The 252,698-nt window shown below is 41.1% G+C and overlaps 7 protein-coding genes and 5 non-coding genes across 37 annotated transcripts; 3 read left to right on the forward strand and 9 right to left on the reverse strand.

Moving 5' to 3' along the window:
- Nucleotides 1–3,263: 3,263 nt before the first annotated feature.
- LOC140915283 (inter-alpha-trypsin inhibitor heavy chain H3-like) lies at nt 3,264–48,849 on the reverse strand. Its single transcript, XM_073354866.1, has 22 exons — nt 48,757–48,849; nt 40,854–40,874; nt 39,352–39,518; nt 38,447–38,551; nt 37,855–38,017; nt 36,748–36,858; nt 34,792–34,917; nt 34,591–34,707; nt 31,051–31,219; nt 20,749–20,874; nt 19,425–19,606; nt 18,936–19,121; nt 17,592–17,731; nt 16,908–17,062; nt 15,456–15,461; nt 13,854–13,880; nt 12,951–13,007; nt 11,700–11,813; nt 10,729–10,933; nt 8,471–8,643; nt 3,588–3,699; nt 3,264–3,496 (listed from the first exon to the last, which is right to left on the reverse strand). Exons 1-22 carry the CDS (start codon nt 48,847–48,849, stop codon nt 3,352–3,354), a joined length of 2,700 nt encoding a protein of 899 aa, XP_073210967.1. The 3' UTR covers nt 3,264–3,351.
- A 9,855-nt stretch (nt 48,850–58,704) lies between these two features.
- On the forward strand, nt 58,705–100,040 carry NEK4 (NIMA related kinase 4). 11 transcript variants are annotated; one of them, XM_073352422.1, is made up of 16 exons: nt 58,705–58,985; nt 61,298–61,564; nt 62,928–63,125; nt 64,513–64,620; nt 65,917–66,071; nt 69,326–69,467; nt 70,462–70,881; nt 71,962–72,015; nt 72,615–72,758; nt 73,564–73,704; nt 74,115–74,181; nt 75,763–75,869; nt 87,591–87,679; nt 88,403–88,608; nt 91,263–91,396; nt 97,624–100,035. In XM_073352422.1, exons 1-16 carry the CDS (start codon nt 58,929–58,931, stop codon nt 97,714–97,716), a joined length of 2,382 nt encoding a protein of 793 aa, XP_073208523.1. In that variant the 5' UTR covers nt 58,705–58,928; the 3' UTR covers nt 97,717–100,035. The 11 variants fall into 11 exon arrangements, 10 of the variants coding, with proteins under 10 accessions (XP_073208523.1, XP_073208520.1, XP_073208528.1 ...); XM_073352419.1 differs by having other exon boundaries at nt 58,705–59,021; nt 97,624–100,033; XM_073352426.1 differs by lacking the exon at nt 58,705–58,985 and adding an exon at nt 59,030–59,115 and having other exon boundaries at nt 97,624–100,033.
- Nucleotides 100,041–100,849: 809 nt separating this feature from the next.
- SPCS1 (signal peptidase complex subunit 1) lies at nt 100,850–106,351 on the reverse strand. The gene is made up of 4 exons (XM_073352438.1): nt 105,971–106,351; nt 105,035–105,094; nt 101,561–101,647; nt 100,850–101,034 (listed from the first exon to the last, which is right to left on the reverse strand). The coding sequence occupies exons 1-4, from the start codon at nt 106,343–106,345 to the stop codon at nt 100,912–100,914; spliced, it is 645 nt and encodes a 214-aa protein (XP_073208539.1). The 5' UTR covers nt 106,346–106,351; the 3' UTR covers nt 100,850–100,911.
- A 6-nt stretch (nt 106,352–106,357) lies between these two features.
- Nucleotides 106,358–142,570, forward strand: GLT8D1 (glycosyltransferase 8 domain containing 1). 5 transcript variants are annotated; one of them, XM_073352433.1, is made up of 11 exons: nt 106,574–106,863; nt 120,110–120,186; nt 120,364–120,423; nt 120,527–120,625; nt 122,092–122,308; nt 123,628–123,745; nt 125,477–125,561; nt 126,522–126,634; nt 127,287–127,453; nt 127,660–127,772; nt 129,979–142,570. In XM_073352433.1, exons 3-11 carry the CDS (start codon nt 120,408–120,410, stop codon nt 130,167–130,169), a joined length of 1,119 nt encoding a protein of 372 aa, XP_073208534.1. In that variant the 5' UTR covers nt 106,574–106,863; nt 120,110–120,186; nt 120,364–120,407; the 3' UTR covers nt 130,170–142,570. The 5 variants fall into 5 exon arrangements, with proteins under 5 accessions (XP_073208535.1, XP_073208534.1, XP_073208533.1 ...); XM_073352434.1 differs by lacking the exons at nt 106,574–106,863; nt 120,110–120,186 and adding an exon at nt 106,358–106,562; XM_073352432.1 differs by lacking the exon at nt 120,110–120,186.
- GNL3 (G protein nucleolar 3) lies at nt 131,886–151,014 on the reverse strand. 2 transcript variants are annotated; one of them, XM_073352430.1, is made up of 15 exons: nt 150,855–151,014; nt 149,733–149,791; nt 146,553–146,690; nt 145,269–145,382; nt 144,684–144,767; nt 142,271–142,406; nt 141,699–141,802; nt 140,317–140,455; nt 139,616–139,703; nt 138,117–138,294; nt 137,159–137,301; nt 135,285–135,421; nt 134,001–134,188; nt 132,341–132,422; nt 131,886–132,239 (listed from the first exon to the last, which is right to left on the reverse strand). In XM_073352430.1, exons 1-15 carry the CDS (start codon nt 150,865–150,867, stop codon nt 132,154–132,156), a joined length of 1,689 nt encoding a protein of 562 aa, XP_073208531.1. In that variant the 5' UTR covers nt 150,868–151,014; the 3' UTR covers nt 131,886–132,153. The 2 variants fall into 2 exon arrangements, with proteins under 2 accessions (XP_073208531.1, XP_073208532.1); XM_073352431.1 differs by lacking the exon at nt 150,855–151,014 and adding an exon at nt 150,746–150,844.
- Nucleotides 137,670–137,743, reverse strand: LOC140915435 (small nucleolar RNA SNORD19). Its single transcript, XR_012160172.1, has one exon. It is a non-coding gene; the product is annotated as a small nucleolar RNA SNORD19 (small nucleolar RNA).
- LOC140915436 (small nucleolar RNA SNORD69) lies at nt 138,367–138,445 on the reverse strand. The gene has a single exon (XR_012160173.1). It is a non-coding gene; the product is annotated as a small nucleolar RNA SNORD69 (small nucleolar RNA).
- On the reverse strand, nt 139,805–139,878 carry LOC140915434 (small nucleolar RNA SNORD19). Its single transcript, XR_012160171.1, has one exon. It is a non-coding gene; the product is annotated as a small nucleolar RNA SNORD19 (small nucleolar RNA).
- Nucleotides 141,566–141,647, reverse strand: LOC140915439 (small nucleolar RNA SNORD19B). Its single transcript, XR_012160176.1, has one exon. It is a non-coding gene; the product is annotated as a small nucleolar RNA SNORD19B (small nucleolar RNA).
- LOC140915433 (small nucleolar RNA SNORD19) lies at nt 142,136–142,207 on the reverse strand. The gene has a single exon (XR_012160170.1). It is a non-coding gene; the product is annotated as a small nucleolar RNA SNORD19 (small nucleolar RNA).
- Nucleotides 151,015–151,022: 8 nt separating the features above from the next.
- On the forward strand, nt 151,023–238,296 carry PBRM1 (polybromo 1). 11 transcript variants are annotated; one of them, XM_073352408.1, is made up of 33 exons: nt 151,023–151,157; nt 151,616–151,802; nt 153,721–153,784; nt 156,232–156,388; nt 157,760–157,857; nt 158,447–158,594; nt 160,000–160,143; nt 160,975–161,091; nt 162,004–162,072; nt 162,943–163,041; nt 164,169–164,254; nt 167,346–167,444; nt 168,417–168,508; nt 177,822–178,038; nt 192,743–192,884; nt 193,588–193,685; nt 197,445–197,721; nt 202,076–202,181; nt 204,365–205,007; nt 207,398–207,609; nt 208,754–208,939; nt 210,082–210,239; nt 211,134–211,400; nt 212,969–213,114; nt 213,585–213,742; nt 214,890–215,073; nt 215,851–216,061; nt 220,883–221,084; nt 224,947–225,111; nt 228,899–229,054; nt 231,872–231,942; nt 233,215–233,431; nt 235,165–238,296. In XM_073352408.1, exons 3-33 carry the CDS (start codon nt 153,729–153,731, stop codon nt 235,335–235,337), a joined length of 5,154 nt encoding a protein of 1,717 aa, XP_073208509.1. In that variant the 5' UTR covers nt 151,023–151,157; nt 151,616–151,802; nt 153,721–153,728; the 3' UTR covers nt 235,338–238,296. The 11 variants fall into 11 exon arrangements, with proteins under 11 accessions (XP_073208509.1, XP_073208512.1, XP_073208515.1 ...); XM_073352411.1 differs by having other exon boundaries at nt 156,235–156,388; XM_073352414.1 differs by lacking the exon at nt 167,346–167,444.
- A 7,275-nt stretch (nt 238,297–245,571) lies between these two features.
- UQCC5 (ubiquinol-cytochrome c reductase complex assembly factor 5) lies at nt 245,572–249,123 on the reverse strand. Its single transcript, XM_073352439.1, has 3 exons — nt 248,895–249,123; nt 248,091–248,277; nt 245,572–245,924 (listed from the first exon to the last, which is right to left on the reverse strand). The coding sequence occupies exons 2-3, from the start codon at nt 248,239–248,241 to the stop codon at nt 245,863–245,865; spliced, it is 213 nt and encodes a 70-aa protein (XP_073208540.1). The 5' UTR covers nt 248,242–248,277; nt 248,895–249,123; the 3' UTR covers nt 245,572–245,862.
- Between the last annotated feature and the right edge of the window lie 3,575 nt (nt 249,124–252,698).

Here is a 252,698-nt window from a genome sequence, read left to right on the forward strand (position 1 = left end):
ATCAAGTCTGAGTGGGATAAGCCTACACATCTGTTTGTGGACATTAACTGTAAACCTGTATAATCTTTGCAATAAAATAGTTTTTTTTAACATGTTTTTAAAAATAACTGTATACACAAAGAGGGTCTACTTTTCCTCTGACCCATGCACTTAATTTCTATTAACCTTAATGGCACCTACACATGCATCAAAAAGGGGATGAACTGCAAAATTAAAAGTAAAATACTGAGTTGAGAAACAGAAAAGTGTGATGAACCTGCCACAGGACTCTTATAACAACTCTGTTGCGTCTAAGCATCCAGAACTAGAGATGTCTGGAGAACAATTACAATTCTATTTTGTGACAATTTTTGAGCTCTCACAATTTGTTTTCATTCCACAGTGGAACAAAACTAAAATCTTTTGAATGTTCTTGCAAAATAGAATTGTGTCAAAACAGCTGTTTTCACATAAAAAACTCAGCTTTTTGATTTCTCGCTCTCCGTCTCTGGTCAGAAGTGACCGGAGAGGCTGGGACCTCAAAAACCTTCTTCACAGAACCACCGTCAAAACAGACACTTCTCCACAAAATGGTTCAGCATTGATAAAACTGTATATTTTGATGAAATTTAAATTTTTGTTAATTTTTTTTAAGACTCAAAGATACGTTGTGGACAAAAGTTACTTTTGTGGTGATTCTGCTTCCTTATAGTGGTCCCCCCTAAAAACTTGCCAATTTTATTTTACTGGTGGGTAACTAAAACAAGGTTTTCTTATCATTTGCAATATTCCTTATCTCGCTATCAGAAATACCTAGAACACTGCATATACTGTTTGTGGCACCTTAGAGACTAACCAATTTATTTGAGCATAAGCTTTCGTGAGCTACAGCTCACTTGCATCCGATGCATCCGATGAAGTGAGCTGTAGCTCACGAAAGCTTATGCTCAAATAAATTGGTTAGTCTCTAAGGTGCCACAAGTACTCCTTTTCTTTTTGCGAATACAGATTAACACGGCTGTTACTCTGAAACCTGCATATACTGTTGTGACCTTTGTTAGGATATAGATATTCAGGCCTGTCTGTAAAGGCCTGTACTTTAAGAATTTAGGTGTATTCTTATCACTTGGCTAGTTAGAGGTATAAAAGAAAGAATCAAAATCACTGTCTGCCAGTGTAAGGTCCTTCTCTCACGGTGACAGTCTGAGGCCCTGTTCTTAGGCTAAGGCCTTTGGCTAAGCGACAGAGGCGGCCATAAGCTGGGAAGCGACCGGTCACATCCTCCCATTCCAAAGTAGTCACATTGAAAGGAGGTGCTATTGGGCTGTTAGGAATACAATCCTGTCCTGATAGTGCCTATCACCTCCAGAGAAAGGGAAGTGCCTAGAAGATGTAAAAGGAAATTGAGGTTGATAGTTTTCTGTCTGGTAAGAACTCACTTATCAATAGACACAGCTGGGAAACTCTTATGTCTTTATAGATGTAGTTGTGAAATCCTCACTTCTGTATTGTTTTGTCATTATAGTTCCCACTTTGCTATTGTTTGTCTGTATAATCTCTGTCTGGTTCTGTGATTGTTCCTGTCTGCTGTATAATTAATTTTGCTGGGTGTAAACTAATTAAGGTGGTGGGATATAATTGGTTACATAATCATGTTACAATATGTTAGGATTGGTTAGTTAAATTTCAGTAGAATGATTGGTTAAGGTATAGCTAAGAATATTACTATATAAATTAGGGGCAAACAGGAAGTAAGTTGGGATTCGAAAATAAGGAAAAAGGAACTTGTATTTAAGCTTGCTGGAAGTTCACCCCAATAAACATCAAATTGTTTGCACCTTCGGACTTCGGGTATTGTTGCTCTCTGTTCATGCGAGAAGGACCAGGGAAGTGGGAGAGTGAAGGAATAAGCTCTCTAACAACCTTATTTATCAAAGCCAAAATATTGGCAAACAGAGAAACTGTGCACCCAGTGTAGAAGCATGTATCTTCTTTACTTCTGATCTCCCATTTTTCATTACTAAGATTACCGTGAAAACAGAATAGATTTTAAGGATTAATCATAGAATATCAGGGTTGGAAGGGACCTCAGGAGGTCATCTAGTCCAACCCCCTGCTCAAAGCAGGACCAATCCCCAATTTTTGCCCCAGATCCCTAAATGGCCCCCTCAAGGATTGAACTCACAAGCCTGGGTTTAGCAGGCCAATGCTCAAACCACTTAGCTATCCTTCCCCCCAGATTCTCCTGCTCTGGGGTTCATCTTCCTATTCCTACTCTTTTGGGAAGTGTTCATTTTAACGGAATGTGCAAAATATTTACAGCACATGACAAAACTATTGTTGCATTTTGCTATGAATTAAAATGTAGGCCTATTTTTGACCTGCTGTAGTGGTGGCTGGGTCACATTCAGAGGCTGATGAGCCTGATACAGATTGGCTATCAGAACTGAATTTTTCAGTTCAGGTAATAGTGATTCATGCTTTAAAATCCAAAATTCCGAGCTTCAAACCTTGCTGCCAGTGACCCATCCAGGAATGTGGTGGTACACCAGCATGCTGCACAATACAATCAAGTACACAAATAGTTCTACAAAGGTATGAATTCTCTTGAAAATAAGGTCTGGTCTATCTGATCAGAAGTGTCAGATGCTCTGTTATGCTGCAGATAATTCATTTACCTCATATTCTGGAATCTATGCCTTGTTGGATGGCAGTTGGAATGACTGAATAAGACAGCAAGTTTTGATGCTTTTATTTAAAACTTTTGAGACTCAAGTACTTGAATTAAATGTTTCTTCTATATTTACAGAGAGGAATTATAAAGCTTCTAAATTAATTTAATAAAAAACATCTATATTTGGTTTATGTGATGAAATAGAATGATTTTGTAGATATTGGTTGCGTGATGCCTGTTTAGGCAAACAGAACAGCTATTTTGCATTCAAGAACTGATCACACATAAACTAGCCTGATTCCCTAGAATTGGTTATGTGATAGTATTGCCAACCAACACACCAATTCTGTAAGCTTACTATAATTTAATAAAAAGGAAAGGAGTACTTGTGGCACCTTAGAGACTAACCAATTTATTTGAGCATAAGCTTTCGTGAGCTACAGCTCACTTCATCGGATGCATTCAGTGACTTCATCGGATGCATTCAGTTCCACTGAATGCATCCGATGAAGTGAGCTGTAGCTCACGAAAGCTTATGCTCAAATAAATTGGTTAGTCTCTAAGGTGCCACAAGTCCTCCTTTTCTTTTTGCGAATATAGACTAACACGGCTGCTACACTGAAACCTATAATTTAATAGCTGATTATTAGAAAGCATAACTCATTCAGAAAAATGTTCTCTAAACACACATCTGAGGATTAATTTACAGTTGTGTCAAATATATTGGAAACAATATAGTCTGTGTGAACTCCATCAATCAGCCCTGCTCCATTGTTATGAACAAACCAGCAAGGGATATCAATGCCATGCTTGGGATCTTTTCTGTAATCTTTCTGCCAGCCCCTGAAATAGAAAACACATAACTATGTAAATAACAATGCACAAGCTACAAGTAGATAAGGTAATATTTTCTAAGGACTTGATTATAATTTACCTAGTTACTGTCAGTTTATTGTTTTTGATCACAATTGTAGCATCTGGTTTCTTGGAATCAGACCCAGGATGGATTTCAAGTATATTAAAGTCAATGTGGTGGAAAAATTGCCCTAAAAATGAGAAACAATATCAACTGTTAACATTTCATGCCTGTGGTGTGCATTAAAAAAATCATTTAAGCTCCTACGTTGATTTTTCAGGCTCTCCTAAGGATCTAGGTATACAGGGCCAAATTTTCAGCAGAATGTCAAATATGCATCCACACAATTTGTGAATACACTGATTTTGCATAAGCAAATACTAACTTTCAGGCCAACTTAAGTATTATATGTTTTGTATTCTGTATAATATCTATTTAATAATTAATAATCCTTTACTCTTCTACAGTATCTTCCATCCATCTGTGTCTAAATTTTCAGTGACTTGTGTTAAAGGAAGCCAATCTGGGCATACAGCTTCATGAAATGTGATTAGTACTATGCAAAAATGGATGGGGTTGGACAAAGTGCTGTCTAGCTATGCAAATCAAATCTTCAAAAAGATGTTTCATGTACAAGACCATTTTGTTTGAACAGCTGTAGAGCCTCACAACTGAAAATTGAGTTGCCAATAATCTTTAAATTATTTGATTCATGTAAATTAGTTTTGGGTTGCTTAGATTAGGGATTTTATTTCAGCCCCCTTTCTCCATAAATTGTGTCCTAACTCAAGCATACATGGTAAAATGTATCTCTTTTAATCTCCCTTCATAAATTCTTCATGGTCACCTTGTTTGCTGTTCAGCTGTATTGGTTGGAAGTCTCATCCAAGCACCTACTGCTTTTATTCAACAATAAATACATGTATTGTACAGCCACAGTAAACTTGAACACGATTGAGCTCAGAAAACTGTTTGGTATAATTTCTGAATTCCAATTGCATGTGCACGCTTCTGGCAGAATTTGCTGCTGCTGCTGCTTCTTCTTCTGCACTGTGTTGCACTGTTTGTGTAAAACTATTATATGGCTGGTGTAGGATAACTAGAGCGTTTTCACAAATGTTAGATAACAAACAGACATAATTGTAGTTTATTTAATAAAATACAAGGCCAAACTCAGTGATGATATAAATGATACTGTGAGATACATGCCAGTGAGCTGATATAAACCAGGCTATGTCAGTGTGCCTGTAGGATCCTGTAACTTAAAATACCAAAGGGACAGTAGCAAGTACAGCGAATAATGCCCTTAGTGATTTTCAAACTTTTTTTCTGGGGACCCAGTTGAAGAAAATTGTTGATGCCTGCAACCCAATGGGGGGACTCAGGGCTGGGACAGTGGATTGGGGTGTGGGGTTGGGGTGCGGACTTATCTCTGGCGGCTCCCAGTCAGCAGCGCAGCCGAGGTGCAGAGGCAGGCTTCCCGCCTGTCCTGGCACCACAGACCGCATTGTGCCCTGGAAGCAGCCAGCAGCAGGTCTGGCTCCTAGGCAGAGGCGCGCAAGGGGCTTCATGCGACTCTCACCAGCAGGCAATGGGAGTGAGAAGCCGGTGCTCAAGGTGGGGGCAGTGGTATTGGACCTGCTGCTGGCCGCTTCCGGGGCGCAACGCAGTGTTGGAACAGGTAGGCACTAGCCTGCCTTAGCTGGGCAGCACCACCGATGGGACTTTAATGTCCCGGTCGGCGGTGCTGACCAGAGCAACCAAGTGCCTGATGTGCCATGACCCGAACTTTGAAAAACCCTGTCCTACCTTAGCTGACCTCCTACTGTTAGCATTTTCTTGCTATAGAGCCCCACTGGCTTGTAAATTACATCACCTAACACACTGGCTTACCAACATGTAATATACATCACCATTGATGATTTTTTTTGAGATTCCAAATATAGGTGCAAAAAAATGTAGAGCCTACATCTGTAATAGTTCATTACCCTTCCACCATCAGCAAACTCACTGACCTATTAGGAATACAAGCTTGTTACCCTCAACCTAAACCTGCAAGGGAAAACTGGCAGGAGTTTACATAATTCTTGAACACACAGTAGTGCTTCCAACTGATAATGCATCCCAATAAAGATATTACACTGGCAGAAAATATGATTCAGTGGTGCTGTGCCTTTAAGTATTCAGCAATTCTCCAAAAAGAGCCAAATTTTTGGAGTTTAACGTACCCACCCTACACCATATATCATTTGAAATCTTATTTTATTTATGTTCGATGAGGTACAATGTGGAGCTGTCAAGTGGTGCCATAAGCCTGTAAGTGAGGTAAACAATGGTATCCAAAATGAGCGTGTCATTTTTTTCACAGTTCCAGCAATACTGCAACATTACTACTACTACAGTTTTTACTGTCTAAGTTAATTTCAACACCTTATTGTGGTGTTCATTGGTCAAAGCTACCACACAACAATGTATTGCAAGATGTTTAATGCTTTTGCATGGGCAAGTATTTTTTTTCAGAAATGATTCATCTGTTTAGCATGTGGCAAAAATGGCAAATATCAGCATTTTGCAGTATACTAATATGAAATGTTTTCACATCACATATTATTAATTGTCAAAGTATCTCACAAGTGATTATAATAGTTTTCTATATTTTCAACTGAAATTTGCTGAGCAGATCAGCCTCACTCTGAAGGTTGTTCTCCAGTATCAGTAGATTGCATGCCACAGTTTGTGCTGCAGAGTGGGGAGATGTAACTGTACATGAATTCCTAATATAAAGCTTTTGTCTTTGTAGCTTTTTAATTCAATTTTTAATTCAGTGACACTTATGCACAGGTCAGTATTAGTGTTGGAGATGACACTACACAACTTCCTACTGGACTTCAATCAAAGTGCTCAATAAACAAAAATGGCAATTTTGATACTAACATATAGATCTAATTTAGCACACTTCTGTATACTTGTACAAAATGAAAAATAGTGGGCATTAGTGGTGGTAATGCTAACAATGCTGCTTTGGGAGTTTTATCTCTATGGGGAAGTTACAGTACATGAAGACAGGTTTCAGAGGAACAGCCGTGTTAGTCTGTATTCGCAAAAAGAAAAGGAGTACTTGTGGCACCTTAGAGACTAACCAATTTATTTGAGCATGAGCTTTCGTGAGCTACAGCTCACTTAAATTGGTTAGTCTCTAAGGTGCCACAAGTACTCCTTTTCTTTTTACAGTACATGAAGACATTGAGGACATAAGGAGCTTAAAGCTTACATCAAAGAGAAAAAGTTCTCCACAAACTTTGAAAAATGTGTTATTTGTCAAGAAAATCAAAAAAATGCAAAACTGTCAAAAGCCACCAGTGCTGGACAGAATTCTGGGATGCGGGCATCAGAAGCCAGGAGAGATGAATTGTATTGGCTGCTATTGAATGAGACTCTGAATCTGACCAGAAAGCATCATATTTACATGTTTCTATAGCCACCAGAGAAAGCTCATCCTCCAGCACTGGGTCCTGTTGTATAGTTTGCTTGAGACAAAAAACACACAAGAAAGACAAGAAACTTCATAAAACAGACACATGACGGAGCAACCAAACTAAGGAAAGCAGCACTTCAAAGAGGAGCTGATCACATGTTGCACAGAATAGCTATGGCAGACTTGATTGCTAAGATTATCACTCCACTCTTTCTTTCTTTCCTGCTTGAGTAAAACAAATCTTAAAGTAAAACCAACTAGTTACACTGCAACAGTACAATCACCTTATCATGCTGCATTTTATCAGCTCATTGAAGAGATAGACAATGATCTTATGTACAAGAAGGCTCTTCTCCTCTCCAAGCTGCTACAAAGATATGAAGCCCTACCTCCCTCAGATATAGAAACGGCAAGATATGCCACTAGCAAGTTACAGGCAAGATTAGTAAAACCACTATGGTTCTGCAATTTCATTCCATGCACAGCATGGGCAAGGCAAGTCTAAATTGTTTTAACTTCATCCGGAGCCCACCGGAGTAGAACTCTGGTAAACATTTTCAAACTCATGGGAGGCGCCAGGGCTTGGGTTTTGGGGTGTCAGCCCTGCAGGAGGTACCGGGGCTTAGGATTCGGGGCTTCAGCCGCACAGGAGCTAATGATGATGACTAGAAATGTTACCAGGGATATTACAATTCAGTTATACCTGTACATATTTATTATTAGATTGTGATGTTTTGAGGTCCCAAAGGAATCCAATTTTGTTTTGAAATAATACAGTAAGCTAACAGAGTCATTAAGCTAACAGAAACAAATGCAAATATTTTGAAGTGGTCATTTTAACACGTTGATGGTATCATTTTTTATTCCTGTTTCTATGGTAATGGCACCACATGATAGCTCCACATCATAAAGTAGACATAATAAGCTTTCAAATGATGCATGATGTGCATGTGTTTAGAAAGGGTACATTGAATTGACTGTGTGCCGCTCACTTACTTTATCCCCAGAATGACTGTTGAACATGAAATCAGGGCCTTGTCTTCACTATGGGGGAAAAAATGTGTGTTCTTACCATATTAGCTAACTTGAGGCAAAACCCAGGTGAAGACAAGGCAGTTTCTGGGTTTAACATCTGTTAGCTGGTCAAGATATTTGCAAGGTAAAAATATACCTTTTTTCTAGTGTGGATGCATGCACAGAGAATTGGCAGATTTTGGCTGTACAGTGAGTAATGGGTATTTTAATAGTGCCTATCTCTAGGTGTAAAATGATGATCAAACTAAAACAAACACTTTTCCAAGAGTTTGAGATAGTTGGTGCAATAAAGAAAACAAGTCTGTAGATGGGTATTAGGCAGACCTTAAGGTGGATCTGAGAGTCCAGTGAGGGCAAGTGAGTGAGTTTAAGCACTGGGAAAAGGAATAAGAAAAATAGTTAATAAAGCTTTGAAGAGTCTGACCCCACAAGGCCTTATGTCAATTCATACCTAATAAGCCATGGGTACGTTCAGACAGCTTGTGACTATCCAGCGTATACAATCCTAGGAAGTCTTGGTGTAGAGGATGCTTCTTCCATACTTGGTGCAAAACAATAACAAATGATGCACCATCTCCCATTGAAAGCACCAGATTTTTTTTCCTGTTGATTATCACAGTTAGACTAGGGAAAAATGAAACCATAATTAAGAAATCTTATGTTTCTTGGTGTCATTATTGTGAACAATAACAGAATTACTAGAGATGATGAAGGACTTGAGAAAGGAAAACTGTCTGGCAAACAAGAAAAGATTTCAGCACGTAGCCTGACTGTGTGTGTGTAGTATTGAGACTGAGTGCAAAAATATCTTAGAGAAGGCTAATCCCTTACTTTCAAATCTCTTTGCAAGCCACTTCTACTGAAACACCTACTAGAACTGGCCACATAATAATGGATAGGCTGAGACACAACTGGATATAGTATGTTGAGTGACCAGATGTCCCGATTTTATAGGGACAGTCCCGACTTTGGGGGCTTTTTCTTACATAGGCACTTATTGCCCTCCACCCCCGTCCCAATTTTTCACACTTTCTATCTGGTCACCCTAATAGTATGCCTATGTATTTGTTTATTAATAAAATGTATGCCTTTCATCACCACTTTCCTTGAATGCTGTGTGCCACTACTCCCTCCCCTTTGACTGTCTGAACTAAGACAGTAAACTCTCCAGACTGTGTCATCAATGTTATATGCAGTGTAGTTGTAGTCATGTCAGTCCCAGGATATCAGACAGACAAGGTGGGTGAGGTAATATATTTTACTGGATCAGCTTCTGTTGGTGAGAAAGACAAGCTCTCACAGTGTGGCTCGAAAGTGTCCCTCTCTCACCAACAGAAGTTGGTCCAATAAAAGATATTATTTCACCCACCTTCTCTGTCAATGCTAGTAAAAATGAAGCTCCAATCCTGATTAAGTTCTTTGGGCATTACCATAATAAAAATATTAAATGCACAGGGCAGATTGTGTTTTTGCTATCCTGCTCTCTCTACTGTGCAGTTCTAACAGGCTCTAGCTGTGCATCAGAGGAGAGCAGAACATTGAAGTTGATCTTCCCTTTGTTCTGAGACGAGACTTTTACTCAGAGTACCTAGTGAAAATTTAAAGAGGTAGGGCTGTGAATGTTGAAGCTAATCTAAAAACAGCAGCTGATTGTCCAGTATTTTGTATCTTGGGTAGTCATTTATATCTGTACAAACTGCATAAAAAAATACTGCCATTCTGATCTGGTGCCTGGTATAAATAACTCCACACTGAGCAAGTAGGTGGAGAATTAGGCCCTAACTAGTTTTATTTATATATATATATACACACAACAGAAGAGACATTATGATTCCTCTACCTATAAATGGCATGATTTCCATTTCTGAAAAGATGTTTGTTATAATATATCTGTTTTGTCTTTGAGCAAAATTTTTGTGAAACTTAAAACTCTGACAATTTATATATAGAATAGACCACACCTTGATATTTATCTCTTAAAGATTGTTAGTCATTGTAGTATTGGGTAAATCCTGTTTTACGTAAGGGGAAAATTCTGCTCTCATTTATTATTGTAAATCCAGAGAAATTTAATGATAGTTACTCTATATTTACACAGTAAAGCTGAGAGCAGAATCTAGCAGGATTTGAACCGGTATTAGAGTGTTCAGCTTATCCTTTGCATGTTCATAAAATGTATCCTAAATTTTAGTAGAGCTGTGCAAATAACAGGTTTTTCAGTTCTTTGATAATTCCAAAAAGTAAAATAAAATACAAGTTTGGGGTCTGTCTGAAAGTGAAATTTTTCAAAATTTTTGGCAAATCAAAAAGTAAAAAAAATTATTTCTGGTCAAATGAAATGTTTCATTTTGACATTTTTCTAAATGAAACATTTCAATTTTGACCATTTTAAAATGTTTATGATTGATTTTTAATAAAATTAAAGGAAATTGTGAAACAAAAAGTCATTTAGAACTGAAAATTTGAAACATTTCATAAAGAAAAATGTCAAAATGAAGGTTTTTGTTTTTCCCCCCTGAATTAAAAAAAAAAAAAGTTGACTGAAACAATTCAGCAAAACTGGCTTTTATAAAACATGTGCTGTTGTTGAATCTGGATTTTCCACCAAAAAAGTTTCAGATGAAAAATTTCACTCAGCTTTACTCTTTAGTGAACAATAGCATTTTCACAAATTTGAAAATTCTTGAATGATTCTGGTATTTGTGATACCCTTCTTGTCGCAGGGTGACTGTATCAAGCCAGGTGAAAACTGTCTTCTTTCTGCCCTTCTGGAGGGTTATTTTCTCAGGAGTTACTTCTAGTTTTAATTCCAGCTGCTTATTTTCAATCCCAAGTTTTCCAAAATATGTGTTTTGGATCTTTGCATCACTGCTCACTCTCTTATCTCCAATAAGCTGCCCATTGACTCTGATGCCTAAAATTTAAAAAGGAAAGATTCTGGTCAGCATATGTCAAGGAATGACATGGAAAAACTAAATTTGAGAAAATAAATCAGTTCAGAATCACATCAGAATTGTGATCTTATTTATTGTGGTCCAGAGCAGCATGTAAGAGCTATAATGCAATGGAGAATCTGGCCTGGAGTCATCTGTTGAACGGGAATTCACTAAGAATAAGTGACCAGGGCATCAGGGTGACCAGACAGCAAATGTGAAAAATTGGGACACAGGGTGGGGAGTAATAGGAGCCTATATAAGAAAAAGACCCAAAAATCGGGACTGTCCCTATAAAATCGGGACATCTGGTCATCCTACAGGGCATATGGAATAAGATTATACTTGTATTGAGCGGCAGCTTCAGTGTTGAGAATGAAAAGTCTGAGCCATTATTCTCGCTCACTCATTTTAAGCCTTTTCCAGGTATGTCAGGCAAGTTATGGCGAACATTACTTCTTTAGAATTCTCATTAGTTCCATTCACTGGGCCATATAATACCTGTACAATTCCTCTGAGGGGACGGCTAAAAGTTCCTTTTCCTACTAAAAGTGAAAATATGTTCACACTAATGGTGCAGTGCACTTTACCTTTTACACTAAGTGATGGAGTATTCCCTTGCTGTAGCTGTGTAACTCCCATTAATGTCACTGGAAGTTACAAGCTCACATTGTGTCAAGGAAGAGAAGGGCCCTATAAATGGAGTAAATATCCTGATTTACTGTATTTAAAGAATGAAAAACTCACCTGTAACTGGGTCATTTATTAAATTTAACACTGCACCAGTCTCTTCATTGATATTGAAACAAATGGCATCTTCTTTTTGTGGCACTGATATAATGAAGTGCGGATCTCCATCAACTGTAAATAACAATCACTAGCATGTATATAATGTTGCAGATGTTCAAAAGTTCTGTACAAACAAAAACTAGTTAATTAAACATTATTATGTCTCCTCTTTGTTGATTTATACTGCCCCTTTAGAACAGCAACTTTTAAATTAGAATGAAATAGTGAGATTAGAATGAAAGAGTAGCCACATTTAGCAATGTGTCTAGCTAATATCAACATATTTTACTGGTGGAGGGCTGGAGGTAGGAGAAATTGGAACCCAATGAGATTTCTGGACCAAAGATAACAAATACACATGTGAGTTTTAGCAAAATAGTTTTGTTGTGATAAGTGTGTGTGTTGTGATAAGAGTGTCCAGTTACAAGGCCATTTACATAAGAGGCAATTTTGTTTGGAAAACATGATATCCTAATGCAAAAAGTCTTAGAATTAGACCAAAGAATACAGCTGAGCTTAATGTGTATAGTTAAGAGATCATTTGATTCCTGCAAAACGTTTCCACGAATAGAGAAATGCCAAAAAGATAAATTTCTGGGAAGAGAGATTTAGGGGGGCTAGATAAAGAGAAGCTGGATATAACACCCATTTTTTTGCAAAACTAAAAGCTAACCCACAATGTTTAGCAAAATCTAAACAATCCTGGTTTTGTCCATCTGTTCAATATGACATGAGTTTATATAGCTTTAACTCTTCCACACTTCCAATATAATATACCCCAGTACTCTGGCTTGCTGCTAGGAAGAGAGCAACAAATTGGGAAAATTTCTAAAATTTACTTATAGAATTGACCCTATTGAAAGATCTTCTGAATATGAAACTTTTAAATTCTACAAGTGAAGAAAAAAATCTATAACCCAACTACTAAAATTTAACATACTAGTGCTACACCAAGTGGCTCACCAAGAAGTAAGCCCTTAGCCTCGAGTAAGCTCTCTTGAGATAGTAACAAGGAGGGACATAAAAAAATGCTGGTGAAAGCAGGAGACTGAGTGAGTACCATTCAGACAAAGAAGAGAAAAGTAAGGGTTATTGTCAAGAGGTTTAGGAGTGGAAAGAAAGACCAGGTTAAGGATTAAACCAGTGAAGGCTGACTGTTATAAAAGAATAAGGGAAATGTAGAGCAAATTAAATTTAAAACAAACTCACCACTAGTATATAGAGAAGGGACTGAAGGACTACTGTACTGATAAGAATGTGTTGGATCTGCACAGAAACAAAGAACAAAGATTATTAGAACTAAAATCAAAATTTGCACACTGTATCTACAACACAGGTAGGATGTTAACAATTTAAATTACTTGTTAAAGCTTAACTTCTATTCTAGTTCTAATACATAATGGTTATGGTTTGATGGTACTACTCTGCACTGCCATGTGCAAAACCCAGGTTTAAGGGTCAATCCCAGTCTCCAATTTACTGATTCAGCAGGTACTAGAAGTAATTGTGTTTATTCTCTGTGAATGACTGGGTATCACAAACAGGTTGTGAAGATATTTCCTCTGATATTTCTTGTCTGGAAGAGGACAGGCTGAGAGAGTACTTAAGGCTGGAAGAGGGAGGCAGAGGACTAAAAGCAGAACAAATGGAGAAGATTCTCCGGTCTTTCTCAGGTACATGGGAGATTATCTACACACACACACACTGTTTGCTATAGCTGCAGTGTGACAGTTGCTGCTGCTCTTGAATCAGGCAAAGTGTCGTCAGGATAGACAAACTCATTTACATTGTCTTCATGATCTGATGCTCTCCACTTGAGGCACCAAAGGAACTCTCTTCCAGTGATTCCAATGTGTGGCTCAGAGATTCCTGATGAATATTTTAGCAAGGTGTGGAAACCTGATCTGTGATGCTTCACGGCTGTAAGACTCAAGCCCTAAATCACATGGATGTATATGACTGTTCAATCTTTAGTTACATTTTATGTTGAGTTTGTTAAAATATAGGTGAAAACACAGACAAACTAATTTCCCTCTGCCTGATCATTTTTGTTGCCTGAAATGATTCCTTTGACAACTCTAGTTCATTCAGAAATTCAAGATTATGACTTACATGATTGAGTGCCTGGGGCAGCCCTTGCTGTGAATGAAACAAAACAGTATTAGGACAGATAAATGAAAGACAAAAATAAAAGATATCCTGCATTTGTCTATAGATTTCTAGATGTTTAGAAAACACATACTGAATCATCCCTTGCTTCCCAAGCTGAAAGCATTCCAGGGACGGCAAACCCAACTCTTCGAGAAAGGAAATATCTTGTGTAGCTTTTGAGAAATCTGCTCAGGCCAACATGCAGAGCAGCACTAATAAGATCCAAAGGGAGCTTTCCGACAATATTGGAGCCCTTAAGAGTTAGGGAATAGGAGTGAAGCAAATATAGATATGAATATTGATAAACAACCACACTACTCTAGCAAAGTTGAAACTTACATGGGACATTTAAACAAAAAATCTTACCATGAATAGCATAGATCTGGCCTATCCCCAGAAGTGCAGGGGAGGGGGGAAGTGGGTTAGGAAAAACATTTGAAGAAAAGGATAGTTAAGAACTAGAACAGGTTACCAAGGGAGGCTGTGGAATCCCCATCATTGGAGTTTTTTAAGAATAAGTTGGACTAACACCTGTCGAGGATGGTCTAGGTACACATCGTCCTCTCTGAGGGGGATGGACTAGATGACTTCTCAAGGTCCCTTCCAGCCCTACATTTCTATGATTTTATGTAGCATAGATGCAGACACAGTACATGGACCAAATTCTGCCCTTTTCTTTAACCCCTGGAAGAAGCAAAGTCAACAATCCATTCCTGAGGCCAGACCATCTCCTCTAAAAGTAAAACCTGTTGGGGTGGGTGGGGGGGTTGTTTCTGAGGATCCTCTTTTGCCATTCCTTACCAATTTGGCTGAGGGCATGTGTTTTCCATCCACCACAGGGCCTGCCCCCAAACCTGCCAGATCCCCAGGAATCTCTAAGAGACCAAGACCATCTGCCTGGAGGCCCAGTGCTTCTATGCCTGTTCTCTGACAGCATGGCTGTGTTGGGGGATTCCCATGGGGGCTGTGGGACTGTCCACAGAAAAGACATATTATCTCATCTTGTCCTGGTAAACTCTGTGGCTGGAGGGGGAATGGTGTACATCCTGTCTGACTCTACCCACTCCACTGCTTTGTCAGTCTCCTCCACCTCTCCCATGTGGATCCTAGACTTATGGAGCAGCCTTTATGGGGACGAGGTGACTTGGTGCTGAATGAGCAACTGACACCCCTCGTCCTCCATGTGAGAGGAGAGAAATCTGTGGACCAAGAGTCTCCTCCATATAAGTATCTGGCGGTGAATGATCCTGCCCATGTAAAGCAACTAACAATTCTTATTATTTGCTTGTGTTAGGCACCTAGAGTCTACCATGACAGGTTCATTACAATTTCCAAAGACAGATGGAGCTGAGTGAACAATGAAAACAATTATTTACAAATATTCTGCTTGAAAAAAATCATAAAATTCTTACACATTTATGAATTATTCATTCAGAATACTGCTCAGATAATTTTATTTTTTGTAAAGTGTGTAATTTGTCAAATAGATGATTCAGCAACTAATACCCAACCAGTGCTAAGAGACAGAAGTATTGGGTAAAACAAATAGAATTTGAAACTTACCTTCAGCTGTTACCAGGGATGGATACGAAATAATAATAATAAAAAAAAAAGTTAACTGTTAGTTTCAGGCATACTGTTAAACAGTTGGATAATCTGCTCTAATATGAAACACCATTTTAATTAGGTATTCTGAAGAAAAAAATCAAATATGGTTTGATGGTTCAGACATAACTCTTGTAGCATTTTAAATTTCAAGCCCATATTCTTGCTGTTGATGTGAGTGAATGTAAACCAACTGCAAGGGGAACAAATGAAAAGAAAATGTTTAACATATGGGACAAGAAATCTGGAATCAATTATGCATGTGAAAAATTAATATTAGCCCGGGGGAATAGTTATACTGGCAATTGCTTTACTCTGTCTCACTTTCATGAAGCTGCCTTGACAATTTTATATCCCTGTTGCAATTTTCATGATATGCGATGAGACCCTTCATATTTCTCGAAGAGCTGATGACTATGGTTGAATCTGTAACCCCATTTGTATGTCTGGAAGGGGCAGGTTGGTCAGCTGGGAGCACATCTGAAGGCCAGGGATTTGTGAAGAAACTGTCAGAGTGCTGGGAAGCAAGCAAGGAAAACCATTAGGCTAGTGGAGGGGAAGTCCAGCTGGGGTGTTTTGTGGAAGGTTTGGTGGACTTAATCCAAGGACAAGAGACAAATGAGGAGAATCAGAGCAATGTATGTGGTGAAGTGATAGCTGAGGCACTGAAAAGGAATGTACTTGTCTTAATTTCCTCAGTACAGCTTACTAAAGATGGACAGAGTCATTCTTCATGCCATATAGGTTAAAGTAGGAGAAAATAGGCTGTAAGAGGGAATGATAATTTAATGAACAATAGCTAATAACTAACAAAGCAAACAAGAACAAAGGAAAGATAAATGGATCTGAATTTTAAATGACTACTTTCTTCTATTGCATCATATACGTATATTGTGTTTTCCAAACATGAAGACATTATACCTGCCCTTCAGTTATCTAAATGTCTTGAGTATGCAAAACCTTACAAGAGTACTCTGTCTTCATGTGAGTAAGAACTTGCTGCATCTGGTCCTGAATTAAAACAATATACAGAAAAGTATAGGAGGAAGGGATGTGAACTGAAGTTGAGCATGTCTAGATTATTTAGGATAAAAGTGTTTCTTGGTTTTATTTATTGTTTTGAGATGTTCGTATTTTTATATACCATGATTTCAAATTTACAGTATATTTTAAATTTATGGGCAAATGGGTAGCAATTGAAGGTGGACTGATGGAAGTGAGTTTAAAGGAGGAAAATGATTCTGTGTGGTGCACAGAAGAAAGCTATACTAGCCATAGGAGGGCATGGCTTGGAAAATATATTTGCATATATATTTGAAACTCTGCTTCAGTGTGAAAAGCCCCTCTCTAAGGGAATGTCAAATGGTCATTTGAATTCCCTTAGTAAAGTAAAACTGAAAATATCTGTACCTTCTACCGGTTTATCAGCAATTGCAGCTTTATCTTCATTATCTTCTGGCTTCGTAACCACCATGGATGTCAAAGGTGTCACAAACTTGTATTTCAGAGAGAGCTCCAAGGCTTCCGCTGTAAGGTTTTCCTTTTCTTCTCCCTGAGTTACAGTTCTGAATGAAGGGAGAGAATCAGAACGTAAACTTTCTACAAAGCCAAATCATTAAACACTGGATTAAGCATTTTATTCTCCCTCTAAAATATGAAGCTATCCATTTCTCTGCTGAAAAGAAATACACATTTCCTTTTGAGAGCACTCCTCCTGACTTCACTGAGGGGCAGGGCAGGTAGCCACAGTCTGATCCTCTATTTGCTCTCCTTTAAAATTAACTTAAAAAAAAAAGAACAGGAGTACTTGTGGCACCTTAGAGACTAACAAATTTATTTGAGCATAAATTTAAGCATAAGGAGCCACAAGTACTCCTGTTCTTTTTGTGGATACAGACTAACACGGCTCCTATTCTGAAACTTGAAAAAACAATACATACTATTTTTTGGCCTTCTCATGGGTGTATTTATGTGATGGAAAGTAAATTAGGTAAACAGTTCTGAATTTTCTGCGCATGGGTAATGGATATCGCCAATTAGCTGCCCAGTGTTTTCATGCTATTTCACAGATACTGTTAATTTATATTTCGTTACCGTTTTTCCAGTAATTGTTGGATGGTGAGATAAGCCCAAAGCCTCTCAATGTAATCCCCAAATATGTACTCCTGTTCTTGGAGAGCTTTTGCCGTTTCTTCGACATCTGCTTGTTCACTAAATGTCACATCATTTTCTGCCTGTTAGGAATAAAGAAATTTCTCTTTGTAACAGACAGGTATGACTGAACCCTGACTATCCAGAGGTCACAGGAGACATCCAAAATCTTCATATAACCTACGGTTTGGAAAATGAGGATCTACAGTAAATTAATGAACTTCATGATCCTGCACTGAGAATTGCACAGGTTCAGAAGTCAGTATCAGTGCCTTTGCTCAGTAGCTCCTGAGCTGCTAGAAGTATATACATGGGGACAGAACACATTTTCAAAATTAACATTGAAATTTGGTTAATCAGGATTTACCTGTACATTGCTTATGCTGTGTATTTAACATGGCAACAGGTCTGTGCATACACAGCTATAGTAGCTGGCCTAGTGGTAGCACAATTTCTGTATTTTAAATATATCTAGTTTCAGATGATAATAATTGTAATGTGAAGTGGACCAATGTGTGTCGCAGTACATATACAAGTGATACTGTACATTTGATAAATATTCTCTGTATGAAAGTGGTACATTCGTGTTGGGTTTTTTAAAATTGTTCTGGAATCCAGGACTGGAAATAATTTTTAGTCCACTTAGAATTTTGCTCCTATTAGGTACTATTTCCATTGGAAGGCCTTTCAAATATTCAATTGACTTAGAGAATGGGAAGTATTCCTCGAAGGATTAAAGACTATTTTGGAGGACAAATGAATTTCACATGCAAACCAAATCACCAGAATTCTTGGGGGGAAGTGGCAAGACTGGTATCTGGCTTTCACTTAGCAATATTGTATTAGAACAAGATATTCATACTGTCATACTGATGAATCTTGAATTGTACTTTTTACAAAGTTTGCATACAAAGTTAAAAGCCACAGATTATTCCATTCAACTATTAAATACCATGTTAATGAAACAATAAGGCTAACCATGCAAAGACAAAAAAAATCATCAAGAGATGTAAACATTAAGGTTCTCATAGCAACACTAACTTACTCAAATTGGACATATTGTACAAAGTTACTCCAGATTGACAGAGTAATTCAAAGAAAAATTTAGCTAAATAAATTTCATGCCTTTTGGTGTATTTAAATTCTCCATACTCTGCAATATTTTTTTTCATAGAATGAAGGTATATTGGGGAATTCTTATGCACTGCCAAATTTGGAATCTCCCACATTCCGACATTTTATGTAGCAAAGAAAGGTTTGAAACAATCACAATAGACCCATACTTACACCTTGAGCTTTCACATCTGCAGTCAAACTGTTCAGGTCATTATCTGTAATACGTCCAGCCACCACGATTTCAGAGCCATCATAATAGTGCTTAAAATTGTTTTGAGTTAAGTCAGATATTGCATTTTCAGGGTAGTTTAACTTCACTTCTGTAAGCATGGGATTGGCTACTTCCGCATAAAAACCCTAGAGGGAAGAGAGGGGGAGCTTATAATTAATAAATATATAATTTATAGACACTCCTGTGCCCACAGACCTCTTGACACCTTAACAAATAAACAAAACTCTTCATTAGACCATGCTGCCTCCGAATTTATAGTCATTCCACTTTGCACCTTTACAAGAGAAGGAGAAAGCTGTTACCTGGAAAGCTAGCACCCCAGCACCTGGTCATATTTTGTTTAACTACATTGAAAGTGGAGGCAAATGTCATCAGAAATATCAGTGTGACTGCCATCATTGACTTAATTTATATGGTTATGGTTTTACCTCCATTTGTATGGCTGAATCAGAATCTGGATAGATGCGACGAGCCACCCCTTTATTCTCTAGTGCCATCTTTTCTAGAAAATTATAGTCAACAGCATAGCCAAAAGCCAGGTTGTATAAGGGGTATCTTCCTTGAATGTTTTTTTTTACATTCGCTTGAATTTCCTGAAGGTTTGATACACCTGCATATTAAATAATACAAAACAAATAGGCTTTAAGATTTTGTTTATGAAAACAATAGCAAACAGCAAAAAAAAATGAATGAAATGTGGTTAGTTATTTTTTATTTAGATTTTTCAGGGTGTGACTATCATGTTTTCTGGGCATCATTAATTCTAAACTAACTTTAGACAAAGTATATACAAGTGTCTAACTTAGAAGGCAGACTTCCCTTAAAAAAAACCAAAACCCTTTATTAACCCCATAAATAAGATTCACCAAGAGGCAGAGTACACACAAGCCACGTTTGTGCTTTCAGGATTCTGAGTTGTTCAGGGACTGGTGCAGCCCTCAGCATAACTCAGTGAAGTCCCATGTAGAGTTCTGTTATGACATCCCGGGAGTGGCTGCTTTGCTTATGGGCAACTTCACAAGTGGGAGTAGCATGTATTATGGAGATCTCCTCCAAACTTCTGGCCCCATCCTGGCATGCCCCCGGGAAATTCTCTTCTACCCCTTTAGTGCCACCTTTAGGAGGGCCCTGGTGCAATGGTGATTAGGGCACAGAATGGGTGGAAGAATCCCACTCCTCATGTTTATTCATTACCAAGAGATGAAACTCTATATTAAAGAAAACGTGCACCATCATAACAATTATTCAGTTACACCAGTAAAAACCCATAATGTAGACATGTTGCACCAGCACAAAGCAGGGCATACAGCCGTTTAGCTTAATTAACAAATACCCTTCCCATCAGTGCAGGACATCTAAATTAACGGTTTGCATCAGTGGGTTTGCATAACTGAACGGTTTGCATAACTGAATTAATTTAGCTACACGAATGAAAATGTTCTTAATATAGCAAGGATGATATCTAATTGGGTGGTGGTTTAGTAATGTGGCAAAATTGTGGGTAGGATGAGACCACCAAAGATATAGTGTATATATACTTGTGGTAGATAGTGAATCACAAACTGAAACCAAAGACCTGATTCTCTAGTCGGCTATAGCAGCTTAACCTTAGTGTAATGCCATTGAAATCAGTGGTGAATCAGGTCTCATGTCTCCTGAAATTAAAGAATGGTGAACTAAAACTGAAGTAATTATTTTCCTTCACCTGCTTAAGTCCACTTTACTGTTTGCTTCATTTACCAAGACACCTACCTTCATTGGGGTGACCATCCGTTAACAAGATAATTATAGATGCACTTCTCTTGGGCACAGAATTTGTTTCAAAAGCTGTAGTCAGCATTTCAATTCCCTTCATTAAACCACCATGTAGGTTTGTCACTGCAATGTAGAGACACAAATTAGGGTTGAAAACTTGTGGTCAAAAATAGAAATGTTTTAATCATAGATTCATAGAAATATAGGGCAGGAAAGAAACTCAGGAGGACATAGCGTCCAGCCCCACAGGCCGTGGCAGGATTAAGTATACCTAGACCATCCCTGACAGATGTTTTTCTAAACTGTTCTTAAAAAAAGACAGTTACTCACCTTTGTAACTGTTGTTCTTCGAGATGTGTTGCTCATATCCATTCCAATTAGGTGTGCGTGCACGATCATTGGAAGATTTTTACCCCAGCAACACTCAGTGGGTCGGCTGAGGCACCCCCTGGAGTGGCGCATTCATGGCGCCGGATATATGCCCCCGCTGACCCAGCGCCCCCTCAGTTCCTTCTTGCTGGCTACCCTGACAGAGGAGAAGGAGGGCAGGTTTGGAATGGATATGAGCAACACATCTCGAAGAACAACAGTTACAAAGGTGAGTAACTGTCTTTTCTTCTTCAAGTGCTTGCTCATATCGATTCCAATTAGGTGACTCCCAAGCCTTACCTAGGCGGTGGGGTCGGAGTGAGATGTCGCAGAGTGAAGGACCGCTGAACCAAATGCAGCATCACCCCTGGACTGCTGAATTATCACATAGTGGGCGGCGAAGGTATGCACTGATGACCAAGTTACTGCCCTACATATCTCCTGTATGGGTACGTGTGCCAGGAAAGCAGAAGATGAAGCCTGAGCCCGCGTGGAGTGGGCAGTAAGGTGCGTAGTTGGGACACCAGCCAAGTCATAGCACACACGGATGCATGATGTGATCCAGGAGGAGATGTGCTTAGAGGAGACCAGAGGGCCCTTCATCTGGTTGCTGCCACAGCAACAAACAGCTGCAATGTTTTCCTGAAAGGTTTCGTTCGCTCAATGTAGAAGGCGAGGGCCCTGCGAACATCCAGGGAGTGCAGCTGTTGTTCCCGTCGAGAGGCGTGCGGCTTCGGATAGAAGACAGGGAGGAAGATGTCCTGGTTGAGATGGAAGGCAGACACCACCTTAGGGAGGAAGGCCAGGTGGGGTCGCAGCTGTACCTTGTCCTAATGGAACACCGTATACGGTGGTTCCGATGTGAGTGCCCTGAGTTCAGACACGCTTCGCTGAGGTCATAGCTACGAGGAAGGCTGTCTTCCAGGAAAGGTACAGGAGCAAGCAGGTGGCCATCAGCTTGAACAGGGCAGCCATGAGTTTGGAGAGGACCAGGTTAAGATCCCACATAGGGACCAGTTGTCGAATTCGTGGGAACCCTGCTCCAACCCCTTGAGAAATCTGCTGAGAATGGGATTGGAGAAGACCGAACGCCCATTTTTGCCCGGGTGGAAAGCTGAAGTAGCTGCCAGGTGCACTCTGATGGATGATATTGCCAAGCCCTGCTGTTTTAAGGACGGGAGGTAGTCCAAGATGATAGGTATTGACGCCTGTAGCAGGGCCATATGACTCTGAGTGCTCCAGCAGGAAAAACGCTTCCACTTGGCTAAGTACGTGGACCTGGTAGAGGGCTTCCTGCAACCCAAAAGGACTTGCTGTACCAAGCGAGAGCAGCACAGCTCAGATTGAGTTAGCCATGTAGCATCCACGCTGTGAGGTGGAGAGATTGCAGGTTGGGATGACAGAGTCGTCTGTGGTCCTGAGTGATCAGGTCTGGCCACAGCGGGAGTGGAATTGGAGTATCCACCGACAGCTCTAGGAGAGTGGTACACCAGTGCTGTCTGGGCCATGCCGGGGTGACCAAAATCTGATGGGCTCTATCCCTGCGCAGCTTGAGCAGGACCCTGTGGACTAGCGGGAATGGAGGAAAGGTGTAGTACAAGTGATCCTTCCACTGTATGAGGAAGGCGTCCGACAGGGAACCCGGAGAGCGTCCTTGTAGAGAGCAGAACATTTGGCATTTCCAATTCTCGCGAGAGGCAAATATGTCTATCAGGGGAAAGCCCCACTTCAGGAAGACAGAGTAGATGATGTCCAGGCGACCAGACCTCTCGTGAGCCTGGAATGATCTGCTGAGGTGGTCCGCTATGTTGTTCTGGACTCCTGGGAGAAACGACACCACCAGATGGATTGAGTGGGCTATACAGAATTCCCACAGATGAGTGGCCTCCTCACAGAGGGGGGATGACCAGGCTCCCCCTTGCTTGTTGATGTAAAACAAGGCCGTTGTGTTGTCTGTGAGGACCGCAACACAACGGCCTTGAATGCACTCTCAGAAAGCTTGATATGCCAGGCGCACTGCTCTGAGTTCCCGTACGTTGATGTGCAGGGATAACTCTCCTGCCAACCATAGCCCCTGTGTACGGAGGTTCCTGAAGTGGGCTCCCCATCCCAGGGATGACGCATCCGTGACTAGGGACACGGAGGGCTGTGGGGAGTGAAATGGCACCCCTTCGCACACTGATTTGGGGTCCAGACACCAGCATAGAGAGGCTAATATCCCTGGTGGGATGGTAACCACCGTGCTCAAGCTGTCCCGACCTGGGCAGTATACTGTTGATAGCCAGGCTTGGAGTGGACGTAGTCGCAGCCTGGCGTGCATGGTCACATACATGCAAGAGGCCATGTGTCCCAGGAGGCATAGGCATGTTTTCACGGTTGAGGTCGGGAAGCTTTGCAGGTTGTGGACGATGTTCACTAGGGATTGGAAGCATGCTTCCGGCAGAAGTGTTCAGGCTAGGCCTGAGTCTAAGACCGGTCCTATGAATTCTATCCTCTGGGTTGGCACCAGAGTGGATTTCGCGACATTGAGCAGGAGGCCCAGTCGATTGAACATGTTCATGGTGAGCTGAACATGAGACTGCACCTTATCCCTGGAGCGACCCCGAATAAGCCAGTTGTCAAGTTATGGGAACACTTGGATCCGTTGTCGACAAAGGGAGGCAGCCACAACAGCCATGCACTTGGTAAACACGCTGGGGGCCATGGACAGGCCAGAAGAAGGACGGTGAATTGAAAGTGCTGTTGATGGACCACAAAGCAAAGGAAGTGTCTGTGTGCTGGGTAGATTGCAATGTGGAAGTACGTGTCCTTCATGTCGAGGGCGGCATACCAGTCTCCAGGATCTAAGGAAGGAATAATGGTCCCTAGTGAGCCCATGCGGAACTTCAACTTTATCATGAATTTGTTGAGTCCGCGTAGGTCCAGGATGGGCCGAAGCCCGCCCTAGGCCTTGGGGATTAGGAAGTAGCAGGAGTAAAAACCCCTGCCCCTTGACTCTCTTGGAACCTCCTCTATCGCTCCCACAGCTAGGAGTGATTGGACCTCCTGTAGAAGGAGGTGCTCTTGAGAAGGGTCCCTGAAGAGGGGAAAGCAAATTGAAGGGAGTAAACCCCTTTCCACCGTGCGTAGGACCCAACGGTCTGATGTTATGTGAGACCATGCATGGAGGAAATGGGAGAGACGATCTTGGAAGGCGGGGAAGGATCCTGAATGGAGACTGGTGCTCCATCCTCGGGTGCACCTTCAAAAGTTCTGCTGAGGCCCTGCTGATGGCTTGGGAGGGCCCTGGCCTTGGCTGGCTTGGTGGCCAGTTTGTTTTCTTCTACCACCTCAGCTGTGTCTTCAAAAGAAGTCCTGTCTTGGCCAAGGGGGAGAGTAGGACCTCTGAGGCTGTGGTCTGAAGGGCCTTCTCTGCATTACTGGGGTATGCATTCCCAGAGAGCGCATGATAGTTCTCGAGTCCTTCAGACTCTGCAGCCTTGAGTCTTCTCGGAAAATAGGCTCTGTCCATCAAAAGGCAGGTCCTGGAGGGTCTGCTGCAACTCTGGTGGTAAGCCAGAGACTTGCAGCCACGAGATGCGGTGCACGGCTATGCCCAAGGCCAGGGTCCTAGCCGCCAAGTCCGCCACGTCCAGAAGCTTGTAGGGAGGTTCTGGCCACCTTTTTGCCCTCCTCTACTAAAGCCCCAAATTTCTCTCTCAAAGAGTGGAACCAACTCTTTGAATTTTTCCATCGAGTGCCAAGAATTATAATCATATCCGCTCAGGAGTGCCTGCTGGTTGGCCACCCTGAGCTGCAAGCCTCCAGCCGAGTATACCTTGGGCCCAAACAAGTCTAGGCATCTAGCATCCTTTGATTTAGGTGCCGGGGCCTGCTGACCGTGCTGTTCTTTCTCGTTGACCGAAGCCACGACAAGGGAGCACGGTTGGGGGTGCGTATAGAGGTACTCATATTCCTTTGAGGGGACAATGTACTTCCTTTCTACCCCCTTGGCCATAGGTGGAATAGAGGCTGACAACTGCCGGATTGTCTTGGCATTGGCCTGTGTAGTTCATATGACTGGGAGGGCCACTCTGGACAGTGCCTCCGCCGACAGAGTGTCAACCACCAGTCCTCTACCTCCACCACCTCCTCTACCTGGAGGTTCATATTGCGTGTCACCCTTAGGGGCAGTTCCTGGTGGGCGTGGAGGTCCACAGGAAGAGGGCCCAAAACTGTAGTCCCTGCCACTGCCTCATCAGGCAAGGACAAGGAAGATAACCCTGAGACTAAGGGATTCTGGGTGAGGTCCTCTTGTGAAGGAACTTGTTGCCCAAGGTCCACCATGCTAGGGGCGTTGGCCTGTATTGGCGCTGGAGCAGTCACTTCAGAACCCCCCAGGGGTGGGGGATTCACAGTGGCCTCCAGTACTCGGGGCTCCGAAGGGGTGGAACGGGAAGCCCCCGAAGGAACCCCTTGGACCTGATGGTATGCCTAGGGAGTCCAAAAAGACCACTGTGGAGGTCCTTGGCCCAGGTCCTGGCCTTCGTCCAGCCACTGGCCTGCACCTTCCTCGCCCTGGTCCTGGGCATGGTGGCCACCTTGTGAGCATGATGACGTGGAGGCAGTGTGAGATGGCCAAGGCGGTGCCGTACGTGTTGGCGCAGAGTTTCCCGGTGCTGTACGGTGCCGGGGACCAGTGGCGTGATGCAGAACGGTACCGAGACGTCGATCGGTGCCTGTGGTCATATCAGTACCAGGAGCCTGATCTGGATCTCAATGGCAACCTCTGGCAAGATCGGTGCCAGGATTGGCTCCGGGTCGAGTGCAGCTCTGGCTGGTACCGGGAGCGATGCCAGGAATCCGATCGGTACCAGCCGTACTGCGATTCAGATCTCCGCGAGCTGGAGTGGCGTGGAGAGTACGATTGGCACCGAGAAGAAGACCGGTGCCGGGACTGCGAGCAACACCGTGAAAGGTGCTGGGACCAAGATTGGGACCAGGACCGGTGCCGTCCTGCTTCACTTGGCAATGGTGGTTGTATGAGGGACGGTTTTCCCTTCGATGGCACTGCCCGCACCGGAGGTGTTGCTGGCTGCAGGGGAGTCGGCTCTGTGAGCGTGATCAAGTCCTGCGCTGTCGAAAAGGTCTTCGGTGTGGAGGCCAGCCTCAGCTCGACCACGGTGTGCACCAGGGAGCTTACATGCACCGGACTCAACGGCCCTTGTGGCGCTGGAGTTGACGGTGCAGGAGCCGTTACCTGTCCTGTGCACTCCAGCAATGGACGTGGCTCCAACAGTGGTGTGGGAAGTGTCAATGGCTGACGAACCAACAAACAAAAAACAGTCGGCATCTGCTTGGGCTGCTTCTTCTTTGGGCCCGGAGATAGGGAGCAGCATTGTGGTGGTGGAGGTGCCGGGGGGACCTGGTGCCGCAAGTCTTTAGTAGAGTCCGAACGCGGTGCCGGACCAGTCGGTGCCACAGGGGCACTCCGCACCGAAGACGACGCCGAGTCCTGGTGCGCAGAGGAAGGGATCGGGCTAAGTACCGCCTCCATAAGGAGCTGCTTCAGTCTAAAGTCCCTCTCCTTCTTGGTCCTCGGCTTGAAGGCTTTGCAAATGCGGCACTTGTCTGCTTGGGGGGGAGTCCCCCAGACACCTTAAGCAAGAGTGGGGGGTCTCCCGTTGGCATCGGCTTCAAGCAAGCCGAGCAGGGTTTGAAGCCTGGAGACCCAGGCATGGGCCCCGGTACCAGGACAGGGGACAGGGGAGAAGACCCTGTTCCACCCCACTAAGTAAACTATCTAACTATACTAAGTAATTATTAACAACTAATCACAAACTATTAACAGGTACTAAAGTGAATGCTAGGGAGAGTGAAGATTAGCTACGCTGCGCTCCACAGTTCCAACGACCGTTATGGGCGGTAAGAAGGAACTGAGGGGGCGCTGGGTCGGCTGGGGCATATACCTGGCGCCATGAAGATGCCACTCCGGGGGGCGCCTCACCTGAGCCAACGAGTGGAATCTTCCGACGATCGTGCACGCGGCCTGCGCACACCTAATTGGAATCGATATGAGCAAGCACTCGAAGAAGAACCTCCAGTTATTGCAATTCCACAACCTCACTTCGTAACCTATTCCAGTGCTTAAACTATCCTTAGTGTTAGAAAGTTTTTCCTAATGTCTAATCTAAATCCTGCCGCAAAGTAAGCGGACTACTTCTGGCCCTACCTTTGGTGGAGAAAAAGAACTGATCATCATCCTCTTTATAACAATCTTTCACATATTTGAAGACAGTTTCATCGATTAAACATGCCCAGTTCTATCAACCTTTCCCCATAGGTCAGCTTTTCTAAACCTTTCATCATTTTGGTTGATCTCCTCTGGACTCACTCCAATTTGTGAACTTTTTTCTTAAACTGTAGTGCCCAAAACTGGAAACACTACTAAAGCTGAGGCCTCACCAGTGCTGAATAGAGCTGAACAATTATCTCCTGTGTCTTGTTAATACATCCCAGCGTGACATTTGCCTTTTTTGAAAAAGCATCACGCTATCAACTCATATTCGAATTGTGATTCCTCTACGGCCTCCAGGTCCTTTGCTGCAGTTCTGCTGCCTAGCCAGTTAGTAACAGGGGGTAGCCGTGTTAGTCTGTAACCACAAAAACAACAAGGAGTATGGTGGCACCTTAAAGACTAACAGATTTATTTGGGCATAAGCTTTCGTGCGTAAAAAACCACTTCTTCAGCCAGTTAGTCCTCATTTTGTATTTTTCCTTCCTAAGTGCAGTATTGTGCACTTCTCTTTACTGAATTTCATCTTGTTGATTTCAGACCAATTCTGCAATTTATTAAGATAATTTCAAATTCTAATCTTGTCCTCCAAAGTGCTTACAACCACTCCCAGCTTGGTGTCATCTGCAAATTTTATAAGCATGCACGCTACTCCGTCATCCATTAATGAAAATAATGACTAGTATCAGACCCAACACAGACCCCTGCAGGACCCACTTGATATGTCCTCCCAGTTTAACAGCGGCCATTGATAACTACTCTGAGTATGTTTTTTCAACCACTTGTGCATCCACTTTATAATAATTTAATTGAGACCATATTTCATAGAATCATAGAAATGAAGGGCTGGAAGAGACCTTGATAAATCATCAAGTCCAGCCCCCAAGCTGTGGCAGGACCAAGTAATCTAGACCAGTAGTTCTCAAACTTTTGTATTGGTGACCCCTTTCACATAGGAAGCCTCTGAGTGAGACCCCCCCTATAAATTAAAATCACGTTTTAAAATATTTAACACCATTATAAATGCTGGAGGCAAAGCAGGGTTTGAAGTGGAGACTGACAGCTCGTGACCCCCTATGTAATAACCTTCCGACCCCCAGTTTGAGAACTGCTGAGCTAGATCATCCCTGACAGGTGTTTGTCCAACTTGTTTTTAAACATTTCCAATGATGGGGTCTCCATGACCTTCCTTGGAAGCTTCTTCCAGATCTTAACTATCCTTATAGCTAGAAAGTTGACATAGTTTCCCTAGTTTGCTTATGATAATGTCACGTGGGACTGGGCCAAATGCCTTACTAAAGTCCAGATATAGCATGTATACTGCTTCCCCTGCCCCGCATCCACCAGGCTGTTACCCTGTAAAAGAAGGAAATTACATCGGTCTGGTATGATCTGTTCTTACAAATCCATGTTGGCTATCAATTAGCACCTTATTATGCTCTATGTTAAACACTGTTCATTTATTATAGAATTATAGAAATGTAGAACTGGAAGGGACCTCAAGAGGTCTTCTAGTCCAGTCTCCTGCACTCAAGGCAGGACTAAATATTATCTAGATCTCTGCAACAGGTGTTTGTCTAACCTGTTCTTAAAAACCCCTAATGATGGAGATTCCACAACCTCCCTAGGTAATTTATTCCAGTGCTTAACTACCCTGACAGTTAGGAAGTTTTCCTAATGTCCAACCTAAACTTCTCTTGCTGCTATTTAAGCCCATTGCTTCTTGTCCTATTCTCAGAGGTTAACAAGAACAATTTTTCTCCCTCCTCCTTGTAGCAACCTTTTGTGTTCTTGAAAACTGTTATCGTATCTCCCCTCCCTGACTTCTCTTCTCCTGCCTAAACTAACCAATTTTTTCAGTCTTTCCTCAAGGTCATGTTTTCTAGACCTTTAATCATTTATATTGCTCTCCTCTGGCCTTTCTCCAATTTGACCACATCCTTCCTGAAGTGTGGTGCCCTGAACTAGACCTTGAGGCCTTATCAGCACGGAGTAGAGTGGAAATGTAGGAATCTAGTGAATTATCACTACAGTATGAAAACAACAAGGAGTCTGGTGGCACCTTAAAGACAAACAGATTTATTTGGGCATAAGCTTTCAGGTGCCACCGGACTCCTTGTTGTTTTTGTGGATACAGACTAACATGGCTACCCCCTGATACACTACAGTGTGATAACTGAATTCAGGCAGTTTCAGCCCCTTAACATTTTGCCTCCATTTATAGCTGACATTTAAATCCATCACATAAACACTTCACATTACAGTGAAAGGATTTGGTTTTGACGGCAGGGGATGAGTAAATTTGACAAAACCTGGATTTTTCAAGTTAACATAAGGAAAAAAATGGACATCATATTTTGGGTTAATGCTAACCTCAGGAATGTCCCATTAGTAATATAGGGCAAGCTTGGGGCAGGCCCTTGCGCAGGTGATGGAAGGGTAGGGGGAATACATATGGAGCTTCACTCGCACCTTGTGAACACTCCTTGTGAAATTCTGTCACAAATTCAACCTCTACCAGAATAGCTGGTTATTAGGGGCTAAGACCCACCAATAACGATAAAACTGTGTAGTGTGGCTGACGTACAGCAGTACTATCTACTACCACTGGAGGCTCCTGAAGGAGCTGAAGCTGTAATTCGCTTGACTGCCACCAAGGGAGTTTTGCCTCTACAATACAGACTTCAGGCAGCAGAGGAAGTACATCAGTTAAGTTTGGCGAACATCAAATAATTGTCTTTGTAATCCTTCCCAAAATCTTCAGGCCAGCCTCATGCACCATAATGCAATATTACTAACCCCAAGCATCCAAAATTTGAGTCAGGCTCCAAAAAATCATAAGATTGACTTCCAAATCATGAGATGATTAAAAATAATAAATGTTGAGTTCTTTCTCTTTGCTTTCTGGTTTTCTCTCTTTAGGTTACACTCAGGTCACATTTTCTAACTTTTTTCTACAGCCAGGAGGGCTAGGAAACTTTACTTTTTTTAAAATGAAAGCTGAGATTTTCATGACTCCAGGAGCTGGAGCTTTAAAGAAAATCATCAAATGTCATGAGACTTACAAAAAAAGTCACGAGAGCTGGCAAAATTGGTACTGCGATCACAGTTAGCAGGCATCTGTTGTCATGGATTTGTGTGTGTGCGCACGCGTGCCCATGCACACAGAAGTGTGTGTGTGTGTGTGTGTGTGTGTGTGTGTGTGTATATAGGGGGTATTTCTCAGACTCACCCAGAAATGCTGGGGATTTGAGACTGAACTTACTGTCTGTGTGACTGCAATATTGTCAATTTTAACCACTGGCCATGTGCTTCAGACCTATGTGCAAGAGTCACTGATGACTGAAGGATGCAGCTCTCAATTTTTAATTCCAGTAACATGAATGTTGCTCTCTCTGGTGAATTCACACATTATTTTTAGGTAGGGGGGTTGGGATTTCTGCTTAAAACTTGCCTGTTATTCAGCTCTTTCTCTGAAGGTTGCAAAAACCTTCACAGAACCCGAAAACAAACATATAACTATAGTAGTGCTTCTTAACCAGACAAATTTTTAGAATGAAAGCTTGCAGCACTCCATTCTCATACTGAATTTGGGTATTAGCTTCTTCAATATTTATTTGAAGTACCACCTATAGCAAGTTTACTACAATACTTACTGCCTTGAGTGCCAATAGCTCGAACGAAGTCCTTTGCTTTCTTCAGATTCTCAGCAGTGGCTTTGACTAATCTGTCTTTCCAAATGTGTACATTGGAACCAAACAGTATGAAATTAAAGTGGTCATCTTCCCTAATATCCTCTAATATTTTAAGAAGTGCTTCCCTTGTCTATAAGTAAATAAACATAAGTTTAAATGAATGAAACTGCTGTGGGTTACACAAATAACAAATAAATAACAATAACAATGAAATGAATAACAAATGAATAACAAAAGAAAGCCTACAGCTTTTACATGAATTGTTTCTGAGGATTTTTCACTGAACATTCATGTAGTGAAAAACTCCAGGCCTGATTCTGTCTCAGTTGTGCCACTGTCAATTAGGACAGGTTTCAGAGTAGCAGCCATGTTAGTCTGTATCCGCAAAAAGAAAAGGAGGACTTGTGGCACCTTAGAGACTAACCAATTTATTTGAGCAGAAGCTTTCATGAGCTACAGCTCACTTCATCGGATGCATTCAGTGGAAAATACAGTGGGGAAATTTATATACACAGAGAACATGAAACAATGGGTGTTACCATACACACTGTAAGGAGAGTGATCAGGTAAGGTGAGCTATTACCAGCAGGAGAGCGGGGGGGGGGGGGGGAGAAAAACCTTTTGTAGCAATAATCAAGGTGGGCCATTTCCAGCGGTTGACAAGAATGTCTGAGGAACAGCAGGGTGGGGGGGAGGGGGAATAAACATGGGGAAATAGTTTTATTTTGTGTAATGACCCATCCACTCCCAGTCTTTATTCAAGCCTAAGTTAATTGTATCCAGGTTGCAAATTAATTCCAATTCAGCAGTCTCTCGTTGGAGTCTGTTTTTGAAGTTTTTTTGTTGAAGAATTGCCACTTTTAGGTCTGTAATCGAGTGACCAAAGAGATTGAAGTGTTCTCCGACTGGTTTTTGAATGTTATAATTCTTGACGTCTGATTTGTGTCCATTTATTCTTTTACGTAGAGACTGTCCAGTTTGGCCAATGTACATGGCAGAGGGGCATTGCTGGCACATGATGGCATATATCACATTGGTAGATGTGCAGGTGAACGAGCCTCTGATAGTGTGACTGATGTGATTAGGCCCTATGATGGTGTCCCCTGAATAGATATGTGGACACAGTTGGCAACGGGCTTTGTTGCAAGGATAGGTTCCCGGGTTAGCGGTTCTGTTGTGTGGTGTGTGGTTGTTGATAAGTATTTGCTTCAGGTTGGGGGGCTGTCTGTAAGCAAGGACCTACCTGTCTCCCAAGATTTGTGAGAGTGATGGGTCATCCTTCAGGATAGGTTGTAGATCCTTGATGATGCGTTGGAGAAGTTTTAGTTGCGGGCTGAAGGTGATGGCTAGTGGTGTTCTGTTATTTTCTTTGTTGGGCCTGTCCTGTAGTAGGTAATTTCTGGGTACTCTTCTGGCTCTGTCAATCTGTTTCTTCACTTCAGCATGTGGGTATTGTAGTTGTAAGAACGCTTGATAGAGATCTTGTAGGTGTTTGTCTCTGTCTGAGGGGTTGGAGCAAATGTGGTTGTACCGTAGAGCTTGGCTGTAGACAATGGATCGTGTGGTGTGGTCTGGATGAAAGCTGGAGGCATGTAGGTAGGAATAGCGGTCAGTAGATTTCCAGTATAGGGTGGTGTTTATGTGACCATCGCTTATTAGCACCGTAGTGTCCAGGAAGTGGATCTCTTGTGTGGACTGGTCCAGGCTGAGGTTGATAGTGGGATGGAAATTGTTGAAATCATGGTGGAATTCCTCAAGGGCTTCTTTTCCATGGGTCCAGATGATGAAGACATCCTCAATGTAGCGCAAGTAGAGTAGGGGTTAGGGGATGAGAGCTGAGGAAGTGTTGTTCTAAGTCCGCCATAAAAATGTTGGCATACTGTGGGGCCATGCAGGTACCCATAGCAGTGCCGCTGATTTGAAGGTATACATTGTCCCCAAATGTGAAATAGTTATGGGTGAGAACAAAGTTCAGCCACCAACTAAAACCTCTCCAATGCATCATCAAGGATCTACAATCTATCCTGAAGGAGGACCCATCACTCTCACAGATCTTGGGAGACAGGCCAGTCCTTGCTTACAGACAGCTCCCCAACCTGAAGCAAACACTCACCACAACCAGCAACCACACACCAGCAACCACACACCACAAAACAGAACCACTAACCCAAGAAACCTATCCTTGTAACAAAGCCCGTTGCCAACTGTGTCCACATATCTATTCAGGGGACACCATCACAGGGCCCAATCACATTAGCGACTCGTTCACCTGCACATCTACCAATGTGATATATGCCATCATGTGCCAGCAATGCCCCTCTGCCATGTACATTGGTCAAACTGGACAGTCTCTACATAAAAGAATAAATGGACACAAATCAGACGTCAAGAATTATAACATTCAAAAACCAGTCGGAGAACACTTCAATCTCTTTGGTCACTCGATTACAGACCTAAAAGTGGCAATTCTTCAACAAAAAAACTTCAAAAACAGACTCCAACGAGAGACTGCTGAATTGGAATTAATTTGCAACCTGAATACAATTAACTTAGGCTTGAATAAAGACTGGGAGTGGATGGGTCATTATACAAAGTAAAACTATTTCCCCATGTTTATTCCCCCCCACCTCGCACTGTTCCTCAGATGTTCTTGGCAACTGCTGGAAATGGCCCACCTTGATTATCACTACAAAAGGTTTTTCTCCCACCCCACCGCACCCCCCGCTCTCCTGCTGGTAATAGCTCACCTTACCTGATCACTCTCCTTACAGTGTGTATGGTAACATCCTTTGTTTCATGTTCTCTGTGTATATAAATCTCCCCACTGTATTTTCCACTGAATGCATTCGATGAAGTGAGCTGTAGCTCACGAAAGCTTATGCTCAAATAAATTTGTTAGTCTCTAAGGTGCCACAAGTCCTCCTTTTCTTTTTGTCAATTAGGAATAATTCCAGTGAAGTCAATGAGTTACACCAGCATAACATCTGTGTAGATGAGATGAAAATGAAAAGGCCCTATGATAGGATCACTTGAACAATCATCACCTATGCTGAGTGGGAGAGGTTAGTTCTAAGCAATAGTAGCATTTGTGTAGGGGAGGAGATCTTAAGCACCAAAGCCTGGGTCTTGATATGTAGCAGCAGAAACAGAAATTCTGAGCATCAGAATGGAGTGGGGAGTTCTAATAGTAAGGTGCTTCCCATCACCCAGAGCTGGAAGAGGGTACAAATGATATAGAAAAGGGAAACAATAGACAATATTATACATGTGTTTTAACTTACAGGATACCCAGAGCAAGGGGAGGCCTTTTATAGATATTTTGGTTTAGAATTTTGAAGATATAAAAATATAGCTTGAAAACATCCATGATTATAGTTTTGGCGTAGGCTGAGTCTTTGAACACCTGCTCATGATAAGAAGTGTCTAGTACCTCCACTAGGTACTAGGCTTCCTAGAACCTTGCACACCAGGACTTGCTTTGTAGTAAATGTAACCAATTACCTGTTGTATTCCTATTCCATACATTGAGCCACTAACGTCTATTACAAAAACCACATTTTTGGGGAAATTTGGAAGATTTGTTGGTGCAAAAAAGTGTACAAAGTATCCATTGACAATCTGAAAAATAGAAAAGATGTGTAAAAAGATGTGACTTGAATTTACTAAGCATGCCCAGCTGAAATTTTAAAGTATTGAATTTACCTGTAAATCACCTGGACTGTCTCTCTTCACATCATACTTTATTGTAAAATCTCCATCCAACAGTGATGTTGAACAATTTGCACAGGTTCGCTGTTGATCAATGGTTGGCTTGAAAGACACATGGCCCTGAAAGCAGACGCCCTCATTAGACTCAAACTTTAATAAATGAATGTAAAATACAAAACATGAGAAGGTTTGTGTTTTAGACAAATGTATGTATAGAAATGTGAAAGTCCATAGGATAAAACAGGGTTTTATAAAACAGATGCCATTTTAAATAAGTTATGTATACCCACGTCAGTATTTAATTATTCTGAGCAACTGAGTTTGTACAAGGTAATAAAAATGTATTAATAATAAATTATTATTATAAAGCCCTCTCCTCAGCAACTGTTAAAGAGATGAAAATATTAACTACATCATCATACAAATATACAAAACCAATTATACTAAAAAGTTCTCCTGCAAAGGTGATGATTTTAGATGTTGTTTGAAAGCGGGGAAGTAGGATGCAAGGTGTCTGCTTATGGATAGCAAGTTCTACCCACATGGGCACAACAGCAAAAGGGTCAGTCACCTGCCTATCTAAGAACCACCCCTTTGTCTGTGCACTACCTTGCACAAAGGGACCCTGGCCTAAAGTACTACTGTAATATGTATAACAAATTGTAGTGGGGAGGCTGCCTCACTCCTGGAGAACAGGGGTTAAAAACAGCCAAGCTAGGCTGATTGGGGAAGCAGCCACAGCTGTGGCTAGCTCAGTTAGGGCCCAGCTGGTCCTGATAAGAGGGCTGGGGGCCAGGAGTTGGAGGAGTCTCACTCTAGCCCTGGAGTAGGAAGGGCTAGCTGCCTGGTAGCAGGGTATCTGAAGCAGAGTAGTGCTGGGGAATAGGGCAAAGGGAGCTGGGGAGCTCCAGCCTGGTAAACCTCCAGGCTACAGGCCTTAGCAAAGGCCTACAAGGGTACTGGGGCTACAGAGGTGCAGCCTGGGAATAGGAAGAGGCAGCTGGTCCTAACCCCTTGCCAATGATGAGTGGCCATTACAGACCACAGTCTGCCCTAGTGAGCGGGGGCTAGATGATGACTGGCGGTAGCCACTGAGGCAAGGTGGGTTTAGAGGGTTGGGGGTTCCCCTGGGAGGGGAGACCCAGAGCATGGGGGTACTCCTAGGGCAGAACCCTGAGGTAAAGGTCACCAGGGTCCAGGAGGGACATGGGGCCTGAGGCAGGTGAGACACCCGCCAGTAGGAGGCACTCCATAAGCTGAAGAGCTAATTCCCAAGACGACCAGCAGGAGGCGCTGTGCCAGTGAGTCTTTGCTTTGCTACACAAATAATAACAACAAGTAGATGTCAGAGCAGAAATACCCATAGGTTCAGGCTTAATTTCAGGGCCTCGAAAACCCTGTTTCCTCACACTTAATGCTTTAAAAAGCAATAGGGTCAACTTAAAGTCAATCTCCTGAATTCTTCCTTATGCTGTGGTCCCTTTACATCACCTTCAATGGCATAAAAGGGCTGTAGTTGGCCCCTAAAGAATATTCCGCGATGCCAGAGAGAAAAGGGACCCACTCCGCCTTTGGCTCATGTAGAGCATGTATAATTCCTCTAGGTCAGCTCCTTTCCTGGCCCCTGTTGAGGGGTTTTATTAGGAGGAAGGGAGAGAAAAGGCATGGCCAGAGCACCTGGATATTCTGTGCTAGTGTAATAATCCATAGAAGGCTGTTATAAGACGGCATGATTTAGAGCAGCCCTGGGAGGAGAGGCCTTATAGAAAATAGAGATGGAAAAGAGCTGTATTATCCCATCCATCCCCACTACTGGCCAGTATAGTACATTTATATTTGCATTAACCTAGTATATTGTGCTGACGTATTATTTCATAGTGATCTGACTTTGTTAGAATTCAGAAGAAATATAACTAATTCATTGTCTACTAAGGTTGTTATCCATTGTACCTTTTTTCCTGAGAAAGATTTTTTAATAACTTGTGACAAGTCATTAGTGATGAATGATCCTTGTGCTTCCAGCTCACTGATACCTTGGGGTTCAAAGATGTTTGCCTGGATCTGAAACGTTCATTGAAAATACACTGTCATAGATAAACCCACAACTGTAACAACTTAAATGGAGGACAAGGAGAAACTGTATATGCAGAATAGGGAATTTCTTGGTAAAGGGGAAATCTGCCTTTATAATGCAAAACAGCATTCATGTTTGAATCAGAAATCCTCAGGTAGTTAGATGTGACTTACCTATCTTCCATCTGGAGACTTAAAAAAGAAACACAACTGCAAGTTACTATTTTACTAACTGCTTGCAAGGATTTGGGTCAGATGTTGAAGAACCACACATTTCCTTGGAAAATACCATACTGCCAGTACCATGAGGCCATATCTGGTTATCATTTGTTTATGCTGCAATATGGTTTTGGTCTTGTGCAAAGTGCTGCATATAATGATTTAAGCATGTTTTGATGACCAGTTTCAGAATATATATTTTTAAAGCATCTCCTGGGCACACATGAGAGAACTATTGAACTACAGGTAGATTTTAACAGGGCAGATAAGGAGAGTGTTCAAATAACCTCTGGCACAAAAGAGACCTTGGTTTGAATCCTAGGGTATGGTTTGTGTGTGTCTGTGAATTCAGGCAGCGTTGTTTGGCATCAGTTTGATAAAAGCTTGGGCTATTCTATTAAGGCATTTGTGAGAGGAGTGTCTCACGTTCATCCTGTCCTCAGTTGTGTTGATGAGTTTCCCACTCTCCAATCTATTTTTTGTAGGGCTTATTCCTTGTCTCAACTAACGAAGCTTATGTATGCAAACCAGTAATAAAATACATTGTTTGAGGCTTTCAACCTGGTTCATAATCACTATTGCCCACAAGATATTGGTTGGGGGGCCTTCCCCTCAATAGTGAACTGCTGTGGATAAACACAGTAACCCGCTTCATCTGTTATGCATAGATTCCAAAAGATGCACGAGATTTCAATATATCTTGAGTTTCTGTAACTACAGAATGTAACTACTGCAAGGTACAATTTAATTCACAATGCCATTTACCTCAAAGTGATTGACGAGCTGCTTTGGTTTTACTTTAATGAGCATCTCATATTTTCCAAAGTTTCTCTTCAGCAATTCCTCATAGGTGAGTTCAAAAGTGACTTTGCTGGCTGCTGCAATGTTGACTGAAACAGTGAACTTTTCAGTTTTTCTCCCAGAAGCCCTAGAAATGTTAAACTAATTACAAATAAGAAAAAAGGCTGCTTGTCCCTTCTCTCCTATTGTGCACCTGCTCAAGAGCAAGGCATAGTCTAGCCCACAAAAATGAATATAAGAGAGATGAGATTTCTGGGTCTCATTCTTTATCACTGACTCATACTGAGAAGCATTTACACAGGTAGCTGAGTGGGACTAATCACATGAGTATGTACTTTGCATAATTAAATCTTTCACAATTAGGGATATCCCCTGACCAATCAGAAGTCATGTCTCTATTTCTTACATGATTACATTATAACCAATATCCTTTTTTCATATAAAGTATGAACTTTTAACAGAGGCTATAAAATACATTCCTAATTTCATTTTTAGCTATAGGATGCTGGAATATGGAAATGAAAGGTTTAAGCCCACTGTAAATCAGCATTCTTACCTGACGAGACCCGCAGTCTGTCCCCGTGACACAGCCTTCTCATATTGCTTTTTTGCAACTTCCTTTTCTTTTATATTCCCAGGATAGGTAACACCATCAATTGTCCTACAGATGGAAAAAGTATCTAATTTAGTGAATGATTTGTATTGACACATGAAAATATTATGGGTTATTCTCTGTTCATCATCTTGTTTGCTAACAAGCAGTTTTTAGACTTGATCTTGCCAAGTGCTGAGCACTTCCTGTGAGGTGATGAACACCTTCAATTTCCAGTTACTTCAGCTGGAGTTAAGAGTTCTACACCTTACTAGATCAAGACCGATTCCTCGTCTGAAAATAAATAAATGAGCCCAATATTGGGCTGATGGTAACAACTATTAAAATCTTTGGCAAACTCCTATACCATGGCATGGTGAATATCATGTTTTGAACAATGACACCAGATGACATATTGTAACTAAAGACAAGAAGGTGTGATATTTTCCTCCATTTTCTGGCCTTCATCTGCTTTCAGCTACTATGTTCAAATATTGCTTCTACAATAATGGGATAATTGAAGTTATAATGTCATGATGGGAAAACTGTAGGCAATGGAACATCTTTCTAGAGATCCTAGGTTTGAACAAGTGTTATTTCTGGAAATTTCCTTTATGCCCCTGTGGAAGGGTAGAAAAAAATTGCAAATTAGTGTTCTTATCCACAGATGCACAACTGTCTGAAGGTCCCACAAATACCCTGCATCTGTACTTGTATCATTAACTTTGTCCATGTAACATTTAAAAATCAGCCTAATAGTAAAATAAAAATAAAGATCTCAGTTCAGATTCTTAATGCTGCTAGTCTATATTTCTCTGTATTAAACCCATACAGTCTTAGTCCATGCTAGAAATAGAAGTTCTTCTCACATGCTGAAATTGGTAATGAAGGCTGTCTTAGGCAGATCAACATCAAAAAACACTTCCCTAGACACATTGGCACGATTGACTGCTCGGCTAGTGATGACATTGTGGGCAAATCGGGAAGTCACTTTGCTGTCAATTTTCATGCTGTAGATTTCTATGCCATTGACAATCTGGAGAATAAAATGGCAAAATAACTACCAGTTACATTTGAGCACTGTGTAAATCAGTAATAATTCAATAAAACAGAAATAATCATAGTAGGAGTCCTAGCATTTCACTGCATAATGGAAAAGAACAAGTTCTGTATTTGTTCAGGACCACTAGGGTACAATGAAGTTTGCTTGGATGTTTTTAATATTGTCCATAATCAAGCTACTATGTGAAAATAATTATTCTAATAACAGTAACTATAAGCTCAGTAGCAAAATGCTATCTCTAGAGTTGAGTCGGCACTTACTATAAGCTCCTACCTTCAAGTATTTATAACACTTTGAAATTTTCTTTTACTGCATCCATAACTCCTGTGCATGCTCAGTATTGGGTGGACACAACAATACAGTATACCTCTGGCTTATGAAACCAATGATTGCTGTAACGAGCAGCTGAATGGCTGGCTTGTGCAGCACACACCTAGAAGGTGCCTTTGTATAAAAGTGCCACAGATAGAATATCAAGGAGGATAATCTGAAATGAAATTGAGTTGAAGGGAAAAATTCACTCCCTAAATAGAGATCCCTCACAAGGCCTGTGGACCGCTTAAAACAGGAGCTATTTCCTCTACAAGTTGGAAAGGAAGTAATGAGGGAGGAAGATTGTTCCTGTATTTCTTTCAAATACTTGGGAGATGCTCAGTTACTATGGTGATGGGGCTATATAAGTACATAGCTAAATAGATAGATACAACTATTTAGGTAACTCTTCAGCAACAACATGTACCTTTTGCACAAGAATAATATTTAGAAGTGCCCCAGGATTCTTATGGTTGGGGATGAGAGGAGATAGATGACTGCAGCCTGGCTGATTCACTAAGTATTTAGATTTGTGCTTAAGTGGGATGGACTACTGAATTGGGGTCTAAATGCCAACGGGCATCAGCCTTAAAGCCACTTGCCTTCCTTGAAGGAAATACTTAAAAAGAAGATAAAATGTTTCTGTTAGAGGCATAGAAACAATGCCAAACAGTTTTGTTGTTTGAAATACAAAATGGGATTAGCTATTATTTGTTTGTTCTCTTTTTACTGCACAGAGCCTGACTGACTCTGAGTTTGGGATATTACTGTATATTATGATTACCTAAACCAAAAACCTCAAACTAGCACGCAACATTTACCATGTGTACCTAGAAATAACAATTACTCTTGCTGTGCTCATTATAGTGTGACAGAAGTCTTGAAAATAGTAAGAGTACTTTATTAATTGAAATGTGAATCCATCACTGCAGCCTGGATAAAAACAAACCCTCATTTGGTACAATATCCTTTGTTATAAATTAGAAGAGAACTTACCAAGTCATCAGCACTTCGCTTCTGTAAAGAGAAGAAATTGAAAAATTGTCTTATGACTATTGTAAGAATCTGCATACAGATAAACCTACTTAGCATCTAGGTAGCACTTCAGCATCTATATAGCACTTTACAATCTTCCAAGTCAAATGGGAGTTTTGTGTGAGTAAGCAGTGTAGAGCCAGCCCATAGTTAGTAAATTCAAGGTTGATTCATCCTTGTGTTCTGGTACCATGTGCTAGGTAAGTTATTTCTACGTAAATTATTGGGTGCTGGAGTTAAGTCTGGGTATATATGAGCAGTCAGTGGGAGACAATAGTTTTGCCCAAGAAAAGAATGAGTCATTCAGGATCTGGCCCATTTATTCTGTTTGTAAAGCCCCAAACCCTTCGGTCCTGATTAGCTAATAATGGGTCTCGACAACTGTGGATTTGAAAGTTAGAACTCAAATGTTGCTGGGTTTATGTTTTTGCTCAGGAGACACTGAACAAGGAGCAAAGATGGGGACAGAATGAAAAACAAATACAGATAAATTGAAAGAAAGAGGGGAAAGAGAAATTATAATAAAAAATTAAATACAATTTAAATGCCACACAGAGGAGACACATGTACTAGCCTGGATTGGTGGTAGTGGTGGATTTTGTTTGTGTAGAGGGTGTCTCTTCAGTCCTTAACGTATAGCATAGACTTCTGTTTGTATGTGCTCCCCTCTGCTGCACAAAGTATAAATTACTGAAGAACCTCTAAGTGTCCCAAGATCCATGGGTTGAATCCCTTTTCATTCCACCCAGGGAACAACCTGGTCCCCCTAAAGGCATGATCAGAGAGAAACTCCATGTTTGGGAACTCAGTTTCCGGGCCTTTAGGTAGGTATTTCCCACATGGAGAACAATTTGGCCTTTTGGAATCTCCCTGGGGGAAAGGGGATTTGTGAACTTTAGCTACTTATGTGAAACCCAAAATATTTAGATATACATGTATACATCCTTGAGGCTTACTCGTCCATATATTTGTGCTGCTTCAGGCCACAATTTTCACACCATCTTGCAAGTCAGTGGTGCGCAAACTTTTCCAGTCGCGCCCTCCCTTTACCATTCACGGAATTTGTTGTGCACCCCTCCGTTACTTGTTATCTGAGGTAATCCCTGACCTCTGTGCTGCTGCTGGAAGCAGCGCTGCCTTCAAACCTGGGTGGCCAGATAGCAGTGGCTGCTGGCCAGGGTGTTCGTTATCTGCAGTGCAGGAGGACTGGTGTTTGTTTTGTTTTGTTTTTTTAATCCAGCTCCATCCCACCCCGCAGTACTTGCTTTATTTTTATCCCACTCCCGCTATTATGGCAGCAGGTCCTGCAGGATCTGTGGGATCCCAGTTTCTTTGTGCCCCCCCCCCAGCCCAGAGAACCTCTTGTGCTTCACGGAGGGGCATGCCCCCCAGTTTGTGCACCACTGTTATAAGTGACAGTATTTCTGCTGGACAGTGGTGGTGGATGAGGTCACTATGAAAGCATGTAAACACAGAGAGGCTTCCAGAAATTAATGTTTGTTTTAAATCGGTATATTTGCTCCCACTGTAGGTAGGCTGTGCAAATAAGAAAAAAGGCAATTTTACAGATCAGGGAAGGCCACTATTTCAAAATGAACTCTAGGAAGTTTGATTACAAATTCCTTCTTTCTCTTGGTTCAAAGTCTCATTGGTGATATTCTGTTTTTGGAAAACTGGCTTTTTGTATTTATACACTCTACCTAACATGGAAGCAAATGTACTGAGATTTTAACCAACATATTACTATTGAAGATATGGATATGCCCCACAGTACCACCCTACAGTCTTTAATTGATTTATCCTCACACACACATCCCTGTGAGGTAGGGCAAAGCTATTACCCCCATTTTTCTAATGGAGAACTGAGGGTCAGACACCTAGATTCTCAAAGGTATTTAGTCACCCACCAGTAGGGAACTAGATGCCCAAATACATTTGAGGAGCTGGACCTAAGTGACTTGCCCAAGGTTATAAAGGAAGAAGTTCATGGCAGAACAGAGACTTGAAGACAATTCCTAGGCTCATGCCCTAACCACTAGAAAATGCTTTTTTTTCCAGCTAGAATCTTATTTCTACCTACTCTGTCTCTCTGGCAACCCAACTACTCTTATGTTCTCAACTGCCACCTCCATGCAAGTGATTCCTATATATACCTCTGTTCAGTCTCACCTCTCCAGGTGTGACTCAGATGTCTACTTATGAATGCCCAAATGCCATTTCAAACTCAGTCTTTCCAAAATTGAATTTCTTTCCTACTCATCCCCCTTCTCCGTCTCTCTATCCTTCCTGTCTCATGGCCTCGGTGTCATCTTTGACTCTTCACCTATCAACCCATACTTACTCTCAAGTCCTGTCACCTCATTATATCACCAAAATTCACCCTTTTGTTATTGTCCTCACTGCTACAACTCTTTCACCTTGATAACTGTAACCTGCCCTTTTCCAGTTCTCCCCTCTCTCCTCTCCACACTATCCAAAATATCGCTGTTAAAGTCCTCTTCCTTTCTCCTCATTGAACATGTCTCTCACATCTCTCATTCAATAGCTTCATTGCCTCAGTGCTTCTGACTATGTCATATTCAAACTCCTTGTCCTCACTCTCTATTTAATCTTGATCCACTTACAACTGTTTTCATTTCATAGATTTTCAAGGTGGGATCATTATGATGATCTAGTTTGACCTCCTGCATAACACAGGCCATTTCCTCCTGCTCCTCAATTTGCTTCCTACAGGTCTATTCAACTCTCATTCAAGTATTTCAATTTCCTTCAAATCAACGGAAGGAAAGACCCTTGTAGTTAGTCCCAAATCTCATAAAGCACCTTGTCTTACCGCTGCCTTCGTCTCTTTCATGGGATTAGCTTCATGCCTTTGACTGTGCTGCCCACTGTGCCTGAGACAGATAATCTCCACTTTCTATTAAGAGTGGCTTTTCTTCATCAAATTCCTCCTTCAGCAATTTTTCAGGAATCCTCCCTACCTTCTTGCCTATAATCTCGTCTCTCCTATCCCTGGACTTTTGTCCCATGTTTTATCTATCTTAGAACAAGGAGCAGAGAATGTGACCCACGCTGTGTAACTGTTAAGCATTACATAAATAACTTTTATTACTACTACTTCTAATACAATTCACATAAAAATTTCCCACCATTGCTCTTGTAACTTTCTTCAGTGCTTTATCCAAGTGGAAGGTTCTGGCGATAGCCCTCTGAACATACATCACAGATTACATGCACCCACTCATTGCAAATAATGATTTCAACTTTATAAGTCATGCACTGAGGTACAGACTCCCAGGGAGTGAAAAGTTAGAATTACTCTGAAATGTCAAGTGACTTTGAATTTCCATATGGGGGTGGGGGAGAGTGAGGAGCTTCAAGACACTTTTAAAATCTGTTCTTTGGTTATATTACAGCCAATTGGGTGACCTGTCTACTAGATTTATACTTGGAGCCATGTGAAAAAATCCACTCCACTGGCAAAGAATTCTTTTTTTTTTTTTGCTTCTGCCACTTCACTCAAAACCAAAACAGTTATTGCTTTCGCTATGAAATGTTTGTCTTCCTGCCTAGAGTCACTTACAACCTTCAGCTCTATAGTGTATCCAGTTAAGTAATTTTGATTGTGGATTCATAAGAGAGGGACAATGGTGTTTGTACTTAATTTTACGTAATTATACTATTGTTACACATGTAGGCAGGGTCTCAGTGAGATTTCTCCTGACATCTAGTGATGAACTGGGGAAAAAGACGTCAGGCACAGACCATATTTGCACAGACAAACTAGTCTGCCTAGGTGTTCACCAGACAGAACTGCTTTGCAAAAGGGGTTCAGTTTTGGCTGGTTTGGGGTTACAGCTCACATTAGTACTGAATGCAGGGGTAATGAAAAGTTATCTTTATTGTATGAGTAAAGGGCAACAGAACTGTACCTAGCCTGTTCTGATCCCCTAAACTGAACCTCACTTGCTAAGCAGAAGGTAGGGATGCTAAATCCCAGTGAAAATGAGAGGGTGTGAGAACAGGTGTTCCTGAGGATATGGACTCTGCCTAAAATCCCCCCCCCCCCCCCCTAGTGTTTAAAGACTGAGCTGACTGGATTCAGCTGAGTCCTTGTTTCTGTTCATGATTACAAGAGCTGAAATCACTGATGAGCAAGTCTTGGGGCTAAGCCTTAGAACTGGTGTGGGGACAGTGTTGCAGTGAAAAATAACTAAGGTGGCAGCAGAGAGGTTCCCCACTATCCAGTGAAATCACACAGAGCTGGGCTAAGTGATGGTAGTAGAGAGAGTGCAGCAGCAAATTACAGTTGCAAGTGGTGGCAGAGAAAGCGGCAGCAAGCCAGTTGCAGAGGCAAGCGGCAGCAGCAGCAGAGATATTGCTCAATTGCCCCCCCCCATTACAGGGGTCAGAGGTGAACTCAGGTGAATGCAGCTCTGAACTCTGTCTTTGCTGGCTATGGATAACCAAGTGTGAATGGGATGCAGTGGAGGGAAAGGCGAGTGGCATATTAAATGGACATTTGTTCATTAGACTGTCACACCACAAGATAGGAAACTGAGGCGAAAGAGACTGCCCAACGTACTGTGCGGTGGGTGTTTCCTTCTGGTTACATGCTTTCATATCATGACTGAGGTGTTTTCCAAAATTAATGCTGGGTTCCCTTTTCCTTTTAAGTTTTTTTTTTGTTATACACAGACTCAGTGCTTGTGAGTGGGGAAGTATTGCATTTTGGGTTGCTGTTTATTTTTCCCAGATATCCAGTTCCATTTTATCTTGTTCAGAGAAACTCCTAGATATTGAACCCAGCCCTTATTGCTGCCGACTCCACCAGGCAAAAGGGTTACGTTCACATATCTTTATCATAGTTTCTGTAAGAACTATACTTCTCCTCCTCCAAGAAGTTTCTAGGCCATGAAAACAGAAATCCCATCACACCTATATGAGATTCCTCCAAAGCTGAGTTGATAAATAAGGTAGTGTAAGGAAGCTTGTACCACTGCTACCCATGCTGTGAATAAGCAGAGGACTTCAATTTCCAAGGCTGTCTATCCAGTAGAAGCTTTGCCATTGACAATTTTACTTTGTGCCCCTAGCCCAGCTGCAGGTGGTGGAGGTGCAAAGGGAGTTTTATGGCACCTCTGATTCTTGGGTTGGTTTGGCCCCCAAGACCAAGTTAGAGCAGACCGAGAGCTGCTCTAAATCACACCTGTCTGACTGTGGCCCCAATGGCAGTTGGCGATTACCAGAGGACAGAGCTGCTCCTGTCTCACCCTGTCCCTCTGGCCATACCCCCTACTCCACAGGGCCAGGAATGGGGTGGGAAGGAACCTCTATGCCACACAGGAATTTCCATTATTTCAATGGAATTATATCCTCATAAAAGTGGCATACCTCAGTGGACAATCAGCTCTACTCTTTACAAGCTTCTGCATGTACCTTACCAGGAATATAGCATAGAGTTGTGGGCATCTTAAATTCAGAAAGGTTTCAGCATTAGAGCAGAAATACAGAGAACAATAACAATTATGTGTCAGGGGTGAATCTAATTTATGAAGGAAGCAGGAAAGAGGTACAACTTTATAATTGTGTTACATAATGACTAAATAATGGAACTTGTATATAGTATTGTTGTAGCTGGGTTAGTTTCCCATGTTGGATCATATTAAAGAAGTTCTGTATTAAAATCACAAATGAGTTTGATTCCCCAGAGTTTAAATTCCAGGGTATTACTAATTAAGAGGTCTCTTGGTTTTTGGTACTGTTTCTCTCCCTCTATGTGTGAAACTTGCAAGCTGCTAACTGTGTTAGTACATTCTAAGACAGAGTCTGTTCTCAAAGCAATTCACAAGAGAGAGAGACTCAAAGCAATACTCTAACAACAGAAACAGCACCCAGAGACTCCCCACCCTTTTGTTGTATTAACCATTGTGATTAAAATAGAGATAGAGGATGTATGTGGATGGATGCTTGGTGTGGATAATAACTGAATGATCAGGGAGGTGCCAGCCTAAGAATCCAGTGTCCATCGGCTGAAGAAGGTGTCAAGTGGAAATAACCAGAGGACCCCACCCGGAGGGCAGACTGGAATCCACCCAACAGCCTCAAGAATGGGAGAACCAAAGAACAAGATAACATCTTGGAGCCGTCAGGAATGTGCTATCTGCTGATTGATTCAGCAACAGCATGATGAAGCAATTCCCATAGACTGGCATAGGAAGAAATTCCTATAAAAATAGACTCTAAAAAGTGAGAACTTTGGGGTCTGATTCTGCAAACCAACTTCCAGGAGCATCAGATGAGCATCTGACAAGGCCCTGCTCCCTCCTCATGTCCAGGCCACCTGGCCAGTGACTTGGCATGAGCAACTCTAAGGCTGGTAACTATGATAACAACCTTGCAGAACCTGTGTGTGTGTGTGTGTGTGTGTGTGTGTATGTTTGTATGAATGAATGAATGTGAGAATAAATTTGAGATTGAATGGAATGTTATAACTATAACTAACTGCTTACTATGATCCTTTCTGTATTCACAATAAATGTGGTATTTTGCCTTTTTCCCTTTAATAAGATCCTGCTGGTTTTTATTTTATTGGTACAACACCCAGACCTGAAGAAGAACTCTGTGTTAGCTCGAAAGCTTGTCTCTCTGACCAACAGAAGTTGGTCCAATAAAAATATTATAATGTCATTTCAAGAGCATTTTCAGTCATACATCTCAAAGTACTCTGAAAAGGTGGATAAACATTATAGACAAGGAAACTAAGGCACAGAATGGTTGAGACTTGCTAAAGTATATACAACCAGTCAATGGAAATGAAGTGGTCTAACTCTGCCCTACCCTGAGGCCACAGTGCTACCAAATGGAGCTTACCATAACCATCTACAAGTCATTGAAACATGGAAATACAGAGAAGGAAGAAAAAACGTTTCTTGTGGTTAGGCATACTGGCACAAAATGGAGCAAAAATATTTAGACTGAATATTATGAAGCATTTTCTTACACTGAGATCTAGTTAAGTATAAAAGAGTGTCCCTTGCGATGTGGTGGAAGCTCTGCCATATTGTCATGAAATTCACTGAAGGGTACAATTCTGTCCTGGCACCCAGGTAATGGACATGATCACCAGAAAGATATTTTGTGTCTCTGATATCTACTATTCTTTGGTTGGTTTTTGCCCCCAATATTTTGTTTTATTTTACAGGTGCAATAATCAGGTGCTACAGTTATCTTACCTCTGTAAAAACAAAAACCTTGAAAACATCTTTTTATATTTGGGTGAGGCATGGAAGGAGAGAAAAACAGAGGAAGGTTGTTATGAGTAGGGAAAGTGATAGTGATTTAAAAACAGAAATACAGAAGTTTCTACAATAGATGACTCAGGAGCATTGTGCAGCCCTACAGATGATCAACTGTCTCAATTCCCTCATAAATTCAGCAGATAGGGAAGTGTCCATTTTCATGTTAAGTTCAGCAGCAGAGGGAGTTCTCTCAGCTTAACCTGCCTGGTTCATTCAAAAGTATACAAGGACCCTATCTGCCTGGCATAACAACCATATCCAGCAGAACAGCAGGGACACCTGATTCAATAGGAAGCACAGGAGGTGTATGCCTGCCCAGTCTGCTTGAGGTCTGATCCTCTGTCCCTAGAAGTCAACAGCAAAGGTCCTAGTTGGGTGACGAGATATCAAGTGTGAAAAATTACGACAGGGATGGGAGGTAATAGGATCCTATGTAAGACAAAGCCCCTAATATGAGAACAGTTCTGATAAAATCAGGACATCTGGCCACCCTAGATCCTAGTGCATTCAGTGGTTCATGAATCATGGAAGCAGTAGCTACCTGGTGGATTTTAGTTACTTACCTTGATGTTCCTGAAAGGTGTTATAAAAAAGTCTGATGTTTCAAGCACAGGAATCAATGCCAATAAAATGTAAAACAACAAATGGTTTTCCATGTTGGAAAAATGAGCAATGCTACTTTGAGGGTTATGTGCTAATAAATAATACCCTATTTAGTCTGTTAATAAACAACCAAATGTGAAAACAGGGGTTAAACATTAGGCAAATGGGGGGGGGGGGGAAGAAAGCAAATAGTGAACTTTTGAAGTTATAACAAAGTTTATAGAAAACATTTGCAAAATCTCTGTTAAAACGTTTTAATTACAGTTAAGAGTGAAAAATATATTCTCTCTACCAAATTAACATTTTGCATTATACCTGAGTGACTGAATGTCACAAAATCAAATCTCCATTATGGTTATAACATTAGCCTTACATTTGCACACATGCCTCCAACCCATCTTCCACACATTCCTGCCCATTTTCCACATACAGGTCCACACCCCATTGTAGTAACTATACCCAGATGTACAGACACTCATTTCTTAACCTGTGTATTTTTATATAATATAATATATAAGTTTTAATAAAAAAAAATTAAGTACCTACCCCTCCATGGCTTAGAAAGCTTTCTTCCATGCTCCTGCCCTTCTGCTGTTTACTCTCTCATGAGCTGGAGACACCTATAGCCTTATCCAATGCCAGAAGTGGCAGGTTGGTGGATCAGGAATTATTCAGTTCAATATAATTTGATGTAAATAAGGCAAATAGATGTGGCAATAAGGAGCATTCTCCAGCATAAGTGATGAGTGGTTAGAGATATATGGATCCTGAGATAAAGCTGGTGTAACTAAGAATTTACTGGTTTCAGAGTAGCAGCCATGTCAGTCTGTATTCACAAAAAGAAAAGGAGTACTTGTGGCACCTTAGAGACTCACAAATTTATTTGAGCATAAGCTTTCATGAGCTACAGCTCACTTCATCGGATGCCACAAGTACTCCTTTTCTTTTTAAGAATTTACTGACTTTTTAGATCCTAATCCTAAAAATACTTAAGCACATACCTAACTGTGTGTGTGTGAGAATAGTCAAGTTTATGCTTGAAAATTTACAGCCCTATAATGGAAATAGTTAACTGTAACATTATGTTTAGTTTAGGTATTTTGTAAGAGGAAAAAATCTCAACTTTAAATATCTGCCCCAAGCCTTTCAGTGCTGCAGCTGTGAAAGGGACACCGAACAGAAAGGAGGTTTCAGTTCTGGAGGGTTGTTTTTTGTCTTATGAAAGAACCTTGGCCTCGAGAGAGGGGAGTAGCTATGGTGGAAACCATAGGTTTTCAATTTCCCACATTAGGCAGATCTAGCTTGTTGCTGGCACCCAGTGCCAAGAGGCTAAACAACAGCTGAAGTTGGTTCGTTACCCGGTGTGCTATACCCAATAATCACAATGGGGTGGAGAAGCAGAAAAGTTTATTTGAAGCTTCAAATAGGTACAGGGAGATTTGAATCTCAAATCCTGTACACAGAGCAGGAAGTTACACCGGCTTTTATACATCCTTTTTCCCAGCATACTTATCCAATAGCAAGCTGCCCCAAGTATCCATATAGCTAGCCAATCCAGTTCCCAGCTAGTTCCCTGGTTCTCTGTATCATTTATTAAACTATACATAAAGCTGCTTTATTCAGCATTGTTCTTCCATATCTGCCCTGTGTGGCCTTGCTTAGTTTCAGGCAGTCTGACTCTGCAACATATTGTTGCAGATTCTCAGCATAACTGCTGTGTGTGCCTCCAGGCGGGGGGGGCCAAGGACACTTGGGCCTAGTACGCAAAGCTGCTGTGAGTGCCTCCAGGTGGGAGGGGGAGCCAAGGACACCTGGGCCTAGTGCGAGGGGGCTTCATCGACACTCGTGGTCTTCCATCCCCTCGAGTTATCTAGTGGCCATGCCCCAGTGTCCCCAACAACTCTCCCCTTTGAGAACACTCAACAACCTTGGCTCTGAGTTTTCTCACTTGGGCTACTTATTTCTTTACAATATGACTTTGCATAAGCACTTTGTGATAGCCCTGAAAAGAATGACTTATTAACTTTTGCAAAAGGGTCCTAACACATGATACTGCACAGCATAATACCAGTAATACAAGCAATACAGAAAAGAGAATTTTCAATAGCAGGCTAAATAAACCACCAAGCCAAGACGACAAACCCCAGCCTGAAAACAAGGTTTGCAACCAATCGTTCTCTGGGGCAGTATAGGCAACCTGTGCTCCGGCTCGGGCATGGGCCTCAGTCTGTACCACCTTTTCATAGATCTCATAACTGCTATCATTTACATATACACAACATCGGGGCCCGACAAGGGCACAAACCCCTCCTTGGGATGCCAAGAGATAGTCCAAAGCCAGCCTGTTTTGGAGGGAAAATGTCCTGAGCTGCTGTACCTCTTTATTTAATGTTTTTACTGCTGACCTTAAATCACTAACTGAGTCCTCTAACTCTAAGGCCACTTTCTCAAGTACCATCTGCAGCCTTATAGTATAGCGGCCTATCCATGCCATGGCTGGCCCGGTAAACAGTGCGCTATTCCCAGTACAGAGCACCCTACAAGCTTCTCAGTTGTGAGGAGATTCTTCATATTGCCCTCCAATGCAGTCGCCGCAGAGTCTTTTCTCGTGACTTAACAGAGGTGTCTCGGGCATTTCTAATCTTTCCTTTGGGCAGTGTGGCAGTTATGGAAAGATGAGGAACTCCATGAGCTATATAACAGCCACCTGTCCAGTTGGCTGGTAGCACCTTGTAAGCCTTTCGGCCACATACAAAATAGTGACCCTGTAGGGCCCAGTAAGGACTGTTTCTTAAGGGGATTCCTGGGATATTTAAGGCTGCTTTGGCTGCTTTTTTAAACAATTTATATGCCCCTAAGGGGGCATCTTATTTTTTTTGATTGGGTACAAGTGGGGGCGTTTCTAATCATGCCGTTCAAATTACACTCACCATAGGAACCACTACAAACCCACCATTGGCTTGCTACATTGGAGATATTAACTGGACGGCAAGTTATATTTCCAAACCTTTCTTTTGTGGTAAGAGTATTTGTAAGAGTTTCCCTAAAAGGGGAGGAACCATTACACCCACACTGTTGGCCTCCCCTTTTGGTCTTTATCCAATACCCATCAGCCCACTGTGTAATAACACAAGAACTTTTCCCCACAGGACGCCCATAGGGATCAGATTGGTTTCAGGTAAAACATAACACTCCCTCAGTGAGTACTGCAACTGAATACTCCTGGTCCTGATAGGTGGCTTGCTGTAAAGAGGTCTTATTCCAGAATGGCGAGTCCGTTCTTTCCTGCTCTTTGGTGGTGGCTAATTCTGCTAGGGTCAAGGGCAGAATGTCAAGGGGCATTCCCGTTTTGGGGGACAGTGGAGTTGGAGCACATACCCAGCAATCAGTCTGGTTTGTTAAATTAGCAACATGGTGCGCAAGCGAAACAAAGGAGTTATGCTCCCAATATGCACAGTTTGGAAATACCAATGTAACCCTTCTGCCCGTCAGAGTTGGCAGCAACAAGGGCCGGGTTCAATATCTAGGGGATCCATTCCAATAACACAATGCAAACCGGCTTGAGCCCCCACCCAGTGACCTGGGACAAATATATACCACCCCCGCTGGGCGCCTCCAAGAGGCAATACTTCCCCTCTCGCAAGCACATAGTCTGAGTGTAGCAAAAGCCTTTTAATAACAGAGAGAAACAATGTGGCATTATGTTGGGGAAACACCACCAACAGGATTCATAACACAACCCATGAGCAAAAAAAACCCCACCCCAAGCAAATTGGGGCATGCCCTTTTCCCTTTGGTTCTTGAGTCCAGCAACCCCAAATCACCCAAAGTCCCAAAAGTCCAATGCCCCAAAAGTCTCTGTCCCTGGTCAGGGCAGCCCCAGAGTTCGAAAGTTTATCTGCGGAGCTTTACCTCCCAACCTGGGTGGAAATGGGACGGGGGTAAGAGGCACCTTACATGATCTGAAGCTGACCGCCCCATAGCTCCATAGCAGCGCTCTGCTCCGCCAGCCGCCCCACAAACTCCTTCGCTCAGCTGCGCTCCGCTCCGCCAGCCGCCCCACGAACTCCTTCGCTCAGCTGCGCTCCGCTCCGCCAGCCGCCCCACGGACTCCTTCGCTCAGCTGCGCTCCGCTCCGCCAGCCGCCCCACGGACTCCTTCGCTCAGCTGCGCTCCGCTCCGCCAGCCGCCCCACGGACTCCTTCGCTCAGCTGCGCTCCGCTCCGCCAGCCGCCCCACGAACTCCTTCGCTCAGCTCCACAGCCCACAAGCAGCTCCTGCCATCCACACACTGCTCCGCGTCGAACTGCTTCACCAGCCGTCCCGCAAACTGCTCCACAATATATCTTCAGGCTCCCCCACTACTTAACACAACACTCAGTGATTTCAGCTCTTAGGTGAATTCAGCTTGTAGTAGGGGAGCCCCAGTGCTGGTGCACTGTCAGCCCAAAGTGAGCTCAGCAGCCTATAACTAGACTTCTAATGAAATCAAAATTAGCTCTGATATTCCACAGTGGAGAGAGGAGGAAGTGCAATTAGCATGTAAGGCCCTCACCAAGGGGCCCATGCCACCAAGTATTAATACTTGCCCCCAGCCTCTCTCCATTCACACAGTTTTGGAACCCCTGACCCTTGCCTAGCGAGTGCTACTTAGTTGATGGTGAATCCCTCCATCATAACAAAAGGCCATGTACAGTTCCAAGCACAGTTCCCATAATCAGGGTAATAACAATTTATTCTTCCTGCCCCAATAACAGAGACACTGGGGATCCCACAGCAGCCAAAGTGACCATTTGGGCAGCTATGGTCTCATTCTAGGCGTGGTGGGTGTGCTTATGCAAATGAGATCGGCCCCTGAAGTTCTTTTCCACAACTTGCCACACCTCACCACCAGATGTCAGGGTGGAGCTCATCCTGACACTGCTTACATCACATACCCAGCAATCAGTCTGGTTTGTTAAATTAGCAACATGGTGCGCAAGCGAAACAAAGGAGTTATGCTCCCAATATGCACAGTTTGGAAATACCAATACAGAGAATAACTATGTTACCCAATTAATTATCACCAGAGTCTTCCCAAGCCAGGGTCTCCAGTACCTGGGTGGGCCCATTTTAGCATTAAGGTGCCCGCTATTTGTGTCTTTTAAACAGTAGCTTTAGCCCGAGATCGTCACTAGATGATGAGTCAGCAGGTTGGACGGTCCACTGTTCTGCTGACGAGGGGGTGGGTACTGCCTTCAGACGAGAGTGAGGGATCCAGTTCTTGTGTCCCTCGATCTTTGCCGCTGTATGGGAGATCAGCAGGACGTTATAGGGTCCTTTCCACTTTTCCTGGAGAGGCTTGTCTTTCCAGGTGCGAACAAGCACAGAGTCACCGGGCTGTAAGAAGTGGACAGGAGAGTCCAAGGGGAGAGGCTGGGAATCCTTGGTATACCTGTGAAGAGACAAGAGAGCAGCAGACAGGGAACACATATACTGTGACAAAAAAACCATTACCCAACTCCCATTCCCCTGACAGAACTGGGGTGCCATTCATAGGCCATGCCCTTCCACACATAATTTCAAAGGGACTGAGCCCTAATCTACCCTTTGGGAGAACGCGGATATGGAGTAGGATGAGGGGCAAAGCATCAGGCCATCGCAGTGAGGCTTCTTGGCACGCTTTTGAGAGATGCTGTTTAAGGGTCTGATTGGTACGCTCCACTACACCACTGGCTTGCGGTCTCCAGGGCGTATGGAGTTTCCAGGGGATTTGTAAGGCATGTGAGATGCTTTGAATGATTTTTGATGTGAAATGTGTCCCGTTGTCAAGTTCCATCCACAGGGGGAGTCCAAAGCGAGGAATGATCTCCTTAACAAACTTGAGGGCCACTGTTCTGGCAGTGCAGTTACGGCATGGGAAGGCTTCTGGCCATCCGCTGAACCGATCCACTATAACAAGGAGATATTTGAACCCTTGGGTCCGGGGAAACTCAGTAAAGTCTATTTGCCACACTTGTCTAGGGCCCGGAGTGGGCTCTAGGGCAGCTGGTGGCACAGGATGTCCCGGTCGGGGGTTATTCTTTTGGCAGACTAAGCAGTCCGCTTGTACCTGGGCAGCCAGGGGTCGGAGTCCGGAAGTGATAAAATATTTTCCCATTAGTTGGATAAGTGCTTCCCTGCCAGCATGAGTGGTTTGATGTAGTTTCTGCAGCACTGGCCAGATTAGGCCCTTTGGTAAGAGGACCTTCCCTTCTGGGGAATGGAGCCATCCCTCCTTTTCCTGGAGACTGAGTTTGTCAGTTAGCTGTCTCTCCTCCCCAGAGTACTGAGGGGTTGGAAGCTCCCCTACTGATGGGATAAGGGCATGCATATGGGCGTTCTCAGTCTGAGGGGATGGCAGGATGGCAGCATGCTTAGCCTCTCTATCTGCCCGGGCGTTACCTCTGACCACATCTTGATCCTCCCTTTGATGGGCTTTACAATGTACCACCGCCACTTCCAAGGGGAGTTGTACAGCTTCTAGGAGCTGGAGGATTTGGGGCCTATACTTGACTGGGGAGCCTTGGGCTGTCAGCATTCCTCTTTGCTTCCATAGGCCAGCATGAGCATGCAGCACACCAAAAGCATACTTTGAATCAGTAAAAATGTTGACCCGCTTTCCTTTTGACAGTTCAAGTGCACGGGTCAGGGCTATTAGTTTGGCAAGCTGGGCAGAGGTCCCAGCAGGCAAACCTTCAGCTTCCACAGTGTTATGGAGCGTCACAACAGCATAACCCACCCTCCTTTGCCCATCTATTACAGTACTGCTACCATTAGTGTACCACTCATAATCTGCATTTGGGAGGGGTACATTCTTTATATCCGGACAGCTGGAGTACTGGACATCTATGATCTCTGAACAGTCATGTTTCTGTTCCTCTGTTTCTGGCAAGAGAGTGGCTGGGTTAAGGGAGGGGCAAGGCTGTAGGGTGACTTCAGAGTTCTCTAACAGCTTAGTCTGGTACCGAGCAATCCGAGCCTGGGTGAGCCAAAGCCCTCCCTTTGCATCCAATAAGGCTCGGACCGTATGGGGAGTATAGATTTGCATAACCCCTCCCAATGTTAGCTTCTCTGCTTCCTCAAGCACTAGGGCAGTAGCTGTGACCGCCCGTAAACATGCCGGCCAGCCCTTTGCAACCTGATCCAATTGCTTAGAAAAATAAGCCACGGGACGTCTCCATGCTCCTAACAGCTGTGTGAGCACTCCTAGGGCCACCCCCCTTCGTTCACGTACATACAACTGAAACGGCTTAGAGAGATCCGGCAGGTCCAGAGCTGGGGCTTCCATCAATTTTCTTTTCAGGATTTTAAATGCCCTATCAGCCTCTGGGGTCCAATAGAAGGGGTCATGATCCACTCCTTTTACACTGCCGTACAGGGGTTTAGCCCACGGCATGCATCCGATGAAGTGAGCTGTAGCTCACGAAAGCTCATGCTCAAATAAATTGGTTAGTCTCTAAGGTGCCACAAGTACTCCTTTTCTTTTAGTCCAAACTCTGGGATCCATATCCTGCAAAAGCCTGCCATACCCAGAAATGCCCTGAGCCACTTACAATTATTTGGAGAGGAACTTGACAGATAGATTCCTTTTTTTTTTTTCTCACTTGAACGCTGACGCTCCCCTTGCCTTAGCTGTAACCTGATCCCTCTCCACCTCAGACAACAGGGTTCTCAGGAGGATATTACAGTCGTCTCAATCGGCTTGTGACTTCTGAGGCACCCCTAGAAGACTGAAATAAACCTGCTTGCGTTCGTTGAGAATTCCCCAGCCTGTGTTTTAAAAGCTGCTAAGTCTATTGGATTGAATGGCACATGGGTGTAAACTTGCATAGTGGTAGCCTGACGTCCGTCTGCCCCTGGGCAAGCCACAACAGTCTCGGTAAGCAAAGGATAGAGTACCACCAAAGGGGCAATCTCTGTAACCTGAGGCATCCTACCCTTATACGGTGGAGGTGTGGGGGCCGAAGAAGACACCGGCTCTGCCATTACAGTGGGGGTGGGGGTCTGGGGACTAACATTAGCTACTACCGAACCAGTCGGAGTCAAATTACAACTTTGCAGAATTACAGCTCTGTTTTATTTTTTAAAGCCATAAACGCTTGTGCATAAAAATATTCATTCCATTTACCCATTCACTGACAAAACAAAACTAATTGGAGGATCGTGTTGTAATTAATTGACCCTCCTGGTGGCCACCACTCCTGGTCCTCTAGTTGATATTGAGGCCAGTCAACTGTACAGAATCGTTTTAATTGGCTCTTAGTCATTGGATCCGCACCAAATACCTTCCAGTTTGCTAGAATGCACTCTAGGGGCATACACCGTGCCCTAACCCCTGAGCTCTGTCCCTGTCCCATACCTAAAGGTAACTCTGGGCGTCCCCAGGTTCCAACAGAGCATACAATCCGGATTTTAAAAGGTTCCTACCTTATCCAAGGGACCGGTTCCTCACTGTGGCCTGCAGCTGCTCCTCCCCCATGTCTAAGGGACCGGGTCTTCACCGCCGTCCACAACTGCTTCTCCACTATATGAGTGCGTTGCACCGTTGTGCCCTCCGGGGTCAATCAAATTGCGTGTCCTCCGAGGCCCCCGATGAACTCACCGGTGCGCGCTGGGCGTCGGTTCTCGCCGCAATCCTCGATCTCCAGGAGGGGTCGGGCAATGCTAAATTGCAGCCTCGTCGCCCACCCAGGGACACCAAAAGCTGTTGCCGGCACCCAGTGCCAAGAGGCTAAACAACAGCTGAAGTTGGTTCGTTACCCGGTGTGCTACACCCAATAATCACAACAGGGTGGAGAAGCAGAAAAGTTTATTTGAAGCTTCAAATAGGTACAGGGAGATTTGAATCTCAAATCCTGTACACAGAGCAGGAAGTTACACCGGCTTTTATACATCCTTTTTCCCAGCATACTTATCCAATAGCAAGCTGCCCCAAGTATCCATATAGCCAGCCAATCCAGTTCCCAGCTAGTTCCCTGGTTCTCTGTATCATTTATTAAACTATACATAAAGCTGCTTTATTCAGCATTGTTCTTCCATATCTGCCCTGTGTGGCCTTGCTTAGTTTCAGGCAGTCTGACTCTGCAACATATTGTTGCAGATTCTCAGCATAACTGCTGTGTGTGCCTCCAGGCGGGGGAGGCCAAGGACACTTGGGCCTAGTACGCAGAGCTGCTGCGAGTGCCTCCAGGCGGGGGGGGGGGGGGGGGGGGGGGCAAGGACACCTGGGCCTAGTGCGAGGGGCTTCATCGACACTCGTGGTCTTCCATCCCCTCAAGTTACCTAGTGGCCATGCCCCAGTGTCTCCAACAAGCTGGTACCTGACATACATCTCCTAGGTAGGCTGCAACCCTGCTAGGATTGAGGTGGAATGCTGCAGGTGAGACCTGTCCCCTATGTGGACTGCACCATTGTGAGCTTGAAGTGGACCATTGCATGCTGGGACCTGTCCCCTAGATGGACTGCATCAGTGTAGGCCTGAGGTGGAGTGGTGCATGCTGAGATCTGACTTCTAGGTGGGCCGCAGCTAGGGTTTTCGCACTGCTTGGTTTGTGATGGAGTGGTGCATGCTGGGCCTGCTGTCACTGGATAAGTCAGCTGCCCTGAGAGGGTGAGTAGGGAAGCACATGCTGCTGCTCTCCATTTGTGCCACTCAGGTGAAGAGTTTTGGCTCCAGGCCAGAAGACAATCAGAGCAGCCTCTCATTTGGGCAGGAGACCTGTGGTATGGGCCACATCAGGCAGGCCGGCCCACTGTAGAGACACTAGCTGCTAGCACCAATACTGGGGGCATTAATTTTCAAATTCCAAGATGGCTGCTTAGGTTAGCAGGAACCCTATATCCAAGATGGCCGCCGGGGAGGACGCCCACATCTGTAATGGCTGCTTAGGTGACTGAGGGAGGTTGCCCACATCCAAGATGGCGATAGCATTGACGTGAAGAGTTGTACCATAGAGAGGAAGGCGGGCTTGTGTTTACGTGCGATTTTTTTTCTATGGTCGAGGGAGGCCCATGGGGATCTCTATGGCAGCCGCAGTAACGTTCGTAAGGCGCCTGGGCAGCTAAGCGGCTCCGGCCCCCGAGCGCTGAGGGGCCGCCGGAGGTGGGGAGGATGCCCCTGGCCGCCTACTTCTTCCTGCGGGCCGTGGGCAAGGGCAGCTACGGGGAGGTGAGCCTGGTGCGGCACCGGCAGGACAACAGACAGGTAACCGGGGAACTGGCCGCGGGAGGGCTCCGACCTCCCCTTTCAGACCCGAGGCCTGCGGCGGCTCCGACTCCCTCCTCAGTCCCGGAGCCCGGTGAGAGGAGTGGGGGTTCTGGGGAAGCGGAGTCTGTTTCTCTCCCTGTCCTGTGGGGCGATCTGGGGAAGCGGTGTCCCGATTTTACACCACACCGCCCCCCCCCCCGCGGGCCTTTGGAGAATGGTGTGAGGAGGAGGGTTAGGGTACAGGGAAGTCTGGCTCCCCCTTCCCATCCCCCTGCGCTCCAAGGGGAGTGGTTGGTTTGTGTTCTTAGCCAGTTCTTTGACCGCAAGACCGTCCTTTCTCCTCTTGGTCCAGCTCTGCCTCCAAGTGTGGACAATACCTGATTCTGTGATCTCATTTAGGCTGCTGTGCATTGCAAGGGGCCATTCCTTCCTGACCCTTGCGAGAATTTATGCTCTGAAGCATGGAGATTTTATTATCCTTAACCTTTTTGTAATACGTTCTGAGATATCAGTCACAAAATTGTCCAGCCATGGTGTTTAGTGCTGATCTCTGGGATTATACAAATTGGTTACAATTTTTTTGGAAAAGGGCTATCTTGATTCAAACAAAGGAGAAAATGTTGATAAAACCCTTGTTCACTATGTTAAAATGTTACACAGTTAAGTGTGGTCTGGGGTATCATTTTAAATAGGTGTTGGTTTAATGCCATCATAACATTTTTAAAGTTTTATTAAATAGAAAAAGATAAGTTTAAAAATTCAAAATGTAAAGAATTGTGTTTTCATTTTAACAATTTCCTTTTCTTTTAGCTGTATAGAGGCTTTCATTAAGGGGGGAAAAAACCCTGCGTTGATAGTCTTTTGGATGGTATTAACTACCCTTTTGGAGTTAAAATGGAAGGTTCTGAGATATTTTAATCTGATCCTTTAGGACAAACACTCAAAAGGAGGAGAAGAATTACAAAGATAGAAAATGCATTTTTCTGTCTCTGGTGCTGACTTTCACTTGCTGCCTCATTGCTAGAGAAACATAGGCACAGTATATGGTTATATCTGCCACTACAAGACCTGGCACATTCAACAGTGGCAAAGTTTAAGTCATTGCTTTTAAGGCATTGTTTTAGCGTGCCCCTCTTGTCAGAGTCACAACAGCATTGTGAATGGTGTCTTAGCAGGCTTAGAAGAAAATGGAAGAAATAAAGTGCGGAAGGAAAACAACATGAGGGAGGAATCTAAGGGTCACGTCCCATGTTACATTCAGGATTTAGCTGAAGCTGATGGAGGTGGTGGTGTCTGGTTCCCTTTTTTGTCTGGTCAGGATATCTTTGAGGATCAAGACAGCAAAGGCCCAATGGTTTCATGGTGGGTCTCTGGAGACTGTGGAGGTGGTAGCCATCTGGGTAAAGCTTGCTTCTTCCCTTCCATACACCCCACTGACCCTCTTTAGTGACTCCTGGATAAATAATGTCCAAGAAGGGGTAGCATCCTCATCCTATTAAAATTAACCAATCGGAATATGTTGCAGTTACTCCTACTACAAACATTTCCCTTTACTTGTAGAATCTTTCAGTTCATTGTCATGTTAACTGTTGACTTTAGCAGGAGCCTTGAGCCCTTATCATGATTCTTTTTAATGTAAACAGTACAGTTTGTACCATAGTTTGCTTATGAAAGTAAGCAAATTTTAAAGGCAATTTTATGTAACAGGCTGATTTGGACTTTTGATCTCTTTGCACAACACTACATGCTAAGTTGTCCAAGGGCACCACTCTGTGAAATGAAGTATTATTACCTTTTGTTTTAACTGCACCTGCTTTTAATTTCTTTGTGTCTTGTTCTTGTATTATAGGAAAGAGCAAAAGGGAAGATCTGATCAATTTTTACTCTCCTTCAAAATTTTCAATACCTTATTTACTAGCCCTCTAATTTGCACATGGCATGATAACTATTGCAGATGAGCACTAGGATAGACATTAAGGATGGTCAAGAAGGCAAATGGCAAGGATACCAGTTAAATACCTACCTGAAGAGAATACAAATGGTGGCATTTAGATTTAAAATTATAATATATGTAAAGTTTTAAATTTCAGTTTTGTGCGTTCGTGATGGGAAGCCATATTTGTTCCATTCTTACAACAACATGGACACTGTTAAATGTAACTCTGTATTTTAAAACATTGTTTTATAGATTTTTAGAATTTGCCAGTGTTTCAATAGTAGATTGGATGTTTTCATAACAAATCTTTTTTTTTCCCCCTCTTCCCCCCCCCCAGTATGTCATCAAAAAGCTAAACCTTAAACATGCATCCAGCCGAGAGAGGAAAGCAGCAGAACAAGAAGCCCAGTTGTTGTCTCAGCTGAAACACCCCAACATAGTCACCTATAGGGAGTCCTGGGAGGGGGAAGATGGCCTGTTATATATTGTCATGGGCTTCTGTGAAGGAGGGGACCTGTATCATAAACTTAAAGAGCAGAGAGGTAAACCTTTGCCAGAGAATCAGGTGGTGGAATGGTTTGTCCAGATTGCCATGGCATTGCAGGTATTAATATACTTTAACATATAACCTCTTCGTTTTAAAAGAAATAGGTCTGTTTTTGCTTGCTTTCCATTAAAAAAATCCCTTAATTTCAGTTTTGGTGTGTTAACTTTGCTTACAGATTATCAATGTCAACCTAAGGTAGCCATGTAGAAAAAGAGTTGCTGTTGTATGCTTTACTTCCATCATTTCAATATTGTAGACAATGTGACATGATGGTTGGCAGTTAATTTTCATTGTAGCCCATAACTATAAAGTTCTGAATATAAGCAAGTTTTGTTCTAGTTAAGGGGCTGTTTCTGTTATTCGTAACCCTCTGTTTCCACGGGTTTGCAACTCAATTATACAAATTTTCTCTGTGCTGAAACTTATTGATAACATCTTAAAAACTAATTTTAACCAACAAGTGTTTGCACAAAAAAACTTGCAGAAGTATTTTGCTCCTGTAATTAAATTAATTTTTTTAAGTGAAAATTTCCAGACCATTAACTCCTAATTTCTAGTGGAAGCTGCTTCAGTCTGTTACATTTTAAAAATGAAAGGAAATCAAATCACAAAAAATTCATTACAGTAAGGTTTGTTTTAAAGACAATAGTGAGGAAACTAGGATGTTGGATTGAAAATTCTATTTTTAACTTGCCAGTGGAACTTGTCATTAGGGGGTATTGTGAAAGCAAAAACTGTAACTGGATTTAAAAAAGAGTTGGATAAGTTCCTGGAGGATAGGTCCACCAATGGCTATTAGCCAAGATAGTCAGGAATGCAACCCATGCTCTGGATATCCCTAAGCCTCTGACTGCCAGATGCTGGGACTAGGTGACAGGGTGGAACACTTGATGGTTGCCCTCTTCTTGTCATTCCCTTTTGAAGCATCTGCCATTGGCTATTATTGGAAGACCGAATATCGGGCCATTCCTACATTTGTTTGTTGTGGCTAGGAATGCAAATGTCCACAACAGCATCTGATCTTGCTCATCATAGGCCTAATCCTGCAGTTCTTACTCAGGCAAAATTCCCACTGACTTCTGAAAGTCCTTAATTCAGACAAAATTCCTTACTAGGACTGTAGGATTGGATCAGAAATCAATTGCAATATGAAGACACAATGGAGAGTGAGTTAAGGACTGAGCTTCAGCCTCAATTTTGCACGTTTTGCTTCTATATAGGCACATTAAACTAAAGAAATAACGACATTGTGTATATACATATGTTGACATGAACAGATTAGTGTGATTATTAACTGTAATTCATCTCTTGTATAGTGATGTGTAGTTTTGTTGCATTTGTACTTTTTTCTTTTTTGACTCTGGTCAGAGGAAAAGAACAAATTAACTGTTTAACTTGCTTGAAATACTTTATTTTTCAGTATTTACATGAAAAACACATTCTACACAGAGATCTCAAAACTCAAAATGTTTTCCTGACAAGGACAAATATTATCAAAGTGGGAGATCTGGGAATAGCCAGAGTGTTAGAAAATCAGTATGATATGGCCAGTACTCTCATTGGCACACCTTATTATATGAGTCCTGAATTGTTCTCCAACAAACCTTACAACTACAAGGTAAAGTATATTGATGCAAATATTGGCCCCAATTATGTTAGTTGATTTAAGGGAGCCTTAAACTCTGAGAAGTTTATAAATTATCTAGAAGAGTAATGCGAGTTATTTTGTTGACTTGCCTATTAACCATAGAGCACTACAATCTTGTGTGTTATGAAAGTAATGCCTCTGTAAAAAGCACTTTTTGGGGACTACTGATTAACTTTTGCTGCCTTTTTTACTATTACCAACAGGGGAAAAAATTAATCATAAAAAGTTATCTTAAAGGAAATTAGTTTTTCTTTAGTGTGTGTGAATTGTCAACATGTGTTAATTTGTTAGGACCAGGTTTTGTCAATCGACTGTGTCCGTGTAAGTTAGAATTCCAGTTCAAAGAAAAACCTTTGTTGTATGATAGGACACTGGCATATGAAGCCTAAGATAATTGTGACAGGCTTTATCTTTAAAATTGCTATTATATATGTAATAAGAAAACAAACCAAAAAAACCTAATAAGCATTTACGAGTATGGAGATAAACATGTAAGGGAAGGTAGATCAATATTCAAATATACGCATAGCTTATACAGTCTTTTAAATAAATGTACATGTGAAATATTGCATTACGTATTTAAAAAAACACGAGTATGCCCCTTCGTTAATTAAATGGCAGCTGTCGGCCACATGTACCAAAAACATGAACTAAGGAAAAACTTCTGTTACTATAAATATAGAAAGACTTCTAGTTTTCTCCAAGCTGCATCTGGCCACCAGTGGGTAAAATGTTTTCTCTCCCTCACATGCATTACGAAGCTCATGATTCATGTTGATGTGCTGCTACGCTGCTCGGAGCTCCATTGAAAGTCTGGAGTTCTACGTGGGCGCAGTAATCTGCATGTATAGTTCACAGTACAGGATTGGGACTTAAACATTATGGACATAACTTTGCTTAATTGCAATCTATATTATTTGCAGATAGTTTATGCCTGAGATTTCAGTGAGATGTAATTATATGGGAAGTCTGAAGAAAGAATTAGTTTCAGAACTCTTTGAAGCTAAAGGAACTCAAAGAAATGTTAGAGACAAACCAATATTTGAAATCAGGATAATTTTTTAATGATCTGTAACTCAAAAACAGACCGACTCTCTTCACGCTTTGCAGAAAAATTCTTCTTACCCTTCAGAGTAAACATGGCCATACTCAGTACAAACCAGTTTCGTTACCTGAGTCCGCAACCAAAAGTTTATAATGGAATTTGGTTGTGATCTTAACTATAGTGGCTGCCAACTCAGCATAACATTCTGTTCCTAATGGGCTGTTCAGGAGCATATTATCTACTTTTTAAAAATAAATTTTCAGTATTGCATCTGAAGCGCTTATGCTGATTTTTCTGGTTTTCTTTTCACAGTCTGATGTTTGGGCTTTGGGCTGTTGTGTTTATGAAATGGCCACACTGAAACATGCCTTCAACGCTAAAGACATGAACTCTTTAGTTTATCGAATTATTGAAGGAAAGGTAAAAACTGATCTAAAGTTGTTTTTGGTTCAGTGAAAACATTTTGGAAATATGCTACAGTAAGAAGATCCTTCTGATGTGGATACTGAATCATGGTTTTTAAATGCAAAATTTGTATATTCAGACCTGTAGTCCACTCTTGTGTCGGGAACTTGAGATAACTGTTTTCAATCAAAAGTAAGAATTTCAACTCTCATTTGTGGGGTTAGTATAATTTTTTTTCCACATGTGTGATGAGAAAACTGCATCATCCTGTCCATTCTAATGTTTCGTGTGAGATGTGGGTACCTACTGAGGTAATGGCAGATCGAGAAAGTAGTTTCTTTTTAAGGTATCACTAGAATTTTGTTGTTCACCTTGTGCAGCTAGTAGATTGGAGGAAGTAAGTCACTTCAACACTTTCGAGTATAAAGTTTCCACTTTTAACATTATGCGAAGAATCATATCACGGTGTTTTCTTGTTTGACATATACAGCTGGATTACTTTAGCACAATGGTTCTCAAACCTTTTGAGCTGGTGACCCCTTGCACTCAGAGGTTGCTATGTGAGACCCACTCCTGTTATAAATTAAGAACACTTTTTTATTTTTTTTAGCGTCCTTATAAATGCTGGAGGCAAAGCGAAGTTTGAGGTGGAGGCTGACAGCTCACGACCCCCCCCCATGTAATAACCTCATGACCACCTGAGGGGTCCTGATTTGGTTTGGCATGTTATAAATTAATTCCTGATTTGGTTTGGCATGTTATAAAACAAATTTAAATCCTGATCTTCAGCTGTATCAAAAATGTTTTAAATAAACTGAAGATTCTCTGTGACTAGATTTTCATTTGCAAATCTTACAAAGCACAACTGACCAGCTTTGAATACCTTGCTTTAAAATTTCTGAATCCAGCTTACCAGGGAATTCATTTTTTTTATATGCAATCTTTTCTGTATATTGCCATATTTTGTGGTTAGCTGTTCATTAAGAAAAAAAATTGTATAGAGTTCTTTCATTAAACTTTACACAAGCCTCTGTTCAGTAAGATACTTAAGCACTTCGCTAACTTTAAGTATGTGAGCTGTCCTATTGACGTCAGTGGGACTACTGTACTTAAAGTTAGGGATGTGTTTAAGTACCTAGCTGAATCAGAGCCCTAATGCTCAAATAATGCAGCAATTCCTGCAGGCAAATGGGTTAATGTTTTTTGTTTGCTGTACATTGATGTAGTCATCAAAACAATTAGCTTCCTGTTATGAAAATTAGCAATCCATTCATTCCCATAATCAAATGTATCCTTTCAATACAATTACAGCTGCCACCGATGCCAAAGGATTACAGTCCACAACTGGCAGAACTAATAAGAACTATGCTTAGCAAAAAGCCTGAAGAAAGACCCAATGTGAAAAGCATACTAAGGCAACCATATATCAAGCATCAAATCTCTCTGTTTTTGGAAGCCACAAAGGCGTAAGATATATTTATTTTATTAATAGTTCTATATAAAACTATTGGTTTGCATAACAGATTGTTGAGCATAATGTTGTAATCACTGTTTTACAAGTTTTGCCAGATTTCGGAGCAGGATGTTGAAGTTAGTTTTGCTGTGTGTAACTGCAGGGTATGGGGCAGAAAGGATCTTTTGAGATTGTTGAGGGAAGGAATTATTTGAGAACTATTACAGGAGAGACAACTAAGAGAGGATGGAAATTAGTTACATTAGGCCTATGTAGAAGGAAAGTGGATTTAAATTTGGGATTGCATATTACCTTCAGAAAGTAAATCCTCCTATTGTTTGTCCACTTCAAGTATTTGAAACCAGCCAGACAGAAAAGTCTTACCTGATTAAATGTTAGAAGTTGTATTTGGCTGCCCTAATTAGGAGCACTTAGTAATAAACTGCAATGAATCGGTGTTTAATTTTATAGAAAAACTAAAAACCTTATTCTTAATGTATCCATTATTTGGGAAAAACATGCCACATTGTTTGGTTCATGTCCACTGTTGATTTTTAGTATATTATAACTTGTGAAAGATGGGAGGATAGATTACTTATTAGAGTATGGGACACCCCAGGTTTTCTTCATAGCTCTGGAACTGAGGCTCCTTAGGCAAGTTGATTAACCTGTCTGACTGACAGTATTCCCCATCTGTAAAATGGTCATGGTAATATTGACCTACTTAACAGAAAAGTTGTAAGGATTAATTAATATTTTAAAACAATTAGATCCTCAAAAGGCAAGTGCTATAAAGGAGCAAAGTATTGTGGGCATACAGAATTTTAAAGTGATCTGCCACATAGATTGTTCCCTGATTAACCATCTTATTTAGAAAATCGGAGGTTGTTCTTTTTTTAATTGACAACCGGAGAATCCCATTGTAATCCTCAATTTGATAAAACTAAAAATCGAAGGTAGCTTGGCTGAAGCAATGGAGAAGACCTGGTTTAGGTAGTAATCTTGAGACTCTCAGCACTAATAAGGTTGAAGTCTCTTGCAGCTGTGATACACTTGGACTGTCGGATGAAAGGAAGATAGCTGCATGAGCACTACCTTTCCACCAATGCACAGAGTAGAATTTGGGTATGTCTACACGGCAGTTCAACACCTGCAGCTGGCCCATGTCAGCTGACTTGACCTCACTGGGCTGTGCAGGACTGTAGAATTTTTGTGTATGTTTGGGCTCAGGCTGGAGCCTGGGCTCTGGGACCCTCCCCCTCAAAGGTCCCAGATCTTGGGCTCCAGCCTGAGCCCAAACATACACAATGCAATTTGACAGCCCTGTACCCCATGCCCCACGAACCCGAGTCAGCTGAGATGGGCCAGCAGTGGGTTTTTAACTGCAGTATAGACACATCTATAGGATCTGTTCTGAAGGGTCTCTTTACTCTTCTTTCTGGCTGGAGGAAGAGCATCATGGTCGCTTAAGAAGAGGGGGAAGTAGCTTTCAGATTGGGACATGCGAGACCCTGTGGAGGCTGCTCTTCGTTCAGTGCGAGACAATGAAAGGGGGAGGAAAAATCTTGGATTATGGGAGGGAGGATGTTGAATAATGAGAGACGCACTCTCCCCAGTCACTGCGTTTATCCCAGTTCATGTATCTCATATTTAAATAAAACAAAAACAGGACTGCTTCTTTCCTGCTGACCATTCCAGCGTACACAGACCAGAGTGAGCTCACAAGTTGAGAGGAGATAGTGGTAAAAATTAGAAACGATTCTGTGACATTTGAGAAAATTACAAATCATCTGGTTAATAAACTCTGTGCAAATTCCAAGTTCTATGGTAAATCTGTGATCGTGCTTGCACCAAATAGAAAAGTGAGATAAAGACGGACAATAAATCCGAAATATGGATAGGAAATATATATTGTCACTTGCGTTTCCTTATCAGTCTGTGTTAAGGTCGCTTCATCATATTTGAAATCACCAAAAGACAAGTTCCTTTTGCTATTTGCTTGTTTTTAACTTGATGTTCAACAAAAAAGTTGAATATAAAATTTTGTCATCAGATTTGGTTAACTACTTCATTACTCCCAGTTTTTGAGACCTATTGGCAATAAACTTAATTGTCAAATATTTTTCCCCAAATGGATGAGCCTTATTGTCTTGGTTGTACACTGTGCAGTCACTTACACCTATGCAAAGTGGATATAAATTACTACCAAATCAGTGCAAAGTACCACTAACATTCTAACTCTGCACAGCTGAAAATGACTCTACAACAGTGGTCACCAACCAGTAGATCGTGATCAACTGGTCGATCCTATAGCCTCTGACAGTCTATTGCGATGTCCAGCTGCTAAAAGTCCGGAAGTGCAGCAGGGCTAAGGCAGGCTCCCTGCCTGCCCCAGCCCCATGCCACTCCTGGAAGCAGCCGGGGCAAGGGGTGGGGGCAGGGGTCTCCGTGCGCTGCTCCTGCCTGCAAACATCTCCCCTACAACTCCCATTGGCTGGGAATGGAGAACTGCAGACAATGGGAGCTGCAGGGGTGGTGCTTGTGGGCAGGAACAGTGCACGGGGACCCCTGCCCTTCCCACCCAAGGGCTGCAGGGGTGTGCTGGTCACTTCTGGGAGTGGCATGGGGCCAGGGCAGGCAGGGAGCCTGCCTTAGCCCTGCTGCACTGCCATCCGGGAGCCGACCGAGGTAGGTGCTGTCTTGCAGGAGCCCACACTCCGAACTCCCTCCTGCACCCAGAAGCCCTTGCCCTGAGCACCCTCCCAGAGACTACGCCCTGAGCCTCCTCCCGCACCCCTGCCCCAGGCTCAGCCTGGAGCCCCATCCCACTCTCTGAACCCCTCGGGCCCCAGCCCAGAGCCCGCACCCCCTCCCGAACCCCAACCTCCTGCCCCAGCCTGGTGAAAGTGAGTGAGGGTGGGGGAGAGCAAGCGATGGGGGGGTGGGGGGGATGGAGTGAGCGAGGCGGGGCCTCAGGGAAGGGGCGGGGTAGCTCCTGGGTCACACTTAAATCAAAAACTGATCTTCTGCATAAAAAGGTTGGAGATCACTGCTATACAAGATACAAAGCAGAGAAAATCAAGCCCAGTGTTTAGCACTTCAGATAGAAACTCTGTAATTAGTGGAAATTTAAAATATTTTCTACAAATGTAAAAGGGTAGATGGATGGCATCTTCTGTAGATGGATGGCATCTATTTAATAAGGTAGTCTAAACCACAAACATCTTATTCTTTGTCCTTTTTTTGTTGTTGTCATTTTCTTTAAAGAAAAACAGCCAAAAATCATCAGAAAATATCTGATTCTGTACCCAGAAGTGCTGCTTCTGTGATCTCAGTGAAGACTCGATCTAATAATGGAAACATCACACCCAAAAAACATCCCTCTGAGCAAGCCAGGAGAGAAAGTGCCGTAAGTTACTTTTTTCCAAAGGATACATTGTTTTTTTAAATTATTTGTGTAAATATTCAGTGACATGATATAAAAATATATTTTGAAATGCTTTGTGATTTCCTAATATATTTGTATTCAATAAAACTGTGTAAACAACATATAAAGGGGGAAAGGAGCTGTATTCATCTAGAGTTGGAGCTAAAATAGCCACGGATTAGTAAAACTAATTGCACTGATCTTTACTGAAAAATACTCATGAAACATTATACCTAATCCTTATTCTGTGAAGCTGTTATGTGGATTTTTTTTTTAACCATACAGGTGCATAAACTTTTGCATATGGCACAATCATGTAAATGCTGTGACACTGTATACCCAGTAGAGTATCTGAAGTCACTGGACTAACTGAAATGCAAATGTTTAATGACAGGCAAATGTTGACAGTGAAAATATTTGCTGCAGCTTGTGACTGGAAAATGATTATATGTTTGAGGAAAATTGCTTGTTACCAGAGGTGAATACTTTACAGTAATCCAAATAGATCAAGTCACAAAGATTAATCACTTGCCTGCTGTTCATTTTCTGCACTGTTTGCCAGTTGATGTTAGTTTTTAATATTGAAGCCTTAAACATGTGGCTTAATACATTTTGGAGAGCCCGTTTATCACTTGTGGTCATAGGGGCAAGGTGGGTGCATTGCTTATGGAATAGGCTGTGTTGACATCTGAAGTCCCAAGCTTCTCATCAGACTTTATAGCTTATGAGAGTCTTTGTTATATCCAATTGGTAGTCTCTAAGGTGCCACTAGTACTCCTTTTCTTTTTGCGAATACAGACTAACATGGCTGCTACTCTGAAACCTTTGTGTTATCCCTTATCGATGCTTCCAAATAGTACTTGATTATGATTTTGTTTCATTATCACTTTATGTACTGTCTGGTATGCAAGTGACTTCTTTGAGCTTCTAAAATATTCGTCAGAGGGTAATTCCACTTCTGCTTTTTTAATTACAGAATGAAGAAAAACATTTAATCAAAGATAAAACTTTTGAAATTCATCCCTCAGAGAAACCAGCAGCTGAGCCTGAAAAAAATGCAAACAAGAATGAGAAGAACAGCACAGGAGTTTCCATAGCAACAATTAGCAAAGTGAATATTGATATTTTACTGTCTGAAAGGAGGAACTCTAAAAGTGATCACTTACTACAGGATAACAAAGCAAGGTGCTTAAGCATTCCTAGTGAAGTAGAATCTAAAATAACATCTAATGGCCCACAGACTAAGGAAGATAGACTACAGCAAAACTCAAAGCAAGTTTCTAGAACTGAAATTGTGGATTCTAAGCAGTTTGCTGCTGTTGTCTCAGATGAAGGAGATGACACTTTGAAACTCCTGCAGCCTGTCTCAAAGGGCCAAAAGCAAAATGATGACCAGGTAATTATTTAACTCTTAAATGTGCTTGGTAGAAGGTTGAACTAGTAGATGGTTTATAGAAAGAACAAAGCTGAACAAATGTTACCTTTCAAAGTGGGGCACTTCTATTCAGGCTTTGGGGTGCCGAAGCAATTAAAAGCTCTAGTATCCCTGCAGCACTGCTTCTGTATAAGACAAAGGCTGGGGCTCAAACCTTAATTGTCATTGTTCTTGCCTGGGATCAAAAATTGTCTGCTTCCAATTGTAAAAGGATGAGGCAAGAAAATGTTTGGAGCTCCTACATCCCTATTCCAAATGGACTATGCTTCTCTATCTCTTTCTGCCATGTTCAGCCCTAATTTGGGATGGGGATTGGAGGAGGAAGGGAGAGTATAATGGAAATGGAGTTAGAGAAGGTAGAGGATGGTGGAAGGAAAATGTAGGAGAAGAAATTGAAGGGAAGGAGGAAGAGAGATGAAGAGATTTTAAAGGAAGACTGAAGGAGGGGAAAGGAAAATTTTGTTTAATGGGGATGTGGTTACTAAAGAGAAGAGTGAAGGAGTAAACAAGAAATGAGACTACCAGAAAAGAGAAGCCTTGGGAAGGGGGAAAATGTTAAAGTATCCTGGCCCTCCCTCCTCTCCAGCTTCCAGAGTGCGTCATTTGGGTGATTATTGGAGGCAAAAACATTGACCATTGACCTTTCCCCTGCACTCTTCAGCATTTGCAGCCAAAATGATTCTCTTACCCACTTCCCTAGCACATTCATGTAAGGGGCTTCTTTGCCCTTGCCTCTTTCTGGTGCACATGCACAGGGCCAGCAATATTTTGACTCTTAATGAAAGTATATTAAAGTAAAATACAGTTGATTTCCCTATTGTGTCTTATGCCTTGGATTTAAACAGTAGGTCTGTCCTGAATATGCAGCTGTTGTTACCATTCAATCCTATATAAGGACGTTGTTTCATTTAGTTAGTGATTCACCAAGTTCTGTTCTAGAATGAGACTTTTAAAGCCTGTCTTTCTCGCATTGCTAATATATACGCTTTTTACTAAGCTTGCTCTTATTTTAGTTCATGAAAATGTAGTAACTTATTTTAGAGTTTGGACTCCACTGAGAAGCTTCTAGCATCGTTTGTTCCTGTCATAATTCAAGTAAGTGTTCTACCATTATAGTTCTGCTTAGTTTGTTGGCTTTAAAATAGTTGTATTTCTTTAAAGGGAAATCTCAAATGTTGTTGTCTGGGGACTATCTTTTCCCCTAGAATATTTGATTTTTGGAGAAGGATTATTATTGCAATACAAATTGGTTTTCTGAAGTTGCTGTTAGAATGGTGGAACATATCTGAAATTTTGCTAACACGTATTTGTTGTAAAATACTAAAACAGGATATTGCAGTATTACGATAGACAGTGTACAGAACTTGTGAAATTTGTTTATGGTTACCTGTTCAACTAATGTGCTAATTGTGATGGGGAGCATGATTTTGAATGTTCTAACTTAGATTATTTAAAATGTTCACCTTGTTGCAATGTTAATGTAGTGTGTTTGGGGGTGGTATATTTAATTTTTTTTTTTGTATTTCCTGTCTCTAATTTAATTTGAAATAGCTGTTTATGGTGGTTGTGATTAAGATAAAATCCGTAGCATTCCAAAGGGTTAAGTGGCCTTTGTTAATATATGCAAGAACATGTCTACATTGGAATCAGGAAAACACATGCCTAAAGATTAGAAAAATATTTTTACTTTTTAGGATGAAGCCTCTCATGGAAATCCAGAAGATGTTCAGGAAAAATTCACTTCTTACTTACAGCCTCATAGCTCTTTCTATGAACCTTCTCTCTCACGGCAGCAATGGCAGAAGAAAAGGGAGCTAGATGAAGTCTGTTCAGAGAAGGTGCAGATAAAAATGTATCTCTCTAAAATGGCAGTGTACCTCTATCTTAGTTTTCTTTCCATCCTACAAAAAGATTGTAACAGTTTGTAGATCCTTTCCGCTAGTTGAACAATCTCCAGTCAGTGTATAATCTCATTTCATACACATCCATAGAATTGCATTTATAACAAAATGGGTAACTCTCTGCGGGCCTTGGAAATATACTTTTGTGGGTGCCTTTTGCCCAAGGATTTCAAAGCAGTCTATGATCAGTAAGCCTCTCAACACTCAGAGGTACAAAATTATAATCCTTCTAGGAGACATGAACAAATTAAAGCCCAGAAAGATTATATGACATTATTATTATTTATTTTATTACAGTAGTACCTAGAGACCCCCCAGCCAAGACTGGATCCTTATTGTGGTTGGCACTGTATGGAACATATAGTTAGAGACGATCCCTATCCCCAGAAAGAGCTGACAGTGTAAATAGACAGACGAAGGATTGGGGGAAAAGGGTATGACATACAAGCATAGTGAACAGTGCGGTGAGCTTCAAATGTCATTTTAGTTCTATGATTTTTTTGTTTTTTGCATGGGGTTTTGTTGTGAGGGTGTTAGCTAAATGTAGACAGAAGGAGTATAAGGAAGTTAGGGAAAAGTGTGTGTGTGACAATAAGGCAATGGTAGAATTGTGAATAGGACCCAAGAGTCCTGACTCCCAGTCCTGGGTTGCTAGTTTGGTGTTTGCAGTTCTAGATTTCAAAGCATTTTAATCTGTTGAAAGAGGACATGAGACTGTAATCATTTTCTAATTCTCTCTAAGCTCACAGAAGTTGCTCCGTGGCCCTTACCTTCTCTTCCTGATGTGAATATGAAGACAACTTACAGCCCTGCAGATCAGCATGGCTCTAAAGTCACAGAGTCTGTAAATAGCTCTAAAAATAGTGAGAGAGCAATTTCAGAGGTTTGTTCTGAACATTTTATGTTCAGATCTATTTTTGTCATTTTCTTACTATTTCTTCTGAGTAGTTTACTCCAAAAGCATGTGGGGTGGGGAAAAGAAATGTACAGAAGTTATCCTCAGTGATTAAATTTCTTTCTTGCATCTGACTGATCAGGTAGGAGGAAAGAAGGCCAGCTCCTCTTTCCCTTAATTGAAATAAGGAGGCTGGAGGCTCCTTTCCTACAGGAATTAGGTTTGTTGATCAAGATCACCATGGAAAAAATTTAATACAATGCATACTGAACTGCCTGAAAACTTTAATTAGTAGCCATCTTTTCCAGGTTATTTGGACAAAAGTTTTCATTTCAAATATGACAAAATAAAAAACCACTATGACTGCCACTATTAATATTGATTTGATTTATTTAAAGGGTAGACCGTTGTCGGCAAGAGAGAGGAGGAGGCTAAAACAATCGCAAGAAAAGATGTTTCCTTCTGGTAACTTTTTTTTTTTTATGTTAACTCTTCAACTGATGCAGTGGGATGGCTTCTCTATGGAAACACTAATTTGCAATCTGGTCTTTAGTATTAACTTCCTCAAAGATACAGTTGAAATATAGCTTTGATGTTAATAGGAGTTTTTATTTAACACCACTTTTATTTTTGTAATGCTCATTCAGTGGCTCTAATGGTGGCAATGTGATGTTTCCACAAGAAATGCACTTTTCAGCTAGAAGCCTCGGGTGTTTTTGTTGGCTAGTTTTTCTGACCCTGATAGTATGTTTGGAGGACACTAAAATGCTTTACTGTCACCAGTGCCCAGTTTGCAAAACAAGATTAAAAGGTTCAGAATCAGAATTAGTTGAGAAAAATGAGTTTGGTCTTGTTCATGTCACCATCACAAAGTTACCATACAACTGGTATTAGGAGCAGTCTGCCGGAGATGCCCAGGACTGGAATGTAAGGTGGTAGTGAATGTCATCATTTAAGTGCATTGACAAAGCTTTTTGGAGAGACCCAGGTCAGGAATGGAACAGCAAGGGATAGTGAAAGCCAGAATTAAGAGTCCTCGGTAGAGCAGTGTGGGGAATTAGCAGAGCATACACCTACATTCTGCCAGACTTTAGTGTCTCCCTTGTACCTATTCAAAATAAATGTAAAAATGTGACTGGGCAACAAAATGGCAGATGAAATTTCATGTTGATAAATGCAAAGTAATGCCCCCTGGAAAACATAATCCCAACTATACCTATACAATGATGGGATCTGAATTAGCTGTTACCACTCAAGAAAGAGATCTTGGCTTCATCGTGGATAGTTTTCTGAAATCATCCACTCAATGTGCAGGGGCAGTCAAAAATGCAAACAGAATGTTGGGAATCCTCAAGAAAGGGATAGATAATGAGACAGAAAATACATTGCCTCTATATAAATCCATGGTACGCCCACACCTTGAATACTGTGTGCAGATGTGGTCGCCCCATCTCCAAGATCTATTAGAACTAGAAAAGGTACAGAAAAGGGCAAGAAAAATGATTAGGGGTATAGAATGGCTTTCATATGAGGAGAGATTAATAAGACTGGGACTTTTCAGCTTGGAAAAGAGGCGACTAAGGGGGGGTTATGATAGAGGTCTATAAAATCATGAGTGGTATAGAGAAAGTAAATAAGGAAGTGTTGTTTACTCCTTCTCATAATACAAGAACAAGGGGCCACCAAATGAAATTAATAGGTAGCAGGTTTAAAACAAAGTATTTTTTCATGCAACGCACTGTCAGCCTCTGGAACTCCTTGCCAGAGGGTGTTGTGAAGGCCAATACTATAACAGGGTTCAAAAAGGAAGCTAGATAGGTCCATCAATAGCTATTAGCCAGGATGGGCAGGAATGGTGTCCCTAGCCTCTGTTTGCCAGAAGCTGGGATTGGGTTACAGGGCATGGATCACTTGTTGATAACCTGTCTGTTCATTCCCTTTGGGGCACCTGCCATTGGCCACTGTCAGAGGACAGGATACTGGGCTTGATGGACCTTTGGTCTGACCCAGTATGGCTGTTCTTATGTTCTTATGTCATCCTTCTAGTGCCTGCGGCAAGACGAGCATCACATAGTGCGGTAGTTGAAGCAAAATCACTTGTGGAAAATCTTATTAAAGTTACTCAGTCCTCGTCAGATCCCAGTATTTCTCAGGTAAACTGGGGTCATCTGCTTTTGAAATATTTAAATGTAGACCAAATTTGAGTAGAAAAATAAACAAAAAAAAGTGTATTACAAAATATAACATGCTGTAGAGGAACCTCCTGGCCAATAAGAATGCATGGCTATTCTGAAGCTGTTGCTGCAAAAGGCATTGAGTACAATAAACACCAATAACTCAACTTTTAACTCAGCTTTTATATTTGGTAAGATCAGTTTCCAGTTCAGGTCAATTCACTCAGCAGAAGCAAAGAATTGAATAAGTCAGTTAGCCTCTCTGAAGTATAGTTATGACTTACTGGGTGGATAGCTCACCCTGCCACTTCCTGAGCTATACTTTGACTGTGGATAAATAATTTCACTTGCTGTGAGTTGAAAAATATCCTGAGGTTTGTTCATTCATGTAGTCTGATTGGCTTATCTGCTAAATTTGCTTAAAACAAATGTTATGGAACTGATGCTGTGAAAAGAAACCAACAAAAAAAATACACAAGTGAAGAGAACTAGTAAATATATATATTTTTTTTTAAATGGGAAAACTGCCATTTGAGTGGGCACACTGAAAATCAAATATCAATAAAACAATCCCCCAACAATCCGTTTCAGGCCAGTTGGTTACTTGGAATACGTAATACTATTTGTGTACTGGAGTTTGATGATTACTTCTCAATTTGTAGTCCTATTGGCTAATGCATAAACTTATATGCTGACAAAAGTAGTAATTGTTAAATCAAATTCTCAAAACTTTACAATGGAAATAATTGATTTTTCATTAACATCTTCATTGCATAATTCATATATATCTTTAGTAAGATCATAAATGTATTTTAGTACACAAAGTAGAAGTTTCTTTAAAGGTACACTTCTAAATATGGACTTGAAAGAGGTCCAACTTAGCCCTGGCCTACACTACGAGTTTAGGTCGAATTTAGCAGCGTTAAATCAATTTAACCCTGCACCCATCCACACAATGAAGCCATTTTTGTCGACTTAATGGGCTCTTAAAATTGATTTCTGTACTCTTCCCTGACAAGGGGATTAGCGCTGAAATTGACATCGCAGGGTCGAATTTGGGGTAGTGTGGATGCAATTGGACAGTATTGGCCTCCGGGAGCTATCCCAGAGTGCTCCATTGTGACCACTCTGGACAGCACTCTGAACTCGGATGCACTGGCCAGAGAGACAGGAAAAGCCCTGCAAACTTTTGAATTTCATTTCCTGTTTGGCCACCATGGCAAACTGATCAGCACAGGTGACCGTGCAGATCTCATCAGCACACGTGACCATGGAGTCCCAGAATTGCAAAAGAGCTCCAGCATGGACCGAACAGGAGGTACTGGATCTGATCGGTGTATGAGGAGATAAATCCGTGCTATCAGAACTCCATTCGAAAAGACTAAATGCGAAAATATTTGAAAAAATCTCCAAGGGCATGAAGGACAGAGGCTATAACAGGGACCCACAGCAGTACCACATGAAACTTAAGGAGCTCAGGCAAGCCTACCAAAAAACCACAGAGGCAAAAGCCTGCTTGGGATCAGAGCCCCAGACATACTGCTTCTATGATGAGGTGCATGCAGTTCTAGGGGGTGCCCTTACAACTACCCCACACCTGTACGTGGACTCCTGCAAGGGAGTCTCACGCAACAGGGATGAGGATTTGTGGGACAAGGAAGATAGCACACACTAGGCAAGTGGAGAAACCATTCTCCCTGACAGCCAGGAACTGTTTATCACCCTGGAGCCAATACCCTCCCAACCCAGGCTCCCGGACCTTGAAGGCGGAGAAGTCACCTGTGGTGAGTGTACCTTTGTAAATATAATACACGGTTTAAAAGCAAGCGTGTTTAATGATTATTTGCCCTGAAGACTTGGGATGCATTCACGGGCAGTACAGCTACTGGAAAAGTCTGTTAACGTGTCTGGGAATGGAGTGGAAATCCTCCAGGGACATCTCAATGAAGTTCTCCTGGAGGTACTCCCAAAGGCTTTGCAGAAGGTTTCTGGGGAGGGCACCCTTACTGCATCCTCCATGGTAGGACACTTTACCACGCCAGGCCAATAGCACATAGTCTAGAATCCATTGCATAAGAGAGCATGGCAGCATGTGGTCCCGGTGTTTGCTGGCATTCAAGCAACATCTGTTCTTTATCTCTCTGTGTTATCCTCAGGAGAGTGATATCATTCATGGTCACCTGGTTGAAATAGGGGAATTTTATTAAGGGGACATTCAGAGGTGGCCGTTCCTGCTGGGCTGTTTGCCTGTGTCTGAAAATAAATCATCCCTGCTGTTAGCCACGCGATGGGGGGAGGGGTGAAGCGATCATCCCAGAGAATTAGGGGTGTGTGTGCGTGGGGGGGTTTAGTTGGGTTTGTGCTGCATGTTAACCTGAAAACATCAGCTCCTCCTTTTAAATGGCCAGTGTGTCTTTTTCAATTTTACTCTCCCTTTTTTTCCCCTCCTGCAGCTGCAAATATTTCAACAGCATCTCCGTCCCAGAGGCTAGCACAGATAAGAAGGCGAAAAAAACGCACTTGTGATGAAATGTTCTCTGAGCTCATGCAGTCCTCCTGCACTGAAAGAGCCCAGCAGAATGCATGGAGGCAGACAGTGTCCAGGAAAGCACAAAATGAACATGAGGACGGGAGGAACGGGCGAGAGGATAGATGGCTGGAACAACAGAAGAGGTGGCGGCAGCATGATGGGAGGAGGCATGATGCAATGCTGAGGCTACTGGAGGATCAAACTGATATGCTCCAGCATATGGTTGAGGTGCAGGAAAGGCACAGACCGCCACTGCAGCCCCTGTGTAATCAACTGCCATCCTCCCCAAGTTCCATAGCCTCCTCACCCAGATGCCCAAGAACATGGGGTGGGGGGTGCTCTGGGCACCCAACCACTCCACCACAGAGGACTGCCCAAGCAAGAGAAGGCTGGCATTCAATAAGTTTTGAAGTGCAGTGTGGCCTTGTCCTTCCCTTCTCCCCTATCCCTCCCGGGCTACCTTGACAGTTATCCCCCTATTTGTGTGACGAATTAATAAAGAATGCATGAATTTGAAACAACAGTGACTTTATTGCCTCTTCAAGCGGTGATCAAAGGGGGGAGGGGAGGGCGGTTGGCTTACAGTGAAGTAGAGTGAACCAAGGGGGCGGGTTTTCATCAAGGAGAAACAAACAGAACTGTCACACCGTAGCCTGGTCACCCATGAAACTGGCTTTCAAAGCTTCTCTGATGTGCAGCGCGCCCTGCTGTGTTTTTCTAGCCACCCTGGTGTCTGGCTGTGTGTAATCAGTGGCCAGGCGATTTGCCTCAACTTCCCACCTCGCCATAAACATCTCTCCCTTACTCTCACAGCTATTGTGGAGCACACAGCAAGCAATAATAACAATGGGAATATTGGTTTCGCTGAGGTCTAACCGAGTCAGTAAACTGCGCCAGCAAGCTTTCAAACATCCAAATGCACATTCTACCACCATTCTGCACTTGCTCAGCCTGTAGTTGAACAGCTCCTGATTACTATCCAGGTTGCCTGTATATAGCTTCATGAGCCATGGCCTTAAGGGGTAGGCTGGGTCCCCAAGGATAACTATAGGCATTTCAACATCCCCAACGGTTATTTTCTGGTCTGGGAAGTAAGTCCCTTGCTGCAGCTGTTCATACAGACCAGAGTTCCTGAAGATGTGAGCGTCATGTACCTTTCTCGGCCATCCCACATTGATGTTGGTGAAACGTCCCTTGTGATCCACCAGTGCTTGCAGCACCATTGAAAAGTACCCCTTTCGGTTTATGTACTGGCTGCCTTGGTGCTCCAGTCCCAAGAAAGAGAGGGATATGCATTCCGTCTATTGACCCACCAGAGTTAGGGAATCCCATTGTAGCAAAGCCATCCACTATAACCTGCACATTTCCCAGAGTCAATACCCTCGATAGCAGCAGCTCAATGATTGCGTTGGCTACTTGGATCACAGCAGCCCCCACAGTAGATTTGCCCACTGTAAATTGATGCCTGACTGACCGGTAGCTGTCTGGTGTTGCAAGCTTCCAGAGGGCTATCGCCACTTGCTTGTGAACTGTGAGGGCTGTTCTCATCTTGGTATTCGTGCACTTCAGGGCGGGGAAAGCAAGTCACAAAGTTCCATGAAAGTGCTCTTACGCATGCAAAAGTTACGCAGTCACTGGGAATCATAGAATCATATAGAATATCAGGCTTGGAAGGGACCTTAGGAGGTCATCTAGACCAACCCCTTGCTCAAAGCAGGACCAATCCCCAACTAAATCATCCCAGCCAGGGCTTTGTCAAGCCTGACCTTAAAAACTTCTAAGGAGGGAGATTCCACTACCTCCCTAGGTAACGCATTCCAGTGCTTCACCACCCTCCTAGTGAAAACGTTTTTCCTAATATCCAACCTAAACCTCTCCCACTGCAACTTGAGACCATTACTCCTCGTTCTGTCATCTGGTACCACTGAGAACAGTCTAGATCCATCCTCTTTGGAACCCCCTTTCAGGTAGTTGAAAGCAGCTATCAAATCCCCCCTCATTCTTCTCGTCTGCAGACTAAACAATCCCAGTTCCCTCAGCTTCTCCTCATAAGTCATGTGTTTCAGTCCCCTAATCATTTTTGTTGCCCTCTGCTGGACGTTTTCCAATTTTTCCACATCCTTCTTGTAGTGTGTTGCCCAAAACTGGACACAGTACTCCAGATGAGGCCTCACCAATGTCGAATAGAGGGGAACGATCACATCCCTCAATCTGCTGGCAATGCCCCTACTTATACATCCCAAAATGCCATTGGCCTTCTTGGCAACAAGGGCACACCGTTGACTCATATCCAGCTTCTCGTCCACTGTAACCCCTAGGTCTTTTTCTGCAGAACTGCTGCCTAGCCATTTGGTCCCTAGTCTGTAGCGGTGCATGGGATTCTTCCTTCCTAAATGCAGGACTCTGCACTTGTCCTTGTTGAACCTCATCAGATTTCTTTTGGCCCAATCCTCTAATTTGTCTAGGGCCCTCTGTATCTTATCCCTACCCTCCAGCGTATCTACCTCTCCTCCCAGTGTAGTGTTATCTGCAAACTTGCTGAGGTGCAATCCACACTATCCTCCAGATCATTAGTGAAGATATTGAACAAAACTGGCCCCAGGACCGATCCTTGGGGCACTCCACTTGATACCGGCTGCCAACTAGACATGGAGCCATTGATCACTATCCGTTGAGTCCGACAATCTAGCCTGCTTTCTATCCACCTTTATAGTCCATTCATCCAGTCCATACTTCTTTAACTTGCTGGCAAGAATACTGTCGGAGACCGTGTCAAAAGCTTTGCTAAAGTCAAGGAACAACACGTCCGCTGCTTTCTCCTCATCCACAGAGCCAGTTATCTCGTTATAGAAGGCAATTAGATTAGTCAGGCATGACTTGCCCTTGGTGAATCCATGCTGACTGTTGCTGATCACTTTCCTCTCCTGTAAGTGCTTCAGAATTGATTCCTTGAGGACCTGCTCCATGATTTTTCCAGGGACTGAGGTGAGGGTCATCCCAACCCGCAACACTATGCAGTCCCACCAGTCTGTGCTTGTTTCCTGAGCCCAGAGTTGGCATTCCATGGTATGACCCTGCCCCATTGCCACTAGGATGGCCAAACTGCTGGGGCCCGTGCTTTGAGAGAAGTCTGTGTCCCTGACCTCATCACTCTGGTCCCTGCGCTGCCGTCGCCTCCGTGCCTGCTTTTGCAGGTTCTGGTTCTGCATATACTGCATGATAATGCGCGAGGTGTTTACAATGCTCATAACTGGCTCCATGCTTGGCATGGTATGGTGTCTGCAGGAGAGCAGAGTTGCAGGGGAACCAGTGGTTGGATGACCATTTTGCAGACCTACTGCACCATCTGCTGCCAGGACACAACAGCTGAGTGGGCTGCACGTTCGCCGTGGTATGGCGAGACAAGAGCAGCCGAGCAGAGTTGCAGTGGAAGTGGCGGATGACAATGGTCATATAGAGGACCTGCGAGACCACCAGGAGAGCAGAGTGGCAGAGGAAGCAATGGATGATGACGGTCATATAGAGGACCTGCGAGGTGGATTCATAGCACCAGGAGAGCAGAGTGGCAGCGGAAGCCGTTGTTTGATGACAACAGTTTGCAGACCTACTGCACCGTCTGCTGAAAGCAGTATGGCGCCCACATGGAAAAAAGGCATGAAACGATTGTTTGCGGTTGCTTTCACGGAGGGAGGGGTGACTGACAAACGTACCCAAAACCACCCGTGACAATGTTTTTGCCCCATCAGGTATTGGGAGCTCAACCCAGAATTTCAATGGGCAGCGGAGACTGCGAGAACTGTGGGATAGCTATCCACAGTGCAACGCTCCGAAAGTCGACGCTAGCCTTGGTACTGTGGACGCACTCCGCCGACTTAATGCGCTTAGTGGGGACACACACAATCGACTATATAAAACTGCTTTCTAAAAAATCAACTTCTATAAATTCGACCTAATTTCGTAGTGTAGACATACCCTACTTAAGTGCCAGAGTTTCATAGTGTGGCTTCTGTTTGTTCATGTCACTCTCCTCACCCCAACCATTTGCAGGGACAGTCTTTTTGCATGCTATTGTGTGTGCAAATAACATCTACATGCAAAAACCCCATCTGTGCACACAAATCAAGGACATTTTAGTACATATAAATTATATTTATTATATGCTAGTGATGTGCAGTTTTTTGCATGCTGTCCTCGGGATTGAACACACAAAATTTGAGAGGGCCAAATGGAGAGTGGTTTGAAGCATCATGGAAAATTTTTGGGGACATTGAAGAGTAAATAGAAAAATAGATTTTAAAGTATTTATAAATTTACAATTTATTTTTACAAAGACTAATACGTTGTAGTCTAAGAACAATGTTTCTTTAAAATACTGTAGTCATTAGTAAGTCATTAACTGAGAATTGACCAACATAATGAGCGTAATGTAGAAAAATCTCATTCCCTGGGCAATTTAGTGATGGAGAAGTAAGGGAGTGTGACAGATTTATGTTATCAATCTGCCTGGGGCTTCAGGTGATCAGACTGAGGCTGCAGGATTTTTAGGGTGGTGATGAAGGAGCATAACAAGTGACTTAAGTTTAAAGCTTTATTAACCAAATAACAGCGGTGAGTGTTGGGTGCACCCCATGTCACTCAGAGGGAGGAAGAAAGCATTAGTGTCCAAGCCCTAATCCACTTTTATACTTACACATGCACAACCCAAGGCTGGCCAAACCTGGGTGTAATGTAAGAAGAGGGGGAAGGGTAGACGAGAGTTCTGCCCTGTGCACAGGTCGGTTAGGGTCTGTTGTAAATCTCCGACTTGCTTCAGCTCTCGGGAGGGTTTTAAGCCCTGGGTTCTTCTGGGGGCATTTCGTCCAGGGACCCCCATCCCCCGTGCTCTTTGTATCAGTCCAAACCGGCCTCCCGCGGCTTCCTTAGCTTCCCCAAAACACACTGGTTTCAGGGTCGCGAGACTGTTGTGTTCCCATTCACTGGCCTTCACAATCTTATTAGTTTTGCAACCCCTTCAGTTCTGTCTGGCTCAGTTCTGTCTGGCTCACTTCTCTTTTCTCATGGCTGGCTGGGGCTGGGATACAGGCTTCTGGCTGTTTGGCAGCAGAGAGCTTGTTTGTGTGCGCTGGCCTTGGGTGGCAGTTTTGTTCCTTATCTTCAGGCCTGGCTGGATCATCGAGTTATCCTGTTTCTTTCTCCCTTTCTCCCTCTTCGGCCTTTGTAACCTGCAAAGGAATTTTTTATTCCACAGTCACACCTTCAACCCTTCCCAAGATACTTTCCAATGCACATAAAGGCAGTTAGCAATATACAATGCTGGTGCTTACCCAGAGGACCGGGTGGGGCAATTTTTATTGTGACTGGAGGTGTCATTTGATTAGTAAAAATCTACAAAGTCAATTTCAGTGGTGTCACCCTTTGCACTATGGCAGAGGTACTCTCTACTCCCTCTGCCGGCTTCCTGGTCCAGGTTCTCTGGTGGGTGGAAATGTTGATAGTATAGTGTCATTGGAAGTGGGTTGAGTTGGATATCATTCAAAAGCCCTTTCTCCCACAAACACAGTGGTAACAAGCATGACAAACCTAGAACAATTAAGTAGATATATATTTGAGAAAATATTTAAAAATCAACTTTTTTTAAATTATACTTTAACACAGGGATGCATTGCTTAATTAAAAAGACATTGACCTTTGTTGATCCTAGGGAAGTTAGCCTTGACATGTAGGACTGAAAACATCTATTCATTGAAGTCGTCGTCATCGGTGTCCTCTCTGTCTAGGGCACCAATGACTCACTGTCACGCTGACTGTCTTCTGTGCCACATTGGCACATCTCTGTACAAGGCAGGCTGCTGGCCAAACATTTGCAGGGTGGTGAGCATCTGGTTTTTGCACACAAGCATTTGATTAGCTGAATGATTCAGGATCACATGGTATTTCACAGAACTGCTGTGATCAGTCCATCTTCCAAGATTCATCCATGCCCAACAGGGGAATGTAGGTTTGGGTGTGCCTGAACATCTTGGAACTACTCCATTGCTTGATAATTTGCCCTCTTGGTAGGAGGCATAAATGCACACCATGTCAATGGCATTTTTTCTCTGTCTGTTTCTTGGAAAACAGCCACCAATGTAGCTCTGAAAGTGTCATAATGTTTGGTCTTCAAATGGTAAACTTGGCATGTGAATGTCTCCAGTGCATATATGACCTCATCAGTGACTGTATCAGCCGTTCCAAGGACCTTCAGAGTGAGGAGAGAGTCTTCGGAGGCTGAACCAAATCTGGTAGTGTCATATCCTGAAAGGACATGGAAATCTTGCTGTGCCATGGCTTTTCATGTTCCAAGTGATAGGAACACATCTCAGAGGGATATAAAACAATTCTGTTCCCCAGCAGAATCTTGAGGAAGTTTTGGGTAGTGTCTCTCAAAGAGCACTGGGACATCTGTTCTAATGCCAAAATGCACATTTCAGTAGCACCTCTCCCCATGGCATTGATGGTATGCAAGATAATTTTAGTGTTAGCTTCCTTATGGTAACTAAGAAGAAACTCCACTGAACAGTGTGAGGCAGCAGCTTCATTATACCATATGATGCTGAAAGTCTTTCAGCAGTTCTTCGCAGGAGTGTTCTTTCTGCAGGGTACGTGGTTAACCTATACTTCATGTGAGTATGAGACAGTAGCTTCTTCGTTATGACATTGGCAATGTTCATGGAGTCAATGATTTTTGTATCGCAGGGGTTCTCAAACTTCTTGCACCGTGACCCCCTTCTGACAACAAAAATTATGACAGCACCCCAGCAGGGGGGGATTGAAGCCTGAGCCTGCCCAAGTCCCACCACCCAGGGGGGTGGGCGGGCAAAGCCAAGGCCCCACCTTCCCCGGCCGGCGTGGCCAAAGCCCAAGGGCTTCAGCCCCAAGCAGGAGGCCTGTAACCTGAGCCCTGCTGCACAGGGCTGAAGCCCTTGGGCTTGGGCTTTGGCCCTAGCAAGTCTAAGCCAGCTCTGGTGACCCCATTAAAATGGAGTCGCGACCCACTTTGGGGTCCCTACCCACAGTTTGAGAACCACTGTGGTATTGGATGGGTGCAGTGCCATGGAGCCACTTCTTTCTGGTAATGTTTTTAATTGATTCCTCTGAGTATATGTCAAACACAAGGTGGACTTCATCATAGGTCTAATATTTACTCTTTGGCCTCATAATGAAGTGTTCAGCCAAATCTCAGCAAGTGTTAAGTTTCTGTTTTTTCAAGAGTTTGTACCTCAGCCATTCCATCTATGATTGTTATCCTGAAAGGGGTCTGCTGACATAAGGTGCTGGTCGTCATATTGTCCGTAGGTCCTGTTTTAGGAAGACTATGCAAGATGCGCATTACTTTGCTTTTCACCTGACATACATGCATTGTTCCGTCACATTCAAACATCGATTGTACTTTTAGAGTACTTTCCCAAACACTCATGTAAATCAACAATATGCTGAGATCTGGACATAACCAGGAGATGAGCGAACAATGACCCTGTGGTTAGCTCTGGAATAGTCTCTGCCGTCTTCACTCTGCCTCTCTTCTTTGCATTTGAGCACAGCTTTAGTCTGTTCTTCTTGATTGGAGCCCATAGATTAATGGAGCCTTGGATAATTCTTTGGCTATTTTTGAAGGCTTCATAAAAGTCATGACCCAAAGTATCCATTGGACTGACATCTTTAGCTATCTCATCACTGAAGACTGATTTTAGTCATGATATTAATGAGCTCTGGTCTGTCATATGCAAATGGATTGCCATAAGCTCATCCTGTAGCTTTAAAATTGTCCCTTCTTGGCATATAACAGCACCTAATGAGTTTAGATGGAGCTTGGTTGTTTCTGGGGAAGTCCATCCCAGCCATGCTTAAATGTTCTGGAGTTGTCAGGAAAATCCAGGAAAAAGCATTTGGATGCTGTCTTATGACCACCATCTACCTTTCTCCCCCGCTCTCTCCCCCTCAGGACTTTCTGTGTTCTGTTTTCATGTCCTCGGCCTTCATCTGAACTAAGTGCACAGAAGGGAACTGGCAACACCACCAAGCGTTTAACTGCATCCTCCATGGTGGTATTCTCCAAAGATTCAGCTGCTAGTTGGTACCCTTTGCCTCCCCATTGATGCCTAAAAATGATCAAGACCAAAGTAGAAACAAGGATTTTGTAATAATTACTTTGGGATTGTAATTAATGATACTTAACTATATGCATACCATTCATGGATGGATTCCAGTAATTTCTAGCTGAACGCTGACATCTTAAACAATGCCTCATTACAACTATTCTGGCATAATAAACAAAGCTGATGATCAATACGAGTAAACCCCCTTTTTTTTGCCAATGATAGCAAATCAACTTGAAGCACTCCTTCCATTTATAGTAATCTAACATTTTAAAAAATTAATAGGGGGTATCATGCTCTGAGCATTAATTGGTAACACAGTAGCCAGTCAAGGGCCACAGTTTAACTTTGTGAGGGCTGCATGTTTGATATGCCTGTCGTAAAGTATAATTTTTAAAATGTTGATTTTAAATATTTTCTCTAATATGTATCTGCATAATTGTTCTAGGTTTGTCGTGTTTGGTACCATTGTATTAGTGGGAGAAAGGGATTTTGAATAATACCCAGCTCGACCAATTTCCGACAACAGTGTACAATCAAAATTTCTACCAACTGGAGGACCTGTGGCTGGGAGACAGTGGGGTGGGAGGGGGTGAATCCCCCCCACCATGCCACAGGGGGTGACACCACTGAAATTATGATTCTGTAGATTTTTAAAAATCAAATGACACCTGCTTTACCTTTCTATCATGAACTTGCCAGTGGAATTACACATGGTCCCAGACTAAACATAGCACAAATTGTCCGACTCTGTAGCACACTTGGCAAAGCATTCAGTGTAGGTTGAAACAGAACAGGTGAGGTTTAATGCTAGTTAAATGAGTATATGATGGTGTATGTGCTTTAACTAGCTTGTTTTGACTCTTGGACTTAATGCTTAAAAGTCCCTTGTATTTACTTATAAAGTTAAATTGTAAAAATGTTCTTGTTGAAGCTTATTTTGTCACATACTTCAAAGAATCAGTGCTTATAGTACAAACTACTGATTCAATAACATGCCTAATTCTACAAAAAAAAATTTTTTATCTATAACAGGAAAAAAAAAAAATCCGTTGTCTGTCTGATGATGAGCTAAGCTCTTCCACAAGCTCCACAGATAAGTCAGATGGAGATTCCAAGGAAGGGTAAGTGTTTTCTTACTTGCATACAGACATTCAGTAGTCACTGACACTGCAAATAAGTACCTTATTGTACTTTAACTTGGTGTGAAAAACTGTATGTAGAAATGTGTTTCTAAGGATGATGCATAGTGGGGTTATGAAGAGCTACACAGTAAAAGAATCAGATACTTTTTGTTCGTTGCTCTTTTGTGACATACACTTCTTTATCTACTGTGTTTAACTTCTTTGTGTGTGGCTGCTGTGCCTCCAAGTGCTGTCATGAATGCTTTCCAGGAAATTGATTTTTCCAGCATCAAGGAGAGGAACTAATGTGTCAGGAAGCATTGAGAACTATTACTTGGAAAGTTGTTAACATGGTTTTCCTGACATTGTGGGCTCAGTTGAAGTATTTATCTAGGATCTTGTCTACATTTGGCGTCTTTCTTAAAATCTTCCTCCATTGTACTTCCAGTGGTGGTAATGCTAATGTAGATTGGATGTTGGTGGCTGGCTGGATTCTTAAACTTTGTTGTTAAGACTTGCTCAGTGCAAAGGTTAGATGAAATGATGCTAAAAGCTCCTATGCCTTATTGCATTACTACCACAACCAATGGATCTGCATAGCAACAAGAATTTAACACAGACTACATAACAAGGCCTACTTAGATCACAAGATTATGGAAAGTCCACATTGACTGCAAAATGGAGATTGGCATTGAATTAGATTTTTTCCCCCCCCTTTTCTAGAAAAAGCAATACAAATGAAATGAATGATTTGGTACAGCTAATGACTCAGACACTGAAAATGGATTCTGAAGAGAACTGTGAACACCCTTCAATCCTAACCCCTGCATCAGAGTTCAAGCTTCATAGGAAATACAGAGACACACTCATCCTACATGGAAAAGTATCTAATGAACCAGAGAAATTCAAATTTGAAGAATTTCCTTCAGGTCTGTAGCTCTGTTAATGCTGTAAAATAGTGGTTATAAACTGTGGTCTATGGACCACCAGTGGTTTGAAGAGCACTTGCTGGCGGTGCACAGGAAGCTGGCTGGTCAGATGCGGCTGTTCTCCTTCCTTCTGTTACACATGAAAGCAGCTAAAAGTTAATTACATTTTTAATATCCCTTTTCCATTTAAGTAATTGCTGTAGTTGCTACAGGGATGTTATTTGCTTGACAGTTGGAGGGGAGGTGCTCCATGTAATTGTGAATAAAAGAGAAGGTGGTTCATGAGGTAATCTATCAATATGTGACCCACACTATGAAGGTTTTAAATAACCATTTAAGATCTAAAATTGTAGATTTCCATGTCTTAAAATACAACTTTAAAACTTCCAAATAATTTAGTTGCTGTAAAGCTTTGCAGATCACCTTTAAGGCTTAATCTTTAAATGGGACTCAACTCAGCATCTTAAAAATCTGGGGCTTTGTGCAGATGCAGGAGTCGCTTGCAGAAATCCCATCACAGAATTGGGGCCTGTCATAACCATACAGCTAAGGGTAGCCTAGAATTCCGCCTTACCTGTAGGGGGTTAAGAAATAATCTGGTTGGCACCTGACCAAAAGGACCAATGGGGAAAGAAGATACTTTCAAATCTGGGAGGCAGGGGCTTTGTTGGTGTGTTCTCTGGGGAAGCAGAGAAGCATCAGGTTTTAAGATTTTCTCCTAAAATCATCCTAAAACGAGTCTCAATATTGCAAAAAGAGTAAGTAAATAAGGCAAGGTGCGTTAGATTATCTTTCGTTTTGCGCTTGTGAATTTTCCCTGTGCTAAGAGAGAGGTTTATCCCTGTTTTTTGTAACTTTAAAGTTTTGCCGAGAGGGGAATCTTTTGTGTTTTGAGTCTGATTACCCTGTAAAGTTACCTTCCATCCTGATTTTACAGAGGTGCTTCTTTTACTTTTTTTTTCTTTATTATAAAAGTTCTGTTTTTTAAGAATCTAGTTTAGCTATTTGGTTGGTATATTATTCTCAAGTCTTCCTAGGAAGGGAGTGTAGGGCTTGGGGGGAGGGGAGGGGGTATTTTGGGGGAATAGGAATTCCAAGTGGTCCTTTTCCTGAATCTTTGTTTAACTCACTTGGTGGTGGCAGCAGTACCCATCCAAGGACAAGGAAGGATTTGTGCCTTGGCGAAGTTTTTAACCTAAGCTGGTAGAAATAAGCTTAGGGGTCTTTCATGCGGGTCCCCACATCTGTACCCTAGAGTTCAGAGTGGGGAGGGAACCTTACTGGGCCTTATTTTGCAGCTGCAAGTGGTTCTCTAATTTTGCAATGATAAATGCAAGTAAATCATCGTTTGAAATTCGGCCTTCACAAGAGTGGTCACATTCTGAAATGCTACTCTAAAAATGGCATCTTAAGGTTTGTTTTTGACTTTCAGAGTACCTGTGCACTGGAATAAAACACCTGTGATATGGCTGTGGTTGGCCCAGGTCAGCTGACCCAGGGTAGTTTTGCAGGGCTAAAAATCTGCTCAGGTATTTTACAGCTGCTGTTACTGGTACTGGAAATCTATAACCAATTTGAAGGTGCTGGTACAGTGGCTTAAATTTTCATAGAACCATAGAATATCAGGGTTGGAAGGGACCTCAGGAGGTCATCTAGTCCAATCCCCTGCTCAAAGCAGGACCAATCCCCAATTTTTGCCCCAGATCCTAAATGGCCCCCTGAAGGATTGAACTCGCAACCCTGGCCAATGCTCAAACCACTGAGCTATCCCTCCCCCCCAATTTAATTTTTCTTAAATTGCAATCTCTTCTGGTTTATCAAGTCCTTTTCTTTCACATGTTAATGCAGAAAGGGGATTTAGGGTGCTAATAGGTTATGTCTTTCAACCTTGAATCATTGGCTTAAATCCAGCCTATGTCAGTTGTGGGAGCCATATTACTTTGGACACTGAAATCATCCAAAATTTAAAGTTTTGACACTTTCTGTTTTGTTCCTAGTGTAGACCTTCCATTATCATAAAACTACATTCATAAGTGGGATCCCTTGTTTGCAGTTTAAGCAGAGAAATGAAGGCGTGAAAGGTCAATGAGGAAGACTGTACTGCTGCCCGTGCTATTCTGTCCTATATATAAATACAATACTTACGAACTTTTACATTCATTTTTTTTTTCAAATGTAAAATGATTGAAGTGTTTTTTTACCTCTATATCAGGGTTCTCTACATTGTATGGCTGTGAAACTTGTTGTAAAATCCACCTTTTGCCACACAATTGTTTTTCAGAACATCAACTTAATTTTTAAAAAATATTTCTACCATTATGATTACAAAGAACCTTCCAGACATGATTAGAGTATACACTCATACAGTGATGTCTGTCTAAGTCTGACACCCTGAGCCCTCTAAGACCTGATTTTGCAAACTGAATCTGTATGAACCTTGCACCTGCATAGAGACCCAGTAGTCACCTTCAGATGACTGACCTATTTAATTGTATTTCTGCTGACCAGAGACATCCAGTTGAGGTGCCTATTCCACAATCCTAAACCACCTTCCAGGCTTTTGCTGGTACCAACCACTCTAAGTACTTCTAGTACATATAAGGTGACTGTTAATATTGTCAGTGCAAAAATAGTTAATTTTATTATTTTTTTAGATGTTTTATCTGGTCCTGAAAAGATCAGAAGAATGGTTGAAATTCTGAGGTCTGATGTGGTGCAAGGGCTGGGAGTGAAACTTCTAGAGAAAGTGTATGACATCATGGAGGAAGATGATGAACTGAAGAGAGAGGTGAGTGTCTTTCCTACATATTGTAATCAATTGTATTTGCTTCTTTTTTCTTCCACACAAAGGTTAAATGAGCATTGTTTTTATTTTTATATCTTGAGAAACTGATCTGATGTAATGATATAGGCTCTGATCCTGCAAAGACTTAAGCACATGCTTAATTGTTTGCAGAATCAGTATCATACTCATGTATATTGACTACACAAATTACCATGTTATACAATGTAATTGATTCAGAATGTAAGAAGGCGAGCAGCCTTGAATTCTTTGATCCTACTTGGAAGTTGATAGCAATGCCATATACCCTTATCTTCCAGTTGGAAAAGGTACAAGAGATTTGACTACTTTGACATTAATCTATTAGCATATCTTCATTATGCATTCAACTTTGAATGGCCAAATTCTGTCTTCTGCCTTCACTGGAAGTTATGCATGTGTATTTGAACATGTATCCAAAGGCAGAAACTGATCCTTCTTCTTTGAGTGCTTGTTCATGTCAATTCCAATCAGGTATGTGCACGCCACGTGCACATCAGCTGGAGGATTTTTCCCTTAGCAGCTTCCGTAGGGTTGGCCTGGGTGCCCCCTGGAGTTGCGCCTCATGGCACCCAATTTAGGGCCCTACTGACTCGCCACCTCCTTAGTTCCTTCTCGCTGCTAGTGACAACTAGCTGGAACAAACTGTTGCTCTTGCTTTACAAGCATGTTTGGGCAGTGTCCTTTTTTCATGTTTATAGCTTCTAGTGTTAGCAATCAGTCAGTTAAGAGCTACTAGAATTATGAACTATTAAGTTTTCTTTTGGGGGTTCCCCCCAACAATGCTTCCCCGGTTCTGGGGTATGACTCGGTCCCCAGGGGTTCAAGCTCTATGAAGACTGTGGAAAGTTTATGCCTAAGAGCGACCTGCACTCTTCCTGTCTGCAGTGCCTTGGGGAGAGTCACCAGAAGGAGAAGTGCAGAATTTGCAAAGGGTTCTGCCCTAGGACCTTGAAGGACCGAGATCAAAGACTCAAGATCCTTCTAATGGAGGCAGCACTCAGACCGCAGTCTGACCCAGGATCAGCAGAACCCACACCCAGCACCTCCTCATCCGTGCTCAGTGCTCCGGCACCGACGGTGCACAAGTCAGTCCTGAGGAAGGACCCCAAGGAGTCATGGCTCTGCCCACGGACAGTCTTCTGTCAAGCAGCGGTCTCAGTCCCCAGTGCCTCACAAAAAGAAAACGCTGGGGAGGGGTCGCTCTCCCCCATCCAAGCCCAAGGAGCCTGCGGCAGGGAGATCCAATTTGGGCAATGTCACCTCGCCTCCTCCGACTCCTAGGGTCTCATCAGCTCCTCCCCTCCTCCCCCGGGGTACAGGAGGCTGAGTGGCTCTTCTGGACACCCTGGGCGAATAGTCAGAGCCAGGGACAAATCCAAGGGTCAAGGTCCAGGTCCGCATCGATGTCTTTGGCGTCCCTCCACAAGCATCGTTGGCAGAGGCACCACCAACACCTCTACCTTTGGCTGCAGCATCGGCACAGACTCTTCCAACATTGGCATCACCGGCATCGGCAATCTCGGCACCGCCAGCATCGGTGCCGATTATCTTAGTTCCAACGGCCCCGGCACCACAGGCTATGGACCTGGCAGCACAGCAGTACCAGGTGCCGCGTGACTCCCTGGGTGCTGAGGGGAGTGAGCAGGGCCCATTGCCAGGACTTTCCTCCTCATCCTCCCCAGACGAAACCATGGTGGGGACATAGATGGCCCCGGCCTTGGAGGACAACAGGGTCCTGCAACATCTTCTGCAACAGGTGGCCCAGAACCTAGGCATCCAGGCAGAGGAGGTGGTAGAAGACGCTGACCTGATGGTTGACATCCTCGCCTCCTCCGGACCCTCTCATATTGCCTTGTCATTAATAAAGACTATTACTGAGACCACAAAGACCTTGTGGCAGACCCCCGCATCTCTGTCCCCTACGGCCAAGAGAAATGAGAGGCGGTACTTTGTCCCTTCAAAGGGATATGAGCACCTATATACCCACGCACTTGCCTATTCCCTGGTGGTTGATGCAGTGAACCAGCGTGAGCGCCAGGGCTACCAAGGCCCCTCCCCTAAAAATAGGGACGCTAAAAAACTAGACCTTTTTGGGAGGAAGGTCCACTCTACTGTCCCGCATATCAAACAGCAGGTCATCGTTAGCAGATACTTGCAGAACACCTGCGGCGCAATAGCCAAGTTTTTGCTGAGCTGCTGCTCCAGGACTCTCGTGCAGAGTTCTCGGCACTGGTGGTGGAAGGAAAACTGATTTCCCAAGCTTCTCTACAGGCCGCATTGGACGCGGCAGATGCAGCCTCCTGCTCAGTGGCCACAGGGGTTGCAATGAGGAGGAGTCCCTGGTTGCAGGTCTCTGGTCTCCCCTATGAGGTCCAACAAACCTTCCAGGACCTCCCCTTTGAGGGTTCAACCCTATTTTCCGATAAAACGGATGAAAGACTCCAGTCTAAAGGACTCAAGGACCACCTTCAGCTCTTTGGGCCTCCATACTCACACCACTCAGCGCAGGCACTTCCAGTCCAGTTCTACCAATCACAGAATCAGCAGGATGCTCCTCGGAGGAGGAATAGGAACGGCAGGAGAAGACAGCACCCATCCTCCAGCTAGGGCTCTGGCCAGCCCAGCCCAACCCACCTCCCAGCACCAGACCAGCCTTTTGAGGGTGTGGTCAAGGACAGTGCACCAGTACAAGAACTGGATCTACCCTGACTTACCTTTTCATCCCAACTATCCCCTTTTTACCGTGCATGGTAACGTATCACTTCGGACTGCTGGGTACTCTGCACGGTAGAGAGAGGATACTCCATCTAATTCTGTGCCCTTCCAACCCCCTTTCCTGTCCTCCTTCAGGGACTCCTCTCATGAGCAAATCCTTATTCAGGAGATGCACTTGCTCCTCTCTCTAGGGGCAGTGGAAGAGGTTCCTCAGGAGCAAAGGGGCAAGGGTTTCTACTCCCGGTATTTCCTAATACCGAAAGCCCATCCTAGACCTGAGAGAACTCAACAAGTTCCAGAAGAAGCTCAAGTTCCGCATGGTCTCTTTGGCCCCCATTATCCCCTAATTGGATCCAGGAGACTGGTATACCGTCCTCTACTTGAAGGACGCATACTTTCACATAGCAATAATTCCATCCCACGAAAAATACCTCAGGTTTGTGGTGAACAACAACCACTATCATTTCACAGTCCTTCCTTTTGGCCTGTCAGTTGCTCCTTGAGCATTCGCCAAGTGCATGGCAGTTGTGGCGGCATTCCTGTGCAAGAAGAAGGTACAGGTGTTCCTGCACCTCGATGACTGGCTGATCAAGGGCCACTCCAGGTCTTAAGTGGAGGCACAGGTCAGCTTCATAAGAATGACATTTGATGAACTGGGTCTCCTCCTAAACGAAGGGAAATCAACGCTGTCCCCTGTTCAGAGGATAGTTTATAGGGGCAGTGCTGGACTCGACACAAGCCATGGCATACCTCCCAGAAGCCAGGTTTTGGTCCCTGGACGACGACATATGGGGTCTCAGGTAGTTCCCCATCACTAAAGCAAGGAATTGCCTGACGCTTCTGGGACACATGCTGGCTTGTACCTACGTAGTACAGCATGCCAGACTCAGACTTCGACCACTTCAGTAGTGGCTGGCGTCAGCGTATCGGCCAGTCCGGACAGGATTATAACCCTGTCTTGCCCGGTACTCGACTCCCTCCTGTGGTGGCTCGACCCACAGGTAGTAGGTGCAGGGGTCCCCTTCACCATCCCTCAGCCATCACTCTCGGTGTGACAGATGTGTCAGACTTGGGCTGGGGGGCACATATGGGAGATCTCAGAACACAAGGCCTTTGGTCTCAGGCAGATCTCGCTCTCCACATCAATGTCAGAGAGCAGTGTGCCTGCCATGGCAGACTTTCAGACCCCACTTAGCAGGGAGATGTGTATCAGTCCTGACAGACAACACCACGGCAGTGTTTTATATCAACAAACAGGGGGGTGCACGCACCTCTCCCCTGTGCCAGGAGAAGCCCTCCTGCTGTGGGACTTCTGTGTAGAGCACTCAATACACCTGCAAGCATCATACCTCCCTGGAATACAGAATGAGCTGGTAGACCATCTCAGCAGGTTGTTTCACAGCCACGAGTGGTCCCTTTGCCTGGACATGAAATCAATTTTCCGTTGGTGGGGCTTTCCCCAAATAGACCTTGTTCCTTGCGCAACGCAACAGGAAGTGTCAGCGATTCTGCTCCTTCCCGAGTCACAGTCCGGGCTCCATCACGGACGCGTTCCCACCTTTACCTCTCTTTCACAAGGTGCTCCTTAAGATTCGCAGGGACTGAGCTTTGGTGATATTGATAGCTCCAGCCTGGACCTGCCAGCACTGGTACTCATCGCTCCTGGAAATGTCCATGGAAACCGTGGTCACCCTGCCACTCTTCCCAGACCTAATAATACCTCCAACATCCAAACCTTGAGTCGCACCACCTCACAGAGTGGAAGCTCCATGGCTGAACGCAGTGGCGCTCTCCTGCTCTGATCAAGTCAGACAAGTTCTTCTTGGCAGCAGAAAATCTTCCATAGGAGCTGCCTACCTTGCCAAGTGGATAAGATTTTTCAATCTGGTCAGAGCAGCACCTTCCGTCCCCAACGCTCGCCTCGGTGCCGCTTATATTGGACTATCTTCAGCAGGGGCTGTCCATGTGGTCAATAAGGGTTCACTTGGCCGCCATCTTCACCTTCCACCCAGGTGCAGAGGGCTGTTCAGTCTTTGCAAATCCGATGGTCAGCTGTTTCCTTAAATGTCTTGATAGGCTATACCCGCAGGTCCGGCAGCCTGTCCCGGCTTGGGACCTCAATCTGGTCCTTTCCAGGCTTACAGGATCACCATTTGAGCCCTGGGCGATATGCTCCCTGCTCTCTCTCTCATACAAGGTGGCATTTCTGGTAGCGATAACCTCAGCTAGGAGGGTGTCTGAGCTCAGGGCCCTAACATCAGAACCCCCTTACACTGTATTCCCTAAGGACAAGGTTCAACTCGGGCCTCACCGAGCTTTCCCAATTTTACATCAGCCAGGACATTTTCCTCCCTGTATTCTACCCTAAGCCACACTCCAGTCCCAGGGAGCTAAGGCTTCACTCATTGGCTGTCCGCAGAGCGCTAGCCTTCTACATCGAGAGAATGAAACCATTCCGAAGGTCCATCTAGTTATTCGTGGCGGTGGCGGACAGAATGAAAGGTCTTTGTCTCCTCTCAACATATCTCATCATGGATCATGTCATGCTTTTGGGAGTGCTACAACTTGGCAAATGTGCCCGCTCCTTCAGTCACCACGTACTCCATCAGGGCTTAGGCCTCCTCAGTGGCATTCCTGGCGCAGGTTCCCACCCAGGAAATCTGCAGAGCAACAATGTGGTCCTCCATACACACTTTCCCCACACACGATGCGATTACCCAGCAGGCCAGAGAAGATGCGGCCTTCGGACGAGCAGTGCTCCAATCAGTGGAAGACACTGACCCCACCTTCTGAACTTAGGCTTGTGAGTCACCTGATTGGAATGGACATGAACAAGCACTCAAAGAAGAAAAAATGATTACTCACCTTCTCATAACTGTTCTTCGAGATGTGGTGTTCATGTCTATTCCAATACCCACCCTCCTATCCCTCTGTCAGAGTAGCCAGCAAGAAGGAACTAAGGGCGTGGCAGGATGGCAGAGCCCTATATTGGGTGCCATGAAGGCATGATTCCAGGGGTGCCCAGGCCGACTCTATGGACACTAAGGGAAAAATTTTCCAGCCGGCGGACATGCGGCGCACACACACCCCTGAGTGGAATGGACATGAACAACATATCTTGAAGAACAACAGTTACGAGAAGGTGAGTAACCATTTTTTCATCTTCCTACTTAATGTAGACCTTGGCTACAAATTATTATACAGACAAGTTTAATCAAAAATTCCAGTTGTTTTAAATTTCACACCTTTTAATTCTGGAATTCTTTTCAAACTATGGCACTTTGGAATATGCTCTTTATCTGAGCCAACACTATGATTGTGTTTAAATGTTAGCAGCTCCCCCTTTTGATTGGTCAAACTTTTCATGTGACATTTTTATTTAAAGGTGCTTTGGTATCTTCAATGTAAGTCTATCAAGTAGCAGCATTCATGTCTCTGATTAAAAAACAGCTGACTATTTCTTTTATGCTTAATAGTTGCACTTACGGGAGCACATGAGAGAGAAGTACACAAATTACAGTGTAAAGGCTCGCCATCTGAAGTTTCTTGAAGAAAATGTTAAGTTTTGACCAGGTGACTTAACTGGACCTTTCTTCCCTTAGAGCTGTTGCAGAAAGGCAGCAAGGACCTAGTTTTAGAGGTTGTCTGATAGATTGAATTATCTCCATATTCTGTATAGACTAATTTTGTGGTACTTGTATTTACCCATGGATTTTTCATATCCGGGTAAAGAGGTAAACTGGTCTTGATAGAGTGGAATGCTTATGTGCCTGTGCACAGCAGCGCATCTTTGATACAGCATTAGTACTAGTAATGTTTTTATATTAAAATGTGAAAGACTATTACCATATATACCCGTTCATAAGCCAAATTTTTTTTAGTAAAAAAGGAAAGCATCAGAGGAGGAGGTCGGCTTATGAATGGGTATAGAGAGGGAGAGGTGGGGGACAGCCCCTCCCCCACAACAGAGGGAGCAAGGAGAGGCAGCACAGCCAGAAGGGAAGAGGCGGGGCCAGAATCTCTCTGCTTCAGGCCCTCCCCCCAGCCTCCCAAGCAGCTGCAGCTCCAGGGCTGGCAGGCTGTGGCCGCGCTGCCCGGTCTGGCCTCCCGGAGCAGGCTGCGGCTGGGCCAGAGACAACATCCCCTGGCGCTCCCTAGATAAGGTGGGAAGGGATGGGATGGGGTGTAGGGGTCCTGGGCTAGGGTGGGGGGTGGTCACAGGGGTTACTCCCCTGACCCCCAGCTTCCCCCCCCCCAAAAAAAATTTCCCCACCAGTTGCTGTCCCGGCCTGTCAGGGTAAGCAGCTGGCATGCCAGGACACTTTATTTATTTAGGATAAACAAACCGTCTCGGCCTGCCAGCGGCTTATCCTGATAGTGTGGGAGCCAAAGTTTGTTGGCCCCTGAATTATAGGCTCGACTTATGAATGGGTCATAAAAATTTTCCATTTTTACTTAGCCATCTTGGGGTGGGGAAAGAGGTCGGCTTATAAACAAACCGGCTTATGATCAAGTATATACGGTACTTTCTCTACAGGAGAAAAATTTGATATTAATTTGGATTTTTACTTTACACTACTTGCCTTTTGGTCTCTCACTGAATGAGTGTTTTATGGATATGAAATTGTTTCTAGAAAGGACGTACTACATTTTGTATGTAAAATAATACAAGATTTAGTTCTAATTTTTTTCAGTAGGTTTCAGTCATACTGCGTCTTACTATACTACCAAGTGACTGGGAACATTTGCTAAGGCTATAATTTGGGATTATTAGAATTATAATGTACTGAAGTTAAGACCTAAAGCTCCGTTTGGCATGGAGAGCTGATTGTGATTTCTATAGCTGCAAAAACTCACTGCAGTTTCTACAAATGGCTTAAAATTTAAACTGTTTAAAATACACTAAAAAGATGGACAAACTCCTTACTCTTAGCCCTTGGGCATCTTTAGAGATCATGTTCAAGGTTTAGATTAGAATTTTGTTTTCTCCAACCAAAACAAATGCACATACTAATTCCTTTTCGGAATGGAATAATGATTAAAGAAAGACTAGGTACATTCAGATACATTAAATAGACCAATTTACCATTTCATTTGTCAACTTGTCTTATAGTAAGTTTATTTTGTATACTTTATGTTCTAATGTTGACAGAACGTGTTCTGAAGGTTTGTAAATCTTTGATTTTTTTAAAGGGATAATTAAGCCAAGGATATCTGAATTTTGTAAAATAAAACCATATTCAGTAAGTCTGCAAAACATCCAGTTTCCTTAATATTCTTAGTAGATATTTTATCCTACAGAATAGCTCATGTAGAGAAATGCTGCAGAATAAAAGTGCACTAGACTAGGTGATTTCACAAAATGGTAGGAGGTTCAACTCAGTTGTTCTCCACATCCACTGCAGCTGCTGCATCTCCCTCAGTCCCGCTGTTCTGGGCATGTCTGGTTTATAGTTGACCTTCAAGCTACGAGGAGCAAAATCACTTTTAATAATCAAAGACTAGAGTGTTGGTACAGAAGATGGTTTGAACATCTAGAGTGCACACTAAAGATTGCAAGAGAAGAGGCAGCACTCTGACTAGATTCCAATTTGGATATTTACATTTTGCTAAGTAGCCCCACCAGTTTCTGTTGTGTTGGTATTCATTTCCTCTCCTAAGCCATTCTGTAGTGTAGCAATTCCACTCTGCACCATTACACAGTTGCTGCATGTAGAACAAAGTAATCTCTTAAAGTGATAGTTTTTTAGGCTAAGGAATTTAATCACTTATAAAGCAAAGTTGCTGTGTTTCAGTAACAGAAAAAAAAATCTTAGAAGGACTTGTCTCAGTGTTATGCTTCATTTCTATGTGACTCCAACTAAAATTGCTTGAATTCATGAATAAAACTCATGTCTTCATGATTTGAAACTTTCTCCTTACCACCAATCAACAGTTAATTATCTATATCTGCCCTATTCACAACTCTGTTAGCTTTGCTGCAACTGAAATTCTCTTAGGTAAAGTCTTCCTAAAGGCCTAGTTCACATTACCTCATTCTTGCCACAATACAGATACTAGATGTAGGCATATTTTACTTATGTACACACATACATTCACATCACATTAAAAAGGACTGATTCTCCATAAAAAGGGAGACAGCAATTCACTCACAAGGACCAGAAAGACTTAATTCCCCTCACCTTCTCCAGTTCTACACAGGAATCAAAACTTGTCCCTGAATTCTATGTAATACATATACTTAAATTTTCATCCTTAATATACTTTGAAAATTTTGAGCAGCCATGAACTTGCAAATGCAATACGCATATCTAAGTCAGCTGGTTATTTTACACTAAACACCTTTGTTAAATGCACCACAGCTACTTCAGCTGAAATATTTTTTACTGATACCAGTATTTTAACTCAAGCTATTTCCTCAGTTTTCTTAAATATACTGATTAGTTTACAGGCAACATTACTTACAAGTGAAATACTAAACTGCAGAGCTTACAAGAAGCTAGAACATGTCTAAATGCACCCTGAAATGCATTTATAATTTAAACCCATTTACTTTTTACTTCCCATTTTGCTTTCTAGCCAGAGGTAATCTGCATGTTTTTCCTCAACCCCAAATTGTGTTCCTTGAGTTGGAGTGTGGTATACTGACAGTAGCAAATAATCTCTAAAGTACTAAGAAAAGAAGGTGTCTCACACTGGGAATATCATAGAAACCTTTAATGAAGCAAAATTCTCCAATATTACATCATAAGGGTTCATTTTCTTCAACTTTTAGTATGCCTTTTCAGTTTTCTCTCTGCTGGCTTCTTATCTTCTGTTCCCGACTCTTGGACAGGTAGCCATTTCAGAGGATTGCGGCGGTACATAGGCCATGGAGGGAGTGTTAGCTTAAAAGGAAGGAAAAGTTTAATTATATAACTCACTAACGCCAACTGAGTCTAACATGTAATTAGTACTGTTACTACTACACAACCTTCATTATGTGGACTTGCAGTATCAGCTGAACAAGGTCTGATTTATTATCAAAATATCACTTAAGATGAAGGATTGAAGAGAACATGTATTGGTGAGCTAAGCCACTAAATCAGAAGTTTTCTATACTGGAGTCCCTGTTTGTTTACATCAGTCTCTTAGGACCAGAACTGGACTATAAGAAACAAGGTACATTGGCTAAGCTAAGTGGAGGTACAGGACTAGAAGAACAGAGGTCAGAATGAAAGTGCATTGGTGCATAATGTAAAGTTTCTATTGCATCTGTTTGTATTATGCTCGTCTAGTCAATACTAGACTACCTGTATTTAAGCATTCTGTTTCAGGTAAAAACAGCACTTGATGAACAGGCAACTTAGTTTTGGAAACTCATTAGTATTTTTAGTAATCATGTAGTAATTTAGTAATTAATTTTGGTCTTACCAGGCACGATAAAGCAAACCCAGCCATAACTATATAGACAGTCCAACCAAACTGTTCAGCAATGTAGCCACAGATAAAACCAATTACCTAGAAGAAGCAATACCAATTTTAATAAAATAAAAATCTAATGGGCATTCCCAGCACAAAAATGATTGAGTTAATTCTGAAAAATATCCCATAAACTAGGAAAATCAGTTACATAAGTTACAAAACCACTAAATGTTAACAAGTTGGGAAACTTACAATAATTCCAACATAATCCTTAATCTTAGTTTGACACACCCAATGAGTATCTGTATTTTGAGATCAGTGTTGGGATAGTTGGACTAAGTTATTAATATGAATAGTCTTTGTCAACTGAGTAACTTCACAAATATAACAGTAAAATTAGTTGTTGGTTCAGTATGGTAAAATCTGAAGTACAATTTTTATGTGGAGCTATTTTTCTAATGAATAGGCATAAGCGGAACAGGACATGAGTAAATATTTCTCTTAAATATAGAGGATAAGGAACGGCTTTTATAATGAATTAGTGTCTAATTATTATGGAGAAGGTGTACTTGGCTTCATGTGAGACTAGATAAATAAGATGTAGGAGAGGTACAACAGCACTATGTTCAATGAAAATTAATTACTGCCGGTTTGAGCCTGCAGTTTATACTGGACACTAAGCTGGTCTGTCTAATATGAACTGTTTTTGCTTTTGATATTGAAGTTCTGTAGCTTTTACTAGAAGGGAAGATATGGAGGGTGCGTATATGGCCTCTGGATAGAACAGACAGGTGAAGTTGTTTTTGGAACCTCAACATGAATTTCCTGACTCCATAACTGGAGTTTTCTGAGCTACTTATATATTTTCAATCTATATTTTGGCTATACCTTTACTTTAAGAATGATTTCTAAATAATATACTATGTACTTAATGGCCCCTTCTCTCAGAGGGCCTCAAAGTGCTTTAAAAACTTTAGGCATAGCCACAACTCATGTGGGAGTTCAGAATTATTCCCCTTTTACGGGGGGGGGGGGGGGGGACTGAGGCAGGTCACACAGGAAGTCAGTGAATGTGGTAGTTGTATGACCCCCAGAAATTCTATGCTATAGTGTTTCTAACTACGGCTGTCAGTTAATCACAGTTAACTCGTGTGATTAACTGAAAAAAATTGTGATAAAAAAATAATCTGTTTTAATCGCACTGTTAAACAATACAAATTGAAATGTATTAAATATTTTTGGATGTTTTTCTACATTTTCAAATATATTGATTTCAATTACAACACCGAATACAAAGTGTACAATGCTCACTATTTTTATTACAAATATTTCCACTGTAAAATGATAAATATTTTTCAATTCACCTCATACAATCTCTTTATTGTGAAAGTGCAACTTACAAATGTAGATTTTTTTGTAATGTAACTGCACTCAAAAATAAAAATGTGAAACTTGAGCCTACAAGTCCACTCAGTCCTACTACTTGTTCAGCCAATCATTAAGACAAACAAGTTTGTTTACATTTACGAGAGATAATGCTGCCCACTTCTTATTTACTATGTCACCTAAAAGTGGTAGCCGGCCTTGCAAGGTATTTACATGCCAGACATGCTAAACATTCGTATGCCCCTTCATGCTTCGGGTACCATTCCAGAGGACATGCTTCCATGCTGATGATGCTCATTAAAAAATAATGCGTTAAATTTGTGACTGAAGTCCTTGGGGGGAGAACAGTATATCTCCTGCTCTGTTTTACCTGCATTCTGCCATATATTTCATGTTATAGCAGTCTCGGATGATGACCCAGCACATATTGTTCGTTTTAAGAACACTTTCACTGCAGATTTGAACAAAGGCAAAGAAGGTACCAATGTGAGATATCGAAAGATAGCTACAACACTCAACCCAAGGTTGAAGAATCTGAAGTGCCTTCCAAAACCTGAGCGGGACAAGGTGTGGAACATGCTTTCAGAAGTCTTAAAAGAGCAACAGTCCAATGTTGAAACTACAGAACCACAAAAAAAGAAATTCAGCCTTCTGTTGGTGGCATCTGACTCAGATGATTAAAGTGAACATGCGTTGGTCTGCACTGCTTTGGATCGTTCTTGAGCAGAACCCCTTATTAGCATGGACGCATGTCCTATAGAATGGTTGTTGAAGGATGAAGGGACATACGAATCTTTAACACATCTGGCCCTTAAATATCTTGCGACGCCAGCTACAACAGTACTCTGTGAAAACCTGTTTCACTTTCAGGTGAGATGGTAAACAAGAAGTGGGCAGCATTATCTCCCATAAATGTAAACAAACACGTTTTGAGTGCTTGACTGAACAAGTAGTAGGACTGAGTGGACTTGTAGACTAACATTTTACATTGCTTTATTTTTGAATGCAAGTTTTTTTGTACATAATTCTACATTTGTAAGTTTCATGATAAAGAGATTGTATTAAGTGTATGAGGTGAATTGAAAAATATTTTTATAGCACAAATATTTGTAATAGTGAATACTGTACACTTTATGTTGTGTGTTAATGAAATAAATTTTAAAATTTAGAAAACATCCAAAAATATGTAAATAGTATTCTATTATTGTTTAATAGTGTGATTAATCGCAATAATTTTTTTAATCGTGGTTCATTTTTTTAACCGCTTGACAGCCCTAGTTCTAACCAATGTAGTATATAGCTTGTAACTGCTGTCAGGCCTGCAGCACAACAGTTTCAGTGGTTACAACATTAACTAGCAGATGGGAGTCCTGCAGTGTATGAAACTCACAGCTGTTACATTTTTCGGGAAAAATTTGGAGTGTGAAAGAAGCCTTAATTCTGGCATCTTTTTACTTGAGTGCTTGACCTTGCAAGCTTAATGTTCTCTTAATGTCTTTTTTTCCCCCCATCATAGAATATAGTGAAGGTATCATACTGAAACACCTTCAGTATTTGAGTATTTAACTATTAAGACTTTTCAATGGCATTTATAAAGAAGGTTGCAAACACTCCAACTTCTATGAAAAGTGAGGCAGACAGGTTAAGTGACTTGACCCAAGGCCATGTAGAACAGAGTCAGAGCTACAATTAGAACTTGTGAGTTCCTGGCTTCTTGCCCGTGCTTAGTCCACTAAACTATGCTGTCACTTCAGAATTAAGGAATATGACATTGAATTAAACCGGAATCCAAAAATAACCGATCCTCTAATATCACTGCAATCTAACTAATTATATTTTGACGGTTTCAGAGTAGCAGCCGTGTTAGCCTGTATCCATAAAAATAAAAGTAGTACTTGTCTACTCCTTTTTAATTGTATTTTGATCATCATAGATTAAGTGTAACTTTTTTTTTCCCCCCAAGCCACTAGTTTAAAGTCTCAAAGACAGTCTGGCTGATTTGCTTCAAGCTTCAAAAATCCAAGAAGATTTCAGGCCTTAATAAGTTTATTTTTAAAGGATGTCCAACAACTTTAACCATGACTCTATTATACTTACCGCAGAAACAAGAATGATCCCTTGAAAAATCTGTTCTGCTAGTTTTTGACCCTTGTAGTCCTGGGGGCAAAAAAATGGTTATAATTATAATTACCCAACCACCTACACCAACAAGTAAACAATTCTTGCAGTGTCTGTCATGATCAAGGTAGCACAAAGACAGAGTTTGTACATATGACCTCCCTGACTCTGTAGTGAGTGCTGTGGAATATAACAAATGCTTAAGATAAGAACATTTTCTTATGTATTCTTTAAAGAAATCTTGGTTTTATGCTGTAAAAATCTTAATTCCCAGCCTAGTGTCTCTATACCTCCACTGATAACACCGCAAAGAAGCAGGAAACTGCATACTTTGGACTGTCATTAAGAGTTAAGGACATCTGCACAGAAGCCCAAAGTCACATCAGTTAGTAAGAAGAAGGTTGCCTTTAAATTACAGAAAAAAGTTTAATGTATTGTGCTTTTATGCACTTTTCTGTAAAGTCACACTGCATTTTTATAGCCCTTTGCAAAGAATCACCTCATGTTGATTCAATATTTCTCATTTTATAAAACTGGGAAGTGGGTTCGCTTGCTGACAGTCTCATGCACTCTATAGCTGAGCCAGTACTAGAATGCCCAGCTCTCTGCTTAGAGCAGGGGTGGCCAACCTGTGGCTCCCTGTATTGACACTGACTCTGGAGCTACGGGTGCCAACTTTCCAACGTGCCAGGGGGTGCTCACTGCTCAACCCCTGGCTCTGCCACAGGCCCTGCCCCCACTCCACCCCTGAGCCTGCTGTGCCCTTACGCTGGGTATGGAAACCGAGCTAGGCAGCACCAACCCCAGGAGAGGGAGGCTGATGCGTCCAGCGCAAGGCGGCCCCCGAAGCACTGGCCCGCTTGGTTCTATTACCCAGCCCGCGGTGCTCCCTGTGGGGTTGGGGACCCCCCTTACCATCTGGGTGGGGATGGAGCCGAATACGTCCAGCATGGTGCCAGCGACGGAAGTCACCCCGCCGGCTGCCTCCCCGGTCTCGCTGCTCTCCTCGGAATTGCCCGCCCCGCCCTGCGAAGCGCGGGCCTCGGAAACGCTCCCAGCCTGCGAAGGGGAGGCTTCAGACGCGTCCTGAGAGCCAGAGCCGCCCTCGGCCCGTGAGGTGGAGGCAGCTGCACCGGCCTTGGAAAAAAAGGTAGGTGAGGTCTCACGGGCGGCAGCCTCCCTGCCGGACCGGCTGGCCCGCGTCGACACTCCGGCGGTGGCGGAGCGGGTCCGAGGTCGGAAGGTAGACGCTGAGCTGGCCGGAAGCAGCGCGGCCTTGCTCCGCCCCATCTCCCGTGAGCCTCCGGCGGGGAGCTGTCCTTGCTAAGCGCCTGAAGAATTGCACCGGCCTCAGCGGAGCGACCCCAGTCCGCCGTAGGACACCAAAACCAGCCCCAGCCACAATCCGCCGCCCGGCTCCGCTGCGGCCTCGCGACGCTCGGTTGCGTCTCCATGGCAACAGTTGATAGCGCTCCAGGACCTGGGGTGCGGGGTCCTCCGCGCATAGGTATGCCTAACACACTGCCGGACTGAACGTGCGCAGGCTGGGCTGTTTCCCTTCGCTCCAAACTCGGGTTTGAGGGTAGCCCTGGGGTGTGCTAGGTCTAACGTGCCTTCCTAAATAATATTGGCGCGCCCAGTTGTTGTGCAGTCAGGCGGCGCGGTGGATACCCGAGGCCCGGCCAACCGCTGACAGCCGCCTGCTGCTGCGGCCCGCGCTGTGTTGTTGTGTTGAGCTGGCACTTGGCTCTGGGCTGCCTGGCGGCGCGGAGCGCGAGCGTGAGGAGCCCGGCTCCCTGGGCACACAGGTAAGGCGTCTTCTCAGCACCGCGGCTGTCTCGCCCGCCCGCTCTCCCCAGGGCAGGGGCACCGGTCCGGTACTCGTTTTGTGCCAGGGCAGAGCCCCGACAGCCCTGGGCTTGGCTGTTCATAGCCCCAGCACTTGTGGGCTTGCTGCATCAGGTGTGAATGGAAAATAATTGCTTGAGCCCAGGCACCTTTTCATTACAAATTGAGCCCTGCACCGATCGCGGCGAGGGGCGAGCAGAGCCGTTCTGCAGGCTGCGGAGAAAGCGCAGCCCTGGGCAAAGCAGTCCTGGCAGCGCCCCTGCCTTGGCACATGATCTGCCCCACAGTATGGTGCTGGCGACTGAAAACACTTGTCTTAAACTATAAATGTCACCCGTTTGAGGTCTGCAAGGCTGGGTGTAGCCTGCGTTCCAGCCGGGCTGTTTCTGCCCTCGTGGGGGTATTCCCATGTAGTTAACCTGTGAGACCTACCATGTTGATGCAAGAACGTTAAATTTGTTCACTGGGCAATGCTCCTTTAGGTCCTCTTAAACCAGTGGTTCTCAAACTTTTGTACTTTCACATAGCAAGCCTCTGTGTGCAACCCTCCCTCCCCCTTATAAATTAAAAACACTTATTTACATATTTAACACCACTATAAATGCTAGAGGCAAAGTGGGGTTTGGGGTGGAGGCTGACAGCTCGCAACTCCCCTTGCAAAAGAAAAGGAGGACTTGTGGCACCTTAGAGACTGACAAATTTATTTGAGCATAAGCTTTCGTAATAACCTCGAGAACCGCTGTGTTAAACCCTGCAGTTCTGCAACAGATGAATCATTAGGAAATAGGCTCCACTCTATCTCTGCTCCATGTATGTGTCACATCTGAAATTATTTTGGTGGTGAGGGCAGGTTCTTGAAGTGCCAACACTTTTTTGTAGTTCTTTTTGTAAAAGATGTGAGCATTTGACAAGCTTTGTGATTTTTCCTTTTCCCTCCTAAAAACAAAAACAGGTGTCTTTGGTTTCAGAGAGTGTGAGATATATAGGGACTGTAAATCTGATGTTCAATACAACTAGTTCTGTACTGCTCACAAGGTAGTTTAGCACAAATGAGAGTCCATCAAAGGTTGTAGCTGTATCATTAAGTTTGAGGGTAAACTTGTTTAGTTGTGATAAACTCTTGCTATTTGCTTAATATGTAAAGAGGAAAAAAGATCACAATGCTAATTTTTTTTAGCATCTGTGTACCCCTTGATTATACACTTATGTCTTATCCTGAAAAACACCTAATGCATGTGCTTAACTGTATGCTTGTGAGCAGTTCCATTGACGTTAATGGGACTACTTATATGTAAAGAAAAGAATGTGCATCAGTATTTGTGATTCGGGGGGATATGTCTTCACTGAAAGTATTTTCAGGAAAAGTAAATATGCAATACTTTAATCGAAACCATTTATGGTTCTGTTAAAGGACATAGAAAAATATGTACGTATGTGTAATAATTATACACACACAATGACTCTCTTTCTGTCTGTAATTATTATAGGGCCCAATCCTTGTTTACATGAGAAGTCCACATGACCTCAATGAAATTATGTATTTGAGCAAGTGTTTACAAAATCAGGCCCACATATTGCATATTTGCTGTGTGGAAAGAGACTTTGAGCAATGAATACACGATTTTTCTGTTTTTGTGCAGGAAGACAATAAACTGGATTTTATTACTGCTGTGGAAACTGTTCAGAGTGGGTTTACTTTTCTAACTTTGCATACTAATAAATGAGGCATGTCTTTATGTTTTCGCCTAACACTGCTTTATTTTTAATCACTTAATACTTCAGTAAAGCATGTTTCATAGTAGGACTGTGAAGTGATTAAAAAAATTAATCGCGATTAACTGCACTGTTAAAGAATAATAGAATACCACTTATTTAAATATTTTGGCTGTTTTCTACATTTTCAAATATATTGATTTGAATTACAACACAGAATACAAAGTGTACAGTGCTCACTTTATATTTATTTTATTACAAATATTTGCACTATAAAAAACAAAAGAAATAGTATTTTTTCAGTTCACCTAATACAAGTGCTGTAGTACAATCTCTTTATCATGAAAGTTGTACTTACAAATGTAGAATTTTGTACAAAAAATAACTGCATTCAAAAATAAAACAATATAAAACTTTAGAGCCTACAAGTCCACTCAGTCCTATTTCTTGTTCAGCCAATCACTCAGACAAACAAGTTTATTTACATTTGCAGGGAGATAATGCTGCCTGCTTCTTCTTCACAATGTCACCTCAAAGTGAGAACAGGCGTTTGCATGGCATTGTTGCAGCCTGCGTCACAAGATATTTACATGCCAGATGCACTAAAGATTCATATGTCCCTTCATGCTTCATCCACCATTCCAGAGGACATGTGTAACTCACACACCTTCTGGGTGTGGTGTTCTGTCCCATCTAGTGGCACTGAGACCACTTAGAGAGCTATCAATGAGTCTGCTCTATAGCCTTAGCTAGAGCCAGTTGGCTTTTAGCTCATCGGTAGAGGCTCATGCACTAAGCTCCAGAGGTCCCCAGTTCAATCCCACTGACGACCGGGGTCTGTTGGCATTACCCATGCATTCATGATATGTTTAGCATATCAGGCATGTAAATACCTTGCAGTGCCAGCTACAAAAGTCCCATGCGAATGCCTGTTCTCACTTTCTGGTGACTTTGTAAATAAAAAGCGAGCAGCATTATCTCCCTTAAATGGAAACAAATTTGTTTGTCTTAGCAATTGGCTGAAGTAGGACTGAGTGGACTTGTAGGCTCTAAAGTTTTGCATTGTTTCATTTTTGAATGACAAAAAAAAATCTACATTTGTAAATTGCACTTACACGACAAAGATTGCACTACAGTACTTGTATTAGGTGAATTGAAAAATACTATTTCTTTTATCATTTTTACAGTGCTAATATTTATAATCAAAAATAATATACTTTGATTTCAATAACAACACAGAATACAATATATATGAAAATGTAGAAAAACGTCCAAAATATTTAATAAATTTCAGTTGGCATTCTGTTGCTTAACAGGGTGATTGTATGAGGTGAACTGAAAAATATTATTTCTTTTGTTTATAATTTTTACAGTACAAATATTTGTAATAAAAAATAATAATATAAGATGACCAGTGTACACTTTGTATTCGGTGTTGTAATTGAAATCAATATATTTGAAAATGTAGAAAAACATCCAAATATATATTTAATATATTTCAATTGGTATTCTGTTGTGTGACAGGGTCGTGCAGGATGGCTATAGGAGAGTAATTTTTTTTTTTGAAGCAAAAGATGTTTTTTTATTTGCATAACACACTTACAAAGTAAAACACAGCAACCAAGCACAATTGTTTTCTCATTAGCTTCAGGGGAGGGAAGTGTTCAAGCTTGCCTGGGCCCAGAGCGAGGGGCTTCCTCAACTCTCATGGTCTTCCACCCTTCTGAGTTACCTGGTGGCCCAGAGCGAGGGGACTTCATCGACTCTCGTGGTTTTCCACTCCTTCGAGTTACCTGGCGCCACGCCTGAGTGTCACCAACAATTCCCTCCTCTGAAAACACCCAACAAGAGGGGCAGGCTGTGGGGTGGACAATCCGGGGGGGGCACGTGCACCCACATGTGAAAGGACCCCTCTAAGGTGGTCGTGTCCGCAGCAGCAATGGCTGAGGCTGGGGTCCTTTACTCTCTCCCCCAATCAAAGGGTCAGACAAAGGGAGCCGGATGGGGACACTGAGCAGAAAACCTCAGACAGCGCCCACCGCTCTTCAAAAGCATCAAGGGAGTCGGTGGACGCTGCCCAGAGGAACTCCGCCCGGATACGTGAAAGGACCGAGGATCGGAAAACGGCCCCACAGTCACAGGAGATTCCATCGGCCAACCTCCTCTCTCTGGTTTTATAGATGGCCGTTTTAGCCAGGGCCAGGAGGAGTTTAAGTAGGAGATCTCACGACTTTATGAGGCCACGGATGGGGAGTGCATAAATAAAAAGGTGAGGCGAAAAATGCAACCAAAAACATAATAGGAGATTTGTGAGGAGCTGGAACAGGGGCTATAGCCTGGCGCGCTCCAAATATACGTGCGCCAGGGTTTCTCTCACGCCACAAAAGGGACAAGTATCTGGGACGGGGGTGAACCGTGCCAAGTACATGCCAGTGCTCACAGCTCCATGAAGGAGCCACCAACTGATGTCCCCAACAGGCCTCGGAACCAAGGTGGAATATAGGCTGGCCCACCGGGGCTGCTCACCCTCCAAAGGTGGCAGAAGGTCTCGCCACTTTGTGTCGGGGCAGGACACTAGGGTGAGGGTGTGAAGGGTGTGGAGCACGAGCGTGTATAGCTGTTTCCTTGGCGTGGTTTGGAAGCGTACTGGCTGCAGTTCATGCAGCTGGCTTGCAGTGAAGGGGTGAGGGGGTCGATTGGGTCTGCGGGGCAGGGGTCCAATTAAAAGGTCTGGCGGGCCTGGGGTAGAGGGTGGGCGGGGCGTGTCCTCGAGCAGGACCCAGTCGAGGTAAGCTCGAGCAGCGGGCAGCAAAGCGGCCTTCGCCTCCTGAAGAACGCACCGGGGGGTGTGAGGTCTGGAGAGCCCCCTGCGCCGGGCGAGCGTCAGGGGATCCAGCCAGTCTCCCCGGTCATAGTCCAGGAGGTCTCTGACTCTCATGACTTCTGCCAGGATCAAGCTCTGGCGCACCGAGCGGGACTCCGCCACCTGCACACGGAGCTGGGGGTTGTGTAGCAGGGGCTCCGTGAGGAGATCTACCCCCTCGGTGGCCGCCATGGACCTGGTCGTTAAAAACAGTTTCCAAGTCTGGAGGAAGTCCTAGTAGAAGCTAACAGCCGGCCAGCACTCTAGCAACAGCGGAGAAAGAAAAAAAACAACAAAAGGAAAAGAAAGGGGGTAGAGCATCTGGCCCAGTCAGGGGGAAGCTGAAAGCAGGGGTAAAAAGCAAGGAAAGCCTAGGCCAGAGGGCAGCAGCAGGAGAGCAGGCTAGGTAGGTCCCTTTTCCCTGGGTAAGGTAACAGGGAAGGTTTTTTTTTTTTTTTTTTTGAAACAGAAAAGAAGTTTATTTGTAACACTTACAAAGAATTACCAAAGGAAACAAAACAAACTATGCAACAAAACAACGCAAACAGAAGGTATAACACAGCAGCTTTCAGGAAGGAGAAGTGTTCAGGCTAGCCTGGGCCCAGAGCGGGGGGGCTTACTCGACACTCGTGGTCTTCCACCCCCTTGAGTTACCTAGTACCGTGCCCAGTGTCACCGATTATCCCTCTCCTGAGAATGCCCGGCAAGATGGGCACGGCTGCGGGGTGGGCGGTTTAGGGGTGGGGGGGTAGACACCCATGTATTGTAGGACCCCTCCTAGATGACAATAATGATGGTATCTACAGCAGCAACGGCTGGGGCTGGCGTCTCTCGCTCTTCCCCTCAATCAAAGGGTCAGACGGAGGGAACCGGACGGGGTCACCGAGCAGAGAACCCCGGACAGCACCCACCACTCCTCGAAGGCGTCAAGGGAGTCGGTGGACGCCGCCCAGAGGAACTCCACCCGGATACGTGAATGTACTGAGGATCGGAAAAAGGCCCTACAATCACAGGATGATTGTACTGATCAAGAGACAGGAGGGCGAACGACAGACCATCTCTCCGCCCGAGTTCCAAAAGGTCTTGGACTAGAAAGAGGTTGTCAAAAATGCTGCGACCCGGGACAGTATAGGTCTGGTCTGGGTGGATCATGTCCGCCATCACGGACCCTAGCCGCAGCGAGATTGCTTTCGCTACGATTTTGTAATCCGTGCTAAGGAGTGAGACGGGACGCCAGTTTCGTAAATCGCGGAGGTCCCCCTTCTTCGGCAACAAGGCGAGCACCGCTCGCCTGCACGACAGAGGGAGGACCCCGCTCTGCAAGGACTCAGCCCAGACAGTGACTAGGTCTGGGCCGAGAATGTCCCAGAACGCGCGGTAAAACTCCACGGTCAGCCCGTCCATGCCCGGAGATTTATTGGTGGGCATGAGACAGAGGGCTTCCGAGAACTCGGCCAGGGTGAGAGGCAGCTCTAGCCGGTCTCGGTCGCCCACGCTGACTGGGGATTTCCTCCCAGAGCACCCCGCAAGCGCCAGGATCGGTCGGATCCGGGGAGAAAAGGCTTGTGTAGAAGTCACGGGCCCTCCCACACATCTCCTCCGGATCCATGAGGGGGGTGCCGTCTTCCGCAAGAAGGCAGGTGACGTGTTTCTTGGCCCCCCTCGTTTTCTCCAGGGCATAGAAGAAGCGGGAGCCGCGGTCCATCTACCGAAGGAGGCGGATGCGGGACTGAACGAAGGCACCTCGGGCCCGGTGGTCCTCGAGGGCCCGGAGTTCCTCCCGCTTCTCCCGGCACGCTCCGCAGAGGGACGGGTCCTCGGGGTTGGCGGCCAGGCGCCTCTCCATCTCTAAGACCTCCCGTTCCAACTGTTCTATCGCCGCATTTCTCCGTCGGCTGGTGCCCCAAGTGTAGTCACGGCAGAAGAGCTTGGCGCGCACCTTCCCTAGATCCCACCATCGCCGCACCAAGGGAAAGGCTCGCCACTGCTCTCGCCAGGCCAGCCAAAACTCCCGGAAGGATGTCACGAAGCTCTCGTCCTCCAACAGGCTGTTGTTAAAGTGCCAGTAGGCTGGCCCCGGTCTCTCTGCACAGAGGGAGACCATTATGGTGGCTAAATGATGGTCGGAGAATGGGGCCGGCCGAATGGTGGAAGAGTGGGCCTGTGAAAGATGGAAACGGGATAAGTAAATACGGTCCAACCGAGAGTGGTGTGACCGATGGGCCTCCACCCGGACAAAGGTGAACGTGGAAGTGTCATCTGGGTGATGGTCACGCCAGACGTCCAATAGGGAGTGATGTTCGACTATTCCTTGGAGAATGTTCGCGGCGGCTGGGCTCGACTCAGCCCCTGAGCGGTCCCGTTCCTTGAGGGTGGTGTTAAAGTCCCCTCCCAGGACCAGGCACTCGTGCGAATCTAGGGTGCCGAGGAAGTCGGACACCCGCTGATAGAATTGTGGCCGCTTTGGGCTCATTTGCAGGGCATAAATGTTAACAAGGTTGACCACAAGCCCCTCCATACGGACTGAAGGTGCAGCAGGTGGCCCGGCACGGCCTCAGTGACCCCTAGCACCTCGGGCTGTAGGGTGGGGGAGAACAGGGTCGCCACTCCAGCTTGCCAAGTCGTGAAGTGGCTAAAGCATACCCCGTCCCCCCATTCCAGCCGCCACCTGGCCTCGACAGTCGGGTCCGTATGGGTCTCCTGCAGGAAAGCTACAGAGTACACCCCTTCCCGAAGGTAAGGGAGCACCTGGGACCTGCGGAGAGCCATCCTACAGGCCCTGGTGTTCAAGGTTGCAATAATGAGAGGCGTCATGCGGAGGGCTGGGGGGGGTGGGGGGTTCTTATTGGTGGGGGTGTCCGTGGCCCCCGGCGGGTTGCGCAGCAACCCGTGACCCATCCCGTGGATGAGTAAATCTTTCCGGAAGCCGCGGGCCCGCTCGTAGGCTGCAGCAGCGCACTTTCCTTGCCCCCTGCCCTCCTTTATAAGGGCCCTTGTGGCCTGAAGAATTTGATCAAAGTCCCCCCATAGCTGAAGAGCTAGCTGTACCCTATTGCAGGCGCCACGGGTGTGTTCTAGGAACTTCCGTAGTGCATGCCGCAGCTCATGGGGGGGTGGGGTTACGATTTCCGGGGTGTTCCCTGGTGGGGCTCTTAATGCAGCCTCGTGGTCCGCTAAGGCGGGTAGGCAGGGTGCGGACCACCGGCGGGGCGTCTGACAGGCTGGGGTTATTAAATCCATTTCACACCTTGGGGTCGAAGGGGATGGCGGGGGGAAAATTGCAACTCCTAATGGGTCGTGACTAGAAAGTGCAAAGGCTGCTCCGTGGGGGGGATCTGCGGAAGGCGGGAAAGAAATAACCCCAGGGGCGGCAATAGCATTGCAGGAGGAGGTGAATTGGGCAGGGACAGGGGTGGGGGCAGGGGCAGAGGTAAGGCTCTGGGCTTCAGGAGGCGAGCAACTAAAAGAAGGTGCCTCCTGAGCAGAGTCGAGGATTAAGGAGTAAGGGAGGGGGCTCCCAGTGACGCTAGGCGCTGGCTCCGTGGTGGTCTTGGCGGCCATGGCATCAGTGGTGGACCACCTTCTGCGGGGCGCTCACCCAGGAAGGCAATTAGGGGGAGGGAGCATAGGGAAAGGGGGGCTGGGGTGAGGTTACCCAGGTCGAGGCCAGCCGGCAGTAGATCATCCTCTCCCTGGGTGACCGGGGTCAAATCTAGGGCCTCAAATTCCGCATACACGGAGGAGAGGCCAACTCCTGCTACCCCGGGGGCCTCTCCTCTAGGGCCCGCCTCAACGGTCGCCTCAGGGTTCGCGGGGGGTTCGGGTGGTATCCGGGCAGAAGGAGCTTCCTCAGGGGTCTCGGAGGGGAGGGTCTCTCGTGGAGGGGGGATTCTGCCCTCCAATGCCAGTCTGTCTTCCCCTCCCGACACCAGCAGATGGATCTCACTCGTGGCCGTAGCGGAAGGCTCAATATCAGTGCCTCCCTTCCTGGTCTTCCAGGGGGCTTCCGCATCAGATGGGTGCAGCGGAGCTCGAGCCTTCCGCTTGCCTCGCTTCCCCTGGACTAGAGTCCAGCCCTCCATAGCGTCGTCTGGGGGTTGGTTAGCAGGGGTCGTGTTGGGGGGGCGGAGGCGATGATTCAGGGGTTCGGGGGGGTAACGGTGAGGCAGCATGAGGGGCGGGGGGCTCTCCTTGGGGCAGGCCCTCTCCTATACCCGGTAATATCTTGGCCACACCCTCCTCCATAGGCTCTGCCGGATTGGTAATGGCAAGGGTGGGACTCCCTTGCTCTCCTGGGCATTGTAGGGGAGGTGTTTCTTGGGCCCGGATGGGAGCAGCGGCGGGTCAAGTAGGAGGAGAGTTGGTTTTAGGTGCCGGGCGGCCAGGGGCGTCGGCAATGACGGGGCCAATGTCCTGCCGGGTCTCAGGGGTCTCGGGTGCCCCTCCCCCCTGGGCCAAAGGGCAATCTCTGCAGACATGCCCCGCTGAGCGGCAGAGGTAGCACCGGGCCTCTCCGGTGGAGTAAAAGACCCTGATAGCGGGCTCCTTGGTAGGGGACTAGGAAGGACCCCTCGAGCACCTCTCTGTCACGCGCCGCCGCAGGCGGTAGAAGCTGCACTTGCCGGCGGAACGAAAGGACGTGACGGAGGGTGGGGTCCTTGCAGCCCAACGGGAGAGGGCTGATGACAGAGACAAGTTCCCCCAGGGTGGAGAGAGCGGGTAACAGGGCAGCATTGGGTAAAAAGGGAGGAAGGGAGGTGAGGACTTCTAGCGGCTCTAGGGAGACAAACACCCCCACCACCACCAGGCCCTTCTCCACCGCCTCCTGGGCGGCAGCCTCCGAAGCTAAGAAAAAAACGACCTTCCCATACATTTTGGAGGCCGCCACAATAGCCGTGGGTCCTACCACCTTCGCCAATGCCTGCACCTATGTCTCCACGTGGGGTGAGGCGGGCACCAGGAGGCAACGGACACCGTGCCTCCTGGTCAAGGTGGGCAAGGGGCCCTGGCCGCTGGTGATGGTAGCGGAGGCAGTGGGTGGGCGATATGACAAGGCGGCAGGCAGGGGGGATCCTGCCACCGCCCGGGCATACGTCCTGGGGGCCGGGGGAGGGATGTTCGCAGAGCTGGTGGAGGGACCAGCGGGGGGGGACGCCGCGGTCGATGACGAGGCCACAGCGGTGGGGGCAGCCCCTGCCATGGAGGGCCTAGTGGTTTTAGCGGGGCCCTTTCCTTTCTTCCTGCCCTGACCTTTTCAGCCAGCTGGGGGGGGGTTCCTAGAATCTGGGGGGGCGGTGGACGTAGCAGCGGCCGTAATTGCCCCGGTGCCTCCTGCTGCCGGTGCCCCAGCGGTGGCGGTGGCAGGTGTTTTGACAGTGGGGCTGGGGGGGGGCCTTGGGGGTTGGGCAGGGGGGCAGGTGGGGGAGGGACAACTAATATTGGTAGAGGGGCCTCGCCTCTCTCATTCCCCGCCATTGTGAGCAGGGAGAGACGGGGAGACACCGGAAGGAGGAGGGGGGAGGGGGAAGCAGATTAACTGCTCCTCCCTGCTGAGCTGCAGGCGGGGGGAGGGATACCAAATATGTTGGACTGGAAGGGGGGGAAAAACAGGAATCGGGGTCCAGTGATAGGGGCAAGCTGTGGGATAAACAGTCCGGGGGGTGGGGGGGGGGTGGACCCACGCACGTTTGTCCAAAGAGTCTCGTTTGGTCGGCTGTTATGTCCGGTCCGAAAGGCAAAGTTCAAAGCAAACAGCTGGATCCGAGGCAAATGGCAGGTTGCCAGCAGGGATGGACGGCGGGGGGCCCGTGACAGTTGTAATAATGTTGGGGGGGGCACCGATGGATTGGGGGGCAGCTCCATGCCACACCCCTTGTGCCGCCACAAACGCAATTAAACCACAGTCAGACTCCCCCCCACGAGAGTATAATTCAAAAAGTTACTCAGTCTTACGGCCCCCTCCACGATGATTTGTAGCTTCCCTGGGTGATTTCTTCTGTTTCCTATCTTCTTCTTCTCCAGCTCTGTTGGCTTTGTACCAAGGCTTCCGGCATGCCGAGAATGTTGCAGAGATAATAAGGAATTCCGAGCTGCCAGCAAAACGGCTGGGTCTGAGGGCTTCCACTCCCCCCTCCGGGTAGCGGGTTGGCAATCTTCCCCCCCTCCTCCGGGGGTTTCAGCTAAGGCAAATAGCTGCGCCCGGGAGCAGGTGTGTGTGGGGGGGTGATGGCGGCAAGTTGGCAGCTGACCAGCACTCAACGACAGCAGAGAAAAACGGCAGAAAAACAAACCAAAACAAAAAAGCGTCTGGCCCGGTCGGGGCGGGGGACTAAGGCAGGCTCAAAAAGTAAGAAAAATCCAGGCCAGGGGGCTTTAGGAAAGAATAGAAAGCAGATAGCTGAGGAGCAAGCGAGGGACGTCCGGTTTCCCAACAGGGAAGGTTTCAGAACAATTAGGAACCTTCTGGAGACAATTAAGACAGGCTGATTAGAACACCTGAAGCCAATCAAGAAGCTGCTAGAATCAATTAAGGCAGGCTAATCAGGGTACCTGGGTTTTTAAAAGAAGCTCACTTCAGTTTGTGGCATGCGTGTGAGGAGCTGGGAGTAAGAGGTGCTAGGAGCTGAGAGTGAGAATGCATACTGTTGGAGGACTGAGGAGTACAAGCATTATCAGACACTAGGAGGAAGGCTCTATGGTGAGGATAAAGAAGGTGTTGGGAGGAGGCCATGGGGAAGTAGCATAAGGGAGTTGCAGCTGTTGCACAGCTGTTCCAGGAGGCACTCTAGACAGCTGCAATCCACAGGGTCCTGGGCTGGAACCCAGAGTAGAGGGTGGGCCTGGGTTCCCCCCAAATCCTCCCAGCTCCTGATCAGACACAGGTGGAGTCGACCTGGACTGTGGGTTCAGAAAAACGGCCAAGCTGAGGGCTGCTGTGAAGCTCCAAGGCGAGCAAATCCGCCAATAAGCACAAGACCCACCAAGGTAGAGCAGGGACTTTGTCATAATTGTTTAATAGTGCAATTAAAATTGTGAATAATAGTTATTAATTTTTTAAAATTGTGATTAATGTTTTTGTGTTAATCACGTGAGTTAACTACAATTAATTGACAGCCCTATTTCATAGGTGGTTTTTTAAAAATATTTTTCCCTTAGCATTTCAAACAAGTTAAGAAACTTGAAATCTAACCAGTCTCCTTGACAAGTTGGTTTTCCTCTGTAGGCTGATTTATCATATGAGGTTCACAGTGATTGCTGGGGATCTGCTAATAGAGCATTGAAGTATGTTTCGGTTTTAGGAGAGGACTCCCAACAGAGAGTGGGGTTTTTTTTGTTGTTTTTTTTATAATTCGTTACATAGAAATCAAAGCTAGATTACATTCTTTTGCTGACAGCTTTGACGGTGTTGTATGCATAACATTATGCCAAGATATGTGTGGCTTGTTTGTGTGAGATGTTCAAGTCCCTAGCTGGAATAAAACAGCACTAGCACAGCTATTATGTGTAACATACAGCACAAGTGTTTTCTCTGTGTGATTTGTTATTTCCAGTTGCAGATTTTGCAGTGGCTTATCGCAAACTTTCTACAAAGTAGTGTAAATGTTTTCTACAAGTTATTTGGAAAGCTAAGTGGCATTCTACAGGATGTGCACTTTGTATTGTACATTTGTGGTCACCATCATAGTTAAGTGATGAAGTATGTTTGAGCCATATATTCTGACTTTCCTACCTTCCATACAAGGATTACAGTAGTGGTCTTTATAAGTGGAGCAGTATAGAAGTTGCATCCTGACTTTAGGTTTATTTGTTTTTTCTTCCATAAACTGATGGCCATGCCTTTTCTTATACTGTGTTTTTTTTTTTAATTGTCCTGTGTATGATCTTGCAGCTGCTGTTTTTCCATTGCATTAGGGGTGTGTAGATTCTGACAGGATTTGAAAAATGCATAATATGTTTTGCTAGGAACTTAAATGAGCAAAGAATGCACTATACTCATCTAAAGGTTTCCTAGCCTCTTCTGGAGGAAAAATGCAGAACCTGTATAAAAGTAGAAAAACCTGCTACTGAGACACTGTCTTGTTTGGATAGTTGGATAGGTTGGCTCAACCCATTCATGGTCTCCAGAAGCCATTAAGACTGTGCGTGACAGACAAAAGAGATCGTTGTTTCAGTGGTGTGCAAACTGAGTGTTGAAGTATTTCCATGCAGAGCTAGTTTGATAGCTCAAGGATTTGCATAATTCATCATGTCTTTTCTGGAAAAATGCACTTTCCAGTTCACAGAAAGTTTGGGTTAAGGCAAAATGGGGATTATCCTCACTAAAACATTGTCCTGTTCTTCATCTCTGTCTCCACCCCCATCTGAGTGGACACACTCTCAGTCTGTAAACATGTTCAAGTGGATGGGGCACGGAACTAGGAGTCAGGAGATCTGCATTGATGCTTAGCCTTGCTGTTGACTTGCAAGATGACCTTGGGCAAATCACTTAGCTCCTCTGCCTCAGTTTCTCTGTTAGTAAAATAGGGGTTATGATACTTGCCCACCTTCATAAAGTGCTTTGAGATCTATGGATGAAAAGCCCTATATAAGTACTAACTTAACATAATTTACTATTTATCCCTCCTCCCCAGATGGACACTGTCTCTCCCTCTCATCACAGGGAGTGTCCACCTTAGAGGTGGTACCCTAGCTGGATGCCTACTTAGCTGTAAGTACCTGGTGACCATTTAAAATTCAATGCAGTTTTATCTCATGAATAGAGGCAAACACTAGGCACATATTCTCCATGTTCTATGAAAATTTTTTGACACCCTCAGTCATAGCATGTCTCCCATATGCATGTGCAGGCAGTGGAATGTAACTGTTGTATGTTTTCATCTTACAGGTTTGTAAAGAGGCTCTGCTTATAAACAAAAACACAAGGGAAAAATGACATTCAGAAAAGGTACATATTTAAAACAAGCAGACAAATAAAGAACTTATGTGCTCGTAGCTTTTCCTGACCTGTGAGATTATCCTAATTACCTTTCTCTTCTTCTCTGTTTCAGTGAACATTGCCATCCTTGTACTTGCTATTGTTATATTTTTATTAGTTCTGCATCACAACCTTCTAGGTCTCAGTGACTTTTTGAAACGAGATGTAGCAGGTACAGTGGCTTTTTTTTTAATATTAAGAGTTTTCTTTTCAGATCAGTAGCATGATGCATACCTAATCCGAAACAAACCTCTGCCATACGAAAATGGTTTCTGTAATGTAATAACAATAGATCCCTTCTGTAATGAGTGTATTTTGAATGCATGGATTTCCTGTCTTTTTGTCTAAATTTTATTTCGGTACTCCATTAACATTAGATTTTTACTAACTTCCTCAGAACTAAGAGGAAGTCGGTCCTGATGAGTGTGTCTGCTATAGAGGGGTCACGAGTGTGCAAATACAGATGGAATCCAGCAGTTTTAGCTGTAGCTACATTTAGTGAAAAATCACAGCTTTGATAGTGAAGTAGCATTGTTAAGTATCTCAAGTCAGACATTCATAGATTTTAAGGCTAGAAGGGGCCATTGTGACCATCAGATTTGACACTCTGTGTAACACGGGGCATAGAATTTAATCCAGTGATTCCTGCATGGCGTCCGATATTTTTTAAAATATCGAGTCTTGATATAAAGATTCCAATTGATGGAGAATTTACCATATTCCTAGGTAATCCATTCAGTTGGCTAATTTAAACTACTAACATCCATTTTTGTATCTGTACATTGCAGGCATAAATAGTTGTGGGTTCAGTTTAGGTCATTTTAGATATCTAGGACTCCTATGAGACACCCATGTACTGTGAAGTATCAGGGGGCAGCCATGTTAGTCTGTATCTGCAAAAAACAACAAGGAATCCAGTGGCACCTTAAAGACTAACAGATTTATTTGGGCATAAGCTTTCGTGGGTAAACACACTCCTTTAGTTGCATCTGAAGAAGTGGGTTTTTTACCAACGAAAGCTTATGCCCAAATAAATCTGTTAGTCTTTAAGGTGCCACTGGATTCCTTGTTGTTTTCATGTACTGTTATACCTAGTCATCTGGGGGAGTAGATGACACCATAGCTGCATTAATATGGCGTTTCCTTGGTTTCTCTCTCAGAGGAATTAGAAAGAGAGTTGGAAGAGCGGGTGGTGCTGGGAAGGGAAGAAGGGAGGGAGACTATGCTCTGAGCTGAGTGTGCAGCTCATTTTGTATCTAAGACCCCCTTTAGCTATCTGTGTTACTAAAGCCCTGAAATTAATGAATGAAGGAATTTAATCTGAGCTCTGATATTCATCTGTGTACCCTGCCATGCTGGCTCATTGGGGAGTTCAAACTTATATGTGTGCATAATATTATTATTGTAATATTCAGGTGTTGTGTTTAATATAGATGACAAGTTCTTCAGGGCTTGTCTTTACTATTACAAGTTTATACAAAACCTATCTTTAAAAACTTTAAAAACTAGTTCTGATCCCTGCGTGGGGTCTCTAAGAACAGTATAAATAGAAATAATTGGCGGTATTAAGAATTTTCAAACACTAATCATTTATTTATTTGTAGCACAAATATATATATCCATTTTCTTGTCCTGCAGATTCAAGTCCATTAGGACTCCAGCCTATAGATTTCATACCCGAGGCTCCTCAAAGGCTGACCGACGAAAGAAATGATCAGGAAATTCCTGTAGTCATTACAGCATCGGATGACCGGCTTGGAGGTGTAATTGCAGCCATGAACAGCATTTACCATAACACTAAATCCAACGTGGTGTTCCATATTGTCACTCTAAATGGTACAGTGGACCATTTGAGGTAAACTGTGCTTTCCAGATTCAGCTCGTTCCATTAATGTCAGACAGGATTAAGAAAAGGAGTACTTGTGGCACCTTAGTCTCCTTAGTCTCTAAGGTGCAACAAGTACTCCTTTTCTTTCTGCGGATACAGACTAACACGGCTGCTACTCTGAAACCAGACAGGGTTAACTTTCAAAAGAGGAAAATACCATCCGGTCCAACAATCCAGACCTCTCAAAACTGATTGCAATCCTACCTGTTTGCTTTATTACCAGACCTTGTGATCATTTCTTTTTCAGGAAGCAGCTGTAGGTGCCTCTTGAAATTGTATATTCTATTTGCTACAGTCACCCTCCCTGGTAACATTCCAGGTGTAGACTGCAGTCTGTGTGGAGTAGCTCTGCTTTGCTTGATTTCTGTGTTTGTGTTTCCTAACTTTACTTGTTGTAGTACCTTTTTTTTTTTTTTTTAAACACTGAGGACCTGTCGAAACCAATGAGCCAAGAAAATCCAAAGTTTTCAAGGATTCAGGTTCTTCCCATGTTTGTCTTGTTCCTGACAATGACTAGTATTCATTTTAGGGCCCAATTCTCTGAATGCCCTTATCTCCCATTGACCTCTCAGGATGAGGCCCCTTGATCAGTTTTTTATTTGTTTGACTTTCAGCTGTACACAAAAAACCTGCCAAAAATGGTGGGTTTTTAAGTAAGAGATTTCAATTTACAGCATTAAAAAAAGAAATGTAAGAAATTTGCTTCCATAAATGTGGCAGAGGAATGATTTCACACTCTGCTGTTGTGCATGCTTAAAGAAAACAGGTTAAACGTGAGAAAGAGGAAATTATTTTTTTTTAATAGAAGACAGATTCCATCACAGAAAGATGAGCCCTAGCAGTGAAGTTTCCTAATTTTTAGATTGGTATTTGACCCTTTTCTGTCCTCCCCATCTCCTTTCTCCAGTTAACTGGAAGGTCAAAATTAACACTGATTATCTTGAGTAATGCTTTTTGTAATGGGAGCATGAGTTTCTGATGCTAAATACTATAACAACTTGTAAAGTAAACCTCAGAAAATTCCATTAGCCAGCACCTAGAGCCACAATCCTGCAGTTATATAAGCAGACCTCTGAATCCATACAGCTCTGTACTGAAGTCAAACGTAGATTATATACTACATGCAGATTTCATAGGTAGGGAAAACAACCAAGCTAGAGTAACCAGAACACTTATTTGTGTCATTATCATTTGGATCATCTCTTTATTTTTGGTTTAATTTGATCTCATTTAACCATGTTTGTTCTTTTGTAAACGTGCAACTCCTCTTCCTCTTTCCTGGGCAGAGCGTGGCTGAGTAAAACTGCTCTGAAAAAGGTGAAATACCGAATTTTGGATTTCGACCCTCATGTTTTGGAAGGGAAAGTGAAAGTGGAGTCTGAACAGGCAGACTCCATAAAACCAGTGAGTACTGATGTTGATTATTTGTTGTAAATATGAATCAGTGGTAACATATGTTGATGACTGATGTGGGTGGACGTACTAGTTATATCTGGACAGATCTGTGATTTATAGCTAGTATTTTATAGCTTTATTCTCTGTTTTTAACCTGTAGTTTCATAATGTAAAAGTTTGCTTCTTGTCCAGACTTAATTATATATTCAGTTTAGGAAATAATGAGGCAGGCACAACCTACCCCATAGAGATTAATGCTAGGTAGTGATTGTGGTAATTAAACAGATCAGGGGTGGCCAACCTAAGCCTGAGAAGGAGCCAGAATTTACCAGTGTACATTTCCAAAGAGCCACAGTAATATGTCAGCAGCATCCCATCATCTCCCCCACCTTGCCCCTACTCTTAGCGCCTCTCACCCACCGGCAGCCCTGCTGATCAGCGCCGCCTCCACCCTCCCCACACCTCCTGATCAGCTGTTTTGTGGTGTGCAGAAAGCTCTGGGAGAGAGGAGAAGGAGTGAGGGCACAGTAGGCTCAGGGTGGGAAGGGGTGGAGTGGGGGCAGGGCCTATGGCAGAGCCAAGGGTTGAGCAGTGAGCACCCCCCGGCACATGGGAAAGTTGGCGCCTGTAGATCAAGCCCTGGAGTTGGTGTCTATACAAGGAGCCGCATATTAACTTCTGAAGAGCCGCATGTGGCTCTGGAGCCACAGGTTGGCCACCCCTGAAATAGATGGCACTCTTCTGATTCGGTAGTAAACCAATGTACCAGCAGGGGATGGTCTGCAGTTGGATATGCTATCCCTTCAGATAACTTGTGGTTGTTAAATATCCCAGAGCTCTTTTTGCAAGAGTAGACATATTAACTCCAAAGTCCTGTTCGTATTCCAAGTTGGATAACTACATTCTGGTTCCCTAAAATCCACCTACATTTTCATTTGGATTAGGAGTCATTCCCTCCCTATCTTGAACTATTGCAAAATGCTGGTGTGCTCTGGAACTATGGGAACCCAAAGATTGCTACATTTCATTAGTGAGAATTATAATTCCTCGGTATAATGGGATCTTTCAGGATAACAAGTATTATATAAATGTCCATTGATTACATTATTAACCCTTTGCATCGAGTTATGATAGCTGGTTATTCCAAGAAATATGATACGCCGACTTAATTTTTCCTATTTATAAGCAAAATATTTGTAAACTGATAATGTAGGCTCCAGTTCTGAAATGTAATCTGCTACCACTGACGCCTGCATTTGTGTGGAGTTCCACTGAGTTAATGTAGTTCTGTGCAGGCGCTCAGGCTAGCGAACTGCATTGCAGAAGCAGGGCCATATGGAGCATTTTATATTTCCAAAGTGCTGTACGAACATTTAGGCTGTGATATTCAAAAGAGCCAAATGCCCAGATCCACAGTTGTACTTAGTCTCCTAAATCAATGGAAATTAGAAGCCTTACTACTTCTGAGGATCTGGGCCTAAGTGACTTAGGAGCACAAGCTCCACTGAAAGTTGGTGAAACTAAGTCAGTTAGGTATTTTTGAAAATTCTGCCCTTACCTGTTTTTTGCTTTAAAAAAACAAACAAACAAAAAAACCCTCCCATCCTTGATGGTTATTTTTCTTTTGTTGCATGTTGTCATGGGTACTGGCATTTCCAGAAAATTAGTGCCTGGGATATCAGTTAGAGTTCCCCATTACTCTGTCACTTTCTCATTTCTCTTGCTTGCTTGTGTTGACAGTTAACCTTTGCAAGATTCTACTTACCTATGTTCGTTCCTCATGCAGAGAAGGCCATATACATGGATGATGATGTAATAGTGCAAGGTACTGAACATTTTCTTCTTAAGTGAATAGGCATTGCCTTGGTGGAATGGATATAGTTCACTATGCTGTCTCAGACATTAGCCAAATGCTTCTTCTCCATGTAAGAGTGCAATAACCCTGTAAATGCATCTAATCTGTGCAAGTCTATACATTGGGAAGAAACTTTTTCCTGTCCCTGTTTGATCAGTTTTTGCTCTGGTGAAGCATAAAGATTGCTGGCTCTTATATTTGTACCTTATCTGGTTTAACCAAGTTGTTGAGAGTGTGTTGATATATTTTATACATGCAAAATAAAATTCATGATTTTTCTAACGCCTTTTCTTTGACAATGTTAATGTTAATTTTAACTAGCTGTTTAAATCTCCTACAAAAGGAGTATTTTATATATGCAGAATAACATTAAGTTCTTTCAACTTTAGCAGTAAAACTACTGTAGAATTCTCAGTTCCCTAGTGAATCTTGCAGTGTTCTAGGGAGAAAATTCTTTACCTAACAAGACCACAGCAACAAACAAGGAACTTGACTTTTTTGTTGTTGCAGATTCTGTTTTTCATTTCACTCCCTTTATATTGTGTATGATTTCTAATGTAAAATCCATTTCTCAAACAAAAAACCTTGGTTTTGATGTCAGCTCCTGTTGTTGTATTCAGTGGGAGTTGGATTAGTCCCCTAGCGATCAGCAGGGTGATTTGGCCAAAGTAGAATTTGAGATGCAGGAGTTAGAGGTATACTTCCACGTAATGTAAGCTTGTGTATAACTGGCATGTACTGTATTTAAAGGAATATATTTTTAAACATTTAATTGTCCTGGCCCTATTCCTTCTTTAAAAAGATGTAACTGTTTTGAGTTGGGTACGGTCATGTTGGTATCAACGTTGGAACAGAGTATACAAAAAGCACATGAACTAAAGCTTAAGCAATATTTCTGTTTTGATTCTCTACTTGGTTTGGATTTTTCAGATGATATCCTTGAACTTCACAACACACCACTGAAACCTGGCCATGCAGCTGCATTTGCAGATGACTGTGACTCAACCACTAATAAATTTGCCATCCGTGGAGCAGGGAATCAGGTCTGAACAGTTCAGATAAAATAATATCAATATTTCAGACTCATTTTCAGAATTGGCCTCTGAGTTTGTTCCTACTTACTTGCTGATAAATTTCATAGTACTTGGAAGTCAAGTATTTGACTCAGATGTTTAGGGGCATTTTATAGCATTTGAAGTATTGCATCTATGGTTATTTGTGGGCACAACTGAAAGCCAAGTTGAGATCACATTCAAAAGTAGAGACATAATCAGAGCTCTTTGAATTTACAACTGTGCTGTACAATGGGAGTAAGACGCTGCTGTGAAGAACATGCAGTCTAGAACTTAACATTCTACAGATACGATTTTGTTTGTGTGTGCATATAATATACTCGCACTAGTGGTGAGATTGGTGACATCTTGGATTTTAGGTATTAAGGGTGTGAACGTTCCTGAAAGCATAAGAAAACTTTTATAGTGAAAGCTTTACACATTGTCGTGCCTCTTAAACCACACGCCCTATCCTGTACTAAAGGAAGGGAAAATTATTTTATCCACACAACAATCCTCTGCTCTACCAGGGGCACTGACTTTTTTTTTTTTTAACTGTGATGGGGTGGGAGAGGGAGCATTTTGAATGATATTTTATTTGGGAGCAGTTAAAACTAAAATCCAATTTTTGTTCTGTTTTCAGTACAATTATATTGGATTTTTAGACTATAAGAAACAAACAATCCGGAAGCTCGCCATGAAAGCCAGCACCTGCTCTTTCAATCCAGGGATCATTGTTGCCAATCTAACGGAATGGAAATTACAGAACATCACTAAGCAATTGGAGAAATGGATGACACTTAATGTAGAGTAAGTATACAGAAATCAGGGGTAGACAAGTCGGGTTGGGTTATTGTGACGAAGATTCACTGTGGAATGAAGGATAGTGGAGTCTACATAAGTAACTAGCCAGACAGAACGCATCATGCTCTTCCTCTATGAAGTAGTTATATGAAAATTAACCATTCTAGAGCTGTATCTGCACCCTCAGCTAATAACTTCATCTCCCCCTCTAGAGAGGAGTTATACAGCAGAACTCTGGCAGGTAGCATTGCCACACCACCACTGCTAATAGTATTTTACAAGCAACATTCTAATATTGATCCCATGTGGAACGTCCGACATCTTGGTATGTATGAAATGAAATCCTGATGTTGTTATTCCCTCCTGCTATGCTTACTGCCTCACCATATGCATTCTGTCAGGTCTATAGCTGAATGTTGTGTTGATGCAGAAAATTGACTCTCACCACCCCCACCCCAAAAGAGGTGGCGGGGATGCATCTTTTTCTCCTTTACACCGTTCTCCCCACTTTCAGAGCTCCTGCACCACCCTGCAGCCTCATTTCAGAACAAGTGATTGCTGCTTTTTAAGCTGCCAGGGGGCTTTCACAAGCTGAACTTGCTTTCAAGTTTTCTACATTATTAAACACATTTAGTATATTTTGGAGACATGTCTTCATAGTATATTTGGAAGAACACAGCTGCCATTTCAACTCAAGTGCCTGTGGAGCATATTTTGGTTTTTATGAGGGCTGTCGATTAATCGCAGTTAACTCACACAATTAACTAAAAAAAATTAATCGTGATTAATCGCAGTTTCAATTGCCCTGTTAAGCAACAGAATGCCAATTGAAATTTATTAAATATTTTGTGTTGTAATTGAAATCAAAGTATATTTTTTATTCTAAATTGGTACTGTAAAAATGATAAAAGAAATAGTATTTTTCAATTCACCTAATACAAGTACTGTAGTGCAATCTTTGTCATGAAAGTGCAACTCACAAATGTAGATCTTTTGTTACATAATTGCTCTCAAAACCAAAATGATGTAAAACTTCAGAGCCTACAAGTCCACTCAGTCAATTCTTGTTCAGCCAATCGCTAAGACAAACACGTTTGTTTATATTTACAGGAGATAATGCTGCCGCCTTATTTACAATGTCATCAGAAAGTGAGAACCGGCATTTGCATGGTAGCTGGCATTGCAAGGTCTTTATGTGCCAGATATGCTAAACGTTCGTATGCCCCTTCAGGCATTCCATTCCACCATTTCAGAAGACATGCTTCCATGCTGATGTTCATTTTAAAAAAAAAAAAGTGTTAATTTGTGACTCAACTTCTTGGAGGAGAACTGTATGTCACGTGCTTGGGTTTACATGCATTCTGCCATATATTTCATGTTATAGCACTCTCGGATGATGACGCAGCACATGGGATTCATTTTAAGAACAATTTGACAAAACGCAAAAAAGGTACCAGTGGAGATTTCTAAAGATAGCTACAGCACTTGACCCAAGGTTTAAGAATCTGAAGTGCTTTCCAAAATCTGAGGGGGATGAGGTGTGGAGCATGCTTTCAGAAGTCTTAAAAGAGCAACAGTCCAATGTGGAAACTACAGAACCCGAATCACCAAAAAATGAAGTCAACCTTCTGTTGGTGACATCTGACTCAGATAATGAAAATGAACATGTGTTGATCTGCATTGCTTTGGATTGTTATTGAGCAGAACCAGTCTTCAGTATGGACGCATGTCCCCTGGAAGGGTGGTTGAAGCATGAAGGGACATATGAATCTCTAGTGCATCTGGCACATAAGTATCTTGGGACGCTGGCTACAAGAGTGTCATAAGAATGCCTGTTCTCACTTTCAGGTGATGTAACAAGAATTGGGCAACATTATCGCTTGCAAGTGTAATCAAATTTGTCTGAGTGATTGGCTGAACAAGAAGTAGGACTGAGTGGACTTATAGGCTCTAAAATTTTACATTTTTAATTTTTGAATGCGGGGAGAGTTCATACCTAATGCTACATTTTTAAGTTAAACTTCAGTACTTGTACAGTATTAGGTGAATTGAAAAAATACTTTACAGTGCAAATACTTGTAATCAAAAATATAAAATGAGCACTGTACACTGTTATAAATTAAGTCAATATATGTAGAAAACATCCAACAATATTTAAATAAATGGTATTCTATTATTGTTTACTAGTGCGAATAATCAAGATTAATTGTTTAAGCACTTGACAGCCCTAGTTTTTATTACAAGTCGTGCAGCCCTAAGAATGCTCTGAAGTGCACTGGAAGGCCACAACGGCTCCAGAATAGGAGCAATGGCACAAAGCAGTGCTTAGCTGTACCTGAGAATCTGGCCCCAAGTCTCTTAATTTGTAATGGCTGACTCACTTGCCAATTCCCTCCCCCATATCCCAAACTAAGGCCATCCCTTGTTAGAGCTGCATCTCATAACTGAAGTTAAAATCTTGCATGCTAAGATTGTACTGCCTTTATTTCATGCTCTAATGTGCAGTTGTGAATCGCTTCTTTCAATAAAAGGCTCTCGCACTGGAAAAAGATATTCTCCTCAGTTTGTGAAAGCTGCCAAGTTGCTCCATTGGAATGGGCATTTCAAACCCTGGGGAAGAACAGCTTCATATGCTGATGTCTGGGAGAAGTGGTACATCCCGGATCCTACTGGCAAGTTCAACCTGATCCGCAGACACTCTGAGATCTATGAGTCCAAGTAAAATGGATTTTATGAACTATTGTCATTTTCTCAGGAAACTCTTGGAGCCAGCAGTGTTTCTTTCAGCTGATTTGTATTACACAGCGCTCCTTGCTTCTCTGGAGCACAGGGGAAAGTACATTGCGGTGAAATAATCAACTGTACCAAACTGCATCCCTGAAGAGGAGACTGACTTCAAATATGACTGGGGAAACGTAGTCCAGCTGCACTATGAAGAGTGGAAAAACACCTCCATGAACTAGCATTTTTGTTAAGTAATTCCTTTTTAATTACATTCTTCCAGTCCGGTGCTAGTGTTCTAGGTTTGATAATTTTGTCAGCTACAGAAATAGATGTCTCATTCTTAGGAACAGTTTATCTGGGTGAGAGCCACACAGAAATCTTGCACACCAATTTATCATAATCAAAAGCTGCTACTAGCTTCTTCTTACCTTATCCTCTGGAGCTTTATAAAAGGCACTTTCTCTTGCATGAAGACCCACTCACCATTTATATTTAACCCTTTGTGTATGAACTTAATCTATATTTTTCAAAGGCTACTCCTCAGTGTTGTTTCACTGAATTTTTTTTGTGATTGCCACTCAACACAAACTGTTTTTAAATGTGTGGTGTAAACTAAACTTTGTTAAATAAAATGATTTAAGGTTAATCAAGTAATTTTGAGCATCAGATGACTATAAAACTCATTCTGGTCTTGAAAATGGTACTTGTCTGTTTCAGTAGATTTTGCATTTAATTTAAGGAATTAATTTCCTTGGAACTTCAATTAATTGTAAAAAGGAAAAGTATGCAAAATGTCTGAGAATTAATTAGAACCATGTCAATTTCTAGAGCTTGAAACAAGTAATATCAAGTGATTAACTATTTCCCCTGCCATTTGGATGGAGTATCAAATTACAGCAAGAACTGGCAAAGCTGAGGCTAGTAATAACCCTGTTTTTAATATATCAGAGGTAGTGGTACTATCCCTTATTCTGTCTGGAGCACTTTCTTGTGTGATTCTCTGGTTTCTAGTAACTCACTGGGGAGCACTGCCCTATTAAAGGAAATATCACAGCATGCCTTTCTGAGCCTGGCCCTTTAAATTAGACAGAGCCAAGCAGCTGGAGTCCTAGCATAGCTGGTTTGCAAGTGCATCTCCTTTTCTCCCAGCTGGTAAGTGTAATTCAAGAGGTTACACACAATGTCAATTTTTAGCATTCCTTAAGGTGTTATTACGATCTATTTCTGCAGCAAGCAGTTTCTTTTTCTTCTTCAGCAAAAGGCAGGAGGTTTTCCCTCTTGTCATGTAAGGCAGAATATGCATTTTATCCCCTTTCAAGTTTGCACCAAGCTGAAGGTATTAAGCATGCACAGACATTTTTCTGTGTGAAATGAATAGAGAGTTATTGGTAGCTTGACTTTTTTAGTGTAGGAAGGTTTTTATGTAGTCAAGACTAAATTCTGTGGGTTAATCTGATAGTAAATTACTATACAACTTTGTACTGTGAAGTTGCCTTGGTTGAAAGAGCTTTGATCCCTTTTGCTAAGGATTAGATTCTTCCTAGTGTAGGCATTTGATCTGAATGGACTGAAGGTGAAAACAATATCTGCAATTTCATAGTTTATACTGTGTCAACTTTAACACTTATCTTATAGTTACTCACTGTTTTCCATTTTGTAACTTCTTCTGAAACACTCTTTTTTCCTACAGCACATATAAGACTCAGAGGCTACCTAGTCCTTAAGATTCATTTAATAAAATCTTTTTACAGAAGTTTAGAGAACTACAAAATTTACAAAGCTGAAGTATACACAGTTCTAGAAACACATGATTTTCAAACAATGTTAAGTTGTATTCTATATATTTCACAGCAGAGATATTGGGTCTTCGCAGCAGCCTCTTGCAAGCAAGGTCCATAGGACTGAAAGAGGTCAACGTAGCTACTTAAAAAGTTGGCAATGCCCTTCTCAAAATTAGGCCTTTGAGTGCATTTTTTCTGTCTTTACACATAATCTGTATTAAAATCATAAGCATCATCCTGATCGGCTGTCTTATCCAAGTTGAATGATAAAGTAGGGGACTGTTCACCTTCAGGAGAGAGAATCTGTTAGACTGAAATCAATACTAGATTACCACTGCTACAGAGAATGATGCATTTATTACTTAAGTCACTGGCTTTAAATACATACCTGCTGGTTGCTTTTCTAAGCTTTCATCTTCCACACTCAGCTTTGCAGGGTTTGTTTTGCTGCTTGTCTGAACGTCGCTTTCCTAAAACAAAGTTACAGGTATTATTGCTATCAGTTTATTCAGTCAGCAGTAAGAATAAACTTCCCTTTATAAGGGAGACTACTATAGCAGATATACCATTCCCACAGAACTGGTACTCCTTATATAGTTTCAGTGACTGATCAGCAGGTGTATGGATTCCAATTCCCATTTCAAAGAGTTTTATTAAGTGTTTAAAAATATTTTATATAGACTGTACAGCTAAAGCATGTGCTGTTTTAACCATTTCCAGCTCCATTACCACAAAGGCACTGAATCTTTAAAAGAAAAAACAATCCTCAAACTAGTAAAACTTATGCTACAGTGCACTGCTCAATCCTACTGGGCTTCACCTTTGACCTCCCAGCTTCTTTTTAAACATTTAGATGTAAATTCTTCATGGTAGGCAAGTAACATATGCAGAATTATTAGACATTACAGTTCAGCAAGGATCACTGCAGTCACACTGTGAGAATTAGCATTTAAACCAAGTAGGGAAAAGTAGTAAGCTTCTTTCCCAATGAAATGATGAATAGGATTTTTTCCATCTGTTACATGCTCAAACATTCACAGGTGGATATTTTAGCATACTACACTGGCACAGCAGAGCTGGGAAATCAAACCTACTTGCTCCAGAATTACAGCTTGCAACTTATTAAAGAGTTGCCTAGTTACTCTACTTTATAAACACCAACCCATATCAGTTCTTACTGTGTTTTAGGAACACTTCAGCTCAACCACTGTTTGTCAGGTGCAATATGGTCAGATTTCCTATATTTTGAGCACTTTAACAAAACCTGTCTTTCTTATCAGCATGGGAAGGTTTAACACACCAAAGCTGCTATAGGTTGCACCATTTCATGGCCACGCTTTGAATTTAAAGCCAGATAAACTGCCATAAACCAGTATTTCAGGAAGGCGCAGGGATAACACACCAAACTCATTCTCCCCGTGTAAGCAGAGATGTGTTTGGAGACTTTACCAGAGAAGGAACTGCTTAAAAGAAAATGTTTTGATTTCCTCAAGTGACGAGTGGAGCTAGAAGTAAGATGAAGAATTTTATATTCATTTTGAGTAGCTTTTGTTCAGTGCTTTAAAAAGTGACTACAAAAATAAACTTTATGAAGTTCCAAGTTTGTTGCTCAATGATTCTGTAGCAGATTCACTGAGTGCCACAAATTTATGCTATCTGGCTCCTGCACCATGATGTGCTTCTGAGAATTCCACAGCTGACAATTAACAATTTGGCAGATGCATGAGCCAGAATAAAATCCAGCTCACTTTTCCAGAGCTGTTACCGCTGCAGATGTAAAGACACAATTGGTTTAAAAAAAAAACCCATAAAAATTTACACTAAAATGAAGACAGGACTCAGACACAAGGCACAGGTCTGAGTAAGATAGTGTCATTTTTAGGCAGTCACTTTCCTGAGCATAACAATGAAGTTCTCTATTTCTCCCCTTTTTGTAATCAGGCTAACCGACTCTCCAGGGGGAGAGATTTCCCCTGCCACCTCTACAGTGGATACCCTCTCCATTTACAAGCCATGATACTGATTAGTTTTTATCAGCTATATCTTGCCTCTTCAATGAGTTCCTCTTCCTCATCGGTGTCCTGGTCATCTTCAGTTAATTCCTCCCCTTCTTCACTTGTTTCTATGTTCTCCAGTTCTGATATTCCCTCAGTTAGTTCATTCTCTTCTATTGTCCCATTTGTCAAGCCAGAAGACTGGAAAACAATACTGCTTGCCAGACTGGGATATTTTACAGCTGTGAAAAATATTGGACACCTCTGTTAATAACGTTAACAGATGGACCTAGATGTAATGAACAGATATATATGGGTATCCATTTCCCAAGGGGTGAATCAACTTCCCATCCCCCACAGGAAAGAAAATAAAATTTAAGTGTGGCAGTGAGGATCCAAGTTCTGAACTGACCTTAGGATACAGCTATGGTCACCAATCAGTTAACAATATAGCAGTCTGACAAACTAAGAATCTATTTGTATGGGCAGTTTCTGGTAGTTAAAATACCTTACGCCATTTCCTCCTCTTTTCAAGATGGGAGAAATTCAAGCAGATAGATTAAATGATTTATCCAGGGACCTGGAGTGAATCAGTAGCATAGTTGGGAAAAAAAATTGATTCCATGTCTTGTACTCTAGCCACTAGACTCTAGAATTTTATAATGAAGGGGATACATCCCAATCTTAATCTGAAGCATTATATATGTGTATTATTAGACATGGACAGTCTAGAAGAGGAGGTGCAAACACCACAGCTATTTCAATCTTACAGGAACATGAATTCTGGAACCAGCACTGGAAGCTGCCCTGAAGAGGGGACTGCATACCCGTAAGGCTTATAAGAAGGGCCCCAGACTGAAGTTTCAGGGAATGCAGAGGACTCACAGGGTGGTTATGTCTTTCAGGGCAGGGCCAGGCAAGGATAGCCACATATCACCACCCCCACCCCCTTAAAAAAAAAAAAAAAATCCATAGAGAAACAGTGCCAGTGAGAAGGAATTCTCCAAGGAAGCAACTTTCCCCATAATACATACTACAGAGAAGGCAGCTATGTAGCGAAGGCTTTGGATTTCGGCATATGATTTACTCTGGTTAAAATACTACTTGGCAAAATAAGGAATTTGAGGGGAAGGGCTGTATAAAGAAAGCAGGATTCAAGCACTCAAAAAAAAAAGTTTCATGCAGATTAGTAGAAACAAAGGACTGATCAAGTAATGACTGTGCAATACAGGTTACAGCTACATCATGTGTCTCTAAAACAGGGCTCTTATTTGAGAGCTGTGTGCTAAAACCATACCCACCATAACAGTGGTAGTGCAGTACAAAGATGAGTCTCACCTTTAATAGTGTTCATATTATCCTTTGCCAGCTCCTCTAAGTTAAAACCCTGCTGCATTTCCGCTACCACCTCCTTGGTGAGGTGTGGTGACAGACTCCGTGATGCAGGAAGCAATGAATGGTAACTAATTTTGGCGCTGGACAAAGAAAATACTGGAATTAAAATGGATTTGACAACCCACTAACTAAAACCAGCAACATGTTTAAAGGCACCTCAGTGTTTAAAAAAACAAAACAAAAAAACCCCAAGAAGTGATTTCTCTTCCCACATTTCTCAACATAAGACTTTTGTAACTACTTACATGTGAACTTCAACAGAAAAATTCTGACTATATAATCTTACATATTGTATATCAATATTAAGTTCTTGCCACTCTCTAGAGGGGGAAAGAGGCATTACACCTGTTTTTCCTGACATGTCAGTGCAGACCACATCAGCCCACTAGCTATAAAATCTCAACACTATTATTTAGCTAAACTCTAAGCAATATGGGAACAACTATAAATCCAAACAGACCAAATGGTCCATCCATGCTGTTGGGACGGTGCCAAATTGGTGTGGCCATACTGAATGAATGGTGTGAGCATAACGTGACATGACTTAAACATGGCTGAATGGCTGCAGAGGATCCTGGGAGCAGGTTCCCCTTAAGCAGAAGCAAATTTGATAAAGGACTGACAAAGTCTGGATGTATGAATGATACTGAACCTACTGGTTGGCAAAAGTAAATATCACATGTATAAAGTTCCAGCATGGAGCAAAGGTCAACCTGGTTCTAGTGACCTTACAGCAAGGACATCACGCAAAGAGCCAGAGTGAATGATAGATGAGTGAGTAAACATGGGGTGATCTTCATTCAGTACTACCACACCCAGCCCCTTCTAAAACGCTAATTAGGTAAAAATTAGTAACCACACGCCCACTGGGCATGCTTTTAAGACATGTGACTCGAGGGGAAAAAAAGAGTATAAGAATCAAGCAAAGTAAATTACTGTTGGCTGTAATTCCTTAATTGACACTTGAAGAAGCAATGCAGCTAGACAGAGTAGCCAAAACTCTGCTCCGTGGGCTTGAGTAGGACTGTGAACCAGAGGGGTCTCAAGACAACCAAGGCCTTGCCTCGAGGGAATCTGAGGCAGACCAGAGGGCTGAGAAGAACAGACCAGGAGGGAAGAAGCTGTTGATAAAATTGGTAACTACCTTCTCTGTTTGCCAAGCAGGAACTGCATGAGGCTAGCACAGGGTCTGTTTGTGTATGTTTGTGAAAGAGACTCGTTAAGAGGAATGTATAGCTCTTAATGTCTAACACAGGAGTTGTGTGCTCAATATAACCCTTTACCGCTTGTGTAATTCCTTCTCAATAAACTGCTATGTATTGCAGATAATTACTGTGGACCTTTTTCACTGGCATGACAGTAATCTGCTGCACATGGAGCCAGTAAAGATCCATTTCAGGGTAGTAGTGCCCTCTGTTGTCATTGCATACCTATGGAAGAGGACTATATGGACTCAGTGGTTCAAAGGAAGGACAAAACTCCCATGGAAAAACTGGGCTGAAACTGTGCTGTGGCAGAGTTCAGCAAACTTGCTGTAGATCCGTGTACACAGGGACCTTGACTCATTTTCTTAAGCCAGTTCCAAACATTAATTAAATAGCAGCTCATTCTCCATCCCACTCTGTAGCTCTGCTGTCAAGCAAGTTCAACCAATGACCCCTTCGGTGCAGTATGCTGAAGCAGGATGAAGAGAGCAACTTAATTAAACCTCTCCTGTCATTTGTTAGTAGCCAAAGCTTCTGGTGACACTGTTGTAAAATGATTGGTTTTAGTGTGAAAGAGGTTCATATACTGAAACAAAAACAAAAGATCCTTACCCTGTCCAGTCATAAAGTAGTAATTTAGCTGCACTTTCTGTGTCAGGGATACCTCCCTTTTTCAGCATTCCCCTTTTCTGTGCAAGTAAAGTTAAAAACTCCACAGAGTTTCTGAAGTCTGGGATGTTGTAGTACAGCATCATCTGAAACAAGAAAACAACATGGACAAGGGTTCATTAAGAATCTGGTCCATTTAGTTCTCTCATGATTTTAGGAATAAAAGTACAAATCAAATTGTTTTAAGACTAGTTCCTACTAAGAAGGCGTGTACAGAAAGAGAAGGAAGGAGGAGATATGGTTGGGGAAGTCCTTTGTTTCTTTTACTTTTGGCACCACACATTACAGAGCAAGAGTAGCTACTCCATTAGCAAATGCAGCTGCCACAGAAAGGGGTATCAGTGTTCTTTTTCCAATTGATCCATGTATAGTTTTCTCACCTCTCCCAGGAAACAGACCTAACTCTGTAGACTTCAGTGGGAATTAGATCGGTATTGGCTTTAAAGTATTGAACATTCAGAATGAGATCAGAGTTGGATCTGATGTCTTCACTGTAACAGTAAGACACTGAGTTTATCCTCATTTCTCACTCTGCTAATAAAACGATGTGACTAAGTTAATTATATTCCATCAAATTAATTATAAAAATGTACTGTGTCAGAAGAGTCACTGGGAAAGAGGCAACTGGCAGAGAGGATCTGGGTGCATTTTACCTGTCTGCCAAATTAAGAGTTAGATTTTGTGTCATAGATATAGCACAAGTAGGTTGGTTCTGTGTGTCAATGAAGCTTCCCATCTGAGGGACCTCATGCATTCGACTTTCAGTAGATCACATGCGTTACAAAAGCTAACCTTGCAGGCCAGAAAGCAAGATCACCTTCTGTTGGAGCAATAAAGGTATGCAGGACCTAGATGCATCAGGATGAGATAAGAAAGGTAGCGGAGCCATGCAAGAACTTACTTGCTGTTTACTGCAGTGCTTCAGAATAGCATTTACTGCATCTAATAATTTTCCTGATTCTTCAATATCTGTGGTGCTCCTCAAAGCCAGAGCAAGAGCAGAGTTGGACGGAGCTGCGATGATGCTTGGGCTGTCTATCATCTTGATTTGTTTGTCAATATGGACCGTCTGCATGCACCTTTGAGAGAAGAAATGCATCCTGTCAGTAAGTCAACATAAATCAACCAGCACGAAACATCTGCTAAAGCAAAACATGAAGCTCAGTGTTGGATTGAATACAAACTCCTCATGCAAAGTCAGTTCCAATGCATCATCATGTGCTTCGTGTACGCTGGAAACCTAAAGAAAAGTAGCTTTGTGATTAGAGGAAGAGGCAAGGTCTTGAAACCCCAAGGTTCTATTCATGGCTGTGTAAGTGATTCATTGAGAGTGACTTGGGTGGGGCACCTATTTAATCTGCACAGTGTCTAACCTTTCCCAATAAAATAATCAGAGCTTATCCTTGGACTCATAAGTTGCAAGAGCAGCCACTGGACAAGCCCCTGTCTTAAATCAGATTTAGGAGCATTGGTTGTGTCTAGAGACAAGGCATTTATCTCAAAATTAATACAAAAATTGACAGTATTCTAGAATTGAAAATAAAAGATGTTAGACTCCAATTAACTCCTTGGACTGCCAATGGGATGTGGCATGGAAAAAATCTTGACTCCCAGCAAAGTAGGCTCAGATGTGATTCTTCAAGAACAAATTTTCTTTAACAACAACTCACAATGCATATAGTGCCTTTAATCCCGAGTGTGATGGGGTATACAAACTCCACACTGGGCAACAAGGGGTTAAGGAGTTGCTCTGGGATCAGTCAGCCACACTTGCAAGAGATGCACAGGCTGGAGGAGAGTTAAAAGGGAGCAGAACAGCTCACTTGTGGGCAGCCCAGGGAAGAGAGCAGAGCTGCAACTCTCAGCTCCTGAGGATAGGGCTGAAGGAAGACAGTATCTGTCCTGACATCCACTGCCTGAAGGACTCTCCCTGAGGGGAGGGCCTGATCCTGATACACCCTGAGAGGGAGGCGTTCCTTCCTCTGTTACTAACTCTTGTTTGTTTGTGTTAATTCTCCTTGCTTTTTGTTTATGGACTACCCCCCAAAAAGGGAGAGACTTGAAAGTGACCTGGCCAGAGGGCCAGGCCACTCAAGAGGCGGAGCAGCCAGAGGCAGCAGACGCTAAGGGATAGCGTTGCTATACCACACCCAGCCACAAAGAGGCGCCAAGAAGTGAGCTCACCCTTTCACACAGAGATCCTACTACACTTTAAAAACTACATATAGGGGCATACTTTGTCCACCACTGAAATGCAGCAGCTGTTTAGGAAGCGGTGCTCAGTTACACTGACTGATCAGAACAGGCAGTGGAGAATGCTCTAGCCAATTGAAACAGCTAGGAAATGTACGTAATCAGAACATAACTACAAAACCAATGATTGTGTCAAACTAAACTTACTTGGTAACGCCTCTAACTGGCCCCACATTACAGGCACGCATCTCCTTCAGACTATTGATTATACTGCTCTTCCCCACATTAGGGAAGCCTGAAGAAAAACACAAACAAATGGTAAAAATACTTTAAATAGTTAAACAAGAAACTCTAGTCCATGTAAATTAGACCAGAACTACTGGCTTTAATACATGTAGTCAGAGTGAGATCAGAGTTGGATCTGAAGTCTTCATTGTAACAGTCAGACAAAGTATATATCCTCATTTCTCACTCTAGTAATAAAAAGGACAAGAAAAGTGACATCAATTAAATTAAAAAATTACAGCAAGGACCTATCAAGTGTAAAAAGAGGCAGTGCTGGTTGAGAAGAGCTACATGACTTGGTTTAACACTCAATCTGGTACATTAACTAGCGTCAGATTTTTTGTGCTTCCCATAGCCAGACTGGTCACATATTCAATCATCAGTTGGTCACTAATGTTAAGACACAAATAGGAGAGCTACCTCTGATGGGCAGGAAGTGGAAGAGGCATCACTGGGTGCAGCTATACCAAGTCCCATGTCAAACCTAAGAATGTTCAGTGAAAGGCCAAAGTATTTCAAAGCCTGAGATGTGAGAAAGCAGTCACTGATTGTGTTATATCACCCAGCTTGTGTTATACTGCATAGTTTCTTTGTAAGGAGAAGAAAAAAAAAATACACCTTACCTATCACCCCAACTTGAATGGCTGTGTCTTGAGTCCTGCAGTGATCTCGAAGAAGCTTCAAAAGACACTCACTTCCAAAACACATGCTGCCTCTTGACAAGTCAATGCGAGCTCTTTTCTTTGTGAGCTTCTTCTCCTGCTATAAAATTCAAAAGGTAAAAACATAGGATGGGCCCATTTTAACTGTATGTGTTTGGGATGTTAAATATGAATCCAAATGTACATTTTACTCCTATATACCCACTAATACCTTCTATTGGATGGCCTTTACAGCATCTTTCTTCCAATTAGAAGGGACTTGATGAGATACCAATTAAAGTGCATCTGACCTGACGGGCAGTAAGAAAGGCAGTCCTTCAAAATGTTACAGGAGACCATGCATCTAGCAATGTGAACTGATTAATGGGACTTGTGCTTCCATTCCTGGCTGTGCTGAAGTATCACTTTATGACGTTGGGAAAGTCACTTAAAGCCAGAATGGGGTGGAGCCCTTATTCACTTTGCTGAGCATTCATTCAAGTAATCCCACTGATTTCAATGGGACTACTTGCATGAGCAATTGTTTATTAATCTAAGGGCTCCACAATCTCTGTGCCTGAATTCCTGCACTTTCAACATGCAGATGATGCTTATCTATTTCACTGTGGCACAGTGAAGATTAGGGTGCGTTTGCAAAGCACTTTAAGTCTCTCTAATGAAAAATGTTACACAAATATTATTAGGGTCTTAAATTAATGCATGCAAGAATCAAAAGATGTGTATTATACTCCAATGGGAGATGGGCAGTGGGGAGGAGACTCCTCCATTACCCCAACTCTTCATGAAATAATTCCAAATACCACTCTTAGTAATGTACAGGCTTGGGATGGAAATAAGTGTTCACTCAGAGGCTTAAATAAGTTTAACTAAATTGGTTTAAAAACATTAAACTTAAACCAGTGCAATGGTCTCCTGTAGACAAGACCTTAGATTTCAGGACTTCCTCATTCATTCAATGCGGATTCCATTGATGGGTGTGTCTTTCAGTACAAATCCTTAGTATGTTGCCTTGCCTCAATGCAATTTTCTAGTCATAATTAGTAGTGTGCAGTACTGAAGCAAGAATTCACCAACAACTGTGAAGTTTCCCCAGCCCAAGCAGAAAAGTTCTAAGACTGCTCATCACTATTCCACCAAGCCAAAAGTATCAGTTGCAGGAGCACAGCCAGTCGGCCATAAAAACACAGAGATAAGTAAAACTTTGTATTTTAACTGGGAGAAATCAGAGTTGGATCTTGCAATCTTCATCTTCATGTCAAGAGTCCTTGCTTTTCATCATGTTTCAACCCAGCGACACACATATGATTCAGTCTTATACAAGAGAGAGACAGCAGTGCTCTTACCACGCTTCTGTCCTTCAGCTGCATTGAGGATTTAAAAGCAACCGTTGGAAACTCATTCTTCAAATAATGTAACCATTTCTCCAAGTTCTCCCTTGGTACCAGATCTGGAAAGGAATACAGACCTTTCACTCTAATGAACTCAAGTGTCACTGTATGGAATTTACTTAGCTTGGGATCTAAAGAATTGCTTGCTGTTTTCAGCCATTAAAGATTCAATCTTTAATATCATGTATAGTTTTAAGAGCTTTTGTTCCACACAGTAGCTGAGAAGGCTACTCTATCCTTAACACTGAATCTTTTTGCTCTTGATTAAGTGAACAGATGCACCATTAAAAAACAAACATTCAGTAGTCAGTTTCACCTGTTTGTGTGGATCTTGTCACATAGCAAGAGATGAGAGAACATACAAAAATAGGAAAGTGTAATCCCTTCAACAAGACAGCGAGCTCAGAGTTGGATCTTAGTCATCAGTGATATCTCAGACTGCCTTAATATCTTCCTCATAGCTCATATTCTAACACAGAACCCTATGAGTGACTAAATATCTGCACAAAACAGATTGTTTCACTTACCGATTTTGTTTAACACCAATAATAGCTTTTTGTTTCCTCCAGACTGAGTAATGATTTGCTCCACCTGGGAGCACCGACAGCCCAGGGGATCTCTGGCATCTAAGACCTGCAGGACTATATCTGAAGCCTCAATCACCTGAAATGGAATAGAGAAGACACGTTCCCAGCCACAGGATTAGAAAACAGCATTACAGGAAACATCTCTGAAATCATCAGTACTGTTCTCTCATTACAGTGAAATTTTCATTTTAAAGAATGACCAGTAAGTGAGCTCTCTATTATATAAAAAGTCAACTTACATTTTTGCGGTTTATTTTAAGACAACACAGGAAAACAAATTTAGTTACTGTTTGACTCCTTAACTCTTAGCATTGTACAAGGAAGAAACACACCACCACACAGAGCATACAATGCAGAAATCTGGGTGTAAAGGTTGAGACAGTTTGTCATCTTTAAATCCAACAAATCTCCTTCAGTTAAAAGTTAGCAAGGATGCCTGTTCTAACAAGGTTTCAATAATTAAAGGGACACAATTAGCTTAACTCTGAGTTAATTCCAGAGTTAATTAAAAGTAGTTTCAATTTGTCTGAAGCCTTGTCTACACTACAAAGTTTTGCCAACAAAATAAGGGAGGTGTACACACTACAAAGCTACTTTTGGCGGCAAAACTCTGCTGCTTTGCCAACAAAATAAAACCACCTCAACGAGAGACAAAGTTTTCTGCGGCAAAGTTAAAGCGACAAAGTGTCAGTGTAGACATTGCTTCCACCAGTATCCCACCATGCCTGCCCTGACCACTCTGCTCACTGTTTTGATCTCTGCTGTCCTGCACTGGCATGCACCCCCACCCCCCTTCAAAGCTCTGGGAAGTATCTGAGAGTTGAGCATGCTGCTCCCTTTGGGGAACAAAGAGCAAATAGTTAGCGTGGAATGCTCCAGTTCTGCCCTGCACTAGGAACACTGGGGCAGGCGGGAGGGGTGGAGGAGAGATGACACTGACTGCTGTGCTGCTTTGACATTCCTCAGCACCGGAGCTGCTCAGGATACCACTCCTGACAGCTGAGGAGGCAATGGGAGAACTCGGAGGGAATCACAGAACCACAGGCAGGCAAGCTGAGCAGGCTGCTTTGGGAGAGGCTGCTATGCTGAGCAGAGCTGATCCCCCTCCCCCTACCTCAGGATAGGTCTGTCAGCCTGCTGTCTCCCCTGCCCCAGACACACCACTCTCCTCTCCCTCTCCCCACTCTTCAGTTGAAAAAGCAGCTGACAATCTACTAGGATGCCCCTGGAAGGATGGGATTGAGAAACCTACATCATGTGACACTGTACATGCCCCATGAGGCATTGTACACCCTTCCTGCTGCCAGCTGCACAGAGGGATAGCTACCCACAGTGCACTGCTCACTGTGTCCATGCAAGAGCTGTTAGTGTGGATGTGCTCTGCCGACAAAAGGAGCTAGTGTGGACATGCAACCGTGGTTTTAGTTAAAGCGGCATAACTTTGTAGTGTAGACAAGGCCTGAGTCCTCTACCAATTTTGTGGTTTTACAATTGCATTTTCCCATTTTTAATGTGTTTCTCTCCTGTATGAAAGACCCACGCAAACAGGGAAAACAGACTTCCTTTAGAAGGAAAAAACTGTGAAACTGATTATATGCAAGGTGCCGTCCCATTGAAAAATTCTTTTGTTTTCTTTGTATCTGTATTATTTGTAAGACAGTATGGCAGAGTTTTCAGAGTGATTTTTCTTTCCCTCTACAGTAATGAAGAGGAAAGCAGTTGGTCAAGAACAGATCAATTTTCTGCACTGATCAAACTTGCTTTATTCAATTTTTAATAAGGTCTAGCAGGCAATCTTGAAGAGTATATGTGTGGAAATCTTTGCTGTTGTGATCTCAAACGATAAAAGGGTTTTACAGAAAACTCAAATATCAAAGAATTTTCATTTTTTTTCATCCTCTTGGCAACAGCCCATTGGATTTCTCAGTCAGTTCTCTTTAACACTTGGGTCAGTATCAACCTGTCATCACAAAAGCAGTGTTAACAATACAAGGGTACAGTAGGCCTCTGTCTTGCAGGACAGAAAAGTGAAGCCCCTTCAGCTTTTTCTTTAAGCAGGCAGATGTCAGTTAATTGGGAATGAGAGTTTAATGATAAAGAACATGATCCTGAAGTACTTTCATAAAATGCTCCTTGACTTTAGCCCAAGGGGCATAGTCCTCAAAAGTGCTGAACATCCTCAATGGGAGTTGAGAGTGCTCAGCACCTTTACAACACTGGGACCCTAAAAGTGTATTATTCTCTAACAAAGTCCAATATATATAAAACTTTTAACTGAATAACTGAAAAGTAAAGTATCATTTTTTTGGGGTTGCTGCTCAAAATATAGAAAGTAATTATTGAAAGTTCCTACCTTTTTAAGTTCTCTGCAAAATGATTTATTTGAATTTTTATCCAGCAGACTGTTAGATTTTGCTTTTGGTTTCGTGGTTGATTCCTGAATGAAGAGGGTGGGAGGAGAGAAGAGAATCTGAAGCCACAAATTAAAATATTGTCTTTACACAATATAAGTAACTAGCACTGCAATATTTCTAATAGCATGAAAAAGCAACAATCAGGGAATATATGTTACTTAAGAGAAATGATACTTTGAGGATTACATTTATCATTCCTATAAACTTCAATGGAATCAGATCTAGGAGAGATGTGATATTTGCAATATGTAGACCAATATTCCTGAAAGCTGTAATTGACGTTAGCAGTAAACCTGACACCCCTATATATACTTTGATTAAAAGGGAATGCATAACAACTTTCATGTCCTCACTAGATCTATCACTACACCAGGTTTTTACTGTTGGTCAAAAGCAATGGGAATTCTGCCATAGACTTAAAAGGGTGCTGGATTCGGCCTTATGAGAGGATGGAAAGTTTGTCTCTTGTGCTGCAAGTCAACTAGCCTCTTTGAAAAAAGAAGAATTATACTACACATACATACCTTTTCCTCTGGATGTTTATTTGCTTTGGTAGCATTCTTTTTAGCTTGTAGCTTTCTTTTCTTTTCAAGGTCTTTCTGCCTAGCAAGTTTCTGCTTTTGTTTTAGTTCTTCAAGCTAATTGCAACAAAACAAGACAGAGAACAACATTTCATAAGCTAAAGAGTATTCCTCCCCACTTACAATCAGGATTGTTTGTAAAGTGCTTTAAACATGAAGAGCAGTACTATAAAAGTGCTACACATTGCCACCTAGGATTATTCTTTGAATATTTTGCACAGTTTTTAATGCTAGTGAAAGGTGCCAGGTTGAGAGTCCTAGAAAGCTAAGTTCTCTATCCACACAAGGAGTGAAATCCTGTTTGCAGTGAATTCAATGGCAAAATATCAGTAGGACCAGGATTTCATTCAAGAGTATGGTTCAGGTCTTAATCTTGACCTAGAGTGGTCGCATTGAAGGAAAAGGGATGTTCAGTCTCCATGGTCCTTTCAGTCTTGGTGTATCTGTCTCCGATACTTGTCTGGAACTATTAAGAAATCAAGGGCGGGAGCTTAAGGAACTGGTTGGCTGGTAGGAGCTTATTTCTACTCGTGCTTTTACCTGATGGAAATGGTGATACATTACTACTGCCAATTAAACTTTTGGAGGCACTCAGATACTTTGGTGCCAAAACAGACAGAAATAAAAATTTTATTAAAGCTAATGTTACAAAATTATGTAATACGTAGGTAAGAAAAGAAAGTTTGTACATCTGGGTATAGTGCTTAGATTATCCACAAATACAATGTTTGTTTTAAAAGTCGTAAGATACATATAGTACAGAATCAGCAATAACCCAAATTTATGTGAATAAATTTAACAATACACTTTAGATACTAGCATCCAAGTATTCAGGTACCTCACTCATGAAAAGTTATAGAGAGTTGGTTGTGGAAAGCAAATATATCAATGAGTGAAGATCGTCCCTCAGTAATTGAGAATTTAGGGTAGATTTTCCATTTAGAAAATACAATCCATTAGGGAAGTATTTCAGTTACTTTCCCAACTGTGCTTCTCATCGGCACTCGACACCTTCAAAATGATGTCAGTGATGGTCCCTCTGTGGCAGGGTAGTCACATTAGCAGACAGTGTTAATGTTGCCCACACATATTTAGGTGCCTGTACAGAGGATTTCATCATACAAGTGATGGCTATTAAGACTATTTATAGTGCATGACACATATCAAGTTTTCCTGAAGTGGGGATATGCACATAACCCCTTCATTCTATTATAAACTGTATTTTACCCTTTGCTTCCTTTGCTCAGCTTCACGAAGAACCTCTTCCTTAAAAGGTGCAGCATTGGGAATTCCTGGATCTTTCTTGGGCTTTTTGTGCCCACGTTTCTTGGCCTCTTTCCTGAGTTTTCTGCTGTGCTCCCGAACCTATGGGCAAGAAAAAACAAAATCTGGAACTGGAGTCACAAACCCAGTTTGATGCAGAGACCGTCACACTTCTCCTTCCTTCATATTTATGTCTATAAAGATATTCTGTGTTTGGAGTGAAGGGCTTTCAATTACAGACTGAATCAGCAGGTAGCTGTGCTTAAATAAGCAGACCCTGAACTGCAGAAGTTAAAGATTCAAAGACTTAAGTTATTATGTCATCTATGCCATCTCTCTGCCAATGTAGATTTGTTCCCTATATTTAAAAGCAACTTCCCATTGCAGCTGAACCCTATGTCCACTCACAATAAGTTCTGTATTGCCTAGTTTTTGTATTATTTCAAAGCAGTTTGCTGGTTTTCTGTTTCAAAGTATTTGGCATTAAAAAAGAAAATTTTTACTAGGGCTATCATGCGATTAATTGCACTGTTAAACGATAATAGAATACCATTTATTTAAATATTTTTGGATGTTTTCTACATTTTCAAATATATTGATTTGAATTACAACGCAGAATACCAAGTGTACAGGGCTCACTCTATATTTATTTATTATTACAAATATTTGCACTGTAAAAAACAAAAATAAAATAGTATTTTTCAATTCACCTAGTACAAGTACTGTAGTGCAATTTCTTTATCATGAAAGCTGAAGTTACAAATGTAGAATTATGTACAAAAAAACCTCCTGCATTCAAGAACAAAAACAATGTAAAACTTTAGAACGGGGTGGCCAACCTGAGCCTGAGAAGGAGCCAGAATTTACCAATGTACATTTCCAAAGAGCCACAGCAATATGTCAGCAGCCCTCCCATCAGCTCCCCCCTGCCCACCGTCAGCCCCGCCGATCAGCACCTCTCCCCCTCCCTCCCGATTAGCTGTTTTGTGATGTGTAGGAGTCGGGGGAGGAGGGGGCGAAGGGGTGGAGTGGGGGCAGGGCCTGTGGCAGAGCCAGGGGTTGAGCAGTGAGCACCCCCGGCACATTGGAAAGTTGGCACCTGTAGCTCCAGCCCAAGAGTCGGTGCCTATACATGGAGCCGCATATTAACTTCTGAAGAGCTGCATGTGGCTCCAGAGCCACAGGATGGCCACTCCTGCTTTAGAACCTACAAGTCCACTTTGTCCTACTTCTTGTTCAGCCAATCGCTCAGACAAACAAGTTTGTTTACATTTGCAGAAGTTAATGCTGCCCTCTTCTTGTTTACAATGTCACCTGAAAGTGAGAACAGGCGTTCACATGGCACTGTTGTAGTCAGCGTCACAAGATATTTACATGTCAGATGCTCTAAAGATTCATATGTCCCTTCATGCTTCAACCACCATTCCAGAGGACATGGGTCCACGCTGATGACGGGTTCTGCTAGATAAAAATTCAAAGCAGAGCAGACCGATACAAGTTCATTTTCATCATCTGAGTTAGATGCTACCATCAGAAGGTTGATTTTCTTTTTTGGTGGTTTGGATTCTGTAGTTTCGGCATCGGAGTGTTGCTCTTTTAAGACTTTTGAAAGCATTCTTCACACCAGGTCCCTCTCAGATTTTGGAAGGCACTTCAGATTCTTAAACCTTGGATTGAGTGCTGCAGCTATCTTTAGAAATCTCACATTGAGACCTTCTTTGTGTTTTGTCAGATCTGCAGTGAAAGTGTTCTTAAAACAAACAACATGTGCTGGGTCATCATCCGAGACGGGTATAACATGAAATATATCGCAGACTACAGATAAAACAGCAGGAGATATACAATTCCCCCCCAAGGAGTTCAGTCACAAATTTAATTAACGCAATATTTTTGTAAGAGCGTCATCAGCATGGAAGCATGTCTTCTGGAATGGTGGCAGACCCTTGAAGGGGCATACAAATGTTTAGCATACCTGGCACATAAATACCTTGCAATGCCAGCTACAAAAGTCCCATGTGAATGCCTGTTCTCACTTTCAGGTGACTTTGTAAATAAAAAGCGAGCAGCATTTTATCCAATAAATGTAAACAAACTTGTTTCTCTTCGCGTGGCTGAACAAGAAGTAGGACTGAGTGGACTTGGAGGCTCTAAAGTTTTACATTGTTTTGTTTTTGAGTTCAGTTATGTAACAACAACAAAAATCTACATTTGCAAGTTGCACTTTCACAATAAAGAGATTGCACTACAATACCTGTATTAGTTTAATTGAAAACTATTATTTCTTTTATCATTTTTACAGTGCAAATATTTGTAATAAAAAATAATATAAAGTGAGTATTGTACACTTTGTATTCAGTGTTGTAACTGAAATCAATATATTAAATGTAGAAAAACATCCAAAAATATTTAATACATTTCACTTGGTATTTTACTGTTTAACAGTATGATTAAAACTGCGATTAATTTTTTTTAGTTAATCACATGAGTTAACTGCGATTAATCAACAGCCCTAATTTTTACGTGTGAACTCTCTTTACACTGTGGTATTAGCATCCAGCATTAGCATTACAATGCACATTGCAGTCAGGCAACATTCATTTTCTATTTTTATGCCCCTTTATTCAAACAGAAGAAACACCAACAACTTTGAAATAATACAAAATAAAAGCATGGCTGATATCAGAGTAATGAGGATGCTCTGGGCAAGCTACTGCTACCCTAATTTGTATACAAGGTGCTTAGATGCCATAGTGCATTAGAAATATCTTAGATAAACTGATGAGCAAAATGACAAGTTATGTATGGAATGGGTGGTTCACAGTTGGGCCTCAACTTGGCTGGCTACTAGTACTACTGCAATATAAATGCTAAACAGAAATAATACCACACTCCAAAAGCATTTTGGTCATTAGGGCACCTACATTTAGTTATGCTTTAAACAGAAATAGGTTCCACTCAAAACTTTATATCAAACCCCCACCCAAATTTGGATTCAGAGCTGAACTTTAAAAACTAGCAACTGGCTCAAACTGTAAACACCATGAAAACTATGCATTTACATAATCTATAATTATTAGGCCTGAAATATATCCAAGTGTTCCTTTAATATGAAAGCTTAATAGCAAATTTGGCATTGAGACCTACCTTTTTCTGGATTTTGTATCGTTTATGGCAGGTCATGCGCTTACTAGCCTTCTTCAACTCTGAAAATATCAATATGGGTTATCATCAGGCAGACTGGATACACTTTCCAAATACAAATCTTATGAGCAACACCAGTGTGGAAGCCACAGATGCAGAGCTTGGCAAATAATTTTTTTGGTTCAGGGACAGAACTGAAAAATCAGAAGAAAAATCGATTTGAACCAAAATCATTCCCCCCCCCCCCCAAACTGCTGAATTGAAAACACACACAAACAAAATTAAATTGACCAAAAATACTTCAGTTGACTCAAAACGAATTTTTGTCCCAGCTTTTTGTTTCAATTTAGTCACTTTCCGGTGTTTTTCACTCTAGTTGTGTTTTATTTTTTAAATTGGCCAAATCTGAATTTAAAACACCATTTTGAAACAAAACGCTACAAAATTTTAGAAACCAAAGGTTGAAACAAAAAGTTTTGACTTTTTTATTAAAAACAAAAATCTTCCGTTTTTCCTGGGCCTAAATTATTTGTTGAATTGGGTCCGAATTTGCGAATAGTGTCGCAGCACTGGGGGGCGGGGAGGGGGATATTTTGACCCTTCCCCCAAAATTATGCGTTGGAAAAAGTCTCGCTCAGCTCTGCACAGATCCCCATCTTGGCCCCGACCCTGGAAAGGCTGTAGGCACGTGTGAGCACGTGAAGTTAAGCGGAGCCCAGCGCGGGCCCAAGTCTTTGCAGGATCAGCGAGGCCTCAGAAGCACATTCCAGGGCTGGAGCCCTAGGCTGGGAGGAGAACAGAAGAGAGGGGGCAAACCAAGGCTGACCCCCCCCGCCCCCAGCAGCTCGGAGGGGGCCCCCCCAACTAGGGTGACCAGATGTCCTGATTTTACAGGGACAGTCCCGAGCTTTGGGCCTTTTTCTTATATAGGCTCCTATTACCCCCCACCCCCTGCCCCGATTTTTCACACTCGCTGTCTGGTCACCGTATCCCCAACCCCACGGACGGCTCCTCACAGGCTCCATCGCGACAGGGAAGCGCCCTCGGCCTCCCTCCCCGCCCGTGGGGCCTAGCGGCTCTGTCCATCGCCTGCCCCCGCCGCCTGGTCCGCCCGCTCGCACTCACTGGGCCTCCTCATGGCGGCGGCGGCTGCGGCTGCTCCGGGCCCGCTCTCCCCACGTGGAGGCCGCTGCGGCGACTAGGGGAAGTCCGGGCCTGTGAAGAGGCACTGCCGTAAAGCAGGCCGGTCCCGCGGCTTGGGCTGTGTCGCGCTGGCGGGCTCGCTTGGCGGCTGGGCGGGCTTTGCAGCAGCGGCAGACTCGGCAGTGAGGAGGAGCGGCCGGAACAGCAGCAGCGGTGGCGGCGGCGGTGCGGGCGGCGGGGGGCAAGCGCGGCCGCGGCTGTCGGAGGCGGAGCGGGGCCGGCTGGGTAAGCGCTGGCTGCAGGCCTGGCGGCTCGGAGCGGGCAGCCGGGCTGCGGGAGCCAGGAGGCCGCCGCTTCTCTTTGTGTGGCCGCTGCGCTCCTGGTGGGGAGACAGCGCCCCCGGCGTGGGGGTGCCCTGCTCGGGGCCCGCCCCGGACCCTTCCGGCGGCGTGGGAGCTGCTGATCCCCTGTTCCCATCCTCATCCCTGCCACCTGTCCCGGTCGAGGCACCAGCTCCGCTTCCCCTCGCCTCCAGGGGCACTGATCCTCCTTCGGTGAGGCTGGCGGTGTTAGCCCTCTTTTACACCTAGGGGAAACTGAGGCATGGAGCGGGGAAGCGGCTTGTCAAAGCAGTCAACTGGTTGAGTCGCTGTCGGAGCTGGGAAAAGACACAAGGAGTCCTGACATCCACGCCCTGACTCTGACCTCCAACACATTACTCTTATTTTATTCATAACACCTAGGTTCTCCAGTCGAGGATCATGGCCTTTTGTACCGAAAGTATCATAGAAATGTAAGGGTGGAAGGGCCTTCAAGAGGTCATCAAGTCCAGCCCCCGGAAGCTGAGGCAGGACCAAATAAACCTATACCATGTGCTGTCCAACCTGTTCTTAAAAACCTCCAGAGATGGTGATTCCACAGCCTCCCTTGGTAACCTTTTCCAGTGCTTGACTAACTTTATAACTAGAAAGGTTTTCCTAATATCTAACTTAAATCAACCTTGCTGCAAACTAAGCTTATTACTTCTTGTCCTGCCCTTGGTGGACATGGAGAACAATTGATCACAGTTCTCTTTATAACAACCGTTTACATATTTGAAGACTGTGATCATGTCCCTCACCACCCCACCCATCTCTTCTCTAGACTAAATATGCCGAATTATTTCAGCCTTTCCTAAGAAAAGACAGAAGACTTTCTGTCCCAGAGAACTTGCAACTAAGAGGGTGGAGCATACCTCAGGGTAGGTAGGAATGATAGACAAATCCATGTGCATGACATTTTTACAAATCAAAATATAGAAAGAGAATGATGTAATATATACTCTTTCCCTCAGTTTTTCTACCTGTGAAGTACTGGGTGCATAGTTAATGATTGTACAATACTTGAAGATGTGTATGTAGCTATATACAAATATTTTATTTATATTTATAGGGTCATAAATAGACCCAATCCTCCCCAAAACCTCCTTTCTTACCAAAGGAGCCTCACAAAATTTGCTAGAAAATGTATATATACCATTTAGTAATATTTAAAGTAGAAGCAGACCTGTATTACACCCAGTAGTTGATCAAATAAGCAGTCACATTATCTGTCCCTTGTCCATTACCCCTTCAAAGATTAATGAAGAAATAAACATGTGCATTTAACTTTGGTAACTTTATCCTTTTAGAGTTCATCATTCCCTTCATCCACTTTTCCTCATATGTTTCAGGCCAGTTTCAGGATTTATTTATCAGTAATCATATAGAAAGATTGTATGATATATTCCCTCTGTCATTTTGTGACATTTGGCATTATCTGAGAAATATTTCTACAGACATGTGGAGGATACCCACAGTGCAAACAATTAGTTTTTCTTGACACCTGTGTATCTTTCCTGGTTGGTTATTTTTAAAGGCACACAGAAAGGTAAATGCTTGTTAAAACCGAATTGGCTTGTTTTAAGTAAATTGCCTTGAATATGTGTAAAAGCTTGACTCTTTCAAGGAGATTAAACATTATATATTGGTGGGTCCTTAATAGATTACAACAGAAAAATGTTTATTGACATATCATCAGGAGATGTGGCAATGAGTGACCTGTCATGTTTTAGGAGTCACAAGAGAGGTCTCTCAGTGAGTAGCTGTAGAAGAGGGTATTATAAGAGATCTGACTTTTTAAGAGTGGCTGTAAAGGTTATGAAAAATGTTCAAGATTTAAAGCAATTTTTTATGTGAGTGCTGCAGAGACACTGTTCTCAGGTCCTGTGGGAATGTCTGAATAGCTCTCAAGGCTTTCTCTACTTCACACAAGGAGTGAAAGTGTTTGTAGGTAGGGAGATTGTTGGTACCCCAGGAGGCACCATGAGACATCAGTTCATTAAGAAGAGAGCAATATTTTCTACACTTTCTCCACTAAATTATAAGGTATTCTTTTGCAATCAATAACTTGATTATTGTGCAAAAACATAGCGATCTAGAGAATCTTTAATGCAGTTCAGGCTCTGAAATGTTATCAGTTTTATGGCAGCTATTCGGTATTGTTTTCTAGCTGTCAAACATCTGATGGGTGATTCTTACTGAATTTGGGTATATGATGGAGTCCAAACCTTGATATAGGGTTTACATAACCTAAGTTGCACAGGGAGATAAAGCTCCGAGGTACTTAAATGAAGTATGTATTAAAAGTTAATGCTTAATATGCTCTTAAACTTCTTCTGTAAGAGCATGTGCGGTGTAAAAATACATAGGAAAAATTTGTCATTTGGTTAACAAGTTATCTTCCATGTCTTTTGGTTCTGGTTCCAAACACTAAAATAGTGCATACTAGATAGGTAAGACTAATTTTATTTTCTGTTTTTTTTATACAGTTCTGTATATGTGGATGGGATTTGTTAGAAAATCAGTCTTAAAAGAGAAACTGGCATTGATAAGGTATAGCTATTCTGTTAACAAAATACAGGTTTATATTTTATATCCTGGTTGATATTCAAGCTTGGTTTTGATAGAAGTGTTTTTCAACAAGCAAACTGATGTATTTGTTGCACAATCTTATACTGGTAAACTTTATTATGTAATAGGGTATGTGGCTGAAGTTTTATGAACAGGGGCTAAATGTTTAGTAAGGAAGGCTACTGTTCAGTAAAGAGAGCCGTAAAACTCCTCTGAAGATGTTTCTTGATGATGTGGGCCATTGCTGAAGACTCTTATTGCTTTTTTGGAAACTTAAAACTTTTTTTTATTTATACATTCACTGTGCTGCTTCTCCACTCCTACCAGTTTACAGTGTTGCAGTTGTTCTCTCTTCTTTTACATTCAGACTGGCAGTAAAATCTGTGATGTGTCAGCAGGGCCTTTAGGAAAAAGCAAACAGTTTGTTTAAAAAAATCCAGAAAAATGTCTTATTTTTTGTGCTGAAAAAATACTCTATGTGGAAGTTTGTTTTTGTTAAGAACAAATCCAAAAAATACTAATCTATATGTTCCTCTCCTCCCCTACCTTTCCTCTCTCTCCTCACTATTTTTCTTGAACTCTGTCGATCCACTCTCTCCTTTTTACCCTTCCCCTCTATTTTTCTCTCCTTTTTCTTCTCTTTCAGTTTAGACTGTACTAACACCATTGCTGAATTGACACTTTTAAAGCCTTACCTTCTCCCAGTATCTTAACTTGGCCAACAGACACTATGAGGAGACTGGCTTTTCGAGGTGCTGGTTGTACTCTGGTAAATCTGGTACATTATTGATCATATATGCACCATTCTCCCTTCTCCCCTACCTTGACCTTTTTTTTTTTTTTATCCTGGCCATAATGAATCCCCCCTCGTATTCATTCAACTTATTGAAGTGTTTGCAGGTAATTAATTCTGTTCCTAGAATACGAAAGAGATACCCTAATGTAGTTATGCCAGGTTGCTGTGCCATTTAAAAACAACACATACAAGAAAAAATGCCTTGATTCTATTAGAAAATGGGAGGAGATCTGGGGAGTCTCTATACGCATTCAGTCTTTAGTCTTTGAGACTCCCAACAATAGCGCCAGTAGAGAGGAATCTTTGTGGTACTGATCCCTTGCCACTAGAAATTGCGCTAGGTCCACCAGCTTGTTTCATAAACCACTCAGTAGTTGTTGGATGGTTATTAATTTCAGTCACTATTTACATTAGTAAATTCAAACCCGTGGCCAAGAGGAGACAGACACTCTTACATTGTCAAAAAGAAAAGGAGTACTTGTGGCACCTTAGAGACTAACCAATTTATTTGAGCATAAGCTTTCGTGAGCTACAGCTCACTTCATCGGATGCATACTGTGGAAAATACAGAAGATGTTTATACATACAGACCATGAAAAAATGGGTGTTTATCACTACAAAAGGTTTTCTCTCCCCCCACCCCACTCTTCTTCTGGTAATAGCTTATCTAAAGTGATCACTCTCCTTACAATGTGTATGATAATCAAGGTGGGCCATTTCCAGCACAAATCCAGGTGTCGTGTTTCCCCCGCACTCCCCCCCCCCGTTGAGAAAACCTTTTGTAGTGATAAACACCCATTTTTTCATGGTCTGTGTGTATAAAAACATCTTCTGTATTTTCCACAGTATGCATCCGATGAAGTGAGCTGTAGCTCACGAAAGCTTATGCTCAAATAAATTGGTTAGTCTCTAAGGTGCCACAAGTACTCCTTTTCTTTTTGCAAATACAGACTAACACGGCTGTTACTCTGAAATCTTACATTGCCAGTTACTTGAGTCATCCAATCCACACTGATTTTAGCATTGGAGAGAGAATGGAAGGGCTTGAGAACATAGCAAAATGTAACCAGGTTACAGCCCAAACCCCTTTTGGTGTGATCCCATGACTAGATATTAAGCAGTAGTTGTGGTTTTTACTTGTCAGTGCAGACTCTTAATTACATCAACAGGGTTGTTTGTTTTTTGCTTTTGGGTGTGGGGTGGAGTACTTGTCAATCAGAATCACCAAATTATCTCTTGTTTGAACTAGTTCATCTGCCATGACAAAAGTTCTTGTTTTATTATCATGTATGGAGTGACAAGTCACAAGCATTGATGGGTGATTTAAGAAAGGATAATGGTAAGTGTTGTTAGATACATACATTTTCATCACCCTATAAGAGTCCAAGTCACTCTGATGGTATGGTGATGCATGGCAGTATAAAACTCAACGATAGATTGGATTATCAGGTAAACTATCAACGACATAAGCAGTGTTTTAGCTATATGATTTCGTGAGGTAATAATACATAACTAAATCTCAGTGAACCATCTTGAATACATACATCCTAAAGAACTGCAAGTTTAATGCTCACTCTCATCAGAGAGATTGGATGCAAAGCCATAAGTTTAAGAACATCTTTCTTTATTATAGAAGAAGTTGGATTCCATGGGTTCCAAGAGACGAAGGGCTACTTCTCCTTCCAGCAGCATCAGTGGAGGAGATTTTGATGATGGTCACCATTCAACAAATATACCAGGCCCAAGCAGGAAAAGGGAGGAGACTTTCAAATCTCCCAACTGTAGATCCTGTAAGTACCATTGTAACCCCTTCTGTGTTATTGCATAAATCCAAATGTGGAATACCTTTTGAAATCACTATACGCAAACATTTGCAAAAGAAAAAATTATATTTAGTGAGAATATTTAAGATATGGGTATAACTTAGTGTTCTATGGATGTTTTCTGGAGTTGCAAAGTCTTCTTCCAGGCTTTCCCCCATGGGACAGCGTTCTACGTTTCTAGGGAGCCCCGAGGAACAGCTTCTGTTTCCTTTGGTATATTGTGCACTTGCCTGGCCTAAGCGCTAATTTTGAATGACGTGGGCAAGTTACGACTTCCTCCTGAGCCCAGCAGCACTGATTCTACACTGGCTGTAGAACATGGATATCAAACTCATTCTGTGGAGATGTCTGAGTTACACTTTTAATTATGGTGTGTGGGCTGGGGAATAAATTTAGGACTACGTATCTCCTTCAGTCCACACTAGTTCTCCCACTGATGTCAATACAAGATTTGCACAAAGAGCAAAAGACAGAATATTGTCTTTCTACGTAGTACCTAAAGTTCTATTATTTGTTCAGCACCTTATTCATCCCTGACCCATGAAAATATGTTCATCATTAGGACCATCCCAGTTGATGTCCTTTTTCTCTTCCTTACTCATTCTCCTTCAGCTGCTTTTCTTTTTTTCTTCACTGTCTTTGTATTTCTTGTCTTATCTTCCCATTGTATTTACTTCCTTGTAGCAGGTTCCGGATTTCTATACCTTATGGCTTTCACTTCCTCCCCATCCTCCTTCCATCTGCTAAAATGATCAGCAAAGAAATAGTAAATGCTGACATTTGAAGTGCCATCCTTAGACATTAGTTAGCCTAAGAGAGATTAACTGTGAGACATTGGAGTCCACATTTCCTTATTTATTGTTTCTGGTGTCTTCTTGAGTCTGTAGTCAACACTGTGTTGGTTTACATTTGGGAAGTTTTCTTTGCAACCATGAGGGCTAGAAAACTCCCTTTAAAAAAGAAAAAAATACACAAATCTGGGTATGCCATAGTACTATATTAATACATCAAACGGGCTGGGTGTTTAATATCCCCACTGTAGAGCAACTTATGGCGTGACACTCCCCTCCCCCCACCTTCCTACCCTAACCAAGGCTTGGGCATAAATCCACACCCCTGAGAGACGTAGCTATGCCAACCTAAGCCCTTGTGCAGACAGAATTCTTCCATTGGCCTAACTACTGTTTCTTGGGGAAGTGGATTACCTACGTTGACAGGAGAACTGCTCCTGTTGGCATAGGTAGTTTCTACACTGTAGCATTTCAAGTGCAGACATACCCTCAATTTGTTGCCTCCTTAGCATTTCCATTGTCTTACTGGATTGTTCTTGCCTTTTAGATTGCTGTGTGCCATGAACTGTACAACACAATCAGAGATTACAAAGATGAACAGGGCAGGCTCTTATGTGAGCTTTTCATTAGAGCACCAAAACGAAGGTGAGGATGTGGCCTTGATTGGGAACAATCTTAGGTATGAGAGCTAGTCCTGGAACAAATGGATTTTGAGAAATAGCTCATCTGTGTAAAAGTTGCAAAACTCGTGCATTAAATATGCAACAAGCTTGCATTAGTCTTTTGATCTTTATGTTTGATAGCATGCCCCTTTGAACTGTGACACAAGTGCCTGTGTTCAGGCAGAAAAGTAAACGTTTGATTTTATATGAAACATTGAATATAAAGCCTTCCTGACGTTGAGATCTGTTTGGCTGTAAAATTGTCTCCAAAGGTGGAGGAGTAAAATAATAACATATATCCTAGGGAACAACCCAGAACTGACTCTTGGGAATGGAATAGGTGAAGAGAGAGAACTATTTCTGTCTGTAATTTTTTTATAGATTTAAGATAAATTTTAAAATATGTGCTAATTCATTTATATTAAGGTTGTTTGTAAATTTGAGCTATTTAAGTTGTAGCAAAAACATACTAGAAACGTTTCTGCATTACTCTTAAATTTGTGCAGAGTTAAATACTGTAGGGTTCGCTTTCAGTGCTCAAACTCTGATGCCTTTACTTATTGTTACAACAGAAATCAGCCAGACTACTATGAAGTGGTTTCTCAGCCTATTGATTTAATGAAAATCCAACAGAAACTAAAAATGGAGGAGTATGATGATGTGAACCTACTGACTGCTGACTTTCAGCTACTATTTAACAATGCAAAGGCTTACTATAAGGTGAGGAAGCTTCATTTAAAGGCCCAAATTCATATATTCTGACAATAGCAGGTCTGGGTGCTTTTAGAAGATACAGCCAGTTTCATATGTAAGAGACCACTATGATAATATACATCTGTTCCAGTACTACAGTGGTTCCAAAACTTTCCTGTAGTGTGGACCAGATCTTAATACAGAGATTACCTAATATGCCTCCTCCTCTCTCTTTCATAACCCTGTAGCATTCTTGCCCAACTACAACAATTTCTTCCATGGAAAAATATTAGGAAAGTATGACTTTTTAGGTGTCTCATGTAATGTGTGTTTTCCTTTGGGGAAAAACATTAAAGAGCACAAGTAGAATCCTGAACTCAGTACTGAGCAGGCAAGTAAAGGACGAACATATTTAAAGTATTTTACCAATACACTTCCCATTCAATGAATTGGTCATTCTGAATGATCAAGTTAAATACAGAAAAGCAAATTTATAATATTTTTTGTTTTTTGAAAGAAAAGAGCAAAATTAGTGGGATGATTTCATCTCTTGCTTCCATCAATTCCTTCTCTCAGCTGGAAACAAGCAGGAGAGCTAAGTGGCAAACAAGTGGTTTGCTAAGCATCAGTGGTGTGCAGGACACTCATATGGAATCTCTGCAGTATTATACCCTGTTTAAAAAAAAAAGTAGTTATGCACTAAATCAGAGGTGATCAAAGCTCACTTTGAATGCAGGAGAAGAGAGAGCGAGTAACAGGGCAGAATAGGGAAATTGGGGTCTCTCTCTCTTTCTGGGGGTAGCTTCTCCTGGCCCCGGCCTAATCACCCTGGTTCCTACATGCTCCTTGGCCTAGACTCAGTCAGAAGTTGCTTGTGTCTGGGGCAGGGCTCAGTCAGAGACAGTTCAAGCCGAAGCTCAGGGCTAGAGAGCTGTGTGAGACATGTGGAGGAGACCAGGGACATAGATCAGCACTAGCTCCCCTCATCCCGCTGGTTCTGCTGCCCCTGATATGAATGGTACACTTTAGATGTTAATGGGTTTTATTAAAGTTATCTTTAAATCATTTTGTTAGCCTCTTTTCTAAAATTTAATTAAAAAGTAAAAAGTGTGTTTCAGAATCTTAAAAAATAGAATGTTTTCCTGTATTTCTTGCATTGAAAGAATCAATATCTTGTGGCAGAGAGGGGATAAAAGAAATCCAAACTTCACTGCAAATCTAGAGTAAATTACCTAATGTCCTTAAGTGTGGTGGAGGCTATCTATTTTAATTCATTACCATTCCTGACATCACTGTGTTGAAGAATTACACAGCCAGTAATTGCTGTTTTCTATTATTTAATATATTTCACTTCAGAATGCTCAGAATTTTAAGAACACTTTTAAAATAACTGACTAGCAATAACGTCGTGCTGTTTGGTTCATTCTCACAGCCAGATTCTCCTGAATATAAAGCAGCCTGCAAACTGTGGGATTTGTATATGCGCACAAAGAATGAGTTTGTTCAGAAAGGTGATACTGAGGAGGAGGAGGAAGAGGATGAAAGGCATGACAATCAAGGGGCAATATCTGAAGTAGTAAGTAGGAAGCATTGCATTTATAGTTTGCTGGTGAAATTAAGAGGTGTGTGAAAACTGGACTTTCAGAATAAGGTTAACCTCAGTTTGTGGAGGGACATCGGTCGATGTGTGGTTATTAAGCTGAGCCAAAACAGGTGATGGGACATGCGTCACTAGATTATGTTCTGATATACTGTTTAAGGGTTCTTACACATACATAGAAAACAGTAATGGTTTCAGTACTCAATAAGTAAGTATTTATACCTTTGCATATGTTTGTGCATATATTAGTGAACTCTTAAGAAATAAATAGTTACAAGATGATCAGTGATATAACTATTGTATATGTGGTTCCATTTTAATCAGTTTATAATAAATATGACCTCTGTAACTTGCATGATCTGAGGCCTCGTGCAAGTAAACCTGGGTCCCCCTGAGAACACTTTCAGATGAGACACCTGTATGGTGAACACCATGGTGTTATTCTCAGACTTGTTGTTCTTTTTACTGCCTTAACCCAGGGACTTAGGCTAGAGCTACACCTGCAAATCTCCGTTAGTACTGCATGACATTACAATGCATATTTGTATTTAACTCTGAAAAACAGATCTGTGCACGAAATGTGTATGTGATATTCAGACTTATTCACGTGTCTTACTAAATGCATAATCATAATACTGTGTCTTGAAAAGTTGCACACATCTTTATAGCTGCTGTTTTCATCATCTTTTCCTTGAAAAAGAACGTTTATACATTTACACTGAAATATTTTACAGGGACCATTAGAAGCTTTTATAAAATTGAAATCTTTCTCATCAAAGCTTTTTGTAACTTCATTTCCTGTACCAGTCTTCTCCAAGCTACTTGAAAGAGATTCTTGAACAGCTGCTTGAAGCTGTAGCCATAGCCACCAACCCATCAGGACGTCTTATAAGTGAGCTGTTTCAGAAGCTTCCCTCTAAAGTGGTGAGTAGTGAAATGAAATCACTTGTGTTCTATGTTTGGTATCTGGAAAATGGTATAACTAATACTGTGGGCTGACTGTGAGACTAACGGTCAAGTGAACAAAAATAAATAAAAATACTTTATGCACTACCAAGTCATAACATTTTGCTTTGTGGTGGAAATCGCCCCCTTAGCCTGTTTACTGAAGAAGCCATTATCAGTTTAATCAGATAATGTACTATAACATTTTAACACTGAGAGCAAACTATTAGGTGTGTGTATAATGTCTAATAGCTATCAATATCAAAATGTTGTTACGCATTATCAGATAAAGGTCATGTTATAAAATCATTGCTTCTTTCTGAGGAAATAGTTTTTTTCATATCACTTTGGTGGAATGATGAAGTATTTCATTTTTCTTAATTGGCTGTAAGGGCTGCTTTTTGTTTTAGCAGCTTTCTGCTGGTAGAATGGGGTTTATGGATCAACCCTAAAATAATCTTTTTACTAATCTAAATTTTGTTTTTAAGTCATTTACAGCTCAATTCAGAGTCAGTGTAACTCCACTTAGTTTAAATTTCATCTTAGTGTAAGGGATCTAGTCTCTGAATGAATTCATTAACTTGTTTGGTGAATCTATATAAATAAACCCTTTCAGATGTTGTTAATCGATATTAGTTATGTGAGCAATGTATATCTTAATGATATGGAGAAATTAAACCATTTTGGTTAAGAGAATAAACCTTAATCAAGTTGCAATGCTGAATTTGTACATAATCTTTCAGCTGTTTTGTGGTGGTAATCTGTCTTCTTAGCTGCCTTTGGTAATAGGCCATCAAATATAAGTGTTTATTTAATACTGATTTTTATTGTTTCCCTTGTGAATTATATGTGCCAGTGTACAACTATAGATATATCGTTTTTGTTTTCTAGCAATATCCTGACTATTATGCAATAATTAAAGAGCCCATAGATCTTAAGACTATTGCCCAGAGGATACAGGTACGGTATGATCATGTTAATGAGCTGTATATTGTAATTTTGGAAAAATAAGGTTTTTAAAGTTTAGAAGCAAAATTTTATGTAGATCAGTAGTAAGTGTAATTTTTACCAGTAAATTAAGAAACTGAAAACTATGCTGCTCTGAGGTTCAGGACTGGCTATAGTCAGTCCTGGACTAGTGTGCCAAAGGTAGTCACAGTTTAAGGTTCAGTGTCTTAAACCATAATTGTTGATCTGAATGAAATGCCAGGTACTGTGATTTCTTGGCCATGTACTAGTATAAAGTAGTCATTTCTGGCCAGGGCAAATTGAGATATTGAAGTTTAGATTAGTGTCATTCTCATTACCATCTTGCTTTGTCCCACTCACCCTTTCCTATTCTTATTTGGTTTTAGCTAGCTGTTACCTTGAACTCCTAGAGCTAGAAATTTGGTGATTTCTACAACCTGAAATCATTCAAATCTAATTTTTAAAATGAAGTATTAGTCTCTAATTCTAGAATTTTGTGAAATACTGACTGCTAATGCATTCTGAACTTGAAGTGGAGGATAGAGATGAGTTAAAATGGTAATCCAAATGATGTGTTTTAAAGTTTGCTTAAAATCATTTTGGAGTCAGTGCATTGTTCATTTAGTTTGTGGGACCTGTCACAGAAAAAATAACTTTTATATTTGTATCGTCTCTATGATTTTCTTTCCTTTTTTGCCAATGAATTCTTTGTTTGTTTATATGCTGCATAAAGAAATGTCTTTTTTCAATGTGAACTTACCTTTTACTTTCCAGTGTTTTGCATTTTTTTTCTTCATGTGACAGGATAAAAAGGATCAGTTTTTATCTAAAGAGTAAACTGTTCTGTTTTTTGTTCTGCAGAATGGAAGTTATAAAAGCATTCATGCAATGGCCAAGGATATAGATCTTTTAGCAAAGAATGCCAAAACCTATAATGAGCCTGGATCTCAAGTATTCAAGGTTATTTTCAGATTTTTTTTTTTGACAATTAAGTCAGGGTTTCAATCTTTATTTATTGTATTACATATTTTTAAGTTATTAAAATGGTATTTTGTGTTATAAGGTTCTAAAGCATTTCTAATTTATCTCAAAATATTAAAAAGGATATTGTCAACTAATTTCTATTCCTTTTATTGTTAGTAGTTCCCTATTAGAAGTTTGAAACTCATATTCTTTCCTTGTTGACTGTTCTGTTTGCCAGCTATACATTTCTCTCTTCCAATTTTACTTCAAATGGGACATGAATCAGCCTGGTGTCTTATAGGAATAGAGGATGGCTCACTGGCTATTAGGTTAGAAATGCCTAGAATTCCTGGCATTACAAATTCAAATCATGGCACTTGACTGTTCATTATCACAGACTGCGCAGTTTAGTGTAGGGAGGTCTGCAGCATAAAGCCTGAAAGATGGAGGTCCTGCTCCTTTGCATGGATATTAAAGATCCTATTCCATTTTTTGTAAGAGTATGCATGCATCATATGGCCAAAACTCACTTTTCATCTCTTCCTCACCACTTCCTTTTCTCTCTCAATTGACCAACATGTTGTGTGCATATTTTCTACCTACCTCCTTCCTGTACCTAAAAGTGAGTGAATTTCAGTGGTGAAGTGATTCCTGCATATCTTTTAACTTTTGAAATGAAGGGCACTACATATATGTTCTATTCTAAGGGTAAAATCTATTGGTATAAGAGTAGAGATGGATAGAATGCTAAGGCAGGCTAGCTATGAGACCAATCATCTTCCAGTGCAGAGAAGACAGACAAACCCACTCATTCTAATGTATTGTTGTTGTGCGTGCGAAAGTCGTGGAGATTTTCTTTTAAGGATGTTGCAAAGAAGTGCCATAGACACTAGCCACCATTTTATTCCCTTTTATTTAACCATTGAAAGTCTCTTTTCAAGTTAGATTTTGCTATAGACTTCTGACACTGGTCAACTTCACTCTCTATCAAGAAAATATATAACCCTAACTTTTGTTCTTTTAAACACTATTTTAAATCTGCATATTTATATCTATAGAATTAGAGTAAATCCTTGACTCAGTCTCATTTTTCTAAAATGGAGTATTCTTATTTCAATTAACAGGATGCAAATGCTATTAAAAAAATATTTAATATGAAAAAGGCTGAAATTGAACATAATGAACTGGCCAAGTCAAGTCTTCGAATCAGGTACTGCAAGTAAAAAACAAACACACAAAAAAGTGCTGTTTGAGGTCTGGTTTACATGTATTTACTGATATTTAGTTTCTTAATTTTGCCCCCAAAAAAACAAAAACAGGAAATGATAGATAAAATTAACTTGCTTGTTGTTGCTTTAAATCTTATAGACCATTGAAATAGATTTTTGAAGGTAACTGCTGAAATATACTGTATAAGTGATATATTCCTACTGTTAAGATATATTTGGCACTGAAATATAGAGAGCCTGTAGGAGCCCCTAAAGTTAAGTTTGAGCCAGCTTCTATTCTATGTGTTTAACAGGTAGAAACAGAAAAGCTGGAACAAGGAGCACAGGCTCAGATCCTCAAAGATATTTAGGCATCTGACTCCCCCTGAGGTCAAATACATTTTGAGGATCTAGGTGAGCGTGCCCTTCTTCATAAGAGTTGCTGGATGGCCAAGGGCCTCTGATGTATCCTGGAGGCCTGCAAAGAATTAGGGGGACCAAGGATTCATTTTTTGCATGAGCCCAAAATATTTATTGGGAGGGAGCAGAGAAACAGCCCGAGCCCAAAATATTTATTGGGAGGGAGCAGAGAAACAGCCCAAAATTCATTAATTCAGGTGTCTAGCAATCATTTGAAGAAAACCCCAGGATTTAGTAACACTCTTTGTATGTGAAAATCTATTTTAATTGTAATAGGGAGCAAAATTGTGTGTGGGTAGGGACAGAATTGACTTGTTGGGGTTGGAGTGAAGTTTTGGAAATGTAAATTAAATGGATATGGCTTGTGGGAGAGGGGGTAGTGCAGGTTTTTGTCATTTGGGCTATAGGGGTTGGTCTTGAACAAATAGGTGTTGAGATTTTTTTTTTTTTCAGGCCCTGTTATTTCCTTCCTGAAATCACATTAATTGGAAAAAGCTTTTTCCTCCCACCCAAATCCTCACTCTTCAAAATATCAATCTGGATATTTTATGCACATTTCTTATCTCAGAAATATCTAGACAGATCCAGATCTCTCATAAGTTTCACTTGATATCATTGGCAGTTCTCAAAACTGGTATTAAATACTTACCAGGGTGAATTATATTCTCTATCAGAAAAGCTAAGTGACATCTTCCAAATGAGCACAAGAGTTAACAACTTCCTTGGCAGAAAGGGAAGTTCTTTAGATATTTTGCAAAGGACCTACTTGGAGTATGTATCCTTTTCCGAAATAAATCTCTCCTCTTCTGAAGCTGTTTTTGTAATAGGATAGAGAACTCCACAAACATCCTTACATTAAAGGTATTCAGTTAACTTAAATATTTGTCTTAAATGTTTTACCTTCTGTTATAAATATCACCTAAGATTAGTATAAATTAAAGAGATTAGAGAACTATACACTTTTTACAGTTTACTTGGTGCTTTTGTCAGTACTTCAAGTGTATAGTCAATTTTTACTGTGTCTTCTGTTTAATCAGTCAGTTTCCCCTGTTTGCATAAATCTTTCATACAACAACAGCAGGGAGGAAAAATTTTACAAAACAAGAAAATGTGATTTGTAAAATCACAAAAATTGGCAGAGGGATTCATGTTCAGGAATAATTCTAGAAACATTATTTGTTTGTTTACCTGCCGCATCCGCAGGTTCGTCCGATCGCAGGTCCCAGTGGCCGCGGTTCGCTGCTCCAGGCCAATGGGAGCTGCTGGAAGCGGCGCAGGCCGTGTCCTCTCTAAAGTCTACTATAGCTCATTTAAGCCCTGACACCGCAGAAACCTAGCAAGTGTGTAGTTCCATAGATGTAGACCTACTGATCTCGGTCTACATCTATGTTTAAGGATTTTCAGGATCAGGGCCTAAATTGTGACTCACTGACTTCATTAGGAGTAAAGGGGGAATCAGGACCTTCCAAGGTTGGGTACTGTACTTAATTTTGAGGCTGTGACTGTATCTTAACCGTAACACTTTTTGTGTGAAGATGGCTGACAAACAATTATATTAGTATTTGTTAGTTGAATTCCTCTCTCTAGTACTGCCAATCCTTTCTCTATCCCTTAGTTATCTTATTCTGTAAGGTTCTTTTAATATTTTACCTTGTCTGTGAAACTTCTATGTTGTTGTGTAGGGCCACAAGTTGACTTCATGTCCAGAATAATTTGATAGCTCTCATCTTGATTTCTATACCTGTTAAAAAATTCTTTTTAAAAAGTGTTTTGCCTCAAGCAGGCCAAAAAACCCCCACTCTTAAACAAAAATAAAATTCCCCAGACTCCTCATAGTCAATTTGAAGGAGAGAAAAGTTTAATTAGAAAAAAGTCCTTCCTGCTGTCCTGAAGACTGCTATTGGCTGCTGTTAAGCACAGACCTGCTATTTCAGATCCCTTTTAACTTATTAAACTCCAGATGGGTCATCTAGGTTTTTTTTTAAAATCCATGACTTCTTAATTCTTCCACCTCATCTGGGAGTCTTTCACTTTACACTGTTTTTAGCAAAAAACCTCCTTAAATTATTCTAGCCTATTTTTCCTCTTAGTTTTAAAAAGCTTAACTTTATAATAACTCTTTGCTAATTTAAATACTCTAATCATCATGTCAAGAATAATCCCAATTTTGTGACTCTATCCAGATGCACATCCTTCATTCTGTTCATCATCATAAATTGCCCCTTTGCAGTGCACTTATCTGTCTTTCTTCAGACAATATGACCAATATACAACAGTTTCCACAACACAATTTAATATGCTTTATTAAGTGATAACACAATAGGCTTGGCTTTGTATTGTTAACCTCTCAATTTTTAGTAATATCCTGTTAAACATCTTTATTGCTGCAGTATGTTGGGCTGAGAATTTAAATAGGGTTTCTATCAATATTGCTAGAACCTTTTCTTTTACCTTTATAAACAAATTCAGCATCATTTACATTATGATTAACTTGGGTATTATTTATCCCAAGTGTATCACTTTACATTTAGCAACATAACATTTTTTGTGCCTTCTCTGAGCCCTTTTCAAGATTACTCTGTGAAAGAGCTACATTCTAGTTGCATCTCTTCTTGCGTCTAAGGCGACTTTCTCTTTTTCTCCCTTTCTCTGCATTGTTTCTTCTTCTTAAAGGACTCCATCAAATTTGGCTGCTTCCAAACTGACAGGTCCTTCCTCACAAGGTAAAGGCAGTGTTGGTGATGAGAGAAATTCTACTAACAAATATTACCGGTAAGTAAATTGTCTGTTTTGGTGTGGATGCCATCCAGTTAGTTTATTTTTTATTTATTTATTTTGGTCATTTGGAACTGTTACAGTCAAAGCTTTTTTCTGAAATTTGAGGTGTGTTTTTTAAGTGAACTTTCAAGCTTAATGACCTAGGTACACAATAATTAAAATATCAGATTTAATAATCCCAACTTCCCAAATAGCATAGTTTAATAGATTATTTACTCTATATTGTTCTTTATTATTTTTAGTGTTTTACTTACATCAACTATGATACAAATTTAACAAAATTTAACATTTATTTCCTTGGAAATGCTCCAAAGAGCAACATTTTATATTTCATTACAAAACTAGTCATGTTAGAAGTATCAAAGATATGTATTTCAACTCACAAATATTTTAAAATAATTTTAAAATAATTTTTAAACATGTAAAACTAAAGAACAAGAAGAGGCAAAATGGAGGAGAAAAGCCTTAAAGGAAAAGGGATGCATTTGAAATACTGTTCCAGGAGACTCAATCAGTTGTCACGATTATGTGGGGTATTCTGCCCTGTCCATCACTCAGGAGTTCTGTGGCCTAGTATATTAAACACGATCAATGGCCTCTTGTCACTCCCACAAAGTAACAAGAAAATCATGCCTTGGTGGGTGCTTTTTGATTCTTCATCTTGAACTGTTTTTCATTATGAACGGTAAATATTAAGAGTAGGGCAGAGTTGGGCAGACTAAGCTTTAACTTCCCCATTGCAGTAGTTCTCCAACTTTTTAACTTGGTGGAGCACTTTATAAAATAGATGATATCATGGGCCATTGTCCTGTGCTAACTTACCATCTTTCTTGGGTTAGTCCTGTCTGCTCTTCTGGTGGTGGTTCTGTGGACTGCTAACATGACCTTCGTATTCCACCAATTATCCACAGAACATAACTAAACAGTAGTTTGATACATACACTGCTTTTCTTTTTACTTTTAAAGTAACAAAAGATCCGTCCAAGGGGATCGTTTATCTGCAATAACCATGGCATTGCAATATGGATCAGAAAGTGATGAGGATGCTGCTTTGGCTGGTAGGAGTTAATACTTCACTTGTACCAATTTCAGTTTATTAAAATTTACTGAACGATGTCTGTATGATACTTCCTTTGCTACTTTTCTGGACACTGCTGATTCCAGATTATTTTGAATAGTTTCCAAAGCATGACATGCAATTTCATCAGTGCTGGTCACTGGTTGCTAGAAGTGTAGATGAAATGTGCAGTTGGCAAGTGAAGGAAAGCCAAAATAAGTTACCTGCTTTGATTTTGATTTTTGTTGCATTGCAATCCATGAAAGCTTTATAAACTGGGAAAAGTGCTGCTTGTTTTTATATCGTGTTAAATTTGAAAAGACATTGGATACTCTTCTAGTATTGAATAGAAAAAAGTAGATTCTTACAAGTTCACAGGTCATCTAACTTTATTCTTAGTGAAATGTTTTATTTTATTTTATTTATTAAGCTTTACTGTTGATCTTAAATACAATGATTAGACAATCTTCTCTTACATATTCTAACTTCTGGCATCAATATAAACACTGAAATCACAGCTATTACTTAAAAGGATAGCAAAAGATAGTAGGTCTTACGTTAACATAGCCGGGTAGAATTCTTAAGGTTACATAGAACTTTAGCAGCAGGGCTCTTTGTGTTTTAAATGATATGATGGCAGCTCACCCATCTCTATATTAGATATTTATACATTTTTTAAAAATCTACTAATAGTATATAATAAACAATTGTAAAATCTTGCAAATAAGTGAATATTAACGTAAAACATGTAAACAAATGTCTTTTAATATAGTCATCCCGTTTTACTTTTCTCATAATCAGCCTTTTTTAGTACCTTAACATTAGCATAAAAAGTTGTACTAAATCCATGTACATTGGTCATGACCTTTAAAATATATCTCCCCAAAGGAGGCCACTTTATTTTTTTTATTACCCTTTTTCCAAATTTTTCTAGTAACCTTCTCAGTGCTCTGTTCCAGAACAGTTTCCTCAGTTTTCTTTTATCTGAGTTTTGTTTTTGTTTGCTATTCCTGTGAAATTGGACATGTCTGGGTATTTTTTTTTAAATAAAAATAAGACAGGACTTAGACAGTTTACCAACTCTCTACTAGCCTGAGGATTAAGCTTACTAGTCACGGTAAAAATTCTTATGTCTTTTTTTCCTCCCCTCACAATTTAAAAGAATAAAACAGTTGTGTAATGTGGTTAGTTGTAACATGTTATCAACTATCTCATTAATAACTTTTAAAATATGACTTATTTCAAAAGTACTTTATTTCTTTCCAATCAGTCTCTCCCACCTGTCCTCTCACACACATCCCCTCATCCTCATCTATTCATACGCAGAGCTAAGACATTTTACTAGACACCTGTTAGCCAAACCACCGGTATGAAACACAGAAGAAACATCCTAAAGAAGCAGTGGCCAGATGAGACACTAACTATGCCCAACTGCTGGGAAAAGGGGACATGCTGTGATTCTTACCAGGACGCTGTCCCTGAACTCTGATTGCAGACATGTTCATTTTCCTTTCTGTATTCTTCCCAACCCAGAACTTCTTATCTGCTGCAAGGTTGGGTGAATGGCCACTGCTACCCTACAATCTCCTCTAGCCTCCTGTGATGAGGGGTATTGTATTCTACCTCTCCCTTAGACTTTTAGCTGCTGCAAGGAGTTGCTGTTCTTCCCCATTTGGCCCAAGTGAACCTTCCTCCCAGTTTCTGTTTCTGAGCCCCCCTCACCAAGTGAATTTGATTAATTTTTGTAGTTTCACTACTGCCTGGCAAGATTCTGAAAAGCAGCACACATTGACAAAGACCCTTGTTCTCTCTGCTGCAGCTTAGTAAAGGTCTGAGCAGCAGCAGTGTCACTGGAAGTATGTCTTCTGACTTTGGGAGATGCGTGGCATTATCAGCTTAATTTGGTTCACATTTTTAAGGTGTTCCCCCCCCCCCCCCAATTGTAGGAGCTATAATCTTTTCTTTAAATGAAAGTGTGGATGTTGCAGAAGTCAGACACACTCTGGTAGGAAAGCTTTGTACCCAGTGTGGGTGAGTGGATTTTTCAAGGCCAGTAAAAAGATCAAGTTGTCTTTTTTTCTGTCAATTTGCAGTCACTCCGTATCAGCAATACCACTTTCAAGAGCACTCAAGTTTTCAGCCATAAAGTGCAATATGTTAAGTGTTTGCACCTGTCAAGGATAGGGAGAAGTGGTTGTGGAATGAAATGTACAACAGACAGTGCCTTATTTAGAAAACAAACAAAAAAACTGTTTAATAGTATGTAACTTGTTGTTTTAGTCTTTTCTGCATCTGGCTTGTGTTTTGCCAGGTGTGTAGACATGAAACCAACTGTCTAAATTGAGCATTACTGATTATAATCTCCAAGTTTAGCCTCTTCCTAATGGGTGTTTGTGTTCTGGCATCACTTAACTTTAAACAATCTGCAGTCTCACTTTAGGATGTTAGGTGAACACATTTTTTGCTGCGAAACCTGCTTCCCTTTGACATTGATCTCAATCCATTTCTACCCACTTCTAAAAAACAAGTGAAAATTTCTCTTTTTCAAGGGTCTTTTATTAGAAGTGCCTCTGACACTTTTGATGCTACCCAAATAAGGTGGTCTTCGTGAACCAAAATTTATTGTTAATACTGCATTTATAAGCACCTGTCAGCGTGACATATATCTGTGGTGATATTATGTAAATCTTTTTCTTTTTTTCATCTTTCCTTTACCGTGCTTACTCTTTTTTTTCTTTCTTTAGGTTTTAGTTTGGAGGTCCTCTTATTTCATTGTTGTACAGAACACCCAGCGTACATATTTACATATAATACATTATTATTCTTTTATTGAGAAATCAAGGGGTTTTTTATAAGTCTTTAGACTAGAGAAGATATCTGGTCAAATGATTGTCAATATCAAAATAGTAAGAAAATGGGACATGCCAGATTAGCTTGTTTTTTCTGACATAACACAATAGGGTAGATTGATTTCTATCAGTGGTTTATATCAGCAAGCAGGGAACCTTGATATAAATCTATTTTACTCTTCATTTGCATTTGTACTTTTTAATTGTTTTCCTGGAGAAGCTGATTCTCAATACTTAGCACTGTATCATTATTTAAGCAGTTATGTAGCTTAACATACATATATTCAGCTTCTTAAGTTTTACAGTTTTTTATATTAGAAAATGGTGAATGACCCATTCCTTATTTACTGATGATTAATTTTTCACTTGTGATTTGTGTCCAGCTGAATTCCAATTTCCTTACAAATTCAATTAAAACTGCACAAAAACAGTATTTTAAAATGGGGTTTTATTGGTTAAATAAAAGTACCTTAAATGTGCTGGTTACATAATTTTTTCTTATCAAAACATGTTTGGCATTTAAAACTAACTGATTTATTAAACAAAAGATTATCTGTAGTTAGTGAATTGAAATGATTGGGTTTTAGCCCCGATGTCCTTCAAGATTTTGGAACTAATAGATTGTATCTTCTCTCACACCTAATTTTTAATTATACACTGGAAGAGGAAAAACAAGCTTCTCTGCTTTAATTCCCATTATGTTTCTCAACTTTGAATGAGCTCGTCATTGAACTTCCGAACCAGTTGAATAAACTGACATGAAAAAAATATTCTCTGCACTTTCAGAAGAGACTGTTGTCAAAAGCTTGTTTTAGCACAACATTGGTTGTAGGGGCTTGGCCAGTGACTTCACCAGTTCACTGGTTTGACTTTCTTTAAAACTTCATCAGCAAACATGTAGTGCTTGAAGTTCATTTATTTTATATAATTCAAATCAGTTTTAATAGATTACAGTAAGCTTAGACCTTAACATAGGTTGTCATAATTTCAACTTTAATTTTAAGTAGGTTTATTTTTAAAAGAAAAATGTATTTAATTTAAAATAAAAATCAATTTTTAATTTTTTTAAAATTCACTGAATTTATCCACCCCGCAACACAAACATTTTATAAAATGTTACCAAGAACCTGAAACAGGCCTTTCTGAGAGGCTTTTTATAGCCTTCCAGTAAGTGGTTTAGTGTCCTAAGGGCAAGTAGGTCTAATTAGTACTTGGGGTTGTTTTGTATTTTTATTGTTGTGCCCACACGGTAAGGGTGATATCTGTCCGTAGTAACTCATGGCTTATAGTCGTTTTAGATGGAGGGGCTGGGCTGTTCTTTCTGTCACACTCTGCAGAAGATGCTTAGTGAGAATTTGTCACAGTCTTTCTATATCCCCTTCCAAATGTTCTTGCAGAGCATTCACCGGCCAACCTATTTAATTGCTGACTGTGAAGGGGAAAGAGAAAGGACCACTGGCATTTAAAAAAATGTTGAACAGAATGAACAATTTTTTTATCTGTGCTACAGATAGACTTAAAATTCTTTGGATTTATATTGCTAATTTTTTCATTCACTTTTACCATTTATGTCATTAGTTTACTTAAGCATTTATCTCCATTTGGAGAATAAAAATGAACCAGCCTGTTTCACTCTTCATTTTATGCATGGTTGCTCATGCACAGCAAAATGTGACAGTATCTCGGGTTTAAAACATTGCAGGGTAATTTTTTTTAATGTTTTTATTTTAATTAAAACAAATTAATGGAAACATAACTACTCATCTTAGCTTTACAAAAAGTTAATTTTACAAATGTAAATTGTGTGCTTGATTTCACCTGCCAATGTCCTCTGAATCATTTGCAGTTATTACCCTGGTTATTATTAAAGGGTGGATACTGGAGAGGAGTGTTTTAGTTTTAAAACTTTTAGCTGCACAGGTTAGTGCTATAAATATTCATTGTTAGGTCTGTTGCCATTATTTCCCAAAGGTGGGATTGGGTAGACTGCTTTAGGTGTCTGTTCCACCGTAGTAGTGAGCGTTTCTTTGAAGCCACTGCATAGCTACAAAGGTGTGCCCTCCCACTCCCTTGTGTCTGAGTAGTCTGGGAGTTGTCATGCAGCTGAACACTCCTGTGGACCATCAGTTTCAGATTGGAAAGGAAAGATAACACTAGTGTGTCATATGACCTGGCTGTCTACTGACTTATAATTTGTTTAATATCTCTTTGCTTAAATGGGATAGAAAGCTGAAACATGGTCAGGCTATGCTTAACCGTAATGACAATGTCTGCTGGAAACTTGATATGACCATTAGAGGACTGTCTTTTGTGTCACTGATCCAATGGGACTCCTACCAAGCTTTCATTCAAACTACAGTTTGGGGATCAGGAGTCTGCTTTGATGATGATAACTTTTAACTGTACAAAAGTATGTAAGGATCTAGTTTTTATGTCTGTCTGGTACAATTAAATTACAGTTATTTAGATGTTTTGTAGGTTTAGTGATTTTGTACACACACATCTTCTCCTTATGGTTCATGTTCTAGTGTCTCACGCTATTTTCCTGCACTAAATATATATTTTTTGTAGGGCTGTCAATTAATCGTAGTTAACTTACACAATTAACTAAAAAATATTAATCGTGATTAATTGCAGTTTTAATTTCACTGTTAAACAATAGAATACCAAATGAAATTTATCTCATATTTTGGATGTTTTTCTACATTTTATATATATTGTATTCTGTGTTGTAATTGAAATTAGTGTATATTATTTTTTATTACAAATATATGCACTGTAAAAATGATAAACAAAAGAAATAGTATTTTTCAATTCACCTCATACAAGTGTAGTGCAATCTTTTGTCGTGAAAGTGCAATTTACAAATGTAGATTTTTGTTGTTGTTGTTGTTGTTACATAACTGCACTCAAAAACAAAACAGTGTAAAACTTCAGAGCCTACAAGTCCACTCAGTCCTACTTCTTGTTCAGCCAATCGCTAAGACAAACAGGTTTGTTTACATTTACAGGAGATAATGTTGCCCTCTTCTTATTTACAGTGTCATCAGAAAGTGAGAACAGGCATTTGCATGGTAGCTGGCATTGCAAGGTCTTTATTTGCCAGATATGCTAAACGTTCGTATGCCCCTTCAGGCTTCGGCCACCATTCCAGAGGACATGCTTCCATGCTGATGATGCTCATTTAAAAAAATGTGTAAATTAAATTTGTGACTGAGCTCCTTGGGGGAGAATTGTATGTCCCCAGGTCTGTTTTACCCGCATTCTGCCACATATTTGAAGTTATAGCAGTCTCGGATGATGACCCAGCACACTTTATTCATTTTAAGAACACTTTCATGGCAGATTTCACAAAACACAAAGAAGATACCAATGTGAGATTTCTAAAGATAGCTACAGCACTCGACCCAAGGTTTAAGAATCTGAAGTGCCTTCCAAAATCTGAGAGGGACGAGGTGTGGAGCATGCTTTCAGAAGTCTTTAAGAGTCAGACTCCAATGCGGAAACTATGGAATCCGAACCACCAAAAAAGAAAATCAGCCTTCTGCTGGTGGCATCTGACTCAGATAGTGAAAATGAACATACGTCGGGCCGCACTGCTTTGGATTCTTATAGAACAGAACCTGTCATCAGCATGGACCCATGTCCCCTGGAATGGTGGTTGAAGCATGAAGGGACATATGAGTCTTTAGCTCATCTGGCATGAAAATATCTTGCGACGCCAGCTACAACAGTGCCATGCCAACACTTGTTCTCACTTTCAGGTGACATTGTAAACAAGAAGTGGGTAGCGTTATCACCTGCAAATGTAAATGAACTTGTTCAGCCAATCGTTTACACAAACAAGAAGTAGGAATGAACGGACTTGCAGGCTCTAAAATTTTACATTGTTGTATTTTTGAATGAAGTTTTTTTGTACATAATTCTACATTTGTAAGTTCAACTTTCATGATAAAGAGATTGAACTACAGTACTTGTATTAGGTGAATTGAAAAGTATTATTTCTTTTGTTTTTTTTACAGTGCAAATACTTGTAATCAAAAATAAATCTAAAGTGAGCACTGTACACTTTGTATTCTGTGTTGTGAATGAAATCAATATATTTGAAAATCTAGACAACATCCAAAAATATTTAAATAAATGATTTTCTGTTATTAACAGTGCAATTAATCATGCAATTAATCATGATTAATTTTTTTATTGCACAGTTAATCATGATACATTTTTTTAATTGCTTGACACCCCTAATTACTTTCTAGTATCACTTTCATGAGTCTTAGTCCTGAAGTTTATAGATTTGGGGAGAGGGGGAAATACCATTATAAAACATGTTATGGATCATAAGTTTAGGTACTAATCAAAGGGAAGTGGCATAAGTGAATCCTAAGTTGGACAACCCTCAGACTTTATGTAGTCTTTGTTGCTTCCTTTGTGGTACCTTTATTAGAATAAGCTCTTCAGTCCAGGTGTGATAATTTAAGAAGAAACTTAAGAGAACATTTCTCAACACCATAAATATATAGATTTATTTTGAATTTAATCACTTAAACTAACTCCCTTAAGCACATATGAAAATCCCAGCCTCTGTTTACTAATTTCTACTCTTGTAGTGAATTCTGTTCCCAACTGTTCTAACCACTGTTTGTAAGTGACTTGCCTAAGGTTAAACAACAAAACTTTCAGTTGTAGATCCTTGGCACATCTGAAATCAGGCACAAGCTGTCTCACATTGAGCGCCCTTAAATCAATGCACACAACGTTCACAGTTCTGTAAATTTTTAAGGCTAGAAGGGACTGTTATGATTTCTAGCTACAGCACTCAACCCAAGGATACCCCCTGCATGACACAGGTCAGAACTTCTCCAAGTGATTCTTACATCAAGCCTATGATTGCTGGTGGAGCTAGAGCATATCTCTAAAATTAGTGACTATTTTCTGAAAATGTGCTTGTTAACTTTGAGCTTCAGTTCCCCTACTTCACAGGATTTTGAGGCTTGCAAATTTCTTTATTATTCAAGGTTTAAGTAAGTACCTATATACACAGAAAATAAAAACTACTGCAGATTTCTCATTCTGTCTCCATTATGCACATTTCCATATCCATGTGAACGTCAAATCTTAATATGTAAATCATCAGTTCAATCCAAGAATAAGCTATATTTGATAAAATGTCATTGTTTATATTAGTTCTAGGGCTTTTGAAAAAGTAAATAGCATCCTTGGGGGTGTGTGTGTGTCCCTTTTTGAGTAATCATCACGTTTAAAAACCAGCTGCTTGGATTTATGTAGTTTGAGAGAGAAAGAATGTGTTGTGATTATTTCACAAACATGAGTGCTCTAACATTAAGTGTTGAAGATATATATACAGGCTCACACATGGAAAACTCTCTATTGGAACTGATTATTATATGTTTAAATTCTTAGGATAACCCAAAAAATTGTTCCTGTAGTCCATTAGTATTTTCTCATGGGACACCTCAGTTAAAAAATAATATATATATATTCCCATGGGGAAAGTAATCAAGTCCCTTTATGCTCATGAATGTCCAGGGATGTGTAAGAGGAGTGCCATGTTGTCCACACCATGTTATTAGATATTCATAGATTTTGCAAATTATCTCACTTTCTAGCGTTTCTAAAGATTTTAATGTATGCTTGCAGCACAAGGGGTTTGTAACCTCCTTTAATTGGGTTCATAAATATTTCCTATGTTATTTGAAGGATTATTCCTCCTTTCCTTAAAGAATTCCTTCAGCATCTTTCTTATATGCAACAGATATTATGCCTCACCAACAGTGGATTGCTCCTGTCCAGGCTATTTTGTAACACTCCAGTGTGTGTTCTTACTCTCCTTCACTCATGTGTGCAGTCATTTCCGTTTAGAAAAGTACAGAATGCAACCCTGTAGCATGATGACAAATAATACAATTCTCCAATTGTAATTTAATGTTGTTGGCTTGGTTATTAAATAAGCAGACAGCTAATTTCTTCACCAGTTTGTGTTTGAATGGTCTTAGTCTGTATTCTCAGGTACAGCACATTACAGTAATCCCATCTGACAGTGTTAAAGGCATGAGGTCTGCACCTGGTAAAGCACGCAATCTGCTTGCCAAGTCAAAGTTCCTCTGAGCCAGTGGCTCTTTGGGCTGACATGGTTAAGAGACATCAGTTTCATAGCCAGCGGTACACAAGCGAGTGGTGCAGCCAGCATCACGCCTGACTGCTTTTGAATGTCCTAATCCAATGGATCAGATGTGTATTTTATTACCTGGTCATCCAGAAGCAGCAGATAGCATATGATATCCCTCCCAAAATTATAAAGCGGAGTATTAAAAAGTGAGTAAATTCCCCCACTTGTGGGTCAGGCATTACCTCATTTATTATTTTTAAAGTCAAACAGTCAAAACAACAGAGCTTTATGTGCTTGCCCATTGGTTTCTCTACTTCCTTCTTTCTTTTTTACAGCTGCTGCCCGTTATGAAGAAGGAGAGTCTGAAGCAGAGAGCATCACTTCCTTTATGGATACTTCTAACCCTCTTTATCAGCTTTATGATACGGTTAGAAACTGCCGAAATAACCAGGGTCAGCTTATATCAGAACCCTTTTTCCATTTGCCTTCCAAGAAAAAATATCCAGATTATTATCAGCAAATCAAAATGCCTGTTTCATTGAAGCAAATCAGGTAAGAAAACATGAAGTGTAAACTATATTTGCTGGGCTTGAGCACATTGAAGAGCTACTTTTATTACTGGCCTGTTATACCATGAACTAATTCTTGTTTTTTATATATATATATATAAAAAAAAATATGTCTTGGTAAGCAGATCCGTACGTTTACTATATGTTACTTGGATTTGTTCTGCAATTGCTGTCATAGATTAAGTAGTTCAAAGAATTCCGTGTATTTTGCCTTTTAAATTGATCTGCATCCATCTTCTGACCTTCCTTTGTAGATGCCTTCTGTTTGTATTTTTTCACTTGTTTTAATTGAAATTAAGGTGTAGGACTCAGAGTCCTGAAGGTTGAGCTACCTTGTTACCAAACAGGTACAGAATGGCTAGTGATAGAACAAGCTTCCACACAATACCCATAGTGTTGTTTGTCCTGGACCTTGTGAGATACTGGTATAGGAGCAAGAAGATGGTTTTATCTCTAGTCATTCTGTCTTTGTCCCTCTGCTTAGACAACCACCAAGGTGTAAATTGTTACACTCTTTTTGGTGTAATAATACATAATGACTTCAAAGGAGTTACTTTGCTTGTAATTTATTGTAACTGAGATTTCAGTCTGGCCCATGGTTCCTTTTGCTGTACAATATCTTCATTTTTTCATATTTTATTTGCATGCACACACACACATTACTGTTGTAGCAATTACATTGCTTATGGAAGTAATAAATGCATCTTGGTGTTGTGTAAATGTTATTTTTTTTATTCAAACTGGAGAGAAGGGCCTGAAATTCATGTATGCTGTATATAGCAAAAGTGAATTTTCATATTAGCTTTATCTTGTTCACTGACTGGTGAAATGTGGTATTTATCTGTCTGCTGCACCTTGGTTAAATCTTGGATTATATTCAGTCAACACTTAAATTGCCATGTAATCTTTGCATATTTGTATGGACAAAAATTCTTCCAAAGGCGCATGTGCATCCTTAAATGCATGTGAGTTTAACTATATAAAGACTTGCAGAGTTAAACACTGGAATAAATTGCCTAGGGAGGTTGTGGAATCTCTGTAATTAGAGATTTTTAAGAGCAGGCTAGACAAACACCTGTCAGGGATGGTCTAGGTAATACTTAATCCTGTCATGAGTGCAGAGGACTGGACCAGAAGACCTCTTGAGGTCCCTTTCAGTCCTATGATCCTATAGGGAAAATAAAGCAGATTGGGTCCTAACAATACTTTTTTACATCTTCAAACTTCTGTGTATTTGTTAATTTTTGTGAGGTACTTACTTAAATAGTATCTCTTCAATTCACAGATGGGGGGGGAAAGGAGACAGAAAGGTTATATGCCACAGAAGACAGAAGTCTGTGGCAAACAAAGTGTGGTACTCCTGGCTCCTCAGTGACTCTCAACCTTTTCAGACTACTGTACCCCTTTCAGGAGTCTGATTAGAGTTGCCTATCACAAAGTTTCATCTCACTTTTAAAAACTACTTGCTTACAAAATCAGACATAAAAATACAACAGTGTCACAGCATGTTACTACTGAAAAATGGTTTACTTTCTCATTTTTACCATATAATTATAAAACAATTGTTTTGTAAATATTGTACTTACATTTCAGTGTATAGTATATAGAACAGTATAAACAAATAATTGTCTTTATGAAATTTTAGTTTGTAGTGACTTTGCTAGTGGTTTTTGTGTAGCCTGTTGTAAAGGTCTAGATGAGTTGATTTACCCCCTGGAAGACCTCTACATACCCCGAGCGGTACACGTACCCCTGGTTGAGAAGCACTGAGCTAGACTATATTGCCAGAGAGGGACCTGAGGGTCCATGAAGCCTGTGGCCATGCTCACACGCTCTCCCTTCTCCATCCTCAGGTCCCCAAATTTGGGGGGCCTTGTAAATGTTAAGGCTAATTTCAAGTTATCTCTGAAATGAAAAAAAACCCTGTATCCTTGAAAGCATAAAGCTGCTTACGAGTGGAGAGAATTGGTGATAGTGAGTGTCCGTTTAAAAGAAACAGTTATCTACATTTCACCCAATCCAGTCATGCCCAACAATGGTCGTGTGAGCCTGTGAAACCATCTTTTGAGCTTAGAGTGGATTCATGATCATGTTTGGATGTGAGAAGTAGTGTTACTTGTGGTGCTGCTGATGGCATTAGTCCTCTGACAGCAAGTTCCCCCCCGGCTAGCTGCCGGCAACAGAACTGGCTCTTCTGTGGAGCTGTTGTAGGATCTGGAAAAAGAGTCCTGGCACAGTATATTGAGAGATGGTATTGTCTAGTGGACTTGAGGACAGACTGAGCAGAGAACAAGACAGAAAGAAAGGTGGGAGCAAAGCAAACAGAACAGAAGAAGGATGAGAGGAGTAGAAGAGAGTGTAACTTGGAAGAGAGTAAGTATGACTAACAGAGGATAAAGCAAATATGAGAAAGAAAGAATAAGTGTAAGGGGATGCATCTTATCTGAGAGAGTACAGAAGAAAGAAACAGTAGATATAGTGTGGAGATTGATTGATTGTGTTAGGCATAGAAGGAAAGAAAGGGGATAAATAGGGGCTGGAAGAAAGGGAATCAGAAATAACACAAATTAAATTTGCTGTGATAAAATAGCTACCTCATACTATTTTTATTGAATATATCTGGCAGACATTGGTTTCTGTAAGTTTGGTAAAGGGCAATGGGGTAGATATTTTGAGAATTTAAGTTAATAATGCTGGCTACTCTGGATTCTATAGTCAAAAAATTGGAAGAACAGACAGGAAATAGTTTAAAATTCACCATAATGTGAACACAGTCACCTGGGAAACGGGGCATACTAGAACTTCAGTTTACCTTAAATAATTGTCCTTTGAATAAAATTTTAAAATGCTGGCAACTATGAAACCGAAGAGAAGCAGATTAGTTCATTTTAAACAACAGAAAAAGCTTAAATTTTGGGATAATCTTCTAGCCACTACCACTTTTTAATGTATTAAATTGGGAGATGGGGGAGGGGGGAGTTGCACATGCCCTAAGAATAATCATGCCACCTCTTCCCTTCCCCCACCCCCAAAAAGTCATAAAGCAAGTTCTGTGCAGGATTGTGATAAATCGTGGACAGGAGGTAGTTAAGTTGAAAAATCTGCCTGTCTACCACAAAATGCTACGGCCAAGTTGTACATGCTCCTAAATTAAGAATACTTAAAGAATAAACTAATCAACAAAACCCTAGCACCACCACCCCTGGTAATCAGATATCCCAGTTCATATTTTTGTTTGAATGGATAACATCCAAACATTCTGTTTTAATGCATATGCACAGGAAGAGTGTTAAGGTTTTCTTGGAAGCTATTAACTCAATTTTTGTGTGATAAGTGTCTCATCCTTCAGATTTACATTAACACACTACTGACTGTGTATATATAATGGTATAGTAAATGTTACCAGCTGGTCAAACACATTTTGATCTGTAATTTAAAAGTGAAGAACACTGGACCCTCGCTAGAACGTGCGTCTACATAACTCAAATTCGGACATAACGTGGTTGCGGCCATGGATCCCAAATTTAAGTACTGTAAAGTACAATTTTTTTGAGTATAGACACGATAAATCAACCACTGAGTGCTCTCCTGTCCACTCTAGTACTCCACCAGAATGAGGAGCGCAAGCGCAGTCACCGGGAGAGCATCAGCTATTCACGTAGCTGAAGTTGCTTATCTTAGATTGACCCCACATGGTAGTGTAGACAAGCTCTAAGATGATTGCTGTAGGCCTAGAATGCCATACAAATGTAATGTAATAAAAATTTACAGGTTACAGTAGTTATCTTTAGAAAGATGTCAAAAATGTCGGGCAAAAGGAAGGCTTACTCGATGCAGGAGAAATTGGACGCTATCCAACGACTTAGAAATGGCGAAACCCAGGCAAAGATTAGCCGCGATATTGGCATTAATGAGTCCGCCTTTCGTGGATGGCTAAAGAATGCTGACAAGCTCGGAACTTACATTCATAACCTGGATGAAGAGCATGGCCTTCAAAGAAAACGAGCCCATTTAGCGAATGATGCCGTTCTTGATTCTGCAGTGTACATGTGGTTTGTGCAAGAACAGCAGAAAGGCATTCCAATCTCTGGTCCGCTTATAGCCATGCAAGTGGAAAAATTCGACCGGGAACATAATGTCGAATTCAGCAATTTTAAGGCGAGTTCGCGTTGGCTATGGCGATTTCAGAAAAGACACTGAATCTCTCAGATTGCAGTTTCGGGAGAAAATCGCTCTTCTGATGACAACGAAACACAATCGTACCCTGCGAAGCTGAGGGAAATTTTACAGGCAGAGGGTTACTCGGAGGAACAGGTTTCAGAGTAACAGCCATGTTAGTCTGTCTTCGCAAAAAGAAAAGGAGTACTTGTGGCACCTTTAGAGACTAACCAATTTATTTGAGCATGAGCTTTCATGAGCTTCAGCTCACTTCATCGGATGCATACCGTGGAAACTGCAGGAGACATTAGATACACACAGAGACCATGAAACAATACCTCCTCCCACCCCACTGTCCTGCTGGTAATAGCTTATCTAAAGTGATCATCAAGTTGGGCCATTTCCAGCACAAATCCAGGTTTTCTTACCCTCCGCCCCTCCCCACACAAACTCACTCTCCTGCTGGTCTCTGTGTGTATATAATGTCTTCTGCAGTTTCCACGTATGCATCCGATGAAGTGAGCTGTAGCTCACGAAAGCTCATGCTCAAATAAATTGGTTAGTCTCTAAGGTGCCACAAGTACTCCTTTTCTTTTTTCGGAGGAACAGGTTTACAATGCAGACGAAACAGGAATTTATTATAAAATGTTGCCCGATAAAACCCTGGCTGTCAGAATAGATGAACGTAAGAAAGAAGGATATAAACAGGCAAAAGATCGCCTTACTTTATTGTTTTGTGTGAATGCAACAGGCAAGCATAAATTAAAACCATTGTGCATTGGAAAGTCTCGCATGCCTTGGTGCTTTCATCACATAAATGTGAATTGCCTGCCGTTTTTGTACAAGAACTCCAAAAATTCCTGGATGACAAGAGAGATTTTTGAACAATGGTTCTTCACTGAATTTTTCTCTTCGGGCAAAATGCTTAGAAGAAAAGACCTTCTTTTGCTAAACAACTCTCCAGCACATCCTCCAGCAGAAAGACTCAGAATCCGTGATGGTAAAATACAGGTTTAATACTTACCTAAAAACACGACTTCCAAAATCCAGCCGCTTGATCAAGGTGTTATCGCCATTTTTAAGCAGCACTATCGACGGAACTTCGTACAACAAATGATAGAAAGCAAGTTGTCTGACACCAATTTTCTGAAGAAGTTGACTATAAAAGCCTTCTTTTACATTGGCAGCGATTCCTGGAATTTATTACGTGCTGAAACAATAAACCACTGTTGGATGGTGGGACTGAGAGAGTCGTTTGGCCACCCGCTCCTGGAAGAAAATGAAGAAAGCAGATCACAGTCTGACGAGGAATTCGACTTCGAGGGATTTACAGAGGAGGAAGTTGGAAGAACAGACATGGAGTGGATGCAGGAGCTGTGCCAGCAACTGTCCGGGCTCAGAGTAACTGTTCTGCCACAAAATATCGAGTCCTGGATAAGAGGCGACGATGAAGCAGGAGAATTTTATCCCATTGCTGAAAGTCTAACAGATGACCAAATTCTTCAGGCAGTACGACCAAACAACATTCCAGAAGCTGAAGAATTGGCCTTCACTGTGGAATAAGAAAAGGAAGATGAAGTGGGCGTCGTTCCAACGTCAACTGCGACCGCAGTTAGTTTAGAGACTGCTTTGAGACGCAAGACGTTGAGCCTATAAAAATTATGCAGCTACGTAGTCTTTTGCAGTTTGCTAAGCAGAAGCAGCACAGCAGCAAGAAGCAAAAGCAACTCACTGACTTTTTAAAGAAAAACTAGACTAGTTTATTGTAATGTCTACTTTAAATCTCTAATAAAGCAACACTTTTTTTTTTCTCGTTTATTATTTCCTTCAAGTAGGAGTTTATTTTCTAAGGTTTTCTATACTTTATGGATATGACATTTACTGTACACAGTATTTCATTTTAACACGGTCCCCACTATAACGCGGTACTTGACATGGATCCCAAATCCCGCGTTCTAGCGAGGGTCCGGTGTCATTACAGCAAATAGAGGAATAAAACATGACAGTTCACTTGAATGATGAGGAAAAGGGTGGTATTTAATGGGAACTGATGTTTGAATAAAGGAATGAATGCACGATTAGATGATCCTGATGGTTCCGTCTGACCTTAAAGTCTAAGAGATGTATATATAGAGCACAGCACTTTTTTGCAGTTTAGATTACAAAATACAGTCTCTTTCAGAAATACAGAAAGAAGTTGCTTGGTGTTAAAATTTGTCAGCCTGTTATGTTTAAACTAAATGATCATTTGCTTTGTAAGTTAGAGCCTTCTTACAATGTGGGTAAGACTGACATACCTTTTTTTAGTTCAGTGTATTTAGAAGTCAAACTTTCTAGCTGTTACATTCATTTGTTTGTTCATTCTGAAAAATAATGCACTTCTGTGTGTGTTACTATTCATTTATTTTAAAAAAGTGGGAAAAATATACCTTCCTTGAATATTCATGAATACTCTGAAAGAGAAATTATAGTAATTAGTCTTGCTTGGTTAAAATGATTTGTAAATATTCGCAGCTTTTGGAGCTTTATAAAGTGTCATTTCCTTTTGGCCAGATTACTAGCAAAGCTTTGCAGAATGTTACATGCATTTCATGTAACATGCTCTTCAGTAAAAGTTTGTATAACTTATTTTTAATATGTTAGCAAATGTTTCCAGTGCACATTCATACTCTTTTTTTTTTTGTGTGTCATCTTTAATGTGGTATAAAAAAAGAGTTTGGCATTTCAAAAACTACTGAGAATAGAGAAAGAAAAGGAGACTGCATTCTTCTTCCTTGAATTCTTTCACTCAGAGGTGGAGGTCAAACCCGCACGGTTCTAAATGTATGTTTTATTGAACAGATTTTGATGTTTAATCCTTCCTTAGCTTTTTGCATTTTCCAAGGATTCTTCACATGGTATGCCTTCAGAATAAGGAAAAATAGGTAACATGCAATTTGTTCATTAGAACCCTGTTTCCAGGACAGACCTAGACAAATTGTCTGTCTGTTTGAATGTGGAGCAGGTATCTTTTTGTCCTTAAATTTCACAAATGAAAGAGTGATCAGCTACTGGTAGAACTTGTGATGGATAGAGTGCTGATTCCGTTCCTTTCACGTTCTAATCATATAGAGGTCCAAAGCAAGGAAGATGTCATGCCAAGGTTAATTTGGGCTCATTGGACTTTAAAGCTGTTCCCAGATTTCAGCAGCAAAAGAATGAACTAATCTTTCTCATTTTGTTTAAGAGGAAAGTATTTTCAAATGCAGTACATGTTTCCAGCATATCCTTGGGATCTTTAGATGTTGGATCAGAAGAGACTAAACTTGTTCTTGAGCTCGTTCTTTGAAATCTTTCCATACCAACACCATCAACCATGTACTTTAGATTTTTCCTGGGTTTTCTTTATATAAAGGTTAGCATACATAGGGTTTACTGAGTTACAGCAGTGTACTGCTGAATAGGGCTATGATTCTGGGTAGTTTAAGCCTCACTGTATAAAATAAGCGAATGAAAAGGGTCTGTAACCACTGAAAGTAGCCAAGTTGAGATATTTAATTTTCTGCTGAAGGCATATCTCATTCTGTAGAGCTGGAAAAGTCATGATACTTAAGTTTTATTAACTTTGAGTAGAATTAGATTTGTTAAAAGTACTTAGGTCAGGGGTAGACAAAATATGGCCCGCAGGTCAGATCCAGCCCGCAAGTTCCTGCTGGGGAACAGGGTTGGGGGCTTGCCATGCTCCGGCGCTCCAGCCGGGACAGTGGGTCAGGGGCCGCACCACGCATCTTGGGTCTGCTTCGGCACTCCAGCTGGGGTGCTGGGTCGGGGGCCACTCTGGCGCTCCAGTTGGGGGCCGCACCATGTGCCGCTCCTGCCATGGTGCTCCAGTCGGGGGCCGCACCATGTGACTTGGCCCCGCTCCGGCCAGGGCGCAGGATGGGGCTGCACCACGCGGCTGGACCCCGCTCCTGCTCTCCAACCGGGGCCCACTCCACGCATCTCCTGGAAGCCGCAGCATGGCCCTGCTCCGGCTCCTAAGCACTCCAGTGGGAGCTGCGGGGCAGTGCCTGCTGATGGGGCAGCATGCAGAAGTGCCTGGCCACACCTCCGGATAGGAGCCAGAGAAGGGACATGCCACTGCTTCCTGGAGCCGCTTGAGGTAAGCGCTGCTCGGGGCCTGCACCCCTGAGCCTCTCCCCACGCGCTAACCCCCTGCCTCAGCTCTGATCCCCCTCCTGCTCTCCAAACTCCTCGATCCCAGCACGGAGCACCCTCCTGCACCTCAGACCGCTCATCCCCAGCCCCACCACAGAGCCCACACCCTCAGCCGGAACCTGCACACTTTCCTGCACCCCTCCTCCTGCCCCAGCCCTGATCCCCCCCTCCCACCCTCCAAACCCCCTAAAAGCTGCAGGCTTAACTGAAAACAGCTTAAGAAGTGTTCCTGTCTCCAACACCCAGGTACGCAGCTCCCAGTGGGGTCCAAACCCAAAATAAGTCTGTTTTACTGTGTATAAAGCTTATACAGGGTAAACTCATAAATTGTTCGCCCTCTATAACATTGATAGAGAGATATGCATGGCTGTTTGCCCCCCCCAGGTATTAATACATACTCTGGGCTAATTAATAAGTAAAAAGTGATTTTATTAAATGCAAAAAGTAGGATTTAAGTGGTTCCAAGTAATAACAGGCAGAACAAAGTAAATTACCAAACAAAATAAAATAAAACATGCAAATCTAAACTTAATACAGTAAGAAAGTGATTACAGATGAAATCTCACCCTCAGAGATGTTCCAGTAAGTTTCTTTTACAGACTAGGCTCCTTCTAGTCTGGGTCCAGTAATCACTGAAACCCCCTGTAGTTACTGTCCTTTGTTTCAGTTTCTTTCAGGTATCCTTTGGGGGTGGAGAGGCTATCTCTTGAGCCACCTGAAGACAAAATGGAGGGGTCTCCCAGGGGCTTAAATAGACTTTCTCTTGTGGGTTGAGACCCCCTCTTCTCTCCTATGCAGAATCCAGCTGCAAGCTGGAGTTTTGGAGTCACATAGGCAAGTCACATGTCCATGCGTGACTCAGAACTTTACAGGTGGCAGCCGTTGTTCACATGGTACCTTGAATGTCCCCAGGTAGACTTCTTATGTGGATTGGAGTCTTCCAAGTTTCCATTGTCCGTTAAGTGTTTCTTGATTGGGCACTTAACTTGCAAATTCCTTTCTTAAGAAGCTGACCAAATGCCTTACTAAGGCTACTTAAAATCAAACAAGTACACAGACAATATTCATAACTTCAAATACAAAAATGATACAAGTATACAAATAGGATGAATATATTCAGTAGATCATAACCTTTACAGAATTATATTACATGACATATGTAGCATAAAACATATTCCAGTTATGTCATATATACATTCATAAGCATATTTCCATAAAGCATTATGGGGTGCAACATCACACACCTCTTCAGGTAGTTGAAGGCTGCTATCAGATACCCCCTCACTCTTCTCTTCTGCAGACTAAACAAGCCCAGTTGCCTCAGCCTCTCCTCATAAATCATATGCCCCAGCCCCCTGATCATTTTCATTGCTCTCCACTGGACTCTCTCCAGTTTGTCCACATCCTTTCTGTAGTGGGGGGCCCAAAACTGGATGCAATACTCCAGATGTGGCCTCACCAGTGCCTAACAGAGGGGAATAATCACTTCCCTCGATCTACTAGTAGTGCTCCTACTAATGTAGCCTTCTTGGCAACAAGGGCACGCTGCTGACTCATATCCAGCTTCTCATCCACTGTAATCCCCAGGACCTTTTTTGCAGAACTCCTGCTTAGTCAATCAGTCCCCAGCCTGTAGTGCTGCATGGGATTCTTCTGTCCTAAGTGCAGGACTCTGCACTTGTCCTTGTTGAACCTCATCAGATTTCTTTTAGCCCTATTCTCTGTGAAAGCCCTTTGTCTCTGAAGTTTAGCTTGTATTTGTTGAACTTCAGAGCACAGTGCAAAAGCCTGTCTATTTGATAACAGCCTTGAGATGGATTATGGTTTGAGGGGTGGGTGAAGAGGGATGCGGGTATGTTGTTGGCTGGTGAGCTAATTTATTGTATCATGCTGCTGGATTAGTGTTCCTATATGCATTGTGAATTTAAATACATTGTTAAGGGGCCTAGAACTTATGTATGATGTGTATTGAAAAATCTAAATAAGATTTTATGAGATCTTTAGAGAGTCTCTAAAGGCTTATCTATACACAGTTCTTGTACCATTTTCAACTAAATAGGTTTAGAAACAGATTTGGTTACGTTAGTTCATAACCTGCCCTACCCCAACCATACCCCAATATTGATATAGTTATACCAATATAAATTTACAGAAATAGGATTTACATTGATATAGTTAAATAGGTACAAAAACTGTGTTTAGACCAGCCCTTAATAAAGAGGAATAGCATAAAGAGGTAATGAGGAGAAGATTTTACTGAATAAAGAAATGCGGTATTTGTGGTGTGTATGTAGGTGGAATCCATCGGGAGTCTTCAGAAAGTTGAGCAAAACCTTTCTGCAACACAGCAATCAAAACACATTAACTGTAACTCCCAAACTATAGTCTAGGAAGTCAATTAGGAGACTAGAATTTTTTAAGGTGTGTATTTTCATATTACTGTCTTCCAATGTCGTAAAATTTCTCTAGCTTTCTATAAGAAGACAAATACATCAGTGTTGCACAAGAACATTCACAAGGTATACACTGCTACAATTAAAACAAACTTCAAATTAGTTGGCTCAGCAAATGATTGAGAAGCATGAATATTGCATCTACACACCTTATTTGCTTTCGAGGAGATGAACTTTAGCATAAATGAGTTCTTTATCACAGCCCTAATGATTACCTGTATAGCAAATACTTCAGAATGGAGAAGGGGTAGCTTTTTTCCTTCTCCTCCCACAGCAATAAAGATGGAGGGTACTCTTGCAAATATTTGGAATGTTCTACTTGAAAAAGTATTTACTATTCCTGACTGTCATGATCTTCATAATCATAGTCCCAATAGTCCATCTCTGACTGAGACTAATTCTGCCGTACTGTCAGTGGTGCGCAAACTTGGTGGGGGGGAGGGGAGGGAGGCACAAAGAAACTTCAGCCTTTCGCCCTTTTAAAAAACAAACATACAAATAAAAGCACAGCCTGTCTTATTTTCAGCAATTTGGTAAGTTTCATAACTACAGCAGGTTTGCTATGCCCTTAACATTAATTATGATTCTTATTAATTTTAAAACTCATTTAATGATTAATAATTGATTATTAAAAGACATAAACTGGCAACATATATAATAGCTGAGAGCCTGGAATCTGTAGAATGAGTCAGGCACTAATACTAAACCAAATGAATGAATAGTCTCACTTATGCATTTCCCCTGCACCTTCCCATTTAAAAACCTAGTTTCATATTACAAGTAATGCAAAAAACCCAGTTTCAGATTTCAAGTAATGGAGGGGGTGTCCGACAAGTTCCCTGAATGGGAAGGGGTTGCATGGCTGGAAAAGTTTGCATACCACTGGTCTACATCAGTTGTCACAGTCCTCTGAAGAAAGAAATATTAACAAAAAATACTGGTTGGATGCCATCAACATTCCTTGAGAGAGAAGCAGGATACTTATTTGTGGGAACTTCTATCCCATTGCACTCCTCAGTGGACACTTGGAGATAGGGTTTTGATTAATCTTTCATGTATAGGTTCAGTTCTAACTAGTAATTTTAGAAGACTGACAACTTGCTTTATTGATTCCCAATTAGTTTGTGGGAAAAGATGTCAAAGAATAGAATAAAATTACGCTTTAAAAGTGTAAATTGCATGCTTACATTTTCTCCCTTGACAATGCAAATCTGACTTACATACCACATGTAAATCCCATCAGTCAAGCAGTAAGCAAGCAAAAGTCTAGTCATTTTCACATTGGATAATCCCATGTAAATTGGGAAATTAGAATAATGTTAAAACATCCTTCTTTTTAAAAACATCCATTCTTTTGCAGTTTCCTATGACACTTTCTACCCTGTGTTGCCTTGTATATGTCTAATGGTGTATTGTCCTTTTTATATTTAAACGTTCAACAAGGGTATATGTATGTACATGCATGCACACATCACATACTTGTCAATAACTTTGTTAGACTTGAAGAATTTAATATATTTTATTATACAAGATCTATCTTAAAAAAAATGCATACTATCTTCATCAATTTTCTAATTAGTTGGAGTAAAAGCATCCTGTAGTGTTTGATACTACACAAATGGAACGGGCACAAAACTTATATTTTCATGAATATGGAATATTAAATCACCAACTACATCACATAGAAGAGAACTTAAAAAACATCCTGTACGCTTAGCATCTGTTTTTTAATAGTATTTAACTAACTATTAAAAAAAAATCTCTAAGTAACATATAAAGAATGCATAGTGCCAAATTCTAGATGTTAATTCAACTGCACAACACGCAACTCAAAACTGAATTTGGCTCATAATTAAATTTGTACTAAAACCTGTTTGTAGTGGATTTTGATAATCTATAATGGAAAAGAGTGATACCTTGCAGTATAGATTGGGAGCGGGGTTGCAAATAGTCAGTCTGCTGCTTATTTATGAGTATTAAAAGTGAGCTAAAGAAGATTTAAAAGAAATTAACAAGCTATTCAGCATTCTAAAGTATTAATAGAATGTGTTGATTTAAAATGATACATTTTAAAGCAAAATGTTAGAAAATAAGTTTCTGTTCCTCTTAATGTTCAGGATCTTGGTTCAGGAGTTTTTCTCCCCCAACAGTAGAGTTCACTGACATGCCAATCTGAACAGGAAAGCTGCATTTGCTCTACTGCATACAGTGGGGAGTGTGCAGATAGGGACCATATGAACTATGCAATTAAAGTGTGATTCTGTTCTGAAAAATGATTATTTAGAAATGACATAGTAGAGATGCATGTTTATGATTCAGTGATTTCCATAACAATTGCAGCTCCTCACCCTGTTTGAACTAGCTGTATTCTCCTCAACCATTGCTGAGAAATGCAGAATCTTGTTTAATAACAGTGGGACTAGATGACTCAGGGAACTGTTAATAGAATACAGCCTTTCATGCTCCTAGGTCACTAATACAGTTTGGTGTTGACCAAAAGTGGTTGCATTTATATTCTGGTAGCACCGAAAGGCCTCCGCCAGCTATGGGGCCAATTGTGGCAGACTCTGTACAAACATAAATGACACTCTCTATTTACAGATTAAAAGACATCACATCAGATGGATGTGACAAACAAGCAGGCCGGGAATGAGGTGTGAGGGAGGTGGGATAACAAAAGTAATAGGATATGATCAATTTTTAGCCAATCATTAGCAATACTCACAACTTGCCTGCCTGCCTAGCACAGTTGCCAACTTTCACACGGTAAATAAGCACCCTGGCTTTCACAATAAGCCCAAAATCAAGCTAATCCCATTTCAAAACAAGGCCAAAACAAGCCAATCCCTAAGAACCCCAACACTCTATGTGACTAGATCCTCCCCCCCCCCAACATGCAGTCTGGGATTATGGTGGGCCCGCTGTACACCCCTGACTCTCTCCACCCCCTTGCCCCTGCTTGCTGGGAGCTGCTCAAAAAAAAAAAGCTACAAACCAAAAACTAGCCCATAAACAACTCACAAGGCAATTAAGCCAAAAATAAGATCAATTTCTGCATTTTTTCCAGGGGTTTGGCATGTCTGCTGCCTCGCAATTTGCAGGTATTGTGTGCTATTTGCAGATACCAGTTTTCTGTATGCATTTTAGTTGAGGTTAGTTTTGATGTGGGACTTGATGGAAAACAAAGGTTTTGACTGGCAATTTTTCCAACACATAAGGGGAAACAGAGAAAGCAAAAGGTGCTTGCAAGTCAGAGCTGTCTGATTGCAATTTGTTTCCAGACATGAAATGACTTGATGGTCTCAGACCAGTTCTTAGTAGTATTTTCATAACAAACTTTATTGCAGTTAGCACTAATCTGCACGCTTCTTGCTGGCAGTTTTAGCAGAGGCCAAAAATTGACAGCTTGATCCAAGAAGGTGTGGAGCATCACCAGTTCCTGATAATTGGAGCCACTGGCACTTAGCATTTTTCATGTGGTGCTGAGTGCTTTGTAGGACCATGCTCACAATGAAAATGGGGATTGAATTATCTTTTTATATTGCAGGTGGTCCTTACAGGCATGGTGGAGCAGTTATAGGGGAAATTTGTACTTCTGCTTCACATGCTATATCTATTCTCTGTACAAAAAGAGGGCTAGAGTCTCCAGAGCTGTCAGTAGGGCACCTTTCCTAATGCTAAATTCACTTTAAAAACCAAAACCCAAACACTTTGTTTGGCATGTCCAGTTGCAATGCTGAGGTATAAAGGCACCATCAGAACATATTCCTCCACATCAGAGTTCTTCTGTTACTGACTTGCTTGGAAAGAAAGCATTTGAAATAATTACAGTGATGAACTATTGTGAAACAACATAAGTTGTGTCTGTCTTTTCCACAGAACCAAACTGAAGAACCATGAATATGAAACTCTAGACCACTTGGAGTGCGATCTGAACTTAATGTTTGAAAATGCCAAACGCTACAATGTTCCTAATTCAGCCATCTATAAGAGAGTACTGAAAATGCAGCAAGTTATGCAGGTATAAAGAGAAGAGTAAAACAATCAAGATGGTAGCTGTATTTATGAATTTATTTTCTTTAGGTGATAGTTCTTGGAGCTTTTTAAATGTGCAGTAGCATATTTGATAGTTTATTAGCTGTTCTGTATGTTCAACAATGCAGTTTTTATGGTTAAGTATCCTGAACGTATTTTAATGTTCAGAAGTTCTCAATGCATCCTATACTGGGTCACCTGTCTTTGTCAGGAAATACATCTGCAAAAATAATGTGCTGAATGGGGAGTGGATCTTCTTAGTTATTTCTCTAAATAACTTGGTTTGCAAGTAGATTAGAATCAAGCTATGAAAGTAATTACAAGAATCTTTAAAATTGACAGATACAGTATAGCTAAAATGCCTTGAATAAGAGGATACTAACACACTTTGTGTATCGTGAATTACAACATTTAACAGAACAGTTCAAATAGTTGCTAGTCTGAAATAGCATTGGCTTGAATTGATTCTTCAAAATATTTTCATGTCTTTAATAAAATTTTCTTTTGTGCGGACGTCTTTCACTGAATTACAGTCATTGGAAAGCTTTTAATGGTGCTTTAATATTTATGCATCCTACAGCTGTAGTTGTGTCTTTCTCAGTGAATCTGATCTGTGCATCTGTTTAATATTCATTTGTTCTGGGAACATTCAGTAGCAAGTCTGACACTAGGGATTTGCTCTTTTTCAGGCAAAGAAGAAAGAGCTAGCTAGGAGAGACGACATTGAGGATGGAGACAGTATGATCTCTTCTGCCACATCTGATACTGGAAGTTCAAAAAGGAAAAGGTATGCACTTTTGTGTTTCCTACAGACATCTTTTTGTTGCTGCTTTCATTTGTCATATAGAAGAACATTAAAACATCTATGTTTAAGACTTCATATATGAATTCTAAAACCATGAAACATCTCATTTATCATTTATAATTAATTGTTTTATTTTTCCATACTGACATTTTTTTACTAATATGTAAATATATAGCTGGCAAGAATATTTATACTTCAGTTTCTTAAAATGTATGACACTGACATTTTACATAATTAGGTAATACTATGTGTGTTTCTCACTTAAGATATAGTATTTTCAGTCCAAAAAGTACTCTGTAAGTTCTTGTGATTTGTTATTACACTTTATCTGTAACTAGCAGTTATGTTGCTCCTCTTCCCTTGTTTTCCTCACCCATGACTCGCTTTTTTACTATTGGTTAGTAATTCCCGAATGAAAAATAAATTGATTTTTAAAATATATTTTCAGTTTTTACATTTTATTGTTAATCTTAAATCCTGTTGCAAGATACAGGTTCTTGATTGGGGAAAACTCCCTGGGATAAGATCACTGGAATTTTTTATCTGATCCAGGACAGATCAAGTATAGTTTCACCATGAAAGTCACGGTGGGCCACCTCTCCCTTCCTTCTGATCTCACATTCCCCAAGTACTCTCTATCAGGAATCAACATGGGCCAAGGAAGGCGTAAATAGACCAAATATAAGAAAATAGGATGATTATGGCAGGTGGTGGAGTATTAAAATTTGTGTACATAAAACACCACAAAACAAAACACCATAGTGCTCTGAAAGCATTATAAATGCCCACTAAGATCATAGGTTTAAAAATATCATGTTTGGAAGGTAGATGCTAACCCATCCATTCTTCCTCAGAACACTAGGGAAAAGTCTTTGGTGTTTACTGAAATGATTTGAGATAGCGAAATGTGTTGGTGTAAACTGAGATTCAGGCCCCTCCACTGTTGCTCCAGCCTGTTACTGTCAACCTGCCAGGTTCTGAGTTTGCTGTTATGCTAGGGAGAGGGACTGGGAAAAGGTGAAACCAGACCAGAGCCATCAAAACAAGAGAATCTTTCATAAACATGATTATATAATTGTAGTAGCATCCTCCATGTTTTCTGGATTGCAGTCATCAATCAAAGATAGAAAATTCTCAGCCAAAAGACTAGTAACTGAGCTATAGGAGATGGTACAATTTGGTGATACCATTGGGGGGAAAAGAGATCCTGAAAGGTAGCTGAGTGATCTCGGGGAGAGAGAGAGAGAATAAAGTGCCAAATAAAGATCAGCAAGGAGCAGACCACAACAACTGCAAGTCTATGTTACTTGCAGAATCAGTGGATACTGCTGACACAAGCAAATTAAATTGCCCTCTGTGCCCTAAAATGTATTGCATTGGATCCTCTTATACAAGAGAATATTAAAATCCTTTAAAAAATAATCTAAGAACTCAATGAAAAGAAAGCAAATAGGGCTGTTAGGATGATGAAATACAGTAGAGTGAAGAAAGGCAAATTTTTTTGTTGCTGCACTAAAGATATAGTTGTAAAAACGAATTTTCATTTGTAAATGCAATCATTAAAACTACATCCCAATTGATCAAAAATTGATAAAGTGAATAGAATAAGCTGAAAATTCAGTTAGTGGAGGTGAAAAGCTTTCAGGAATTCCAGAGGATAGTAAATACAGTGAATGGCCAGAGTAAAACATATCCTGACGTCCTGAAGGACCATCACCATCAGCCTGTTAGTGAGGGAATTCTTTTGAGTGTCCCTTTCAATGTGGCAAATGCATGACCCGAACCTTAAGTGTGGATCAGTATGTTGCTATTTCTGCCTTGTAATTTTTTTGCCTCATTAACTTTTATCAGACCAAATATTAAAAATGGAACTGGGAAGTATGGAATCATAGAAACATAGGGACCTCAAGAGTTTGTCTAGTCTATGTTGACTCTGTCCATGATTACTTAAGAGAATCTCCAACTGAGTCTCCTGCCAGTGAAGAAATGCAAAATGCACTTGCTGATTTTTAATTTGTATAGCTAAGAAACCCTTTTTCTTTCTCCATCAAATTGTGATTTATGTCATATTACATCTGTTTTCTGGTTTTGGTTTTTTTAATTGCTTGTGATGGTGGTGTCTTCCTGTTCCCAAGTACATCATGAAATAGCTGATTCATCTCACAAGAGTGTCCTGGCAAGCACAGATTTTTTTTTTTTTTAATGCATAAAATTATTTAATTGGAAAGGAACTAAATGTTGAAATGTGTGTGCTGCAGCAATCTTGGGGAATGTTCTGTGTACCACAGCCTATTGGCCTATGAAAACTAATGCTCTGTGATAGACTGTGGGTACTAACTGGCTTCTGTGAGGAATTAATGATAAAACTACACTATCAAAAAACCCTATATATTTGCACATGTAGTTTTGTGTACACAGTCTGCACATTAAAAGATTTATGTCTGTGGATCAAGTGATTTGGAAAGATAACTACCTGATTGGCTTCTGCAAAATTTAATATATAATTTAGAAGCTGGGTTGAAGCACTTCTATGGAAGTGTAGTCCAAAGTGTTCCGTTGTATTTAAATAAAAGATAAACAAGACTAGGCCCTATTAAAACAAAAATCTGCAACATACTTAATTTACAGGTTGTGCAGATGTGTGTAGGGAGCCGCAAACACCTTCATTTTATTGCGAACAAGTCATAACTTCATTATACTTTTAAATCTCTTATTTGCAATATCATTAAATCATAATAGTTTGCTATAGGGAGACAAGTGTCTGTGACAGCATAAGAATAGCCATTTGCCAGTTTGACTTTAGAGTATTGGTAAAGCTTGCTGTTTTTTGACAGGTGTTCAAACAATTCAGAAGCTAATTTCTATTAATTTGTAGAATGATCCTTCTTTATATTTTATCCTTGTGATACAGTATATGCTGTGAGAAATGTAAAAATATTCTTACCAGTGGAGAAAAGTCATAAGTCCCCTTGATGCTCTGTATATAGCACATTTTGCCAGTGAACCAGTCATTTAGGGCTAAATTTTTAAAAAATTGCCTCAGTTTTTGTGTGTCCAGCTTCAGAAGCTTAGGCTTGATTCCCTTCCCAAGAGTGCCAAGTATTCACAGATCTCATTGACTTGAGCACCTGTGAAAACCAAGCTCAAGGTTTGTGAAGTTGAATGCCCAAAAATTGAAGAACTCAGAATTAGAGGCCGTTTTTTAAAAAAAATTCAGTCTTACAAATGAAACTTACTTCATCTAGGGACAAGAGTGTATGAATTAAGATGATGCGTATACCCTTTCATTCTTTTTGTCTGTTAGGTAAGTGCAGTCATAGAGGGGAGACACAGGAGCTTTAGGTTTGAAAATACAGAGTCTGACTCCATAATTTGAGGAATATTCAGAGTAAGGCAGTATCATTCATGAAAACAGTGGTTTGTTTCATGCTGGGGAAACTCTTTTATCTCCAAGTGGAGCAAAGGGAGAAGAGAGGAGGTGTTTTAAAATTAGCTGGCTAGCTCAACTAGTGTTGCACTTACCTATGGACCCAAATTCTCTGGTCCTACTATCATCACTCTGTAACTGTTTTTTAAATTGGCGTGCACACGTTTCTAGCGTGTTGGTGGTCTTCATACACCGGTACTATGCTTTTTTTAAAAATGGCATTCAGTGTATCTTCTAGCAGAAATAAAAATGCTGTTCTGGTGGAGGTGTGTGGGCGAGAAAAAATAATACTTTTTCCCTTTTTTACCCAACAGTAAAAAGAATATAAAGAAGCAGCGAATGAAAATCTTATATAATGTTGTTCTTGAAGCTCGAGAGCCTGGCACAGGCAGAAGACTGTGTGATCTATTTATGGTTAAACCCTCCAAAAAGGACTATCCAGATTATTATAAAATCATCTTGGAGCCAATGGATTTAAAAATTATTGAGCATAACATCCGCAGTGATAAATACTCAGGGGAGGAAGCTATGATAGAAGATATGAGGCTAATGTTCCGAAATGCAAGGCACTATAATGAGGAAGGCTCACAGGTACTGTTTAGATTATGCAGGCACAGTTATCTTCATGCTTCGTTGCAGAAGGCAAAATTGTGTTCGAATTTTGTAACAGTCAATCTCTGGTTATTCCTTCCAGTGGTTACACTAACAGTTACAGAATAAGCATATGCACCCCATCATAGCACTTGTTCTAAACCAGGAACACTACTACTTCTGTACAGATATATTTTTGTGTTTAAATATTGTTTCTGCCTGAAGATATATGCAGACATAAACACAGCACCTTCCATTTTACTTGTATGTCATTTAACTGTACAATTCCATTTTTCATCCTGTTAGCTATGTTGGCTCTTACACTGCTAGGAGTTAGCTGTTCTATTTTCTTCTAGTGCATAATAAACAGTTGTTTACTCAGTTCCCATAACTTACACCCTAAAAACCTGTTGAAGGCAATTGAATTACATAGGGGTCACTAGGGTCCTAATTTAATCTTCAGAATTTTTGTTACTGTGGGGAGATGTGTGGGATGTAAATAACTCAGTTTGGCTCTTAGATCTGAGCATGATTTTGCAGGGCTCGTAGGTGGAAAAGGTATCTCTGCTTCTCAAATGAATACATTTGATGAAGAAATTGATGAGAAAAGGTGAACATGCGATCCCACCATGTTATTTTTATCATCTTGTCAGAATGGAGATGTAGTTTAACTGCACAGTTTACATATTGTCATTATCTCCCTTATTAAATTAAATATTTATTACTATGGTTAAATGTATGTTCTGCAAAGTGTATGCAAAAGAGAAACGAATCCTTTAACAAAGTAATTACTGTGGATGAGTGAACAGCAAGTGACTAAGAATTAAATGGCTTTATTTATTTATGGACCAAATCCTGAAGTCCATATTCAGTCCTTAGTCAGGTAAAGCAGAGTCAACAGCAAGCTGAAGAAAGATATATTCATATTCCACTGTTGACAACATTACCGATGGCAGTGAGAAGCTGGATACTCTAGCCTTTTGTGATAGGAAAAGAAATCTTTGATGCCTTAAGAAAAGTAAAACACCACTGATATCTTACTATATGAGGGCAACCAGAATGCGTGGTGACTGGAGTAATATGGAAGATATGATTAAGAAGGTGCATACCAATAGATGTTGTTTCTCACTAATGCCAAACATACTCTCTATATAAACTTACAAACATATTTCTGCTTGACAACCTGAAGTCATTAATACAGTCCATTGAGCAGGACAGCATAAGCAAATTTAAGAAGCAATACTTGTCTCTTGTGCTTAATCAGATCATTGAAATGTCTAATATGGCAAGTGATGAACATGCATCTACACTTGCAAATAATCTGATTCTGTTTGATTAGCTATATTGGCAAAGAGGCATAAAACCTTATGACTGCAAGTTGCAACCTGAACTTCGGTTATTTACTTGTCCTGCAAATATATTTGCCTGATGACTACAGCAACAGCAGACTGTTAACCAACAACATCTTTATATTCTTCCCAGGATAAGTTAACAGGATTTTGATCGCAATGTAGAAATTGACAGTGATAATACTATACTTTGGAAAGAATTCATGCAATCTTTTGGGGAGGATTGTGAGATAAGGTCTCCATTGAAATAGAACATAACAGTGAGCCAACTGCTAGATGTCTTTGTTGAAATTTTGTGGTACTGAATTCCCATGTGCATTTCTAGAGACAAGGGGCAAGGAACTCAATGAGCTATTCAGTCAACTATTCATCCATGTCATCGCTGGCTTTTATAATTCTTCTTAAGGTTCATATCTAAAAGGAAAAAGACATTGTGGGGTTTTTGGTTTATTTTTCTGGTGTGATGGACATCAGTATATATTCCTCAATCAGATTCAGCAGATCTGGATATACGATATAAATGTTAAATGTTATTTAAATGGTGTTAATGTGCCTGATGTTGTACAAATACATAAGGCACAATTCCCTGTCCCCAGGATGTTTTTAATACAGTAAAGACATGGACAGAATAGCTCAGACATTAAGTGTTTTGAGTTATAGTGTGGTCTATGAATCTGGGAACGGTAGGGTCTTTTAAGAACTGTGATGGAAATGTGTTGGAGGAAATAGTTGAAGGAGGGAGGGAGATAATTCTAAGTGTAGGAGCCAGAAGAAGACAACATGAAGAGGAATGGAAATCAGAGTGGTAAAGAGGAGGAGCAACGGGAGAAAGGTGTTGAGAGGAGGATGTGGGATAGCAGAAGAAGAGAACAGAGCCTCTAAGGTGCGAATGGGGAATTTGAACTTGATGTGAGAAGCTAGCAAAAGGACTGGCAGGAGAGAATAACATAAGAGTGGGGAAGAGAATTTAGTGGATTTTAGCAGCAGTATATGACTGCTCAAGAAGGGAGTGAGGGGAGAAGTGAAAAATACAGAAGGAAGAGATTACAGCCGTCAGGTGAAAGTTGACCAAGATGTATGGGGAAGGACTGCAGTTGTAGGGATGGAGAGGAATGACTGATTTTTAGACATGATGTAGGCGAAGAATGACAGGATTTGGGGAAAGCCAGGATGTAGGGTGACATAGGGAACAGGAAAGCAAGGTCTAAATGAAACCAAGTTTGAGCCTTGATTATGGGAAGAATAATGGACTCCAACAGTGATGGAGAGATGAGTATTTGTGAGGAAATATCAAATTCAGTTTTAGGCATTTGCACTGGGAATTTCACAGGGGTTTAAGGAAATTAGACACTCAATTCCCGTTGATATTAAATGGATTGTGGGCACCAAACTCCTTTACATCCCTTTGAAAATCACAATCTTAGAGGTTAAATTGGTAGGACATCCAAAAGGAGATGGCTGAAAGACAGTCTGAGACATGAGAGTGGTCAGGAGGAAACGGTGGGAGTAATGGGAAAAGTAATAGTTTTGGAAGTAGTCAGCACAGAAGAAGTGGTAGCTGAAACCATAAGAGTTGGTGAAGTCACCTAAATATAATGTCTGAAGAAAAAGAGAAGGGGGACTAAGAGAAATTTGAGTGATACCAGCTTAGAATGGAAAATTACTGTATATACTCGTTCATTAGCCCATTTGTTTATAAGCCAACCCCTCAAGATGGATAGGTAAAAATGGCAAAAACTGTATGACCCTTTCATAAGCTGATCCTATATTTCAGGGGTTGGCGAACTTTGGATCTCAGCCCATCAGGGTAAGCCATTAGCAGGCCAGGACATTTTGTTTACTTGGAGTGTCCGGAGGCATGGAGCCCCTCAGCTCCCAGTGGCCGCAGTTTGCTGTTCCCAGCCGATGGGAGCTGCGGGAAGCAGCGCGGGCTGAGGGGTGTGCTGGCCACCACTTCCCGCAGCTCCCATCGGCTGGGAACGGCAAACCGCGGCCACTGGAAGTTGAGTGGCTCTGTGCCTGTGGACGTTCTGGGTAAACAAAATGTCCTGGCCCGCTAGCTGCTTACCCTGACGGGCCGGGATCCAAAGTTTGCTGACCCCTGACCTACAATGAAAATGTATTAGATATTCAATTCAATAATTCAGTAGAGTTTAAAATTGTCAAATTTTGGTGTAGACCATTGATAAGCCGACCACTGCTCTTTCATACTTCACTTTTTCACCAAAAAATAGTCTTATGAACGAGTATATACGGTAAATGGAATCTATAAAATCTTGAAGTATAGGTGGGGAGAGTGAAGGTGAAAGTGACTGATCCTCTTCATCAAAAGAGGTGTATCAAGAAGGATTAGACTAGAGAGAGGCACCTTAATCTCAGTCAAGAGGTAATTGAGGTGACCTTAAATAGGTAAAAGTGTTTTTTGGTGGAGGGTTTGGGATGTAAGACAGATGTCAAAGGAGGCAAGAGAGAACTGAAGAACAGAAAACCAAGGCAGTGAGTGTAAACTGAACTTCCTAGGAGCTTTAGGGGGAAAGGGGAGGAGTATATAAAATTTGATGAAGCAGCTGGGTTTCCTTGGGAATGGGAAAGAGGGTTTCCTTGGGAATGGGTAAGAGTGTGTTTTGAAAAGTGAAAGAAAGGAAACAGATGAGAATTTAAATAGAAAGCAAAAAGGATGGGGACAAAGTCAAGAAGACAATCTAATATAGGGCCTTTTTCTGAAATATCCCAGGGTGCTTTACAAAAATTACATATAGGAATTATTTCATCCTTCAGTGAAATACACATTTGGGGTGGAATGAACCAGTTGTTTTAATAACCTACTGCAACACTATACAAACATTCAAGAGTGGAAGCAAATAATATTGTGCTCAACTGAAACTAAGGCATTAACTCTTTTGTGTTAAGAGTTTTCTTGGTATACTCTATTACATTCTCATAAGGAAACAAATAACCTAAATATTGTTCTGTTATTTTTCTTTCAACATTTTAATGGCTAATAGGTATATAATGATGCCCATATCCTAGAGAAGATTCTTAAAGAAAAAAAGAAAGAGCTGGGACCTCTTCCTGAAGATGATGATATCGCTTCCCCTAAACTAAAGCTAAGTAAGGCAGCATTGTGGATTCCTACTTCTTGGTAAATGTTAATATGGAATAAAATGATACAGATTAACATTAAAATGGAAAGCCATATTACCATACATTCCAGGCAGGTTGTATAACTTATGCCACTTCTGAACCCACTTGTACACTAAACTGCAAAACTGAATTATATTTTCAATATCATCATAATTGCAGTGGATATTGGTATGTGTTTGTGCTGAAATTGAAATTAAGAGGTGGGGGATGGGAAAATCAGAATGAGAGAATCTCTATGAAACAGTTTTTCTACACGGGCTAGGTTAAAATGAAGAAGGGAAGTTCAGAATAACTGGAATTTAATAATTGTTGTCATACCTCATTTATCTGATTGGAGATGTAAGAAGCATATGTAGTAAGCTTTGAAACATCAGAAAATGGTTCAGCAGCAGCTGAAGTGCAAACAGATTAAGGAACAGTGCCAGGAGCTAGAAGATCTGTTCTGCTTCCATAGACATCCTTTGTAACTTTGTCATTTACCCTCCTTGTGTCTCATTTTCCCATCTGTAAATTGGGGATATAACTTATTACACAGGGGAGCTGAGACTTAATTCATTAATGGGTATAAAGTGCTTTGTGATCCCCAAATGAAGATTGTGATAAAATTGCAAAGTATTGTTATTACCGTGTTAGTGTTTCATGGGGATTTTTATGTGTTAAAATTAGCATAATATAAAGGTAAGTCAGTAGAATAAATATGTCCCCATATTTATCAATTTTCTAGCATGTTTAAAGAAGAATACTTTAAAAAATGTAACCAAAACACATCTCTTAGAAAATGTTTGCACCTACTATTGTTATAAGTAGCACCTCTGGTTACTGTAACGGAAAGAGATTAAAGAAAATATTTTTCTCTGATTTATTTTTTCAATATCTTTATGCATTTGTTAACATGCTGTTTATAATGAGTTCTGGCTATGTTTTGCCACCTTTAATCGTATACTGAGTAGTATCTTATTCTGTGAGTAGTTCTGCTCATTTTAATGGGACCACTCAGAGTAAGATACTATACAACTATGAGTAAGGGTGGATCAGACCCTTAGTTTCCCCTGTTGTGTATTTGGGTCTTCCACAGAGCAACAAAGAGAAGTGAAACATCTTTAAGAGAAAATTATTGTAAATCCCCTTACAATGGCAGGGAAATTCAGCAGTAGGTGGTGTTAGAACTATTTTTCACTCCTTTTTTTAAAAAGTAACTGAGCAGATTTCAGGTTGGTGCTGCTCCTTTGATGTGTGTGTGTTAAATTCTAAACTGAGTAAATGATCAAATTATATAGAAGGGTTTTTTTTAAAAAAAGAAAAGCACACACGCTATATTGAAGCATCACTGAGGATAAAAATGCTAAACCACCAAGAAAGTATAGATATGGAAGAATCCAAGTGCAAAGACGATGTAGTGCTTTAACAATTGATCCTGTATTAACAAATAGCTAATCTGATTGGTAGCCCCATTTGAAGGCATTATTTTACATTCTACTTATAATAATTCTACCTAGTTTAGCTTAAATCTGCTGTGTGAGGGAAAACTCACAGTAGGTGGGATTCTTAGGGTGTGTCACGGCAGCTGGGAGCGTGTAGGGAGACGTGTGCTAGTTTGACTTGAGCTAGTGCGCTAGCAATAGCTGTGTGGATGTTGCAGCACCAGCAGAGGCTCAGGCTAGGCACACTCCCAAGTGCAGGGTAGACATACGCACGTGTGAAAATCCCCATGAAGAGAGAATTTTAATGGCTATGAAAAATCCACACAAAGAGAGGATTTTAATGACTACTGAACTCAAGTGACAATTTCACACAGTGCTATTGTGTTGGGTTCCCTTATAGTCTTTAACTTTAGGCTGATGTGCAGTCTTGAATGTGTTATTAGTGTTATTTTATACTTATGGAAGACAGGCTGCAAAGTTTCAGATCCAGCACTCTGTATGTTGTACTAAATTGTCCATGGTGAAAACAGAGAAAACATCTGAGAAAAGTAATTAATAGGAGCTGATGGAATAGAAATTAAAAAACTGTATTTGTAAGTGGCATAGCTATTCTGGTAGGGTAATGGTGAATTAAGTTACCTTAGCCATAGAAAAGGAGTTTGTTAGGGAAGTAAGTGCATAAGGCTGACTGTTTTTTATACATTTGTTGTTGGTTTTTTGTCTGTCTAGGTAGAAAAAGTGGTATTTCCCCTAAGAAATCAAAATACATGACTCCAATGCAACAGAAACTGAATGAGGTGTACGAAGCAGTGAAGAACTACACAGATAAACGAGGCAGACGATTAAGTGCCATCTTCCTGAGGCTTCCATCTCGATCAGAACTGCCTGACTATTATGTAACCATTAAAAAGCCAGTTGACATGGAAAAGATAAGAAGTCACATGATGGCCAACAAGTACCAGGACATTGATTCCATGGTAGAAGACTTTGTAATGATGTTCAATAATGCCTGCACTTACAATGAACCAGAGTCTCTGATTTACAAAGATGCCCTTGTCCTACATAAAGTTTTGCTTGAAACTAAAAGAGACATAGAAGGAGATGAGGATTCTCATGTCCCCAATGTAACATTGCTAATCCAGGAACTTATCCATAACCTTTTTGTGTCTGTAATGAGCCATCAGGATGATGAGGGCAGGTGTTATAGTGACTCCTTAGCTGAAATTCCTGCTGTTGATCCCAACTTCCCAAACAAACCACCTTTGACCTTTGATATTATCCGAAAGAACGTAGAAAATAATCGCTACAGGAGACTGGACTTGTTTCAAGAGCAGATGTTTGAGATGCTAGAGAGGGCAAGGAGAATGAACCGGTGAGTGAAACCATACATGTATCAAACCTTAGTCTTGTCAAGTTAGTTTTGAGTCTTTATCACTGTCCAAATAATTCCCATTTTAAAAGACACATTAACTTTCCTGTTAGTGTGCTAGGGAAAAAGCAACTTGCTTAGTTGGGTGCAATCACATGCAGCAGAATTTAAGGTTTCATTTAAAGTTTGTAGCCCCTATCTTTGAAGTTAACCCTAGCAAAGCAAGGTTAAATCAATATAGGGCTATCTTCCAAAGTTGGGGGAAGGCAAGTTTAGAAGAAGACCTCAGCGGTAAAAAGGAGACCATTCAGAGGTATGGAGAAGCAAGAAATGGGTTGTTTTGCGGGGGAGATGTTGTGTAGAGACATAAACTGTCATCAAACAGTAAAGTAAATAATTTCATTGGGCTACTGCATTTTTAACTGAGTTAGTACATTTCTATATAAATTTTGGAGGGCTGTGCCAGACAGTAAAAATGTGTTTGACTGCAGGGTCAGCCTTTGCAGCCCCTGATCAAGATTGCAGCATGTTCTGCTATATTAATTGCCTTGTTTAGTAGATCTCCCATTTAGAGCAATCATTTTTATTCAAGGTTTATGAATAAAAATATGCAGACATACAGCTTCCCGCTTTCCAGTGGAGTGGGTCAAATAATGTACTTGGAGATGTATGTTAAGGGCTGTTATAAAGAGGACAATGATCAATTGTTCTCCATGTCCACCGAAGGTTGGACAAGGAATAATGGGATTAATCTGCAGCATGGGAGATTTAGGTTACATATTAGAAAAACTTTCTAACTTTAAGGGTAATTAAGCTCTTGAATAGGCTTTCAAGGTCGGTTGTGGAATCCCCACCATTAGAGGTTTTTAAGAATGGGTTGGACAAACACCTGTCGGAGATGATCTAGCTTTACTTGGTACTGTCTCAGCACCAGGGGCTGAACTTGATGACTTCTTGAGGTCCCTTCCAGCTCTACATTTCTATGATTCTGTGTGTAGGGAGAGTTTTGCTGCTGTAACTTCAATAAGAAAGGAGACGTGTGGTGGTAATAAAATCTCTTATTTAAAAAGCGATTAAAAAGAATAAAAAGATCATCTGGCATGACAATGGGTGATGAGTACAATTACTCTTTTTAATTAAAAAAACAGCTTTTTAGTTTCTCAGAAGTCTCTCTTTCAAAAGCAATAAAGTCCAGTTACAAAATAGCTTGATTTGTGGCTGGTTGCCTGTGATTTCTCAGAATTTCAGTTGCACTATATGAGAATGCTTATCCAACTTATATGGAAATCAGCTTTTCTTTTTTGTTGTACTAGTTACTGGAGAGGCTGGCACATTATTTCTCTCTTGAAAGTACATGCAGTTTAGTCAGAGGGCATCTTTGAGGATGACCTGCAACTGGATTTAAAAAAAAATTGTCCAGATGACTCATTTTAGTTTTCCTAAACCTGAGAGAGGTGAAATGGTATAGCCATATGAAGACTTGGCAGTGTTGATCCCCAACATGTCTTTTTTGCCTCTCCCCCTCCCCCATTCATTGTAATTCATAATAACTAAAATTTAAAAGGAGAATAACCAAGCTTTCACTGAATGTTCAGTGGCAGCAAAAGCAACATTAACCCAAATATCTGTTCTTTTAAAAACAAAATAGTATTCTGATTACTCCATGCTGTTTTGATTGGAAGCTATTCTATTGGGTAATAGAATATTGATCATTGTCCTATTTTAAGAATAAGGAAACAAAACTGTACTAATCTCCCCACCTTAAAAACAGTTTGGCTGAATATACAGCAAATTATTTCATTTAAAAACAACAAACTGCTGAATGATTTTAAACACTGAACAAAAACAACACCAAATAGAAATACAAAGTGGCACCCATAATGCATCATTTTGTAAACATTTCCTTTTGTAAATACTCTTGAAAAGGCTGGATTAGGTTGCTAGTGCTTTGAGAGATCACTTTTTAAAGTTCCCTATAAACAGGCTATAAAGGTACTCTGATAATGCTGTGGTGCAGGCCATGTTATAAGTCCTAAATAACTTAATTGTGTAGAAGTATGTTGTTTAATTACTGGTTGAAAAGTAAAGCACAGATGTTTGGTGATTTAAAAATTGGATAAATAAAAACTAATATGCGTTCATTTTTTCTCCGATTTTTACTATTAAAGTACTTTTAAAGACAACTAAGGGGAAATCTGCTTATTGCTAATAGAGCAGTATGTGCTGAATTTTCTGTCACTTAACTTCTGTTCAACAAAGAGGTAATCTGATATACATTGAGTCTTTGTAATTTATCCTTAAATGTAACAGTTGATGAGTTTGTATTTAGAGTACTGTTTATTCCTGCATAAGGTATATTGTCATGTTGTAATCTGTCTGTCATTTCCATGCAGGACTGATTCAGAGATTTATGAGGACGCTGTGGAACTTCAGCAGTTCTTTATTAAAATCCGTGATGAACTCTGCAAGAATGGAGAGATTCTTCTATCACCAGCACTCAGCTACACCACCAAGCATCTTCACAACGATGTAGAGAAAGAAAAAAAGGAAAAGCTACCCAAAGAATTCGAAGAGGATAAACTCAAAAGAGAGGAAGAGAAGAGAGGTAATTATAGTTTTGAAAGGAAAATTAAAACATCTGTCTCTTGTAATGCTTTCATTGCTGAGCCAGGCCTTTGCTGTTCCTGCTGGAGCAACTGTGGTACTGAGGAGGAACTAGCTTACAGTATTGTGTGGGACAAGGAGGCCTTCGTAAAGGTCTTCTGTGTCACCCTCCTCCCATGCTGTCTCTGTGCTCTTCATGGCTTTAAGACAAGCTATGGGGAATGAATAAAGATGTCTTCAGGCTCCCTGCCACTAAGAAGGGAGGACGGCTCCCCACTCCGCCCCTTTACCTGTCCCTTCAAATAAAGAGCAGCTGGCTGTCCTTTCCCCACAGCACTAAGGTCAGTAGTGATCATCTTTATTCACTCCCTGCAGCTGGGCTCAGTGCTATACGAGAGCAAGTCACGGTATAGAGGACAGGAGAGAGGCAACAGGGGTGACCTTTCTAAAGGCCTCCCCTCCCTTATTGCTGTCAGTGAGTTCATTTTCACTTACATGGAGGCCTCGATAAAATACATCTGAAGATCTGGGCCCAGCTCTTCAACAGCAGGAGGGAGAAGCTAGGTGTCTCATAGATCATGCTCAAACCATACCTTGGAACTAGAATCCACTGGGTATGGTGTCAGAGTAGCAGCCGTGTTAGTCTGTATTCGCAAAAAGAAAAGGATGATGTGAGCTGTAGCTCAAGAAAGCTTATGCTCAAATAAATTGGTTAGTCTCTAAGGTGCCACAAGTACTCCTTTTCTTTTTGGATTTGGTGTGGCACTCCTTCATTGACCTTCGGGGAGCATGATGGAGGGACCATTGTTTTTACAGCACAGTGGGGTCTTGATTCATGACTATGTGTGGTCCTGTGCACTACTGCAATACAAATAATAAATAAGAATGTGTCAAACATTGGCCCCATTCCCAGCTCTAGCTGGTCAACAAACTTTACTAATCTGCAATAGTGCTCCCACTCTGCTGTCTTTCTCTTTCCCTCGTCCCACAGATAAGGAAGGTTTTGCTTAAGTCACAAAACAAAGATGCCGTGATTTAACTCATTGAGAGCCAGTGTATTGTAACAAGGTGCTGTTCTTTAGAATCTCTCTTCTCTTCCTGAGATGGCTTTTAGTAATTTTTGTTTCCTTTTATGTTGAAATAAGAAGCTGAAAAGAGTGAAGATTCTGCTGGAGGAGCTGGTCTTTCGAGCTTACATCGGACTTACAGCCAGGATTGCAGCTTTAAGAACAGCATGTACCATGTTGGGGATTATGTCTATGTGGAACCTGCAGAAGCCAACCTGCAACCTCATATAGTTTGCATTGAGCGATTATGGGAAGATTCAGCTGGTAAGAACACAGGAAAATAGTGCAGTACAGCTTCTTAATATTGCTTGTTAAAACTTCCAGTTTGAGTTTTCCTTGGGTGGAACCTTAATTATTTTGCTCACAACAGTGTGTGTGTGTGTGCATGCGTACGTGTGTGGCGTGTATTTTTATTACTTCTGAAACACCTGATTTAAAGGCTTTTGCATGCTGGAGAGCTTTTGGGAGTGCTAAATGTCCTGTGTTTTTCACATTATAAACATTCTGTAGATAACACCCTCGCCTTCTGGTCTAGGAAGGCTAGCTGTGGCTCCTTCCAGAACCCATCAACACTGCTTTTGAGACAGCTAAGGAGGAACAGAAGGGTCTTGTCTAAACTAGGAAAAGTATCCATTGCTGATAAGAGGCAGTACTGAACATAGTTAAACTACAAGTGCACCACAGGACAAGCCGGCATCATTTCAGAACACGTGGTTAAATTCCAAAGCAGTGTTAAATATGACTTGTTCTGGGCAAACTTACAATTGAGTCATAGTCAGCACCAATTCAACCAAAACTCTTGCTTTTGGCAGTATACAAGAGGATTGAGACAGAAGTTTTATGGTACTGTTAATAAACAGGGCTAGTCTGCATACAATTTATTTTCTCTGATTTTGAATAATACCAGAGTGTCCATTCATGGTTTATAAGAAAAATGTGAAGTCACAGCTTGACTCTGTCAAAAGTAAGGAGATGGCAAAACAGGAAAGGAGTTATAGTTAAAAATGTACATTACAATCTGTTATCCAAAGATCTGTGGGGGTGTCCCAAATTTTCAAATAGTCAGGAGTGACAGATTCACAGGCTTTTTCTTGTCCTTGAGCATAATTTTCAAGGCCTGCACAGTCACAATTTATAGATTGCAGACTGGATTCTCCAAGGCAAACGGGCTCAATGGCATTAATTCCTGTTGTGTTCTTCTGAGTCAAACATCCATAGGAGAAGGTGGATTTCTTACATATCCAAACCTCACTTATCTGAAACAGTTGAAAAACATTGTCCTATTTTGAGTCAGCGAGGTTTGGATATACCAAATATTGTTATATAACTGTTTGATTACTAACACGATCTACTGTTGTCTCTACTTCCTTGTGCAATAGAAAATATATCCTGTTTTTTGCTTTTAGGAGAAAAATGGTTGTATGGCTGCTGGTTTTATCGACCAAATGAAACATTCCATCTTGCAACACGAAAATTTCTGGAGAAGGAAGTTTTTAAGAGCGATTACTATAATAAAGTTCCCGTTAGCAAAATTTTAGGCAAATGTGTGGTAATGTTTGTTAAGGTGAGAGATTAAATGGACTAATTTGTAAAATTATTAACTGATTTGTGCACTGTTTTTTAAAATAAGACTCAAGGACTCTCACAGTACCTGTATGAAATAACCTTTTCCCCCTGTTATGTCTTAATGCTCGATACATTGTGGTTCCTCTGTAGTAGAGAAAAAATGACATGAAGTTGCATTATTTGTTTCTCAGTGTCAGTTTGGCTATAGAAATCACATACACGTCATTATCAAATTTGTTGATGTTTTGAGAGATAGATAGGGAAATTGTTGGTAACGTCTTAAAATTTTCCTCTAAATGTTTAGCTTTAGTTTTTAGTGGAAGGAGGGCTGGATAGCTTGGACGAATGGTAATGCGATATAGAGTTTCACCTCTGCATCACAGTTTGATTCCACCCAGGTCAGTTGTGTTAAAAGTTCTTATGATCTGATTGCTTTTTGGCCTGTGTAGAATGAATCAGCTCAGTCCAGTTCTTAGTGGATGTTTTGTTTATGTAACTAACACGATCACTATGCCAATCCTTGTTAGTGTTATAATCAAAGATTACGTGGGCATAGAACTTTCATTCCTCTCTCAACTCAGTGGTGGTCTTTCCTGCTCAGAGTTCAGATATACTAGCAAGTTAATGTTGGGAAAACAATTGCCTGTAATAATCATTATATCTGTTTGATATAAGAAGTGGTATAATGTAATTCACCTGAGCTGCACCCTGGTACCTTGCACTGAATTTAACACACGCATTTTAAAAAAGCCAAACCCAAAGAGAGAAACTTAGTGACTAGATTGTACCTTCTGTGCCAAAACAAAAACCAGGCTGGTATATATAACCTCTGTCTCCACGGCATGTTTCTGGAACATTTAATCTGAAATGATCCCTTCTCTTCACTCAACAGGAGTATTTTAAATTATGTCCTGAAAACTTTAGAGATGAGGATGTCTACGTCTGCGAGTCTCGTTACTCTGCAAAGACAAAGTCTTTTAAGAAGATTAAACTGTGGACCATGCCCATTAGCTCTGTAAGGTTTGTCCCTCGAGATGTGCCCCTGCCTGTGGTCCGTGTTGCTTCTGTGTTTGCTAATACAGACAAAGTGGAAGATGAGAAACACACTGAAACCTTAGAGGATAATAAAGTGGGAGACAGTATCCTTAACCTTGAAAAGGTAGGCAAGATGATAAGCTGGATCTTGAATTGAACTGGATTTCAGATCAGAGATGATGAAAATGTGAACATTCATGTTTTAGGTTTCACATCTTTCCAAAAAGCTAAATCAATAGATAAATAAGAAATGACAATACATCTCACTTTAAAATGTGTAAAAAAAATTACATATATAATTTGTGTATGCATACTCCATATAATTGAAGCCTTGATTCAAATACATGTTAGCCCTGTTTGTGCCTTGACAATGTTAGCTACTGGCCACCTATGCTCTTAAACCTGTCATGTACATGGGGATTTTTTATGAATTTTGGAGTTCTCAGATTTACCTCCAAATACATACTGTATTCAAGTGCTGGACTAATCTGCGTTTCTCTCATTGTGTCTGAAATTTTTTTTTTCTTAACCACATTTTTAAAAATTGCATCTACTTTAGCCTGTCCTAACACTAGACAAATCAGTGAGACAGAAAAATCTATTTTTAACTCATCCAATTGCTAGTTGGTATTGCAGATGTCCTTTATATTTAGTTTTTAGGTATCAAGTCTTCTTTAAATAGAAAGAGAATAGTAAGCATTACATAGTGGTATCATATGCTTCTCTGTGACATTTTATCATATGTCAAACATGGTTTATTTATAGTTGATACTTTAATGGTTTAGAATCATCTGACAGTCTGATACTTGGCATTCCTAAGGACATTTTTCTTGCTAACATATTGAGAAAAAGGTTTTGTCTTTCATTTCTTATATTTAGATTTACAGAGTGAGCCTATTATTCTCTGTGCTCGCTCGCACAATTTAAAAACAAAAAAAAGGAACATGCTGATCACTGTTAACCCCAAATAGACATCCCTCCCCCAATAAAAGCTAGAGATGTGTGTTCTGATTTATCTCATCAAATGATAAAACAAAGGAATAATCTTATCAAGAATGTGAAGACTCACAAGGTCTGATCCTGCCATGTGTAGAGTGTCCCCTGTGAGCTGCCGAGTACCCTTGGCTCCTTTTGATTTGAGGATACAATGGGACATGATGTGAGTTTTGGATATAAGAGTGGGAATTAAATAGGATAAACGGCATGACATTTTTAAAAATATGCAGTATGGTGGTAATTGTGATATTTAAGGTATGAACAGTGAATGCCTTCACTCACAGTAATTTGACCAAATGCCTAATTTAGTTGCCCTGACCATGTAATCGTGTTTACTAAAACCAAGTGAGGAATATTGTAGTTTTGCTTTAACCATCCAAGATAGCTAATTAATTAATTTGATATCAATAAACCAACAAAGTGCCAATGGACCATCAAATTGATTATCTGGAAAAACAATAACTGTTTATTAGGAATTGCAAACCTAACCACTTTCATAGCCAGTAAGCTTGGCCTTTTAGTTTTCAAATTTAAGGGCTTACGTTTTTGGATGTTTGTGTCTACTTTTTAACTTATTTCCATTAAAATTAAGATTCAATAAAACCTGTTTCCTTTTAACATACTCCAGCACCTTTTTCCTTTTGTAATCAATTTTCCTAATTTTACCAGCTTTTTAATATATATATGTTGATGTAGGAGAAAGAAGATGTTCCAGTGGAAATGTCAAATGGAGAACCTGGTTGCCATTACTTTGAACAGCTCCGTTATAATGATATGTGGCTTAAGGTTGGGGATTGTGTCTTTATAAAATCACATGGCTTAGTGCGACCTCGGGTGGGCAGGTAGATATATTTTCTTCTCTATTTATAAATTGTAGCTATAAAGTTAGCATAATTAGACAACTAAAATCCATTGGTTTTATAGACTGCTTGAGGCCAAAAAGTAATATGGTGGATACGCTGATTATTTTTCTTTCACCTATCCTCAGTCACAGTTTAATTATCCTAATGTAGGAGAAGGTGTCAGACTACTGTCGGATAGCACAGTGCTGCTTTAAAGCCTCTTGAGCATGGAGCTTTAAGTGACAGTAATTAAGTAGCAGTAATAAATTATATAAATGAAATAAAGTGCTACTTAGCCAACATAATTACTATATTTTTCTCATTTTTAAGTGCATATAAAGTAGAGTTTTTGACGCATATTGTAGTCGTTTTTTTAATGACAGCTTTCATAACCATCTACTGTATGAAGTTAGCTCCTATAGGAGGGAATTCCTTTTATTCCTTTATCAGAGGCTTGGGTTGTTTTTTAGAATTGAGAAGATGTGGGTACGGGATGGAGCTGCGTATTTCTTTGGCCCAATCTTCATACACCCAGAAGAAACTGAACATGAGCCAACTAAAATGTTCTACAAGAAGGAAGTGTTTTTGAGTAACCTAGAAGAGACCTGTCCAATGACCTGCATTCTGGGTAGTTATTTACAATTTTAAATGTAACTGGCTAACTCTTTTCCTGTGTACTTTTTTTTTAGTCTAAGCTTATAGCTGTCTGTGGGTCTATTTCCCCCCAACCTTTTTGTGTGTGTGTGTGTGTAGAGAGAGAAAGAATGGATAAATTACCCAAAGTTACTTTTTTGGGCTTCATACTATTCACCTTTAGGGCTTTTTGAAAGATCCTTCTCTTTGATGTTTTCCCACCATAACACAAATTATATTTATTTAAAAACAAAATACAGAACCTCTATAACTAGGAAGCAGAAGACTATGAAGCCCACAGGGACTTCTTTATTCCAGTCTAATGTATCTGAAAAAGCACCTAGATATCATTGTGGTATACTAGGAGGTAAATGGAAATGGTGCCTTGGCTAAGAAATGGGATCTTTAAACTCTTAGTAATTTATTTTGACTTTTTGGATATGTTTTTTGTAGTGTTTTGGATGCAATATTAAATGCAGTTGAATGATAGTGATGGAATATTTTGTGACAGTATAGGACTTTCTGGATTATTTAATTGCTCATTTCTAGGCTTTCTAAAAATACAGTGGAACCCTGATTATCCAATCTAATTGGGACCGGGGCCAGATCAGATAACCAAAAATCCGGATAAACCAGAGCCCTGCTGCCCAGTCTCCATCTGTCCACCCCGACTGGAGCCCCGTGGGTGGCTAGTGGTTCATTTAATATGGAGAGCCAGGTAATGGAGGCTCAGATAAACGGGGTTCTACTACATTTGGTTCTTTTAAAAATAGTTTTTTTTTAAGAAACTGTATTTTGAGGGAAGAGGGTGGTGTTAGGTGGATTCCACCAAAACATTTTTTACCTCAGCTATCTTCTAACCAAGTGTTTTGTTTTCAATTTCTCCCGTCCTTTTTTATTTTGTCATGATTTCTGTTCTGTGTGTGTGAGTGGAGCCCTCCTCTGATAGATCATCTAACTCAGTATGAGCAAAGTGCAATGAATGTGAGTGTGTTCCGTTGAGTACAGTAAAGCACCATGAATCTTCAGGATGTATGAGATGGGTGGAAAATTGAATTTCCCAGCTTTTTTTGAAATACTTCATGTTAGAGTTATGGCGACAGGGTACTACTGTTCATTACCCTTCTCTCTTACCTTTGCAGGGAAATGTGCTGTGTTGTCATTCAAGGACTTCCTGTCTTGTAGACCAACAGAGATCTCTGAAAATGATGTTCTACTCTGTGAGAGCCGCTACAATGAAAGTGACAAACAGATGAAAAAATTTAAAGGACTTAAGAGATTTTCACTCTCTGCAAAAGTAGTGGATGATGAAATTTACTACTTTAGGTAAAATATTATTGGAAAAAAACCATTTTTTCAATTTTACTATTCAAAATTGCATCAGGCTGATCACAAATATTTAAAAATAATCTCAGCTGCTACCTTCACATTTCGCTTTCCTCCACTGAACTATAATTTTCACTCCAGGCTTTGGTAAAAGCTGTTATGTTCTCAAAGGGCCAGTCCTCCTGGGATCTACACAAAATAATATGGTGTGACCTTGCCATGCAAAGATGTCAGAGCGAGGCCTAACTATCCTCCCAATTGATGGACATTATTATCAAGAAGGACTATTCATTTATTTTGTTTCCCAGTTTGGGTAGACAGACAACACCAGCTCTGTTTGAGCTAGCCAGCTAAAAAGAGCAGTGTAGCTGGGGGTAGCATGGGCAGCAGCTTGGGCTGGACTCCCAAGTACATACCCAGGGGGGTCAGGCGGGTTTGTGCTCAGATAGCTAGCCCAAGCTGTCACCCAGGCTATCGCCAGATACGCTGCTATTTTTAGTGCACTAGCTCAAGCAGAGCTAACACATGTCTGAGTACAAACCCACCTGACCCCCTGGTTACATACTCAGGCAGCTTGCCCAGGCTGCCACCCATGCTATCCCCATCTACACTGCTACTTTTAGCACACAAGCTTGAGCAGAGCTAGCATGTGTCTGTCTACCCAAGCTGGGAAACATGCTCCCAGCTGCAGTGCAGGCATACCCTCAGAATAAGATTTACGAGTGACCTGTCATGCAGAGGATGTTTTTTTTTTCTTTTTCTTTTTCTTTTCCTCAGAAAACCCATAGTCCCTCAGAAGGAGCCATCTCCATTACTGGAGAAAAAGATTCAGCAGCTAGAAGCAAAATTTGCGGAATTGGAAGGGGGTGAAGAGGATATTGAAGAGATGGCAGAAGAAGAAGGTGAAATCATTGAAGCACCTTCTATGCCTCAGCTTCAGACTCCACTGACTAGTGAACTGGATATAATGCCATACACTCCACCACAGGTAAAGATGCCTCTTAAAAAATGTTGAATGGTATACCAGTCAGTATTCTCTATCCCACTCCACACCCCAACCCAACCCTAACAAGAAAACAGAACAAAAGTGTAATTATATCCACCGAGGAGGTTTATATTTAATCTTAACAGCCCATGGAATAATTTTTCAGGATACTTCTATGTTCTAATATGGTACGCATTGCAGCAGTGTCTTTGCACAATTAAGTAATTTTTAAGGAATATGTTCAAATGGGGAGATAATTAGAGCAAGTTTTCACTATCGTGTGAAGAATTCTACAAAACTTGATGGCAGGAAGCAAGCAGAATTATGGTGGTGGGATGGGAGAAATGTCCCTCTCCACCTATCCCTCTACTAAAATAGATTAGTGGGTTTTAGTGTGTGTGTGTGTGTGTGTGTGTGTATTGACTGAACTCCTGGTACTCTGAATTTACGTGAACCTAATAGATATTTGAAGCTTCTTTTTTATACCACTTTTCATAATTTTCAAAAGTGACTTGTGATATTTGGGTGCTCAGCTTCATACCTTTTTAGAAAACACTGAGCATGCATCCTCTGAAAAATAAGCCTCTTTGGGCACTGAAAATTACTAGTCACTTGTGAACATATGGGTTATTAGACACTAATTTCAATCTGTGAATTAAGACTTTATTCTAAAGTGTTGAAAGGAATATGGTGAGAACTTCATTTCTCTTATTATTCCTGTTAGTTCTATACCTTTATTGTTTTCTATCTAAAAACCTGATAAATGGGAAAAGGAATGAGCAGAGTCTTTGGTGAGTGGAGAAAGGTATGTGGGTAATAGATGGAATCAACTGTCACTGAATGTTGGAATAAGGAGTGGGTAAAATTGTGAATTCCAGCGTGGCATGCTTGAACCTAAACTTCTGGAAGGTGGGTAGGACATCTGATGTATTCTTTCTGTATGAAGTTGTTTAGCTCAACTTACTTTTCAGTCTTCACAGTGTTGAACTCACTAGGTGGTTTTCTCATTTTAATACTTCTAAATGTGAAAGCTGCTGATCAATACTGCAAAAATATATGTATTTGGTGGTTACCATACATCAGTATATGGGTGAATGAAGTGATAGGAAACTGGTAATTAAATAGACTAAAGTAATGAAAAAAGATTGTTTTTCTAAATTAAAATGTGAACATTATCAGGAGCGTGACCACTGCCAAAAGCAGTACAATCAGGGACCAATGGACATGGATGATGTCATCAGAGTGCTTTTTGCACTTTTGACTCTGATCATGCTCTCCCTTGTGCTGATCTGCTGTTGCTGCAATCCTTCCTTCCCCGTCTTTCATGCTCTTCAACCCCCTCTCATCCCATCCCCACCTGTGTCTTCACATTTAGCAAATTCCCTTCTAATATAACTCCATGATGGGATTTAAATAAAACAAACAGTCTGGAAAAACAAAAAAATTAACTGGTGCTTATGCCATTAAAAACTAACGAAAGGAAAAGACATTGAGCTTGATAAGAAAGTTGCAACCTAACCTTGCCTTCAGTGTAGCACAAATGAGCAGTTTAAAGAAATGAAAGAAGTTCTTCATCCTTCATGTTTTTTACTTCTAGACAGATTTAAACTCACAGGTCCACTATTAGGTGTTGCAAGTGAAGAAACAGAGGAAGATTGAAGGGAAACTGAAAAGAATCAGTGTTAACATTAATACATGATGGTTGGATGAACACGAGAAATAACCTAATTATGAACTCCCAGAAAGTACTTAGTGCTCTTGAGTCTGTCTGAAAAGAAACCTGCAAAATATTGTGTTCAAGTTAGTTTTCAGCATACTACTTAGACGTTGCTAAAAAAGAAGTAACACGTAACACAGTGCCAAAGTGCGCAAAGAAATTCCTCCACAGCCAACGTCAACTTCATAATTGATTGATTGAAAAAGAATTGATATCCCAGCTTCCAGTGTTACACTATTTAGCACTTTCAGGAAGATTGTGTCTGGGGTTTTTTCCATCCCGGTGCCCTAAGCATGTGGAATTGTGCATGAAATGACTTCAATCAAAACTTAGAAAGCATTTTATAATGCAAAGGTCTCTAGAGAAAAGCAGTAAATTTATCAAATCTACTGATGCTGGTTTTGGAAGTGCTCGACAGATTACAAGTGGGTGCTATTGTCACAGTCTCAGTGAAAATGTGGCTTTATGAAATTAACAACAAAGAACTATACCCACACAACAACAAATTTTAATAAATAAATCAAACAAAACATGAACCTTTCCATTATTAACAAACGTAATTGATGCAAATTATAATGGTTGTCAGTTGAGCATAGAATAGGGAGAAAAAGCTGAAAAATGACATTGGAACTAGAAAATCTAGATGTGGCTTAGATAGAGAACTGAGTAAAAGATGATCCCCATGTTATGGGCCTTAGTGACTGGGTGGGTGGATGGGTGCTGTTGAGTGACAGAAAATTTGGGAAGAAGGAAGGATTTGCGGGGGTGTACTTATAGCTCAGAGTTTGCCATACGAGTTTGTTCTGATGTCTGGACATGCACAAGGAGAGGTCGGAATGACATGCCAGAAAGAGGGAACTAGATGTAGGACTGAACGAAGGATCAGAAGAATGACAGATTTGTTAGTCATCAACATAAAGGGTATGTCTATATTGCATCTGGGAGCCGGGTAGACAGACATGGTAGTTCTGCTCTAGGTAGTGCACTAAAAATAGCAGTGTGGCCATAGTGGCACTGGCGGTGACTTGAGCTAGCTTCCAAAGCATGTATCTAGGGGATCGGGCAGACTTTTACTTGGGCAGCTAGCCTGAACTGCTGCCCATGTTGCCATGGCTGCATTGCTGTTTTTAGCTTGCTAGCTATGGTAGAACTAGCCGTGTCTGTCTACCCACTCTGGGAAGCATGCTCCCAGCTGCTATGCAGACATATCCAAAGACAATTGTCTAAGTTGTGTGAGTGGAGAAGATCATCCAGTGATACAGTGTAGAGGGAGGAAAGGAAAGGGGGCAAAGGAGACTACGAAAGGAAAGGAGGAAGATAGAATCATAGAATATCAGGGTTGGAAGGGACCTCAGGAGGTCATCTAGTCCAACCCCCTGCTCAAAAGCAGGACCAATCCCCAATTAAATCATCCCAGCCAGGGCTTTGTCAGGCCTGACCTTAAAAACTTCTAAGGAAGGAGATTCCACCACCTCCCTAGGCAACGCATTCCAGTGTTTCACCACCCTCCTAGTGAAAGTTTTTCCTAATATCCAACCTAAACCTCCCCCACTGCAACTTGAGACCATTACTCCTTGTCCTGTCCTCTTCCACCACTGAGAATAGTCTAGAACCAGCCTCTCTGGAACCACCTCTCAGGTAGTTGAAAGCAGCTATCAAATCCCCCCTCATTCTTCTCTTCTGCAGACTAAACAATCCCAGTTCCCTCAGCCTCTCCTCAGAAGGCATGTGTTCCAGACCCCTAATCATTTTTGTTGCCCTTCGCTGGAATCTTTCCAATTTATCCACATCCTTCTTGTAGTGTGGGGCCCAAAACTGGACACAGTACTCCAGATGAGGCCTCACCAATGTCGAATAGAGGGGGACGATCACGTCCCTCGATCTGCTCGCTATGCCCCTACTTATACATCCCAAAATGCCATTGGCCTTCTTGGCAACAAGGGCACACTGCTGACTCATATCCAGCTTCTCGTCCACTGTCACCCCTAGGTCCTTTTCCGCAGAACTGCTGCCTAGCCATTCGGTCCCTAGTCTGTAGCTGTGCATTAGGTTCTTCCGTCCTAAGTGCAGGACCCTGCACTTATCCTTATTGAACCTCATCAGATTTCTTTTGGCCCAATCCTCCAATCTGTCTAGGTCCCTCTGTATCCTATCCCTGCCCTCCAGCGTATCTACCACTCCTCCCAGTTTAGTATCATCCGCAAATTTGCTGAGAGTGCAATCCACACCATCCTCCAGATCATTTATGAAGATATTGAACAAAACCGGCCCCAGGACCGACCCCTGGGGCACTCCACTTGACACCGGCTGCCAACTAGACATGGAGCCATTGATCACTACCCGTTGAGCCTGACAATCTACCAACTTTCTACCCACCTTATCTGCCAAACAAGACAAGGAAAGAGTGTTCAGAGAGAGATGGAGTTGGGAAAGCCAAAGATTAAAGGTAGAAATAATTTTAGTAAGACCCATAACCATAAATACAATGTATTTACTCAAATCATATTTATAGAATGGGGTTTGAGATATAATGAAATTACACTTATGATCTTACCTTACCTTTTTGGCTTCTTTAATCAGTTTGCTGAAGTCACGGCCCATATTTTGTTAAGCTTTCTTGGTCTAGAACAGTGGTTTTCAACCTTTTTTCATTTGAGGACCGCTAAAATTTTTTTAATGGAGGTGCAGACCCCTTTAGAAATCTTAGACATAGTCAGCGGACCCCCATGGTTCCGTGGATGACAGGTTGAAAACCACTCATCTTGAAAGTCCTTTTGCTCAGCTTGGAATGGTATTTGTTCTCTCAATCAGAATATTCCCAAATTTCAGTTGTGAGGTCAGCATTATGTATGGAAAAGTTAAAAACCAGTGACACTTCTTCCCCTCGCTCCCCGCCCCAACCCCCCCTTGCCTCATGCAATTGTATAGTTATAAAGTGAGCTGTGAGTTTGAGACCTGACATCTCTTTGAGGGCTGCAAGGAAGGCAGCTGTTTAATAAATACTACTGAAGCACAGGAAATTTTGATGCTCTAACAGTTTTTAAAGGCTTTTGTATCTTGTGATGATTCCATTGTATATTTGTGGTCATAACCCATTTTTCTTACAGTCCACTCCGAAGTCTGCCAAGGGCAGCACAAAGAAGGAGGGATCAAAAAGGAAGATCAACATGAGTGGGTATATCCTATTTAGCAGTGAGATGAGAGCTGTGATTAAAGCTCAGCACCCAGACTACTCCTTTGGAGAGCTCAGCAGGCTTGTAGGAACTGAATGGAGAAACTTGGAAGCAACCAAGAAAGCAGAATATGAAGGTAAATGAAAACTAAAGTGACATATATTTGGTCTGCTTTTTTCCTTTCTATAGAGATGCAGTAATTTCATTCAGATAAGTTTAACTATTAAGGAAGAATGTCTTGTTTGTAGCTTCGTATGTGGAAAGGTTTAAATAAATGTTCATGGTAATGAACTGTAGGAATGAAATAGAAAATATCTTAGTATAATTTAATTATATAGTGCAGCATATGAACCCTGTACTTTAGAAGTACAAGAGTGTGTCTCTGCCACAAAGTATTTTTGATTGAACACAGAGACACACAAAACAAGGAAACAACTCAGAAGTGGATGGGTATGGAGATAACATTGCTGGGGTGGAAGTTGGGAGGGAAACCTACTCAGGAGTCATTTGAGGAGGTGATGATTTAAAGAGGATTGGAGGAAGGCAAGCAAGAGAGTTCTGTGGAAAAGGAGAGTGGGGCTGTTCAAAGCATGGGAAGCAGGTAAGAAGGCATGAAAGATAATGGAAAAAGAAGTCTTTTGCTTAATTAAAATTGGGCTAAAATAAAGTAGGACAAAAATAATAGAATAAAAATTCAGGATACCTAATCCGTTACAATGCTGGGAATATAACCTTTTGAACCTTAGCATTGTCCAAGAGTTGTAACTGATTTTGTTGAAATATCCTATTCCCTAAATGAATCCTAGAATGTTCTATAGACCAAAGAGTCCAGGCAGAAAAGAACTCCATAAGTCTTTTTTATTTTTCTTACCTGATATTCATCAGTAGTCTTGGAACTTTTTAATCAAACTCAAATCACAGTTGACACTCTTCAAGAGATCCCTGCCTGAGTACAGATAAACCATCATTTAAATCTCTTCTGTTGGTATTCACTATTGCTGCTATAGTTAAGAATGTGTCAGCATTTCCATTATAAAGCACAAATTATAGAAGTATATAGCACTACTGTTATAATAAATTACTTAGTGCAGGAAATTAGCATATAAGGTTTTGGCTTTAGAACAAATATTACTTTAAAAAAGTTAAGTTATAAGTTTGCTTTTTCTTAGTGTTTTGTTGGCATGCTCATAACTCAAAAGCAGGTTTGGTTTTCAGACTAAAAATTTGCATGACATCACTTCTCCCTCCCCACCCGTGGATTTTCCATAGCATCTCTTTGCAGGGGTAGAGCGTAATGAGGCTCCATTTAGTCATTTGAGGGTTATCTGTTGAAAACTCCATAAAGGAAATAGTAATGCTGTTGCATCATGAATGTACCATACAGTATGACATTTTTCCTAGGTTGCAGTTTGTTTATACATCACCATAGGTCTGCATGGCACCTTATAGGAGAGAAATGTCAGGTCCCTTCTTATGTCCTTCCTCTCAAGAACAGTATGATGGTTAGCATGTTTAAAACATTCTAATTAGAGAAGCTAGATTATTTGCTTTTCCAGGAGAGTACACAACTGTAATACAGCAGTAGCAACAATGCCCACTATAGTTAAGGTTGTGTAAGTAGTTCCATTTTAATCGTCTTATTTTGCTTGCTTACAACTTTCCAAAGCTTTCAGTTTAAACTTGAACTTTGCCAGACTTGGTCCCTACCCAAAGTTAGATTTTATTATTTTCTTGAGGGGGAGCTCACAACATCTGACCTGATTTGCTTAGAGTATGTGTGGGTGGGAGAAAATACATTCCTTCCATTATGAAAACACACAAAATTCATGCAAGTGCTAGTGTGGACACTGCAATAGAGGAAAGAAAGCTAAAATTTGGTGTGATTTTTACACCTCAGAAGTGTCTTTCAGCGTTATGGTGAAAATTAGTTTGGATTTAGCTGAGTTTGACCCATTGAAAATGGAACCTTGCACATGTGGGGTATAAATTGTACAATTTTTAGCAATATTTAAGCACAAGTAGACTCATTGCACATGTCTGCATGGCTAACTTAGCCGCACTGCAAAGAATTTTGTACATATGCACTATGAATGAGGCAAAGACTCATTGTAAGGAAAAGTGAAGTTCAAGCAGAGGGGCATCTTCCTGCTTTATAAATTGTGTTTCAAACCCTGGTCTGAAGGATTTGGGATTGGAGTCACTGAACTTTATAGTGAATCCCAGCTGAATTTTTCTAAGTCTGTGCACCATTATTGCACTGCTGTGACAATATTGTAAATTGTAAGTTTCATCTGTTAGATCTGTGCCAGTTGTGACGTCAGTAGACAGATTTTACGTAGCATTGCCCCGTACTGGGTGGGTCACAGTCCTGTTTCAAGACTCAGCGTTCCAAAGTTGAAGTTACTAGCATTATGGTCAAATAGAAAATTTAACGGTAATTCAGCAGAGTGTCTAAGGGGCTTCTTCTATCTGATCATTTTTTAACTAGCCAAAACTAAAGGAGAGTATGAACAGCTGGATCTGTCTTTTCTCCAAATTCTTTAATCACTCTGAAGAGGAGTGTCCACTTCTCTACTTCGGCATCTCCCCTTAAATGGCTTGTGTTCTCTGTTCTCAATCATATATGTGTTGCCAGTAATAAATGTAGGAGTTCATATGCGTCGTCATCCCTTCCTGAGATGATTGGTGAAAACACGGAAGGAAATGCCTAGAAGAAATGGAACTGGTCTTTCAGTGTATTTATATACTTCTAGAGGTTGCACAAACAAGTTACCCATGAAACACAGTTGTATGATAAAGGCTTTTGGACTTCTGTACTGGTAAAAGCTAGTGTTTTAGTAGCATATATAATTTAATCCTGTTGCTGAACTTCTTAGCTTCATTTGACACTTTATTGCTGTTTTTAGTAACAATTTTCATCTTTCACCAACTTCAAGAAAACTTTTAGCCCCGCCATTCTGTTAAAATTAACAGAGGTATATGCTGCATTCATTTATTCTTTGTTGCTTCTCATTGCTTCAGTAGGATATAATATTCAGAGAAAACAAATCAGTAACTTGCATGCCCAAAAAGCATCTTGCGTGGGCATTTGGAATACCCCTTTTTTCCATGTAAAACTGTCTTCTCATCAGATTCCTGTACAGTCAAGCTTTTATTCTTATAGTAGCAGTGAGAAACTTGATCTAGGTACCAAACAGATTCACAATACGAAGGACACACATGTTTCTACAGAGCAGCACAATTTGAGTTAGACATCTGTAGCTAAAAAGGAAATGGCTATAAGGGAACTGTGATGGGGAAAGGGAGAAGTCAAAGGGAGAGGCAGAGGAAGTATTTTTGGTCAATCCATCTGCTGCTTGTTATGTTCTAAAACACTAAGGACCTATCTACACTAGGGAAATCTTGCAAGAATTTTGCTACCACTGTTTCGGCTCCACCAGTAGTATGGACGTGGGGAGCCCCGATGTAGATGAGTCACTGATTGCCACTTGTATTTTAAACACTCTTATGACCTTATCTTGCTTGGGGCAAATCTAACGGACAAAGGGCTTAAAATGCCAGCAGCAGCTGGTGGCACATCTACACGAGAGCTCCCAACATTGCTACTGCTGGCTTAGCTGAGCCAATAGTATGAAAAGTAGGAAAGTTTTGCCCAGTTTTCCTAGTGTGGACCGGGCCTAGTGCTGGGCTGCTGCTATCATGTTGGTAACACTGGTGTTATGATCAAATCTGTTCTTTGACTTTTTAAAATTAACTTTTTAATCAAATAAAACTTCACATTTTTAAAACTTGATGGAATATTTTTCATGATAGGTTCTCTAAAAGTTTTAGCTGGAGCCAAATGAAATCAAATTATATGCTGTATGAGTAGAATAATCTGTTCTATTTTATATTAGACTAAACTATGCCAGTGTTTTAATAGTCCTCTTTAATGAACAGATAATATTTTGAAATTCTGGGTTACAAAACAGAACTGAAAATCTAAAATACTTTTACAGAGCGGGCAGCTAAAGTTGCTGAGCAGCAGGAGAGAGAGCGAGCAGCACAGCAACAGCAGCAGAATTCCTCCCCCCGGGCAGGCACTCCTGTCGGGGCTCTTATGGGGGTGGTGCCGCCACCAACACCAATGGGAATGCTCAATCAGCAGTTGACACCTGTTGCAGGTAAAAAGTAGGAGCTATGACCATTTTTTCCTCATCCACTTTATCAAACCCCTTCATAACTCTGAACACTTCTCTTGGGTCACTTTATTCCTACTGAAGAAAAAGCTCCACCTCTTCAGCCTTTCTTCATAATAAATATACTTAAACTTGAAATTATCCTGATTTCCCCCCCCACCCCACCCCCCCATTACACTTTCTAGTCATTAATATTCTTCTGGAAAAGGCTGTAAAATAGGTTCCTCCTTACTCAGTAGAGCTGCTCCCTGTTTGTATTCCGTCATCTGTGTTCACTCTGCTTATTAAAGGAAATGTTTACTCCTGGTAGTACTGCAAAGGGAAGTGAGCTGGATTTCTTCTAGTGCATGCATCATCAATGGAAGTGTTAAGTAGGTTCCATTTGAAATCTTTTATTGTTGGTGACATGTGAGACTGAAAAATCCAGCCTGACTTTCAGATTCTAGGATGAGTTTGCAGATTTGGCAGCTAAAAAGGTTATTTTGCTTGTAAACAGAAAAAGCTTGATCTGGGATAATTGAGACAATAAATATGAAATCCCACATTGCCATTTTTACCAAGTCACTTCACAGAATAGAACTGCACTTTTAGGGCTTTTTCCACAAATCTGTACTATTTGGTATTGTGATTAGCAGTCGTATTCCAGCTGAATTCAGTAGGACTATGCCGGTATTAAATGTTTCCAGGATTAGGTCATAAGGCTGGGCAAAGCCCTGGAGAATATATTAAGGGAACCTATGCTTCATTGGCAGGGGTATGTATTAGGTCTTTTCCTTCTCCAATATCTAATTCTGTCACAGATTAATTAAAAAGATCACATTAGTTTAGTCAAGTTCTAAAAATAGTGCTTTGAACATACAATTAAAGTATATTTTATCTCTCCCTTAATGCATTCGAGTTACTTCATTTGTTCTCAGTTTTGTTTTTTAGGCTGCAGCCATACTTTAAGCTGACAGCTTGTAGTTTTATTTTCTGTTATGACCTCTAAATTCCTCTCTGGTCAATAGGTTGCATGGATGTTCAATTAAATACATGTTTCGTATTTGGCTTATGATATCCAGACTGCAAAGCATTTGTTTACACTAAATTGCATGTTTCTGCTAGTATCCCAGTCCTGTTAATAAATTCAGGTGGTTCTCTGAAATTCTCTGAATCTGGTTGTTCATTTTTTATGTTTAGTTGTTATACCTTAAGCAGATTTTGCTGTCTTACATTTTGATATTCTTATCTAAATCATTTGCATATGTTATAAACAAGAGTTCCCCACTGCCACCTTTATTTTACCTGGAGAATATCTTATACAAGCAAGAAAAGCTACAAATTTCAGCCTCTCATGTCTTTATACTAACCATCAATTTTACATTTTTTCAGGGAGTCTTTTTTTTCATAGCTAGTAATCCCCTTTGTGAAACCTTTACAAATGCTTTGTGACAAATCTAAGTTCTGCACATAATATTCACTGTTTACTTTATCTCTTGTGGTGAGTTCTTCAAACACAAAGACCATCCTCTCATAATTCAGACTGATAAAAATGAATTTCCAGAGTGTGTCTTCACTATATCATGCAAAATACTTCCAAATATTTTCCTTACAACTGATAATGAAGTCATCCGCTTCCCAGTCTCCAGGAGTCTTTTATTTGAAAATGTCTAAATAAATAAATTGAGATTTCACTTATTTCTTCCTCAACCTTTCAGCCAGTGATGAGGTGATAGAAAAATTAAAGAAAAGCATATATTCAGTTCTGTTACTTTCATCTGCATGAAATAACCCTGTGGGACTAGTTACAGGGCTTCTGTAGAGCATCTGAGGCTGAGAAATTCTAGCACTTCCTAAGATACACATTTAGGAAACAAATCTCTAGTCACATGTACAATTATATATACAAGAGCTTCTGTAAATAACTGTGGCTTATATGAAAAATGGGGGAAGGTACAGTTCAGAAGATGTAAACAGCTATCCAAGGAGCAAAAAAAAAAGCAGGTTACCTATTAGATTTATTTTTACTAACCAAAACTGCAGTGGAAATTGCACATTGAGATATTAGAAGCGGTCACATAAACCATGGGTTGGGCTACTGGAACCTATCCTTAATGCAGATTTCACTACAGTATATTAAGTCAATCAGCTATTGAGTAAGTATTCCATTGAAGTCATGCAGTATATGTACAAATAAACTTCTGTAATTGAAAGGAAAGTTTTTAAAAGATTCAAGTGACTGACTTGAAGATCTTACTGCAAGCTGGTGTAGTAGAACTTTTTAGCTACTTTGGGACCACTTACTATATCGATATTTTTGTCTGTGGTTTTAATTTTTAAAAATAAAAATTTGCATTGAAATATATTGATAAATTCATAGAGACAAGTTTAAAAATATTTGAATGGACATCTATTACAATTTAAATGTTGAGCTAAATTTCTTGTTCACCTAAAGAAACTTATTATGTGAATGGGACCAAACTGTTATTTCTTGATTGTTGGCTTAACTTGAAACATGAAAAAAAGCTGACATTTCTCAGATCCGTCACAATGTTTTCTGAGCAAGCTGCTAGTTATTTTTCAGCTACAGATACCCTTTGCTCCTGAACACCCAGTAGTTCTATTAAAGAGAGAGTGGTCAATCAGAGCTATTGAGAGTTATCAGTTGGTCTTAATCCAGAAAACTCTGCATTCTTAAAGTTATTTTTTATATGGGTTGTTCATTGTCAGTGTAATGGAGACTCTGGAGGTGCTTTCTCAGCATGCCCTGTAGATTCTCCAATATTAATATTTAATCTTATCTCCTGTTCTTTAGAACCTTCTCCTATCCTCAGTTATCTTTTCATAGTATTACAAACACCTTTCCTTAGCTCTCTGACAACATACCATGCAAAATTAACAAACTGCAAGGGACTGGAAACAGCAAGTTAAAAATCTAGGGCTTAATAAACATAATACAGACCTTTCACATGGCCTTTCAGGTTTGCTTACTGACAGTACGGTACTTGGGTCTTCCTCACTCCCAAGAGATTGAGATTGTTAGCAGATGGTCCCGTATATTCTTCATTGTATCTTTTTCTTTATTATGAGGCCTATGAAGCATCAGAGGTCAAATTCTGCCTTGATTTTTATGCACCATGTAAATCAACTGACTTCAGTGGGGTTGCATGGGATGAAGGTTGATATGTCCCAGCACATCCAGAGTGATCAGATTTTTAACTTCCACTTAAACATTTGCTCAGGTTGTATAGAAGGTAATTAAAAAAAAACAAAAACATGCCACTACATTGAGTTAAAGAGTATGCATTATAAATAGTCTTGGTAGAAGAATTCTGCATGCATAGCACAGAAAAATGCTTAGAGAATTTTTTATCTTGCAATTAGGTTTGGCCACAGAGCTATCCCACAAAGTATGGATGTGCAAAAATTGATGTCTTGAGTGTTTTGCTGTTAATTCGAATATGAGTGACAGAACTTAATGCTATGTTAAAACTGTTCACATTAGAAACATTTAATTGTGGCTGAATGTATTCCTTGTGTTAACATGTATTTGAACATTGAGCATTTTTTGCCCCATGAAAAACATTACAAATACACTAAATACTAATTCATCCAAAGTATAGCATTTCATATTTATAACTTTTATTTTATTTTTTGTTCGTTCTTGCAAGATACTAATTGTAGTATTGTCCTGCTGTACTAAAGGTGCTTATTTGTGGGTAGTGCATGTCTTATTATTTAGATCATATTGCATGTTATTGATGCATGTTTGAAATTTGTTGTGTCCTTCAAGGCATGATAGGTGGCTATCCGCCAGTGCTGCCACCTTTGCAGGGCCCAGTTGATGGCATTGTTAGCATGGGCAGCATGCAGCCACTTCACCCTGGGGTGCCCCCACCCCACCAACTTCCGCCAGGTATGCCAGGCATCCCAGGCATCCCACCACCGGGTAAGAATGTCCACATTCACTCATTATTTCATCTTCATGTTCTCACAGTTTAACCAGTTGTTACAGAAGTTATCTGAAACTTGTTTGTTTGTAGCTTAACTGCTTGACTGTTGCTGAATGTTCCAGGTATGTCTAACTGTAACATATGTGCCATGCTGCTGAATATACCAGGTATATCCCAATTGTCCATTGAGCTTAATGGAATGTTAATAAATGTTGGCAGAACAACTTATATTGTGAACAAGCAACAAAAGATTTACCTGGTGAAATATGACTAGTCAAAATCATGTTATTTGGGCATTAGTTTATCAGTAGCTTCAAACCCTGAAAGCGGCTTAGTTCTTATCCTTGTATTTAAATAGAATGTACAATAATTTTTTAGTAGATTCATAGGTGGGATTTCTTGTTGCCAGTGTCTGGTGGAAATCCTTTCCATCTGTGCATTGTTGGTTTTTAAAAAATTATATTCAAAGTCAGTTTAAATTCACACAACTGACTAAATATCTCTGTGTATTAGCAGTAGGTCAGATAATCAATTACATATACATATGATAAGATTAGAAATTGTCATTGTTATTTATTCACCAAATACAAAAGTTGAAGGCAGTCCTCACCCTTACTTTGCAATCTATAAAATGTCCAGTCATAAGGCTAATTATAAAATTGTTTGCAATCTTACAAGTTAGTATACAGTAGCCTTCAGTGCTAGTGATTCAACAATTTATGTCCCAGACCTGATAAGAAGGTTTATTTGAAGTATGTGTTGGTGAAGTAAATCAATCAGTCAAAATCTTCATTGACAAAGAACAGCATTTTTCCCCATTTGTCTTTATTTTCACGTTTAAAATTTAAATTTCTGAGCAGAGCAAAAGATGAATGGTTATATTTTAGGAAAGCGGGGGATATGCCATGTATAGATAGTACTATTGTCTCATTCCTGTTCTGGGACTGCAGGTCACTACCCTCTTTTATACTCTTTACTACTGCTTCTTTCCCCTTTTGCCCCCCACAGCACACTCCAATGCTGCCATTTAAAATGTTGCACACGTTCAGTAGTTAAGCTGTTAATCTATAAACAGAAAGTGGTATTTTGTTTGCCTTTTAGTTTCCATTTGCAACTACAGTAGATGTTTACCTGAAGTCCTATTAACATGGTTATGTATCTGAATGTAAGTGGTTTTTTAAAAAAAAAAACCTCGGTCAGTATTAGGTATGCAAGCTGCATCCTAAACTGGTGTGCAAGATTCACATTAACTTCATAACATTAATGGGTTTAGTATTGTAGCTTGTTGATAGACCGCAAGATGCAGCTGCATCTCCTGCTCATCAAGTCGGTGAAATTTAAGAGCAGGATGGTAGTAGTATAAAGGTTTAGTGGATGCCACACTGTGCCAGGTTGGTGTGTACCTTTAAGAGGTCAGTTATTCATTATCACAACTGGAGAAATGAGCATTATAGGTTCAGCATTTTAGAACTGAGGGGATAGAGATTCAAGGAAGAAATAATAGACCTTGGACCGAAGGGTCCTCAGAATCTCATCTGGAACAGTGTAGAGTGAGGGAGGGGCCATTCTCAGGTGCTGGAAGAGAAGTTTCTTCCATCCCAACCCCCAAAAATCCCTGACATATCACACTATTTACATTGGAAGAATTCTTACCTGTTACTGTATTTTTGTACATTTGAAATACAGGGATGTTGTGAGTTTTTTAAAATGAGCTCAATTTATGCTTAAGAATAAATGCCAGTGAAAAATTGCAGTGGCACATCTTTTAAAATCAATGTCACCGATGTAGAACACTGCATGCAGATTACATCTGGTATGCATACATTTTCAATTTGAAAATTAATTATATTTGATTATGACACGATGAAGCATCGACACAAATATAAAGAACAGCATCAAGAGCAACTTTCATTAATCTGTTCAGGCCCAGTCATCTTCATTTAAAATGTCACGAACCAGACAGCTCTCAATTAGGTTTGTAAATTCATCTTTGAGTGTCTAAGACATGTAAAGACATCTTGTAAAGATGTGTCTAAGACATGTAAAGACATGTAAAGACATCTTGAGTGTCTTTACCTGGTCTGTTCCCTGCTGCACTTCATGTAATAGGGAAAATGTGTAAAATATTTATCCAAATAATTGGAAATGCTTTATCATATGTAATTTCCAAAGTTAAAAAATAAGTGGATAACGTTAATCTGTTTTACTCTTAAGACTATGTAAACTAATCTTATCACTTCAATGTTTATCACAAATTGCTTTTCTTATTAGAAGACTAATATAATACAGTAGCATTTTTTTAAAAAAGGAATTGCATGGTTTTGCTGCTGCTTGAACACATTTTATAATGTTGAATGTAGGGGAAATGTTGGATGACACTGGATGGAACAAATCTATCTATATATATATATATATAATTTTTTTAATTATTAAAAGAAGGATGGGATGATTACTTTCAAATAAGAGAGGTGTATAGTTTGAATGGTGAGATTTAGTCAGACAATAACTGTGCAACTGGCAAAATGGAAACCAGAAAAGAATAGAATCTCTTTTTAATTATTACCAAAAAAAAGGGTGGGGATTGGGGAAAGAGAGTTTTAAACTGAGCAGGCTGCATCTCAGTATCATGCCTTTTTTAAATCTAGAAACTTTCTATGACAGGCAGTGTTGTATCGTTATGGTGAATAAAATTAATTTCAATAGTAAAGATATGATGATCAGTTAGATAATGATGCCAGATCTTTATAAAAGACAAAATGGCATTGGTTACTGAAATGAAATAAAACTAATTTTGTTTATATTTTAAAATGTAGGTGTTATAGGCCAAAGTGTGTCTTCCATGGTAGGCACTCCGGCACCAGGAGGAAGTCCCTTTGGACAGCCGGTAAGTAATTTACATTCTTTCTGAAATGTTAAGTCATATTCCACTGTATTCTCTGAGTTAATATTGAACCAATGTCTCCACAGTGTGCTAGTAGTGAGTGCTATGATGCAGTTTGTCTTTCAAATGAGATGTAAAATCAGGGCGTTTCTCACCACTTTTGGTCATTGAAGATCCCATAGGAAGAGTATTTGTGTTTCTTGGCCAGATTCTAATTTGGTTAATTAAATTGTAACAAAGTGCCCTCTGCAATTTAAATGAGACAGTATTCTTTTTTTCCTGTCCTAATTGATGTGAGTCATTTCTGTGCACTGTGTAATTGCTGATGACCTGTATTTTACCTATTTGTTTGCGAGAAGATTTCTTGCTCTGTTTCTAAACATCAATAAACAGGCTGCACCTCTTTATTTCTTCAAAAACTCATAAAACCAATAGACACTATCTGGTTCTTCAACAATCAGGTCAGATTCTATTGATGATCAAATGATCCTTTTCATTGATTAGTATAAGCCAATTGTTCATTGGGCATCCAATTCACTAGATTAATTCTAACGTTTTAGGGGGGAAATGATTTTGGACTTCTAGAATTATATTTAATCTGTGAGCCAGTCAGAAGGTAGTAAAGTGCATATGTAACCTGATCAAAATTGTTCCAGAACTCAGTATTGTTGACCTTTTAAGGAGATAAATAATGAAAACTTACTGTCATATGGATTTTAACCAATCATGAACCAGGATTTTCTTACGTGCACTAGTGATTCTTGCATGATGATGATTGTTGTTTATATTATGGAAGTGCTCAGAGTCCCCAAACAGGATCGCGGCCCCATTGTGTGGTACAGCTACATAAGGATATAGTTCCTACTCCTAAGCTTACCATCTAGTTTAAGAAAACAAATACTAGAAATTGCCTAACTCTGACAGTCCCTGTACCTGTGCATCTCATTGAAAAAACAGGGAGCCCTGTTTTGTGGAGGTTTCACCTGAAAATCTTTTTCTATTTTATACATTGAATTGCCCAGGCCTAAATCTCAACTGGTATTCATTCTGATGCTGAATTAAGAGACTAGCCTCTTGCACGTCTTGTGGGGGACACGTGTTTATCTCAGTATTTCTTGGCATTCTTTGGAAACCATAGAAACGCCACCCTTTGATAGATATGGGGTTAAAACAGGAAAGTCATCACACTGCCTTTTACCTGGTTACGTTTTTACATGGAGATCTGTGCAGCTGAATAAAAAAAAATGCTCACTCTTCTATCATTTGTCATTTCAGATGGGAATGCTTGGGCCACCTGGCCAGCAGGCACCACCTCCATACCCTGGTCAAAGCCAAGCAAGTCAGCAGGTTATACAGCAGCCCACAACTCCAATGTTTGTCTCCCCTCCACCAAAGACACAGCGGCTTCTTCATTCTGAGGCCTACCTGAAATATATTGAGGGGCTTAGTGCTGAATCAAATAGTATTAGCAAGTGGGACCAGACCCTTTCAGGTAAGACTTCTACACTAAAGTAAGACATTGGGCGATAGAATACATTTTTTATTATTTTGAATCTATATTTATACTGGTTATCACAGTCCTATCTTGGTAATCAGTTACAAAAACAATTGTAGATTAAAAAGGATATTTGTTGATGCTTTGAGAGTGTAGCAGGAAATACTTGGCTGAACTAAACACAAAACTTATTTGTCCATGCTACTTCTCTTAAAGCTAATGGAAGTCAGGTGACTATATTTAAACTCAGCATCCTTAAATATAGCTTGAAATTACTAGGGGAAAAAAAGATCCTTGACTGTCAGTTTATACTATTTTGGCTGCTGTAATAACAAGATGACTGTGTCCCTTTAAGGATGCACTATTGACCTCAGAAATATTAATTGACCATACATTGAGGTACAGCATGAAAAAAAATTCAGCACTGCTGTTTACATTAAACTCAGCAAAAGCAGGCAATACAGTTTTTTGCTAATTCCAGGTGCCATTGTGAAATGCTGCAACATCTTGTTTTAAAAAGAGTTGAAAGAGTTTCTTACGTAATTTACATTTTAAAAAAAATCAGATGTTGCAGCAATGCTCAAGATGATGTGAATATTTTATCTGAGATAATGTGGTGTTTGTAGAGGGTGAAGTATTGATTTAAGGCCCTGATCCTGGAAATTGGATCTGCACAGGCCTGACCTCTGCAGCCATACAAATCTTTACCATTGAAGTAAATGCGAATCTCCCCACACAGATCTAGTGGTAGGATCAGAACCTAAACTTGCTACCAATGGATGCTTAATTTTTTAAAATATGTTTTATTTGATCACCTAATTATATTTTTAAGGAATTCAGAACATGTTGTATACTGATTATCAGAATTGTGGATCTAACTGAGAACTTGTTAAAAACCTAAAATTTAGCTTAATTTTTAATTAAACTAAAAGGATACTACCTGATCAGAATGTATATTTCTGCTATAGTAAATGAGCAGCATTTAAAGTATAGATCCTTCCGCATATTCACTGGACATTAGTGCAGGGGATGGCAATGTCAGTTTCTTCATTCTTCATGCAGCTTCCAAATTGCCTGTTTTGGCTTTGTAACATGAGCAATTGCTTGATAAGGACTGATTATGATTATGTAGTTGATCTATGAATCACAGATCAAATATGAGCTAAAGATTTAGTGATTAAGACAGTTGTTTTTGCCATCAAGTCTCCAAAGGCTTTTGAATGTATAACAGTTTAATAAAAGTTGTACTATTAAAAAAAAAGTTTAGTATAACAAAGTTTTGGAATAAAAGTATTAGCATACAAGTTTAATACAATATTTATTCAACTAATTCAGTCTCAGCAACAGAGAACAAGTGTGTCCCTCTCTGTTTATCCAACTTTGTTATTTTACATTTTAAAATAGGTAAAGATGGCTTGTACAGAAACAGAGGGTATTTTAATAAAACTATGGATCATTTAATAATAAAATACATGCATGCAACCATAACAAAAATTAAGGATATAAGATGAGCATACCAAAACTCAGTAAACTAATTCCTTTATTTTAGAAGTGTAATAAAGAATAAATTTAAATGTTCTGTATATCCTTGAGGGACTGGAGATGCGGGGGTGGGGGGAAAGGGAAGACATACAGTAGAATTGTATTCCATGTTGTTCCAATATGATGGGAAATCTTGGAGGGGAGGCAGGCAAACCAGTTTAAAAATAGGCTGTTCCTTAATTTTTCAGCACGAAGACGTGATGTCCATCTATCCAAAGAACAAGAGAGCCGTCTTCCTTCACACTGGTTGAAAAGTAAAGGGGCCCATACCACAATGGCAGATGCACTGTGGCGTCTTCGAGACTTGATGCTACGAGACACCCTCAATATCCGTCAAGCATACAACATAGAAAATGTTTAATCACATACATTGCTTTTTCCTTTGATACCAACATATAAAGAGTTTTGTGGAACAATAGCTGTTTTAGTTACTGGCTGGGGAGAGATAACCAACAATAATTTTTATTGCATTTTGCTGTACATTGCAAGACCATTTTTATAAGGACACTTTTAATAAGCATCTTTCACTTTTTGTTATATTACGTTGACTTTATCCAATACAAAAACTTTTTGCATATGTTCCCTTTGTTTAAAAGGCAATTTCATATTTGATTATAAGTGTAGTCAAGGTTTCATCTTTCTTGTACTTATTACTGAGAATCGAATGCCATCAGTTTTTTGTATAAAAAAGAGAAAAAAGCAAAACAAATAAGCGTTTACAGATTAGTTTGAAAAATACAATGGAATGTGAAATTAGTCATAGTTTACCTCATAGAAGAATGTGTGTACATGTGCTTGTGTGTGTTAACCACTTCCAGCAGAAATACCAGTTGGATGTGAACTGAAAGGCTTTATGTAAATAAAGGAAAAGGGTGCGTCAACACTAGCAACAATTGGATCTGTGATTAACCACTAGCGCAGCTCCACTGGTTGTAGCAACAGTAGAAATGCTAGTGTAGAAAGGACACAGATGTGCTTACTGCTGTGTTGTCCAACTGTGTCCAGTTAGTTGATGGTGTTGACAATGGCCATTGAGATCCCAGATCAGTAACAGAATACACGTACAAACTGAATCACAAATAAATGCATTTGAAAGGTGAAATGCTTTATCTGCCAAGACCTGCATTCAGGGTTCTGTGACATCACTTACACGTACAGCAGGGTAGGGAGCTGCATTCCTTGCATGGGTTTAGGTTCATTAATATTTGCAAGAGAAATGCAAAACTTTGACTTAATTTAAATCTTGGAAGGTAAATAAAAGAGGGGGAAAGACTGCAGCTGATTCATTTTAAAATGATTTTAAAATCTACATATGTTCTGTTAATGATTTGGTATTATAAGAGATTTTTGTATTTTTTTTTTTAAGTGTTTCAGTTCACTATAATGAAAGTATTGTAGTATGGCTGGAGGGAAATTGAACATATAATTCTAGCTTTAAAATAAAATACTACAGCATGTGTAAAATCAACACAGTGTATACCAGGGTTTATAGATGGGAGAGAATAGGTTGCTTGCATTGCACCTTTTTTCTTCTTAATCACTAGGTACGTATGGTGTGTTCTATCCACATTTCAGGGCTGTGACTTCCTTCTGTTCAGAACTTGCCAGACAGTTAAAAACAAATTAACAAACAAGCTTTTTGACTGCAAAGTTGTTTATCAGAGCCAAATTCTTTTATGATACATAATTATTTTTTAATGATTTTGATATTCAGCAAACAAAAAAATTTGGGAAAGCAAAATTACTTAAAAATCTTCTACTAGGGTGATCACTGAAACATGTATCCAAAAGAATCAATCTGCTGATATTTTCTCATCTAACAGAGTGAAATATTCATCATGTGGAAATGTATTTTAAAAAGCACTGAAATAGAAAAGTCTTCCTTGAACACAATGTGCAAATTTTCACTTTAAAATAGTCAACATTTTGGTGCCTAGTTCAGTGACATGCTTTGTAGTGATGAGGAAAATGTGATGTGCAAGTATAAATTGTGATTGATCTTACACTATTTGTTAGTTTTTTCAGTAATTACAGGAAATATTATTTCATATTTTCTGGTAGTCACTTAAAGATCCAGGTCTTCAGACATGATACTAATATGAAGGAAAGGGAAACAGTATGGAGAGGGAAGTGATTTGTAAATTTGAACCCTACAAGTAATACAAGTATTGCACATATACCCTTTGTTTAGTTTACTGCCATTTGTAAACAACCAACTCTAAATTTAAATTTAATGTAAAACATTTTGCAAATATATTAAACCTCCAACATGTATAGTATCATTTTAATGTACATTTAAATGACCATAAGCTTTGCAGATTTTAGCAACAAAAACAGGACATTGAGCTGAATCAGATAGGCAGCAAGTCCTAATTTTTGAGTATTTAGAACCATCATGAACTGTATCACTACAATCAGAGTCTCTTATAGCTAGACATTTAACAAAATTACACCAAAGAGCCTGGAATTAATTTTACTTAAGTTATTTTTTATTTATTTTTAATTTTTCTTTTGGGCACTGGATGGGATTCCCTTTGGAATCTGTACATCTCAGATCTTTAATTTGTCAGAAAGGTCAGTGTTGAACAACCTGCAGCATTGCCTCTTTCCCACCGTAGGGAGCCTTCACCGCTCCTCCTGGCCCAGGAGCAAGAGATTGGAACTGTAAACCAAATCCTGGGTCTCCTGCATGGCAGTGCAGAGCACTACCATGAGGCCACTGGGCTGGCCCTAATCAATTATATTAAACTTTTTATTTATTTCAAAATCATGTCTCTGTATATTGCGGGCATTTCAATGGAGAGTGCAGTAAAATTTAGGATTTATGGTTTGATGGCTACAATCTAGAATTATTTTCTAACTCTGAATGGTTAAAAAGACATGCCTCTCTTTGGGAGTATTTGAACCCATAATTTGTATTTCACCGTGATTTACTGTATTGGCATAAATGAAATTTTTAAAATTAAAAAAAAAAAAGGATGCATGGGAAATGGTTGGCTTCTGTGAGAGTGAAAAATAGATTAATTTAGAATCTGTATTTTAGTAAACTACTTGGAGGCCGTTAATTGTTCATCTTCTCTTCCCCAGTCCTCCCCCCAATCCCTCCCTTTCCTTCAAGAGAAAACTTACTGTTTGTGTAAAAATTTGAAAGTTGGTGTTGGTGACTTTTCAGTATATGTTTTCGGACCTGGTTAATCCATGTTTGGTTTTTCCTTACATCTGTGTACCCAAAATGTTAGTGATAACCAGGCTTATAACATGTATGTACCATCAATTTGTTTGAGGCTTTTTAATTTGAATAAAAATAGTTTGCAAAGTGATTTGGATTAACCAGGTTTGATTGTCCCATTAAGACTTTTGTTAAAATTTTATTTCAAGCAGCTCTGACTGTTGCAAATCCAGATTTTATCAAGACTTTGGGAAAGAAGGTGTGTGTGTGTGTGTGTGTGTGAGAGAGAGAGAGAGAGAGAGAGAGAGTGAGTGTGGTTTTTTTTTTGTTTTGTTTTAAGAATCAGTAGACAACAGCATTCAGATTGTCCTCTACACAGTAGGAAATCCCTGGGTTGTACTGCCAAGGACAGTGATGCTGAACAATACGGATCCAATATTGAGCCATGTGGAATATGATCTTTTGATCAGCAAGAACTGAAGAGCAGTCACCAAAAGAAGCAAACCAGTGGTGATTGGCATGGTAAGATATAAACCAACCCAGGCTGTCATAGCACAAACTGGTAGTAAAAAAGAAAAATAATTAAAAAATCCCATGAGTCCAATGTTTGTGTGTGCATTCATACTGAGAATAAACAGCAGGCCTCTAATTAGATCCTAGAAGTAGGCCCAAATCAGGACTGCCTCATATATTTGGGAATTAAGCTAAATTAGAATACTAAGGGTGAAAAATGCAGTCTGTCTGTAAACCTGATATTCAAAGACCTTTACCTAACATTTGAAATTACAATTAAAAATGAGGATGGAAATGTTTTACTAGTTTTATTTTTAAAAAATTACAGGGGCTCCTATCTAAGAATCTAAGTTTTTGGCATAAATTGGAAACACAAATCATGTCAAATAGCCAGCAGGACACACAATGTGATGTTTTTAAATAACTGAATTAACAAAAGTTAATGGTTCTCAAGAGAGGAAACATTTCTTCTCAAAAAATGTAATGTCTGTCAACTTTTTAAATGGCCCTTCACAGCCATCGGCCTGTACAATCCATTTGAGCAGAAAATTTCCCAAACTTCATACTGTTCCTGCTTGAAAACTCAGTTCTTATATTCCTACTACTTACTCTATCTGCCATAAAGTCTAATTTAGATCTTAATGAGACAATGGACCAAACTTACTGCTGACATTAGTGGGCCCAGCTGAACTGTAGAGCTGTAGCTGCTTCAACCAATGTTGAATTTGATTCACTGTCTCAATATTAAAGCAGATCTGGTAGCATTACCTAAAGTTAAGGTTGCCCAGCACTTTTGTAAGACCCTGTTTTCAATTACTTTGTCAGACCTTTTGCTTATTATGCATATAAGGATCATTCTGTGGATGCAATCACACATTGGGCTCCTTCAAGGCTTTTTCCTCAAGGTACTGGACCGTTCCCCGGCATGCATGAAAGATCAAGTGAGGGTTTAGGCACAGGTAATCAACTCTTTAAAATGGTGGTGAGCCCAGGTCAATGTCCGCTAGGTCATGCCCATGAGCCTTCTAGATCCTTTGATTCTCAGGCTGGCAAGCATACTTGGGGTACCAAACAGCTCAAGGCATCTGGAACCCAGAGGAAAGGACCTACAGCATAAACTGTCTAGAACTAAGACCAATCAAGCTGGTGCGATGAAGGTTCCAGTCCAGCCTAGAAGGAAACTATGTCCTGATTCAGGTCCTACAACATGACCACAGTTGCTTATGTGAACAACCTAGGGAGGAACAAGAAACCCAGGGCTACAAGCCAAAACGATGTTAATCATACAGTGGACAGAACCTTCTTTTCTTTAGGGCAGTCCACATAAAGGGAGACACGAATTAGAAGGCTTAGCAGGGGCAAGGTGAACAATTCTGAGTTGTGCCTGAATCAGGAAGTCTTCAAGTTAATCGTCTGATTGTTCAGCTTGCCCTCAAATGGCCTATTCACGAACCACATGAATGCAAAGAGACCAAAGTACTTCAGTAGGGAGGTGCACCCCTGATTCATGGGGACAAATGCCCTATTGCACGGATGGCCACCTGGCCTCCTCCATGTATTTCCACCCTTCCCATTATTAGGGAAGGTGGTCCAGAAAATAAAATGAGAGCAAGTGAGAGCAATATTGGTAATCCCACGCAGGCCAAAAAAGCCCTGTTTTTTGGACCTGATAGATCTGAAATTAGGACTACCGCTACAGCTCCCAAAGAGACAGGAAATCCTCTCACAAGGGTCTCTCCTTCAGTCATACCCAAGCCAGCTGCACCCAATAGCCTCGTTATCGAAAGGGAAGCACTAAGGTTTGTCCTCCAAAGTCATCAGGACAGGTCTTCTAGAAGAGTGGTGACCTTACAAGCATGGCCCTCTATCTGGACCAAATTCTGAGGCTGGTGCAGAGTCACGAAGCTAATACTAGGAATCCAGGAACTCTGGCTATTTTGGATTTTTCTCTACGAAAGCTTTGATAAAGGTTTCCTCCAAACTAGCATCATTGCATGTCAGTTGTCTGCCCTTAGTAGTGTGGTGTTTGCAAGATCCATGGGTTCTCTGGTAGAGAACCCCCAGGAAGCCAGATTCCTTAGGACAGTCTGATTAGCCAATTGGTAATCAGGCCTCATTCCCAGATGGGTCCTGCCACTTGTACTAAAAGCCATGACAAACCACCCCTTCAAACCACTGGTGTAAGTGTCAGCATTTTATTTGTCCATCAAGACTTGCTTTCTGATAGAATATCATGTCCGCCAGGCAAGTGTTGGAGCTGGCAGCACTTTCTGGGCAGGAGACTTACTGTGTGTTTCATGAAGACAAGGTGGTGCTCAGAACTCTGGAATTATTTATCCCAAAGGTGAACTCTTCCTTCCATGCTTCCAAAGAAGTGATTTTCTCTTCATTTTGTCCAAGGCCACAGCACCCCCTGAGGAGAGGCGAGACAGACGTTAGAAGGCTTTTGAAAATTTATCTCAAATGTACAGGGTTTGTGAGGAGTTTGGGTGCCGTGTTTGTATCCTTCCATCCGAAATGCCAAAAACTTAGAGCTTCCAAGTTCTCCATTGCTAGGTGGATTAAATCAGTAGCTCTCAACCTTTCCAGACTGCTGTACCCCTTTCAGGAGTCTTATTTGTCTTGTGTATCCCTAAGTTTCACCTTACTTAAAAACTACTTGCTTACAAAATCAGACATAAAAATACAAAAGTATCATGGCGCGCTGTTACTGAAAAATTGCTTGCTTTCTCATTTTTACCATATAGTTATAAATCAAGTGGAGTATAAATATTTCAGCGTATAGTATGTAGAGCAGTATAACCCTGTCATTGTCTGTATGAAATTGTAGTTTGTACTGACTGTGCTAGTGCTTTTTATGTAGCCCGTTGTAAAAATAATTACAAATAATTAGAGTTGATGTACCACCTGGAAGACCTCTGCGTACCCCCAGGGGTACACATACCCCTGTTTGAGAACCCCTGGGTTAGATTATGTATTGTGGAAGGATACAAGGCATTGGAAATTTCAGTCCCCGAAGTGATCAGGACACTCTCCCGCAATCCTTGGTGACATCGTGTGCAAAATAGCTCATGCATTTACAGCAGAAATTTGTAAGGTGGCCACATGGTCAACTACTACCATTGTTAGCAAGCATTACAAGGTGGACTTCCAGTTCTGCGCTCTGGTGACCTGAGCAGGAAGGTGCTGGAGGTGATGGCTTAGAAATTATTTTTGCCTTTGAGCAAATGTTATGAGCAGGGAGGGGATACTGTTTTCCTTTTTTTCTGACCTTCTCTATGCCCTTCCTACATCTGTTCACTGCTCGACAAGTCCCAGAGAATTGTGGGAAATTCTGGGTTACAGTATAGAAAATTTCTTATTGATGATTTCCTTTCTGCTAGCAGTCTCTCCCACAATTCTACCCACTTGGCCTTGAGCCAAAAGGTCAGCTGCTGAGTGGGATCTTTAACATGGGCCTTTTTTTTTTCTGTTGTGGTTCACTGAACATAGTTGGTCAGTTACCTCTGAAGTATTTGTTACTAATATTATTATACAATTTTTACAACTTTGGAATAACTCATCTGTCCACAAGCGGGAGCCGAGGGGGCATGGCCAGAGTGGTGGCAACAAAAAGCTGATCTGCCTCTGTGAACTGCAAGAGTGAGCAGAGCAGCCCAGATGTCAAGAACTATGGAAGACCCAGCTAGCAGAAAGGTAATTATTGGTAAGAAATTTTCTATTCCTGTGCTCTTTAATGCTGGATCTCAGGCAGCATGAAAGAGGAAACTCACTGACTTGAGTGCAGAAGGGACAAAATCCAGACTGGGGTGAGGGGTGCTAGAAGGAGGAAATTGGTATAAGGAGACTGGGACTTGCTCGGCAAGATGACTGGGGTTGAGAGCCAGTCAAGGGAAAAGGGAAAGGGTGGGGGACTAGAAGCCACTTAGGATGGGCGGGGAAGGGACTGAAATCAGATGATGAGCCCATCTCTATGGGTATGTATGTGAAGACTGAGACTGGCTGAGAGAGAAGACTGGGACTGGGAATGGGAACAGGCACAGATTGGGGATCAAGTGAGTAGTACAGAGGGGAAGACTGAGACTGGTTTGGGAAGGAGACTGGAACTATGATGAGAGGTGTAGGGTAGAGGAAGTCAAGGACAGAGGCCAAAGACAAGAAGCATCTCTTAGCCCTAGGTCATACTCTCCTCCAGAACCTTCAATGGAACTCAAGATTCCTGAATCTCAGCATTCCTCTGCAGTCAACAAATATCTGTGAAACCCACTGGCAAAGTGTGTGTCTTATCCTGCCTCCAGTGCTGCTACACATAGGGAATGACAAACTACTATTGATATCAGATACTCCATTAGTTCAAGTGGCAGAGGTCTGTGCTGAAGATCTTAAGGCTCCAACCTTGCTGATGACCTGTTGAAGGTGTCTGGACCCCTTCCTCATTAGTTCAAAGGTGTGTAGAGTTAGTGAAATGAGGCAGGATTGCAGGAACAGAAAGGAGGGTCTCATGGTTAAGGCATTTGAATACCACTGTGAGAATTGGACTCTGCCCCAGCTTCCACCAGAGTTACTGTGTGATTTTTTTTAAGCCCAAATCTATGTTTATTTAGGACTTTAATGATACTTGGTTCATTAATTTGGGAAATATCTAAATACCATTAAATAAATTTTAAAAAATCCTAATAGCCTCTGGACCAAACAAGATAAATGTTAAACCAAAAAGTTAGAATAGAAGGGACACTGCTTACATTAACACTTTTTTAAAAATATATAATTGCTTTCTTTAAGGCAATTAGCCACAGTGGTGAGACATCTTCTCTGTTTCAGGTGTTGCAGTACAGCGTGCAGAGTTTTGGATTCCAGATCACACCAGACCCATTGTAACTGAAAGCCATGGGTTCTGTAGGAAACAATGGCAACTGAAAGGACAACTTGCACCGGTGATTTGTTTCCTTTAGAACAAACTTTTCATAGCTGGCCACTAATTGTGTTTTCACTTTCTGCTTGCCCAACTTGAGACCTTGGAGTCTGATTTGCAAAAGTTCTGAGCACTCACAGATGCAACTAAAGTCAGTGGGAGCTGTGCTTTGAACATACAGTGCTATCAAAATGCTAACTACTCTCTCTGAAAAATCACAATGCAGAGGTCTGAAATTGGGCAACCGAAGTTTATGGACACATTTGATGTTAATATCTGTTTCAGTACCCCATTTATAAAAAGGGGATATCACCTGATCTCACATGGGAGTTAGGAATATAAATTCATTAATAATTGTGAAGCACTCAGATACCATAGTGAAGACTACCATAGAAAAGTGAATTAAGAAATGAATAATTCTGTCATCAATGTTGGATTTGAATAGGGTGCAATTAATATGGGTTTGGGCCACACATTAAACAATGAGAATAAACAATATATTGAATAATTGCTAATTCAGTGAGCCAGCCCTCCTGTGCCCTGAATGATGCAAGGCTAGGCCATGGGCAGAAAATAGTGTAGTTAAACACTATCATAATATATTTGCATGTAGAAGGGGCCAAATTTTGTAGAGGTAAAATTATGGCATTTTTCTAATTAAGGGCTTGACTTTGCAAACTTAACATTCTTGTATTATTGTGTGTAATCTGTTACAGTAGTGCCCAATGGCCTCAAATTAGTCTTAATAGAATGACTTAGGATATTAAAGTTAACCATGTGCATAAATGTTTACAAGGTCAGGGTCTTACAGATGTATATGAAGACTTAAGTCCCTGCCTGTCCTAAAAAATGTACAGTCCAAAGATTCTTAACTCTGTCAGAATAAAAATCTAACCTATTGCTGTTACCTTTGAATTGCATTCCTTTCTCAGTTGCTTAGATATTTTTTGCTTATGTTTTTTCTAAAGTATAATAGGGCTTAGTCATACCTTTGTTCTCTTAGCAATCAACTTTTTTTTTCTGAAAACACAAGTGGCGCTAGCCCTTTAAAAAATGAAATCTTTGGGGCAGATGGTGATGGAGAATTTCTGGATAGTCTTCAGTCTTGTAACAAAGTCCCTTTCCTGCATTTAAAAATCAAATACCTAGATGAGATATTTGAGGCGGTGGTTGTCTTCTCTTTTTAATTAATGAAAACCCACTTCTGTATAATGTGGCTCTTAAAAAGGAATTAGCAAAAGACAGTTTTAAGTACACAGCCCATCTGGGTTTTTGTCCTAATCATAACCCTTGATTTAAAAACTTGTTAGGGAAATGTTTTGTTGTAATATAATGCATTGCTAGAAAGTCTAGGCTTCAAGTCAGGTACTGTAGAAGTTAACACAAACTGCAGCACACAACTTTGGCTTGGCACTGCAGTTTTAATAGGCAATTCTAATTCAAAACATGATATGGGTGATTTTCCTGCATTATTAGTGAAATGCCTTTGTATATTGATATTAAATGTTTTTAGCTCTGCTAGGTAGCTTTAAGACCAAAAAATTATTTTAAACAGCTTCTTGTTGTCCTTGAGCAGTATTTTCTTTCTATAGAAATAGATCCAGGAATCAATTAAAATAATTCAGTGTTTCATATATTTCTGTTGCATGTCCCTCCACACTTAAGGATCTAAAAAGATAACCTTTTCCAAGACCATATCTCATATTCATCTCCTTATCATCAGAGTGGCTGCAGTTGGTGCAACCGATACATGTATTTAGTCAGGCCTAAATGGATGACTCTTCAAATATACTCCAAGCGTAGCAAGCTTATTTTTCCATAAATCTGTTCTATTGTATTTGGGGGAAAGAGCAGTATAGTGGAAAGAAAACAAATCTGAGACAAGAGCAGTTTCTATCAATACAAGCAAAACTAACTAACTATGGAAATTGCGTATCTACTTTTCTTCTGCTTAATTCAGTTACAGGGGGAGTTGTCTCAGCATGCACAGGAAAGCAGTGGTACTTTGTTTATTCAGTTTAGTTTATTTAACAGAGCTTTGCACAAACAACATTCTTCACCCTTCTATTCAGAAAATATTACTGGAAAAGATTCTAAAGTGGGTGAAGGAAGAATACACTCAAAATATTTTGGAAAACCATGTTTCATAGACCAGGCAATGAGTGCATTACAGTCCAATTTGCAGAGATGTAGTCTTGTGAATGCATTTAACAGGAGTTATAATTCTCTAAACTATGATTCACAGGATTCAAGGGTTCAGGGTATTTCTGTCAAAATGGTTCAGTGAAAAATTCATCTTTCTTCCATCCTCCGCTCATACTGTCTCTCCGACCGTTTCCTACGGTAAACATCATCTGCCGTGAAGAGATTCTTTGATTATTTGCCTGAGATTTTAGGAAGAGTCAAACAATCTTCCAAGAACAAAATCCTAAATTTGTGAATTTTGACACTTAAGAGCTTTCAGAGCTAGTTTCCATTTGTAGATGCTGACAAGAATTTAAAAGAATGAGTTAATGAGTCTAATCTACCCTCTTTAAAAAATAAATTCTCACTTCCATCTTGCCCTGAATTGCTGTTTTACCCAAGAAAGAATATACATTTAAAAAAAATTTCTATACCTGAAATATGATGTACACATACCTTCCCATGGAAACAACTAAATTTAAAAAAATATATGATCTGGCCCTGTTTGAAGGCAGGGCCAGATTAAGGTATAGGCCTGTGCCTAGGTTCCTAGTTCCTGGAATATCACGAAGGCTTCAAAATCTCAGCTTCATTTAAAAAAAAAACACAAAACCTGTTTTCTAGATCTGATGCTTACAAAGAAAAGACTGAAAATGTAACTTGAGTGTAAATAACACAGTAAAGTATACCTGCATGTGCTGAGAGCCTGAAACAGCTCAGCTGTGAGCTGCTCCACAGAATGAAGCATTGACTCTGAAAACCACTGTTGTGGGGGGCCCTAGTGACACCACACCAGCAAAGGACTGTGAGAAGGGGGTCTTTGATTAAAACAGCTCAATCACAGCTCTGCTGGAATGGTGTTAGCAACCCCCACCCTCCAGGTTTATGAAGACTGAAGTCTTCCTCCTTTGGGTGGTGGTGGTGCCTGTCTCCCCCCAGCGGACATCTTGTTTGGGTGGCACTTGCCACTTGAGAGGAAGCTGCATGGTACACAGGGCATGGCCATGGTATGCAGGCACAAGCTAGAAACCACCTATCCATCCCCTAACTCATGCCACAGAATGCCTAAGCTCCCATGTTGCCTTAATATGGTCCTGTCTGAACTTCTAATTCATAATAAATACCCATGACCAGATGAGGTCCTGCAATGGAAAACAACGATTAATTATCAGTTTTACTATGTATGCCTGTTTTTCACAAAAACAGCCAGTTTGTGAACAAGTAAAACTGCAGAATTAAGTGAGCCAGCTCTGCCTTTAGCGCAACATCATTTAGGTATATGACATTCCTGTTATATGGAAGAAAGTAAACTCATCTGCAGAAATGCAAAGGATGCTTTCTAATTAACATGCTTTTCTTCACAACCTTACCATACAGCAGTAGTGCCAATGGAAGATTTACATGCAAAACAAACCAACCAACCCACTAAAAGCACCTAATGTGAGACATCGAACTGGGCAAATATATTAGTTTTCAGCTGTGGAAATGATATATTTAGATGTTTGCAAATGTAGAAAACATCAGGATATGTGAAAGTATTCCTACATACCAAACAGCAACACTGAAATGTTACTTAGTTCCTCTTTCTGAAATGCCCCTATATACAAATTTAATGAGGCTTCTTTATTTAAAAAAAAAGAACAAAAACCTAATTCATTGCTTTCATAGAGTTTACTTGGGTAAACAGCTACTTGCTGAGAGGAAGGCACTTTAATGTAACTCATTAATCTTTCAGGTGTACAACAGCTGAATTAATGTTTTATCTTAAATTGCAGCTGGATTAAAAGTGTGGCACTCAATATGCTGGATTACTACCCTCATACTGACAAACTGCTTTGCTTGGATGGTTCTGATTCTACTACTGACAGGGCTTTAGGAGAGTGTCTTCAGCTGGTCTCAGGCAAAAACAGAACCTGCAATGGCAAGTCTTAGAATATAAAATACAGAGCAACTAGTTTTCAGATTTTTAAAAATGTAATGGGCGTTTAAAGTTTAAGGATACTCTTTGTTAAAGTGGATGCTAATTGCTTGTTACTTAAAATCTTAAATTGGATTTTAAATTTTTTTGAACTAACTCTAATGAAAGCTGCTGCTACGTAAACAAAAATAGCACTGGTGTGCTCTAGCATGCCTATGGGGATTTAGTTAATAAAAGCTGTAGTTTATAGGTCAAAAAAATGAAATGTGCATCCTGGAAGAGTAGAGTATTTTGGATAGTAGATCATTGGTAACAGTGTGCAAGTTGCAGAGATGGGCAATCCCACTTCACCAGAGAAGATGATATTGGATCCAAAAGTGGAATATGTGCAACTTGACAATACTCTCCTGCCACTTACAAAATGTCTCTTCGCCAAGCCGGACATTGATCATAAACCACTCCATGGCTCCCCCAAGGAGAAAGAAGAAAGGAAGGAATCTGTACATGCCAAAGTGCTGCTTTCCAGGCACCAGCTGCAAGAGGTATCTTATTTTTCTCCTCACCAGCATTTCAGGGATGGCAATAGGGTCTCACCCCCAAACAAGCTGAAAGAAAGAAGAGTTGTGGAGTCAAATAAAGCGTTTACCAGCCCAAACACAACCAACCCCTGGTTTCAGAGTAACAGCCGTGTTAGTCTGTATTCGCAAAAAGAAAAGGAGGATTTGTGGCACCTTAGAGACTAACCAAGTTATTTGAGCATGAGCTTTCGTGAGCTACAGCTCACTTCATTGGATGCATACTGTGGCTGTAGCTCACGAAAGTTTATGCTCAAATAAATTGGTTAGTCTCTAAGGTGCCACAAATCCTCCTTTTCTTTTTGCAATCCCTGGTTGTTTCTACGGTGTTGAGGGGTGTACATGGGAGAAGGGAAAGGCTTGTCACACAGTAAACAAGAGCAGCAGGGTCTTCGTCACTACACCATTCTCTCCCTCCCTCCCACCCGAGGAGCAGCCGAGCAATGGTGAGAGGAGTCAGGTCCGCTCTCGCCTCCTGTGTCTTCCCAGCTGCGTTACTTCCACGCACCCCGACTCCCGTCCACACCCAATAGCCTCCAGCTGGAGCTAACAGCGCGGGGGAGGGGGGACGCCTTAACCCCCGTCCCTCTCCCCAAGCACGCTGGTGGGGCAGGGAGGGGCCCTCTGCCACCCCGCAAAGAACAAACCTACAGGCCACTGTCCGAGTTCCTGCCCGGGGAGCCCCAGACCCTCCCCCAGCCTGCGTGGCGGTCTCAGGGGCCCCCAACGGTCACTCATATAACGGTCCCCAACCCGCACATGCCCTCCTCCCCCTCGGTGCAGCCAATCGGGGGAGGCGTCTCGCGATCCGCACGGAGGACGACGACCCACACCCCGTCCCATCCGGGCGCGGAAGAGAACGCGAAGAAGACAGCGCAGCCGCAGCAGGCAGAAGAAACGTAGCGGGCACGTGATCCAGGAGGGTGGTTTGCCGCGTGCTTGATTGGTCAGAGCGGCTGGAAAGGGCGGGGCCTAAGGAGCGCGGTTTGTGGAGGGGGTTGTCGCCTAGAGGCGGGGCCTACCAGGAGACAGAGAGCGCCAGTGGCTATGGTGGCGCCGCCTCGTGTTCTGTCCAGTCTCCTTCAGCCCCTGTGGGTCTGGGGCTTATCGCCCCGCCCCCTCGAGCGCACTGCGGTGGCGCTGCTCTCCGTCACCGCCTGCGGCGGGTGGGGCCAGTGAGGGACCGAGTTCTCCCGCCCTGCCGATGGCTCTCAGGCTCTGGGCCCCCGGCATTGGCCCTTGCCGATCGTTCTCAGGCAAGGGGCCCGGGTGCTACGTCTTGGGCTGGGGTGCTGGCCCCTTGCCGGAGGCTCTCAAGCGAGGGGCCAGAGTGTGGGCCCTAAAAGGGGGTGTTGCCCCCTTGCAAGCATTCTTTGTCGTCAGGGGCCCTCGGCCAGGGTTCGTCCCACTTGCTAATGTCTCTCATTCTCTGAGTAACTTTCTGTGTTGCTTACCTGTGCAGCAGACCAGGAAAAGCCTCTTTCGCTGGAGAGACTGTTGGTTACTACCGAACCCCTCCTGTGATTTCAAGGCTCTGGTGAGAGAAGAGTTGACTCCAGGGCTTCACAGGGAGGTGTGAGACCCAAGCTGAGGAATCTAGTCAAATGGTATCTTCAAATAAGCAAATTAACACATACTTTTCCCTAGACTGAGGAACACCCCCCCCCCCAAATGTCAGCCTGGAGAAGTGAAACTGAATTAACCCTAAGAGATTTAAAAATTTTATTGAAGTTAATGTTTAAAATCAAATTTACAAAAGTTAAAAGGGAAGGTACAGTTCATCTGGGGTTAGGGTTAGGTTACAGGATATTGCAAGTATTGATTACAAGGTTCACGAGGTACATTCATATCACATAACCAGCACAGATCCAGATTGCGGTGTGGGAGTTTTTAAAGCGTCAGTGAATAAATGGCCTTGGGTACCCCACCCATGGTATGTATTAAGAGTCTAAGTCAGTATTGGTCTAGAGAATAAGTACATGGGTGGGGTGTCAGGGAAGGAAGTGGGTTATTTCCCTGGTCGTCATTCTCGGTTACTCGACCTGGTACTGGCGGTGACCTGTGATGTGTTCTGTGTAGATGTCTCTGGACCACCTGATGGTGTCGGACACCATGAGCTGTCTCATGAACTGGCTGTAGCGTCGACCGACTCCGCATGCTCTCAGTACCAGCTCATTGTGGGGGTCCCATGCGCCCAGGGCGCCCACTCAAGGTGTGGATCTGGACATCATAGCCCTGGGCTCTCAGGGTGTCAGCCAGCGAGGTGTACTTCAACGCCTTCTGTGCTCGGGCCTTGTGGAAGGCCTGTGACCTGTTTTCAAATGGCACTGTGACATCTACCATGAGGACCTTCTTCTTTTCTGCATCTGTCACGACGATGTTGGGTCGCAGTTGGCTGTCTGTCCCAGGGATGGCGGAGTCAATGGTGATCTTCCCCAGGGACAGCGGGATGGCTTTCACCAGCTGGTTCTGGATGGCATTGTGGCAGTGCCACCAGGCTCCGGAGTGCTGTTTGCATCCACACAAGACGTGGAGCAGGGTCTCATTGGCATAGCCACACTTCCTGCAGCGCTTGTCCTGGTTGCCATCGCGGATGGCTCTGTTGAGGGGAACGCAGTTGAGTTGGGCCCAGTGGATGAACTGCCAGTCGGCGAACCTGGTGAAACTGCCCCCGGGGAGAAAGTGGTTGCTGGCGTCCCATTTGCTGGACACCTTGAACAACCTCCTAAGAGATAGATAGTACTGTGCAGTGAAGCAGCTTGCCAATGGATCAGTGATGCACAATGACAAATGGGCAGAGAATGTCAAACCTGAAATCCTATCCTGAGCAGGAGTATATGTTTACCTCTGATATAGAGCTGATGGCTCTGCCTCTTTCCCCCATTTTGGGGATACCAATAAAATATTTTGTTTTGAAAGTAACTGGTTTACTTTCTGCAGTACACCTGCTCCAAGCTTCGAAGCTGTACAGAAGGCACTCCAAGCACATCTGCACAAGACTCTAATATTGAAATGTGGCTTTCCATTGCTATGTCTTGTAAACCCCATCAAATAACAGAAAAGGTTAATGATGTATCCATCTCACTTTTAAATTTCTTTTCTGGCTCTGCTTGGCCACTGACTCTGCATTTCAGAGAGAGTTCATCCATGTGCAGTAGAAGGTGCAATTGCATTTGGCTAGCTTGTGCAAGGAAACTGGCAAGAGGCCAGTTTTCATTTTCAGATGATCCAGTTACTGCACTGGGGTTTTTGAGCAGCAGCTTATCCTTGAGGTAGAAGAATGAAATACACAAAACACAGCAACCTCCCTCTCTATCCCAACATTAAGTTGTTTTAAAAGCAGTAGTAACCCCAGCGTAGAAACTAAGACAATTTTGGTTTTGGGACAGGCATTTTTTTCTTCAAGGTGCCTGTCTGTATTTTCACTTTTGGGATATTCTCTGCTTCCTGAGCTCTGTGCCCTATATGTCAAGAGGGCTTTGAGTTTATACATGGATAGAACTAAGACCATTGAGAATTCAAAAGATGTTTTGTAGCTTTTGGAGATCTGTGTAAAGGGAATGCCATTTTAATTCAGTGCCTGTGTAAATTATGAATTGAGTCCTGTTGTACCTTAGCTATGATGACAATAGCTAGGTCTCACTGGTCTCATTCTGCCAGGGCTAAAGTGGCATCAGTGGTCTGCCTCTATACTACCTCCCATTTTAGAAATCTTCAAACTGATACATAGAGTTCTGTTTGCACATGGACATCTAGATCTGGTCCTTACTTAACAGGGCACCTCTACAATCCCTGTTCTGCAAAAATAACATACATAATCCAGCGCCATTATAATAAATTAACATACCACTGTACTTGGACCAAATATGTGCAATATATAGTCAGAGGTATATAGTACAAGTCATGGACAGGTCACTGGGCTGTGAATTTTTGTTTATTGACTGTGGCCTGTCCATGACTTTTACTAAAAATGCCCATGACTAAATAGCCTTACTCATAGGCCATGGAATTGAAATTGTTTAAAAATTGTTTTGGCTGCATCTATGGTAGCACCAGTGGAGTTCTAGTGTACACAATGCTCCAACAACTTCCAGGGTTTGTTGTTTTTTTTTTGTTTGTTTTTTTTACACAGCTTTAAAATCTGCTGACTTGTAAAAATGCATGAGGAGGATGGAATATTGTCTACAATAGAGATTCCAGCAGTACAGCTGAACTGGTGGTAACACTAATAGGCTTTTCCCTTAAGTTCCCTAATATAGATAGGGCCGCAGAAATTGATATGGAGATGGTATGCATCTACTCCATCTTCCCGTGTAAGGGAAGAATTATTCTCTTTACTGCTTTCCTCTGTGGTTAATCTAGTTGGAAATAATTCAGGCTACTGAGTTCCAATTCCTTCCTTGAAATAGTAATTTAGACGAACGGGAAGTCACATCCCCTTCCCCCCACGC

The sequence above is a fragment of the Lepidochelys kempii genome, chromosome 7 (assembly GCF_965140265.1).
Source record: "Lepidochelys kempii isolate rLepKem1 chromosome 7, rLepKem1.hap2, whole genome shotgun sequence".
Lineage (NCBI taxonomy): Eukaryota > Metazoa > Chordata > Testudines > Cheloniidae > Lepidochelys > Lepidochelys kempii.

Coding starts and splice junctions, on each gene's coding strand:
- LOC140915283 (XM_073354866.1), bottom strand. CDS start 48,849: ATGGAAAACCATTTGTTGTTTTACATTTTATTGGCATTGATTCCTGTG. Junction 31,220..34,590: donor ATGGAATAGGAATACAACAG/GTAATTGGTTAC, acceptor ATTTACTTATAG/ACAAGGGAAGCACTTCTTAA. Junction 10,934..11,699: donor AATAAATGACCCAGTTACAG/GTGAGTTTTTCA, acceptor TTTAAATTTTAG/GCATCAGAGTCAATGGGCAG.
- NEK4 (XM_073352419.1), top strand. CDS start 58,929: ATGCCCCTGGCCGCCTACTTCTTCCTGCGGGCCGTGGGCAAGGGCAGC. Junction 73,705..74,114: donor GTGAGAGAGCAATTTCAGAG/GTTTGTTCTGAA, acceptor ATTTATTTAAAG/GGTAGACCGTTGTCGGCAAG. Junction 75,870..87,590: donor CAGATCCCAGTATTTCTCAG/GTAAACTGGGGT, acceptor TATCTATAACAG/GAAAAAAAAAAAATCCGTTG.
- SPCS1 (XM_073352438.1), bottom strand. CDS start 106,345: ATGGGGCGGAGCAAGGCCGCGCTGCTTCCGGCCAGCTCAGCGTCTACC. Junction 105,095..105,970: donor GCTCCATCCCCACCCAGATG/GTAAGGGGGGTC, acceptor TTTTGCCCCCAG/GACTACAAGGGTCAAAAACT. Junction 101,648..105,034: donor GGATCATTCTTGTTTCTGCG/GTAAGTATAATA, acceptor TGCTTCTTCTAG/GTAATTGGTTTTATCTGTGG.
- GLT8D1 (XM_073352434.1), top strand. Junction 120,626..122,091: donor TTTGAAACGAGATGTAGCAG/GTACAGTGGCTT, acceptor CTTGTCCTGCAG/ATTCAAGTCCATTAGGACTC. Junction 122,309..123,627: donor GGTACAGTGGACCATTTGAG/GTAAACTGTGCT, acceptor TTTCCTGGGCAG/AGCGTGGCTGAGTAAAACTG.
- GNL3 (XM_073352430.1), bottom strand. Junction 142,407..144,683: donor TTTGCAGAGAACTTAAAAAG/GTAGGAACTTTC, acceptor ATTCCATTTCAG/GTGATTGAGGCTTCAGATAT. Junction 134,189..135,284: donor TAATATGAACACTATTAAAG/GTGAGACTCATC, acceptor TATTTTTCACAG/CTGTAAAATATCCCAGTCTG.
- PBRM1 (XM_073352408.1), top strand. CDS start 153,729: ATGTGGATGGGATTTGTTAGAAAATCAGTCTTAAAAGAGAAACTGGCA. Junction 158,595..159,999: donor ATGCAAAGGCTTACTATAAG/GTGAGGAAGCTT, acceptor TCATTCTCACAG/CCAGATTCTCCTGAATATAA. Junction 192,885..193,587: donor AAATGCAGCAAGTTATGCAG/GTATAAAGAGAA, acceptor GCTCTTTTTCAG/GCAAAGAAGAAAGAGCTAGC.
- UQCC5 (XM_073352439.1), bottom strand. CDS start 248,241: ATGCTGGTGAGGAGAAAAATAAGATACCTCTTGCAGCTGGTGCCTGGA. Junction 245,925..248,090: donor GCTTGGCGAAGAGACATTTT/GTAAGTGGCAGG, acceptor TCTTCACGGCAG/ATGATGTTTACCGTAGGAAA.